Below are 288,358 nucleotides of genomic sequence, written 5' to 3' on the forward strand. Positions count from 1 at the left end.
ATGTGTGCTTACCTACTGCTCTACTCTCTCTACATCCATGACTGTGGCTAGGCACAGCTCAAATGCCATCTATAAACTTGATGATACAACGATTGTTGACAGAATTTCAGATGGTGACGAGAGGGCACACAGGAGTGAGATAGATCAGCTAGCTGAGTGGTGTCGCCGCAACATCAGTAAGACCAAAGAACTGTTTGTGGACTTCAGAAATGGTAAACGAAGGAACACACACCAGTCCTCAAAGAGGGAGCAGAGTGGAAAGAGTGAGTTCCTGGGTGTCAAGATCTCTGAGCATTTATCCTGGACCCAACATATTGATGCAGCTACAAAGAAGGCACAGCAGCAGCTATATTTCATTGGGAGTTTGAGGAGATTTGGTACGTCACCAAAGACACTCACAAATTTCTACAGATGTACCATGGAGAGCATTCTAACTGACTGCATCACCGTCTGGGGTGTGTGTGTGTGTGTGTGTGTGTGTGTGTGTAGTGGGGGAGGGTACTACTGCACATGATCAATAATAAGCTGCAGAGAGATGTGAACAGTCAGCTCCATCACCAGACATTTTGGAGGAGTAATTCATCAGTGAGGACCCCCATCACCCAGGTCATGCCTTGTTCTCATTGCTACATCAGGAAGGAGGTACAGAAACCTAAAGGCACACAGCGATTCAAGAACAGCTTCTTCTCCTCTGCCATATGAATTTTGAATGGACATTGAGCCCATGAACACTACCTCACTACTTTTTTTATCCTATTTTTGCCAAGTTTATTTAATTTATCTATTTTTATCTATATATTTTACGTATGCCAGTGATATTAAACCTGATTCTGAACAATAAGTGATGACCCAGGATACGACATTCACATCCACGAACTAATTAAATTAGCATAAATTAGCCAAAACTTCGATCAAATAATGTGTAAACATTCAATGTTTTCGGCCGAGACCCTTCATTAGGACTGGAGAAGGGTCTCAGCCTGAAAAGTTGACCGTTTACTCTTTTCTGTAGATGCTGCCTAGTCTGCTGAGTTCATAATGCATTTTGTGTGTGTTGCTTTGGATTTCCTGCATCTGCTGATTTTCACGGATTTTATATTGGCAGTCTAGTTATTCTGGCAATTCAATTCTGGCAACTTTAGACCTGAAGCTTTAACTCCCTACAAATGCCAGCTATCCATATCTGATAATATGTATATATTTTGTTTTACTATTATTTTGACTAAACTGTCTTGTCTCCCTTTCTCTTCACCATTTACACCTCGGACTTCAACTACTGCACAGAGTCTTGTCATCTTCAGAAGTTTTCGGATGACTCTGCCATAGTTGGATGCATCAGCAAGGGAGATGAGGCTGAGTACAGGGCTACGGTAGGAAACTTTGTCACATGGTGTGAGCAGAATTATCTGCAGCTTAATGTGAAAAAGACTAAGGAGCTGGTGGTAGACCTGAGGAGAGCTAAGGTACCGGTCACCCCTGTTTCCATCCAGGGGGTCAGTGTGGACATGGTGGAGGACTACAAATACCTGGGGATACGAATTGACAATAAACTGGACTGGTCAAAGAACACTGAGGCTGTCTACAAGAAGGGTCAGAGCCGTCTCTATTTCCTGAGGAGACTGAGGTCCTTTAACATCTGCCTGACGATGCTGAGGATGTCCTCCGAGTCTGTGGTGGCCAGTGCTATCATGTTTGCTGTTGTGTGCTGGGGCAGCAGGCTGAGGGTGGCAGACACCAACAGAATCAACAAACTCATTCGTAAGGCCAGTGACGTTGTGGGGATGGAACTGGACTCTCTCACGGTGGTGTCTGAAAAGAGGATGCTGTCTAAGTTGCATGCCATCTTGGTCAATGTCTCCCATCCACTACATAATGTACCGGGTAGGCACAGGAGTACATTCAGCCAGAGACTCATTCCTCCGAGATGCAGCACAGAGCGTCATAGGAAGTCACTCCTGCCTGTGGCCATCAAACTTTACAACTCCTCCCTTGGAGGGTCAGACACCCTGAGCCAATAGGCTGGTCCTGGACTTATTTCGTAATTTACTGGCATAATTTACATATTACTATTTAACTATTTATGGTTCTATTACTATTTATTATTTATGGTGCAACTGTAATGAAAACCAATTTCCCCTGGGATCAATAAAGTATGACTATGACTATTTTGTGTACAGATCAGAGAGAATGAACTGCTAATGGTGTATGAAATGTAACCAGGTGTTTGTCATACTAATGGATTATTGTCAGTTTAGACAAGTTAAGAATGGAAAGAGGAACAGAGGAGGGTCTGATGAAGAAATCAGTGTGAATAACATTCAAATTAAGTTATGAAAAGCAATATAAAAGAAACAAAGGCTAAAAACGGAAGAGGAAAAGAACCAAAAAAATATATAAAGCATGATCACACTTAAAGAAATTTCTTACAGTATTTCACCACTTGTAGAATGAGTCTCTGTAATTGCAATTAGATTAGATTAGATTATGAGAACACTCAGTCCTCTTTTATTGTCATTTAGAAATGCATACATGCATTAAGAAATGATACAATGTTTCTCCGGAGTGATATCACAGGAAACAGGACAGACCAAAGACTAACACTGACAGAACCACATAATTATAACATATAGTTACAGCAGTGCAAAGCAATACCACAATTTGATGAAGAAAAAACCATGGGCATGGTAAATAAAGTCTCAAAAGTCCCCGAGTCCCCAATAGCAGGCGGCAAAAGGGAGAAGCTCCCTGCCAATGCCTTGGAAGCAGCCGACCACAGCCGACACCAAGTCCATCCGTCCGAAAACTTCAAGCTTCCAACCAGCCGCTCCGATACAGCCTCCTGAGGTCCATCCTCTGCTGAGCGCCTTCGACCTCGCCCCAGCCGCTGAAACAAGCAAAGCCGAGGATTTTGGAGCCTTCTGCTCCAGAGATTCTGGTTATCGCACAGTAGCAGCGGCAGCGAAGCGGGCATTTCAGAAGTTTTCCAGATGTTCCTCCGTACTCTCACGTCTGTCTCCATCACATCAGGTCTGTGCACGGTCCCCTACTTGACAGATACAGACATCACCAACGAAGTGGCCGCGTGCACTGCCATCTTCTCCTCCTCCAATTGTTCCTTTTATGGGTCGGAGATTTCAAACAATGTTACAGGAATATAAACCTCATCATAAAATTGTTAATTATTAAATTATTTTATGTATTAGACCAAACTTTTTGAAGTGAGTTTAATTGACAGTAATTAGTAAAGGCAGAAATTTTTACAAATTTTGCCAGGGAGATTAAGGTCAAGTGGCTGGTTTCATCTGGCTAATGGTGATGCGATGCAAATCTTTCAGCAATTTGTGTTGATTTGCAATTCAATGGGTATTTTTACATTGTTAGACAATTTATACATTAGCAATAGAGTGTGTATTAAATTCCATGTTTTCTGGCAGAGAACTCTGCTCTAATTTCTAAATATAACTTGGAACATGAAAGCACCTGGTTCATCAATATGGATTTCATGACTTGTTTCAGTGGCTGTCTCCCCTTCATCCCCTAATTAAAATCTGCTTTTCCACTTACGGTCCACACATTCTCTTCAATTTGTATCCTTGCTCCAGTTTTACAGCAAATGTGCATGTTGATTGACGTCATTGTTGTGTATCCAGGGGCCTTTCTACTTGGGCAGGTCACGTGCCTGGATGCCTACAAATGAATTTCCCATTGTTTGCCATGCAGGCACACAAGTGCCAATTGTGTTCTAAGATGAATTCAGACCAATCACATAGCGCATAAAATAAATGCTTTTGATGATTGAATTTCTAGGCCATACGGTCGTTATGTTGCATGGGTTGTGTAACTCAGCTGTGAATATCAGGCATGGAACATATCAGAACTTTGCAATGACAAAACAATATTCATCTTATCAAGCTCCTTCCATCTTGGTTCAGAATCTGATTAATTACTTTACAATTAGTTTCCATTGAAAAGCAGAACCAACTTTTGCTTTACTTTACGTCCACCGGATAATTTTGAAAATGCCGGTTCCACATAAAAACGATAGGCGTCCACACCAGGCGTTCTTGAAAATACCTACGTCCACATTAAAATGGGTATTTGGGCGAATCTCCTCCTACTGGGCATGCGCAGGTCACATCTACAGAAAACAAGCAAAGAGGAAATGGTATACTTGGTGAGCGTTTGCCCAGTTACAGTCTAGAAAAACTTAAAAGGAAATTGCCAAACGACGGACAGCTATTGGCTCTCGCGCAGGAGGACTTAATACTAAGAAAACCAATACTGGAGTGTATGGAGGCAACTGACAGGGAGTTCACGGACAGTATGACCCGGCTGACGACGAACATTGAAAAACTGACTAACTCTGTTGTAGAGGGATTTGCAATGATGAGGAATATGATGGCTCCCACCCACCCCCCCAGTACTTTTCACCACCACAATACCAGCCTCACAGCCACTACAATAGCTACACATACGGACACACAGACCCCCGGGTGGTCCCACCAACATCTTCCGCACTCCCACAGAGGGGTCACCCTGGAAACATTTCCTACAGCCATAGTCTCTTCACCAATGAAAGGGACGAGAGGTTTTTTAAAACCTCCGGTTACCCTGTACACACTACAACGCCCAACCAGCGTTTTCAGATTTAAACACTCTGGAGAGCGTTTTAGAACAGCTCCATTTTAGGGGGAGGAAAACGCAGTTTCAGTATGGATGGAGGGTCAAAACGAAGAGAAAAAGCTTCGGTTACGGATTTATCTGGTCTAGTGTGCATACAACATAGAACATTACGGCACAGTGCAGTCCATTCGACCTACGATGTGGTGCCGACCTTGTAACCTGCTCTACAATCAGTCTAACCCTCCCCTCCTATGTTGACCTCCATTTTTCTATCATCCGTGTGCCTGTCTAAAAGTTTCTCAATGACCTTGATGCATCTGTACCAACACTGAGTCTCAGGCTCAGGTGGGTTTTCCATCGCCCACATAATCCCCCAGTTACACCATACCTCCGTCCGGATTGTTGTCCTGAGATTTTCATCTCCCACATCAAGCATCCGGCCATGTGGAATTTTCCAGATAATGGTGGATCATGGTTGGATTCCTCCACTGCGTTACGTGTTGCTGGAGACCAGTATGCCTTCCAGTAAGACTGGTAAAAGACGGATACATTTTCATCCCATAAATTTCGGGCTAGGATTTTGAGAATGACTGTAACTACACTCAGTGGCCAGTTTTCTAGGTATACCTGCCTGTTAGATTAGATTGGATTAGATTATGAGGACACACAGTCCTCTTTTATTGTCATTTAGTAATGCATGCATTAAGAAATGATACAATGTTCCTCCAGAAAGATATCACAGAAGCACAAGATTCAGGCTGGCAGAAAGGTAACCGTAACCCAAATAACCATGTTTCATCAGTGGAGTGTGGAAGGGCATCTCTGAACACGCACACACGTTGAACCTTGAAGTGGATGGGCTACCACAGCAGAAGACCACGATCATACTCTCAGTGGCCACTTTACTAAGTACAAGAGGTACTCAATAAAGTGCATGTTGCATAACTGAGTGAATTTGGAGCCATCTCTTAAAATTACCATCTTTATCATCACAGTGGTAACATCAAGGACATCTTCAAAAGGCAGCATCCATCACTGAGGGCTCCCTCCACTCAAAGTATGCCCCCCTTCTCATTACAGTACTACCTTCAGATATTTGCAATTAAATCTGGAATATCTCGCAATTGTGCCATCCATTTTTCCTACCACGGGAGATTTCAGCGATCATTTTGGTAGTGGTGTACATTCCATCTCAGGCCAATGTCAAACAGGCTCTAGACCTGAGCAATGTGATCAACTGGCATGAAACAGCATACCAAGATGCCTTCATCATCATTTTGTGGGGTTTTTAACGAGGCCAGCCTGAAAAAGTCACCCAATAGTTACCATCAACAAATCACTCGTAGTACCAGAGGATATAACACACTGAACCACTGTTACACTACCATTAAGAGCAAATAGCACCATCCTGTGCTATCCTTTGCCCACAGTTTGGTAAGTCTGATCACGTGGCTGTACTTCTACTCCCTAAGTATAGGCAGAGACTGAAGACTACAACACCAGTGGTGAAGACCAAAAAGTTATGGACAAGGGAAGCATAGGAGCACTTACAGGACTGCTTAGAATCAGTGGACTGGACTGTATTCAGAGATTCATCTGGATGAGTATGCTGCAGTTGTTACTGACTTCATTAAAACCTGTGTGGATGAGTGTGTGCCCACAAGGACTTACTGTAAATTCCCAAACTAAAAGCCATGGATGAACCAGGAGTTATGTCGTCTGCTGAAGGCTAGATCTGTGGCATTTAAGTCTGGTGACCCAGATCTGTACCAGAAAACCAGGTATGATTTGCGGAGGGCTATTTCAAGGGTGAGGAGATTTCGAACGAGGTTGGAGGCGACATCGGATGCACGGCAACTTGCAGGGTTTGCAAGACATTACTTCCTACAAAGCGATGCTTCACTACCAGATGAGCTCAACGCCTTCTATGCCCCTTTTGAAAGGGAGAATATAACTACAGCCTTGAAGATCCTTGATGTACCTGGTAACCCTGTGACCCCTGTCTCGGAGGCTGATGTCAGGCTGTCTTTCAGAAGGGTGAGCACTTGCAAGGTGGCAAGTCCCAATGGAATACCTGGTAAGGCTCTGAAAACTTGTGCCAAGCAACTGGTGGGTGTATTCAAGGACATTTTCAACCTCTCACTGCTATGGTTGGAAGTTCTCCCTGCTTCTGAAAGGTAATAATAGTAACAGTGCCTGAGAAGAATAATGTGAGCTGCCCCAATGACCATGGTACAGTAACACTTACATCTATGGTGATAAAATGCTTTGAGAGTTTGGTCATGGCTAGAATCAACTCCTGCCTCAGTAAGGACCTGGACCACTGTAATTTGCCTATCATCACAATAGGTCTATGACCGACGCAATCTCAATGACTATTCTAATGGCCTTAGATCACTTGGACAATACAAGTACCTAGGTCAGGATGCTGTTCGTTGACTGTAACTCAGTGTTTAACACCATCTGTCCCACAGTCCTGATCAATATGCCATAGAACCTGGGCCCCTGTACCTCCATCTGCAATTGGATCCTCAGCTTCCTAAATGGAAGACTACAATCCGTGTGGATTGGTGATAATATCTCCTCCTTGCTGACCATCAACATTTCAACACTGGTGCACCTCAGGGATGTGTGCTTAGCCCACTGCTCTACTGTCTCTATTCCCATGACTGTGTGGCAAGGCATAGCTCAAATACCATCTATAAATTTGCTGATGATACAACCATTGTTGGTAGAATCTCGGATGGAGTTGAGTAGGTGTACAGGACAGAGATATGCCAACTAGTTGAGTGGTGTCACAACAGCAACCTTTCACTCAACAGCAGTAAGACAAAAGAGCTGATTGGGGGTTTCAGAAAGGGTAAGATGAGGGATCACACACTAGTCCTCACAGAGGGATCAGAAGTAGAGACAGTGAGCAATTTCAAGTTCCTGGGTGTCAAGATCTCTGAGGATCTGACCTAGTCTCAACATATTGATGCAGTTATAAAGAAGGCAAGACAGCAGCTATATTTCATTAGGAGTTTGAAGAGGTTTGATTTGTCACCTAAAACAGTGGAAAACTTTGATAGATGTACCGTGGAGAGCATTCTGACAGGCTGCATCACTGACTAGTATTGGGTTTGGGGGGTGGGGGCCACTGCACAGGACCGAAAGAAGCTACAGAAAGTTGTAGAATTAGTCAGTTCCATCTTGGGTACTATCCTCTCTAGCATCCAAGACATTTTCAAGGAGCGGTGCCTCAGAAAGGTGGTGTTCATTATTAAGGACCCCTATCATCCAGGACATGCCCTTTTCTCACTGTTACCATTGGGCAGGAGGTACAGAAGCCTGAAGGCACACATTCAGTGATTCAGGAACAGCTTCTTCCCCTCTGCCATCTGATTCCTGAATGGACATTGAACCCTTGGACACTACCTCACATGTTTTATGACGATAATAAACCGGACTCTGATAAATATATATACTGTATATATAATTGTAATTTTATTATGTTTTATGTATTGCATTGTGGTGCTTCTTCTGGTGAAACAACAAATTTCACAATATATGATACACCTGTCTCTGATTCTGAACCTATGTCTGACGTCCCACCTAAACGTTTATTTACTCATCTTTAAATGACGTATCCTGGTATTAGTCATTGCCGTTCTGGGAAAAAGTCACTGGCTGCCACTTTTAGTGCATAAAAATTGCTGTTTAAATTAATCCTTCAGTCAGAATTTTAGTCAGCTGCTGTTGCTCCAGCACTCTGAAAGATCTCCAGGTTTCAGGAAAGAGCAGCCTGCTCGACTGCACTGCATTCATCTTCCTTTTGCTTTCTATAGAATACACTACATGACCAACCAATGCTCGTCTAGTAACCTGACAACCTCCATCATCAAGAAAGGTTTATAATGGGTATACATTACCTCCAGTAAAAAAAAAGCAAACCTTTAGGGACCTAGTGGGTCAAGCAGCGCCTGTGGGGGAGCTTCTTATCGAGACCCCGAGGAGATGCGGGTCCTCAGCCTGAAATGGTGACCATCCGTTTGCCTCCACAGATGCCACTTGACCTGCTGACTTGTTCCAGCGGCATGCTTTTTGCTCCAGATTCCAGATCGACAGTCTCTAGTGTTTACATTACTGCGAGCTTCTCTTCCCAGGTGCATAGATTCATACTCTTGTGATATACTTCTACACGCACTCGTGAGCAGACGATTAAAGTTGGTGCGCATGAGCCGTCGTTTTTATCTGAAATATCTGTCTCGAAACATGGTGCCAGTGGGGGGGGCTCGGAAAGTTGTTTTTTTCAACCTCAGCGCCTGATTTTTTCAACTTGCAGCTGGCAGCATAATGATAGCGCAACTCTGAAACGTCGGAGGGTGAGTGTAACAGTAGAAAAATGTCGACCGAGACGAGCAACCAGCCACAAATAGAGACGGGTGCAGTAGCAACGCCTGGAGGTGAGACAGCAGAATCTCAGTGGCACCCAGCACCCCCGGGCGACCCCGCGCCGGGGAGCCATGGTCCGGGCGGAAGTCCTCCCCCAGTCAGCAGCATCCGCCCGCCACCAGCCGTGACGGTCAACCGCGGAGTGATAGACGGATGGAAGACATGGCGGCAGATGTGGACGAACTACAGCATCATAGCACAACTGTACAGACAAGTTCCAGCATACCAGGCGGCATTATTTTTACATAAAATTGGACCGTCAGGACTTGAGGTCTACAACAGTTTTGAGTTCGCAGATGAGGCTGAAGGCCAAGACCTCACAAAGATCTGAGCTGCATTTGACAGAGATGCTATTGGTGAGAAAAATGAGACAAATGAATGGTACTTGTTCAACAAGCGGCAACAAGAACAAGGTGAGACCTTTGAATCATTTCTTGCCCACCTTAGATCTCTTGCAAGGACATGTAATTTTTGCTCGTGCATGTCAGATAGTCTGCTGAGAAGCAGGATCGTACTAGTGCTAGTGGTGGAGGCAGAGCAAAGGGCACCTTGAACAGCCACAGAAGCAAAGGGAACCCTTGCAAGTACTGTGGCACGGAACATGCAGGAGACAAGCAACAGTGTCCAGCATACAGACAGGTGTGCAAGTCATGCGGCATTCGAAATCACTTTGCAAAGGTACGCAAGCAGAAGCCCGTGTGTGGGGTGGAAGCACAAAGCAATGACCAAACCGACAGTGACAGCAGCACCGAATTTATTGACAGTGTCACACTGGTGGTCAACAGTTTGAAAACAAAGGATGACGTATTCGCACAGAAGCTCATCAATGGAAAGCCAATAGACTTCTAAATCGACAGCGGGGCGAGCATTAACATTTTACCCCACAAATACTTGGAGGGAGTAGACCACACACTAAGACAATGCACAGAAAAGCTGATGATGTGGAACAAGACCACCATGGATGCAGAATGGATGTGCAGGTTGAAATTGCGCAACCCCATGACGAACTGCAAGTATTCTGTGGAATTTGCCGTGGTCACTGACGACTTTACACCTTTGCTGGGAAGCAGGCCCATTGCTGGGAAGGAGGGCCAGCCAGCAAATGAAGCTGATTGCGGTCAACGATGACAACTTTCGCAGGGCGCATGCATCTACACTTGAAGAAAAACAATGCACACCAGAAGAACGCTATGCAGGGGTGTTCGATGATGCACTTGGGGAGCTTCCAGGTGCAGCCCACCTGCAGATTGATGAGGAAGTTCAACCTACAGTGTTACCCCCACGATGTCTACCTCACGCTATGAAGCAGAAAGTGAAAGCTGAGCTTGATCAACTGGTAGACCACAAGGTGATAGCTCCAGTCCATGAACCTACAAGGTGGGTTAGCCAGTTAGTGGTCACAGAGAAGAAGAACGGTGACCTTTGTATATGCATTGACCCTCGACCATTGAACAAAGCGCTGAGGAGAGAACACTGCCCCCTTCCGGTGATAGACGACATTTTGCCCGATCCTGACCAGGCTAAGGTTTTCAGCAAGCTTGATATGAGTTCTGCATTCTGGCAAGTGAAATTGGAGAGTGATTCAAACGTGCTCACCACTTTCAACGCACCTTTCGGGCGGTATAGATGGCTCAGACTCCTGTTTGGAACCAGCGTTTCATCAGAGATCTTCCAGCACAGGCTGCATCAGGCGCTGGAAGGACTACTGGGAGTGATCTGTGTCGCAGACGACATTCTGGCGTATGAAAAAGGGGAAACACAGGAAAAGACAATCACCGATCATGATGTGAAACTTGAGCAGCTATTACAGCGTTGTGCAGGGCAACATATCAGGCTCAACGAGAACAATTCTGTCTTCAGAGCGACAGAGATACCATTTTGGGGGCATCTCATCACAAGTGAGGGACTTCAGCCTGATCCTAAGAAGGTCGCTGACGTTCTCAACATGCCAACACCCACGGATGTGGAGGGAGTGCAGCAATTGATCGGATTTGTCAGCGACCTGAGCCGTTTTCTACCAAATCTCTCAGATACCCTTGAGCCAATAAGACAGCTGACAAAGCCGGATGTAGCATGAGAGTGGTCAGCTGAGTATCAAAACGCTGTCTCCAAGACCAAGCGGATGGTATCCGAAGCATCGGTGTTAGCAAACTACAATTCTAAGGAAGAGCTAACCATCCGATGTGACACCAGCAACAAAGGCCTACGGGCAGCACTCCTCCAGAATGGGCATCCGATCACATATGCAAGCAGAGCGCTAATGGACGCAGAAACGCATTACGCAGTGATCAAAAAGGAAATGCTCGCAATCGTTTTCGCACTTGAGCGTTTTCATCAGTATACTTTTGGCCGCTTCACAAGAGTACTCAGTGATCACAAGCTGCTCGAAGTGATAGTTAAGAAGCCGTTGGTGAAGGCACCAAAGCACCTACAGGGAATGCTCCTTCGCCTGCAGAGCTATGACTTCGACATCACCTACCGTCAAGGAAAGCTCGTACACCTCACAGATACGCTATCGCGATCAGTTAGCGGTACTCCAGGCCGGGAGAACAGCTTCGACAAAGTCAACATGCTATCGCACCTGCCAATCCGCGATGAGTGTCTAGAGCAGATTCGCATAGAAACAGCGAAAGATGGCACACTACAGATGTTGAAACGCATAGTCATCAGTGGATGGCCGAGCGAACATGACGCGCTGCCAGAGCAACTCACACCTTACTATAGCTATAGGGATGAGCTCGCAGTCCAAGACATAGTCATAGTCATACTTTATTGATCCTGGGGGAAATTGGTTTTCGTTACAGTTGCACCATAAATAATAAATAGTAATAGAACCATCAGTAGTTAAATAGTAATATGTAAATTATGCCAGTAAATTATGAAATAAATCCAGGACCAGCCTATCGGCTTAACCTTTAAAGGTGAGCGTATTATCATACCGCAAAGTGAAGGAAAGAATTCATTCGTCACACTTGGGTGTAGAAGGATGCCTCAGATGCGCACGTGAATGTCTTTTTTGGCCGGGCACGAGCAGCGACATCAAGCAATATATTGCTACATGTGATATTTGTCACACATACGAAATGAGTCAGCAGAAAGAATCGCTTATGAGCCATGAGGTACCTGCTCGGCTGTGGGAAAAGATAGGTACTGACCTGTTTACATTCGAAGGAAAAGAGTACCTCGTCACCACTGACTATTACAGCAAATTCTTCAAGGTAGATCCTCTTTGTGATATGACCACCGCAGCCGTTATTTGCAAATTGAAAGCTCATTTTGTGAGATATGGTAGCCCAACACAAGTGGTTAGTGATAATGGGCCACAATACATGTCAACAGAGTTTCACAGATTTGCGCGAGAATGGGATTTTGAGCACTTGTGTAGCAGCCCCGGAAATAGCAGAGCGAATGGAAACACTGAATCAGCAGTTAAAACTGCTAAGCGGATCCTCACAAAGAGCAACAAATCGCGAGCAGATCCCTACCTCGCACTTCTAGACCATCGCAACACACCTTCGCAAGGGCTCAGCACGTGTCCTGCCCAGCATTTGATGAATCGCGGCACACGCACGCTCCTGCCTACAACAGTGAGTTTACTGGAACGCAGAGTAGTATGTGAACACGAGCGTATGAAACAACGCGCCCAGCAGCAGGCCGACAATTACAACAGATCAGCCAAAGATCTTGCCCCACTCGACGAAGGGGATACTGTGCGCATGCAGCCCCTGGTGCAAGGTAAAAAGAATTGGGAGAAAGCAATTGTGTGTCAGCGCTTTGATGAGTGTTCATATGTAGTTCAAATCCCTTCTGGGATCTACTGACGTAATCGCACACATCTACGAAAGATGGCTGAGGAACCGTCTGAAGAGCTAATCACATATGAACAGGCAAAACCAGGTCAAACAACTAACAGCAATGTGTGCCTACCGCATCAAATGCACACAGCCAAACACTAGCAGAGGCTAATGACAATGACTACAGTGTGCCTACCGCATCAAATGCACACAGTCAAACACTAGCAGAGGCTAATGACAATGACTACAGTGTGCCTACCGCATCAAATGCACACAGTCAAACACTAGCAGAGGCTAATGACAATGACTACAGTGTGCCTACCGCATTAAATGCACACAGTCAAACACTAGCAGAGGCTAATGACAATGACTACAGTGTGCCTACCACATCAAATGCACACAGTCAAACACTAGCAGAGGCTAATGACACAACACAAACATGAACACAAACATTGAAACATAAAAAATTAACAAACAGGACTCAGACAAAACAGTAAAAACTCGTTCTGTCCGCACAGTGAAAAGGTCACAATATCTAGAAGACTTTGTCCCACGTTGAATAATTGCATGAAGAATTGAACAATAAGTCTGTGACACTATTCGGTATTTTAATGTCATCTTTATACTCAAAGAAGGACCATGTCCTATTTGAGGTTGTGTAGTTTGTAGTTTGAAGTTAGAGTCGAATTTTAGTATGTTTTATATTTTGTATATAAGCTTATACAAACAGAAATAATGAGTGGTATGTATTTGTGACAGGCATAAGAGACATAAGGCATGATTAATGAATCCTTTGAAAGTTAATTCCATGAAAATACTCTGGAAAACAGACTTCAGAGAAATTGAGTTTAATTGTTAATACAATTGTTCCTTTTCTTTGTTTTGATAAAATGGGGGATGTTATGATATACTTGTACATGCACTCGTGAGCAGACGATTAAAGTTGGTGTGCATGCGCCGATGTTTTTATCTGAAGTATCTGCCTCGAAACACATGCAAAAAGAAGGAAAGACTTTAAAGAAAGGTTGGCTTTATTTGTCATGTGCACATTAAAACATGCAGTGAATTGTATCGTTTTCATCAAATCAAATCAGTGAGGGTTGTGCTGGGCAGCCCACAAGTGTCGGCATACTTCTGGTGCCGACAACTCGCTAACCCTAACTCCGCACGTCTTTGGAACGTGGGAGGAAACCGGAGCACCCAGAAGAAACCCACACGGTCACAGGTGAACATGCAAACTCCTTGCAGTTGGCGGCAGATTTCACAAAACTAGCTGCTGTAAAGCGATGCGCTAACTGCTGAGCTACCATGGCATTATATTTCCATCCCTCCATTATCCTCGTGTGAAAATCCTGGAATTCCCGACAGAACAATTCAACCAGAGCACCAAAGTTATGCCGATGCCTAGTTCAGCCTGCCAAGTTTCAAACCCAACAGCTGGAGTAGAAAAGAACGAAAGAATTTAGAGGACTGGTTACGGTTTGGGACACAGATGACTGTAATGAATCTTTTTATTAATACTGTATTGAGCAATTCAGGCACAGAGTGAAATGCTAGGCGTTTTGAGTCATGAGGCACAGGTTTTCCCCATTCAGTGTTTATTTTCATGGTTAACGTCAGCCACAGGTATTTGAATGTGCAAGGTATGTGCAAACTTGAGAATTTAAGGGCATGAGAAGGCAGTCAGACCCATGCTATACGTATATGCTTTAGGAATGCAAACAACTGACCACAATCTTGCCACCCGAAAGAGCTTTCCAGTTAAACCCTACTCCCTACCTCCATCCTCCACAACCCGGATCAACACGTTGACATCGTGTGGAGGTCTGCGTGCTTCAAGGACTCCATGAGGCGATGCCAACTCAGGGTCGCCCATGTTGGAATGGTTGTGGACGAGGTGCCAGATGAAGGTTGATTCAACCCCAGCTCCCGAACGGACTTGCATCTGCCCCTCCAGGGTCACGCTTCATCTTGACGATTAGAAGTGTGACGGGAAAAACCCCTTGCCATGCGAAACAACTATCTCCATAAAAATTTACTAATTTCCACAGTTTCCAATTAAAAGCGTTGTGATTTGGCACTTGTTACTGTCTGATGAAGGCATCCTATAGGAGAGACAAATGCAGTAACTAGGAAATGATCATTTTATTTCTGGTGCAAAAGTTAAATAGTTTCCTTGGCCAGTGTCCCGTGAGTTTATGCCCCCTCTGTCTCCCTCTGTTTAAATTTCTCAGACCAGATTCAGAATCAGAATCAGGTTTATTATCACTGACTTATGTTGTGGAATTTGTTGTTTTGAGACAGCAGTACATTGCAATACATAATAGTATGATAAATTAGAATAAGAAATACCCTTGCAAAAATAGTGAGGTGGTATTCCTGGGTTCACTGTGTATACTGAAATCTGATGGCAGGGGTAAGAACCTGTTCCTAAATGTTGAGTGTGTGTCTTCAGGCACCTGTTCCTCCTCTCCAATGTTAGTAATAAGACGAAGGCACGTCCTGGATGGTAAGGGTCCTTATTGATGGATTCTCCCTTTTTGAGGATGTCCTCAGTGGCAGGGAGACTGGTGCCACGATGAGGACAACCCTCTGTAACTTTTTCCAATCCTGTGCAATGGCTTTTCCATAACAGACCATGATGCAACCGGTTGAAGTGCTCCCCATGGTACGTCTGTAGAAAATTACTAGAGTCTTCGGTGACATACCAAATCTCCTCAAACTCCTAATGAAATATAGCCACTGGCGTGCCTTCTTCATAATTACATGACATTCTACCCCTGAAAAAAATCCTCTCTCCCATTTTCCTTGTGTCTGCCCTTTCCAAATTGGAGCAGAGGACATTTTGGCCCTTGGGCTATCATTGCCAAACCTGCAGATTCTGATTTGTTTAATGAAATCCTTGCCTCCAACCCCTTAATTCTCTTAAAATTAGTACTTTTTCTCAGCTCCCGTGATGCAACCCTCATGCATGCGTCCATGAGTTGCAAGGCTACAGCTGTGAAAGGCGGTGGCAGTCTGGTGATTGAACAAACGCAGAGAATCTGGATAGGCAACACAAAGTGCTGTGGAGAGTCCTGCTCTTATCTGCCAAAATCACTCACTGCTCCTGAAATACAATTCTGACGTTTTTTATATTACACATTATTTTCTGAACACCTTTCCCCTGTGTTCTTGCGCACAGGGAAAGCTGTAGAAGTGAATACAATTAGAATATGTAGAAGGATTAGGACAGGTGCATGGGATAGGAAGGGCTTAGAGCAGGGTTTCCCAACCTGGGGTCCATGGACGCCTCGGTGAATGGTATTGGTCCATGGCATAAAAAAAGTCGGGAATCCTGGGTTTAGAGGGGCATGGGGCAAATGCAGGAAAATATGAGTAGCTGTAATAGACATTGATATGGGCTAGTCAGGATGAAAGGCCTGTTTCCTGTACAAGCATAGTATAAATCTGTGAGTCCAATTGGAAAATATATTAAATGTCATAGCATCTAAGATGTGGGTAACTCTTCAGGGCCTTGCGAGAGTTATCCCAGGCTGCTATAGGAGGCAACGGAGGAGATCGCTGAGTCCCCGAAGGAATTTTTCAAATCTTCTCTGTGGTACCTTTACTCAATAAGAAGAGCAGAGGTGAGGAGGTTACTACAATCTGGGGCAATTTGGCAAATTAGGGCAGTATAATAGTGTCGCAGTTAGTGAACGCCGCTGTCTTTAGGGAGTTTGTACATTCTCCCCATGACCACATGGGTTTTCTCTGGGCGTGGCAGTTTCCTCCCATATTCCAAAGACCGACAGAATCAGGTTTAAAATCACTGGCCTATCACATGTTGTGAAATTTTTTGACTTTGTGGGAGCAGTACAATGCAATACATAATTATAGGAAAAAAACTGTGAATACAGTAAATATATACGATGCCTATAAAAGTATTTGCTCCCTTCTTGCCCCCGGAAGTTTACATGTTTTATTGTTTTAAGCTTTGAATCACGAAGGATTTAATTTGGCTTTTTTTGACGCCAATCAACAGTAAAAGAGTCTTTCGTGGCAAAGTGAAAACATATCTCTACAAAGTGATCTAAATTAATGCCAAACATGGACTACCACAAGTAGTCAACGCCTTTACTATGACACACCAATTCATCACCGGTACAGCCAATTGGTTTTAGAAGTCACCTAATTAGTTAAATGGAGATCTGTTTTTGGAGACCTGTGTGCAGTCAAGGTGTTTCAACTGAAGTAAAAGTACACCTGTATCTGGAAGGCCCAACTGCTGATGAGTCAGTGTCCTGGCAAAGACTACACCACAAAATCAAAACAAGCAACTCTAAGCAACTCCAAGAAAAGGCTATTGAAAAGCATGAGTCAGGAGATGGATACAAGAAAATTTGCAAGTCACTGAATATCCCTTGGAGTACAGTTAAGTCAATCATCAAGAAATGGAAAGAATATGGCACAGCTGTAATTTGCCTAGAGCAGGCCATCCTCAAAAACTGAGTGACCGTGCAAGAAGGGGACTAGTGAGGCAATCTAACAGAGCTTGAGCAGTATTGTAAAGAAGAGTCGGGAAAAATTGTAGTGTCCAGATATGCAAAGCTGATAGAGACCGATCCACACAGACTGAAGGTAGTAATTGCCAGCAAAGGTGCTTCTGCTAAATACTGACTTGAAGTGGTTTCAAGTGATTTGGTGACATATCAAATCTCCTCAAACTCCCAATGAAATGCAGCCACTATCATGCCTTCTTTGTAGCTGCATCAATATGTTGGGTCCAGGTTAGATCCTCAGAGATATTGACCTTCAGTCTTCAGTCCCTGCAGTCTCAGGCAGTAGAAGTACAGCCAGGTGATCAGGTTTTCCAAAGTGTTGACGTGGGTTAGCACGGTAGGCATTCTTGATGGTGTAACACTGGTCCGGTGTTGGTTCCTCTCGTACTACAAGTGATTTGTTGGTAAAAATCATTTAGAGACTTTTTCTATCTGGCCTGGTTAAAATCCCCCAAAATGATAGGGGAAGGCATCAGGATGTGCTGTTTCCTGCCTGTTAGTTACATTGCTCAGTTCGTCTAGAGCCTGTTTTGCACTGGGCTGAGGTAGAATGCACACTGCCACCAAGGTGATTGCTGAAATCGCCCGCGGCAGATATAATGGATGGCACTTGATTGCGAGACGTTCCGGGTCTGGTGAACCAGACAGGGACAGTGCCGCCACGTTTGCGCACCACAAGGAGTTGATCATAAAGCATACTCCACCTCCACTGTTATTGAAAGACTCAGCTGTCCTACCTTGGCAGTGTATTGTGAACTCAATAAGCTGTACCACTGCCTCTGGAATGGCCGGAGTTAACCAAGATTCTGCGAAACAAAAAGCACAACAGCTTTTAACGTCCTTCTGGTACAGCACCCTAGCTCTGAGATCTTCAATTTTATTTGCTAGAGACAGTACGTTTGCCAGCAAGATGGTTGGTATTGGGAGTCAAAAGCCACACTTCCTCAGGCAAACTTTTAAACCAGCGTAGCATCCCTTCTTCCACTGTCTTAAAGGGGAAGCGTGCCACAACCAAAGTCCATTCGTGTTCTGTTGACTTCAAGTAGCAATGGATTTTTTAATCATATTAAAATGATGTTACTAACTTTATAGACCTTAGATGTAGTTGTGGTTCTCAGCTGTAGCAGAGTGAAACTGGAGTATTTCCATTGGAGCTGCTCGCATGAGCTGCCTGCTTGTTGGGGCCCAGAACAGAATGGGTTACGATTAGTAAGTTTTGGTGCTGGAAGCACGGTGACACTTACGGGCTGCCCCCAGCACACATTTGTACCGTGCAGGTCGTGACTCAAATGACACACTTCACTGCATGAGATAGTCTGGCTTTGTCTTCCTGGGAGTGCAGGCTCCTGTGGGGGACACTGATTGAGGGATACACAATGGGGCATGGATCTGATGGACAGTGAGGAACCTTTCCCTTCAGTAATCGTTTCCGTAACCAGAGAGTCCGTGATGTGAGGTTTGAAGGAGCTTGCAGAGGAATATAGTCATCCAGAGAATGGGTGAAATCTGCAGCACACTGCCTGAGAGCCTGCTGGATATGTACTCACACAACATTACAAAGTGCTTATCGCTTGAAATACCATGGTATAGAAGGCTAGGCTGGGTACTGACAAATTGCATGAATATAGATCAGTGTGTGTTGGCCAACACAAACAGGATTGTGTATGATTCCAAGGCTACCTGAGTAAATGAAGCAAGCCCCCGTTCACTTCGAATCCGCTTTAATTAAAATTCAAAGTAAGTTTAATATCTAAGCACATTGTACAACCATATACAACCCTGAGGTTCCTTCACTTGTGGACATTCTCAATAAATCTGATAACCACAATAGGATCAGTGAAAGACCTCACCAACTGGGCAGTCAACCAGAGTGCAAAAGACCACAAACGGTGCAAATACAAAAAGACAGAATAAACAATAAAAATAATGAATAACTAAATCAACAATAGATATCAATAATGTGAGATGAAAGAGTCCTTGAAAGTGAGTCCATAGGTTGTGGGAACATTTCGGTGATGGGACAAGTGAAGTTGAGTGAAGTTATCCCCTTTGGTTAAAGAGCTTGATGGTTGAGGGGTAACAACTGTTGATGAACCTGGTGGTCTGGGTCTTAAGTCCCCTGTGCCTCCTTCCTGATGGGCAGCAGTGAGAATAGAGTGTGTCCTGGTTGTGGGGTGTCCTTGATGTTGGATGCTGCTTTCTTGCGACAATGTAGGAAAGTTACTGACCTTCGATCTTCCCTCCCAACCCCTGACATTTTCTGAAACATTTTCTCTCCTTGGATGCCATCTACCACCACCCCCTAAAATCTGCCATCATCACCCCTCTCACCAGAATGCCATAATTTTATCCTTGCTGGCAATTGTTTCATCTTCAAATTACCTTCATCTCCAAAATTGCCGATTTTGTTGAAACCTCCTAAATTTGTACACATCAAGTTGGTCCCAAGCCCAGCTGCAAAAGGAGGAGGTGGGGCAGCACTGGGCTTGGGGCTAACAACCCCACCCTGTAAAAATGCAGAGCTACCGAATAGCCAACAGAAACTCCGAAGACCTCATCCCCGGGAGAGAAAGGATCCTCACCCAGGAGTATGAAGTTGTGTGGTAAAAGTGGAAGCCTCAGGGCTCTTCGATATCCGGCCCAGGAGAGAGGACTCCGGTGAGTCTGTGGCCTCTGCCCCAGTAGGGTGAAGAGAAGATTCAAGATTCAGGTTTTTCAGGTTTATTTTTCACCCGCACGTCGGAACAGATAGTGAAATGCATTGTTTGCATGAGCAGCCAACACGCCCGAGGGTGTGCTGGGGGCAGCCCGCAAGTGTTGTCACACTTTCCAGCACCAACAGAGCATGCCCACAATGCTCGGCTGAACAACACAGAACACAAGCAACAGAGCAACAACACCAAAACTAGCCGCTTTCCTTCTTCTCCAAAACTCCTGTTTTGAATCCCTTCAAGTAAGTTTCCATAACTATTACAATTTCAAAAGGAACCCACTGAGATATCCCATGATATCTCAAGAGATTGCAACAAATGAATACATTGAAGTTCCAGTGAGCCCATTAGGAGTGCCAGCACTGGAGCCAATGGGGTTTAGTAACACATGATCTGACCACTGGGCCACAGGTTAAATTTCAGTTGCAGTTGAGGCTGGATGCCTTAGTTGTAAATCACTTGATCTTGGGCAAGTGAAGCACCATGTGTAGAAAAGAATGTGGGAGGAATCCGGAATGGGGACTGACCAGTGTGGGAGGAGGGATTGAACCGATGGGAGGAACTGGGTGTGGGTTTTGCTTTGCCGTTGGAGAAGGGAACAACTTGGCGGAATTAGGAAGCAGGACTGGCCTTTTCTATACAAGGTGGTGTGTGATTTTATGAGACACTGAGTGGAGTCTAGCAATTAGGTTCACTCTAATTTTTTGTTTGATATATAGAAGCAATTAGAAGCATCAGAATACTGCCTTGCTGACAACAGTGAAGGGTCAGAGTATAAAACAGACTGGACTTGGCTGAGTGGATTTGGTTACTGGGGCAAAGAATTTTTCCTTCAGGTTGTTTTCAATCTTTATATCTAAAGTAGGGGTCAAAGTGTACAAATCTTAGGTGAGAGCAGAAATGAGTATTGTCCTTGGATATGTGTAATATTGGAGTGTGTGATGTTAACAAGACCTCGCGATCCAGGTGTCTGACTAATTTACTTGACTGCAAGACTGAAATGTAGACTATCAATAAATTTATTTACATTTTCTGTAGATGCACATTTTCAGCATAGTTTCCAGCCTCACAATCTCTTGTTAAAAATGAAATTATCCCTTCCCACTCCCAGGTAGTGGTATATCAATTCTTCCCTTATCCAAAGTTAAGTGTTATACAGTAGGCAAGTTTGCCAAATGGAAGTGTTAGGTTCAGTGGGAATTCCATTTTCAACACTTTTCAACATCATATTAACAGTGTGATAGTGTGTACAAATAAACATAATGGTTTCATATCAGGAGTAAACATTCCAGTCCTTAAATCCCACCCTGCTATTCAATAAGGAAATGGCTAATTTGTTTGTGAACTCAATTCTACATTTCTATCTACCCATGGTTGGTTTTCACTCTCTTATAAGAATCAGACCTCTTCCTTAACAATATTCAAAGGTTCAGTCTTCATTTTCCTTTGAGAATGTTTTCCAAACATTCTTTGGAATGTTTTCCAAATTTTCCACATCTCTATCTATAATAGGTAATCCTTTAGTTTTAGGCAGTGACCACTAGTCCTAGATTCACTGCAAGATAAAATATACTCTTCACTTTCATCCCGTCAGCTCCTCTCAGTATCTTGCATTTTCAATCAGGTTGCTTCTCAGTAATCAAATCCACTGGGCACAAGGTTAGCTCATCCTCATAAGACAACATCCTTAACATCTTCCTTTAAATAAGGACCGAATTACTACAGACAGCATCTAACCAGTAGCTTATAGAATAAGCTATTAGTAATAAATTACAACTTTCTGTTAGCTTTCCTAACTGTTGAACCTTGGCAACCCATGTTGCAGTATACCCAAAAACCTCTTCACCTCAGAGTTCTCCCATCTCACACCATTTAGATATTACACTTCTTTCTTATTTTTCTTGACAAAATAGATAATTTTACATATTTGTGATACATTATACTTGCTGAATTATTTAATCTATCTATATGTTTTTGCAGCCTCCTTACGCTCTCTGCACAATTTGTTTCCATACCCATCCTTGTGTCAACAGCAAGTTTTGCCACCATACATCATATTAATACCAATTTGCAAAATTCCATAATATTGTAACTTTACTGTCACTCAGGACTTTTAGAAGATTGAGGAATATTTCACTGATTTGCTTGGTTTTATCTTCAGAGGGGTGCACTGTAAGTATAGTCCTTGAGTTCGTTTATTTTTTTCCGTTATTCATCCTTATCTAACCTAATCTTCCAAGCTAATCTCTCTATTTGATTTTCCATTTTTTTAAATTTTGGGCAGAAATAGGGAATTTTCCAAGCATCCTGCTTTTTTTATTTGCAATGTTGTCTTTTTAATAAATCATTTTGATTTCTTGTTTGATACATAGAAGCAATTAGAGGCATCAGGATACTGCCTCACTGGCAACGGTGAAGGATGGGAGTATAAAACAGACTGGACTTGGCTGAGTGGATTTGGTTACTGGGGCAAAGAATTTTTCCTTCAGGTTGTTTTCAATCTTTATACCTAAAGTCACACTGACTGAGAGCAGCTCCATTCTACATCTCTAGCTAGAACTTCAAACTCAACCAGAAACAATGTCTGTTTAGTTTCTTTTAAAAATATTCTTCTTGGAGCTCTAAACCCAAGTACCTCCTTTACTTGTCCTGTATCCGCTGATAAATGGGAGAGCACAGTCTGTGTGGATCGAAAGTAACGTGTCGTCCTTGATGACGGTCAACACTGGTGCACCTCAGGGGTATGTGCTCAGCCCACTGCTCGACTCTCTCTCCACCCATGGTTGCATGGCTAGGCACAGTTCAAATGCTATCTATAAATCTGCCGATGACACAACAATTGTTGGCAAAATTTCAGATGAGGTGACGAGGAGGCATATATGACAGATCATCTAGTTGAGTGGTGTCACAGCAACCGTCTTGCATTCAGCATCAATAAGACCAAAGAACTGATTATGGACTTCAGGGAGGGGAAGTTGAGAGAACTCACACTGGTCCTCATCGAGAGATCAGCAGTGGAAAGGGTGAGAGGGTTCAAGTTCCTGGGTGTCAACATCTCTGAAGGTCTACCCTGGTCCCAACGTACTGATACAACTATAAAGAAGGCACTGCAGCAGCTATATCTCACTAGGAGTTTGAAAAGATTTGGTCTGTCGCCAAAGACACTCGCAAATTTCAACAGATGCACCATGGAGAGCATTCTAACTGGTTGCATCACCGTCTGGTGTGGAGGGACCACTGCAGCCAGCTCCACCATGGGTATTCGTCTCCCCAGCATCCCGGACACCTTCAAAAGGCGATGACTCTATAAGGTGGCATCCATCGTTAAGGACCGCCCCCCCCCCCGCCATCACCCAGGTCGTGCGCTCTTCTCATTGCTGCCATCAAGGAGGAGATACAGGAGGCTGAAGACACACACTCAATGTTTCAGGATCAGCTTCTTCTCTGCCATCGGACTGGATTTCTGAATGGGACAATGAACCCATGAATACTGTTTCAGTACTCTTTCTCTCCCTTTTTGCACCACTTGTTTATTTTAGTTTTTAATATATACTTGCAATTGTAATTTATAGATTTTCTTATTGTGTACTGCAATGTGCTGTTGCTGAAAAAACAGCGCAGTTCATGACCTATGCCAGTGATATTAAAACTGATTCTGATAACTCTGTCAATAATACTGAATTATGATTTCCCCAAAATTACAGACTCACTGTGTTTATGGGGAATCAATAGCTTTATTAAAGAAGCCACTGGACTTCTTTGTTCTGCATTATATAACGTTATTGAGACAGTGTCTGATTTTCACTTGGGCTAAGTTGTGAATTAGCAGTTTAACCATCTTGCTTTTGTAATAAGACCACTTTATGCAGCCCACTCTGAACATTAATAATGATTGAAAACATGACCAGAAATCATCATTAGAAGTTATGACTTCTCAGTCAGTTTTCCTCCCAAATGTGGTTCCCTGGAAAGATTGATAATTTATAAAAATGCCATGCAAATCAGGCAATTTCTTTAATAACGATATTGTCTTATATGTGAAGGAGTAATGGGGATGTAAGTGTCGTTTAACATTTCACACTGGGCATTAATTGACAGAATTTGTGTGCTTAAATTTTTTTTTAATTCAGAAAATTAATATTCTCTTGGACAGGAAAAAAATGTGTATGAATATTTCATTCTCTCAAATAACTGTGCCTGAAAGCTTAGGTTTCTATTAAATAAAATTGATGGGAAACAGTATCTACCCTAAAGCATGTTTAATGTTGTTAGAGTGCAGTAGGAGTAAATTAAGCTGTATCAACCCCCAAAGTCTTTAATTTCGTTATATTTGAGTAGGAGTCAGACATGATGATGTCCAATTAAAAGAAGTCACTAATGTTGTTACATTTGAGTAGGAGTAAATTAAACAAAATTTATCCTGAAGTGTTAATACTATTTTAATTGAATGCCATTCAGTCACTATGGTTCTATCCAATATTTTCTTTTAGCTCTGAGCCTAAATAAAGACTACAATGGGTCATCTTAACATAATGTGAGAATAACATTGTACAGATACAATTTTTAGTGGGTTTATTTCTAAAGATGATTTATAATTGGAATATACTTTAATTTTATAGAACCAGTTCCAAATTTTAAAATACTTTATTTTTGACTGTGTTGTGGACATAAACAATTACATTTAAATTAAAAAAATCATGTTTGCAAACTAACTTCAATGGAATAAAACCAGAGATTTTCAATGCTCTCCCCTCTTTGGAGTGACAATATTGTCGGTAAATTTCTTTAGTTTGTGATGCTCCTATTGTACTCATAACCCAGCAAATGAATGCATATAGAGTTTGATTCAACATTGGAACACCCAGCCTTAAATATGACACTCAAAGTCCACTTTACAACCAGTTGCAGCATGTTCTTCTTTCCCATATAAGTATGGGAGATGCATCACCTCACTGCTCATGACTCCAAATATTTCTTCCAATTAATTTAGTACGTAATTGCATTTCTTCCAGGTTAGTATTCTGTATCATCACTGCTTGTGATACAGCTTTCAGCTGTCACAATGGAGACACAAAAAGCAGATTGGATGATTGTTTCTGAAACAGTGTTACTGTACCCTGGACTTCGATCACCTGTCACTTTAACGTTTTGGTCTACTTTCTGTTTTAATAGTGATCTTCTTAAGCTTGTGGAAGGGAACCTCAGGTTTCTAGATGTCACTTTGCAAACCTTTGACTTTAACATAGACTTTAACAATTTTATACCTTAAACATAGCTCCAGTCTTTAACAAGCTTAGATCTTAATTGTTGCTCCAAAGAGAAGATGTTGGCAATGGAGAGTGGTTGGATCAATAACTCCAGAAATGGAAAGCATTCATTCAGTCGAGACAGTGATCTCCAATCCCTTCTGACCAGTGAAGTGATGTGTACTCTGGTGCTCCAGACCAGGGCTCCTCTATAGACAATGCCAGACCTATTGAGTTCCTTCAACATTTTGTGTGTTTCACCTCTCAATCTGCCGGAATCATTTACATATCGTGCAGTTCTCAGTTTTTCACATTATGTCTTTAATATAGGCCATTACCACCTCAGTCACTGAATCGTCAGCTCATAAGCATGGATTTTTGTTTTAGATTATTGTATTATATATTTTATGACATGAATATATTTAGTTTTGTTTATTTTTAATTTACAATTGAATTATGTAAATTGACAATTTACAATAACCAGATAGGCTACTAACTGTACATCTTTGGATTGTGGGAGGAAACCGGAACAGCTAGAGGAAGTCCATGTGGTCACTGGGAGAATGTACCAACTCCTTACAGATGGTGCCAAGATTGAATTCTGATCTCCTACACCCACTGCTGTGGTAATGTCGTACTAGCCGCAATGCCATCACGGTGCCCCACATTTAGTTCCATTTTTGAGTTTTATTCCCTCATCTCTTTTACTTTGGCTCTGCTCGTCATTAAACATCTGATATTGGTCAATATCTGATATTGGTCAGTATCTGATATTGATCCGTATCTGATATTGGTCCGTATCTGATATTGGTCCGTATTTGAAGATTGGTCAGTATCTGATATTGGTCAGCATCTGATGATTGGCCAGTATCTGACGATTGGTCCGTATCTGATATTGGTCAGTATCTGATATTGATCCGTATCTGATATTGGTCAGTATTTGAAGATTGGTCAGTATCTGATGATTGGCCAGCATCTGATATTGGTCAGTATCTGACGATTGGTCCGTATCTGACGATTGGTCAGTATCTGATATTGGTCAGTATCTGATATTGATCCGTATCTGATATTGGTCAGTATTTGAAGATTGGTCCGTATCTGATATTGGTCCGTATCTGATATTGGTCAGTATTTGAAGATTGGTCAGTATCTGATATTGGTCAGTATCTGACGATTGGCCAGTATCTGACGATTGGCCAGTATCTGATATTGGTCCGTATCTGATATTGGTCCGTATCTGATATTGGTCCGTATCTGATATTGGTCCGTATTTGAAAATTGGTCGGTATCTGATATTGGTCCGTATCTGATATTGGTCAGTGTTTGAAGATTGGTCAGTATCTGATATTGGTCCGTATCTGATATTGGTCAGTGTTTGAAGATTGGTCAGTATCTGATATTGGTCAGTATCTGATGCTTGGCCAGTATCTGACGATTGGTCCGTATCTGATATTGATCCGTATCTGATATTGGTCCGTATCTGATGATTGGCCAGTATCTGATGATTGGCCAGTATCTGATGATTGGTCTGTATCTGATATTGGTCAGTATCTGACGATTGGTCCGTATCTGATATTGGTCTGTATCTGACGATTGGTCCGTATCTGATATTGGTCTGTATCTGATATTGGTCCGTATCTGATATTGGTCAGTTTTTGAAGATTGGTCAGTATCTGATGATTGGTCCGTATCTGATGATTGGCCCGTATCTGACAATTGGTCTGTATCTGACAATTGGTCGATATCTGATATTGGTCAGTATCTGATATTGATCCGTATTTGATGATTGGTCCGTATCTGACGATTGGCCGGTATCTGACGATTGGTCCGTATCTGACGATTGGTCCGTATCTGACGATTGGTCCGTATCTGATATTGGTCAGTATTTGAAGATTGGTCAGTATCTGACGATTGGTCGGTATCTGACGATTGGTCCGTATCTGACGATTGGTCCGTATCTGACGATTGGTCCGTATCTGACGATTGGTCCGTATCTGATATTGGTCAGTATCTGATATTGGTCAGTATCTGATATTGGTCAGTATCTGACGATTGGTCCGTATCTGATATTGGTCAGGTCAAATTTGAAGGCAGAATACAGGGTTAATGGCAGAATTCTTAGCAACGTTGGGTCCTTGTCCATAGATCCTTGCAAGTTGCTGCTCATTGTTGCTATGTATTGTATTAGGGTCAGAATATTATTTTTCTTTTAGGTTAACTTTCTTTATGCCTGCTTATATGTTTGTATAATCACCTACTTGTCTGTAAATTCTCAGAGGATTTTCAGTAATTTATGGTAGAGCTGGTTCTGTACTCAGTTCTTTCTTTGTCTGTGAGCCTGAAGTGTCATGGCAACATAGATCAAAACTGCCCTTTTTATCTCAATTATTTGAGGCTGTTGTTTTCAGAGAAGAACTCTGATAATTCCTATCTGTCCAGTTTGAACCAATCTTCAGAAAGAAAGACCGACCAGGAGTAGGTTATTTGTCAGAGTGAGTTGGTTATGTAAAACATAGAACACAGAACATTTAGGCACAGTACTGACCCTTCATCCCATGATGTTGGGCCAACCTTTTAACCTACTCTAACATCAATCTGATCCTTCCCTCCTACATTGCCCACCATTTCTCTATCATCCATGTGCCTATGTAAGAGTTTCTAAAATTCTCCAATGTATCAGCCTCTACGACCGCCCCTGGCAGGGCATTCCATGCACCCTCCCTTCTCTGTGAAATAAATTTAACTCTGACATCCTCCCTATAATTTCCTCCAATCACCTTACAATTACTCCCCCTCCCCCACCCCCCACGTATTAGCCATTTCTGAACTGAGGAAAAGTTTCTGGCTATCCACTCAATCTATGCATCTTATCAGCTAATACACTTGTCTCAAGTTGTCTCTCATCCTTCTTCGCACCTAGGAGTAACCCTGGCATGCTCAATTTATCCTCATTAGAGATGCTTTTTAATCCAGGCAACATCCTGGTGAATTTCCTTTGTACTCTCTCGAAAGCTTCCACATCCTTTCTATAATGAGGTGACCAGAACTGAACACAATACTCCCAGTGTGATCTAACCAGAGTTTTATAGAGTTGCAACATTATCTTGCTGTTCTTGACTCAATCTCCTGACTAATGAAAGCCAACACACCTTACACCTACTTAACAACTTTATTACATGGCAACAATGGGGGATGTAAGTTAGAGTTAGTTACCTGCTGCTGTGTTATTTGTTCGCCATACTTTTACTGTTATTTCTTTGTTACGACATCTAATAAAATCTTGGTAACCACAAGATTTGGACCTCATTCTTGACTTCCATAGAAACTTCTGGACAATGTCGTCTCCAGGTCGAGCATAGGTCTGAATCCTGGACTTCTCAGCCAAAGGTTCTGTGAGAATGCTTTCACCATAAGGTCTACAGATGTTCAAAGTAATTGATAACAAGCTTTCCAAGGACAGTTAGGGATGGACAATGGAATAATACACATACACACACAAGATAGCCGACTCTGCAAGCTCAGGTTGGCATGACTCTATCTCACAGAGTATGAGGTCCATTGGCTAGCCTCAAAGTTCAAAGTACATATACATAACCATATACAACCTTGAGATTCATTTCTTGTAGGCATGCTCAATAAATCCATAATATAATAATAATCATAACAGAATCAATGAAAGACCGTACCAACTAGAGCACTCAACCTGTGTGCAAAAGACAACAAACTGCGCAAATACAAAAAGAAAGAAATAATAATAAATCAATAAGCAATAAATTTTGAGAACATGAAATGAAGAGTCCTTAAGTGTCCTGAATGGTGGGGGTCCCTGATGATGGATTCCGGTTTCCTAACGGTGTTTCAATCACATTTCAAAGAGGATCCAATTGCACAATAAAGCATCGAGACAAGATCTTGGACCTTATTGATTAGTTTTCAGGGGATAATGGTGTTGAATGCTAAGCTGTAATTGATTAAGAGCATCCTGATGTATGCTTCTTTGCTGTTCAGGTGTTCCAGGGTTGTGTGAAGAGCCAATGAGATGGCATCTGCTGTGGACCTGTTGCTCGGGTAGGCGAATTGGATCAGATCCAAGTCATTTCTCAGGCAGGAGATGACAAGTTTCATCATCAGCCTCTCAAAACTTGAATGCCTCTGGTCTGGCCCTCAGCAGATTGCAGATCTCATGGTTCATCCAGGGCTTCTGACTGGGGAAGACTCTAAATGAGTTTGTGGGGACACACTCGTCTACACTGTTTTAATAGAGTCCATTACAGCATCGGTGTAATTCAGATCCGTAGATGAGTCACAGAACATGGAACAATACAGCACAGGAACAGGCCTGTTGTCCCACAATGTTGTGCCAAACCAGCTAAAATTAAATCAAGAGCACCCAAATACTAATCCCTCCTACCTACACAATGTGCATATCCCTCCATCTTCCTTACATGCACGTGCCTATATAAATGTCTCTTAAAGGTCTCTACAACACACACAAAATGCTGGAGGAACTTGGCAGGCCAGGCAGCATCTATGGAAAAGAGTACAGTCGACATTTCAGGCCGAGACCCTCCAGCAGGACTTAAAAGTCTCTGATGTATTTGCTCCTACACCATACCAGGCAGTGCATTCCAGGCATACACCACTCTCTGATTAAAAAACTTACCCCTCATATCCCTTTTTAACCTTCCCCCCTCATCTTCAAGTGTATTAGACATTTCAACCCTGGGAAACAGATACTCCCTGTCTATTCTATTTATGCCTCTCATAATCTTATAAACCTCTATCATATCTCCCCTCAGCCTCTGAGCTCCAGAGAAAACAATGCATATTTGTCCAGCCTTCCATGGTAGCATGTGCTCTCTAAACCAGGTAGCATCCTGGTAAGCCTCTTTTACACCCTCTCCAAAGCCTCAACTTCCTTCCTATAGTGGGGTAACCAGAATTGTATGCAATACTCCAGATGTGGCCCAACCAGAGTTTTATAAAGTTGCAACATAGCCTCTTGACTTTTGAACTCAATGCCTCGAGTAATAAAAGCAAACATTCCTTAAGGCTTCTTATCTACCTTATCAACCTGTGTAGTTGCTCTCAAAGAGCTATGAAATTGGACACCAAGATCTCTCTGCTCAGCAACACTGTTAAGGATCTTGTCTTTAACAGCATACTATCTTCTTGCATTTGCCCTACCAAGGTACAACACCTCACATTTACCTAGGTTAAACTCCATCTGCCGTTTCTCTGCCCATATCTGCAACTGATCTATGTCATGTTGTATTCTTTGCCAGTCTTCTACACTGTCCACAACTCCACCAATCCACAAACTTACTAACCCACCTACCTACATTTTCTTCCAGGTTGTTTATATACATCACAAACAGCAGAGAGGTCCCAACACACATCCCTGTGGGACTTCACTAATTATAGACCTCCAGCTCAAGTAAGTCTCTTCAACTACTACCTTCTGTCTTCTATGCGCAAGCCAGTTCTGAATCCAAAAAGCCAGTTTGCCACAGACCCCATACATCTTAATCTTCTGGATTAGCCTCCCATGAGGGAATTTGTTAAATCCTTTACTAAAAATCTATGTAGACAATATCCACTGCCCTACCCTATCAATCTCCCTCGTCACCTTGTCAAAAAACTCAATCAAGTTGGTAAGACACAACGTCCCCCACACAAAGCCATGCTGGGTCTCCCTAATTAGACCATGGGTTTCCAAATGCCCATATATCCTATCCCCGAGAATTTCCTCCAGCAATTTCCCTACATGAGACACACTAGTCTATAATTCCCAGTTCCCTTGTTCTCTTCTTAAATAGAGGTACAACATTAGCCACTCACTAGTCCTCTGGGACCTTGCCTCTGCCTAGAGAGGACACAGAGATACTGGTTAAGGCCCCAGCACTCTTGCCTCCTTCAATAACCTGGGGTAAATCCCATCATGCCCTGGGGATTTATCCATCTTAATACTCATTAGGCATCCCAGCACTTCCTCCTCCTTGACCTCTAAATGCCCTAACATATTTATACACTTAGCACTGACCTCCTGGTGCTCAATATCCTTTTCCTTGGTAAATAATGAAGCAAAATACTCATTAGGTACCTCACTCACATTCTCCACATCCAAGCAAATGTTCCTGCCTTTATTCTTGGGTGGTCCTACCCCCTCCCTCGTTATCCTCTTAGTCTTGATCTATGCCTTGGAATTCACCTTCATCCTACTTGCCAAGGATTTTTCATGGTCCCTCTTGGCTTTCCTAATTCCCCTCTTTAGTTCTTTTCTGGCTTCTTTACAAGACAAAGGAGCAGAAGTTGGCCATTTGGCCCATCGACTCTGCTCCGCCATTTTGTCATGAGCTGATCCATTCTCCCGTTTAGTCCCACTCCCTGCCTTCTCACCATAAACTTTGATACCCTGGCTACTCAGATACCTATCAATCTCTGCCTTAAATACACCCAATGACTTGACCTCCACTGCCGCCCGTGGCAACAAATTCCACAGATTCACCACCCTCTGGCTAAAAAAATTTCTTCGCATCTCTGTTCTGAATGGGCGCCTTTCAATCCTTAAGTCGTGCCCTCTCGAACTAGACTCCCCCACCATGGGAGACAACTTTGCCACATCCACTCTGTCCATGCCTTTCAACATTCGAAATGTTTCTATGAGGTCTCCCCTCATTCTTCTAAACTCCAAGGAATACAGTCCAAGAGCAGTCAAACGTTCCCCATATGTTAACCCTCTCATTCCCGGAATCATTGAATCAGTGAATCTTCTCTGTACCCTCTCCAACGTTAGTACATCCTTTCTTAAATAAGGAGACCAAAACTGCCCACAGTACTCCAAGTGAGGTCTCACCAGTGCCTTATAGAGCCTCAACATCACATCCCTGCTCCTATACTCTATTCTTCTGGAAATGAATGCCAACATTGTATTCGCCTACTTCACCACCAACTCAACCTGGAGCTTAACCCTAAGGGTATCCTGCACGAGGGCTCCCAAGTCCTGTTGCATCTCAGAACTTTGAATTCTCTCCCCATTTAAATAATAGTCTGCCTGTTTATTTCTTCTACCAAAGTGCATAACCATACACTTTCCAACATTGTATTTCATTTGCCACTTCTTTGGCCATTCTCCCAATCTATCCAAGTCTCTCTGCAGACTCTCTGTTTCCTCAGCACTACCGGCCCCTCCATCCTATCTTTGTATCATCAGCAAACTTAGCAACAAAGCTATCTATTCCATAATCCAAATCGTTGATGTACAACGTAAAAAGAAGCGGCTCCAACACGGACCCCTGTGGAACACCACTGGTAATCGACAGCCAACCAGAATAGGATCCCTATATTCCCACTCTCTGTTTCCTGCCAATCAGCCAACGCTCTATCCACGTATGTAACTTTCCTGTAATTCCATGGGCTCTTATCTTGTTAAGCAGCCTCATGTGTGGCACCTTGTCAAAGGCCTTCTGAAAATCTAAATACACAACATCCACTGCATCTCCCTTGTCTAGCTTACTTGTAATTTCCTCAAAAAATTGCAATAGGTTTGTCAGGCAGGATTTTCCTTTAAGGAAACCATGTTGAGTTCTGCCTATCTTGTCATATGCCTCCAGGTACTCTGTAACCTCATCCTTGACAATCGACTCCAACAACTTCCCAACCACCAATGTCAAGCTAACAGGTCTAAAATTTCCTTTTTGCTTCCTTGCCCCCTTCTTAAATAGCGGAGTGACATTTGCAATCTTCCAGTCCTCCGGAACCATGCCAGAATCTATTGACTTTTGAAAGATCATCGCTAATGCCTCCACAATCTCCATAGCTAGTTCCTTCACAACAGGATGGTGCATTCCATCTGGTCCGGGAGATTTATCTACCCTTGGACTATTCAGCTTCCTGAGTACTTTCTCTGTCATAATTGTGACTGCAACACTTCTCTTCTCTGACACCCTTGAGTGTCCGGTATATATATTCCTCATGTGCTTCATTTTGTCCTAATTTCTGAAGCTTTACATACTTTTCCTTGAACACGGCCCGGTCCACTGACTCAAAGCATTCCTGTAGCCGCTCTTCTGTCTCCTGTGACCACCTCTTTGCTGTCCTAATTTCTGGAGCTTTGTTCTTTAGCCTCTACCCGTTTACAGGTCGGAGAATGACAGCCAAGTGATCGGATTTACCAAAATGTGGTCTGGACATGGAAAGGTGGTCATTCCTTATCTTAGTATAACAGTGTCTAGAGCATTGGGACTTCTGATGCTACAGGTTATATGCTGATGGTAATTGCACTGGGTTTTCTTCAAACAAGCCTTGTTGATGTCCTCGATTATGATTTGAAGTACGTTGGGATGGATTGTTTCTTGTATGGAGACACCATTACGCAGTATCTCAAGTGCTTGATTAAATTTTATGACCTATTAAAGACACTTTGTCCTCACAGATAATCATCACATTTTAAATTCTGATCTTTTGCCCTTTGTTCTACTGGACATGTGAATTGAACACCAACAATCAATAATTTCGCTTCCTGCAATCATTCACAAAATAGTTTTGTCAGCTTGCATTTTCTATGTGACAGTTTGTCTGGCTCCAGGTAGGTGACCCTATCCAAGCCTGGCCAAACCACTATTTTCTGCTAGACTCTGTCAATCTAATTTGTGTGGGGTGACTAGCAGGAGGTATGCTAATTGTCAATGCCATTGTTCTTCTTAATCAGACAGTTGACTGATAGTGTTAAATTAAAATACTCTATAAATGTACAGCAGAGGGAGCAATCTTCAAGTAAGTGCAGAGGCATATTTGCCCAAAGGTTCTGGTCACCAAGTCAAGACATCAGAAGGTTCAGAAGTGGGACACAGTTGGTCATTTTGGTCAGTGGTTCTTTACTAAATACTCCGTGCTCCTGAAGCTTGGCTGGAGATCTGATATTTTTAGTGTCGAGAATCTTATCTCTGTGAATTTGAGCTTGGGAAGTCAGTGACTTCATGGTTGCTCAAGGTTGCACTGTGGCCAGTGGTGGGGAAGTCGTGGTAGGCTGTGGTCATCATATCTCAGCATCTGGCGTGAGGTGGCATGGGATAACAGTACTTGTTGATAGCTTAGCTGGAGAATTTGGGATGGCTGGTGGTCTATTGCTGTCAGGGGATCCAAGATGGAGGTAAGTAATTGATTTACCTAGCAGGGTTCCTGGTCTAGGACCACACAGATAACACTGTGTTGGCCCAGGGGCATTCAACATTAGTTGTGCAGGAGATAGTGTAGTTTATATTTGTCTACCCCTACACCACCTCTGCCCTTACCACTGCTCCAATGGATGTTTTGTCTAGAGAACAATGCCATTCTGTGCATCCAAAATGGAAATTGCACTTGGCGTTTTGTAGGTGAAATTTCCAGTTGAACTTCTCGACTGATTTGAAACTATCTAGAAATAGTAATGATCATGTTTCATACTGGGAAATTAAATCAACTTTCAGTTGTAAAATGCTGTAAACAAACTGCAGTGCAATTCAATTTCTGGGCAATTAGCAAGGACAGTGAAGTCAGCTTGATATTACACTAGCCAAATTAATCTGACCTGCCATTACATTATGCTAGCACCGGATGCACAAAAAGAACTGTGTCCCATCTTCCAACAATATAGTTCTCAACATATCAATACAAAAGCAGAAGGTAGAAATTAAAAGAGGTCCCAAAAGTGTGTACAAAATGAGAGACAAATAGGAGAATTAACAAGTGAAAGGAAATTTGAAAACTCGTTCAAGTGGGATAGAGGGACAGGTACAAATAAGAAGGTGTTTGGGATTGGAGACATCAGCGCTACAGATATATAACACTTTAGATAAGGTTGTCATTTCTGGTTGGACAGCCTATTCTCATTTCATCAGATGACATATCTCAATGTCTTTTCTCCATTAGTACATTTTCTAATCTACTATCAAGGATCAAACATCAACTGTTATTCATATTTGGCGTAATTTAATTTAATAATTTGGAATTTATATGTATTTGGAATTTGTTGTGACGCATTGGCACAACATGCAACAAGAATATTTGACAACTATAAAGAATAAAGAATCATATATAAAAACAAATAGCTAATAAACTTAGAGATTAAAGGACTGATGTGGAATAAAATGAGCATAAATACATGTATTTACAAAGTAAGCAGCATTATTAAATGTAATTTAAAATGTCCACAGTGAGTATGGTGCAGTGACAGGGGGAAATAAATATACTGGGATGGAAGGAATCGGGCAGCAGGGAGTTTGGACAAGGTGGGATGAGCAACACGATTTATTTTGATTCCACTGCTATCTAGTTTCTAGTTGCTCACTGTGGTATATGACCGATTAATCTTAAAATTATGGAAACTTTCCCATTCTTCCCTACCCCTGAGACAGTTCTGGGGCTGTGAATCATTGGGGCAGAAAGTAATTAATACCAGAAGGCAGAAGTCGTTGAGACGGACAGTCAGTCTGTGAGTGTGGAAAATAGAGACAGACTTCTGGAGTCTTTGGCTTTTAGAACAGAGGGTGGATGTTCTTGTAGGGTGTGGGCTTTACAGATAATGATTAATAATGGGGGTAGTCTATGAATATTAATTTGTACTGAGAATGGAAGAAAATATTAGGCTCTGAATGTTAGAAGAATAGCCACTTGGATTGCACAAGAACAGTGAGAAATGCCAAAGTGTGACGACATAGAAAATGATGAAACTGTGCTTAATCAATCTCTATATAAACACAAGTTTCTGCAGATGCTGGAAATCCAGAACAATACACACAAAATGCTGAAGGAGCTTAGCAGGTCAGGCAGCATCTATGGAGAGGAATAAACAGTTAACGTATTGGGCTGGGACTCAAAGACGTCGACTGTTTATTCAAAGAGGAGCTAGCTCTTCTTTCAGTTAGTCCTGACGAAGGGTTTCGGCCCGAAACGTCGACTGTAACTCTTCCCAGAGATGCTGCCTGGCCTGCTGCGTTCTCCAGCAACTTTTATGTGTGTTGCTTGAAATTCCAGCATCTGCAGATTTCCTGGTGTTTGTGACTGTTTATTCCTCTCTGTCGATGCTGCTTGACCCATGGAGCTCCTCCAGTGTTTTGTGGCCGTTGCTTTCAGTGTGTACGTTTTTATCCTCCTTTCTGCTCCTTGCTTTTTTACCCTTTTTTGCTCCATTTACACCCGTCTGATTCCTCATGTAGATTTTCATCACTCACTTTTAATACGCAGAAGCGTTTTATAGGGAAACACGATTTATCTCCTAATCAACACAATGGAGCAGATAGAAGCAACTCTTTCACATTTAAAGTGAGAGGTCAGATGTAGGCAGCTCCTTCCTGCAGGAAACAGGAGGTTAGAAATTTTATCACATGGTACATTTTCTGTGCTATGATATATATTTACAATGGAATGTCAGTTGGTGAGCGCAGTGTACTTTGAGCAAATCATGGAACAAGAACGCAAGAAGTGGGGAGGGGTGAGGATCAATTATTTTTCCTTACCTTATTCCATCATGGATGGATGATGCTATATCACCTATCAGACATACTTGCAAGGGTGCACCTTCTCTTCCCCAATCCACCACTCAAAACTAGAGTTTCTCCCTAATGAACTTAATGACTTGCATGATTGTTTTCAATTGGGAATTGCTTCTTTAAAGCCTCCTCATTTGGCAGAGGATAATGAGGATTCTTGTATGTCATTAGAAATGATATGCATTTACCTGAAGCTGCTGAAAACTGCAAGCATTGCACATAATGAATGTAAGGAAATCACCCTTGCACAGCCTGTCACCAATCTGCCATAGTCTAGCCTGTTTTCAATTGCACAATAATTTATAATCCAGGGCATTTTTTTTTTGTTGTTAGACTAAATACTGGAAGAGTTTAAAATAAAAAATAAACATCAAGAAAATAATATCCCAAAATGAACAAATGCAATGAATATCAAACACAAATCCCATAAACTCTGGGATTTTATGGGCGATTCAGAATTTTAAGTCATCTGCTGTTCAATCTTTATCTGGTGCTCTGATCGATGGCTCTTGGGCAAGAAGGGCGGTGTACAGTGCAGAGACGCAGCGTCTTCCCACAACATAAAATCACACACACGCGTCCCGCCAACCCTGCTTCTGCCCCACCTCTTCAGAAGACCAGAAGACTCGGAACGAGAGGAATGCTGTCAATTTGTGGTTATCACTTAGCTGTGATGGAGATAGGCTCTCATTTCAACACAGCTCCCAGGCAGAGGAGAAAATGCTTTTGAAGGGTGTGCTATTGACTCACTCGCTCTCTCTCTCTCTCTCTCTCTCTCTCTCCCTCTCTCTCTCTCCCTCTCTCTCTCCTCAATGCCACATAAGTCTGAAGCAATTTTTTCCTGAATCGTATGGCTCAATATCAAGTGGAAATCAATGTGAAAAGAAACAGATTGTCATTCAATTACCTGACTCCAGAGTCTGCTTCATGAGGAACTACCAATTTAATTTTGCAATATATTTGCAAAAGGTGAAAATAAGAAACAGAACTAGTTGCGATTTGGAATTTCTGATGCCTTTCATTGGTCAGGTGCTGCAGTTCTGCTTCTCTGTTGATTTGTGGTTTTCACAGTCTGTTAGAAATGTAATCTTCGGGTACCAGTTTGTCAAACCTTCTTTGGGACAATTTCTCTGCATGTTTCTAACACATTGGCAATTCTGGGTAGGGTAGTGGTACCTGGTCTCTCGTCGGGATTCACTGTAGCTGCTACCCAACTTGACGTTTGACAAAAAAAGTTGTTAATTAGGAAATCGGATGGCACCATTCCACCAAACTATTGAGCAACTGGACAGGGGATACCATTCCACTGGGTGGTGTGAGCGATCTTCAAAAAATAGATAGGCATGTCACTGGAGTGTTATAGGGTGGTGGCTGGGAACGGACCCAAGTGCAAGACACAGACACTGTAGTACTAGGGACAGGACAAGGATACAGGGTGAGGGCAAGAACATGGACACGAAAACCGGGAACCTGGAACAGGACTGGACAAGACAGCTAGGAGCCCTGGCTTAGACTCTGAGCCAGAGACTGGACAAGGACCCAGTACCTGGGTCATGCCTCTGGCTCAGACCCCAGAGCTAGGCAAGGATGAGGCTTGGCTGGCAGGCAGGACGAGGGCAGGAGGCTAGAGGCTAGAGGTGAAGTTTGGCAGGAGGCAGGAGGCTAGAGGCGAGGCTTGGCAGGAGGCAGGAGGCTAGAGGCGAGGCTTAGCAGGAGGCAGGAGGCTAGAGGCTAGGGTCTTCAGGCTTGAGGCTAGGCAGGAGGCTGGAATCTTCAGGCTTGAGGCTGGGCAGGAGGCTGGAGTCTTCAGGCTTGAGGCTAGGCAGGAGGCTGGAGTCTTCAGGCTTGAGGCTAGGCAGGAGGCTGGAGTCTTCAGGCTTGAGGCTAGAGGCTAGAGACGAGGTGAGGCTTGGCAGGAGGCTGGAGACTTTGAGACGAGGTGAGGCGAGGCTGGAGGCAGGAGACTTGAGGCTAGGCAAGGCTGGAGGCTGGAGGCAGGAGACTTGAGGCTAGGCAAGGCTGGAGGCTGGAGGCAGGAGATTTGAGGCTAGGCAAGGCTGGAGGCTGGAGGCAGGAGACTTGAGGCTAGGCAAGGCTGGAGGCTGGAGGCAGGAGACTTGAGGCTAGGCAAGGCTGGAGGCTGGATGCAGGAGACTTGAGGCTAGGCGAGGCTGGAGGCTGGAGGCAGGAGACTGGAAGCTCCTCCTGGGCAGGGCATGGTACTCCTGGGCAGGCTGCGGATCTCCACCCGATGGAGACAAGGGACAGGAAGGGACAGGACCAACTTCAGGTAACGGCAAGACGGCCTGGCTTACCCAACGGAGGCAAGGGACAGGAAGGGAGCTAGGTATGGGGTGGCTCCAGGACCAGACAGCAAGACAAGGCAAGGCTTCAGGCAATGCAAGGCAAAACAGAACTTCAGGCGAGGCGAGAGTTACCGGCAAGACAAGGCAGGGCTTCAGGCATTGCAAGGCGAAACGAGAACTTCAGGCGAGGCGAGAGTTATCAGTAAGGCTTCAGGCAAGAAAACAGAAGGCAGAGGAAGGGATACAAGGAGTAAGGACAAGAACAATCCAACAGCCATGCCCTGGTCTCTGAAGGTATTTATGCAGCCAGCCCCAACGAGCATCAGCTGCCTCAATTAGAGCTCAACAAGAACAGAAACAGGGTAGACAGGAAAACCTGGAGCAAGGGTTGATGGACTGGACCGTAAACTGGAATACGGACTTCATGGATTGGACCGTGATATGGAGAGAGAAGTCAAAGTCAAAGTAAAGCTACATACACTCAGTGACCACTTCATTAGGTACAGGAGTGGAACCCGGTGTGGTCTTCCACTGCTGTAGCACATGAACTTTACGGTTCGACGTGTTTGTGAGTTCAGAGATGCCCTTCTGCGCGCCACTATTGTAATGCGTGGTTATTTGAGTCACTGTCACTTTCCTGGCCTTTCTCCTCTGACCTCTCTCATTCTTCTTCTTCATGTGCCTTGCACGTTACATGCTTGGGCGATCATGGCTTTCCACATCGAACGATCCCATGCAGCGTCAATGATATCTCGCACACTTAGATCTGTTAGTTCTTTCACAGTGTCCATATATTTTCTTCTTTGTCTTCCTCTTCCGCGTTTCCCAGGTATACGGTCTTGTGATGTAAGGCATTCTATTTCTCCCTTTCTGATGACATGGCCCAGGAATTTAAGTTTCCTCTCATTTAATGTTCTCATTAAAGAGCTTTTTGTGTGGGCACGTTGGAGTACTGTGTCATTAGTTACCCTATCTCTATATGATATTTTCAGCATTCTGCTAAGAAACCACATTTCTGTTGCTGCTAATCTTCTTTGGAGTTCTGGTGTTATAGTCCATGTTTCGGAAGCATACAGCAAGATTGACCAGATGTAACATTTCAGTAGCCTAAGCCTTGTTGTCATAGAAATGTGTCTGTTGGTAAAAATAGGTTTCATTTTTTGGAAGTTGGTGTTGGCAATGGCAATTCTTCTTTTTATTTCTACTTCTAGCATCTTGTGATATAAAGCTACCAAGGTAATTAAAGCTGGTCTTTTGTTCAATCTCTTGGTTACCTATGTACAATTGTCAGTTGGGAGTATCTTGCTGTTTTGATATTACCATACATTTGGTTTTTTTACAGTTGGCGGTTCAACCAAAATCTGCACTTGTTTGTACTACTTTGTCCAGGAGGATTTGTAGGTCGTCTGCAGCACTTGTTATTAGGGTGGTATCATCTGCATATCTTATATTGTTGATGTTAACACCTCCAATTTTTATCCCATCTCGGTCTGCTATTTCTCTGAGAATCATTTCACTATAGATATTAGATTATTTCCAGTGAGGCAATGCATCCCTGTCTAACTCCTCTTTGAATTTTAGTCCAACTGCTTATATTACATCAATTTTTACTGCCGCCGTTTGGTTCCAATATAAATTTTGAAGCAGTTGTTTGTCCCTTCCGTCAATGTTTAGTTTAGCGAGAATTTGAAATAGTTTTTCATGTTGCACTTTGTTGAATACTTTAGTGAAATCAATAAAACATAAAAAGACATCATTTTGATATTCAATTGCCCTTTCTGAAAGCATTCATAGTATGAAAATTGTGTTCCTGGTTCCTCTATCCTCAATAAACCCATATTGTAGTTTAGAAGTTTTTGGTCTTAACTTGTTTTTAATTCAACTCAAAACAATTCTCAACAAAATCTTTATTATGTGACTCATGAGAGTGATTGTTCTGTAATTTTCACAGTCACTAGTTCCAGGAATTCTTGGCAGAGTTATAAATACTGATTTCAAGAGAACGTCGGGCAACACACCAGACTTATATATGCCATTACATATGCCTCTCTCATTAACAAGGGTTTTTTGCCCAGAGAACTACTGTTCACTGGATGTTTTTTTTTCCGTTTTTCACACCATTCTCTGTAACTGCTTTGGTGACATTAGTACAGAAATATATTGACACTGGGGAGGACTCCCTTGCTAATCTTTGTCATCTGTTTTATTTACAAATGAGAAGGCAAATAAAGGAACTAGGCTTGTTTTATAGACTAGACAACACCCTATATTTTGTCTGGGCAACTCCAACCTGATGGCATGAACATTGACTTCTTGAACTTCTGGTAATTGTCCCCCCTTCACCATTCCCCATTCCCATTTCCCCCTCTCGCCTTCTTACCTGCTCACCACCTCCCTCTAGTGCGCCTCCTCCTTCCCTTTCTTCCATGGCCTTCTGTCCTCTCCCATCAGATTTTCCCTTCATCTCTTTCACTATTCGACTTCCCAGCTCTTTATTTCATCCCTCCTCCTCTCCCAGCTTCACCTATCACCTGCCACCTTGTACTTCTTCCTCCCTTCCCGCCACCCTTCTTACTTTGACTCTTCATGCTTGTTTCTCCAGTTCTGATGAAGGGTCTTGGCCTGAAACATCGACTGTACTCTTTTCCATAGATGTTGCCTGGCCTGCTGAGTTCCTCCAGCATTTTCTGTGTGTTGCTTGGGTTTCCAGCATCTGCAGATTTTCCCTTGCTTGGTTTGATATCTCACGTCTCAGCACAATCCAGGACTATTGTCAAGACAACCCAACATTATTAATCAAAGTTCTAAGATTAAAGTAAATGCATTATCAAAGTACATATTGAGGCATACTCAATCTACACCAACTTGGGCATTCAACCAGTGTGCAAAAGACAACAAACTGTGCTAAGGAAGAAAGAAAGAAACAAACGTGTGATGAAGAGTCATTGAAAGTGAGTCCATAGGTTATGGGGGCATTTCAGTGATGGGGCAAGTGAATTGAGTGAGCCCCTTTGGTTCAGGAGCCTGATGGCTAAGGGGGAATAACTATTCCTGAATGTGGTTGTGTGAGTCCTGAGGCTCCTGAATCATCTTCTTGGTGGCAGCAAGAAGAGAGCATGGCCTGGGTGATAGGGGTCCCCGATGATGGATGCCACTTTCCTGGAATAATGTTCCATGTAGATGTGCTCAATGGTTGGGTGAGCTTTACCCTTGATGGTCGGGGCTGCATCCACTTCTTTTTGTGAGATTTTCCATTCAAGGGCATTGGTGTTTCCATACCAGGCTGTGATGCAGCCAATCAATACACTCTCCACCACACATGAATGGAAGTTTGTCCAAGTTTTAGATGTCATGCTGGATCTTTGAAAATTCCCAAGGAAGTAGAGGTGCTGCTTTATAATTGCACTGTGCTGGGCCCAGGTCAGGTCCTCCGAAATGTTAACAACAAGGAATTTAAAGTTGCTGGCCCTCTCCACCTCTGATCCTCTGAAGAGGACTGCTTCATGAACCTCTGGTTTCCTCCTCCTAAAGTCAATAATCAGCTCCTTGGTCTTGCTGACATCGAGTAAGAGGTTGTTGTTGTAGCACCACACAGCCAGATTTCCGATCTCCCTCCCATATGCTGATTCGTCACCACCTTTGATTCAGGCAATGACAGTGGTGCCATCAGCAAACTTGAATATGGCATTGGAACTGTGATTATCCACACAGATAAATGATGAAATTCTCAAGGACCGTCAGTGTTGGTTGAGTAGCTTCCTTTAATCCACCTTATGTTTCCTTATTGCAAGCAGTTTATGTACACTGAGCTACAATTCTGCAAGTATAAAATATTTCTAGAATGAAACAAGAATGGACCTCTTATACAATAAGGAGGGCTGCTCACCTCACAGTAACAATCTACTTTGTTAAAATTTTGTATTTCATTGTTAATCTGCACTACACTTTTTCAGTAGATTTTACACCTAATTGATATCATTTTACCTGATTCTAGCCCAATGCACCGGGTAATGGTTTTATCTGTATAACAAGAAGGCAGACAGGCTGTATCAAGGTACATGTGATAATAATAAACCAGAATCAGCTGTGGTTTTTATTTTTATAGGCTTGCTGGGATGGTTTTGGGGACAGAGGGAGGACGTAGGGGTCAGGTTAGGGTGTAGGGACAGGAATGCAGGGATTTGGAGGACAGGCCAGAGTCTGAGTTAAGCCTCCGCTCTGCATTTAAAGGCCAGTAGTGAGGGCTGAATGGAGTTTGAGGTCTAGTTTTCGGTGTCCCGTTATTCGTGACTCTGGTGTCCAACACCTGGGGTTCTAGCCCTCATCCAGGGTCCTTATTCGACATCATATGTGAGCTCTGGGTCAATACCAAAGACCGAAGCCTGAAGGTCTGGATTGAAGCCCAAAGATCGATTCAAGTCCGGTCAAATGCAGAAAACAAATAATTTGATTACACCGACAGTGACAATAAACATGATTCTAGTTCTGATTCTGACACCTAGGTCAGAGCTTGGGGCTCTGAATAAATTAATTATGACTCTCTTGTCGAATTGGTCTACTACTTTGGCCAAAAGGCCATAAGACATGGGAGCAGAATTGGGCAGTTTGGCCTATTGAGGCCGTTCCACCATTTTATCATAGCTGATTTATTACCCCTCTCAACGTCATTCTCCTGTCTTTCCCCCATAACCTTCGACATCGTTACTAATCAAGAAACTTAAACCTGTATCCCAAACTTCAGCCTGCAAATGTTTTACTTGTTGTCTTGTTTTGCAGGTTGACTCATTTGAAGATCTAAGTGCTGTCAGACACTTGCGTAGTTTGGTCTCCTTTGTTTGATATCAAAGCCACTGACAGACAGTCTGACCTAGTGACAAGAAATCAGAGATCAGATTATACACCGTGACAAAACCTACATGGTAGAAAGTGATCCACCAGTCACCCAAACAACATTTAATTTTACTGCCTGATTTAAAACGTGCTTTTTGTTCACACTTACTCGTAAAGTAAACCCAGGTCCACTCACTTAGAACAGGAATATATTTTCTCCTCTGCCTTGGGAGGCAGAGAATAGTAACAAAATACCAAGTCATCACAGCTATTTTCCCTGTATTGCGTGAATTAATCTGGAAAGAACCACAAAGTAACTTTGTGTAATTAGTATGACTAATGCTTGTGTAATAAAAAGGAAGCATTCTGTGTCTCCACCTGCATATGCTGAGACAACTGGCAGGGAAAAACACAAACATACACAGGGAAGGACTGTCAGGAAGTGCAGTGTCAACTTTAAATGGAGATTTAGGAAAACTTTCTATTCTAAACAGATACATTTATCTTTATCCATCTGTCCGATTAGCCAGCATGCCATGGTATCCTTCAATCCCTTGAAACTATTTAGATTTTGTCTGTCTATTTTCTCAGAGGGGTAGCAGTCCAAAATGGAGTGAGGTATCCAGTAACTGAAAAGGGGATTTCACTCTATTGGGTGGCATGAGTGAACTTTAAAATTACATTGGTCTGCCACCGGAGAGGGAAGGGGTAGATTTGTTTTCCTGCTGCTGTAGAGGACATGATAGTAATTGAACATTTGTATTTTATGGCCTCTTTTGGATTGTCACCTTTGAAACTAGATGGGCTGAGTATTTAATAGTCTGTTAACACTGCTAAAATAGGACCACCATCACTTAGAAAGTACGCTTCGCTGCCACTGCTACTGTGTGGTAACCAGAATCTCTGGAGCTGAAGGCCCCGAAATCCTCGGCTTTGCGTGTTTCAGCAGCCGGGGAGAGGTCGAAGGCGCTCCGCAGAGGATGGCGCTCGGGAGGCTGTATCAGAGAGGCTGGTCAGAAGCTTGAAGTTTTTGGATGGATGGACTCAGTGTCAGCTGTGGTCGGCTGCTTCCAAGGTATCGGCAAGTTGACGGTGCCTGGAGGGTTATGGCAGGGAGTTTCTCCCTTTTGCCGCCTGCTATTGGGGACTCGGGAGTCAATCGACTCGGGACTTTGAGACTTTTTTTTACTGTGCCCATGGTCTGTGCTTCATCAAATTATGGTATTGCTTTGCACTGCTGTTACTATATGTTATAATTATGTGGTTCTGTCAGTGTTAGTCTTTGGTTTGTCCTGTTTTCTGTGATATCACTCCAGAGAAACATTGTATCATTTCTTAATGCATGTATGCATTTCTAAATGACAATAAAAGAGGACTGAGTGTTCTCATAATCTAATATCGATGTCTCCCCACCCACTGACTCTGTTTAAAATAGAGGCGCTCAATTGCTATTTTGGTTCAGAATTAGCTGGAGGGAGTAGAATACACACCTCATTTCGTTTCAAAGGTGGCAGACAAGAAAAGGCCAGAAAATGCAAATGTCTAGTTATTACTGTGATCTCTGCAGAGACAGGAAGACAAATCTGCCCCTTCTCTTAGGAAGGTTGCATCACAGCCTGGTATTGAAACACCAACGCCCAGGAACAGAAAGAATTGTACAGAAGGTGGTGGATACAGCCCATTCCATCACAGGAAAGGCTTTCTCCACAATTGAGAATGCTTACCAAGTAAGCAACATCTATCATCAAGAACTCCCACCATCCAGGCAATGCTGTCTTCTTGCTGCTACCCTCAGACAGCAGGTGCAGGAGCTTTAGGTCACACATCACCAGCTTCAGGACCAGTTAATACAGCTAATATCCTTCAGCCATCAGGCTCCTGAACCAGCGTGGATAACTTCACTCACCTCAACACTGAACTGATTCCACAAACTGATTCACTTCCAGGATACTTTACAACTCATGCTTTAAATATTTAAAACACCCTGGTTTCTTCGGCTGCATATGTCCAGGGAAGGCAATCTCTGGCCCCGCCAAACACGTGAGATTGAGGTGCGAGCCTGGTTTGTGTGGATGCTGTGCAATTTTCTACCCTGTTACAAATGAGTGCCATGAAATAACAGACAGAACACCCGCATATGATTAAAAGATTTATCTTAATTTGACTAAAGAGTTAGTAAAGAAAAGAACAAAAAAAGAAAAGGGCCCATTTTAATGAAACAATCTAACATGCACAAGTTGGAGCTCACAGTTTCCCCAAGTCACCGATCCTCAAGCCATCTCACCTTGGGCTTCGTCGAATCACGGTCGCGCTCTGGATCGAATCCTACAACCCCTTCTCTCCGGGTCCTCCCTCTTCACCTCCTCTCCAACAAAAAAACCCCAAGCCCAACGTTGGCGTCCCTCACCAGAGAAACCTCCCCTTCAATTTGACCATCCCAATTAGATGGCAGACATGTCTTATCTTCAGTAATAACCCAAACAAGCTGAAAACAAGCAGCTCTCACAGAGCTGCCAAAATGAAATACATACAGAATAACAGTAAAAATATGAACCAGGGCATTACGTATTATTAATTTTATTGACACAATTTATCTTCTTTTGCACATTGATTGTTTATTAGTCTTTAATTATGTATACTTTTTCATAAATTCTACTGTATTTCCTTTTTTTCCCTGCAACCACCTGCAAGAAAATGAATCTCAAATTAGGATATGGTAACATACACTCAGTGACCACTTTATTCAGTACATCTGTATCACTGCTCTTTAATGGAAATATCTAACCAGCCAATCATGTGGCAGAAACTCAGCACGTAAAAGCATGCTGACATGGTCAAGAGGTTCAGTGGTTGTTCAGACCAAACATCAGAATGGGGAACAGATATGATCTAAATGACTTTGACTGTGGACTGATTGCTGATGCCAGTTTAATATCTCAGAAACTGCTGACCTCCTAGGATTTTCACTCACAACAGTCTCTATTGTGTACAGAGAATGGTGTGGCAAACAGAAATCACACAGTGAGCAGCAATTCACTGAATGAAAATACCGTGTTAATGAGAAAGGTCAGAGGGGAATGGCCAGATTGGTTCAAATCGACAGGAGCTCAAATAACCATGCATTACAGTAGTGGTGTGCAGAAGAGTTTCTCTGAAAGCTTAACCCTTGAAGTGGATGGGCTACAGCAGCAGTAGGCCGCAACCATACACTCAATGGCCACTTTATTAAGTGCAGGAGATACCTAGTAAAGTAGACGCTGAGTATATCTGGTAACGTATACTGTACATACTTGGTTATTAAATTTGCTTTGAACTTTGAACTTTGATCTTTCCAAGGAGAAAATAAAGAACTGGAACTTAATTAGACTTGCATATGTGTACAATCAAGTATTGCCACTGTCAGCCCCATTCTCATCCAGTATCTTGGCTGTGGAGTCCTCAGGTATGGGTGGGGCTAACCAGAATGGTTGATCAGACTAACTGCTTGGGGAAAGTAACTTTTAAGATGGCGTTAAGTTCTTGTTTTAATAGAAAATTAAATTGCAAGCCTCTTTTTCCAGTTGCTGGAATACAAATATCCTCCTGTTGTAGGAGGCCCACTTGGAGGATAGTTTGGAGTGAGTGCAGTGCAGAATTACCAGGTCCCTACCTGGGCAAGGTCTTCAGAACATGTTGAGGAAAGCTGTGATATACTTCCCTGAGTTTTGAAGTTTGTGGGGGTCACTTTTAATTAAAGTTTTTGAATTATGGAAGCCTTGTCTGTGGTTGAAAAAGCAGACCCTATCTTCAAATTAGAATTAAGGTCTTCAAATGAGAAATCAGGAAGCATTTATTTCAGACAATAGATAAGGAATGCTTGGAACTTCTCATGGAAGTCCTTTAATACAGTGGTAAATTAAATTAAACGGCAATGAAAGGGTTAACGTACGAGGAGTGTTTGATGGCGCTGGCCCTGTACTCATTGGAGTTTGGAAGAATGAAGAGGGATCTTATTGAAACCTATCAAATATTGAAAGGCTTATAAAGAGTGGACGTGGAGAGAATGTTTCCAGTGGGTGTAGAATCTAGGACTCGAGGGCACAGCTTTGAATGGGAGGACGTCCCTTAGAACAGAGATGAGGAGGAAATTATTTTAGCCAGAGAATGATGAATCTGTGGAATTCATTGTCATAGATGGCATGGGAGGTGAAGTGAGTGGGTATTTTTAAAGCAGAGGTTGATAGGTTCTTGACTAGTAATGGTGTCAAAGTTTAGAGGGAGAAGGCAGGAGAACAGTGTTGAAAAAGATAATAAATCAATTATAATGGAATGGTGGAGCAAACTCGATGAGGTGAATGGTCTAATTTTGCTCCCATATCTTATGGTCTTATGGTCTAAAACTGAGGGTTGTAAGCTTACTTTAGGAAAGAGCGAGGTGTGGCATTGAGCTGCTGCTGTCTGTGATCTAACAGAATGATGGAGTGTGTTTAAGGGTCTCTATGGGCTTTCACCTGTATTCCTATGAACATAAATTAAGCTTCCTTAATTTATAGTCAGCATTTCAACAGGAATCTCTTGTATTTTTCCTCAACATAATGAGGAAAATGACTGATTTGAGGAAGTATTGGAGCTTACAGATGAAGTGTGAAAACATCCATTTGAGAATTAAACCATCTGTGGTGAAGGGGAACCTTCCATACAATCGGGTAAAATACACTCAAAATTGGCATGTAAGCTATTTTCATACAATTTTTCAAATGAAGTTAGCTGTCATATGGAAGTGCTGTTGATTATATGATAGATAATCACTTGATTAATTACTACAGTCTATTCTTTTAAAGATCATTGGTATTCTGGTCTGGTGAGTGTTAAATACAAGGGTCCAGGTACAATGTCCAGAAAGCCACCTTACTTGCAAAGTGGCAAGTCTGGACCAAACCTGAATCACTGAAGGAGGACTGGCAGCTGTGGCAGGGCTTGAATGCTATCATCTCCTACAAAGCGAAACCAGGCGACATAGGCAGCCATTGGGCTCCTAGACCGGCTGCCACGCTGAACAAGGCTCCGTGGCTGTGGACACACTTCTGTGATCTCAGTAGTTCATGTGCTGCCTGTTATTTGTTTATCTTTTTTATTGTTTACATGATTTGTCCTTTTTTTCTGCATATTAAGGTTATGAGAGGCATTGGTCGTGTGGATAGTCAGAGGCTTTTTCCCAGGGCTGAAATGGTTGCCACATGAGGACACAGGTTTAAGGTGCTGGGGAGCAGGTACAGAGGAGATGTCAGGGGTTTTTTACACAGAGAGTGGTGAGTGCGTGGAATGGACTGCTGGCAACGGTAGTGGAGGCAGATACGATAGGGTCTTTTAAGAGACGTTTGGATAGGTGCATTGAGCTAAGAAAAATAGAGGGCTATGGGTAACCCAAGTAATTTCTAAGGTAGGGACATGTTTGGCACAACTTTGTGGGCCGAAGGGCCTGTATTGTGCTGTAGGTTTTCTATGTTTCTACACTGGGTGTTTGACATTCTTTGCTGTGTGGGGTTCTGTTGTGGCTGCCTGCGAGAAAACGAATCGCAAGGCTGCGTATGGTATATGTACTTTGACAATGAATGTACTTTGAACTTTGGAAGATAGGGCTTCAATTCCCTCTGCTGTCTGGAAGGAGATTGTGCGTTTTCCCCGTGACCAGGCGGGTTTCCTCCTGGTGCTCCGGTTTAGTCGGTTAATTTGGCACATGAGTGTGATTGTGTGGCATGGGTTTGTTGCACCAGAAAGGCCTGTGGCACTGCTGTGTCTTTAAATAAAGAAGTATAATAATCCAGTCTAAAACAGGATTGGGGTGATGTACATTCAGCAAGAGGTGATAAGAAATCACCTTTACAATTTCCAAGCAACACACATCAAAGTTGCTGGTGAACGCAGCAGGCCAGGCAGCATCTCTAGCAAGAGGTACAGTCGACGTTTCAGGCCGAGACCCTTCGTCAGGACTAACTGAAGGAAGAGCTAGTAAGAGATTTGAAAGTGGGGGGGGGGAGATCCAAAATGATAGGAGAAGACAGGAGGGGGAGGGATGGAGCCAAGAGCTGGACAGGTGATTGGCAAAAGGGGATATGAGAGGATCATGGGACAGGAGGCCCAGGGAGAAAGACAAGTGGGGGGATCCCAGAGGATGGGCAAGGGGTATAGTCAGAGGGACAGAGGGAGAAAAAGGAGAGTGAGATAAAGAATGTTTTCATGATCTCATACATTATTTCTCTTTTTGTGTTTGCTCTGTTCATGACATCCTCGTTAGATATTCGTTTCCTCCATGATGTTCATTGCATCTTCCTCAAAAACCACATGTCTGCTGCTTCAATTCATTTCCTCATGTTACTAGATATTCTCCAACATTCTGAGCCATATAACATAACTGGATAAACGTAACATTTCAGTACTCTGAGGCTGGTTGTCACGCCTAGTTTAGTATTGGTCAGTATACTCTTCATTCTCGTAAAGGTGACATAGCCAGGTTTTTAGGTTTGGGTATTAAGCTGTTTAAATATAATGCCGTTGGAAATACAAGAATTTCCTAGAATGTTATTCTAGAAGAATAGAATTAGTAATGAGAGAGTCTGAGTTAAATTTGAATTGCGAGCATGCATTTAGGATGAGGAAGGGTAGATTCAGAGGGGATGCATGAGGCAAGTTTTCTTATACTGAGGGTGATAGGTGCTGAGAATGGTCTGCTAGTGTGAGGCAAATATAACAGAGGCATTTAAGGGGCTCCTAGGTAGGGACATGCAGAAAAATGAGGGAGATGAAAATTCTGTAGGCAGAAGGGATTAGATTAGTTAGGTGGTTAATGACTAGTTTAATTAGTTCAGCACAGCATTATGGGCCAAAGGGCCTGTTCCTGGCCGTGGTGCTCTATGTCTTATCTTGCTTAGGGTGCATTTGGAACAACTGCTTTCAGTTTTAGGTGGTTGCAAGTGGAGATGTTGGAAAAGTGATTGGTTATAACTTACAGAAAAAAAACTGAACAAACCTAAGTCTTTAACTACGTAGAAGGCTCAGATATGGGTTAAAATTATAATTTGATAAGATGGACATAGAGAATTCTGAAACTAGAAACTAAAAGTGTAAAAAGCTGAACTGCTGACAGTATTTAAATGGAAAACAGGAGAATCAATATGTAAACCACATACTCATTGTTAAATGCAGAAAGCTGAAGAGTGCTTTGTCACCTCAAGGACTGAAATGGTTCAAGCAGACAGTTCACTGCCACCTTCTCAGGGGAAATTAGGGAAGAGTAACTGGCATCCTTTGAATGAATATATAAAAAAAGGATTGTAAGTATGTTGAAAGGGTGGATGTTATCAGCAGAGAGAAATTTCATGAAGAAACACCTGTTGGCTAATCAGTGCGTTTCCATGGTGTGAATTCAATGTAATTCGTGGAGTAGTCTAAATGATTGGACAATATCAAGGGCTGATGAACCTATACAGTGCTGTTCTATCAACACACATAAACGTTGCTGGTGAACACAGCAGGCCAGCCGGCATCTCTAGGAAGAGGTACAGTCGACGTTTCGGGCCGAGACCCTTAGTCAGAACTAACTGAAAAAAGAGATAGTAAGAGATTTGAAAGTGGGAGGAGGAGGGGGAGATCCAAAATGATAGGAGAAGACAGGAGGGGGAGGGATGGAGCCAAGAGCTGGACAGGTGATTGGCAAAAGGGGATATGAGAGGATCATGGGACAGGAGGCCTAGAGAGAAAGAAAAGGGGGAGGGGGGAAAAAATCAGAGGATGGGCAAGGGGTATAGTGAGAGGGACAGAGGGAGAAAAAGGAGAGAGAGAAAAAGAATGTGTGTATATAAATAAATAATGGATGGGGTACAAGGGGGAGGTGGGACATTACCGGAAGTTTGAGAAGTCAATGTTCATGCCATCAGGTTGGAGGCTACCCAGACGGAATATAAGGAGTTGTTCCTCCAGCCTGAGTGTGGCTTCATCTTTACAGTAGAGGAGGCTGTGGATAGACATATCAGAATGGGAATGGGACGTGGAATTAAAATGTGTGGCCACTGGGAGATCCTGCTTTCTCTGGCAGACAGAGCATAGGTGTTCAGCGAAACGATCTCTCTGCCTGCGTCTCGCCAGGTCTCGCCAATATATAGAAGGCCACATCGGGAGCACTGGACGCAGTATATCACCCCAGCCGACTCACAGGTGAAGTGTCACCTCACCTGGAAGGATTGTCTGGGACCCTGAATGGTGGTAAGGGAGGAAGTGTAAGGGCATGTGTAGCACTTGTTCTGCTTACACGGATAAGTGCCAGGAGGGAGATCGATGGGGAGGGATGGGGGGGACGAATGGACAAGGGAGTCACATAGGGAGCGATCCCTGCAGAAAGCAGAGAGAGGTGGGGAGGGAAAGATGTGCTTAGTGGTGGGATCCCGTTGGAGGTGGCGGAAGTTACGGAGAATTATATGTTGGACCCGGAGGCTGGTGGGGTGGTAGGTGAGGACAAGGGGAACCCTATTCCTAGTGGGGTGGCGGGAGGATGGAGTGAGAGCAGATGTGCATGAAATGGGGGAGATGCATTTTATGGAGAATAATATGTTGGACCCGGAGGCTGGTGGGGTGGTAGGTGAGGACCAGGGGAACCCTATTCCTAGTGGGGTGGTGGGGTGGTAGGTGAGGACCAGGGGAACCCTATTCCTAATGGGGTTCGTGAAAAGGGGGAGATGCGCTTGAGAGCAGAGTTGATGGTGGAGGAAGGGAAGCCCCTTTCTTTAAAATAAGGAGGACATCTCCTTTATCCTGGAATGAAAAGCCTCATCCTGAGAGCAGATGTGGCGGAGACGGAGGAATTGCGAGAAGAGGATGGCGTTTTTGCAAGAGACAGGGTGAGAAAAGGAACAGTCCAGATAGCTGTGAGAGTCAGTAGGCTTACAGTAGACATCAGTAGATAAGCTGTCTCCAGAGATAGAGACAGAAAGATCTAGAAAGGGGAGGGGGGTGTCGGAAGTGGACCAGGTAAACTTGAGGGTAGGGTGAAAGTTGGAGGCAAAGTTAATGAAGTCAACGAGCTCAGCATGTGTGCAGGAAGCAGCGCCAATGCAGTCGTCGATGTAGTGAAGGAAAAGTGGGGGACAGATACCAGAATAGGTTTGGAACATAGATTGTTTCACAAAGCCAACAAAAAGGCAGGCATAGCTAGGACCCATATAGGTACCCATGGCTACACCTTTAGTTTGGAGGAAGTGGGAGGAGCAAAAGGAGAAATTATTAAGAGTAAGGACTAATTCTGCTAGACTGAGCAGAGTGGTGGTAGAGGGGAGCTGGTTAGGTCTGGAATCCAAAAAGAAGCAGGAAGCTTTGAGACCTTCCTGATGGGGGATGAAAGTATATAGGGACTGAACATCTATGGTGAAAATAAAATGGTGGGGTCCAGGGAACTTAAAATCATCGAAAAGTTTAAGAGCGTGAGAAGTGTCACGAACATAGGTAGGACGGGATTGAACAAGGAGGGGATAAAACCGTGTCGAGGTATGCAGAAATGAGTTTGGTGGGGCAGGAGCAAGCTGAGACAATAGGTCGGCCAGGACAGGCAGGTTTGTGGATCTTGGGTAGGAGGTAGAAACAGGAAGTGCAAGGTGTGGGAACTATAAGGTTGGTAGCAGTGGATGGGAGATCCCCTGAGCGGATAAAGTCGGTGATGGTGTGGGAGACAATGGCCTGGTGCTCCTTAGTGGGGTCACGATCGAGGGATAAATAAGAGGAGGTATCCGCGAGTTGTCGCTGTGCCTCAGCAAGGTAGAGGTCAGTACGCCAGACTACAACAGCACACCTCTTATCGGCGGGTTTTGTAGTAAGGTTAGGATTAGTGCGGAGGGAGTGGAGAGCAGAGCGTTCGGAAGGAGTGAGGTTGGAATGGGAACAAGGTGCGGTGAAGTCGAGACGGTTGATGTCCCGTCGGCAGTTAGCAATAAAGAGATACAGAGCAGGCAGAAGACCAAAGTGGGGTGTCCATGAAGAGGAGGAGGGTTGAAGATGGGAGAAGGGATCATCGGTGAGGGTGGGAGAGTCCTTGCCAAAGAAGTAGGCTCGAAGACGGAGCCGGCGGAAGAAGAGTTCCATGTCATGATGTATGCGGAACTCGCTGAGGTGTGGGTGAAGGGGGACAAAGGTGAGGCTCTTACAGAGGACAGAGAGCTCTGCCTCAGACAGTTGAAGGTCAGAGGGGAGGGTAAAGACCTGGCACAGATGAGAAGTGAGATCAGAGGGGGGAGGGGGAGGCTAATGGTGTCAGTGGAGAGGGGAGGGTTGGGGTGAGAGGAAGATGGAGCCTCTGAGGACCCAGGAGCTGACGGTGGGATCCTCGTGTTTGCAGTGCTGTTCTATGTTCATTGTTCTACTCCAGCATAATGATAACGTAAATGAAGTTCAGATTTAACAGAACGACAAAGCAAAATGGTACACTCCTATACCTAAACACAAGAGATTCTGCAGATGCTGGAAATCCAGAGTCACATACAAAACGCTGGAGGAACTCAGCAGGTCAGGCAGTATCCATCTATGGAAAGGAATAAAAAGTTGATGTTTCGGGCCAAGTTCCTTCATCTTTTCACTTCAGAAATATGAAAAGGAGGGGTGTTAACTCCCCCTCTGCCTTGTATGCAAGAGAAGTTTCCAGTGGACTCGAGTTTAGGTTAGTGGTCGCCAACCGGTCGATCTTTGAGACTTTCCCAGTAGATCCTAAAAAAAAATGAAAAATAAGTACATTGTGTCTGATAAACCTTTTGATGCACATATGTAGTAACTTCTACTTTGAAAAAGGACCACTCGACAACTTCATGCCCAAAAGGAACAACTTTATCTAGGACAGTAAAACGATGTTCGCATACAGAGATTTTCACTGATGCGCATCGGGCAGAAAAGACCAGAAGGAAAACCCTGCAACCCCGGAAACAATCTCTCTTTACAAACAGCTTTCCGTAGCAGGAGTATTGCTATATTACTATGATCCTAATTAGTATTAACTTATCTTTATAATGCTCACATTACAACACTTCTGCCCCTTTAAATTTCAACATTCCCCAAGCGTAAAAGAACTGGGAAACAAAAACAGTGGTGTCATTAGCTTGCGTACCCCTGAAACTTATACTAGTGTCTTAGTAACAGTTTACCAATACCAGGAAAGTTGAGGAGCTGAAATCGGGGTTGAAGGCCCAGCAAACATGCTGCTCAGAGGACATGGATCAACAAGTGTTAAAGGACTTGTCATTCTGTGAATATTTTTCACGACAGTTCGATGAATCCCTGGATGTAATGCAAACAGCTCAGCTTGTTGTATTTGTCAGAATGGCTTTCCAGGATTTTACAACAAAGGAGGACTTCCTCACTCTTTTGCAATTAAAGGAGAGAACGAGAGGTGAGGATATTTACAATGAGTTTAGATAAATTGTCAGTGAAAATGACATCCCCACTCATAAACTGGTGGCAATTACTACTGACGGGGCCCCAGCAATGCGCGGTGTGCGTGTTGGTTTTACAGCACTGTGCTGTAATGACCCTGATTTTCCCGACTTCCTGGATTATCACTGTGTGATTCATCAGCCGGCCTTGGCTGGGAAGGTCATGGACTTTTCTCATGTAATGACTCTGGTGGTCAAACTGATAAACTTGATTCAAGCAAAAGCACTTCAGCACTGCTTATTTACGGCATTATCGGATGAGCTCGATGCCGCTATGGCCTGTTTGATATGCTAGTTACAGTGTTTTCTTGGTTGAGTTAACTTGAAAGTTTGACCAAAGCGTTTTATGTAATTAAATACAATTAGGCCAAATGAAAGGCCTCGTTGGAAGTACAATCTGAGCTGTTTTTTCTGTAAATGATTTAGTAGGTTGATCTTGCCTTTCAGTAAGGCCGAGGTAGGGGATCTTGGGCTTAAAAAGGTTGGTGACCACTAGTTTAGATCATTGATTAACTCACACAGCATTCATGGCAACACAACCTGCTTGGGTACTCAGTCAAGGTTACTGGTACAGTTGGAAAATGAGTGAGCACTTTCAGACAGAGGACAGGTGAGTCGGTGCAATAAAGCACTGTGGCATAAAAACACCAGGGCTCCCCCTTCTGCTGTGTAATTAATCTGGTCAGAATCCACCCACAAGGTGTAGCCACTCTATTATTCACAGACTGCCTAATTACCTCTTTGTTTGGAGCCTTATTTGTCTTGACTTGATTTTCTCATCTTGGAACATGCCTTGCAGTCAGTTTTTATCTGTCAGATGCTCATGCTTAAAATGTCAGTGTCATTTTTCTGTGCTATAATGTTGGAGATGTTATAATCATCAATCAGATGGACAGAAGAGAAGGAAAGATTAAACATTATTGGTGCCTCATTGCAAAGGCCCAATGGGCGATGAGAGCAGATAATCTACAGCTTTGATGGAACTAATTATTCTTATGGGTGACAGCAATAAAATCGGCTTGGCGGCTTTGTTTTTGAAAATGACAGTCAGTTGAGGCATCAGTGTTAACTGTGTGGTTCTATCAGAGTGCTCAGTAATTTTATTCTTTAAAAGATCGGATAAGCAGGGTTATCTGGAAGAAGTTTACCAGAGCTGTAGAGCTTAAACTTCATTTTAATTAACCATCTGTTCGGGAAATATTGTGATGTTGTTTTCCTCTTTTGACAAGATATTAATTGAGATGTTCTACAATTGTCTCACATGATGAAGCCAGGATGGATGGTGGAAATCTGTTGCTCTCTTTCAGAAAGTACACTTTCTTGGCGTGGCGGAGGAATAGATGGCCGGGGCAGGGTGTGCTAATCGGTTGGAACTGTTCAGTGTAAGACTAAGGGATTTTTATTTGATAAGGGTGTTGGATGACATTGAGAACAGTGGGAAAGTTGTGTTGAGGTGCAAATCAGGCAAGATTAAACTGAAGATGGGAATGAGCTGGAGGGGCTGAGTGAACTCTTTCTATTCTTCATTTTAAAGCATATGGATCTGAGTAGTGCCAGTCTAATAAATTTCAGGAATTGGTCATGGGGGATATATAAATAACTCGAGACAAAGTGTTCGGAGGTAGAAATCTATGTTAATTTGAAATTAACAAGAAATTACAAGCAGCCCAATAGTCCCATTGTGTATAGCGACCCTGGGAACTCTGAAAGAATCTATTTTGTGTAATTCATGATCTCTCAACCAACCCCCATGAATTTTGGTTATTCCTCTACAGATTATGTGTGTACTAAAACGACATAAACAAAAACCCTCATGCTTGGCCACTGAGGTGCTCGGTTTGGCTGTGATCTGACATGGGTTTCCTGGTAAGTTACCAATTTTACCCCAAGTACTGTGCCACTGTGAGTTTGCAGCACCTTTACTTACACTGCTCCGCACAAAAACTTCAATTCCTTCCGGCCAAATCCAGCCGAACAGGACAGCTTAAAATTCCCCGAAAATGGATAATGATGGTTCAGCTGCTCTTTCCCAAAAATCACATGACTCATGGATACTTTCAGTTTTCCCCATTTTGACTGGAATTTATGACTCAAACAGGGCAAGGCATATCCAGTCAAGGTCCTCACTTGCTATGTTCATTGGCCCTCTGCTGCTGGAGTTTAGAAGAATGCGGTCGTCTTCTGATAAATTCTAAGGGTTCATGGCTTGAGAGTATGGTTTAGTTGGAATAGTCTACCCCAGGCTGAATCATTAAACATACAGAAGATTGATGTGAACAGCCTTTGTGAATAAGGGAGTCAAATGAATGAAAGGGTTAATGTATGGGTTGCGTTTGATGGCTCTGTGCCTGTACTCTCGGGAATTTAGGAGAATGAGGGAGATCTCACTGAAAGCTGTCGTATATTGAGAGGCTTGTACAGAGTGGACGTGGGGAGGAGGTTTCCTGTAGTGGCGAGTCTATGATCAGAGGGCACAGCCTCAGAATAGAAGGACGTCCCGTTAGGGGAGGAATTTCTTTAGCCCGAGGGTGGTTAATCTTTGGAATTTATTGTCAAGTCGTTGGGTATATTTAAAGCAGAGATTGATAGGTTCTTGATTTGTAAGAGTGTTGAAGCTTACCCTGGGTAGATAAGGCTCATCAGCTGTGGTTGACAGCTCATTTAAGAGAAGGGAAGCTCTGATGTCAAACCTCTGCTGCCTTGCGGCCATATCCATTCATGCTGAAGACTTCGGGAGTAAAACCCAAGGATAAACCTGGAGCTGGAGCCCCAGTGGCAGTCCTACGTTTAGTTCAATGCTAACTAGCAAGTCCTGCGACACTGCTGGTGCCAAACTGTATCGGCCACTGCTGTTCCTTTGGATTCATCAGCTGTGTGGAGAGGCGGAGCCTGCTGCATGGGCAACAGCTTTCTCTCCATATCGTGCTGCTCTGACTTGCATACTAATTTGTGTAGCGTCCTTGTAGATAGCTAGGATGCAACATCTATGGTCGACCCATTGTGGGTGTAAAGGTATTAAATAATGCAGAAAGTTGCTTGGAACTCTGGACCAAACAAGCTGAGCATTTACGCTTGTTCTTTATGCTCTTAGCACGTTTGACTCAGTCACAGCATCAGATACCTACATCATGACATTACATTTTGTGCATAGCTGATTTCTGCCCAAAAAGACAAAAATTGGAGCTCAAAACTCTCATTTTAATGGACAGTCTGACAGGGCAATTGCAGATGTGACTGCGGACTCCTCAGGTACTTTACAAAGTCCATAGAGTATGGTGTACCTAACCAACACTCATTCAATTACTGTCTCTGTGGCGACCACTCTGTTGGAAGCTTCTTTGTGACTGTGTTTGGGTGGGTCTGGGACACTGTACAGAAGGTTTTGACATGCCCAGCTGTGCAGACTAATGACTTCTCTAAACCTCTCAATTAACAATAGTTGGATCCTGCTACATTTATGACCTAAAAGGTTCTTCGGAAGTCAAGAATGAGATATAAATGTTATAGTTTACAATAGTTTTATTAAGTGTTACAAGAGCAGCAAATGAACAAGAAAGAGAAACCCAGAGAACTAAGAAGAAATGAGAAGCAGTTGCGGTTGTCTCATGCTCTGACTGTTACTGCCCATTACACCGCTGATGTTTAGGGCAGTAATGAAGGTCCTCCATCTCTGGTAGTGTTCAGGCCTTCCTTCCTCATGTCAGTATCTTCCTCTTGGTTTTCACTACCATCAGTCATGCAAGTCCTGGGAGGAGACTCAGAAATACTGTCACTTAGATGCAGAAGGAGTCTTCATCGCTGTTTCCGTAACAATTTTGGTTTACTACTTACTTTAATTTACTTTATTGTTGCCAAACAATTGATATAAGAGCATACAATCATCACAGCGATATTTGATTCTGCACTTCGTGCTCCCTGGAGTACAAATTGATAGTAAATATTAAAAATTTAAATTATAAGTCATAAACATGTGAGGAACGTTTGTCCACTCTTGGACTGTATTCCTTGGAGTTTAGAAGAATGAGGGGAGACCTCATAGAAACATTTCAAATGTTAAAAGGCATGGACAGAGTGGATGTGGCAAAGTTGTTTCCCATGATGGGAGAGTCTAGTACGAGAGGGCATGACTTCAGGATTGAAGGACGCCCATTCAGAACAGAAATGCAAAGAAATTTTTTTAGTCAGAGGGTGGTGAATCTATGGCATTTGTTGCCACGGGCAGCAGTGGAGGCCAAGCCATTGGGTGTATTTAAGGCAGAGTTTGATAGGTATCTGAGTAGCCAGGGCATCAAAGGTTATGGTGAGAAGGCGGGGGAGTGGGACTAAATAGGAGAATGGATCAGCTCATGATAAAATGGCGGAGTAGACTTGATGGGCCGAATGGCCTACTTCTGCTCCTTTGTCTTATGGCCTTATGGTCTTATAAATAGAAAATAGAAAAGGGAAAGTAAGGTAGTGCAAAAAAAAAACCGAGAGGCAGGTCCGGATATTTGGAGGGTACAGCCCAGATCCGGGTCAGGTTCCGTTCAGCAGTCTTATCGCAGTTGGAAAGAAGCTGTTCCCGAATCTGGCCGTACGAGTCTTCAAGCTCCTGAGCCTTCTCCCGGAGGGAAGAGGGACAAAAAGTGTGTTGGCTGGTTGGGTCATGTCCCTGATTATCCTGGCAGCACTGCTTCAACAGCATGCGGTGTAAAGTGAGTCCAAGGACGGAAGAGTGGTTTGTGTGATGTGCTGGGCTGTGTTCATGATCTTCTGCAGCTTCTTCCGGTCTTGGACAGGACAACTTCCATACCAGGTTGTGACGCACCCTAGAAGAATGCTTTCTATGGTGCATCTATAAAAATTAGTGAGAGTTTTAGGGGACAGGCCAAATTTCTTTAGTTTTCTCAGGAAGTAAAGGCGCTGGTGGGCCTTCTTGGCAGTGAACTCGCTTGGTTGGACCAAGTCAGGTCATTTGTGATATTGACCGGTGCTATTAGACCTGAGCTGAAGCCCTGGACCTGGAGGACTGGTGGACCACTCTTAGTCTGGCCTCTAGCCTTTGACCTGTTTTGACATGGGTGACCCTACCAAGCATAATACCTCGACTCCAGCCTACTCGACTCTTCAGCTCATTGAGGCACTCAAGCCTCCAAACCCAACAACAAGGTCGTTGTCTTCTTGGACGTCACACTCTGACTGGAAATAACAAAATTCCAGTGATAACAATTAGCCCATAAAATAGCCAGATTCACGTGGTGTGACGCCTGCTACTGAAAACGAGGAAGTTTCCAGAAAAAATAGTGGGGAAAACTATACTGCAATTCCTAGAAAATCAATTGAACAATTACATGCATATTAGATGATTATATAAACATACAAGCAAGCACAGGAAAATTAAACTGCAAGAAAATAGGAATTCCGCACCTCAATCCAACACAGTGTACTCAGAGATTCAGAGATGCTAAGGGTATAAACACTGAAAGTTGCTGAGAGATGTAACATTCTGCAGGGAAACCTTCACCCACATCCTTGTGTCTGTTATATATGTCAAGGTCGGGTTGATTTCCATATAGAGTCATAGAACGTTCGACCACAGAAGCAGAACTTTCCTCCCACTACTCCCATGCTGAGCATCAAATACCTAACTATACTAATCCCATTTACTGGCAATTGGTCCACAGTCATTCAAATGCTTGTCCATATAATTCTCTTGAGCCTCTGTCTTCACCCACCACTCAGGCAGATTGCCATGATTTGTCCGGTTTGGCAGCTCATGAGTGTATCAGAGAGGTTAGCCGAGCACTTCACTTACAGAGGAATAATTTGATTTCAGGCACTGGGGTTTCCTAGCTTTGCTGGCCTCCAACAAGTACAGGCTGTTGTTGGTTGCCAATGACAGCTCTCTAGATCTGGTTCCGAACAGGAAGTATCTTCCTTCCCCCCGTGGTCTGCTCGTTGTGCTTCATAGGGAGGCTTCCTGACAGTCATCTCACTCCTTTCCCCCCCCAGGAAGTGCACCAATTCCCCTTCACTCAGTAGTGTGGGATATTTACAGCAGCTGTCACTGGTCTGGGGAACTACCAGAGCTATCGTTCTCTTCCGAGGCTGCTCACGTCAGAGCCACCTCGCAGCCAGAGTGTCTCGGCGCAGACGCGGTGACAGCAACCATGGAACTGAGATAAAGGTGGGGTCGCCACATCCCGAGGGTGAGATGTCGTCACCCCTATCATACCCGGGAAATGTGAGGCCCTCATGGTCACATGCTGCACTACCTTCTTAACAGGAGAAGGTAGATGATGCGAAAGGAAGTGTGACAAGGAGATTCCAAAGTGTGAGGGCAGGAGGAAGCAAAGGCAAGCGGGGAGATGTCCCTGCTCAGTATCCACCAGCTCATCTCTCTGCAGGCCTTGTCCACATGGGCCATGAGGGTCTCTTTGATGGAGGAACATCTCTTACAGTATGACTACATATCTGAGAGAGCAAAACAAATATCTCTCAAGCAACACACAGGAAATGCTGGAGGAACTCAGCAGATCAGGTTCCCGGCATCTGCAGAATCTTATGTGTTCCAGATATTTCTATCAACGTCCCAAACAGCAGCGTCACTAAAACCCGCCGATGCAGGCGGGAGAGCCCGGGTCACAATCATCTTTCACGTTCTGCTTTGCATATCCACTGGTATTGGCATTGGTTTATTACCGTCACATGTACTGGGACACAGTGAAAAGCTTGCCCTGCACACCATTCATACTGATCCAATCATTACACAGTGCATTGAGCTAGAATAAGGTAAAACAATAACAATGCAGAATAAATTACGAAAGCTACCAAGGAAGTACAGTGCAGGTAAACCATAAAATGCAAGATCATAATGAGGCTGACTATGAGGCCGAGAGTCCATCTTATCATACGAGCAGTCTGTTTAATAATGTCTGGTGATAATGGGTAGAAGTTGTCTTTGAGCCTGGTGCTACGTGCTTTCAGGCTTTTGTATCTTCAGGACAGTGGGAGACGGGAGAAGAGAGAATGTCCAGGAATGGTGGGGTCTTTGACCATGCTGGCTGCTTTACTGAGGCAGTGAGAAGTGTAGACCTTACTGGGATGTAGCTCATTGACCAGGACTTCCACGTCCCTCTCAATTAACCTAGAAGCCATCTCCTTTTCCCATGTAGTTTTGCTTTCCTGCTGTGTATATTGCTGGGGTCTTGCTGCCACAGGGAGTGTGTTTTTAAGGACTAGCACCCTTGTCAGATTAGGGTGCAGTGAAGTTCAGAGACTGTGCACAATCTCTACTTCCATAGAAGAATGCCTACATTCCATTTTTGGTCCCTGCTTCATTTTGGCTAAGTTCACTATTTGATTTTTGCCAAGGAACTGAATCACCATCAGTACCTAAAGCCAGTATGGGAGAGGACAGCAAAAAATGCCTCCAGCCTGATCTGTAAGTACTAGTATTTAAAAAGGAAAGAAAGAGAAAGATGAGCTTTGTTTGTCACATGTATATTGAAGCGTACAGTGACATCCATTGTTTTGTGTCAGATCAAGTCAGCAAGGAGCGTACTGTGCAGCCTGCAAGCGTCGCCACACTTCTGGCACCAAATAGCATGCCCCAACTTACTAACACTAACCGTCCGGCCTTGGAATATGGGAGGAAACTGGAGCACCTGGAGGAAATGCACACGGTCATAGGGAAGAATCTGCAAACTCTTTACAGGCAGCGATGGGAATCGAACCCCGAATCGGGATTGCTGGGGCTGTAAAGCGATTGTGTTAACTGCTACTCTTTAATCAAATGTCCTCTAACTAATAATAAATCTTTATGCTCTTGCTGCTTTTCAGTATGTAGGATCTGTGTCAGAATAGGGGAGCAGCTCACTTCCTGCTAATGCGAGGCTCTTAGATGTTCACCTGACCCCACTGGGCTTGTGGGGTGGTGGTGTCGGAGTTGTCCACCTGACCTCACTGTGCATGATGTCCTTTTTGTTTGTTGCATGCACAACAGTTTCACACTTCGTGCCACAAAAGTATTATGTTCCTAGTACATTAGAGACAAAATGCTCCAACCAAGAGCAAGATGGCACTTATCAGACATTGAGCTGCATTTTTAACTTCGCTGTAATGAGCTCTTTGGGCCTGTGTGGGGAGCCGTAGAGCACTGGGCTCCAAAGTATTCAGAGCATCTTAATTGGTTAACTTTTGTTTAATGAGAATCAATTTTCATTTAGAGCTTCCTGTGTCTTTTCTCGAGCGACACTCCCTTTGAAATGCAGTCTCCTGATGTTTTCTGCTTAAACTTGTTAAGTTTATTTTGAGTGGCACGGGGATTCCACCTTACATATTATTTAAGTGGATGCCCACTTAGCGCTAATCATGGGGTCCTAGTTTTGAGAGTGTTACATCTCACGGGGTCGCTCGGCCGAGTAACCGATGTTATGTTGGAATCCTTATGAATAAACTTTGCTCGCCGCCTCTACGTGGAGTCTGTCTTTCCTCTGTACTTGGGTGCCAAGTTGCCAGAGCACATTGTGACATTCCCTGACTTACTTTCACTTTCAACTGCAAAGTTAACTTTGACTAGACTTTCTTTCTCTTGGTAACAGATGAGCCACGTGCTCCGTTGTGTATTGTAACCTTTTGAAGAGACCCTAATGATCTCACAAATAAAAATCTGAAACACTTTAAATCTGTTATTTTCTTGGGTATAATCATTATCTATGAGCCGTGAGGTAATGTTACAGCTATATAAGACCTTAGTTAGATCCCACTTGGAGTACTGTGTTCAGTTCTAGTCACCTCACTACAGGAAGGATGTGGATACTATAGAGAGAGTGCAGAGGAGATTTACAAGGATGTTGCCTGGATTGGAGAGCGAGCCTTATGAGAATAGGTTGAGTGAACTTGGCCTTTTCTCCTTGGAGTTATGGAGGATGAGAGGTGACCTGCTAGAGGTGTATAAGGTGATGAAGGGCATTGTTCGTGTGGATCGCCAGAGGCTTTTTCCCAGGGCTGAAATGGCTAATACGAGGGGGCATAGTTTTAAGGTGCTTAGAAGTAGGTAAGAGGGGATGTCAGGGGTAATTTTATCGCACGGAGAGTGGTGTGTGCGTAGAATGCACTACCAGCGGCGGTGGTAGAGGTGGGTACAATAAAGTCTTTTAAGAACTCTTATATAGTTACATGGCACTTAGAAAAATAGAGGGCTATATGGTAGGGAAATTCTAGGCAGTCTCTAGAATAGGTTACATGGTCAGCACAACATTGTGGGCTGAAGGGCCTGTAATGTGCTGTAGATTTCTATGTTCTATAACTGATAGGATCAGATGGAACTTTATTTCTGGACCTGCACTAACTCGAGGACAACTCTTTGGGGTGTGACAAAAGAATAACTTGCGTACGAACCTCTCAATGTCGAACAGTTTCTGAGTTCTTTTCCAAGGAACACAGGAGCTTTGTGGCGAAGAGCCAAATCCATCACTCTATCACTGATCCATAATGTTTGGTGAAATATACAGCACTTCAAAGATCGAGCAAAGCCTTTGAATGTAAAGCTCACAAGTTTAGAAACATGATGGCCATTTAAAATAATATTTCCTTTCCAAGAATCTCCAATTCTAATGTAGATTTACACTCCTGACTGCTCTATAAAGTCCTTCACTTGCTGATATGACTCATTGTATCTCTGTTCTGTTGAAGTATGCAGCTGATGCAGATATCAGGCCAGCTTTGGTTCAGTATGCAGCTGAATTTTTCAAGAAATCATCAACTCATTTGTTTCTTAGGCATTCTTGGAATGAGACTTCCATTCTTCTGAAGTGCCCCAATATACACTTGTAACTCATGCTTCGGCTAGTGGCTTAATATAGGGGGTGATAGCCTCCAGCCCGGCCAAACTTAAGAAATCTTGTTTGGGTGGATGCTGCACGATGTGTCCCCTGTTACAAATCAGTACCCCAAAATAATAAACAGTACGCAATATGCAATTAAACGATTAAGCTTTATAATTCTTACTTTGACTATATGGTCAGTGAAGAAACGAAAAAAAGAAAAAAAGGGCTCATTCTTATGAAACAGTCTATTGCGCAATGTTGGAGCTCACTGATAAGCCGATCGTCCACCATCGACCTCCTCCGATCGTTGCTGCCCTTCAGACCCTCGCTCCAAGTCCACCCTGTCCAGTGGTCTACCAACTCTCTCCATTCTCGTCTTTTCTCTTCATCTCTCCCCGGCAAAAGACCGCAAAAATCTCTCTTCCAGCTCACAAGAAAGAACAACAGCATTCCAAACCCCGCTATCTCTAGTCATAACCCAAACATTGCTGCTATGGAGAAACCATTACATTACCAGTGAAACCTTACAGCATGTTACACACTTATTTTCAGTTATTTGTATTGATGTTGGATTGTTGTTTGATGCACGAGGGGCACAAGGGATAGTTTCAATCCCAGAGAAGATACTAAACTGGAGAGAAATGATCACTGTTCCACCTGGTGATGAAGAATTAATATGTGAGAATCAGAAAGCCACTTGCTTTTAGTTCATCTAATATATTAATGCCTAACATATTGATGCAATTACAAAGAAGTACAGTAGTGATTATATTTCATTAGGAGTTTGAGGAGATTTGTTATGTTACCAAAGTCACTCGAAAGTTTCTACAGGTGTACCGTGGGGAGCATTCTAACTGGTTGTATCACCATCTGGTATGGAGAGGCCACTGCACAGGATCAGAGATAGCTGCAGAAAGTTGCATATACAGCTGGTTTCATCATGGGCTCTAGCCTCCACAGCTTTGAGGAGATCTTTGAGGAGCAATGCCTCAAAAATCCTTCGTCACTCAGGACATATCCTCTTCTCATTATTGCCATCAAAGAGGAGGTACTGGAGCCTGAAGACACACACATTCAATGTTTTAGGAACAGCTTCTTCCCCACCACCATCAGATTTCTGAATGGACGATGAACCCATTAACACTACCTCTCTATTTTTTGTTCTCTTTTTGCATTACTTTTTAAATTTAATTCAATTTATACCTATTCATCGCTCTCTCTCTCTGTGTATATACTGTATATGTATATCTTATTGTAATTTATAGTTTTTAAATTATGTATTGCAATGCTCTGCTGCCACTAAACAACATTTTGCAGCATATGTTCTGATTCTGATAACACTTCACTGGAGTGTAGATAACTTGAGCTACTTACAGGAGAGCTCTGTGGTATAAACAAAGTGGATATGTTGGTCTAATAATTGATATATTTCTATGGATCAATCCTGACTACAGCCTCAAGACCGATTGAGAATACGTTGTCTAGTTTTCTTTGTTTGCCTTCCTTAAAGAAAGCAGAAGATCAGAAAGGCAGCTAATAAGGCAAAGGTGGTGCTACCTCTTCTTGGCCAAGGCAAAACATGTAAAAGCAACTAAGTTACAGAGGAATTGTAGACGATACTATTTGGCCACAACATGGGTACTGCATACAGCCTGTAATACAGAGTGAGTGGAGAGGAGGTTTATGAGGATGTTTCTGAAGGCTGATTTATACTTCTGCATCAACTCGACGCCGTAACCTACGCAAATGGCCTACGCGCGTTGTCAGCATTTATACTTGTGCCTGCGTCGCTCTGCAATTCGCGCACGTCATGCATGCGCATACACCTGCCTGCGCAAGACTTCATGGTCATGGTAGTCTTTCTCGGGGTAAACAAGTTTAAAGCGAGCGTTGTTTTTCGTAAAAGCGAAATGTGTCCTCCATAATTTCGGAGGTCTGTAAAGCTTTATGGAAAGCATTGCAGCCAGAGTTCCTTCCCTGTCCTTCAGTCGCCCAGTGGGAAGCCACTGCAGCGTAGGAGGAAATGTGATGCTACCAAACGGACCAATCACACTTGTTCGGTCTACACAGAGCCTATGCAGATCCCTACGCTGCGACGCGTAGTTACATTTTGGGAGAGGTGCGCGTCATGCTACGGCGTAGGGATCTGCGTAGGCTCCGTGTAGGGTTCGCGGCGACGCCGTACTTATGGTTGTCGAGTTGACGCAGAAGTAAAAATCAGCCTTGAGGCTGGGAAATTGTAGCTTTGAGAAAAGAGTGGATGAGTTAGTGCTGCGTTCTTTGTAACAAAAAAAAGCCAAGGAGAGACTTAAATGCTTAATATCATGTAGGACCCAGATAAGGTAAATAATAAGAACCTATTTCCCTTGACAGAGGGATTAGAAACTAAGGGGGATAGACGAAGTGCCATTGGAAGGATTAGAAAGGAGATGAGGAAGAATCTTGCCACCAGAGGTAGACTGTAATGCGCTGGGTGACTGGAACACTCCAGCTGAAAGGGGGGTAAAGGTAAAAATCCTAAGCATATTTCAACAGTATTTGGACGTATGCTTGCAGAGATATGAGGAACTGAATGGCCTTGTGTGTAATGAATTTTCTGCAGTTTCTATAACTGCGTGCCAAAGGTCTTCCCATTGTGCTGTCTGGTACTTTGGGCCAGCAACACCAAAAACATTACATTCTTCCGAATCAGTGTAGTGTTCAATACCTATTTGTCTCCATTCTTGTCAGCATCCACTGGGAAAAATAGAAGTATTTTTAAAATTCTTTTATGTTTCCAAATCCATGTTTTCATAAAGGCCATTTTCAGAGCAGCGCCAAGCAGCCATTAATACTCTATTGCCACTCTCTGCTGTCGAGATACAGCATGTCCCCTCTTTGAGAGGAATTAATGAAACATTGCTTGTTGAACAATCAAGCATTAAAGCTGTTCCTCAAGTGAGCAGCTGGAAGATTTAAGCCACCACTTTTTGCCAGTTTCAAAATATTTTATTCAATCAATTTTACACATATTATGATTAATAATAACTAAAAGCAATTATTACCAGTCAATATTGAAATACTACAAATCTTTAGTAATGGCCCCTTTAAGAAGTCTTTATTTTTAATTCTACATAGTCCACCATGTAACTATTGTCTAGTCATTTGTGTTTCGCAATTAATAAGAAACTCTGCTATTCACTCAAGCCTGAAAGCACCAGTCAAAATAGTTGTCATGCTATCCATTGGGAGTTCCTGTTTATTTAGCAGAGTAAGGGTTAAAATGAGAACAGAGAGTTGTTTATTAGTCAAAGTTGTCTGGACTTGGTCCACAGGACATCTTGTGCAACACAATCAAGGACTGCTTCATCATGGTCAGTGACGGTGACTGCGATCACCTCCCCACTGCAGTAATACATCAGGGACGAAGATGGAGCATCTGAGGAACTAATTGGACAAGCACAGGCTACAAGAGAAAGTACATGACTCGATGAAAAGGGCTAGAATGCCTAAGTTGACAAAATGATGAATGCTCTGACCTGGTTGAATATTAACTGTTAAAGGTTTACACATTTACCCAACTATGGCTGCAAAATAGAGTGAGGCAAGCAAAAATTCAGATGTGGCTATTTTACAAGGAAATGCATGTCTATTCTACAAAGGTCTATTGTTTTATTGAAACCAGCACAAACTTCGAATGCCTTCACAGAAATACTTTGCCAGACATAAATGGCAACAACCAGCGCCAGGTACATAAATTTAAGTTTACCAGGATTCAGAGCAACACATAGAGTATGTTTTAGGACAAAAATGTGTATTGAAATATTTTGACTTTTTACATATCTTATTAAATTACTGGGGGATTTGGAGTGCCCATGCTTGACCGACTGGGAGCACAACCCCAACAGTGGTGCCTTCGGAACACTCTTTGCCTAAGGATTTTCTCTGGAATAGAAATATTCTCCTACATCTACTCAATCAAAATCTTTCATAATTTTGAAGTCCTTCCTGTTTTGTCTTTTAATAGTGTTTTAGCATTTCAGCCTTTCCAGACAACAGCAGCGCAGCAATGTAATGGTTAGCAAATTGCTTTACAACGCCAGCGACCCGGATTCAATTCCTGCTGTTGTCCTATAAGGAGTTTGTACATCCTCCCCAGGGTGGCGCGTGGCCAAGTGGTTAGGGCGTTGGACTAGCGATCTGAAGGTCGTGGGTTCGAGCCTCGGCCGAGGCAGCGTGTTGTGTCCTTGAGCAAGGCACTTAACCACACAGTGCTCCAGTCCACCCAGCTGAGAATGGGTACTGGCAAAATGCTGGGGGTTAACCTCGCGATAGACTGGTGACCTATCCTGGGGGGAGTCTCATACTCTCAGTCGCTTCATGCCACGGAAACCGGTATAAGCACAAGGCTCGTGACAGACTGTAACCTTAAACATTCTCCCTAGGACTGTGTGAGTTTCCTCCAGGTGCTCCAGTTATCTCCCACATTCCAAAGACCTACTGGTTAGTAGGATAATTGGGTTCATTGGGCTGGAGGGGCCTGTTACTGTGTTGTTTCTTTGAATAAAATAAAATATAAAATAATTATCTGCTCAGTTCCTAACTTAGCATCATAGATATATAGTTCTACCTTTCCTAGTTTTGATATTGGCTAGAAATTAAATTGCAGACCAAATTTACATGTACTAATTTAATGAAAGGTCAGTGGGACTAGGCAGAAAATGGTTCGGCACAGCCAAGAAGGGCCAAAAGGCCTGTTTCTGTGCTGTAGTTTCTATGGTTCTATGGTTCTATGGAAAGTGATACATAATTGTACATTGCTATTTCAATCCCAGCTCTTAATTACATATAAAATGCTGGAGGAACTCAGCAGGCCAGGCAGCATCTATGGAAAAAGAGTACAGTAGACATCTCGACCTGAAATGTTGATTGTACTCTTTTCCATAGACGCTGCCTGGCCTGCTGATTTCCTCCAGCATTTTGTGTGTGTTGCTCGGATTTCCAGCATCTAAAGATTTTCTCTTGTTTGCTCTTAATTACGTATCCTAACTTCTGACCACCAAGACCCACAAATATCAATGCTATCAACAGCAACTCCTCCACCTGGTCGTCTACCCTGGCCTTGACCCATCTACCCATTGGCTCTGTTTCCCTTTGCGATTTCAGAGCCTCAGCCACCCCTGAACCTCTCTGCCCTATCCCGATTGTTGTTGCACGATTAGGTAATGACTGATGTTCTGAGTCCAGTGGACCACTGAATTTCCCAGTGATGGGCTCATGAACAAACTTTTCATAGGCCTGTCACGCTGCACTTTGGAATATCCAGGCTAAGCTGCAGCTATACACTTCTTCTGTGTAACTGAAACCAAACTGTGCAGTACACGCCAAACTTTGGTCTAGACCCGGCTCTTTATAGAGGTTGACTTCCTCTTCTGGTACTGTACAGAAACTGAGAGCAGATATGGCCAGGCCCCTCCTGCCTGCTGCTGTGGTGTAGGAGCCTGAAGCACAGGCCTTCTGTTACATATGCGTGGAGCATGAACATCAACAGGGTAGAAGGATTAAACATTTTTACTGAGTCACAGTACCCACAGAGCACGTTGGGAAACATAACTCTGTAGTAGCGGTTAACCAGGAGTACTGAGATGAAAAACAGGCACACTTTTTCCTCGCACGAAAAGAGAGGGGCCTTTCACGTGGAGAAGGCCCAATCGATTCACCGCACAATCAATCGGCCGCACATGCTCTTGCCACGTACTTGCAATCGATCCAATACAGTTCATGTTCAGGGACCACACCCTCAATGTTTGGGTCACACCTTCATCACATCACCCTCTCACCCACAGTCTGCAGGCGGCCATCGCCTTGGTAACCACTGAGGTAAAGTAGGAAAAGTGGCAAAATCATTCTTCAGAAGTTTTTTTGTTGTTGATTCATTTTTATTAGTTAGACATTCATTAGACATACCGGTCAGTAGGTTAATTGGTCATTGTAAATTGTCCTATGATTAGGTTAGGGTTAATCGGGCCGAGGCTGTTCATCAGGACGTTGACTGCTTATTCCCCTCCATAGATGCTGCCCTACCTGCTAAGTTCCTCCAACATTTTGTGTGCGTTGCTCTGAATATAATAGTCCCTCTGTTAAAGCTTGCCATGTTTTATTCATTCAGTTTTATTGCATTACGGTATGGTAATATCTCAGTGGTTCAAAGCCAGCAACAGTCCGACATCAAACAATCCGGGCAAATGGAGACCAAAGCCCAACTTTAATTACAGGGCTGATGTCCAATAGCATACTCGATGGGTATCTCACCAATTCATTGTAAAGGCCCTTTAATCTTGGTGGCTTCTCATCTTCGGGGAATATATTCTGATTATAAATCTGTGACAAAGTTGTAAGGAAACACCCAGCTATTCTTCCTAGGAAGTTCCTTAAAAAGACAAGCATTCTAGTTATGAACAGGACTTGATCTAACTGTAATCTTGACCCTATATTTAAGTCAACCATTGATAACCTTTACTGCTTGCTTATCAAGAAACTCCCTACCTCTGCCTTAATCGAATATAAAGAATCTGCTTTCACTATCCTTTGAAGATGTTCTGGAGAATCACAACCCCCACAGAAAAAGAAATACATCACCCCATTTTAAACATCCAAATCTCTATTTTTAAGCAGTGGCCCTTAGTTTTGGGTTCTCCCACAAAGGAAAAAAAAATCTTCTTCACATTCACCCTGTAAACACCTATAGCATCTTGAATATCTTGGGCCACTGCACAGGGTCGGTAAAAGCTGCAGAAGGTTGCAAATTCAGCCAGCTCCATCATGGGCACTAGCCTCCCAGCAGCGAAATCATCTTCGAAAGGCAATGCTTCAAGAAGGCGGCATCCATCATTAAGGCCCTCCATTACCCACGAACGACATGTTCTCTTCTCATTGCTACTGTCATACAGGAGCCTGAAGACACATACTCAGCACTTTAGGATCAGTTTCTTCCCCTCTGACATCAGATTTGTGAATGGGCAATGAAAGCATGAACAACACTACCTCTCTATTTGATGGCCCTCTTTGTGTTACTTATTAAATTTTATAAATAAATAAATAAATATATATATATATATATTCTTTCATTGTAATTCGTAGCTTCTTTATGTATGGCAAAGTACTACTGCCATAAAACAGCAAATTGCACAACAAATGCCAGTGATATTATACCTGATTCTGATTGTGATTGTGGTGAGTATTTTAAACTAAGACCTATATTTGGGTAGAGCACAGCAATCAGGAGGACTATAATGTATCAAAACGTTTTCGCTACATGCTTCTTCACCTTCTGAAATTTTGAGCACTATATCACTGATGTCTCTGGTTGTAAATTACCTGACCAGTTTTGAATTTTTAATAACAGCTTTCCTTGTGTTTTATTATTCAGAGATCATGGAATGTTTTAGTGTGGAAAATCAGATCCTTTATAACAAATCACAGGATAATTGTTTCGAAGATTCCTGGATCCATTTCCTTTCAAATTGGTTTCAACATGGTAAGCTAAACTGAGTTATTATTAGGAAATATTTCACATTGCTTTGCTGGATAATTACTTGCAGTGTTTTGTGAAATTTTCTGACAGTTTATTCCCAGTGTAGTATGTGGGTTAAAACTCAGGTTATAGGCAGCCCAATGTAACTGTGTCTGATTAGGAGAACATTAAAGAAAACTTCATATTAAAGTGTCTGTTTAACATTTCAGTACTAAATTCTGCTGAATTTTGTCATTCAGCCCAGGGATGTGTGTCAGTTTGATGCGTGTAGTGCTAAGTGCTTGGATTTAGTTTTCACTTGTAAAAGAAAGCTCCCTTAAGCATCAGGCATTTATCAGACCATCCATCTTCTTTGGGCCCCCACCCACCCATACTGGACCACAAGCACCCGCCTGTTTCTCCCAATTCCTTGCTTTCTGCCTCCTATTATCTCCCTGTCAGAGCACTCGGTTTTATTCGGTGATTAATCATCATTTAGAAGGTTCAGCTAGGTGGAAAGCAGATGAGAGACAGTTTCTGCAGGAGGCTCCCCTCTCCCCAGCCTAGGCGATAATGGCTTGCTGCTGAGGCTTTGTGCTGTCAGTTTTTTAGCTGCGAATGAGATAAAGCTGTTGACAACAGCCACCTCACTCCAGATAAAGATTATTTAGGTAACACACCAGAAGGGAAAAGAAACTCATTGGGACAGAGAGGTTAAGGAGTAATTTGGCAGAGGTGTCCAAAATGATAGGTTTAAAACACAGAACATAGAACACGACAGCACAGTTCAGGCCCTTTGGCCCACAGTGTTGTGCTGACACTTTAACCCAGTCTAGATCAATCTAACTCATGGCACTCCATTTTTCTACAATTATGTGCCTACTTAGAGTTTCTAAAATGTCCCTAATGTGCTGTATCTGTCTCTGCCACCCTCCCCGCCCCCCCCACCCCCGGGCAGGGCATTCCACGCACCTCCTACTCTCTGTGTAAAGGACTTACCGCTGACATCCAACTATACTTTCTCCAATCACTTTAACATTATTGTCCTTTGTATTAGTCACTTCTACCCAGGGGAGGGGAGATGTTGCTGGCTCTCCACTCAATTTATGCCTCTTATCATCTTGTACACCTCGATCAAGTCACCTCTCATCCCCACAAACAAGAGAAAATCTGCGGATGCTGGTAATCCTAGTAACACACAGAAAATTCTGGAGGAACTCAGCAGGCCAGGCAGCATCTATGGAAAAGAGTGCAGTCAATGTTTTGACTGCCGAAGGGTCTCAGCCCTTATGGTTTTTGTACTCAGTCCCCCGACTGATGAAGGCCAACACACCAACAGCCCAATCAACTTGCACGGCAACTTTGGGCGATCTTTGTGGATTAGATAGAAAAGGTAGAAGCTGTTTCCACTGGTACGAGGCATCGCTTTGAGTAAGAGAAACTGGGTGATGAGAATTCCTTTTATTCAGGGTATTGTACCGTGACCTGCAGTGCACAATTTGAAAGGGTCATGGGAATGGATTTAGTAATAATTTTCCAAAGGGACTTGATCATCTGCATTTAATCAAGGGGAAAATTGCCGGGGTTATTGGGGAAAGAGAGGTAGAGTAGGGCAAACTGGACTAACATTTTCAAGGAGATAGCGCAGGTATGATGCGCCAAGTGGCACGGCACTGTGGCACATCTGGTAGAACTGTTGTCTCATTACCCCAGGGGCCTGAATTCAATCGAGGCCACATTTCTGAGAGCGCCGACTTTTGCATTTTCTTCTTGTGTCTGCTTGGGTTTGTTCCGTCTGGTGTTCCAGTTTCATCCCATATCCCAAACTTGTGCGAGCCGGTGTTTAATTGGTCTCTGGGAATTGTCCCTGGTGTTGGTTGGGAGCAGATTAGGTTATGGAGAGAATAGCAGCAGGGAAAATTGGTGGGGGGATGGGATTGCTCTGCGAGGGGGCATGGATTAGACGGACCAAAAACCCTACTGTATCACAAGAAAAAATTCAAGCAGTTTCAAGATAAGCCGCCTCTCTTGTTGATTATGTGTCTAATTCACTGATAGAAGTATGGAAGTGGCTTCTCTCTACCCTCTATAAAGATGCATTTGCTATGTGTCTGATTACAACTTAAGCATTTTATATCAGCAGCCGCCTCTCTTGTTGATTATGTGTCTAATTCACTGATAGAAGTTATTACATTATCTTGAAACTGCTTGAATTCCCAGTTTGATTTAATAGACTTAAATTACTGTACTTAGTAATTGCTGAAATATTAAAATATATCTTCATTGTGAATGTAATTAGAGGAAAATTACCATATAATATGTTTTCTTTTGTTTGGGTCAGTGCTATATAAATTAATATCAATCTTTTGGTGTGTGATTTGCACACTAACCTTCTTTTATGCTAAATAAGGCCAGGGACAGTGTTAGAGTTGCATTAGAGCGTAATGGGAGAACAAGAAGTCAAACAAAGATATGTGTGGGAGGAAGTAACTCTGACCAGTTACGGAATCCTGCTGTTTGCCATGATTACTGACTATCCTTAAATCTCAATGTCTCTCAAGGGGAAGCTGCCACTGTGTTGTGACGTTAAGATACTGTATAGATCATTTGCAAGTGACAAACCTACCAATCAACAAATGACAAGTTAAATTCTTGCAGGTAGACTTGAAGCAGCTTTAAGCTGACAAGTGGCCTGGCAAATGCTGACAGTAATAAAATCCTCACTGAGGCAGTAATAAAGATTGACACTGACGAGTCTGAGAGAAGGTCTGTCATCCCTAAGGGAAGTACATAACTAAATTTTAAATTGGATGTGAAGGTAAACCTTTGGAGAAACATTTAAAGAACATTACTACTCATAGCCAACATGAATTATAGGGAATTGTGCAGTGATTTCCTCTAATTGTAAAAACTCAGACGAATTAAAAAGCAGTTTGTACTCAAAATGTAACAGGGGGTTGAAGTTCACAAACGCTTAATGGTTTTGAAATGCTTTGGAGAACTACAAAAAAAAAACCCAGTTTCATCTCTGAAGTGTCATTTGCAGAATGATTGATTAGATGTCTAATGAGAGGGCATTTCAGCAGCTTGCAACACTAAGGGCTGATTCAATCTCACCTTCATAAAGCTTGACATTAAATAAAGATTTAGAGTTGTAATTCCCACACTGTAATCTCATAAATGATGAATGTTTTGCTCAGCTATGGGGTCATAGTTAACTGTACTCTAACTGACTGGAAGTTTCACAGAAATAAAAGTATGGCTAGCATCCAATTCTTTATTCCTGTGCATCTCCAAGAAGCAGTATATGAGGAATCTAAAGGTTTGGTGTTTTGATATTTGTGTATGCTTCCTGCAAATCCTCACTGACTATTTTCAGTTGTTTACAAGAACAATATTCAGGAGGAACACTGAGAATAGTGGACACTCTTGAAGTTACATAGGACATTGGTGGGGCCTAATATGGAGTATTGTGTGCAGTTGTGGTTACCTACCTGTAGGAAAGATACCAATAAGATTGTAAGAGAAAATTTACAAGGATGTTGCAAGGAGTTATTTCCAAGAAGTTAAAGGGAAACGTTGGCTAGGTTAGAACTTAATAGGAGAATGAATGGGAAACTTAATGGGGGCATGCAAAATTACGAGGGGTGTAGATAGGGTAAATGCAAGTGGACTTTTTCCTCTGAGGTTGTGCGAGACTAGAACTAGAGGTCATAGGTTAAAGATAAAAGTTGAAATATTTAAGAGGAACCTAAGGGGAATTTTCTTCCCTCAGAGGGTCTTGAGAGTGTGGAATGAACTGCTGGCAGAAGTTGTGGATGTGGGTTTGATTTCAACCTTTAAGGAAAGTTTGGATAAGTACATGGACAGGAGAGGTTTGGAGGGCTTTGGTCCGAGTGCGGGTCAAAGAGGACGAGGCAGAATAACAATTCAGCATGAACTAGATGGGCTGAAGGGCCTGTTTCTGTGCGGTAGTGCTCTAAGACTGTCTGAATCCAAGACTCAATGAATCATAGGTCAGGAGTGTCCCCACTTCCAGGAAATACTACCTCATTAGTTACAACGTTCTCCAGCTACTCCCTCAACGTCAACTTCCTCAAAGAACAGGGATACAGCAGAGAGGCTGAGCGGAAACTGTTCAAGTGTCCTCTGAAAAATCTGTGGTGAACTTACTACAAACTGGCGAGAGAGCAAATCGGAAACCGGTTCGACACCAGTACTTCATTAATCATGCTATTGCTTAAGATAAATTTCACCAGCATTACTAGTGAGGCCAAACCCAACAATGCAGAGAAATGTCATAACCAGATGGCATCAAATAGGTGGGAGTAAACCAAGAGCCTGAAAATAGAAAATGTTGGAATACTGTTTTTTTAAAAATTTTTTATTGCTGACGGGTAAAGTTTTTTTCTTGCTTTCTGAGGCTGATTTGGCCTTTGTTTTTATTTATAACACCTTTAATAGAAAAGGAATTCATGGGACATGTGATTTGCTTTAATAGTTTGACCATATTCTACAAAATTAAAATGATCAGCTGACCAGTCATAACCGCCTACTTTCCCTGTCCAGTTCAAGCCTTCACAACCACCTGCACACTGTGCAATGTAAACTTTCATATCCTCCCTTGTGCAAGTTTGAGGCTGTAACGCCTAGTGAGATTACTGTAATCATGGGGAGAGCTTCTGGTAAATATTATTTTCCTAATGTGTGTAATTTTGTCTACGGACAAGCAAGTTCAAGTTTCAAGTACTACTCCTGGGATATAAACTCAGGAGCTCTGGCTGCCGATCCTGCACAAGGTTACAATGCCAGATCCTAATTTGCCTTCCTGGCTGAGTGTAAAAGATTCCAAAACATTGCCTTAGAGAAGAGCAATAGAGTCCTGCCTGGTGCACCAGAAAATACTCACCGTAGCCAAACGTGGCCAGAAAAGATGACATTAAATTACTCTTTGTGGGATTTTACTGTACCCACATTGGGTGTTGTGTTTTCTGCCTTGCGTACAATTCAAAGTAACTCATGGGCTGCCCTGAAATTGTAAGTAGCACCTTGGAGATCCAAGTCGTTGCCTTTCCTCATCTTAATATTTACAAAGTTGAGAATTAGTGACCAATAAGGGTAACAATCAGAATCAGAATAATGTTTATTGTCACTGACATATGCCGTGAAATTGGTTGTTTAGCGGCAGAAGTACAATGCCATACTATAAATTATGATAAGAGCTATATGTATTAAAAAAGAAGTAACACCAAAAGAGAGCAAACACTAGTGATGCATAGTTATGAGTAATCTATGATTTATAATAATTGATATAACTGCAACTTTCTGTATGGTGAGGACCATGTCAGATCTATTTTTCCAACCAGTGGCAGAAATGTGGGCGTGAGCAAAAAAAAAATGCTTTGCAATTGATTGAAAGTGCCAACTAACAGCTCACTGTGCTAACGTGACACTGAGGTCCCAACCCCCACAAAAGTAGCTGAGTGAACTTTGGTGTTATGTCAGTCCGAACCATGAAATGCCTGTGAAGGGCAACTCTTCTAAACTGTTCCTTTGAATCATGTTTATTCCGGAATGGTGCAGGGTATGTGGGATGAGCTACCCAAGGAAGCGACTGGGGCGGGAACAATTACAATATTTAAAAGACATTTGGACTGTACATGGATAGGAAAGGTTCAGAGGGATATGGGCCAAACACAGACAAATGGGGCTTGTAACACACATCAAAGTTACTGAGGCTTGTATTGATAGATGTCATGGTCAAGTTGGGGCTGTTTCTTTGTTGTGCAACTCCATAACCTGCTGCTGTAGTACATGGTCTTGCAATGGAAAGTATGCCAGTTGTAAGAAGACACATTCAAAATAGGCAAAATGGTTTTGTTTTAGTATAAAGATACAATTTAGTAACAGGCCCTTCCAGCCCAATGAGCCTGCACCACCCAATTACCCTCAGATGAGTCTTTGGGATGTAGGAGGAAACCTGAGCACCTGGAGGAAACCCCCGTGGAACACAGGGAGAAGGTATAAATTCAACCCTGGGCCACTAGCACTGTAATAGTGCTACACTACCATGCTGCCCGGTGTTGGCCATACGCAGGACACTACCATGCTGCCCGGTATTGGCCATACGCAGGACACTACCATGCTGCCCGGTATTGGCCATACGCAGGACACTACCATGCTGCCCGGTATTGGCCATACGCAGGACACTACCATGCTGCCCGGTATTGGCCATACGCAGGACACTACCATGCTGCCCGGTATTGGCCATACGCAGGACACTACCATGCTGCCCGGTATTGGCCATACGCAGGACACTACCATGCTGCCCGGTATTGGCCATACGCAGGACACTACCATGCTGCCCTGTATTGGCCATACGCAGGACACTACCATGCTGCCCTGTATTGGCCATATGCAGGACACTATCATGAGGCCAGAGCTGGAACTTGGGTGAAGTAAAGCATTGTTTCTTTGCTCATGCCCACGTTTCTGCCACCGGTTGGTAGAATAGATCTGACTTGGTCCTCACTATACAGTAAGTTGCAGTTATATCAGTTTTTATAAATCATAGGTTACTCATAATTATGACAGGTTTGATGCAGAGAACTAACTATAGCTCAATAAGCTAGGCTACAGTGCCTCTTCTTGAGCAACCTGGGCCAATGTGGCCCCTCTGGCACAAAGGTCAACAGAAAAATTCAACCACGGTGAACCAGGGCTCTGCTGCCACTGCTCCGTCTTATTGAACTACAGGGAGTGGGGGTGGGGCGGCTTGTCTGTACAACCCCTTGGAGCGTCGGCCATTTTGTTTTCCTGGTACCTGGATGTAGGATTTGTGTGTACTGGCATGGTGGGGGGGTGCGGGGGTCCCCTTCCCCAAAACTTGCTTTCCACAGCAGAGCAGGGCTTTATAAACATCTCACCTTGAGTTGGTCCTCAGCTGAAAAATAATGAAGTTAGTGTGAGACTGAGCCCCTTGCCCAGGACTGTGTTCAGCACCCTTGCACCAGAGGCAGTGCTGGCTGCCAACAATACAAATCCCTGTGCCAGCCAGCAAAGGACCTGAATCAGCAGCAGATTTATTATTACTGCCATGTTGTGAAATGTGTTGCTCTGTGGCAACAATAGTGAAAGGTATAAAAATTACGAAAACTTGCAGTAAGTAAATACAAACACCTATGTCAGGATTCTGTTCGTTGATTATAGCTCAGTGTTTAGCACCATCATTCCCACAATCCTGATTGATAAGTTACAGAACCTGGCTCTCTGTACCTTCCTCTGCAATTGGATCCTCGACTTCCTAACTGTGTGGATTGGTGATAATATCTCCTCCTCGCCGACGATCAACACTGGCGCACCTCAGGGGTGTGTGCTTAGCCCACTGCTCTACTCTCTCTATACTCATGACCGTACGGCTAGGCATAGCTCAAATACCATCTATAAATTTGCTGACAATGCAACCATTGTTGGTAGAATCTCAGGTGGTGATGAGAGGGTGTACAGGAGTGAGATATACCAACTAGTGGAATGGTGTTGCAGCAACAACCTTGCACTCAATGTCAGTAAGACGAAAGAGCTGATTGTGGACTTCAGGAAGAGTAACATGAAGGAACACATACCAATCCTCATAGAGGGATCAGAAGTGGTGACAGTGAGCAGCTTCAAATTCCTGTGTGTCAAGAACTCTGAAAATCTAACCTGGTTTCAGCATATTGATGCAGCTGTAAAGAAGGCAAGACAGTAGCTAAATTTCATTAGGAGTTTGAAGAGATTTGGTATGTCAACAAAACCACACAAAAACATCTATAGATGTACCATGGAAAGCATTCTGACGGGCTGCATTACTGTCGGGTATGGGGGAGGGGGCTACTGCACAGAACCAAAGGAAGCTACAGAAATTTGTAAAATTAGTCCGCTCCATCTTGGGTACTAGCCTCCACAGTATCCAAGACATCTTCAAGGAGTGGTGCCTCAGAAAGTCAACATCCATTATTAAGGACCTCCATCACCCAGGACATGCCCTCTTCTCATTGTTACCATCAGGAAGGAGGTACGGAAGGCTGAAGGCACACACTCAGTGATTCAGGAACAGCTTCTTCCCCTCTGCCATCCGATTCCTAAATAGACATTGAACCCTTGAACACTACCTCACTTTTACAAAATATATATATTTTCCTGGTTTTGCACTATTTTTCACCTATTCAATATACATATATATATTTACTGTAATTGATATACATATTTATTGATTTTCTTTTTTTTTCTAAATTATCATGTATTGCATTGCACACAAAATTCTGGATGAACTCAGCAGGCCAGGCAGCATCTATGGTTAAAAAGTACAGTCGACATTTCGGGCTAAAACCCTTCAGCAGGACCTCCAGCCCGAAACGTCGACTGTTTACTCTTTTCCGTAGATGCTGCATGGCCTGCTGAGTCCCTCCAGCATTTTGTGTGTGTTGCTGAGATTTCCAGCTTCTGCAGACTTTCTCTTGTTTGTGAATTGCATTGTACCACTGCTGCTAAGCTAACAAATCTCACGACACATGCCGGTGATAACAAACCTGATTCTGATTCTGATAAATAAACAATGCAAAAGTACATGGCTTCATGGACTGTTCGGAAATCCGATGGCTGAGGGGAAGAACACCCCACCAGAGTGGGCCTCCAGCTCTCTCCTCGCAAATCTTCGCAAAGGTGTCCTCTAATCTACTGGAGCAAAGGACCGTGGCCAACTCTGACCTGGCAGTATGGTTGCATAGTGGTTTGTGCAAAGTTCTACAGCGGCCAGCTGTAAGATCAGGGTTCAATTCCTGCTGCTGTCTGTAAGAAGTTTGTACATACTCATCATGACATGTGGGGTTCCCTAGGGTACTCCAGTTTCCTGCAATGTTCCAAAGGCATACGGTTAGGGTTAGTGATTTGTGAGCGTGCTGGACATGTGCGAGTTAGCAGGCTGCCCAGCACGATCCTTGCTGATTTGATTTGATGCAGGTATTACATTTCAATGAATGTTTTGATGTACATGTTATAAATAAAGCTAACTTTCAATCTGAGATCCCAGAATCTCCAGTGTTTACCCCATGATCTGAAACCATGAAATAAGTGCTTTCGAAATACAACCTCCCACCCACCCCCCAAACAAAACCACCCAGCCCAAAATGTCCACTGTTTTTCCATTTTCATAGATGCTGCCTGATCTGCTGAGTTGACCCAGCATTTTGTGTGTCGTCATTGTCGTGGCTATCCCTCGAGGTCGACGATGATGGTCTTCATTCTGTTGATCTACTTATGGGCTCTCAAGTGGCTTATGAGTCCAATCCTGGCTTTGAAAATTCTTCCGCATTCAGGACAGGTAGTTCCAGATGGCAGATCGGGCTTTGGTTGTTGCTGCCTCTCTTTCCACTTTCTTCTCTTTTCTTCTAATTCTGCACATCTGTTGGCTTCGAAAGTTGCTGTTCCTTCTCGGATGATGGCTTGCCAGAGTTTCCTGTCCTTGGCATTGGTTTCCCAATTGTTGATGTCGAAGTTACATTTCTTCATGTTGGCTTTTAAGACATCTTTGAATCTCTTCTGTTGTCCGCCTCTTTTACGTTTGCCTTCTTTAAGCTGGGAGTAGAAGATTTGTTTCGGCAGACGTTCGTCTTTAATCCGAACAACATGACCGCTCCATCTTAGTTGGTTCTTGATGACATAGGCTTCAATGTTTGTTGTTTTTGCTTCATTTAGCACACTGACGTTGGTTCTTCTATCTTCCCAGCTGATATTTAAGATGTTTCGAAGACAGCATTGATGGAAATTTCAAGTGCCGTCAGATGTCGTCCGTATGTTGTCCAGGTTTCTGATGCAGACAGGAGCGTTGCTTTGAACCTTAACATTTTGGTGTCTGTTCAGATGTCATGATTATGGAAGACTCTTGTTCGGAGACGTCCAAAAGCTGTTCCAGCGCATTTAAGACGATGTTGGATCTCGTCATTAAGATCGACATTGGAGGAGAGGTGACTTCCGAGATACGGAAAGTGGTTCATGTTTTCCAGGGTTGTTTTGTGTGTGTCACTCTGCTGTCCCAGCATTTGTACAATCTCTTGTGTTTACTCTTCAGCACAAATGGGACATTCATTAGAAATGGAAATCTCTCCTGTCGATGTCATTATATTTCCTCATATTAATTTCATAAACTGGTTTATCCTATATGTCATTCTTTTGGAATGTTCCATACATATTCGTTTGTCCAGAACACCATGTATTCTTAAATGAAAATTCCATCAGTTATAGCCAAGACAGAAAAGTCTAATGAAACAACCTCTTATTCTTTAATTTATATAAGGTTGATCTGAGTTCAGTCTCCAATTTGCCTGGAAAAATCTAGCAACTAAGGTCAAATCACCACCATAATTACCATCGGTTGGCCCATCTGCTCTGGTAGGATCATCCTTATTGCCAATGGTATATGCAATATCGGTTGTGAACAACAGTTATAGGATCGTGTCATGGTTAACTGCTCCTGAATAACTAAAAATTCTTTGCCTGAGTTTGTGACATCTTGACTGTATCAGTTTGGCCAAACTGCACGGGAATTTATTGGTGTTTATGTCTCTAAACATGCAAACTTTCTAAGTATTCATCCTACTTTTCTGTGAAAAGGTGTGATGAGCCTTGTACTTCAATTCAGTGAACTGCAATCTGCCTTTTCCAAAAGCTCCCGTCTGGAAAGTGCTATAAAAGCAAAAACTTCACACCACTTTTCAAGTCAGGCTGTTAATCTGATTGACCATTCTAGTCAGAACCCCCCGACTCCCCTCTTTCTATTAACAACACCTGCAACCTCCCTGTCATAGCACCACACGGTAAATACTTCAAACCGTGATTTATAATGCTGTTTACATTGTAAATGCACGTTGATGTTCACAATGCAGACAGCAATTTTTACTTTGGCTCCTCCAGCTTTCTCCAGTCTCAAGTGACAGGCATGGGCACCAGCGTGGTTTTTTTGGTTGGCTACTTAGAGCAGTCCATGTCCCAAGCCTTCCCCTGTAATGCTCCCCAACTCATCCTCAACTACAGTGACAACTGTATTAGTGCTGCTTCACGCACCCAAGCTGAGTTTCTCAACTTTGCCTCCAAGTTCCATCCTGCCCTTAAATTCACTTGGTCCATTTCTGACACCTCTCTCTACATTCTCAATCTCTCTATCTCCATCTCTGGAGGCAAATTGTCATCTGCCATCTTTTATAAACTTACCTATTCTCACGATTATCTTGACTATACCTCTTCCTGCCCTGGCTCTGGTTAAAATGTTATTCCCTTTTGTCAGTTCCTTTGTCTCCGCCTGTTCCCAGAATGGGGCTTTCCTTTCCAGGGCATCAGAGATTTCCTCCTTCTTTAAAGAATGGGGTTCCCTTCTTCCACCGTTGATGCTGCTCGCAACCTCATCTTCTCCATTTCCCAAACATCCACGTTTATTTCACCCTCCCGCAAACTTCACAATATTAGAGTCCCTCTTGTTCTTAGCTACCACCCTACGAGCGTCCGCATCCAACGTATCATTCTCTGCAACTTCCGCCACCTCCAAAGGGATCCTACCGCTAAGCACAACTTTATCTCTTCCCCTCCGCTTTCCACAGGGATCGCTCCCTCCATGATTATCTAGTCTATTCATCACTCCCCTCTAATCTCCCTCCCGGCACTTATCCCAGCAAGCGGCCAAAGTGCCCATTCACCTCCTCCCTAACCTCTACTCAGGACCCAAACAATCCTTCCAGGCGAGGCAACACTTCACTTCCAAATCTATTGGTGCCTGGTGCTCCCAAAGCAGCCTCCTCTATATTGGAGAGGCCTGTCCTAAAATGGGGGACCGCGTCATCGAGCACCTCCGCTCCACCCACCGAGAGCGGAACTTCCCGGTGGTCAAACATTTTAATTCTGATTCCCAGTCCCGTCCTGACATGGCAGTCCATGATCTCTTCTTGAGCCACTATAAGGCCACCGTCAGGGTGGAGGAGCATCACCTTATGGGTAGCCTCCAACCAGATGGCATGAATATCAATTTTTCCTTCCAGCAAAATATTTTCTCCCTCCCCTCTCCTCTTCTTCTATTCCCCAGTCTGGCTTTATATCTCTTCTCACCTGCCCACCACTTCACCCTGGGTCCCCTCCTCTTTCCTTTTCTCCTATGGTCCACTCTCCTCTCCTTCCAGAATCTTTCCTTCCAGCCCTTGACCTTTCCCACCCATCTGGTTTCTTCTATCACCTTCTAGCTATCCTCCTCCTCCCCCCGCCACCCTGATCTTTTTGTTTTGGCATCTTCCCCCTTTCCTTTCCAGTCCTGAGGAAGGGTCTCAGCCAGAAACGTTGACTGTTTGTTTATTTTCATAGATGCTGTCTGACCCGTTGAGCTCCTCAGCATTTTGCGTCTGTTGCACTGGATTTCCAGATTTGCTTGCGTACATCTTGGTATTTATGTATTTATGCACATTTCATTCCATATCCATACTTTAGCATTTAACTTTATGTTATGTTTTATTCTTTATAATTGTTGAACGTTATTGTTTTCTGTTGCACATTGCGCCAACGTAACACAGCAAATTCCTAATACATGTAAAAGTTTTTGGTGAATAAAGTTGATTCTCAATCCTTGGTCCTTGAATCAAGAATTTAGACCATTAGGTATAGGAGCAGAATGCACTAAAGATATTTACAACTCAAAAGAGCATCAGCTGGATCTACTTCATTTTATTATAATTAGAAGAAGAAATGCTTGCATTGATACTGCATCCTTCATAACCACAGGATACAGCAAATACTTACAACCAGGAAATGCTTATAAATTAACTCATGGCAACAACATAGGAAGTGAGACAGCCAATTTATGTAGCAATGTGACCACAAACCAATCATCTGTTTTTATTGAAAATAAGAGAGGACTATAACAGCCGGAAATGTGAAAACAAAACAGAGACTGCTGGAAACACTCAGCTGGTCAAGAGGCTTCTGATGAAAGAGAGGAAGAATTGATGTTGTAATGTTTCTATCATGATCTGGACTATTTTACTTGTAAGGTACTTATAATTGATCATTACTACTTGTTCAACTATTCAATTAAGTGTAAGCGTTCAAAAGCAGAGTGCTGCAATGTTGATGGACACAGGAACTTGGATTATATTTTGTGGGTGACGGTATTTTGCTGCTATCTTATATATGCTATATACAGTATGCCTTACGCTGTGTGTGACTGTTGGTACTGTGTTTTGCACCTTGGTCCCAGAGTTACACTGTTTCATTTGGCTTTATTCATAGTTATCCATGTATGATTGAATGACAATTAAATTTGAATTTGAATTTGAACTTTTCTGTAAGAAGGTGATAATGGACCATGTTCTTGAACTGCAACAGCAGTGAAGCAGTGGGTAGGGACTTCTTGAATTTAGATCCAGCAACTTTTAGGTCATTAAGTCCATAGTAAACTTCAAAGTAAATTTATTATCAAAGAACGTATATGTCACCATATATTACCTTGAGATTCATTTTCTTGCAGGCATTCACAGTAGAACATATAATACAATAGAATCAGTGAAAACACTCAGACACACACACACACACACAAAGACTGACAAACAACCAATGTGCAAATTAAAACCATAATAAATACATAATTAAATAAATAATACTAAGAACATGCATTGTACAGTCCTTGAAAGTGTGACAATAGGTGTGGAATTGATTTAGAGTTGAGGTGAGTTCAGAAGCCTGATGGTTGTAGGGTAATAACTGTTCCTGAACCAGTGGTGTGGGATCTAAGACTCCTGTACCTCTTTCCTGATGGCAGAGCGAGAACAGAATATTCTTGGGTGGTGAAGGTCCAAATATCTACAGCCATTTTCCAAGTAGTGCCAGTTCAGTCTTTTACAGCTACCCGAGAGACCTTCTTTAACATCTCATCTGAAATGTGACACCTCCGACATCTCTCCTTCAAATGTCAGAATGGAGCATCCACCTAGATCTTCGAGCACAACTCTCTTGAGTAAAACCTATGAATCTTTAGTGCTAAGGTGAAGTAGTTGAAAGGGTGTTATATTTTTCATTCAGTGCTGTACGAAGAAAGATAGTGCGTAAAGGAATGAACAAGATTTTCTAAGAACCGAAAATATATATTCAGGTAAAACTCGTGGCCAGTAAGAACGAGCAAGAAAGTAGCAGGATTCCTGAAGAGAACCGTTGTCCACTTATGCAATCTTTGATCTTTCCCTGAGGAGGGATTTTGCATTGAACTGTGTCTAAGTATTATCCTTTGACACAAGTTAACTTCACACAGGTTTGAAAAGAGGAAGCCACATGCTCTGAGTACTGATGTTGGGTATTGAAAGCAGATGAGGCACAATGGATGAATGATGCAGCTTATAATTTTATTCATATGGATACAATGAAGCTCAAAGTTTCAGCACAGCATCATTAACGAGGAAAGCCGATTCATCTAAACAAAAGTATTTTTGAACCCACATTCAAAGGAGAGTATGGGTGTAGAGATTGATTGCCAGGAGAAGAAATAAACCAGTGTTTGGAGTATGACAACCCACTCTCAATGCGGTCGCACTTGGTGGAAGGAGCAAGCAGGAAGATGGGTTTTAAACATGAGGTTACATGATGGGTCAGCAGAAAAATTTCAGCAGCAAACCTTCAAAGGTGGTGTGTAACCTCCACAAGCATCAGACACTATTCCTTCTCACCATTCCCAGACCCATCTCCCTTGATCATCCCCACACCCCATCGGCTCCTCCAATCACCGGACCCTTCCCAAACCGCATCACCTTCACACATCCCCACATGCATCAGAGCGGCAAGCCCAGTCCGAGCAGGAAAAACAGGATTCAGCACTCGCGGTAACTGTTCAGCAACTCGGCACGGACTGCCAGAATAGGGTGGCAGACATTACTGCTCTGACTGCCACTGTTCAGCAGCCTTCAAGGACAATCCCACTCCCAACATCAGCATCTCCCACATCCTCCTCCATAGCAAACTCATCACCCTCAGCTACTAATGCCCAATTCTCTTGACAGCTACTGGATCAGTACCAAGCACTCCTCCACTCCGGTGACCCCGATGGCTGCAGGAACTTTACTGGCCAATGTGAGCTGACTTTCCAAGCCTAGCCAGGCCAGTTCAGTGCTGATGCTCGTAAACTGGCTTCCGTTGTGAATCTCTTAGGAGGACCCCACTCAGCCGTTTCAGCAACTCTATGAGAACAGGCTTCCCCTCAGCCCACCCCTTCCAACAATTTGGTCAAGTCCAAGAGAGTGTTTGATCTTCCAGTATGGGGTCTACGGACTCCTGGACTTGTATTAAGGGAACGGGTCAGTGAAGAAGAACGCAGTAAAAGTTCCGCACCCCTGTGGCTGAGATGGAGTGGAACGAGAGGTCCTTCAGCACTGCTTTCCAGCGTGGGCCGAGCGCAAGGGTCCAGCATGAGATCGCAGTGCATGAGGAGCAGGGCACTCTGGATAAGTCTAGCCATTCGAATTGACAACCATCGTCCGTCTCTCTCCCCATCCAGTACACAGTCCATGGAAGAGCCCATGCAGGTGGTGAGGCCTACACCTATGTGGGGAGGAATGGGACTGGCGTAGGAGAATGGGTTGCTGCCTCTCTTGCGACTCTCCAGGACACTTCCGGGCATCGTGTCCCAAGCGCCCAGTAAAAGTTGGTACCTGTCAGCAAGAAGGGGAATTCTGATGGGTGGATTCTCCCTGAAAGCATCTTCCTCTAACTATGGCTCCCAGCTTCCTGGTTGTTTGGATCTCAGACCCACGAGCTTCAGACATTTATTGACTCCGGGGCGGCCAGGAACATCATCGATATCTCTGGCTCAAAGATGGGGAGTTCCCGCTCAGCGATTGATGTCAATGCTCGGGATGGTCGGACTCTGGCCCACGGCAGATCCACCTTTCCACAGAGTCCCTCCAACTTGACCACAGGGAGCAGCTCTCCTTCTACCTTGCTGATTCACCTGAACCGCCGCTGGTGCTTGGCCTTCCTGGGCTGTCTCGACACACCCAACGGATCGATTGGTCCCTAAAAGTGCAGTCCTAGTGAGCTGTAGGCCTATTCCGGTGTTGTTTGAAGAAGATAAAACTTAAGCTTATTTGTCACATGTACGTTGAAACACAGAGTGACACGCGTTGCTTTGCATCAAATCAAATCCGTGAGCTTTCTGGTGACAGCGGCGCACCCACAACTCACTAGCCTTTGGAATGTGGGAGGAAACAGGAGCACCCTGGGGAAAGCCATGGCAGACACAGGCAGCAGAGCAAATTCAGCCCTGTTCTATGTTCTGTGTAAATCGATGGAAGTGGCCTTTAAAAATGGGAAAGAATTTCAGCACAGAACGTGTGTGTTAACATATTGTATGCTAACAGCTAGAGTAATAGTGGATGCTCTAACATTAGGTTCAGGTCAAGTGAGAAAGACAGTTCTGGCAGGAAAGGCTGCTACTGTTGCCATGGGAATCATCCAGTGCACGATGCAGTTCAAAGTAGCTGGACACATTAATTGTAGATAACAATACTGCATAGGCTCAGCATTGCCAGGTTAAACAGAGAAAGGCCAGTCAGAATAGTCTCAGCCCAAGCAGTTTCCCAGTGGGAGACAAATGACTATGACAGAGAGCAACGCTTGTTTTGCTAATGTCACTGAGACCAATGGGAAGAGCAAAAATAGCAACAGTTTCAAAGCTGACTGTAAGAACCAGGATACCACTATCAACATTGCTGCTCTGCCAACTGCACAGTCATAGGCAGGGTTATGTGTCATCAGAGGTTTAGTAAGGGACTACTGGCAACAAATCCTGGCACGCTCCAGGAATATTAACATAAGAAGGATGATTAGTTCCCACAATTAGCTAAAGGTAAGTCTTCTGATGAGATTAGCTGATTAGAGAGAGTAAGAGAGTTACAGAGGATAGAAGCAGACTCTTTGGCCAATGATAATCATGCCAACTGTTTTGCCTTTCTACATTAATCCCATTTGCTCATATTAGGACATTAGGATGCTGATAGATTAAAGATCTTAAGGTTAATTTTATTTCCCATGTGTACATAGAAACCTCTCACTATACAGTGAAATGCATCAATCACCAACACAGACCGAAGATGTGCCTGGGACAACCTGCAAGTGGCAGCGTGCTTTCATCGTCAGCATTGATTGATCTTGGCACAAACAAGGGAAAATCCGCAGATGCTGGAAATCCGAGCAACACACACAAAATGCTGGAAGAACTCAGCAGGCCAGGCAGCATCTATGGAAAAGAATACACAGTCGATGTTTTGGGCCAGGACCCTCCTTGGAGTAGGTTTAAAGGTCAACATCATGAGCCGAGGGGGCTATACTGTGCTGGCCTGCTCTATGTCCTATACTTCCATGTTTTGCCTGTTGGGGTGTCTTCCATATAACCATATAACCATATAACAATTACAGCATGGAAACAGGCCATCTCGGTTCTTCTAGTCCATGCCGAACTCTTACTCTCACCTAGTCCCACCGACCTGCACTCAGCCCATAACCCTCCATTCCTTTCCTGTCCATATAGCTATCCAACTTAACTTTAAATGACAACATTGAACCTGCCTCAACCACTTCCGCTGGAAGCTCGTTCCACACAACTACCACTCTCTGAGTAAAGAAGTTCCCTCTCATGTTACCCCTAAACTTTTGCCCTTTAGCTCTCAACTCATGTCCTCTTGTTTGAATCTCCCCCAATCTCAATGGAAAAAGCCTATCCACGTCAACTCTATCTATCCCCCTCATAATTTTAAATACATCTATCAAGTCCTCCCTCAACCTTCTACGCTCCAAAGAATAAAGAGCTAACTTGTTCAACCTTTCTCTGTAATTTAGGAGATGAAACCCAGGCAAAATACCCCTTGACGTAGTTATTTTACCACCTCAACACACAGCTCATTCCAAATATCAACCATTCTCTATTAATAATCTTACCCCTCAGATTCATTTTAAAACTCCACCTCCCATTTTGATAACCCTACCAGGATATAGATCTTCAGACATATTGCCACCCAGGAACTAGAAACTGCTCACCCTTTCCACTGTTGATACCCTGATGAGGGTAGGTATATGTTCCCTCGACTTCCCCTTCCTGATGTCCACAGTCAGATCTTTTTGCCTTTAAAACTGCATCAATTCTCTTAGGTACTCTGTCATGTAGTTTTATAAGAAATTTGGCTGGTAGGTTGTTCCAAGCATCTTGGAGAACTTGCTACAGTTCTTCAGCAGACTTTGGTTGTCTCACCTGCATCTGCCTCTCCAGGTAATCCCAGAAAGCTTCAAAGATGTTGAGATCAGGACTCTGTGGAGGCCATACCATCTGAAACAATATAAAAAATCTAGGGTGCCGAAGACATTTACACAGTACTATAATTCCTTAGAAAGCTTTATAAAACCTTAGAAGAGCCAATGAAGATTTGATGATTGGAATATTTTCATGGGGCAGATCTGCTTTCTCCATACCTCTGAACTTGTGGAAGTTATAACTGCTGTCTGTGTCTTCTGAATCACCACTTCCAATAATGACACGAAGCTGGGTGGCAGTGTTAGCTGTGAGGAGGATGCTAAGAGGATGCAGGGTGACTTGGATAAGTTAGATGAGTGGGCAACTTCATGGCAGATGCAATTTAATGTGGATAAATGTGAGGTTATCCACTTTGGTGCAAGAACAGGAAAACAGATTATTATCTGAATAGTGGCCGATTAGGAAAAGGGGAGGTGCAACAAGACCTGGGTGTCATTGTACACCAGTCATTGAAAGTGGGCATGCAGGTACAGCAGGCGGTGAAAAAGGCGAATCGTATGCTGGCATTCATAGCAAGAGGATTCGAGTACAGGAGCAGGGAGGTACTACTGCAGCTGTACAAGGCTTTGGTGAGACCGCACCTGGAGTATTGTGTGCAGTTTTGGTCCCCTAATCTGAGGAAAGACATTCTTACCATAGAGGGAGTACAAAGAAGGTTCACCAGATTGATTCCTGGGATGACAGGACTTTCATATGATGAAAGACTGGATCGACTAGGCTTATACTCTCTGGAATTTAGAATATTGAGGGGGAATCTTATTGAAACATATAAAATCCTAACGGGATTGGACAGGCTAGATGCAGGAAGATTGTTCCCAAAGTTGGGGAAGTCCAGAACGAGGGGTCACAGTTTGAGGATAAAGGGGAAGCCTTTTAGGACCGAGATGAGGAAAAACTTCTTCACACAGGGAGTGGTGAATTTGTGGAATTCTCTGCCACAGGAAACAGTTGGGGCCAGTTCATTGGCTATATTTAAGGGGGAGTTAGATAAGGCCCTTGTGGCTAAAGGGATCAGGGGGTATTGAGAGAAGGCTGGTACAGGGTCCTGAGTTGGATGATCAGCCATGATCATACTGAATGGCGGTGCAGGCTCGAAGGGCCGAATGGCCTACTCCTGAACCTATTTTCTATGTTTCTATGTTTCTATAAGCGAGTTGCAGCTGTCTCAGAATGCAAGGCTAATGTCATGGCAAATGGAATAATACAATGAAGAAAAATAGCAGGTCACTATTTTGGTGAAACAAGTAGAAAAACATAATGATGGGAGAGTGAAAGGAGTTGGTCTTCAGAAAGCCCTGAATGTTCTTGTACTTACTACAAAGTAATAGGCAGGGTCAGTAAGCCATTAGAAAAGCAGACAATATGTTGACCTTTATCTTAGAGGATTTGAGTAGGAAAGTAAAGAGGTCTCCCTGCCAGTATATGGGTCCTAGTGAGATCTGGAGTACGACGTACGAGTCTCCCTACCCAAGCTAAGGTATATCCGTGGTACATCTTTATACCTCTCCATAGATGCTGCCTGATCCATTGAGTTGCTCCAGCACTTTTTGTGTGTACCTGCAGTGGAGCAGTGCAGGAGAGGTTCACTGGATTGATTGGCGGGATGGTAGAGGAGGGAGGTTATATGGAAAGATTAAGCAGAATGGATCCGTCATCTCTTGCAGTTTGAAGAATGAGAGGTGATTTCATTGTAGCCTGGAGCAATCTGGTGTATGAAGATAAATGAGACAGCAGATACTGGAATCTGGAACAAAAGAAAACAGAATGCCAAAAGATCTCAGTGGATTATTTCAGCCAGTTGCCTTTCTGTAATCTTGGCTCAGTTTTTCTCTTCTCTGTAGTACAGCCAGGCTTACTGTTCTACTTCCAAGCAACACTGACAAAAAGCATTATAGAGTCATAAAGTCATTAAGCATGAAAACAGGCTTGTAGGCCAACTTTTTCTTAGATTATGAGGACACACAGTCCTCTTTTATTGTCATTTAGTAATGCATGCATTAAGAAATGATACAATATTCCTCCGGGGTGATATCACAGAAACACAGGACAGACCAAGACTAAAAAACTAACAAAAACCACATAATTATAACATATAGTTATAACAGTGCAACAATACCATAACTTGAGGAAGAACAGGCCATGGCACAGTAAAAAAGTTCAAAATCTCTTGAAAATCCCACATCTCACGCAGATGGGGGAAGGAAGTAAACTCTCCCTGCCATGCCCGACCACAGTCCGACTCTGAGTCGTCTGAAAACTTTGAGCTCCGATCAGCCCTCCGACACTGAGTACCGAGCACCATCTCTGCTGAACGCTTCGACCTCAGCCTCGGTCGCCAGCAGCAGGCAAAGCCGGGGATTTTGGGACCTTCCCTCCGGAGATTCTCGATCGCACAGTAGCAGCAGCAGCGAACCGGGCATTTCAAAAATTTCTCCAGATGTTCCTCTGCTTCTCACCTCTGCCTCCATCAAATCAGAATTGTGCACGGCATCCTACTTACAAATACAATATCATTTCACCAGAGAGCTGTGTGCGCTGCGTCGCGCCGCCATCTTTTCCTCTCGTTCACGACAACCATTGTGTCCATCAGGCTAGTCCCATTGCCTGTCACAATGCCCATATCCTTCTAAACTCCTCCAATCCATGAACTTACACATGTACTTTGAATGTTGTTCTTTACTGCCTCAACTGCTTGCTCATTCCATATATGCAACACCTTCCACGTGAAGAAGCTGCCCCTGAGGTCCCTTTTAAATCTTTCACCTCTCACCTTAAACCTGTAGCTCTAGATTTTAGCTTCCCTTCGCTGGGAAAAATTACGACGTAAATTCACCCTACCTGTGTCCCTCATGATTTTATACACTTCTATAAGTTCACCCTCAATCTCCTATGCTCCAATTAATGAAATCCTAGCCTGCACTGGAGTGCTGGCAGCATCCTTGTAGATCTAACTGCCTTCTTTATGTGCTTCTAGCTACCACATTAAAATTCCTTGGTTTCACCCTATCAAAGATATTCTTTCTTCCCACTTTCCTTGCTGCTGAAGACTTACTTCAGCTCTCTCTTCCCCCGTTCTGATGAAAACCCTCAGGCTTGAGGAGTTAGCCTTGTTTCTTTTTTGACAGTTGCTGAGAGCTTCTAGTGTTTGTTTCTTTCTATATCTGAAACACTATACTTTCCAATGGCAGGCATCACATTCGTGCTTGTTTATGATTACCCATGTCAGGGCAGCAGTTTGACATAAGCAGCATTGTGTGATGCTTTACAATGATGTAAAGTGACAAATGGATTTACTTTGTAAGGAACACACAGTAATGCCTCATACATACAAAGTTTTTTTTTCGCATGTCCATCCCACATCATTGCTATTAGTCATTGTTGGTGATGATTATTAGGGCTTTCAAGTTTAAATAAATAGTCCACAGTATTTAGTCATCAGCCACATGTTATTAATTGGGAATCCAGATATGGATAATTATTGTAGTGGTAGTTAATAAAACAGAGTAATTATCGTTTGGATGAACAAACACATTCACGTGCTATCTATAATGAATTTTCACCTGTTCTTATCTTTATTTGCAAAATGGTAACATTATGTTTTTTTTCAGTCCTGATCTGATCACCTTGCACTCCTGGTTACTCAATGGTGGTAATATTTGTTCAGATATTCTCCATGCCTTACCTCTGCTTAGATTTCTTGCGCGTGTGTCTGAAACAGAGAAATAAATTGAAACACCAGATCAAGGCGACATCTTTCAATTCTGACAAAGTTCCATGTGTTTCACCCAGATCCTGCACTTAACTTGCGCCTCAACCCCATTTAGGGTCACTAAACCTCTTTGGACAAGCATTTGACTATCTTCTCTAATATCGAAACACAAAAAATTCTGCAGATGCTGAAAATCCAGATTCAGAATCAGGTTTAATATCACTGGGATATCGTGAAAATTGTTGCCTTTTCTACAACAGTACAATGCAATGCAAAATAATAGAAAAAATCTGAATTAGAGTGAGTATGATGATGATTATGAAGACACACAGTCCTCTTTTATTGTCATTTAGTAATGCATGCATTAAGAAATGATACATTATTTCCTCTGGTGTGATATTACAAAGCACGGGACAGACCAAGACTGAAAAAACTGACAAAACCACATAATTATAACATATAGTTACAAACAGTGTAACAATACCATAATTTGATGAAGAGGTCCGTGAGCACAGTAAAGTTCAAAGTTTCTCAAATGTCCCACATCTCATGCAGACGGGAGAAGGGAGAAAAACTCTCCCTGCCATGCCGACCACAATCCGACTCTGAGTCATCTGAAAACTTCGAGCTCTGATCAGCTCTCTGACACCAAATACTGAGCACCACCTCCGCCCGAACGATTCGACTTCCTTCTCGGTCGCCAAAAGCAGGCAAGGCCAGGGATTTTGAGGCCTACCCTCTGAAAGATTCATGACCACACAGTAACAACAGCGGCGAACGGACGTTTCAGAAATTTCTCCAGATGTTCCTCTGTGCTTTCATGTCCATTCTCCATCAAATCAGAATTGTCCATGGCCCCTATGTAACAGATACAATATCATTTTCAGCGGAGAGCTGTGCACGCACGGCGCGCTGCCATCTTCTCCTCCTGCCGATGTAGTATGTATATTAAATAGTTAAATTAAATAAGTTCAAAAATATAAATAAAAAGTAGTGAGGTAGTGTTCATTTTACTGTTATATACAGTGCCTACAAAATGTACTCACCTCCCTTGGAAGTTTTCATGTTTTATTACTTTACAACATTGAATCACAGTGGATTTAATTTGGCTTTTTTTGATACTAATCAACAGAAAAAAAACTCATGTCAAAGTGAAAGCAGATCTCTACAAAGTGATCAAAATCAATTCTAAATATAAAGCATAAAATAATTGATTGCATAAGTATTCACCCCTTCAAGTCAGTATTTAGTAGAAGCACTGTTGGCAGCAATTACAGCCTTGAGTCTGTGTGGATAGGTCTCCATCAGCTTTGCAAATCTGGACACTGCATTTTTCCCCATTCTTCTTTACAAAACTGCTCAAATATCTGTCAGATTGCACAGGGATCATGAGTAAACAGCCTTTTTCAATTCCAGCCACAAATTATCAATTGGATTGAGGTCTGGACTCTGACTTGGCCACTCCAGGACATTAAATTTGTTGTTTTTAAGCCATTTATGTGTAGCTTTGGCTTTATGCTTGGGGTCATTGTCTTGCTGGAAAACAAATCTTCTCCCAAGTCATAGTTCTCTTGCAGACAGAATCAGGTTTTCCTCCAGGATTTTCCTGTATTTTGCTGCATTTATTTTACCCTCTACCTTCACAAGCCTTCCAGGGCCTGCTGCAGTGAAGCATCCCCACAGCATGATACAGGCACCACCATGCTTCACCGTAGGGATGATGTGTTTTTAATGAGGTGCAGTGTTTGGCTTACGGCAAACATAGCGTTTAGTCTGATATCCAAAAAGCTCAATTTTGGTTTCATCAGACCATAGAACCTTCTTCCAGCTGACTTCAGAGTCTCCCACATGTCTTCTGACAAACTCTAGCTGATATTTCATGTGAGTTTTTTTCAACAGTGGCTTTCTCTTTGCCATTCTCCCATAAAGCTGTGACTGGTGAAGCACCCGGGCAACAGTTGTTGTACGTGCAGTCTCTCCCATCTCAGCCACTGAAGCTTGTAACACCTCCAGAGTTTCATAGGTTGGTGGCCTCCCTCACTAGACCCCTTCTTGCACGGTCACTCAGTTTTTGAGGATGGCCCGTTCTAGGCAGGTTTACAGCTGGGCCATATTCTTTCTGTGTCAAAAAAGCCATATTAAATCCATTATGATTCAATATTGTAAAACAATAAAACATGAAGTCTTTCCAGGGGGTGGGGGGGGGGGGTGGTCAGCCAATTCAGTATATACTTACTGTAATTCAGAGTTTTTTTTCTGTATTATCATGTGTACGGGGTCTTTCTTTTTTTGGATGTTAAATTTAAAATGGCTTCTTTGTTATGTGATACTGAGGAATGCTTCTTTGTTATGTTAAATGCTGAGAAAGTCTCTAGCTAGGCAGTTGCTTGGGTTAATACAGATAGTACGGTGCTATTAGCCAATGGGTGGTCAGGTATCATTTTGTTTTCGGATGATAATGCTGTATCATATGACTGGGGACGGGGTTTTTGGTGGGGAGTCGGAGGAGAGACGGGGAGGACGGTGGACGTGCGGAAAGGCTCCAGTCGATCACTTCGGGTGGTCCCGAGCCGTGAGTCGACAGGATCTGGGTGGTCGTCAGGAATCGATTGAGCTCCAACGGTTGCGCGCGAAGAACTTGGACTTCGATAAGTCTTGGCCCTTTTTTTTTCATTACTTCCTTTTCTGTATCAAATTTATATTAATGTCATAGAATTAGTAATATCTATAAAGTGTACTTGGTAAAATGTACTGGATATGCTGGCTGATGATTGATGTTTGGGATTGATTCAGGCAGCAACCGACTCCGTGGGAAGCGTTGAGGCAGGTGCTGGGTGGGCTTTCCCCTAGACGTATACCAGCCTATATAACTGAGCATTACATATGTAATGCAGCTGCAAAGTTCACAAATTGCACGACATATGCTGGTGATGTTAAACCTGATTCTGATTCATGGGTCGAATGTCCATTCAGAAATCGGATGGAAGCAAGCTCCTGAATTGCTGAGTGTGTACAGAATAATGCACACAAAATGCTCGAGGAACTCAGCAGGTCAGGCAGCGTCTATGGAGAGGAATAAATAGCTGATGTTTTGGGCCAAGACACTTCATCAAGACTGGAAAGGAAGGGGGAAGGAACCAGAATAAGGAGGAGGGTGTGGGGAAGTAGTACATGCTGGTGAAGCTGGGTGAGGGGGTAGGTGAGCAGGTGGGTGGGTGAGAGAGGGGATAAAGTGGAAAGCTGGGAAGTGAGAGGTGAAAGGATGAAAGGGTGACGAAGGAATCTGGCAGAGGAGAGTGGACCATGGGAGAAAGGGAAGGAGGAATGGCACCAGGGGGAAGTGACAGGCAGATAAGCAGAAGAGAAGAGGTAAGAAAGGAGTCAGAAATAGGAAATATAAAAAGAATGGAAGTCAGAATGGAACTTGAAAAATATCTGTGATTCTCCAATGTGCATTGATATCAGATCTTGTTTGACACTGATGCTTACTTTCGGTAAGTTTGGTAAGTTAAAAAATGATATAAATAGATGATAATATTGTCATAGAATGACAAGGAAGGATATTGCTTTCTTTGAGGTACAGTGCCTATAAAAAGTATTCACCCTCTTTGGAAGTCTTCATGTTTTATTGGTTTATAACATTGAATCACAGCGGATTTAATTTGGCTTTTTTGACACTGATCAACAGTAAAAGATGCTTTTGTGTCTAAGTGAAAACAGATCTCTACAAAGTGATATAAATTAATTACAAATACAAAATACAAAATAATTGATTGCATAAGTATTCACCCCCTTTAATATGACACACCAAATCATCACTGGTGCAGCCAATTGGTTTTAGAAGTCGCATAATTAGTTAAATAGAGATTTGTTTTTGGAGACCTGTGTGCAGTCAAGAAGTTTCAATTGATTGTAGTAAAAATACACCTGTATCTGGAAAGTCTAAATGCTGGTGAGTCAGTGCCCGGCAAAAACTACACCATGTTTGTATATTCCTGTCAGGATTAAAGGCAAAGTGGATAAGAATAAGGAACCTTGGTACTCAAGGGATATTGGAACTCTGATAAAGAAAAAGAGAGAGATGTATGACATGTATAGGAAACAGGGAGCAAATAAGGTGCTTGAGGAGTATAAAAAGCGCAAAAAAGACTTAAGAAAGAAATCAGGAGGGCTAAAAGAAGGCATGAGGTTGCTTTGGCAGTCAAGGTGAAGGATAATCCAAACAGTTTCTACAAGTATATTAAGAGCAAAAGGATAGTAAGGTATAAAATTGGTCCTCTTGAAGATCAGAGTGGTCGGCTATGTATGGAACCAAAAGAAATGGGGGAGATCTTAAATGTTTTTTTTGCGTCTGTATTTACTAAGGAAACTGGCATGGAGTCAATGGAAATAAGGCAAACAAGTAGTGAGGTCATGGAACTGATAAAGACTGAGGAGGAGGAAGCACTTGCTATCTTGAGACAAATCAGAATAGATAAATCCCCGGGACCTGACAGGGTATTCCCTCGGACCTTGAAGGAGACTAGTGTTGAAATTACAGGAGCCCTGGCAGATCTATTTAAAATGTTGGTATCTACAGGTGAGGTGCTGGAGGATTGGAGGATAGTTCATGTTGTTTCATTATTTAAAAACGGCTCTAAAAGTAATCCGGGAAATTATAGGCCAGTAAATTTGACATCGGTAGTAGGTAAATTATTGGAAGGGGTACTAAGAGATAGGATCTACAAGTATTTGGATAGACAGGGACTTATTAGGGAGAGTCAACATGGCTTTGTGTGTAGTAGGTCATGTTTAACCAATCTATTAGAGTTTTTCGAGGAGGTTACCAGGGAAGTGGATGAAGGGAAGGCAGTGGATGTTGTCGACATGGACTTCAGTAAGGCCTTTGACAAGGTCCCACATGGGAGGTTAGTTAGGAAGATTCAGTCACTAGGTATACATGGAGAGGTAGTAAATTGGATTAGATATTGGCTCAATGGAAGAAGCCGGAGAGTGGTAGTAGAGAATTGCTTCTCTGAGTGGAGGCCTGTGACTAGTGGTGTGCCATAGGAATCAGTGCTGAGTCCATTGATATTTGTCATCTATATCAATGATCTGGATGATAATGTGGTAAATTGGGTCAGCAAATTTGCTGATGATACAAAGATTGGAGGTGTAGTGGACAGTAAGGAAGGTTTTCAAAGCCTGCAGAGGGAGTTGGACCAGCTGGAAAAATGGGCTGAAAAATGGCAGATGGAGTTTAATACAGACAAGTGAGAGGTATTGCACGTTGGAAGGACAAGCCAAGATAGAACATACAAGGTAAATGGTAGGACACTGAGGAGTGCAGTAGAACAGAAGGATCTGGGAATACAGACACAAAATTCCCTAAAAGTGGCATCCCAGGCAGATAGGGTTGTGATGAGAGCTTTTGGTACATTGGCCTTTATAAATCAAAGTATTGAGTATAAGAGTTGGAATGTTAAGTCGAGGTTGTATAAGGCATTGGTGAGGCCAGATTTGGAGTATTGTGTATAGTTTTGGTCACCAAATTGCAGGAAGGATATTAATAAGGTTGAAAGAGTGCAGAGAAGGTTTATGAGGATGTTGCCAGGACTTGAGAAATTGAGTTACAGAGAAAGGTTGAATAGATTAGGACTTTATTCCCTGGAGCGTAGAAGAATGAGGGGAGATTTGATAGAGGAATATAAAATTATGATGGGTATAGATAGAGTGAATGCAAGCAGGCTTTTTCCACTGAGGCTAGGGGAGAAAAAAACCAGAGGACATGGGTTAAGGGTGAAGGGGGGAAAGATTAAAGGGAACATTTGGGCGGGGGGGGGCTTCTTCACAGAGAGAGTGGTGGGAGTGTGGAATGAGCTGCCAGATGAAGTGGTAAATGTGGGCTCACTTTTAACAGTTAAGAAAAACTTGGACAGGTACATAGATGAGAGGTGTATAGAGGGATATGGTCCAGGTGCAGGTCAGTGGGACTAGGCAGGAAAATGGTTCAGCACAGCCAAGAAGGGCCAAAAGGCCTGTTTCTGTGCTGTAATGTTCTATGGTTCTCTGGTTCTATGAAGACAAACGAACACTCCAAGCGCTTCTGCGTAAAGTTTATTGAAAAGCACAAGTCAGGAGATGGATACAAAAAAATTTCCAAGTCACTGAATATCCCTCGGAGTATTGTTAAGTCAATCATCAAGAAATGGAAAGAATATGACACAGCTATAAATCTGCCTAGAGCAGGCTGTCCTCAAAAACTGAGTGACCGTGCAAGATGGGGACTAGTGAGCGAGGCCAACAAGAGACCTGTGACAACTCTGTAGGAGTTACAAGCTTCAGTGGTTGAGATAGGAGAGACTGCACATACAACAACTGTTGCCCGGGTGCTTCACCAGTCACAGCTTTATGGGAGAGTGGCAAAGAGAAAGCCACTGTTGAAGAAACCTCACATGAAATCTCGGCTAGACTTTGCCAGAAGGCATGTGGGAGACTCTGAAATTAGCTGGAAGAAGGTTCAATGGTCTGATGAAACCAAAATTGTGCTTCTTGGACATCAGACTAAATGCTCTGTTTGCTGTAAGCCAAACACCACACATCATTAAAATCACCGTAGCAGGCCCTGGAAGGCTTGTGAAGGTAGAGGGTAAAATGAATGCAGCAAAATACAGGAAAATCCTGGAGGAAAACCTGATGCAGTCAGAGTCCAGACCTCAATCCAATTGAGAATTTGTGGTTGGACTTGAAAAGGGTTATTCACTCATGATCCCCATGCAATCTGTCAGAGCTTGAGCAGTTTTATAAAGAAGAATGGGGAAAAAATTTCAGTGTCCAGATGTGGAAAGCTGACAGAGATCTATCGACACAGGATTAAGGCTGTAATTGCTGCCAAAAGTGTATCTACTAAATACTGACTTGAAGGGGGTGAGTACTTATTCAATCAATTATTTTGTGTTTTATAATTGTAATTAATTTTGACCACTTTGTAGCGATCAGTTTTCACTTTGACATGAAAGAGCCTTTTTCTGTTGATCAGTGTCAAAAAAGCCAAATGAAATCCACTGTGATTCAATGTTGTAAAGTAATAAAACATGAAAACTTCCAAGGGGCATGAACACTTTTTGTAGACGCCTCATATCATTATTTAATGGCAACACATTTGGTGTGGTTTAATCATCTAATAGCTTACTCCAGCTCAAGTGATGAATTGATTTGATGCAATTCGCTTTTTTTTGTGATACAATTAGGAGTCAAATATCTTTCATGTTGTGACATGATATCACACCAAACAAGTTGGGGAAACAAATTCCAGTGGTCTTACAAAATTAAAGTTGTTAGTCAGCCTTTTGCATGAGGGAGGATGTTATAATTATCATTTTATCTGCCGCCTGATGTAAATATATTGGTTTATGTGCAATAGAAATCTGTGTCTGCCCCTCTTTACTGTACTGCAATCTTTAATTGCCTATGGAGCAAGGATGGTTTACCTTGTCTGTGGTGAGTGACGACATACAGGATATGATGTGTTACACATGCTAAAGGGGTGTTTTTAATCAGACAAGTAGTGACCAGATTGAAGGCAATTGACTAATGTTCTGAAAGTAACATTGAACACTCACTTCAAATTCAGGGAAATTCTGGCCGTGGGCTGGTCTCATCATTAACTTTAAATGGTAATCTGTAAGATGTCTGACAATGGAACAAATCTAAGCTGTATCCCTTAATGACTCATCAGAAAAGGGGAGATTGGAACACATCACGTCTTGCGACCAACTGATATTGCATAATTGTTGATGAAATGGACTTATAAGTGAAAGAATTGTGGCTGAAACCCACAACGGAGCCCTGAAAAATGTCTACTAGTTTAAAGGACTTGCAGAATGCAGTACACTTGTTTTCAGCGTTAGATTCTAGAAATCTGTCTAGATGTTTTTTTTGTCATTGAACAATGTTTACAGTGGAGCAATTCATCTGGATATTTTCCTCATTGTTGAGATAGAAAACATAAAAACATAGAAAACCTACAGCACAATACAGGCCCTTCAGCCCACAAAGCTGTGCCGAACATGTCCTTACCTTAGAAAGTACCTAGGGTTACCCATAGCCCTCTATTTTTCTAGGCTCCATGTACCTATTCAGGAGTCTCTTAAAAGACCCTATCATATCCACCCCCACCACCATCGCCGGCAGCCCATTCCACGCATTCACCGTTCTCTACGTAAAAAACTTACCCCTGACATCTCCTTTGTACCTATGTCCAAGCACCTTAAAGCTGTGCTCTCTCGTGCTAGCCATTTCAGCCCTGGGAAAACACCTCTGACTATTCAAACGATCAATGCCTCTCATCATCTTATACACCTATATCAGGTCACCTCTCATCCTCTGTCACTCCAAGGAGAAAAGGTTAAGTTCACTCAACCTATTCTCATAAGGCATGCCCCCCAATCCAGGCAACATCCTTGTAAATCTCCTCTGCACCCTTTCTATGGTTTCCACATCCTTCCTGTAGTGAGGCAAACAGAACTGAGCACAGTACTCCAAGTGGGGTCTGACCAGGGTACTATAAAGCTGCAACATTACCTTTCAGCTCCTGAACTCAATCCCATAATAGATGAAGGCCAATGTGCTGTATGACTTCTTAACCACAGAGTCAATCTGTGCAGCAGCTCTGAGCGTTCTATGGACTCAGACCCCAAGATCCCTCTGATCCTCCACATTGCCATTGGTCTTGCCATTAATACTATATTCTACCATCATATTTGACCTACCAAAATGAGCCACTTCACACTTATCTGGGTTGAACTCCATCTGCCACTTCTCAGACCAGTTTTACATCCTGTCAATGTCCCGCTGTAAACTTTCACAGCCCTCCACACTATTCACAACACCCCCAACCTTTGTGTCATCAGCAGATTTACTAACCCATCCCTCCACTTCCTCATCCAGGTCATTTATGAAAATCATGAAGTGTAGGGGTCCCAGAACAGATCCCTGAGGCATACCACTGGTCACCGGCCTCCATGCAGAATATGACCCATCCACAACCACTCTTTGCCTTCTGTGGGCAAGCCAGTTCTGGATCCACAAAGCAATGTCCCCTTGGATCCCATGCCTTCTTACTTTCTTAATAAGCCTTGAATGGGGTATCTTATCAAATGCCTTGCTGAAATCCATATACACTACATCTACTGTTCTTCCTTCATCAATGTGTTTAGTCACATCCTCAAAAAATTCAATCAGGCTCATAAGGCACGACCTGCCTTTGACAAAGCCATGCTGACTATTCCTAATCATATTGGGGATATGCCTCTACAAATGTTCATAAGTCCTGCTTCTCAGGATCTTTTCCACCAACCACTGAAGTAAGACTCACAGGTCTACAATTTCCTGGGCTATCTCTACTCCCTTTCTTGAAAAAGGGAACAACATCCACAACCCTCCAATCCTCTGGAACCTCTCTCGTCCCCATTGAAGATGCAAAAATCATCGCCAGAGGCTCAGCAATCTCCTCCCTCACCTCCCACAGTAATCTGGGGTACATCTCGTCTGGACCCGGTGACTTATCCAACTTGATGCTTTCCAGAAGTTCCAGCACACCCTCTGCTTTAACATCTACATGCTCAAGCTTTTTAGTCCACTGTAAGTCATCCCTACAATCACCAAGATCCTTTTCCACAGTGAATTCTGAAGCAAAGTATTCATTAAGTACCTCTGCTATCTGCTCCGGTTCCATACGCACTTTTCCATATTCACATTTGATTGGTCCTATTCTCTCACATCTTATCCTTGTGCTCTTCACATAATTGTAGAATGCTTTGGGGTTTTCCTTAAACCTGTCCGCCAAAGCCTTCTCATGGCTCTTTCTGGCTTTCCTAATTTAATTCTTAAGCTCCTTCCTGCTAGCCTTATAATCCTCTAGATCTCTATCATTACTTAGTTTTTTGAACATTTCGTAAGCTCTTCTTTTCTTCTTGACTAGATTTTCAACAGTCTTTGTACATCACAGTTCCTGTACCTTACCATCCTTTCCCTGTCTCATTGGAACATACCTATGCAGAACTCTATGCAAATATCCCCTGAACATTTGCCACATTTCTTCCATACATTTCCATGAGAACATCTGTTTCCAATTTATGCTTCCAAGTTCCTGCCTGATAGCCTCATGTTTCCCCTTACTCCAATTAAATGCTTTCCTATCTTTGTCTGTTACTATGCCTCTCCAAAGCTATGGTAAAGGAGATAGAATTGTGATTACTATCTCCAAAATCCTCTCCCACTGAGAGATCTGACACCTGACCAAGTTCATTTCCCAATACCAGTTTAAGTACAGCCTCTCCCCTGTAGGCTTATCTACATATTGTGTTCAGGAAAACCTCCTGAACACACCTAACAAACTCCACCCCATCTAAAACTCCACTACCTTCTTTGAGTATTTTACAATAGTGCTGGGGAGATATGCAATATCGTAAAATACTCAAAGAAAATAGAGAAATTTGCAACAGAGTGTTGTCAGATTCCCACATTTCTCAGGCACCTTGGACTTCACTGAAAGATTGGCTGAATTTCTCTAAGCAGTTGCCACTTAACTCCCAGCAGCTTGTCAGCAATTAGAAACTCCTCTCTTTCTACCAATGATTCCTGAGAGCAGAGAGCTTGAGCAGGTTTAACTACAGGGACCTCAGGAGACTTGTGAATCACATCATCTGCAGGGAGAAGATAATATATTGTGTATGTGTGTGGGGGGGGGGGTAGCAAATGGACATACAGATGTTTCAACACTACCTGCAGGCAGCACTGGTGGAAAGTTGCTGGGAAGGTGACTAGTAGGTGCATTTCCTGACACTACTCACCAATGTTGCAAACAATACCCTGATAATGTGAATCATCACAATAGGATGTCTTCAGCCATTATTCTATAAGTGCTGGAAATCTTGAGCAAAACACACAAAATGCTGGAAGAACTCTGGAAGAAAATTTGGACACTTCTAGTTTTATGTCTTTATATTTTGTGCTTTTGCCCATGCTTGCTTGTTGCTAATTGCAGGATTTGTTTGATTTCTTTTGTGTGGGGGGATTTAATGTTCTTGTTGCCATTTGCGCAATTTGTTTTATTGCACGTCGGGGTGGGTTTGATGTTTTTCTTTGAATGGCTTCCATGGTTTTCTTTGTTTCATGACTGTCTGGAGAAGACGAATCTCAGAGTTGTATACTGCATACATTCTTTGTTAAAAATGTACCTTGAACCTTGAACCTTTAACCTTGGAAGGAAATAAACAGTTGACATCTCAGGCCAAGACCCTTCATCGGGACCAAGGATGTTGAAGGGTTTACGCTCAAAACGTTGATTATTAATTCCCCTTCATGGATGCTCCCTGACCAGCATTTTGTGTGCGTTCTTCATTAGCAACCTTAGTCACCTCCTGCATTCATGCACTGTTAACACCTTTCCTTGGTGCGTCTGCTGCCCGCTCCTCTCCACCTCTCTCTTCCTCTCTCCTCTGCCTCATTTCTGCTGCTGTACTCTCTTGTTCACAGTGGCCGAAGAGCTGATTCTTAAATTGCAATCCAAATTCCACAAGAGCCCTCAGAAAACATGGCTTATATTTGGGAATGGGAGAACAAAGATCATTGGTGTCCACTAGACTTTAAACCTAACTTCAAGCTGATGAGAAAAAGAAAGATTAGTTTCATTTGTCACATATACAGTGAAATGTTTTGTTTGCAACAAATCAAATCAGCGAGGATTTTGCTGGGCAGCCGCAAGTGTTGCCACACGTTCCAATGCCAACATAGCATGCCCTCAACCTACTAACACTAACTGCATGTCTTTTTCTGCAATGTGGGGGGAAACTAGAGCACCTGGAGAAAGCCAAGGCAGTCACGAGAAGTACGTACAAATTACTTCTAGACAACGGTGGGAATCAAACCCCAATCTTACAGCTGGCACAGTAAAGCATGGCGCTAACGGCTACAATGGTCTACCAGTCACCAGTGATCTTTGCCCTCGTGCACCTTTCAGAGCCTTAACCATGCCAGTGTGACTCTGTTATCCAGTCCTTAAAGGTATACATGCACAATACCCACCAACACTCTCACAGCCACAGAAAACTCATATTCCACCTGGTTAGTCTACAACCCAAAGTCATGAACATGAACTTTTCCTGATGAAGGGTCTCGGCCCGAAACGTTGACTGTTTACTCTTTTCCATAGATGCTGTCTGGCCTGCTGAGTTCCTCCGGTGTTTTGTGTGCATTACTTCTATTAACTTTTCCAAATTTATATAACCCTCCGCTCCAGAGGGCTGGTTCTTCCCCTTGTCCACTCCTTCCAATCCTCTGAATTTAACCTGCTATGCCTCACCCCTCCCACTGATCCCATTCACTTATCATCTTCCACCCCTGCCCCACCCTATTCTGTCTACCCAGCAAACACACACAGTTCACCCATTGGTCTTCCTCCCCGTCCTCTATCTGGTTATCTGGTTCTGACTCCCCCTGTCATTCACCCCTCGTCTAATGGTTCCTGTTCTTACCTTCTTTACCTCTTAGATTTCAGCTCTGTTAGTACTTTGTGGTCTTGCTTATCTCTCATCTTCACACTGCCTCCCCCTTCCCCATATTGCTCCTCCTGCCTCTCCCTCTATCTATCACTCACCTGCCACCTTGTGCCAGCTCCAGCCCTGCCCAGCACTTCCTGCCTGGAGACACAAGAAACTGCAGGTGCAACAATCAATCTGCTGGAGGAACTCCGCAAGGTGACCTTCTTGCCCCCCTAAGTTGCTTCAACAGAGAGCCTGTCGCTGCTTGTCACCTCACACCCTTTCTCAATCCTCTATTCACCTCAGACTCCTGTCTCACCCCACTCTTCCTCCCCTTTATACTATCTCCTCTCTCCACTCTTAGCCCTGCTGCAGGGTTTTAACACCAAACATTGACAATTTCATTCCCTCCAGAGATGCTGCTCAACCCATTGAATTCCTGTACAGATTAGTAGGTTAAATGGTCACATGGATGGAATTTGGCTGAGCGGGTTTGTTGGGCTGGAAGGGTCGGTTCCTGTGCTGTATCTCTCTCTTACTAACATGATCCAGATAATATATATATATGTTATATACACAGGCATATATATATATATATGTGTGTGTGTGTGTGTGTGTATATATATATAACCAGCAGTAGTCTGATTCTCAGAAAAAGCCCAGGACATCAGTGCAGATATCAAGTAGCAGACAGCCTTGTTCCAGGGTCAGTGTCAATTATCTGGCCTTGGTGTAGGAGTCTTTTGATCTGGATAGCACTGGGTATGGGCACGTCATTCACCCAGTACTGTAGCCACAGGGGAAGCACCATGCAGTCGTTATGGAATTTCCAAGTAGAAAGGAAATTCGCATAAAATAAGTGTTCTCAAAAATTAGGTGTTATGAGTGGATTTTAACTCATAGTTTTAATAAATTTCTTCTATAATTACATACTCTGTTTATTTAAAGTTGTTCAAGGTGTTTAATGTTACTGGTGGGAGATTCTGTAAATTAATTTCCTCACCATGATTTGAGCACGATAGGTCAGCCGACTGCATTGGTATGTTTCAAAGTTCAAAGTAAATTTATTATCAGATGTCATGTGTGATGCCAAGCAGAGCTACCGGACGGATGATGCTAATGAGAGAGATAATGGAAGAAAATGGAGAAACATTCAAAATGCTAATAAGAGAGAAGAGAGAGATTAACGAGAGAGAAACACAATTCAGACATTCACAGACCATTTGCTTTGAACCTGAACTGGTTGAAGTTTGATGGACAGGTGATACCCCAGCAGGGGGATGAAAAGAGGAGGTTTGCTAAGGCACGACACGCCACAAGACCCTGGAAAGAGCAGTGTGCCCCCACAAGTTGGTGGGAGTTTGGAGGACTGATTTGCGGGAATCGGTCAGAGGCTCAAAGGGTGTAAAGGTACGATCAGTGGGAACCTGGGGTGTGTGTCTGCCCTTGCCTGGGCACCGGGTTCACCACGGAAGAACGATCATATCCGGAATGGAGGGGTCACAGTCGGTGACCACAGTGGGATCAGAAGACATCAAAAGGTCTGCCCGAAACCAACTGCATCTCCCACTCTCTCTCTCTCTCTCTCTCTCTCCAACGGTACAACAACAGCGATTACTTCGAACTACACTAGACTGAACAGAACTCTGCTTCACTTAAGACTGATCATTTTACCCCTAGACTGCGATAGAGCTTGGTTGATTCCTATTACCCTATTTCTGTTTATTTGTGTGTATTATCATTGCTAACCTGTTACATTTATATCCTTGCGATTAGTGTACTGTATCACTTATTTCTTTAATAAAACTTTATTAGTTCCTAGTAATCACAGACTCCAATGAGCATTCCATTTCTGCTGGTTTGACAACCCAGTTACAGGGTACGTAACACAGAGTACACACGTGTCACCACATACAACCCTGAGATTCTTTTGCTGCGGGCATACTTAGCATATCTATAGAACAGTAACTGTAAACTGTTAACATCAGCATCTGTAAACTAAACAAACTGTGCAAATGCAGATAATAAATAAATGGCAATAATAACAGTAACGAGCATGAAATAGCAATATGACACTTAAATGAGTGTAGTTATCCCCTTTTGTTCAAGAGCCTGATGGTTGAGGGGTAGTAACTGTTATTGAACCTGGTGGTGTGAGTCCTGAGGCTCTTGTACCTTCTACCTGATGGCAGCAGTGAGAAGAGAGCGTGGCCTGGGTGGTGAGGATCTTTGATGATGGATGCTGCTTTTCTATGGCAATGTTTCATGGAGATGTGCTCAATGGTTGGGAGGGTTTTAAACGTGATGTACTGGGCTGAATCCACTACAAAGAGAGCCCACACCAGGCAGTAAGCACGCCTTCCACCACGCTTCTACAGAAGTTTGCCAAAGTCTTGATGACGTGCCAGACCTCTGCAGACTCCTGAGAAAGTAGAGTCGCTGTCGTGCTTTCTTTGCAATAACATTTATATTATTTGTGTTTGTGCAATTGTCACTTCAAAGCACAAGGTGAACACGGAGAAGAAATCCAAGAACGCCTTCCTCATCGCCATGAGGCTCGTTCTCTTGGATGACTACCTCTGGGACTACAACTCGGACATGGCGAAGCTGAACGAGTGCGTCCGCGTGGTGCAGGTGGATGACCGTGTGTGGGGGTCTCCAAGTTTATCCCCATCAGGTATGGGGCATCAAGAAACTTCAGGTCCGGTGGGTGGTGCAGACCAACAAGGTCAGCATGGACAAACTGGAGAAAGAAATCATCAAGTCTAATTTTTATGTGTGAAGTGTTGATGCTGCTGCCTTTAACAAGGTCTAGAGTCTGCAGGTGCTTCCAGAGTTACTGAGGAATACAGGAAATCTGTGCAGAAATTAAAAAATAAGGTGAGATTACCTATGTCAATGAATGTAGCTGCACCCTACTGCAACACACACAAAACACTGGAGGAACCCAGCAGGCCGGGAGAGGAATAAGCAGTCGGTGTTTTGGGCTGAGACCCTTCATCAGGTCTGGAAAGGAAGGGGGAAGAAGCCCAAATAAGAAGGTGGGGGCAGGGGAAGGAGCACAAGCTGGCAGCTGATAAATAAAGCCACATGAGGGGGAAGGTGGGTGGGTGGGGGAGGGGGTGATGAAGAGAAAAGCTAGGAGGTAATAGGTGGAAAACGTAAAGGGCTGAAGAAGAAAGAATCTGGTAGGAGAGGAGCACTGTTTCACAACACATCAAGGGAGGCCTGGCATGAATCTCCTGAGGCGGGAAATCTGGGACAAAGTGGCTCACCTTCAATATTTCATAGAATGAAGAACATAGAGCGTAGAGCACTACAGCTCAGGGCAGGTTTCTACCCACAATGTTGTACCAACATTATTATCTATTCTAAGATCAATCTAATTACAAGGAGTACCTGGTAAGGCTCTGAAAACCTGTGCCAACCAACTAGTGGAGTATTCAAGGACATTTTCAACCTCTCACTGCTACGGGCGGAAGTTTCCACTTACTTCAAAAAGGCAACAATTATACCAGTGCCTAAGAAGAATAATGTGAGCTGTCTTAATGACTATTGCCCGGTAGCACTCACATCGACAGTGATGAAATGCTTTGAGAGGTTGCTCATGACTAGACTGAACTCCTGCTTCAGCAAGGACCTGGACCCATTGTAATTTGCCTTTTGCCACAATAGGTCAACGGCAGATGCAATCTCAATGGCTCTCCACACGGCCTTAGACTACCTGGACAACACAAACACCTATTTCAGGATGCTGTTCTGGACTATAGCTCAGCATTTAATACCATCATTCCCACCATCATGATTGAGAAGTTGCAGAACCTGGGCCTCTGTACCTCCCTCTGCAATTGGATCCTCGACTTCCTAACTGGAAGACCACAATCTGTACGGATTGATGATAATATATCCTCCTCGCTGACAATCAACACTGGCGCACCTCAGGAGTGTGTGCTTAGGCCACTGCTCTACTCTCTCTATACCCATGACTGTGTGGCTAGGCATAGCTCAAATACCATCTATAAATTTGCTGACAATGCAACCATTGTTGGTAGAATCTCAGGTGGTGATGAGAGGGTGTACAGGAGTGAGACATGCCAACTAGTGGAATGGTGCCACAGCATCAACCTGGCACTCAACGTCAGTAAGACGAAAGAGCTGATTGTGGACTTCAGGAAGGGTAAGATGAAGGAACACATACCAATCCTCACAGAGGGATCAGAAGTGGAGAGAGTGAGCAGCTTCAAGTTCCTGGGTGTCAAGATCTCTGAGGATCTAACCTGGTCCCAACATATTGATGTAGTTGTAAAGAAGGCAAGACAGCAGCTATATTTTATTAGGAGTTTGAAGAGATTTGGCATGTCAACAAATACACTCAAACACTTCTATAGTTGTACCGTGGTGAGCATTCTGACAGGCTGCATCGCTGTCTGGTATGGAGGGACGACTGCACAGGACCGAAAGAAGCTGCAGAGGGTTGTAAATCTAGTCAGCTCCATCTTGGGTACCAGCCAACAAAGGGAGCGGTGTCTCAGGAGTGCAGCATCCATTATTAAGAACCTCCAGCACCCAGGGCATGCCCTTTTCTCACTGTTACCATCAGGTAGGAGGTACAGAAGCCTGAAACACACACTCAGAAATTCAGGAACAGCTTCTTCCCCTCTGCCATCTGATTTCTAAATAGACATTGAATCTTTGGATACTACCTCACTTTTTTTTTAATATACAGTTTTTCTGCTTTTGCACGTTTTTTAATCTATTCAATACTGTATATGCAATTGATTTACTTGTTTATTTATTATTATTATTTTATTTATTATTATTTTTTCTCTTCTATATTATGTATTGCATTGAACTGCTGCTGCTAAGTTAACAAATTTCACATCACATGCTGGTGATAATAAACATGATTCTGATCTTTCTCTCCAACATAACCCTCCATTTTTTGATCGTCCATGTTCCTGTCTAAGTTTCTTAAATATCTAATGTGTTTGCCTCTACCACCACCACTCTTTGTGTAATAAACTTAACTCTGGCATTCTCCCTAATCTTTCCTCCAATCTGTGCATCTTTTCAGCTTGTACTTCTCTATCCAGTGACCTCTCATCCTCTGGACTTCCCCCTTGGTGCTCTGAGGCACTTAGCATCTGTTGCCTCTCTTGCTCCATCTCTGCTGGCAGTGGCTGAGGTAATTTGCTGACCAGGTTTTGTGGACTGTGAGTGACAGTGTAGAAGATAAGCTCCCAAATAGTTCAGTGTATCCATCCCACAGCAGAACCATGTTTTGGCCTCAAAGGCTGCTTGTAGTCACATGGCTGTTAATGTGGCATTGCTTCTGTTCTCGTAGCAGTGATTTGAGCAGCGGATTAAGGAAGGAATAAACCCTGCTGCTTAAGGTACATCATTCAGTGGGTCCCTGAACTATGAGAAACACAAACAAAGTGCCCAGCAGGCCAAGCAGCAACCGTGGAGAGAAATAAACCATCGACACTTCGGGCCAAGGGCCTCCATCAGGACTGGGAAGGAAAGGGGAAGAATCCAGGGGGAGGGGAAGGTCAGAGGTGAAACCAGGTGAGGGGAGAAGGTGGGTGGATGGAGGAGGGAGGATGAAGGAAGAAGCTAACAGGTGATAGGTGAAACCAAGTGAGAGGGAAAGTGGGTAGATGGAGGAGGGATGATGAAGCTGGTAGGTGATAGGTGGAAGAAGCAGAAGCCTGACGTAGAAGGAATCTGAGCATCATGGGCACTAGGTTCCTCACCATCAAACATAAGAGGAGATCTTCAACAGGCAATGTCCCAGGAAGGCCACAGGCCACATCCATCATTAAGGACCTCTCCATCTAGGGTATGCCCTTTTCTTATTGTTGTAATCAGGGAGGTGGTATAGGAGCCTGAAGACACATATTCAATGTTTTAGAAACAACTTCTTCCCCTCCGCCATCAGATTTCTGAATGGACAATGAACCCATGAACATAACCTCACTTTCTGCTCTCTTTTTACACTACTCATTTTTTATATTTATTGTAACTTATAGTAATTTTTATATATTGCATTGTACTTCCATCCGTGGACTCACTTTACACCGCACGCTGTCGGAGAGGTGCTGCCAGGATAATTAAGGACACGACCCACCCAGTCAACAGACTTTTTGTCCCTCTTCCCTCCAGGAGAAGGCTCAGGAGCTTGAAGACTCGTACGGCCAGATTTGGGAACAGCTTCTTTCCAACTGTGATAAGACTGCTGAATGGATCCTGACCCCGATCTGGGCCGTACCCTCCAAATGTCCGGACCTGCCTCTCGGTTTTTTTTGCACTACCTTACTTCCCATTTTTCTATTTTCTATTTATGATTTATAATTTAAATTTTAATATTTACTAATTTTAACTATTGTTAATATTTTTAATATTTAATATTTGTAATCCAGGGAGTGTGAAGCGCAGACTCAAATATCGCTGTGATGATTGTACGTTCTAGTACGAATTGTTTGGCGACAATAAAGTATAAAGTATAAAGTACTGGTGCCACACAACAGCAAACTTCATGATATATGCCAATGATAATTACTCAATTTTGATTTTGAACTGGTTCTTCGGTGTTATTGTCTTCCAGATCCTGTTTGAAAATCTTTCCAATGACGACTTTTGGACAGCACAGTCTTGTTGATAGCATCTATGATTCTTTTTCTGGCCTCTCAGATTTTTTGAAACTCTTTGCCAAATGAGAGTGTGGTGCTTGTCACTGTCGCCTCAATGCACTAAACCTGATTCTCTTTACACGAATGCAATGAATCACGACACTTCCTCTAGGCTGCAAAGCCAAATCTTCCCCGACCCAGAGCAGTGTTCTTATGGTGCACCCCATGCAAGTAAGATAGCAAATTCAGGTGATTCGGAGCTGGCTGATAATAACTTCTAAACGTCAAGAGAGGAGGAACAATGGACCATTTTCAGTATGTTGTGCAGCATGAGGAAGTTTGCAGAAACAAATAAAATGGTGGACAGGATTATAGGAGGGTGGTGGGAGGGGGTGGGCAAAGCCTCAGGTGGTAATTTTGGGTTGATGTTGAATCAGAAGTTCAGATATTTTAAATAATGATTATAATTGAAACAAGCAAGTTATTTTGCAAGTAAAGTTTGTGAATTGTGCACAATGAGAGACATAATCCATTTGCTTCACACTTGTGCTGCAAGGTGATTAGAGGAGAGTATAGGGAGGATGTCGAACTTAAGTTGTTTAGCCAGAGACCGGGCTGGCTGCAGAGGCAGATACATTACGCACACTTAAACTCTTACATTGGCACATTGATGATAGAAAAGTGGAGGGTTATTTATGAGAGATGGGTTAGATTGATCTTAGAGTAGATTATAAGGTCAGTACAAGATCATGGTCTGGAGGGCCTGGTCTATGCTGTGATGTTCTCTGTTCTGTTTTCGTTTTTGGGAAGGGCAGTTCACACCCAGAAAGGTGAGCTTTTCGAGCATTTCCCAATGAAGGAGGATAACACTGAAGGGAGTTTTCAAAGGCCCTGAGAAAAACTAGCATTAAAACCCAAAACTATCAGGTTGGCATGGTAAACCGCCTCCCAAACCCTCATTAGAGAAAGTGCCAGCCACCTTGTGGTACCATTGGTACCTACACAGTTGCCCTCATGAAATCCCTGGAGAGATGTCGGATTGGGCCGGTTTTAAGTTCCACTCAAGACTTTTTAAAACTTATCCATCAAATCTGGGCATCACTGACAAGCACAGCATTTATTGACCATTAGAACCATGATCTACTGCTCCAGCTGTAAATTGTTTGTGGTTCAATTGCCACTGCTGTCTGAAAGGAGTTTTGTATGTTCTCCCTGTGACCGCACCAGTTTCCTCTGGGTGCTCAAGCTTCTCACACTCCAAAGACTTAGGGTTAGAGTTAGTGAGTTGGGAGGAGAGTCCCTGCACTTCGACCCATTGACCATGAATGATAACTTTTAAGTCAGAATGAGGTATTTCCCTATAGTGGGTTTGCGGGGTGCTGTCCAAGTAGCCCAGAGCATAATCTCAGTGTATTATATAACTAGTTCGTAGTTCATGTCCAAGGAGGCACATGTTGTCACCACTGCACTATTGCCAGAGGGTGTGAACATTTAGGAAAGTGGTTGGAGTGCCAACCAAATAGATTGGTTTGTTCTGCATGCTGTAGAAATTCCAGAGTGTCATTGGAATGCCACTTACTTAGGCATGTAGAGAGCAAACTATCACACTCCTGGCATGCATTTTGGGGCCACTCCTGGCACCCCCCAAACCCACTATAGGGAAATACATCATTCTGATTTAAAAGTTATCATTCATGGTCAATGGGTCGAAGTGCAGGAACTCTCCTCCCAACTCACAGAGGCAGATTGACGGTGTTCTATTGTTGTCAGGAGTAGCAAAGGCGTTACTGTCGGATGTCAGGATGAATCAAGGGGGTAAGCAGCTTGTGTTTGGGTAGATATTTTTCCAGTGCTGGATGGTGCTGTCACGGTGTACGCTGACAGACAACTGAGGAGGAATGACAAACTCCCACCTTGAGACAGGAACAAGATCTTATTCATCGGAACTCCAGCTGAACTTCGGTGGCTTGGCTGAGCGACACTGTGAGACAATTCATTCTCGAAACATACACAAGGACCCTGCCATAAGTGCTAATTGGGAGTCCACTTTAAATATTCACAGTAGGCCGAAAACCCGTGCCAGTCAAAAGAAACTGGACAAGATTAAACAGAAAGCGCAAGAGCCTGGCGACTCTGGACAATGAACAAATGCAGGTGCAAGGCTGGCAGGGTACAGGTGGAAATGAAAATGTGGCTAATGAGCCAATACCATGGGGAAAGAGACTACTGTTGCAACAGAGTGAAACTTGGTTTGATTCTGACATCGAGGGATTTATACCTTCTCCCCATGACTGTGTGGGCTTCACCCAGTTGCTCACACTTCCTCCCACTTTCCAAAGAAACACTTGGTTGTAGGTTATTGACCTCTAAGTCACCTCTAGTGAAGCCAGCTGGGTGTAGAATCAGGAGGGTGTCCGTGAGTATGTGAGAATAGATGAAATAGTGATAAGTAGAATGGGATTGATGAGGTTGCTCTGAGGACCAGCATGCCCTCAAGAGCTATGGAATAAGCAGGAGGGCTTGAAGAGATGCTGAGATAAGGAGTTGACTCTGATTGTGGGCTGCAAGATTAGGTGAAGGGAGGATGGAGGGGTGGAAATTGGGGATCAGTTTGCTTGGTTATAGGTTGAAATTATCATGGCTGAAGAGAAATGATGTAGAGTATAGAGCAAGAACGAAAGGGATTACAGTAAAGAAGTGAGCTGGAGGTAAGATGAGCTTTATTTGTCACATGTACAGTGTATCGAAACATACAGCAGAATACGTTATTTTCATCAAACCAAATCAGCAAAGGTTGTGCTGGGCAGTCTGCAAGTATCACCACGCTTCCAATGTGAACATGGCATGCCCACAACTCACTAGCTCCAACCATACGTCTTTGGAATGTGGGAGGAAACCAGAGCATCTGGAGGAAATCCGCACAGTTATGGGGAGAATGTACAAACTCCTTACAAACAGTGGGGGGAATCGAACTCTGACCTTAAAGCAATTGCACTACCCATTACACCACTGTGCCACCCAATGAAGATCTGAAGCTGAGGCAAGATAGGAGCTTTGTACAAATGTAGAAGGGAAAAGTTAGAAAACGGAAAGCCGTGACATGATAAGTGCCAAGCTATCTGTACAGAAGTTTGCTTGAAACAGGTGATGTTGCATCTGGTGAGGCTAACTATGAAGGGATGAGGCAGGAACTAGCGAGAGTAAATTGGAAACAGATGTTCAAGGGTGAAAGTACTGAAGTAGTGTGGAGGAAGTTTAGGGACCACTTGTGCTGGGTTCAGGATAGGCTTTTCCCACGGAGACAAGGAAAAAATGGTAGGAAAAGGGAACCGTGGCTGAAGAAACACGTGAGGCAACTCGTCAAGAGGAAGAAGGAAGCACATGTTAGATATACGAAGCAGGAAGCAGGAGGGGCTCATAAGAAATATAGGGTGGCCAGGAAGGAGCTTAAGAAAGGACTTAGGGGAGCTCGAAGGGGGCATGAGAAGGCCTTGGCATCTAGGATTAAGAAGAACCCCAAGGCATTCTATGCGTATGTGAAGAACAGAAGGATGACAAGAATGAAGGTGAGGCCGCTAAAGGATAAAGAAGGCAGCATGTGCCTGGAGGCGGAGGAGGTCCTAAATGAATACTTTGCTTCATTATTCACAAGTGAAAAGGGCCTTCCTCAGGATGAAGTTGAAATAAAACGAGCCTGTGTGCTGGACAATGTGGACAATAAGGAAGAAGAAGCGTTGGATCTTAAAAACATCAAGATTGATAAGTCCCCAGGGCCGGACGTGATATATCCCAGGTTGCTGTGGGAAGTGAGAGAAGAGATTGCTGGAGCAGTAGCTATGATCTTTGAATCCTCTTTGGCTGCAGGGGTGGTGCCGGAGGATTGGAGAATGGCAAGTGTAGTTCCCTTGTTTAAAAAAGGTAATAGGGAGAATTCCTGGGAACTATAGACTGGTGAGTCTTACGTCAGTGGTCTGCAAACTATTGGAAAGGATTCTTAAGGATAGGATCTACGAGCATTTGGAGAAGTACAGTCTACTCAAGGATAGTCAACAAGGCTTTGTGAAGGGAAGGTCGTGCCTCACGAGCCTAATTGAGTTTTTTGAAGAGGTAACAAAAGAAATTGATGAAGGTGGGGCAGTAGATGTGGTCTACATGGATTTTAGCAAGGCATTTGACAAGGTCCCCCACGAGAGACTCATCTAGAAAGTCATGAGGCATGGGATCAGTAGAACTTTGGCTGTTTGGATATAAAAAATTGGCTTAAAGGAAGAAAGCAGAGGGTAATAGTGGAAGGAAAGTATTCTGCCTGGAGGTCGGTGACTAGCGGAGTGCTGCAAGGATCTGTCCTGGGACCCCTGCTCTTTGTGATTTTTATAAATGACCTGGATGAAGAGGCGGAAGGATGAGTGAGTAAGTTTGCGGATGACATGAAAATTGGAGGAGTTGTGGATGGAGATGTAGGTTGTTGAAGGTTACAAGAGGATATAGACAGGATGTAGAGTTGGGCAGAAAAGTGGCAGATGGAGTTCAATCTGGATAAATGTGAGGTGATGCATTTTGGAAGGACAAACCAGAAGGCTGAGTACAGGGTTGATGGTCGGTTACTTAAGAGTGTGGATGAACAGAGGGACCTTGGGGTTCAAATCCATACATCCCTCAAAGTCGCTGCACAGGTTGATAGGATAGTTAAGAAGGCCTATGGGATGCTAGGTTTCGTTAATAGGGGAATTGAGTTCAAGAGTAGAGAGGTCATGTTGCAACTCTACAAATCTCTAGTGAGACCACATTTAGAGTATTGTGTTCAGTTCTGGTCACCTCATTATAAGAAGGATGTGGAAGCCATGGAGAGGGTGCAGAGGAGATTTACCAGGATGTTGCCTGGATTGGAAAACAAGTCCTATGAGGCAAGGTTAGCAGAGCTGGGACTTTTCTCTTTGGAGCGTAGAAGGATGAGCCTCTTGGACAGGCACATGGATGAAAGAAAAATAGAGGGTTACGGGGTAGTGTGGGTTTAGCACTGTTTTTAAGGAATATATGGGTCGGCACAACATCGAGGGCCGAAGGGCCTGTACTGTGCTGTAGTATTCTAGTGTCTAGAGAAGGACTGGACCTCTATTAACTACCAAGATGGTGAGAGCTGAGTCCCGCTTGGTGGCGCAATAATATCAGTGCCAGACTCCAGAGCGAAGGTTCCCGAGCTCGAATCCAAGTTGGGTTGAGTGTCGAGCTAGCAACTCGGCCTCGTTAAAAACAAGGATAGCTTGCTATGGAAACACCGTCATGCCGGTGCCCCGATAACTCCACTGCCGAGTTAAGGGCTATTCTTCTCTTCTTCTTCTATGGTGAGAGCTTCTGATTCCTGGCGAAGTCCTGATTTGTGAAGAGGTACAGTAGATACTTTACCAAGTGGTATCGTATATGGTGTTTGCTGACTGTATCCCAACAATGAAGAAGCAGGTAGGTGAGAAGAAGGCAGGGAAGATGGGAACTTGAGCACAGAACTTAGTGGTTGTTTCATCTTTAACACAGATTTCCTGCTTAGGGTCCACAGACCCCTCCCCTAATAAAATAGGTCCATGGCATATAAAAGGTTGGGAACCCCTGATCTATAAGAACAGAGGACAAAGCAGTTGAGAGCTCTTGGTGTAATAGGGCATCCATTGTTTGCACTACCTGAAAGGCAAGAAATACAAAGCAAGGCATAGAAGGAGGGTGGAGGTTCACTCAGATGTAACTTGAGCTGAGGAAGGTGATAAAAGAAGTGATAAGCTGAAAAGGTGCATCAAAGGAGAAGAATTGTCTTCCTCAAACCTTTAGAAAGACAGACCTTGATGAGACTCCAAAAAGAAGGATGGGAGTTGGTGCCTGAGGTCTGGAGAGTCAGCTGACTTGAAGCAATGGAGAACTAGGATTACTACGGATGGGGGGGTGGGGGGGGCGGCATGGTAGTGTAGCAGTTAGCACAACGCTTTACAGCAGCCTACTGTAAGATCGAGGTTCGATTCCTGCGGCTATCTGTAAGGAGCTAGTTTGTACTCCCCATAACTGTGTGGGTTTCCTCCCAATTCCAAGGTGCATAGTTAGGGTTGGTGATTTGTGGGTAAGCTATGTTGGTGCCAGAAGCACGGCGATATCTTACAGCTGCCCAGCACAATCCTCGCCGATATGATTTGACGCAAATGGTTAGGGTGGGTGAATTGTGGGTATGCTATGTTGGTGCCAGAAGCACGGCGATATCTTACAGCTGCCCAGCACAATCCTCGCCGATATGATTTGACGCAAATGGTTAGGGTGGGTGAATTGTGGGTATGCTATGTTGGTGCACCTGTGGTCTGCCCAGCACAATCCCCGCTGATTTGATTTGATGCAAATGGTTAGGGTGAGTGAGTTGTGGGCATGTTATGTAGGTTCTGGAAGTGTGGCAGCCCCCAGCACAATTCTCGCTGATTCGATTCAATGCAAACGGTGTATTTCACTGCATGTTCCCATGTACATGTGACAAATAAAGCTCATCAAAGCGAAATACAGTGCAAATACAGTTAGAGAACTCCGAATGGGATCAATTTTTGGAAAGGAGCTACTGAAACGAAGAAGTTAGTGAGGCAGTTCAGGAGCAAATGGGTAACAGATGTTCTGCTTGGAAGTTATTACAGGGTAGCAGAGGAGTAAAATCAGTCTCAGGAGGTGATAGATTAATAATGCTTGTTCCACGAGAGATGAAGGAATTCCGAATAATAATGGAGAAGATGGAGGGGAGAATAGACCAAGGATCAATATTGTGTGATACAGGGGTTGTCTGAGGGAATAAAACTTGATTTATGAACTGAATGAAGGAGGAACCACCGTAGTTACCCCAATGGCCTAATGTAAAACGCCATTACCCACTAGCCACACAGAGATTTGCATCAGAGCCCATTGTAGACTTTCGTACTCCACGACGTAGAAGGTCTCCCTTTGTGGAAAGATTTGTGCAGTGTCACTTGATGGTGAAATCCGTCTGCATAAGGTGTCATGTGCAATGAAACGGGTCTCGTTCACTCAAAAGCCTTTCCTCTGCCACTTCCCCCATTGCAGAGATAGCAGAGCAAGGCAAGTGGGTGGTGGGGTATGGGTAGGATTAAAAAAAATAGTGGTAGGACTTGACTTGAGAGATTCAGGCCGTGACGTGGAAAGGATGTTCCTAATAGTGGGCAAGTCTAGAACCAGAGGGCACATCTTCAGAATGTAAGGGCCTCCCTTTGGAACTGAGATGAGGAGGAATTTCTTTAGCTAGATTGGTGAATCATTGCCACAGATGTCTGTGGAGGGCAAGTCATTGGGTAGAGGTAAAGCAGAGGTTGATAGTTTCTTGATTAGTCAGGGTAGTAAAGGTTATGGGGAGAAGGCAGGAGGATGGGGTTGAGAAGGATAATAAATCAACCATGATGAAATGGCAGAACAGTCTCGATGGGCTGAATGGCCTAATTCTGTTCATATGTCGTATAACCTTATGGTCTTATAGAGAGATAGAGTCGGAGTAGCATTATAAGGTAGAGTTGGCTGTTGAGGAATGGAGCAGATTAATTTTGTCGGATACACAATCAGACGGTCTGAAGTGGAGCTGTGATGGCTGTGATTGGGGAAGTTGGATGCCTAGACATGTGGTGGTTGTGGGTGTCCGGGTATGAAATTGTGGTGATACTGGAGACCCCGGATACGCTAGGGGTAGCTCAGAGAGGCAGGCTCTTTAACTAATGCTGAAGCAGGCTTAAGCAATCCTATTAAGGTCCACGTTGGTGTGATTGACACATGCCACTCACATGCCTTGAATGTGCAGAAGAATTGTAGTATGGTGTTAACCTAGGTATACTGGTCAAATGTCACGTACAGGAAGCAATTAGATTGAACTAATTAAATTAGTTAACAGAGGATGGGAAAATCTGGATCGCTTAATGCAGTTGGGTTTCAGGTAAGTCCTAATGAGTAGCACACAAATGTATATTATGCAAAAGAATTTCATGGTAGCACTCTTTTATGTGGTTACCTGCTTGAGGCTCTGCTTTGAACCGGAGTTTCCAAGACACACTGCCTTTCTTGGCAATTAATTTTGGTGGCACTAAATTCTATCAGTTCCTCCTTGGAGATGGTTTGGATATTAGCTCCAAATCCTCTACTTTCTGAGGGATGATGACCACAGTAGATGTACTGGGAAGAACTCCTTCTGTCCTATGTACCTCCAAATACAATGACGGATGAAAAAATTAGTCGTTTTCATATCAGTAGATTAATGAAGATTTGCTTTAAAAATATACATTGTGAATTGGGTTCTACCAGTCAGCTAGTTTTTTTTTAAACAAAGGAGAGTTGTAAATGAAGATAAGAATTATATAGTGTCCTTCGCTGCCGTTCAGATCATGTACTTCAGAACAAACCCCAGCTTTGATCCGTTGAGAAGTGGCCTGATTCTCTCTCTCTCATTAAAAAATTCTCATTTAAGAAGAATTATCTTCTTTAATTGTGTGAAATAGAAGTAATTCTAGTCTTTATCCCTGAGAGGGAATTCCTTCTGTTTTGGTTCTCTGGCAAGTTCAGATCAACTAGGATTGAATGAGGATTGTTTCAGCAACCCAGCCGATGGAAGAGTACAGCAGAAAGGGAGAGAAGTTTAGATAACCTAATGGGTAAATATGTGGGTGGAGGGGAGTACTGGGTGAGAAACGATAAATGACAGTACAGCTATTTGCAGATAATTACACGGCCAGAATAGGCTGGTGGGTTGGTGCGGTGAAGAAGGGAAATAAGCTAGTCATCATCAGAAATTCCTTCTAGTAGAGTAAAAGTGCAACTCAAAGGGCAGAACAATTCCAATACATGTTGATTCAACTTTAATGGAGTGTTGAGGAATTTTGAGGGATCTGAGTATTATGGCACTTCTGCTCCATTTTGATCTACTTTGGTCTTTGAAAGGACAGAGAATATTAAAGAAAATTTACAAAAAGCACCATGTCCTGCATCAGGGAAATTTTTAACTACTGTGTAGTACCTATTCTGCAATTGCTTCAAAAAACATTTCAAATGGAATTTTAGTTTCTTAAGAAAAAAAAAGAAATGAAAAGAAAGTACCCTTCCTTTGTTTTCATGTCTTTGAGAATCTTTAATAAGTCTCAACTATAATATTTCTGATGCTTTTTGGTTTCAGAATATGTTACTCCCACAACTTACATGTACTGGATCTTGGTCTTTGAGACAATAATGCTGACAAGAACAAGCAGATGGGTTGTGGTAGTGTCCAGATTCAAATTTACAAGCTCCTTTCACAAGGGGGTACTTCTCTGTGGGACAGAAGGGTCTGTAAAACATTACGCAGGTCAGTTACCATGACAATTTCAATGTCAAGACTTCAGCTGCATGGGATGTAATGGGAAGAACTCCCTCAGTTCAAGATTGTTTTCACACATAGCTCCATCTCTTTCTACTGAAACATACAAAAATGCCCTCATAAGTCTAATGGATATTAATGCTAAAAATATCAATCCATGCTCTGGTTTCTACCAATCAACTAATATCCTTCAAACAGAGATTGTAATGGAAGTAAAGCATTGCATGGGGTCATTCCTTGGATTGGATTTCCTCAGGGTTCTGTACAGACACCAACTTCGTAGATTCTGATCCAATGAAAAGTAAGTTGCCTGTTTTTTCCTAACCTTTCTCCTTCACTTATTTGAAATGTTAATAGTTATTTTCTTCGCCAATAAAACACAGTTTCTAAGAGTAAACTGCAGCTGCAAAGTTGTCATGTTCTGTGTACACTGCTTTGATATTCACTGTGTAGCTGGTTTATGTTGTCACCAAATTCTTTTTGACCGTAAGAGCAGACATTGCATAACTTTCTCTGCTTCACTTAAAGGTAGTTTTCCTACATTTTGTTTGCAATTTTTTTTCAATCCATCTAAAATGGCCATTCAGCAGACAAATGATGAAGGATGATGTTTTGCCATTTTAGCTTATGCTCAATATTTCTATGAAGTTGGTTTCTGTGTCACTGTAACTGAAGAAGCATCCAAGTAATATTAATGTTATTAAACAATGCAGTTTTTTACCCCTGGCATACTGTTGAATACAACTATACATATTAATACAGGGAAACTATGCATACACCTCCCAAGAGAGTTTGTTCACATTTTAATTGAAAAAGAAGTTTTTTTTGTTAGATTTAAGCAGCTGTTTCAGATAGACAAAAGAGGATAACACTTTCTTGTGATCTAATGAACCGAAGGGATCCATACCATGCGGATGCCCATTGCATTACTTTGAAAGTATGTAAGTGGGTGGACCTATGACCTGGTCTTATTATTCTGCCGAGATCATATAGGGTCATGGGATATGGAGGAGAGTATGTGTCTTTGTGCATTCATTGTTATAGCACTTCAATCACAGAAGGATGCTCTTGTCAGTTCATTTGCAGATAGCACTTTAGAAGCAAATGAAATGCATATGTCTCTCTCTGTTTCCGGGGCCGTGCTTTACTCAGATCTCTGGTCATTCCTTTTGTATCCCACTCTCTCAGTCTGCCTTTCCTGTACCAGTTTGAAATATTGTTTTATCCACGGGCAGTGAAGTATCACTAGCATGGCAACGGTAGGAAACTGATTTTTAATTGGGGCAGCATGGTAGTGTAATACTATTAGATAGGTAGATACTTTATTGATCCTAAAGGGATATTACAGTGTCACAGTAGCATTACAAGTTCACAGATATGCAATATTAGAAGAGAAGTAAGAAGAATAAATTAAAGAAGTTACCTTACACAAACAAGAAAAAATCTGCAGATGCTGGAAGTCCAAGCGACACACACAAAATGCTGGAGGAACTCAGCAGGCCAGGGAGCACCAATGGAAAAGAGTACTGTCGACGTTTCAGGCCGAGACATCGACTATACTCTTTTCCACAGATGCTGCCTGGCCTGCTGAGTTCCCCAGGCATTTTTTGTGTGTTGCTTGAATGTTACCTTAAACAGTGTAACAGGAGGGGATTATCACATCCCCGTGTATTGGTTGACTCAATATAGAGCCTTATGGCGGAGGGTAAAGAATGACCTCATATAGCGCTTTTTGGAGCAGGGCAGTTGTCTTAATCTATTACTGAGAGTGCTCCTCTGTTCAGCCAAGATAGCATGCAGAGAGTGAGGAACATTGTCCAGAATTGCTAGGATTTTCCGTAGGGTCCTTTGTTCTACTGCAGCCTCCAGTGTGTCCAGTTTGACTCCTGTAACAGAGCAAGCCTTTCTAATCAGTTTATTGAGCCTGTTGGCATCATCCACTCCACTAATTGGCATATCTCACCCCTGTATGCCCTCTTGTCACCACCTGAGATTCTACCAACAATGGTTGTATCGTCAGCAGATTTATAGATGGTATTTGATCTATGCCCAGCCACACAGTCATGGGTATAGAGAGAGTAGAGTAGTGGGCTAAGCACACACCCTTGAGGTGCACCAGTGTTGATCCTCAGCTCCCACGTTCCAAGGACGTGCGGGTTAATAGGTTAATTAGTCACATGAGTGTAACTGGGCTGTGTCTCTAAATATAAAATAACAAAATATAAATGCATAAGGTGATGGTCAGGAAGCTGCATAAGCAGGCACTGTCCTTACCCACTTATTGTAACTCTCGCTCATTCCTGTGCAGGAAATAAGTTGTTTAGAAGCAGGGTAGCTCTCATTGGAACCTGTAAAATTCTTACAGAGCTAAATTTATCCAGTCTGCAGGGTTCTTCTGGCTGGATAAAGTAAGGATGTTTCCTTTGACTGAAAGGTTTCACAGTCTCAGAAAAAAGGGGTTGGTCTTTTAGTACTGAGATGAAGAAGAATTCCTTCCCACAGGAGTGGCGTATCTTCGGACCTCTCCGCCTGGAGGCCAATGGGACTTGGTCACCGAGTTTAATAAAAACAAAGATTGATACATTTCAGGATAATAGAGGAGTCAAGCAAAATAGGACTATGCAGGAAAATTGCACTAAGAGAGATGGTCACCCATGATTTTGATCTATGGTGGAAGTGGCTTGGAGGACTGGAAGGCAGATTCCCAGTTTTATTTCTTTTTACCTTTTGCTCTGAAGGGAAGAAACTAACTTGTAGTTCCATCATGCTTCATCTTCCTGAATACAAAGTTCTATGAAAAAAAATTAACTATAATTTGTGAAGTACCAATAGTAACTGAGCCAAGTCCCTCTTTCACTATTACTCTGATATTCAGTTTTTGTACAGGTGCCTTAATGACAGTCTACATGAAAAAATGTGGATTGTTTTATCTCTAAACCTCCTGTTGCTCCCTGTTTTACACTGTTTATCCTTTAGCCAGGAAGGATCAGCTACCACTGCCTCTGAGGAGATCTCCAAATATGCAACCCCCAAAAATCAATAGGTGTATTTCAATATCTACATTAAAGAACTCCCACAGATAATGGTGCCAAGCTGAAGAAATGTTTTTTTTAGCTTGAGTTCTAAATGAGAGCTGATGTGTAGCTTTAGGATGATTTCTAGAACTTTCTAACACCAAGAATCCCTATCTTCTCATGTTAGACAAACCATGCCTGCAATAGCAACTCACTAGGTCTGGACAAGCTTTACCATTTATGGATAAAACACTCACTTTTTATTCATTTGATCAAAGATACACAATGTGGATTTTATATCCTATATCATTACTCAGGTGAAAATAAAAGCTTCCAATGCCTTTGAAATGGATAGACCAATTCATACATCAGTGTATAAAGGAACTTCAGTGATTTGCTCTTAATTTAACACTTTTACTTGATTAGCAAATGACGAACAATGCTTAAACATTATGTCTGTAACACTAAATGTGTGTATAGTATTGCTCCCTCAACCTCATACTTATAATTGCACTTGCTCCTTGCTCTCTAGGAATGGAAGAGTCCTTTGACGAGTAACATCTGAAGCATAATGACTAACGTGTGACCTTAAGGAAATGTATCAAATTCAGAAAGTCTCTTTTGTAGAGAAAGTGTAAATTCAAGTGGAGACATTTTCATCTTTGATGTCAGGCAGATTGCTCGACTGCAGTAGGATCAGTCAATAATCAATCCTACACGTTGTAGGACCAAGTCTTTTGTCGAACCTATCTGCCACAGCACTGAATCATTATTGGTTAAGGCATAAGTCACTGCTTGTGGCTCTCCATGTAACAAGGCATGGACTTTGTAGGCCCCATATGTTGTTTATTTATTCACCAGCTGTGGATTTCATTGGCAATCACACCATTTACTGTCCTTCTCTACTTTTGCAGCTGCCACAGTGGGGTTCATGTTGAGGATCTGGATTAATAGTCTAGTACATCTGATGTCCAGTCCAGTACATCCCGCAACTCTCCCAGGTTGCTGCAGTAATGAGGAACCCATCTCTTGTAGAGGCTTCTCTTTAAATGCTTCATTAGATTCAGATTCAGATTTATTTTTCATGTACATTGAAATAGACGAGGGGTGGTTGATAAGTTTGTGGCCTAAGGTAGAAGGAGTCAATTTTAGAAAAACTAGCACATTTATTTTTCCTACATTTACACACTTAGTCCAGCGGTCGTGGAGCATATGGATCCCTTCTTTGTAGAAGTCGGCGTCTTGGACCTCCAGAAGTGGTCCACAGCAGAGGTGACAGATAGGTTCGTGGCCTAAGGTAGAAGGAGATGAGTTATTAACTTCAAACTGTCTTCATTTTCACTCAAATAGTTGAACTGCACATGCATGTAACGAGAGATGTATAACTCATCTCCTTCTACCTTAGGCCACAAACTTATCAATCACCCCTGCTGTGGACCACTTCTACAAAGAAGGGATCCGTATGCTCCATGACCGCTGGACTAAGTGTGTATATGTAGGAGGGGACTATGTTGAAAAATAAATATGCTAGGTTTTCTAAAATTGACTCCTTCTACCCTAGGCCACGAACTTATCAATCACCCCTCGTACAGTGAAATGTGTTGTTTATGTTAACCTAAGGATTTTCCGCGGGCGGTTTGCAAGTGGTGCCATATATTCCACCTGCAACATAATATGGCCAAGATGTTCAACACAACAACAAGAACACGTCACAAGCAGAAACAACAATAATGACAGAGCAAACCAAGACAACAGCAGCAGAAGAAGCCCCTTTCCCTCCCTCCCAACCCCTCGCACTCACAGGCCTCTCAGCCCCAGGGTACACCACCTTTGGGCCCTCAGCCCTAGGCTCCAGATTCTCAGACTGCATCACTGAAGGATCCGCCTCTTAATATAACCATATAGCATAGAAACAGGCCCTGCATTCCATTCCCATACCACACATCAATTGCCCATCCAAGTTCATCCCATTTTCTAGCACCTTGAACGTAGCCTTCTATGCCGTGTCAGTTCAGTTACTTGCCTATATACTTCCTAAGTGTTGTGAGAGTACATTCCCAGATCCCATCCACCCTCTGGGAGAAGAAATTCTTTCTCATATCCCTTCCAGGGCTCCTCTCCCTTACCCTAACCTACGTCCTCTAATTGTTGACATCTCTATACCATCACAAATTATATAATAGCTGTTGAAGAAGAATGGGGCATTTTTGGACCTTCCTGTTGTGGAACCTGTTAAGATTTTAATATTTCAATAATATTTGAGAAATATTGTAAATATATTGTTTGGTTAAGTATTCTTTGTTTGTTTGCATAATCCATTAAGGTCATATGTATAAAGTATGGGAATGGCATACGTCAGTACGCCACCACATCATATGTGTGCATCATTACGCGAGGTATATGTGTGTACCTCACTATAAGTAAAAATGAAGAATACACACTTATCCCAGTCTCTCCGTATTTTTCTTTCAATTAGTTTCATGCTTTGGAGTTACAAACCATAACAGTGGCGATGAGTAAGTTTTCAATGTACTCGAGGGGACCACCTACCTGTTGAAGAGCAGCAAGATGTTCGAGTTAAAAATAAAACACAGTGAGTCTTGCGAGTTTAAACAAAAGGGACCGCATGTTTTGTTCGCAAAAGGAGAGAAACAGTCAAGATTTTTTTTAAAAGGGAGAAAACAGACTAATATATGGGTTCATAAACAGTGAGTACCGGGTGATAGTAATAAATAAGTGCAGAAATCATTGGATACATTGGAAAGATAGACGCATTTGATTCCACAAAGATAACTTGATATTATATACTGAGGGAATTGAGTAATACTTGGAAGCAAATTAAATAGTCAATGCAAAGCAAGTGCCAGTTTTCTGAGTGTTCTGGTGGAAGAGCATACAGTTTGTATAAAAGTTCGATTGCTTCAACCAAACCAGCAGACATGAGCTTTGCTGGTATTGTGAAAGAAATGCAGGAACAATTAGAACTGAAACTATTGTTGATTGCAGAATGCTGTAGGTTTCATAAACAGAACCAAAAAGAAGGGGGTTCAATTTTAACATATGTGCCTGAATTGAAGAAGTTGTCTGAGCAGTCAGTTTGGTGATGGGTTTAATGATGCACTGGGAGATCGTTTGTGGAGTATTACAAGAAAGCATTCAAAAATGTATCCTAACTAAGGTGCAACGCATATTTAAAAGAGCAGATGACATAGCTGTATCAATAGAAACCTCAGACAGAGATGCATTGAGTTTCAGGCAGGAAAGAGAGCAAAATTGTAACTTCTCAACAGAAACCAGCCTGGCCAAACAAATGGTGTTACTGTTGTGGCAGGGGCTCACATACACCAGACCAATGCAGATTTAAAGGTGAAACTTGAAGAAAATGCAACAAAGTAGGGCACATCAAAAGAGCATGTTGGGCAGGTAAAGATAAGTGGACTGCACAGGGAAGAGAAAAAGATAAAAAGTCAAGTTGCATTTTCAAAAAGAGCATTAATCTGCATGCTGTTGATAAAAAAAATCTGATAATTATGAGAGTGACACAGGGCTGAGTAGCCTTAAGATTTACAAAGTGAAAACTCACAATAGACAAACAATATGACTTACACCAGAAGGAAACCGCAAATTACTTAAAATGGAATAGGACACTGGCTTGGCTGTTTCAGTCATTCCAAAAACCTGTTTGAATGGCATCTTAAAGATACTGAAAGGGAGCCTGCAGATATGCAACTAAGAACTTATTCTGAAGAAAAGTTAACTCCTGTGGGAACATAATTCGTAACAGTAAAACACAACAACCAACCAACAAGCCACATTTAGCTTGTATGTGGTAAAAACAGGAGGGCCAGCATTGTGGGGCTGTGATTGGCTGAGACAACTATAACTTGATTAGAGATCCATCCACCATTTTACATGCCACATCCTGTGCAGTAGAGTCAACTGAAAGCAAATTAAGAAAGGTACTGGATGACGCCACAGCAGTGTTCAAGAATGACACTGGAAAACTCAAACATAGCAAGGGTAAAATAGTGGTAAGTGATAATGCCACACCTAAGTTTTACAAAGCCCATCCGGTTCCTTATACCATCCATGATCAAGTAGCCATTGAGCTAGATTACATGGAGGCTGAAGGAATTCTTTTGAAGTTTGAGTGGAGCCCATGAGCAATGCATGTAGTTCCAGTAACCAGGAAGAATGGGTCTGTCAGGATCTGTGGTAATTTTGAGGTCACCGTCAAACCAGTACTGAAAGTAGATCAATACCCTCTGCCCAGGACAGGGGATACCTTTGCAAACCTTTCTGGAGGAAAGCACTTCAGTAATGTAGACTCAGCTGAGGCCTACCTACAAATGGAGATAGAAGAAGAGTCCAAAGTGTTTCTCACCATAACCACTCACTACAGGCTTTATCGTTATGATAGGCTTACTTCTGGAGTAGCATCTGCACCTGCACTCTGGCAGAAAGCTATGGACCATGTGCTGCAAGGCTGTCCAGGCGCTCAGTGTCACCTGGATGGCATCAGTAGTACCAGTGAGGATGACAAGGAACTTCTCCAAAATCTCAAGACAGTGTTATAAAGATTAGAAGATTGTAGACCCAGGGCACAATGCAACAAGTGTGAATTCATTAAACCAAACATCACCCACTGTGGTCACACCATTGAGGCACAAGCTTACACAAGTGTGTTGAGAAAATTCAAACAGTGATGGATGGTCCAAGGCCAAAAGATCACAGTTGCAATCCTTTTTAGGATTTGTCAGTTTCTGTAACAGGTTCCTGCCAAACCTGGCTACTGTGCTCCACTGCCTGAATTCATTACTACATATTGGCAAGAAATGGCAACGAACAAAGCAGTGTGAGGTGGCCTTCCAAAGTACAAAGGAACTGGTGACATCAGACACCGTACTCAGACATTATGATCCACATTGTCCAGTGAAGCTTGCCTGTGATGCTTTGCCATTGGGCATAGGTGCATTCACGTCACTTGTTATGGGTGATGGAAGTGAATGCCCCATAGTCCTTGCATCATGTTCCCCTACCGCAGCCAAGAAAAATTATGCATAGGTTGACAGAGAGGCCTTGAGTCTGGGTTGCGGTGTAAAACATTTTGAAGAGTACTTGTATGGGAGAGAGTTTACCCACATTACTGATCATCAACCACTAGTGCCTATTTTTAATCTGCAGAAGGGCGTTCCACTATCAGCAGCAGCACAAACACAGAGACGAGCTCTTTCTCCTGAGGACACAATTATATGATTGACTTCAAGAGGATGACTAATCATGGAAATGTTGATGGATTGTCCCACTTAGCCTTGGAAACGGAAATACCTGGAAATTTTACAAAAGAGAGCACTCCTCTTCACATATTCTCCCTAATGCTAATTGAAAGTCTCCCTATGAAGGCAGAGATGATCCAAAGGGAAACCAGAAAAAAACTCATGCTGACTCAGGTCTCCGGTACATGGCCACCCGAAATGGCTGGAATATACAGCAGAAACTCCAGTTCCCCATTTTTACCAGTGCCACATTGAACTTGCCCATGAATGGGTTGCCTAATGTGGGGATTTAAATTTGTTGTACCATTCAAACTGAGAGCTAAAGCGTTGGAGGAAATATATGCTGGTCATATAGGCGAAGTCGAGATGAAAGCATTGGCTCAAAGCTTTGTCTGGTGCCCTGGGGTCGATCAGCAGATCAAGCAGCTTTCCATGCACTGTTTGGAATGCCAACATATCCAGAAGATGCCAGGAGCAGTGCCCCCATCCCTGTGAATGCCTTGCATTGCCCTGGTAGAGGATTCATGTGGATTTTGTTGGACCATTCACGGGCACAATTTCTTAGTAGTAGTGGTGGGGCAAAGTGGCCAGACGTGTTCCCAACAGCCTCCGCTACAGCCTCTGACTCTGATGATGTGTTGAGAAGTCTCTTCTCAAAGATTGGTGCTCCAGAACACTTAGTCAGTGACAAAAAAAAACAGTTTTCTCAGAACAGTTCTGGTCATTCTCGAAAATGAACGGAATAAGACATAGTTTACATCTGCTCCATACTACTCAGTTACAAATGGCTTGGCAGAAAGAGTTGTCCAGAGTCCAAAGAAAGCACTGCCGAGCCATGTCAGCAGAACACACTACACTGCATCAGAAGCTTGTCAATTTCCTCCTTGCTTATCGTATTTCAGCACGCTACACAACCAACAATTCCTGGATTGTCACTTGCATTCACAGTTGGATCCCCTCAAACCCAGCCTCAGAAGGAGTATGCAGGATGAACAGCTGAGACAATTCGAGGGCTCCTCAATCAAACAGGTTTGATGTTTCACTCCTGGACAAGCAGGCTTGGTGAGGGACTACAGAGGTGGTCAAAAGTGGATACTCAGAAAGATTAAGGACAAAACTGGACCACTCTCCTACACAGCAGATATTGTGTCTGATGTCATCTGGAGAAGGTACATTGATCAGTTGTTAGAGGAGAAGGGTGCCCAGAGCTATCAGAACCACCTCCTGCAACTCCCAAGTCAACTCCTACAACCACAATGGAGGAGACTCCAGAACCTGAGATTGTTCTCAGCAACAAGTCTCACCTGCCAAGCAGAGTGACCTCCCTTGTCAGAAAAGATGTTGTCCCACAAGAGTAAGAAATCCTGCACAGTGATTAAGTCTTTCGGCCTAAGTGGGACAACTTAAAACTTACTATGCTGTGGATGTCTATAGTAGTTGCATTATATAGTATAGAGTGTATATAGTTGAGATGCATTCTATATTGTGTTGGAGTTTATAGCTAAGCAGGGCGGAGTGTAATGCATTTGATATTGCAGTAATATTTGAGTAATATTGTAAATACATTGTTTGATTAAGCATTCTTTGCTTACATAACCCATTATGGTTTATATGTAGTACAGGAATGGCACATGTCATTAGGTCACCATGTCATATGTGTGTGTTTTACACCAATTCGTCACGTGTGCGCCTCACTAAAATTAAAATCGAAGAGTCCCAGTCTCGTTGTTTTTCTTTCAATTAGTTTTCACAAAACCTAACAGGACCCACCCTTGCAAGATGTTTTTCAAAATGACCTGCCTGCCATAGGATTGATGTCTTAAAAGGATCACTGAATATTGCCCTTATCTATTATTGGACTGCCTGTTGTTCAGCTTGCTTGTTTTATTTCCTCTCATGACACTCTTCAATTTGCTGATTCACTTGCTGAGAACTTGCCTGTCATAGAGATCGTCCATTGTTGGTTTGCCTGATTGTGTTGGACAATTTACTTATTTTAGAGCTCACTTAATTTGACTTGTCTGTCGCTGGGCTTGCTACACGTTAAAGACCCACTCCCTCATGTTGTAAGGGCTTACCTGTTGTCGGGACATACTCATTCTCGTTTTGGATGTCCCTAATTTAGGATCATGCTGCTGTAGAATTAGCATCTTGCTAGGCTCGCCTGTTGGTGTTGTACTCTTAGTTTTACACAGCACAGTACAGGTGCTTCAGCTCACGGTGTTGTGCCAACCTTTTAACCTACTCCAAGCCTTTCCCTCCCACATAGCATTCCACTTTTCTATGCGCCTATCTAAGAGTTTCTTAAATGTCCCTAGTGTATCTGCCTTTTACCATTGCAGTGTATTCCAAATACTCACCACTCTGTGTAAAAAAACACCTTTCTCTGACATCCCCCCTATACTTTCCTCCAATTACCTCAAAAGAATGTTCTCTCATACTCGAGGCTGTCGGCTATTGCCCACCCTGGGAAAAAGGCTTTGGCTGTCCACTCTATTTATGTCTCTTATTATCTTATACACTTAGAGATTTATACGATGATAAGAGGGACAATTTTGGGCTTGCCTCTTGTCAGCCCTTCTCATTGATGAATCTACAAGATTTCCCAAACGTCGTAATCAATTAATAAATGGTGGGAAAACTAATCCCTGAGGCTTTCACCCTAGCAAAAGGAAAAATTGACCTATTCTATAAATCAACTGAAATTGAACTTAGCAGGCCTGAAATTGGCCATGACCAGACAGGTAAAGCCGTGTTTGAGGCATCAGTTCACCCTGTTAGTCAGTTTCATTGTCTTCAACACAACTAATTATGTTGTGTAATGGGCAACTGATGTGATACTGCCACTTCTGTGCTTAAACATGCCTTCCCTTTGGGGTGAAGGAGGATGAGGGCTTGTTCCTGCAAGTGGGAACAAGTGCTACACCTGCCCCTACACCTCCTCCCTCACTACCATTTAGGGCCCCAAACCGTCCTCCCAGGTGAGGCAACACTTCACCCGTGAGCCTGTTGGGGTCATCTACTGCGTCCGGTGCTCCCAGTGTGACCTCCTGCATATCAATAATCCCCGACGTAGATTGGGAGACCTCTTCACCGAGCACCTATGCTCCATCCGCCAGAAGAAGCGGGTTCTCCCAGTGGCCACCCATATCAGTTCCACTTCCCATTCTCATTCCAGTATGTCAATCCATGGCCTCCTTTACTGTCGCAACAAGGCCATGCTCAGGCTGGAGGAGCAACACATTGTATTCCGTCTGGGTAGCTTCCAACCCAGTGGTATCAACATCGATTTCTCAACTTCCCCACTCTCCTTCACCATCCCCCATGTCCTCTTTCCTCTCTCAGCTTATCTCCCTGCCTGTCCATTTTCTTCCTCTGCTGCTCCTCCCTCCTTTTCTGTCTTCCATGGCCTTCTGTCCTCTCTTAATAGATTCCTCCTTCTCCAGCCCTGTATCTCTTTCACCAACCAACTTCCCAGCTCTTTACTCCACCCCTTCCCCCCATTTCACCTATCACCTTGTGTTTCTCCCTCCCCTCATCTTTTTCTCTCCAGTCCTGCTGAAGGGTCTTGGCCGGAAATGTCGACTCTACTTTTTTCCCTACATGCTGCCTGGCCTGTATTTTGTGTGTGTTGCGAGAAGAGGGTTGACTTGAAAGAAGTGTACAAGATGATAAGAGGCATAGATCGAGTTTGGGTGGATTATTATCTAAATGGAGTTAAGTTAGGAAAAGGGGAAGTACAAAGAGATCTAGGTGTTCTTGTACATCAGTCACTGAAAGCAAGTATGCAGGTACAGCAGGCAGTGAAGAAAGCTAATGGCATGCTGGCCTTCATAACAAGGGGAATTGAGTATAAGAGCAAAGAGGTCCTTCTGCAGCTGTACAGGGCCCTGGTGAGACCACACCTGGAGTATTGTGTGCAGTTTTGGTCTCCAAATTTGAGGAAGGACATTCTTGCTATTGAGGGAGTGCAGTGTAGGTTCACAAGGTTAATTCCCGGGATGGCGGGACTGTCATATGTTGAAAGATTGGAGCAACTGTGCTTGTATACACTGGAATTTAGAAGGATGAGAGGGGATCTGATTGAAACATATAAGATTATTAAGGGATTGGACACGTTGGAGGCAGGAAGCATGTTCCTGCTGATGGATGAGTCCAGAACCAGAGGCCACAGTTTAAGAATAAGGGGTAGGCCATTTAGAACAGAGTTGAGGAAAAACTTTTTCACCCAGAGAGTGGTGGATATGTGGAATGCTCTGCCCCAGATGGCAGTGGAGGCTAAGTCTCTGAATGCTTTCAAGAAAGAGATGGATAGAGCTCTTAAAAGTAGCGGAATCAAAGGTTATGGGGATAAAACAGAAACTGGATACTGATTGTGGATGATCAGCCATGATCACAGTGAATGGTGGTGCTGGCTCGAAGGGCCAAATGGCCTACTCCTGCACCTATTGTCTATTGTCTATTGAGTGGATAGGCAGAGACTTTTTCCCAAGGTGGAAATGGCTAAAACAATGGGACATAATTTTAAGGTGACTGGTTGAAAGAATTGGGGTGGGGGACAGAGGTGAGGGATGTCAGAAGTATGTCAGAGAGTGGTGGGTGTGTGGAATGCCTTGCCAGGGATAACAGTAGAGGAAGGTACATTAGGGACATTTAAGAAACTCTTATGTAGACACATGAATAATAGAGAAGTAGAAAGCTATGTAGGAGGGGAAGATTAGATTAATCTTACAGTAGGTTAAAAGGTTGAAGCAACATCCTGGGCCAAAGGGCCTGTTCTATGTTCTGTATTCTGGGTTCGCATTGATTTTATGTGGTTTCTGAGCATTGTCAAGCCAGCGCAATATTTTCAAATCACCTAGAAGGTGCTATCATTAATAACATGGAGACTTATTTTACAAAGTTCTTTACATGGAGTCATTTATGAAATCAGATCCCTGTGTTTAGTGAAGGATTCCTCTCGGTGATAAGAAATTTCAATGGAACTTGCTGAGAGTGGAGCTGATATTTACAACAGGCTGCATTGTCTTGAAATATGCATAGTATGTGCTCTTGGCAGAAGATCTGTTTACTACTGGAAGTGCATGAGGTTCATGCCTCTCCCCCACCGCTCCACAATGTTGGATTTGTAAACAAAGTTCGGTTGGTGAAGCAATCTGTTGGCTTCTTTTCTCTCTTGTTCGTTCTGCACCTGATCAAAGCAGGGAAGCCCCAGAAGCTGATGAATCGCCTATACAACCCTTCAGCTGCGTTTGACACACATCAAACATTGACAAAAGGGTGCTCTTTATCTGCCAGTGCAAGTGTGGGTGCAGTGTGCAGTATTCTCAGGGCTGTGGGAGATTGGCAGTCTCAGCAGGAATTGGAAGCCTCTGATTCAGTGTAACAAGCAATTTTGTAAAGGTCCAACTCCTGCACAGTCCGCAAGCAGTTGTACATGCACGTGGGAGGGGTGGAAAGACAAATAACTGGGCTTTGCATTATTACAGAAAGCACAGTCATTTTTACTTTCCTCATTTGCATTTTACAAAACAGTAAGGTGGTGTTGCCACAGTTTGCATTTATCTCTATTTTGATGAAGCTGGCTTATTTTTCTTTAACCTCCTTTTGGATTGTGGCAGTAACATGTATTATGTAATTCATAGTTAATAGCTAAGCAATGGAGTAAACATATAGAGATGGCTGTGTATTAATTATATCCACTAGTAATTCAGAGGCCTGGATAGTTCTCCAATACGCACATAAACTTAAATCCCACAGTGACTACTTGAATTCAGTTTTAGAAGCTTGGTATCAATAATATTGATAGTGAAGGTAATAGATTTTAAAAGTTATTTGGTTGTAGCAATTTTATTAGTTCACTAATGTTTCATTATTCTTGTTATCTTTACCTAATCAGGCCAATAAGTGAAGCCTCTCCCAGAATAAATGGACCTTCTCTAGCACAAAGTAGTTTTATCAGAAGTAGTGCCAGGACCATATCGGGATCATGGTTTTGCAGGTGGTTTTTCTACCTCCAGAATAAAAGGCTATTTTATATCAGTTTTATATGGGAAAAGATTTTTAAAGTGCACAAAGAAGGGAGTTAGACCCATTTTGTAATTTATAATTTATCCCTTATGTTCATTATAGCTGTCTCCCTAGAAGAGGAAGAGGGATAATTTCATGAGCAGTGCTTTGTTCTACATGTGTCTGTGCTTAATGACATTTCAGAGCAGTATCCCACTCCCTGTTTGACTTTCCACACACGATGGCCACCTTTCCATTTGTAGCACTGGATGTGACCTAGTGAATTTCTAATGGGAAGTATTGATTGTGAACTTCCTCTTGCGTGTTGCAAACTGCAGAGAGATATGTGGGGGCAAATTATTCAATCCTTCACTTGCAACGAAAAACGTGAACTGAACCATATTTAACAAGACTGATTGTGAAAGCATTTAGGTGCACTTAGAAACAGTTCCTTTTTATCTTCAATCACTACATCTGTAAACTGACAGAATCCTAATTAAGTCCCATCTCAGTGACAGCAGGCTTATTAAATCTACACTAGTAACATCATGCAGGCACCTTGATGCTTCTTCGAAGGGCTTCCCCCTTTACTTGTGCCTGACTTGTATTTCTAATCAACCAGGTTCAGTGCATCTCTATCAAAACATTGTCACATGAACACTACTGCCTGCTATTCCCTTGTGTGCTGTTTCAATGAATAATGGGGACAATGCTCATAAGACAAGTGACACACACAACATGCTGCAGGAACTCAGCAGGCCGGGCATTAATGGAAAAGAGTTAACAGTCAACGTTTCGGGCCGAGACCCTTCATCAGAACTGGAGAAAAAAGATGAGAAGTCAGAGTAAGAAGGTGGGGGGAGTGGAGGAAGAAGTACAAGGTCGTAGGTGATAGGTGAAACCAGGAGGGGCGAGGGGTGAACTAAAGAGCTGGGAAGTTGATTGGTGAAAGAGATAAAGGGCTGGAGAAGGGGGCATTTGATAGGAGAGGACATAAGACCATGGAAGAAAGGGAAAGGGGAGGAGTACCAGAGGGAGGTGATGGGCAGGTAAGGAGATAAGGTGAGAGAAGGAAATGGGAATAGGGAATGGTGAGGGAGAGGGGGGAGGGCTCATAAGACATTTAGAGAGAAGAAGATTTGCTTTCCAACACAGCTGAATCTTGCACACTTTTCTAAATATGAAAGTATAATCTGGAAAGGGAAGCTCTCTCAAAACCAAAGAGATACAAAAAAAAAATGTGGGACTTTCCCACTGAACAGTAAGGCATTGAGGAGTGTGACAGAACGAGGGTTCTGGGAATACGGATCCTTAACTCCTTAGAAGTGGCGTCACAGGTAGATAGGGTTGTAAAATGAACATTTTGCACATTAGACTTCATAAATCAAAGAATTAAGTCTAGGAGTTGGATGTTATGTTGAAGTTGTCTAGGATATTGGTGAAGCCTAATTTGGAGTACCGTGTGTAGTTCTGGTCACCTACCTACAGGAAAAATGTCAATAAGATTGAAAAAGCACAGAGAAAGTTTGTAAAGACTTGAGGGGAAGATTGAATAGGTTAGAACTTTATTCCCTAGAGAATAGGAGAACAAGGAGAGATTTGATGGAGGGATGTAGATAGGGTAAATGCAAATAGGCTTTTACCACTGAGGTTGGGTGAGACTAGAACTAAAAGTCAGGGGTTAAGGGTGAAAGGTAAACTGTGTAAGGGGAACATGAAAGGGAACTTCTTTACTCAGAGGGTGGTGAATGTGTAGAATGAGCTGTAAAGAAGTGGTACAAGGATGGGAAGGGTATGGAGGGCTATGGTCCAGGTGCAGGTCGATGGGACTTGGAAGAAGAAATGTTTGGCAGAGACTAGATGGGCCAAAGGGCCTGTTTCTGTGCTGCAGTGCTCTATACATTATTTCAAATTTCAAGTCTGAAGTCAATGGACCTTTGTTAGCCATGGGCGGGGAGAAAAGGGAAATAAGTGAGATTAAGGTACAGGTGGTATATGATTTTACTTTAAGGATTTCTCCACTGCAGTTAGACATTGTACTACACGTATACTAAATAACAACTGATTTTACTTATATAGCAGATTAGGTAGCAAAATAACAGAAACTTTATTGGGCAAAACCAGGCAAGATGGAGACACTAAAGCAGATGAACAATGGATGTGACAAAGATATAAGTTCCTCCCTGGTATTTGGTGAAGAAGCTTGTCCCACTCTAGTTACAACCTGTTGAAGTGCCTCAACGGATAATATTTGTTGTTTTGCCTTTTGGCTGAATGAATCAGAATCAGGTTTAGTATTACAGTACTGACCTACAGCATGTTGTGAAATTCATTGTTTTGTGGCAGTGGTCCTCTGCAAGACATAAAAATTACATTCAGTTACAAAAATAAGTAAATAATGGGAAAGATGAATAATGAGGTGGGGTTCACGGGTTCATGGACCATTCAGAAATCTGATGGTGGACGGGAAAGAAACTTCTCTTAAAATGTTGAGTGTGGGTCTTTCAGGATTTTGTACATCCTCCCTGATAGTAGTAATGCAAAGAGGGCGTATCCTTGACGGTGAGGGTCTTTAATGATGGATGCTGTCTTCCCGACGCACCGCCTCTTGAAGATGTTCTCGATGGTGTGGATGGTAGTGCCATGATGGAACCAGCCGAGTCTAAAACCCTCCAAGGCTCTTGCAGTCCTGTGCATTAAAGCCTCTATACTGGGCTGTGACGAAACTAGTCAAAATGCTCTCCACCTGTACACCTGTAGAAATTTGCAAGGGTCTTTTGCGATCTACCATACCTGCTCAAACTCTCAATGTAGTAAAGCCATTAGCATGCCTTCTCCACAATTGAATAAATATGTTGGGCCCAGGACAGATACTCTGCGATGTTGACGGCCAGGCACATGAAGCTGCTCACCTCTTCCATCACTGACCCCTCATTGTGTATTTAACTTCCCCTCCCTGAAGTCCACAATCAATTCCTTGGTCTTTCTGATATTGATAGTGCAGAGTTATTGTTGCGACCTCACTCAGCCAGCTGATCTTTTTCACTCCTGTACACCTCCTCATCACCATCTGAAATTCTGCCAGTGACAGTGGTGTCATCAGCAAACTCATATAAGCTGTGCCTAGCCACAGAGTCATGAGGGTAGAGAGTGCAATACAGTGGGCTAACCAGTCATCCTTAAGGCATGCCTGTGTGATTGTCAGCAAGGAGGGGATGTTATTACTGATTTGAACTTTATACTTTATTGTCGCCAAACAATTGATACTAGAATGTACAATCATCAGAGCAATATTTGATTCTGCACTTCCTGCTCTCTGGATTACAAATATTAAATATTAAAAATAGTAAAAATTAGTAAATATTAAAAATTTAAATTATAAATCATAAATAGAAAATAGAAAAATGGAAAGTAAGGTAGTGCAAAAAAATACCGAAAGGCAGGTCCGGATATTTGGGGGGTACGGCCCAGATCCGGGTCAGGTTCCATTCAGCAGTCTTATCACAGTTGGAAAGAAGCGGTTGCCAAATCTGGCCGTACGAATCTTCAAGCTCCTGAGCCTTCTCCCGGAGGGAAGAGGGACGAAAAGTGTGTTGGCGGGTGGGTCATGTCCTTGACGATCCTGGCAGCACTGCTCCGACAGCATGCGGTGTAAAGTGAGTCCAAGGACAGAAGATTGGTTTGTGTGATGTGCTGCGCCGTGTTCACTGACTGTAGTCTCCCGATAAGGAAGTTGAAGATCCATTTGAGGGGGTACAGAGGCTCAAGTTTTGAAGCTTGTTGATTAGTGCTGTGGGGATGATGGTATTGAATGCTGAGCTGTAAATGATTAACAGCAGCCTGCTATATGCTTTGCTCATGTCTCAGTACTCTAAATCCGATTGGAGAGCCAGTGAGATTGTATCTGCCATAGACCTGCAGTGGTGGTAGGCAATTTTACAGGGTCCAGATCCTTGCTCAGGCAGGAGTTTATTCTACTCTTGATCAATCTCTCAAAGCACCTCATCACAGGAGATGTGAGTGCTACCAGGCAATAGTCATTAAGGTAGCTCACCCCACTCTTCAGTCCTTTTGATTGATACCCTTTTGAAGCAGGTGGGAACACCCACCCCCCCAAGTGAGAAGTATGCAAGTATTCTAGTTGTTCATCTCCAGTAACCAATGCCCAAATCTCTGAGGAGCTGCTAATATTTCATGGGACTGTTGGCAGAGGCCGTGGTAAGGGGTAAGGGGGTGAAATTTGTCCCTTCACCTTGTTCTCCCTCCTGATCTGTGGGCATTGATTGACATAGGACACTGGAGTTTACTGCAAGTGCTGGTATCAGGGTCAAATGTTGATACCTGTCACTCATTTTACTCTGGACCTGTGGCATGTTTCTATTATTAGACCACAAGACCATAAGACATCGGAGCAGAATTAGGCCATTGGGCCCATCAAGTCTTCTCTGCCATTTCATCATGGCTCATCCATTTCCCTCTCAAACCTATTTTCCTGTCTTCTCCCCATAACCTTTCATGCCCTGACTAATCAAGAACCTATCAACTTCCACTTTAAATACAACCAATAACCTGGCCTCTACAACTGCCTGTGGCAACAAATTCCACAGATTCACCACCCTTTGGCTAAAGAATTCCTCCTCATCTCTGTTCTAAAGCAATGTCTCGTGTTGTGAGGCTGTGTCCTCTGGTACTAGACTCCCCCACCACTAGAAACATCCTTTCAACATCCACTCTATCTAGGCCTTTTAACCTTTGATAGGTTTCAATGAGATCCCCTCCTATTCTTCTAAACTCCAGCGAGTAAAGGCCCAGACCCATCAATTGCTCCTCATACAATAAGCCTTTCATTCCCAGAATCATTCTCGTGAACCCTATCCAAAATCAGCACAGCATTTGTTAAATAAAGGGTCCAAAACTGCTCATAATACTACAAGTGGGGCCTTACCAGTGCCTTATAAAGCCTCAATATTACATCCTTGCTTTTATATTCTAGTCCTCTCAAAATGAATGTTAACATTGCATTTGCCTTCCTCACCCAGACTCAGCCTGTAAGTTAGCCTTTAGGGAATCCTGCGTGAGGACTCCCAGGTCCCTGTACACCTCGGATTTTTTGGATTTTCTCTCCATTTACAAAAAAGTCTGTGCTTTTAATCCCTTCTACCAAAGTGCAAGTCTATACACTTCCTGACATTCTGACCATTTGCAGACTCCTTGCTTCCTCGACATTACCTGCCCCTCCACCTGTCTTTGCATTGTCCACGAACTTTGCCACAAAGCCATCAATTCCATCATCCAAATCATTGACATTCAACGTAAGAAGAGCCAGTCCCAACACTCCTGCGGAATACCGCCAATCAGAAAAGGCTCCCTTTATTCCCACTCTTTGCCTCCTGCCAATCAGCCAATGCTCTATCCATGCTAGTATCTTTCCTGTTGGCTCTATGGGCTCTTATCTTGTTAAGCAGGACGTATTTTTATCAGGACATACTTAGCAGTGAGTGGTCGAATGCTAACAGCACTCAGGGCAATTTGGCTGATAAATTCTTGCTGCATCTTCCCATTCAGGTGGATGCAAGAGCTGTTTTTCAAAGAAGGCAATGAGTTCTCCCCAATATCCAGAGTAATATTTACTGCTCAACCAAGATAACTGGGCAGGCAATGGCCTTACAGTTAATGAAGCTACCTCTTGGCTCTGCACCCCTGGATCAATCCAAAGTTAGGGTGCTAGAGGTTTCAATAGTTCAATACAGTAAATTACTCCAAGAGTAGGTTAATGGGGAAAACATTTCAAATGGGAGTTTAAGGCCATAAATTACAGGGGTGCAGGGAAGTAAAGGGAGGAGGGATGGGATTACTTCTCTGGGAGCTGAAAATGATCTAGTGGAATGAATGACCTCATTTAGAGTTGTTCTAAAGTAAAAAGCAGGAAAGGGTCCCAGGAGGAGAAGGACTCAGGTGCGTACTGTATGTGTACAAATCATTGAAAGTGATAGGTCAGCGTAAGCAAGTAATTAATCAGAGCAAACAATTTGGAGCTTTTTCGGTAGAGACATAGATTTCTACTGATATACGGCGGAGGGCTTTCTCACTGGTTGCATCACCACCTGGTATGGAGGGTTGTAGACTCGCAGGCACAAACCTCCCACTACTGAGGACTTCTTTAAGAAGGAACCATCCATCATGAAGAACTCTCACCTCTTTGCTTTACTGCCATCAGGGAAGAGGTACAGGAGCCCGAGGACCTGGGCTCAGTGCTTCAGGAACAGTTTCTTCCCCTCCGCCATCAGAATTCTGAGTGGTCCATGAACCTTTGAACACTACCTCATTATTCCTCTCTTGCACTACTTTTGTAACATTTAGTTATATTTATGTCTTGCACTGTCCTACTGCTGGAAAACAATCTACTTCACAACATATGTCAGTGATAATAAACCTGATTCTCATTCTGATTTTGATTATAGGCACATGGAATTTGTGCAGAGCCTTACCAGACGCTGGTGCAACATCACCTTGACAATGAGGTTCACTTCTAGTTGCCATGTGGTCAGAAAGAGGTGGCCGCATTCAAGAAGTTCAGAGGAGAGTTATGAGAGTGGTTACTGGGATAGCGCCCTGTGGTTACAAGGATAGAGGAGAGAGAATGGGCCTGATCGATTTAAAGAGAAGGCTGAAGAGCTGATTTGATGGAAATATATAAAACAGTGAGGGACAGAACAGAGAGTGGGAAGCTGCTCCTTTGGTGAAGGAATAAAGGGCTAAAGGTCACAGCTTCAGAGTAAACAACACACACAAAAAATGCTGGTGAACGCAGCAGGCCAGGCAGCATCTATAGGAAGAGGTACAGTCGACGTTCTGGGTCGTCAGGACTAACTGAAAGAAGAGATAGTAAGAGATTAGAAAGTGGGAGGGGGAGGGGGAGATCCGAAATGATAGGAGAAGACAGGAGGGGGAGGGATGGAGCTAAACAACCCATTCTGCAAACTGCCTTTTCTAAAAGCTCCTTTCTGGAAACTAAGACTTCACACCATCTTAAAAATTTCTTTTCTCAGGCTGTTAATCTGATCAACCATTCTAGTTAGGCTCCCCACCCTCCTCTATCTATTACATCATCACTGCACTGAACTCTAAACCCTACGACCACTCTAATTAATTCTGTTTGCATCATAACACATGCTAGTATTTATGTGTTTATGCACATTTTATCCCATATCCATAATCCTGATTTAATTTTTTTATTTAATTCATTCTTCTTTATAATTGTTGAATGTTGTTTTTTGTGCTGCATGTCACAGCAAATTCCTAATGCATGTAAATATATATAGTGAAACAAGTTGATTCTTACCTTACCCTTAGAGACAGAAACAAGGACATGAGGAAAAGCTTTTTAAAAATTCAATGTGTGGTTAAATCTGGAATGCACGACTGCTGATGTGGTGGAGGCTGTCTCCACTGTGGCCTCCAGGATGGAATTTGGATAAATACATGGTGGAGCACAATTTTGCAAGGCAGTGGAGAAAGGGCTGGGGTAGTGGAACTAGAGAGAGGCTCTGATAGAGAACTGAGCTGGACATGGGCACTGTAACCATTCTACAGTTCCAGGGTTAAATTATGCAGTCACTTGCATGTTCTCTGTTGTGGGGTCTATCTGTGCTGAAATTGGCAGCTACATTTCCTGCATTGCAACAGTAACTGCAGGCGCTTTGGAATCAGAATCAGATTTAATATCACCGGCATATATCGTGAAAATTGTTAACTTTATGTCAGCAGTACAATGAAATACATGATAATAGAGAAAAAAACCTGTGAATTACAGTAAGTATACTGTATATGTGTGTGTATATCAAATAGTTAAATTAAATAAGTAGTGCAAAAACAAATAAAAGAATAGTGAGGTGGTGTTCATGGATTCACTATCCATTCATAAATCATATGGCAGAGGGGAAGAAGTTGTTACTATCACTGAATGTGTGCCTTCAGGCTTCTGTACCTCCTTCCTGAAGGAGAGGTTCCTTGAGATGGATTTGGCATCCTGAGTTCATGGAAGGTGCTACATAGATGCAGATCCCTTTCCTTTCGCAAAACTTAACAGTCTGTTATACTATTTATAGTTCAAGCTGATGCCCTCATACTGGTTTTAAAAGTTACAGGGTGAAGGCAGTGGAAGGGGGTTGAGAGGGATAATAAATCAGCCATGACAGAATGGCTGAAGAGACTCGGTGGGCCGAATGGCCTAATGTTGTTCCTATGCCTAAACTGTTGCCACACTTCAAAATTATACAACTGTTCGGAAACCCACTTTGTAAAGCTTAGATTGATCTATCTTCCCTCCAAAACCAGTGCCACAGTTGAGATCTAAACGCAAAATATTTGAGTTATAGAAGGAATAAGCTGAACCTATAAGGCCAATTGGCAAAGTGAGCATTCAGTTGCTCCTTATTAAGCATGCACAGACTTGAGCTTCAGGCTGCCGTTTCAAAAGATGATTTATACTGTTCTCAATATAATTTCAAGCTGGCTTTTCCTCCACTACTGTGACTGAGTCACAGATGGTTCCGTCTGCTGGGCAAATGGCCAACATACTATTCCCTGAATTCCAACGCTAATGTATGCACGGTTACTCAATCAAAGGCAGGCTCGTCATGGGTTTAGACAAGTAAACTATTTGTATTTCATCATCTGGCGTACAGTATGAGAGTTGTGAGATCTGGTGACCAAATATTTGGCATATCTCAAAGGCAGGGTGATGCAAAGGGAAAGACTCAACCACAACACCTTAAGGGCATTCAGGGATGTTTATTTGCCAAAAAAAAAATGATACAGTAGTTGCAGAGTAAGAATAGCTGTTTCTGGACAGGGAACAAAGATCTTGGGGAGATAATATTTATCACCTCAAATATTATTTAGTTTATCAAAACAATTGCCTAATTGAGCTAGAAACTCATCTGTGGCCTAGAATTTATTTTGGGCAGTGGTAATAGGTGAGAAGGTTTATTTTAATTGCCTATTGCACAGTCCAGCCAACACTGTCCTCTATTGAATATCTTTGACAATGGTCTTTCCAGGCTGTCATGATGGTTTTCTACCAAGATACAAGATTGTTTAATGTTATTTCCAGTACACAAGTGTAAAGGAGACTGAAATAATTGTTACTCCAGATCCGATGCAGCACAAAAATTAACACAATAAGATAAAAAAAACACAATAATAAACATACAATAAATATAGTTTATATATTATACATAAGATAGCCTATATGGATAGATGATTGTATGTCCGTAAAGTGACACTGAGCACAGGGATGTCTGTATATAAGGTGAATGACAGGAGATGATAAATTAGTGGTGATGGGGTGGGTTAGTGGGTGGAGGTGTTGATCAGCATTACTGTGTGGGGAAAGTAACTGGTTTTGAGTCTAGTGGTCCTGGCGTGGATGTCCCAGCCTTTTGGTAGGGGTATCCAGAACTAGAGGGTATAACCTCAAAACTGATCAGAGGTAAGGAGGAATTTTTTTAAGCCAAAGAGTAGTGAATCTGTGGAATACTCTGCCACAGACTGCTGTGGAGGCCAAGTCGGTGTGTATATTTAAGGCGGAACTTGATTGTTTCTTGATCGGTCAGGGCTTCAAGGAATATGGCGAGGAGGCCAGTGTATGGGGTTGAGTGGGATCTGGGATCATCCAGTATTGAATGGCGGAACCAATTCAAAGGGCTGAATGACCTAATTCTTATGTTGTTATGGCCTTATAACCTCCTCCCTGATAGGAGTCAGACAATGAGTCCATGAACAGAGTAGAAGAGATCCTTCATGATGTTATTTGCTCTGTTATTTATTTCTTTATTTACTTGTTTGTTTACCCCCTATTTAACCCTAGCCTAATCACAGGACAATTTACAATGACCAATTAACCTACCAACTGTTATGTCTTTTGACTGTGGGAGGAAACTGGAGCACCTGGAGGAAACAGGAGGAATTCCGACACCTTTCTGAATACATGACTATATAATGACTCAACAAAAGCAATTTTTAGTGTCAATTTATTACGAGTGCCGATAACTCAAAGACCACCTTCCAGAATGTTCTCATATTTATTTCCAATGAATATAACTGTGCCCTCTGCAGAGTGAAGGGGAAGTTTTCTTTCCACACAGAGGATGGTGAAAATCTGGGATGAGCCGCCAGGAGAGGTGGTGGTGACAGAAGCAATTACAGTTTTTAAAAGGCATGGACGAATATGGGTCCAAAGTAAGCAAGTGGCCTTGGACAAGGTGGACCAAAAGGGCTTGTTTCTGTTCTGTACAATTCAATGATTCTATGAAAACACCCTTCAACAAATAAAGTGAAGGAACTCCCTGGGTCTTACTCTAACAATCTATGTCCAACAGCTTTTTTTTCTGGTATATTCTGCAGAGGAGAGGGCTTTCTGACAGCCAGATCCATCAGCCTTAACCTCATTTTTACCCTGCACCACTCCCATCGTTCTTTACAATCTGGTCCACCAAAAAGTTGAAAGGCCAAAACCGCTTCCCCTCACCTCAACTACAGACCAGAAATCCTTTCAGTAAAATCATGTGTCTTACCTCCATTTACTCTGTCATCTCACTTAATTCCACTTATGGACCTGCTGAGATCCTTCAGTGTTTTTTGTGTTGATCTGGATTTCCATCATCTGCAGAATCTCTTCTGTTAACCATTTATCCCCCCTTGCACTTTCATTGTTTATTTTAGTTTTTAATCAATTTCAAAGTGTTTACATAATGTTCCCCTTTTTAATTGTCTACATCAATTTGAGTAGTTTTAATGTGGTCCTGACACCAGAAATATGCCTCCTGTCAAAAGCAAGGCACCAGCACTGTTAAGAGTGAGGCCCTGCACCTATTTCCTAAGGCAGGAGAGTCAGCTCATACAACCCCCTGCTTGTGACTGAGATGAGCGAAGGCTGTGGACATTGAATCCGAGCACAGGCCAAATTCACCTTGATTTGACTTATCGTAAGTCTAGCATCAGACTAGCAAATGCATCAGAGTTTTGGCCTAGACGATGTTCTGCTCTGCACTGCCTGGTCCTGTTGTGAGAATGCTGTCAGCGTTAAACTGCATCCAAAACATTTGAATGTGGCGTTGACTTCCACAATTCTTTATGCCAGCTCACTTAAATTGAATTGTTCACGTATACTTCTCGAGCCAGTGAGCCATTCAATTACCTCATCCCCTCTTTTGATGTTGGATGTTGGGACATTCACAATGCCAGCCCGATTTGTCGGCGAGATACCCGGTCAAACGTAGTGGATGAATTGCCAGTGCAATCTGAGCCTGGACTGATAGCTCCCAGTTTCCCCACAAAAACTGGAAGTTCAGCAAGCCTGACAGTATGAATTGAGATGCAGCCTCAGTGGCTGGAATCTGGCCAGTCATTGCCAAGGAACAACAGTGAGGAGATTTTTCATTTAGTCACCAGAGCTTATTGAGAATGAGGAGGATGATGCTATGGACCTGAACGGAACGTGTGTGGACAGACAGCACTCTCATTTGTTTCTTGTGGGAGAACTTGAGCTCTATGAGATCGATTGTGAGAATCGGTAAGTGTACATGCGACTGATTGACCATGTGGCGAATCGATCGGGCCTTCTACATGCGGAAGGCACTCTCTTTGGGCACGGGCTTTCAAGTATGCATGTCTTTTTTTTGTCTTATTGGGCCCAGTTCATAGCAGCCACACGTCCAGCATGTGCCATTACTAACTTGACTCGGTAAAAACATTGAAGCATACTACTCTGTAATTGTCCTTGCTCCGCACATACGCAACAGAGCTGGCCAAATAAATTAGCACCCACTCGCATCCCTGGTTGAAGATAAGACTGTAAGATATAGGAGCAGAATTAGAACATTTGGCCCGTCGAGTCTGTTCCGCCATTTCATCATGGCTGATCCAATTTACCTCTCAGCCCCAATCTCCTGCCTTCTTCCCATATGATATACCTTCATGCCCTGAGCAGTCAAGAATCTATCAACCTCTGCCTTAAATATACATGAAGACTTGGCCTCCACGCCTGCCTGTGGCAATGAATTCTACAAAATCACTATTCTGTGGGTAAAGAAATTCCTCCACATCTCCAATCTAAAAGGACGCTCCTCTATTCTCAGGTTGTGTCCTCTGGTCTCAGACTCTTCCACCATATGAAACATCCTCTCCACATCTATTCTATCGAGACCTTTTGATAGGCTTCAATGAGGTCATCCCTCATTCTTCTGAATTCCAGTGAATACAGGCCCAGAAGCATCAAATGCTCTTCATAGGCAAGCCATTCAACCCTGGATTCAATTTCATAAACCTCCTTTGAACCCTCTCCAGTTTCAGCACATCCTTTCTAAGATAAGAGCCCAAACCAGTGCTTTACAAAGTTTCAATATTACGTCCTTGCTTTTATATTCTAGTCCTCATGAAATGAATGCTAACATTGTATTTGCCTTCCGCACCACAGATTCAATCTGCAAGTTAACCTTTAGGGAATCCTGCACAAAGACTCCCAAGTCCCTTTGCACCTCAATATTTCTTCTACCAAAGTGCATGACCATAAACTCCCCCACACTGTATTCCATTTGCCATTTCTTTGCCCATTCTCTGAATCTGTCTAAGTCTTTCTGTAGCCTCTCTACTCCCTCAAAAATACCTGTCCCTCCACCTATCTTCATTTCATTTGCAAACTTTACAACAAGGCCATCAATTCAGCCAGCTTGATTCCATTCAAAGAAAGGCTCTCAGGATTATGGGTGTAGATGAAGCCACAGTTCGTAAGAAGCTAGCCATCAGTAGCTTACGTCACAGACGACAGGTTGCTGCAGCTACTGTGCTATACAAAATGCCCACCAGCCACAGCCCTGCAGACCTTCGTGCCATGCCGTCTTCACCTTATGAGAGACAACACACCACACAATCAAGTTTATCTATGCCTGCTCACGCTGTTTCTATGCCTGATGCGAGAACCTACACACTGGATAGAAGCTTCCTTTACTGTGCTGTCAGAATTTGGAACAGCCTTCCAGATGCTGTGGTTGGAAACATCTGCAACGATGGGGTCCAAGCCTTCAAGAGTCGAGTGCACAAACACCTATCATCTCTGGGAGGGAAGTCACATGTTTCTTTATAAGCTATCATGAAGGGGACCAGGATGGCAATGCTTGGTTGTTGGTAGGTAGGGTTAATACCTGACTTTCAAGAGTACTTTTGAGTTATGTTCCAGCAGGACTTAGTCCTTAAACAGCTGGAGAACAGTGCGGAAAGAACAGGTGCTGTTTTCTCCCAGTAGGGATTAGTTTTTAGTTCCAAGTGCTCCTGCCATGTTTTGTCACCCTGCAACCTTATCCTTCAATCTCTTTGAATTATGGAGGACAGCATGTGTATAAATGTCTCTCTCCAGCAGACTTCATCACGATCATCATGACTCCAGTATTTCTACTATTTTTTATTGTTTCTTAATTGTACATAAGATTTTTTTTGTGTTTTATCGCTGAGCAGCAGTGAACCATCTGATTGGCCTATCAGGATTCTCTTTGGGAACTAGTTGACTTCATCAGCATTTCTGATCTGGCTATTGTTCACGACTGCACTTAGTAAAAAAAAAATCCATCATCCAAATCATCGACATATAATGTAAAAAGAATTGGTCCAACACTGACCACTGTGGAACACTATTAGTCACTGGCAGCCAGCCAGAAAAGGCTCCCTTTATTCACACTTTTTGCCTCTTGCCAATCATCCACTGCTTTATCCATGCTAGAATCTTTCCGGTAATACCATGGGCTCATACCTTGTTAAGCAGCCTCATGTGTGGCACCTTGTCAACAGCCTTCTGAAAATCCAAGTACACAATGTCAACTGATTCTCCTTTGCCTATCCTGCTTTTTACCTTCAAAGAATTCCAACAGATTGGTCAGGCAAGATTTTCCCTTGAGGAAACCATGCTGACTACAACCTTTTTTATCAAGTGCCTCCAAGTACCTTGAGAACTCATCCTTAATAATCGGATCCAACATCTTCCCAACCACTGAGGTCAGACTAACTGGCCGAAAATTTCCTTTCTTTGGCCTCTCTCCCTTCTTGGAGTGACATCTGCAATTTTCCAGTCTTCTGGAACCATTCCAGAATCCAGTGATTCTTGAAAGATCATTACTAATGCCTCTATAATCTCTCCATCCACTTCTTTCTGAACCCCGGGGTGTACACCATCTGGACCAGGTGACTTACCCACCTTCAGACCTTTCAGTTTCCCAAGAACCTTCTCTCTAGTTATGGGTTATAAATCATGACACCAGACCATTTAATTTATTTTGCTTGTATCGTGCTGTGCTAACGGTTACAGATGAGCTGAGCAGAAAGGAAATCCAAATCCTGCCCACTATTCGATGGTGTTATGTAACAAGTCTAGTGGGGCCAACCTATACTTCTCCCCATGTCCCATTCTCCTCTCATCCCACTACATTGTATACTTCTTGAGTAGGGAATAAACTCCATTGCATGAGAAAACTGTTCTATTTGTGCGCACAGCCGTTAGGCTTGTTTAAGCTGAGGGCAGTGAAAGGTTGGAATAATTTATGACCAAAAATCATTTATTTATTTGTTCAGGGATACTTTGCAGAATAGGCTCTTCCAGCCCTTCAAGCTGTGCCACACTGCAGTCCACGGATTTAACCCTAGCCTAATCAAGGGACAATTTACAATGACTATTTAACCTACCGGTACATCTTTGGACTGTGGGAGGAAACTGGAGCAACTGGAGGAAATCCATGCGCACATGGGAAAGAATGTGCAAACTTCTTTACAGAGGACGCTGGAAATGAACTTCAAAGTCTAATACGCCGAGTTGTATTAGCTAACCACTACACTGGTGTGGTGCCCCCATATGTTCAGTACTTTAATCTTTTAAGAACTTGAAAAATCCAAATGGCTTTTAATTAAAAAATATTAACAGTACATTCCATAACCCATGCATACCCATCGTTCACGCCCAGCACCAATGTTTATTAATTTTTGATCTTCTTTCCTTTATAAGTCAGACATTTTGGACTTAAACAGAATGAATCATCACAAGCCTTTCAGTCACATACTCTACCATAAAGGGTCTCGTTGTGATTTCCATAACAACTATGTAATTGCCTCAGATTATATGCAATTTATCAGAAATTACTTGAGGGAGCATCTACCCCTGGCTAGAAGAAGTAATTAAACACTTTGGTTCAAGCATATCTTATTTACAATATCTGTTTCATGCAGTCGGATGCACAAGAGAGTTGGTAATAGTTTGATAGATTATGGAAGGGTTTGTAGGTGTTTGGATAAATATTCAACTAAGTTGAAAACAATGTATTTAATTTCAAATTTGATGGCAAACTGCTGAGACAAAAACACCAGGAATATGGTCTGATTCTAAGTCCGGGGAGTTAAGAGCTGACATTGTTGTGGTGCAGAAGCTGACTCCAGGTTATGGGTAAACAATTTTACAGCCCTTGTGTTCTTTCACAAAATAGGATGCCTATTTGCAATTGCTATTTTGCATATTCTACAAACATAATTTCCATCCCCTTCGTTTCTTAGTGACCTATAAGGTTATAGGCCAAATTACATGGAACATGACTGCACAGTAAAGGCCCTTCTGCCCACGATGTTGTGCTGACCTTTTGACCTGCTCTAACATCAATCTTGCTCTCTCTTCTGTTTTTTTTTAGTCATCCAGGTGACTAACGAAGTGTTTCTTAAATTACCCTAATGTATCTGCCTCTACCACCACTCCTGGTTGGGCATTGCTCGCACTCACCCCTCTCTGTGTAAAAAGCTTTCCTCTGACATCCCCTCTATCCTTTCTTCCAATTGCCTTAAGATTAGGCCCCCTCATCTTCTCCGTGGATTGTCACCTTGTCGCGGTGGAGAAGCTTGAGTGGTCCTGTGATCCCGAGAGCGATGCCGTCTGGAGCTATGCTCCTGGTAGGGTCACCCATGGCGGTAAGGTTGAGGGTGAGGTCCCTGACAAAGAACAATCCAACCAAGACCTCAACGGTGGAACAGGCGGACGAAGTTACTTCGAACTCAACGGCTGTGAAGGCGGATGAAGGCTGCAACAAAGCCATCAGCTCCAATCGTCGTGGTTTCCATGCCATTGGAATCAGTTGGTTGATTTGTGAAGTATCGTGTGCTTCTTGGGGTGCAACATCAAGCACACGTTAAACAAATACACGCACAGGCGTCTTCGCTCTGTGGGCCACTTCTTCAGAACGAAGACCATCATCCTTGACCTCGAGGGATAGCCACGATGATGCCCCCTCATATTAACCATTTCCACCCCGGTTATTCACTCAGTCTATGCCTCTTATCATTGTGCAAATATTCATCAGGTTCCCTCGCATCCTCCACTTTCCCCTTGGTGCTCCTGTGAGTTAGTTCCTGGTACCACTCTTGCTCCATCTTCAGCTCGCTCAACCTACCCTCATGGAACATGCTCCCTAATCCGGGCAGCATTCTAGTGAATCTCCTATGCACCATCTCTGAAGCATGTACACCCTTCCTACAATGAGGCAACCAGAACTGAGCACAACCTCCCAAGTGTGACAGTTGTAACTCAATAAAATTGCCTTTTATTTCTCCTGATTATTATCTTTACGGTAAATAGACCTCTAAATAACGAAGAGAATGGAAATATGGACTCACTTATTTAGACAGTTTTGATATTTACAGTCTCATCAAATTAATCACAGATTCAGAGAAAAGAGGCCATTCAATCAATGTTTTACACGCTTGTCAAAAATGAGCTACTTAGATTAATTGCACTTACATTCTCAGTCTATTGCCATGATTTATTTACTATTGCCGTGAAGACTAATTGAGACTTTTAGTTTGTCAGTTCTTTAAGGGTTGTGTTATTTGACTAGCTATCTTCTCAGCTGCAAACCATGCTGAGAGAAAGGCAGTCAGCGAGTATCCTTGAAATAAAGGGCACTTCCTGTTATGAGCTGATTGTGTCTTGTGTGCATTGGTATTCTACATACTTTCTGCAAATGGACTTTGGATCTTATCAATCCCCCAAAATCCCACATCCCACAGAGGTTTTGGGGGTTACAGTTGTTGAAGTGGCCATCTCTCTGTCCAAGTGAGTTTTACCTTTAACTTGCTGTCGGAGAGTAAATAGCAGATGCCACCATCCTCTGAGTGAAAATTGAAGCATTTAGCAATTCCTCTTGATTTTTTTCCCCAATTAACTTAAACGATGTCCCTAATTATTGTTTTTTCTGCTAAAGAAAATAGGACCTTTCTTTCTAACATCATCCTTTTATGGTATAGATTTCAGTTAAATCTGCCCTCGTGTTTCATTTGTTCCAAAGGAAGAACACGCAATCTTGATAACTTCACCTTGTGGCTATAATTCTCCACTTCTGTAAACATCCTCATAAATATCGTTTGCACCACTCTAATGCTGCTCTACTCTCTTTGCACCTTTGTCCTTGTGGCCAGGCAGAGCAGTGCAACACTATCTATAAATTCACCAGTGCCACAACCATTGTGGGTAGAATGTCAGATGGAGACCGAGACAAGCACAGGAGGGAGATAGATCAGCTGCTGGAGTGGTGTTGTGACAACAACCTCGCTCTCAAAGTCAGTAAGATCAAAGACTTGCTCGTGGACTTCATGAAGGGGAAGTGAAGGGAACGCACACCAGTCCTCATTGAGAGGTCAGCTGTGGAAATGGTGAATCAGTTTGAAGTTCCTGGGTGTTAACAGCTCCGATAATCTATCGTAGACCCAACATATTGGTGCAGTTATGAGGAGGAGTATGCTGCTGGCTATCCTTCATTAAGAGTTTGAGGATGTTGCCAAAGACTCCAGCAACTTCCTACAGAAGTACCATGGAGAGCATTCTGACTGATTGCATCAATCTCTGGTACGGAGGACTGGAAAAGGCTCAGAAATTTGTGAACTCAGCCAGCTCCATCGTGGGCACTGGCCTCCCTAGCATTGAGGAAATCTTCGAAAGGTGCTGCTTCAAAAAGGTAGCATCCATCATTGAGGACCCCTCCATCCAGAAATACCTTTTTCTCATTATCCATCAGGGGGAAGGTACAGGAGCCTGAAGACACACAGTAAACATTTTAGGGATGGCTTCCTCCTCTCCCCCATCCCACTCATTAGATTTTTGAACAATCCATGAACCCATGAACACTCTCTCACTCCTTCTGCTCTCTTTTTACATTACCCATTTAATTATACAGCGTATTGCAGATATTGCACATTTTATGTACTACACTGCATTGCTACCACAAAGCAACCAATCTCACAACATCTGTCAGGGATAAGAAACCTAATTCCGATTCACTTTTCTCCAAAGGCCCATTGAAAACAAGAATATTATTCAACTGTTTCCCATTGCCCAACCTATTCTGCTGCAACCTGGCCATTTCTATATTTTGCCACGCCTTTCCTATCCATACACCTATCTAAAAGTATCCACTTCCTCCCCTGGCAGATCATTCCAGGTATTCAGCAGCCTTCACGTGAAGTACTTACACCTCATAACGCGCTTCAAACCTGTGTCATAGAACATACAACATGTAACATTACAGCACCATACAGGCTCATGATTTTTACAGCACCATACAGGTTCATAAGAAACTTCTAGCGTACTCTAAAATTTATCTGTTCTTTCCCTCCTACTTTTCTATCATCCATACACTAGAGTTTCTTAAATGTCCCTTGCGTATCTGTTTCTACCACCACACCCTGCAGGACATTCCACACACTCACTATTCTCTGTGTAAAATCCCTCTGTTCCTCCACACTGTTATGAATCCTGACATCAACCTGGACTGAGCTCTATTTGACACTTCCCAGCTCAGATCTGCATCATATCCTGTCGTAACCCACCCACAACAATCTTCTACAATATCCACAACACTCTACAATTCTACAACCTTTGGGTAGACCTGTATTCAACAGACTTACTGATCCAACCTTCCACTTGCTCATTTATAAAAATCACAAGGAACTGGTCACCGATCTCCAGCCAGAATACTCTCCGTCTACCACCACCCACTGCCTTCCATGGGCAAGCCAATTCTGTATCCACTCAGCCAAGTTTCCCCAGATCCCTTGCCTCCAAGCTGTCAGAATGAAATGAATGTGTCATCTAGTTCTTGACACCCATGCCATGAAAAAAATTCTGACTGTTTATTTTACCTTTTCAGTCTCCTACGTTTGAGTAAGAAAACACCCAGCCTACACAACCTCTCCTTGTAACTATCGTCTTCATTCCTGGCAACTGGTGAACTTTATGAGAACGCGTGGGAACTTTTTTGACAAGAGGTTTTCCACACCGGAGAAGAGATTGAAGGAGAGACTATGACGGGTTTTAAAATGGGTTGGATACGTAACTAAAGAGGTGAATGGGAACAGCCTGGGTTAAATGTTTGTGTGGAGGAAAACATTAAATGTGCACCAGTTCATCTGAAATTACACTGGTATTTTGAATGACATTGGGAAAAGAATATTGAAAAGTTTTATGCAACAATGATTTAGGTAAAATATGCCTTGTATCATCACTATTCTATCTGAAGAATGCCATGTTTATTCCAGTACTTCTCCCTCTAATAGTCACATCATAGACTCATTGACAACATTCCGCCTGTAGGTTCTTCTGTGGGGCTCTTTGATTTTTTTAAATTTGTAATTTTATTTAAATCTTACTTGTCCCACAACCTGAGGGAGTAAACATCTTTGCATTATGACTCCGTCACAGTGTACAGATATCTAAATTTATAATTCTAATGACTTGTAGAAAGAAGCTGTCCCATATCCTGTTGTTCCTGGCTTTAATGCTGCGGTACTGTTTGCCAGACGGAAGCAGCTGAAACAGTTTATGGTTGGGGTGACTGGCGTCCCCGATGACCTTCCAAGCCTTCTTTATGCACCTGCTACTGTAAATGTCCTCAATGGAGGGAAGTTCCATTGGGCTGTCTGTAGCTCTGTCTGCAGTGCCCAGCAATCAAGGTTGGTGCAGTTCCTGTGCCAGGTGGTGATACAGCCAGTCAGGATGCTCTCAATGGTGCCCCTGTAAAAGGTCTTGAGGATTTGGGGCTCATGCTGAACTTCTTCATTTGCCTGAAGTGGAAGAGATGCTGTTGTGCTTTTTTTGCCACATAGCCGGTGTGTACAGTCCAGGTGAGGTCGTCGGTGATGTGTATACCGAGGAACTTGAAACTACTTGCCCTCTCAACTGCAGTCCCATTGATTTTTGTGGGACACTAAGACAAGTTTGGAGCATCCAACAAACATTGAATGTTGAAGGTCAGTGACAACAATATTTTATCAAATGTTATACTACATAGTAGACACTTTTCAAAAGTAGACCTGCATGCGTATGTATGATAGAGTACAACCACTAATGAGAAAAAGACCATAAGCATGAGATTCTGTAGATGCTGGAAATGCAGAGCAACACACAGAATGCTGGAGGAACTCAGCAAAGCAAGCAGCGTCAACTGGAGAGGGGAATAAACTGCCTTTGTATCAGACCCATCATCAGGACTGGAAAGGAAGCAGGAAGAAGCCAGAATAAGAAGGTGGAGGAAGGGGAAGGAGAACAAGCTGGCAGGTGATAAGTGAAACCAGCTGAGGGGGAAGATGGGTGGGTGGGTGAGGAGAGGGGAGTGAGCTGGGTGGTGACAGGTGGAAGAAGTAAAGGGCTGAAAAAGGAGGAATCTGACAGGAGAGGCGAGTGGACAATAGGAGAAAGGGAAGGGGGAGGTGAACCAAAGGGAGATGATAGGCAGGTGAGGAGAAGCGTTAAGACGGGAGCCAGATTGTGGAATGGAAAAGGAGGGAAGGGAGAGGGGTAAGAATTACTGGAATTTAGAGAAATCGCTGTTTAATCCATCAGGTTGGAGGTGACCCAGACGGAATGTGAACTGTTGCTCCTCCAACCTGAGTGGCCCTATTGTGGCAGAGGAGGCCATGGGCTGACATCTCGGAATGGGAATGGGAATTAGAATTAAATTGGATGGCCTCTGTGAAGTCCCGCATGTTGTGGTGGGTGGAGGGACAGTACTGGACAAAGCAAGCCCCCGACCTGACTTTCACTGATTCAGACTGCTCTCAGTGATGCCGGGTCTCACTGATGTAGAGGAAGCTGGACTAGGAGCACCAGATACCGTAGACTCACAAGCGAAGTGTTGCCTGCTCGGGAGGCACTGAATGAGGGTGGAAGCGAAGGGTAGGTGTACCACATGTTCAGCTTGCAAGGATGAGTGCCAGAAGGGAGATCAGTGGGGGAACAAGTGGACAAGTGAGAAATGAGTTGTGTAGAGACCGAGTCCTGTGGAGGGAGGAGAATGTGGGTGCGGGGAGTGGGGGCTAAGGGAAAATGTGTTTAATGGTAGAATCCCATTGAAGATGGTGGAAATCACAGAAAATGATGTACTGGATGCTGAGGCTTGTGGGGTGGTAGGTAAGAACCAGGGGAACTCTATCGAGAAAGTGGACCATTGCTATTTTCTCGAGTGGAATTAGGAACAAGCATAACGTTACGGCTTGCCACATCAAGCAAAATTGAGAGTCTAAGATAGGGTCCTTGAGCAGCAGAAGGACCATCTAAGTATGTGGGTTCTGACTCATGACACTAGGAAATTTTCATAGATTGATTTCCTTTTTGTTGGCTGCATACTATTCATCAGCAGGTGAATGTGAGCCTTGGACATTCCCACCCCCTGTTAATCCCATTCTACACACAGTGCTCCATGTTATTAGGACTCTCCTGTACCTAATAATGTGGCCAATGAGAGGATGTTCATGGTCTTCTGCTGCTGTAGCCCATCCACTTCGAGGTTTGATGTGTTGCGCATTCAGAGATGCTCTTCTGCACACCACTGTTGCAATGTGTGGTTATCTGAGCCACTGTCACCTTCCTGTCAGCTTGAACCAGTCTGGCCACTTTCCTCTGACCTCTCTCATTAACAAGGCATTTACACCCACTGAAGTACTGCTCACTTGATGTTTACTTTTGTTTTTTTTTTCAACGTTCTTTGTAAATTTTAGAGACGGTTGTGCATGAAAATCCCCAGGAGATCAGGGGTTTCTGAGATACTTGAACCACCTCGTCTGACACCAACAGTCGAAGTCACTTAGATCACATTTTTTCCCCGTTCTCATGTTTGGTCTGAGCAATAACTGAACCTCTTGACCATATCAGCATGCTTTTATGCATTGAGTTGCTGCCATTTGATAGGCTGACTAGATACTTACATTAATGAACAGGTGTACAGATGCACCTAATAAAGTGACCACCGAGTGTGTAATTGTCTGTTATATAATCCCAGTGGATACTACCTTGTTGTTTCCTCATAGTAGTGTTACATTGACAACACTGAGGATTGTCTGAAACAAATTAAACTGTGGTAGGTGGCCTCAAGTGGCTTAACACAAAATTTGCTGTTAAAGAATCAAGTGCTTACTAAACTGTAACCAATACAGGAGACCTGTCATTTATTTCAATAACCAGAAAAACTCCTACATGTTGTATTCCTTTGCACGATTTGAAAATTGCAACTACACTAAAGGAGTCTGCTGCAAGTCAGCACCAGCTGTTATAACAGTGTTTAGGTAACAGCACTGTTGTCTGGAATGTTTGTGGCTTTATTGTATAAATGCCAATTCCAACTAAATGTCACGTACAGTACCTACAGAAAAATATCCCCACCCCCAGATTCTTCCATTAAACCTTTATTAATATCTTGACACATTTTTACCCAGAGACATATCTAGACCAAATATTCTAATGTTGCACTTGCTCCCTGTAGCACATCTACTGATGATTTTTGCTGATAACTGAAATATTTTTACCTCTATATACTGTATGCATTGCCAGAGAGTTTTGGGTTTTGGCTATTCCAGTGAGTAAAGGAAGCTTTCACTTTAATGTTTCATTGCCTTAATTTTATTTAATTTTCTAATAGTAAATCAGAAGATGGTACAGCTGATTCTTAAATAGAGCCACCCAAACTGAGGGACCCTATCAGCATCTTCATTTCTTCTTCCTGCACTCATTAAAAGCCAGGAGGTTACTGGATCTACAAACAATATTGCAAAGACGAGCAATATTGGATAACTAGTGGGAGTAACAGATGTCCATAATTCTGAATCATGACCACATAAGGTATACTGTAAGTGTCCAAATCCTTAAAAGATCAACGATTAAAGTTTAGCTTTATTTGTCATATGTGCATCAAAACATACAGTGAAAAATGTCATTTGGATCAATTCAAAGCAGTGAGGATTGTGCTGGCAGCCCGCCAATGTCAACATGGCAAGCCTACAGCTCATTAACCCTAACCATAGGTCTTTGGACAGTCACGGAGAGAACGTACAATGTCCTTACAGGCAGCAGCGGGAGATGAATCCCACTTGATGATCACTGGTGATGCACTAACCGTTCCACTGCCTGTGGTCTATTTGTAACTCCAGACCCACAGTATCGTGATTGACCCTTAAAACTGCCCTTTAATTGGTTGTGAAAGTAGGAATGGGCAATACCTATTGACCCTCCCAATAATGACCTCAGAAGAAAAAGTACAAAATACTGAAGGACCCTGCCTTGCCTCCCCTCACATAATAATCTTTGGAGATATCAACGCTGCTCTGATTCCTGCCATTGGTAAATCCACGATTTTCTTCACTCTGTAACTAACAGCCTTGCCACCCACCACTGGGTCTTAAGCTTAGGGATTCTCTCTCCACCCCCACACATTTATGAAGCAACTTGCAATGTACCTTTTTGCTGCCTCGCTGTTAGATATGGTTTCCATTTGAAATGAAAACAGAAAATATTGGTAATATCCACAAATCAAGCAGCCTTTTTGAAGAGAGAAGAAGTTCCTTTCAGGTCAATGACCTTTCATCTGAGGCTTTTTCAGTCTCAGTAAAGTGTTCTATGTCCTGTGTGCTTCATATTATGAACGTGGCTCATAACTCTTGCTATGAATGTTGAAATAATAAAACAGGCATTTTTCCTCCAAATAAGTGTTCTGGCTAAACAAGTGCAAATTTGTTACAAGATCTGTTTGGGACAGTATTACAGCGTAGCAGTTAACATAACATTCAATTCCCATCACTGTCTGTAAGGAGTTTGAACATTTTCCACATTACTGGGTGGGTTTCTTCTGGGTGCTCTGGTTTCTTCCCATATTCCAGTGACATAAGGGGCAGTAGGATAATTGTAATTGAGTGGCATGGGCTTGTTGGCCCAGAAAGGCCTGCCATCATGCCACAGCTGTAAATTAAATACAACAAAATCCAAATCCAAAGTCATTTTGTTAAATTCTTGGAAAAAACATTGTGTATCGGTCACTGTTTATGTAAATAAACTGTGAAAGCAGAAAGATCATAATCCTGTCATGTGGATTTATGATGTTAAATGCATATATTTTGAAGTATATACACACTACATCCTGGAGTTCCTCCTGATGGTTACATCTTCAAACTCCTGGCCCCTGCTACCAATGTTTTTTTGACTTTTGCACACTATAAGACTGAATTCAGAAGCAAACTGAAATCGCCATGAGTTGGCAGTTCTGAACTGTGCTGAGGGTCTTGTTGCACTTCACATCTGGACCCTCAGTTTTACACCATGACTATCATTCAATAAAACTACCTTCATTTCAATAGGGCTACCTACTTTTACTAGAAAGGTAGATTTAGACTATGCTTTGTATGCTTTACTTAATATCACATCAACACATATTCATTTTATTCACTAATTTGCACTAGTCTATTGTATTTTACTGAATTTATTTTCATTTTTTAATAAAACACAGAACGTAGAACACTATAGCACAGGACAGGATCTTTGGCCCACAGTGGGTCTTACACTAAGATCCATCTAACTCTTGCCTCCTACATAGCCCTCTATTTTTATACCATCCATGCACCTACATAAGAGTTTCTTAACTGACCCGAAAAGTATCGCCTCAACCACTCCCCCGACAGTGCATTCCATGCACTCACCAATCTTTGTGTAAAGAACTTACCTCTGACTCCCCCCGCCGTACAATAAGACCATAAGACATAAGTGCAAAATCATGCCATTCAGCCCATCGAGTCTGCTCCACCATTTCATCAGGGCTGATCCATTTTCCTTCGCAACTCCATTCTCTTGCCTTCTTCCCGTAACCTTTCATGCCCTGACTAATCAAGAACCTATCAACCTCTGCTTTAAATACACCAATGACCTGGCCTCCGCAGCCACCTGGGGGGCAACAAATTCCACAGATTCATCACCGTCTGGCTAAAGAAATTCCTTCTTATCTCCATTCTAAATAGTTGCCCCTCTATTCTGAGGTTGCACCCTCTGGTCCATGGCTCACCCACTATAGGAAATATCTTCTCCACATCCACTCTATCTAGGCCTTTCAATATTCAATAGGTTTCAATGAGATTCCCCCTAATTCTTCTAAATTCCAGCAAGTACAGGCCCAGGGCCATCAAACACTCCCCATGCAAGAACCTTTTTCTTTACAGAATCATTCTCATGAGCCTCCTCTGAACTTTCTGTAATGATGGGTCATCTTTCTCAGATAAGTGGTCCAATACTGCAAGTAAAACCTCACTAGTGCCTTATAAAACTTCAGCATAACATCCCTGTTTTTATATTCTAGTCCACTGAAAATGAATGCTAATGTTGCTTTTGTCTTCCTCTCCACCAACTCAACCTGTAAGCTAACCGTAAGGGAATCTGGCATGATGACTCCCAAGTCCCTTTGCACCTTGGAGTTTTCTCCCTGTTTATAAAATAGATTGCACTTTTATTCCTTCTGCCAAAGTGTGTGACCATACGTTCCTTGACACCGTATTCCATCTGCCACTTCTTTGCCCGTTTTCCTGATATGTCCAAGCCTTTCTGCAGACTTTGTTTTCTCAACACTACCTGCCTCTCCACCTATCATCATAGTCCCTGCAAACTTGGCCAAAAAGCCATCAATTTCATCTTCCAAAAATCATTTACATGTAACTTGAAAAGAACTGGTCCCAACAATGACCCACTGTCACTGGCAGCTAACCAGAAAACACTCCCTTTGTTCCCAATCAGTTGACTCTATCCATGCTGCTTACTGTCCTGTAGTACCATGGGCTTGTAGCTTGTTAAGCAACCTCATATGTGGCACCATGTCAAAGGCTTTCTGAAAATCCAAGTACACAATATCGTCTGGTTTTCCTTTATCTATCCTGCTTGTTATTTCTTCAAAGCATTCTGACAGATTTGTCAGGCAAGAATTTCCTTTAAGGAAACCATACTGACTTTGGTCTGTTGTATCATGTGCCTCCAAGTACCCAGATACTGCATCCTTAGCAACCGATTCCAACATATTCCCAACCACTGAATTTAGGCTAGCTTTTCCTTTCTTCTGCCTCCCTCCCTTGAAGACTGGAGTGACATTTGTGATTTTCCAGTACTCCAGAGCCATTTCAGAATTTCTTCAGCTACGTCTTTCAGAACCCTGTAGTGTAATCCATCTGGTCCAGGTGACATCTACGTTCAGACGTTTCAGTTTCCCAAGCACCTTGTCACTAGTAATAGCAACTGCACTCCCTTCTCCTTGACACTCTTGAACTTCTGACATATTAGTAGTGTCTTCCACAGTGAAGACTGATTCAGTTCATTTGCCTTTTCTTTATCCTCCATTGCTACCACTCTAGAGTAATTTTCCAGCTGTCTGATATCTACCCTTACTTCTCTTTTACTCTTTACATAGAATGCCTATAAAAAAATATTTACCCCGTCTTGGAACTTTTTCATGTCTTATTGTTTTACAACATTGAATCATGGTGGATTTAATTTGGCGTTTTTTGACACTGATCAACAGAAAAGACTCCTTTGTGTCAAAGTAAAAACAGATCTCTACAAACTGATCTAAATTAATTACAAATATAAAACACAAAATAATTGATTGCATAATTATTCTCCCCCTTCAAGTCAGTATTTAGTAGATGCACCTTTTGCAGCAATTGCAGCCTTGAGTCTGTGTGGATAGGTCTCCATCAGCTTTGCACATATGGACATTGCAATTTTTCCTTATTCTTCTTTATAAGACTGCCCAAGCTCTGTCAGATTGCATGGGGATCATGAGTGAACAGCTCTTCTCAACTGGATTGAGGTGGACTCTGACTTGGCCACTCCAGGACATTAACTTTGTTGTTTTTAAGCCATTCCTATGTAGCTTTGGCTTTATGCTTAGGGACATTGTCTTGCTGGAAAACAAATTTTCTCCCAAGTCGCAGTTCTCTTGAAGACTGTATCAAGTTTTCCTTCAGGATTTCCCTGTATTTTGCTGCATTAATTTACCCTCTACCTTCACAAGCTTTCCAGGGCCTGCTGCAGTGAAGTATCCCCACAGCATGATGCAGCCACCACCATGCTTCATGGTAGGGATGGTGTGTTTTTGATGATGTGCAGTGTTTGGCTTATGCCAAACATAGCATTTAGTCAGATGGCCAAAAAGCTCAATTTTGGTTTAATCAGACTGTAGAACCTTCTTCCAGCTGACTTCGGAGTCTCCCACATGCCTTCTGGCAAACTCTAGCTGATATTTCATGCGAGTTTTTTCAACAGTGCTTCCATAAAGCAGCGACTGGTGAAGCACCCGGGCAACAGTTGTTGTACACACAGACTCTCCCATCCCAGCCACTGAAGCTTGTAACTCCTCCAGAGTTGTCATAGGTCTCTTGGTGGCCTTCCTCACTAGTTCTCTTCTGGCACGGTCACTCAGTTTTTGAGAACGGCCTGCTCTAGGCAGACTTACAGCTGTGCCATATTCTTTCCATTTCTTGATGATTGACTTAACTGTACTCCAAGAGATATTCAGTGGCTTGGAAATTTTCTTGTATCCATCTCCTGACTTGTGCTTTTCAATAACCTTTTCACGGATTTGCTTGAGTGTTCTTCTGTCTTCATGGTGTAGTCTTTGCCAGGATACTGACTCACCAGCAATTGGACCTTCCAGATACAGGTGTAATTTTACTGCAATCAATTGAAACACCATGACCGCATACAGGTCTTCAAAAACAAATCTCTATTTAATTAATTATGTGACTTCCAAAAGCAGTGATGATTTGGTGTGTCATATTAAATGGGGTGAATACTTATGCAATCAATTATTTTGTGTATTATATTTGTAATTAACTTAAATCACTTCGTAGAGATCTGTTTTCACTTTGACACAAATGAGTCTTTTTCTATTGATCAGTGCCAAAAAAGCCAGATTAAATCAACTATAATTCAATGTTGCAAAACAATAAAACATGAACACTTCCAAGGAGGGGGGGTGAATACTGTTTATAGGCACTGTATATTCGTTACTCTCCATGCATTCCTCCAATTCCCTTAGAATTATTCTCCATTATTCACCATTTGTACACTGGGAAAATGTCTCTACATCTCTTATCATTTTGTACACCTCTATCAAGTCATCTCTCATTTGCCTTCACGCCAGAGAGCAAAACCCTAGATCGCTCAACCTAACCTCATAAGACATGCTCTCTAGTCCAGGCAGTATCCTGGTGATACCATTTTTTAAATTGCACTCAAATCAGTTCAGACATTTTAAATGTCTCAAGGAAGAGGTTGAACTGTCAGAAGGCATCAAGATGGTATCAACACTTCCCGAGTCCTAGTCACCATTTGCAATTGGCTCTGCTTTTCAGAAGTGGGGCATCCAGCAATATGCCATCTCATGCTCCCAATACAGTAAGTGCAGCCATGTTATAAGGTGGGGAGTAAATAAGGCAGGCTGGTTGCAATGAGCTCATCCCAATTTCAATGATTTTTTAAGTTGCCCATTGCCACGTGCTGAATAATAATCTAGCACTTTCCTACCAATGTCAGCCTGTAGTTTCTCACTTTCTCAACCCCTTAACTTAAGCACCTTCATTGTCCACCTGTCCAAGAAACTATAGAAATTTGGAAGGTCTTATGACCTCTGCAACTAATCCCTTACTTCTGAAAGCTAGGATGAAGGCTGTCAAGTCTGGAAGCGTGACGAGAGTCCTTGACAAGGGTTGTGAGGATCCAAATGCTGGAGTATTTGAGGCTGGAATTGAGACATGGTATTAAGCTGGAACAAGAATGGAGCATGAAACAAAATACTAGATGACTTCTCTAGTTGAGCTTACAACTGAGCACTGAGGCTCCCTTCTGGTCCTCTTTACATACTGAACTCTTGATACCAAAATACAACTGCCAATTAGCGGGACGGTCCTGAACCCTTAAAGGAGCTGTGCCAGCTATCCAAACTCCGGAGAGTTAGAGTGTCAAAACCCTGGAAGCTGGCATGGTTGAGTGCATTTTGTAATAGGATCCTCTCCCCTACGGCAGATTCCTGGTTCTCCTAGCTGCTCGGAGAGATAGTGGTGGTAGTCATGGATGAGAACTGGATCCAAGAAGTCTTGTTCAGGCACTTAGCATCTTTCCTCAGGTCTGAATTCTTTCCAGTCCTTGAGGCATTGGCGAACACCCTGAACAGTTTCTGAGTCCAAAATTCTTCTCAGTGTGAAGACCTGTACCCCAATGGGCTAAGAGACTGGTGCTGATAGGTTTTAATTTCGAGATGAGGAAGGTGGCATTGATCTTCAGGGTCTTGGGGAGCTACAAGGTATAAGCCAACCAGGTTTACTGCCTTGAGGACCCTGAAGGGTCCGATGAACTTTTTTAGACTTCCCCCTGGAAAGGCAAATCCTGAGTGGACAGCCAGACCTGTTGCCAGGCTGCAAGGCAGGTCCTTGTCTTCTCCTTCAATTAGCATTCGTTTCTGCCTTGGTAGAGGACAGCAAAATCTCTCTCTTGCCCCAGACCATTTCTGCTTGCAGTGTTGAAAGAGACCTTTGGTTGCAGGAACCCCATCCTCATCCTCCTGTTCTGGGAAGAGTGGCGGAGGACACCAAAACTGGCACTCAAACGGTGACATCCCTTGGACCCAATGCTGTAAAGTGTTGTGGGTGACCTCTGCCCACCTCAAATGGCTGCAGCACTTGACAGGTCTTTCTGAGGCCAGGCATCTTAGTGTTTACTCTATATCTTGGTTGACCAGCTCCGTCTGGCCGATGGACTGTGGGTGAAATCCAGAAGAAAGACTCACTGTTGCCCCAGTCAGCTTACAGAAAGGGCTCCAGAAACGTGATGTTAATTGTGGTCTACCATCCAAGACAATATCCACCCGAAATCTATGAATCCTGAAGACCTGGTTTAGGACAGTTTTGGCTATCTCTACCACAAGTGGTAACTTTTCCAAGGTAATGAAACTGCAGACCTTCAAAAACCGATCCACAATTATCATGATGACGGTCTTTCCCTCACATGAGGGAAGATCCGTGACGAAGTCAATGAAGATGTGTGCCCTTGGTCTCTCTGGGACAGGTAGAGGGTGGAGGAGCCCTTGAGGTTGGGTGTGGGGATCCTTGTTCTGGGTGCACACCTTGCATGCCTGGGTGAGTGGTGATTCTCAATGAATGTTCCCATTGGAGTATCTGAGACTGGACGCAAGTTGGGATGAACACCCAACCTGGAGGACTGTTCTTTGGAATCTTCCCTCGTGCTTGGGCCTTGCGAACAAGAGCTTAGATTATCCCAACTAATTGGCACTACCAACTTGGCTTGGGGCAAAACCGTGGTAGGCTATTCCTCTTGTTCGGGTTGATGGGACAAGGCTTCTGGTTTCTGGTGCTTGGACCCCAGTCGATAGGGCAGGACAAAATTAAGATGGTTAAAGAAAAGAGACCACCTGGCCTGCCTGAAATTCAGTCTCTTGGCTTCCTAAATATCAGCCAGGTTCTTGTGGTCTGTCCAAATGATAAAAGGATTCTTGATCCCCTCAAACCAGTGATGCCATTCTTCCAAAGTCAACTTAATCACAAGTAGCTCCCGATTCCCTATGTCATAGTTTCTCTCTGCCAAGGATAGCCACCCAGAGAAGAATGCACATAGGTGTAGTTTAGTCTCTGAAGGTGACCGTTGAGACAACACTGCACCCACTCCAACGTCTGAGGCATCCATCTCCACGATGAAGGGAAGGTCCGGGAGCTGTCGTGAACTGCTGTTTGAACTCTGCAAAATCAGCTGCCACTTTAGTAGCCCAGACAAGTGGGCCAGTGATTGAGGGCAGTCTCAGAGTGCCTGGGTCTTGGTAGGGTCCATCCTGGGATTGCCATTGGAGATGATGGAACCCAAAAATGAAATGGTCATCACGTGAAGTTCGGACTTCTCCAGCTTGACATAAAGTCTATGGTCTAGAAGCCTCTTTACAATGTCCCTGACGTGGGTGATGTGCTCCTCCATGGACTTGAAGAAGATTAGAATATCATCCAAGTAGACAAAGGCATACTTATGGAGCGTATCCCAGAGCATGTCATTTATAAAGACCTGAAAAACTGTGAGAGCGTTCGCAAGACCGAAGGGCATAAGCAGGTTCTGGTAGTGCCCTGTCGGTGTATTGAATGGATTCTCCACTCAGCACCCTCCTTTATGCGGACCGGATTGTAATCACTCCACGGTCTAGCTACATGACTGCTCCTGCCCCTTGGAGAACCTCAAAGGCCAGATTCATGAATTGAAGGGGGTAACTATTCTTGGCAGTTATGTGATTTAACCCTCTATAATAAATGCATGACCGCAGGCCCCCATATTTTTTGTATGAAGAAGAAGCCTGCACCAGCTGGTGAGGTGGAGGGCTGATGGCAAGAGCCTCCTTTATATACCCTTCCATTGTGCTTCTCTCTGGGCCTGAGAGCGCGTATGATCAACTCTGTGGAGGACAAGTACCAGACAGTAGGTTTATAGCACAGTCGTAGGGTCAGTGCGGTAGAAGAGTCGAGGCCTTTCTTTTGCTGAAGATCTCTTCCAAGTCCTTGTGAATGGAAGGAACTTCATCTAGTCTGGAGGCTACAAGTTCCTCAGAACATTCCTTCAAGGAAGATCCTAAAGCTTCTGAGGTGACTGGGTGATTCGACAGACCTCAGTCTCCTCCCTAGGTTCACTAGACTCCTTCATTGAACCAGTGACCGAATCAGAGTTCAAGTCCTCATCTATGTCCTCAGGTGACAACAACGAGGTGCTACAGATGGTCCTTGCACCCCGGGAACAGGCTCCAAAGGTCTAAGTTTCCTTTAGTGTGGGCCTGACAGCTGGATCCCTTAGGCTTAGTGGCAAGAGTTGCCGACTGTGTGGGCACCTCCTTGGTCTTCACCTGAGCTAGAGATTCCCTCTCTATAATTCCAGTGCGCCCCTGACTAGACAGGGTCGGGATTTACACAGTCCCATTGGCTGGGACTGACTAGTCTGTCTTTGAAGACAAAATTAGGTTTGTTTCTTTTCACAATCAATTTTTGTTTGCTCCTTTGCCGACTTTCTGTTATATTCTATCTTCTCCTGCTGTTTCATTTTCTCATCTTCCTTTGTTGGTTACTGCATTGCCCTCAGTCCTCAAATTTACAGTTCTTGACTATGTTATAAGCGTCCTTTAATCTAATGAAACATTAATCTCTTTAGTTAACCATGAAGTCTTTACCTTTCAATGGAATGTTTAATTTACTTTATTTCATGTTGAGAACTCTTCAGTATTTCCTTGTGGTTCCCCCCTTGTTTACATTTTGGCAAACCGCTTAATCTGATTCTTAAAAGCTTTTTAAGTTGTACTCTATTTTCCAATTTAAATGTGCAACCACCAAATTCAATGTAAAATTCTCCTACATTCTGATCAATTAGCCCAACAGGATCCCTCATTTTGAGATTACTAATTAATCCCATTTAGTTATGCAAAACAAGATCTAAAATAACACAGCTCTTCCTTGGTTCAATAACATATCACCCTAGGAAATACTCCCAGGTGGGTTTTTTGAATTTGTCGTCCCAATGACTTTTGTTCAGGTTTTAGAAAGTTGTTGTATTCACAGTTGTTATATTAACTTTACTACAAACATCACTTTTTTTTTTGAATTATTTACTTTTGCCAACTCTTAAAGTCTTGGGAAGGGGGCTATAAATGCTTGTTTTCTCTCTAATCCCATCATTATAGATGCCTGTTTTTCTAAAATAAACTCACTCTTCACTACTGCCATTCCATCATTTTCATGGGTATGTGGCCCTTAACCTCTCCATTTTGTCTGTACTTTCCAACTGTCAATATTGGGCATCAGGACTTGGGGTTCTGTAATTAAGTTAAATCCATTTACCTTTCATTTATTCAGCCATTTATTTATCAAATAGTTTCAAATCGTGGCATTCAGATCAATTTTAATCTTTCATTCTTCCTTGTTTGCTGATGTGCATTATTTATAAACTCCGGTAGAAATTGTGTATTAATGTAGGCACAGCGAACTCTACCTCTGGAAGTCACATCTGGTCAGTGCAAACTAATCGAGAAATGAAGTTCAATCGGAGTATGCTACTCTGTCGTAAGTTTAGAGAAAACCCCAGTGGGTAAATCTAATCCACTGGTTCTTCCTGTCTGACTCTGCTTGTCAATATCCAAATTATTCTGATTAGGCTCTTAATTTTAACTTTATAATTTTTCCCTCATCTGAACTTGCCGCCATGCTTTCATTAGGTTAGAGTCCCAGGACAACACTATCGAATCAGGTTCCAGACTGGTTTAAATGGATCCTAACCCAATGGAACAACTATCTTATTCCACATTATCAACTTGATGCTTCATGAATCTGAACACGTTTTCCACATCACTCATTGAGCCACTTATTCAGATCTTTGATATGTTTTGACCTTAAACATCAATGTCCAGCAATGGAAAACCCTACATAAAGTTCTGAATACAGCCAAGCCCATCACAGGTAAAGACCTCACCATCATTGAGCACGTTTACAAGGAGCGCAGCCACAAGTCAGCAGTGTCCATCAACAAGGATCATCGACATCCAGGCCCTTCTCTCTTCCCACTACTACCATCAGGCAGGAGGTACAGGAGCCTTAGGTCCCACAGCACCAGGTTCAGAAACAGTTGTTACCCTACAACCATCAGGCTCCTGAACCAGTGTGGGTAACTCCATTCACCACAACACTGAACTGACTCCGCAACCTGTAGACTCTTATTCAAGGACTCTACAATTCAGTATTATTTACATTTTTTTTCATTATTTGCTCAATTTGTCTTCTTTTGCACATTGTTTGTTTGTTTGTCAGTCGTTGTTATTCATATTTTATAAATTCAGTTGTATTTCTTTATTTTCCTACAAATGCCTGCAAGAAAATGAATCTGGTGATATATACATACTTTGATAATAAACTTACTTTGAACTTTGAACTTATAGTGGCTCAGATAACAATCTAGAGAGTACCCTACAAATTTTACATTTTAATTTCAAAACGATCTCCCTAAACACGCTAAGTGGAATCACATTCTTAGTTCTGAGGATCAAAGCAACTTGTTACACTCCCTTTCACACCATTCTTCTTCACAAAGACATTTCCTTCAACAGTTTGCACCAGCCAACCCAGCCTTCTGAATTTGGACCTGATTATAGCTCCCAGGCTATGGTAACCTGACGTTCCATACATCCTGCCCCTACGATCAGGTTCTCCAGTCACGACCCATTCACAAAGTCTAAACAACGTCCTAAACTAATGGATATGACTGTCTCCCGCATAATTGCATCTAGGTAACTCTTGCTCACCCTGAAATATCACACTGTCTGCAGTTGAAATTCATTGTTGATAATATTCCTTGAGTTGCATTCACTTAAGAAAATCTCATCTGATCAGCTTGGAAATAGAACATAGAATCCATGGCATCATGGACAGGTGGACCACCCCTCTCCAAAGTGTAGACTTCTTTGGTCCTTAACTGACATTGTCAGGCTATGTATCATGTGTTCAGATTCCTGGATTGAGGCTTGAACCTCAGGGAAGAGCACACTTGCTTCAGCCTACACTTTATTTTCAGTGGCACTGATATTTGCAACACATGTTTTCTCTTGAGGGGCTGATCTCCCCCGGTAATTTCCTGTTTATTTCCCACGTATCTTTGGCAGAGGTTCTACAGAAGCCACAAAAAAATTGACCTTTACGTGCCACTTCATTGAAACTCTTGGGTCACTTGAAAAGCCTGAAGCAGTTAAGTAGCATATACCAATCAGTGGAACAGTATGAAATGTGGGCGTAAAAAAAGCTGTTAAAAATGGCACAGGGAGTTTTTGAGTTTTGCAGGGAGGGTATCTGGCTGACCTCAGATACAAGATACTGTACCAAAGTATATCCCTCATTAATTAGTTGTGTACACTTTCTTTAAGATGGTGAGGACCTAGCCTTGCTCAGGGCAGGCAAGTACTTGGGCTAGATGAAAAGAAGAAATCCATTTTACCCCGAAACCAGCAAAAAAATTGATATATGAAAATATGTCCATAAAATTAATTGGGTTAATTCCTATTCTTACTAATCCCTAGCCGATCGCATTTTTGCGACTTCTTAACTGGTCGCTCCTTCATTACCGGTTATTCTCACTTTTCATCAGCACACCCCCTGCATGTTTGATTCTGAATAATTGCTCCTTTATCAAAATGACATTTGAGGTGTGATGCTGAAATCTCTTTTTAGAATCAGGTGGGTCACAGAATGCTGCATGCTACAGACAAAACATTTCCTCGTGCACTTGCGAATTTGATAGATCTTTCCCAAGAAGCAGCAGGTTGAATCGTTGGTGGATGGACACACTTGTAGGAATTTAGAAAGAAATTTGGCAGAGCTGACACAGGGGAACTGAGACTTAGATTTTCTTCTCTGAAACATCGTCACTCCTTTAATAACATCAATTGAATCTTGAGGGCACCCCTAAAATTCCTGAGCATGGCTTCAAGTAGAACTGCTTGCTGATGTTCCATTCAATGTAGTGGTTGGTGAAAAGCCAGTAACTTGCATTAGAATAAACACAAGAGATGTTTAACACATACAAAATGCTGGAGGAGCTCAGCGGGTCAGGCAACATCTTTGTAAAGAAGTAAACTGTCAACATTTTGGGCCGAGACCCTTCTTCAGGACTGGAAAGGGAGGGTATAAAGCTAAAATAAGATGGTGTGAAGGGAGTTTAAGCTGGAAGGTGATGAGTCAGAGAGGGGAGAGCAGTGAGAGGTCTCTCTGAATTTCCATTGAAGAGATTTAAACTTTTTCAGGGTAGGCATACCCCGAAGAGATCTCACAGTGCATAAACAAATCATAAACTCAATGGATTCTGCAGATGCTGGAAATCCAGAGTAACATACCTGCTGTCCTCCAACTCTTCACCTTCTAGTCTACTCCTTCCTCTCCCCACACTTTCTTATTCTGGCTTCTTCCCCCTTCCGCTCCAGTCCTGATGAAGGATCTCAGCCCAAAATGTTGACTGTATATTCCTTTGCATAGAAGCTACCTGACCTGCTGAGTTCCCCTAGCATTTTGTGTGTTTTAACTTGCATTAGAATAGCAGTTTGAACATTATACAATATTGTAAATCACTCCAAAGGACAGCAGTCAGGAGAAAACTGTCATGGAACCCCAAAAGAAAATGGTAAGATAGATATCTACAAGCTTAGTCACCAAGATCAGTATTAAGTAGAGGCTTGGAGGAGAGATGGATGAAAAGGTTTAGGGCAGGAACTACAGAGGTTAGGACGCAGTCAGGAGAAGGCACAATAACAGTATTAAAGCAAAGACTAAAAGCTGAAAAGGGAAGAGTACACTGCTTTCCCATGGTTGTAGGACTGGAACATATTCCAGAAACAAGGAAATCTGTGGAGGAATTGAAAGCAAGGATCACATTTAGAAATAGAGATATTTAGAGATTGGCCATGAAGAGTAACAGGTGACTGGATGTATGAGATCTGGGTGGGATTTGCCTTGGGTGTTAGCAACTGAGGTACTAGAGAGCTCTGCTCTGTCTTTAAAAAGAGGGCAGAATCAACATTATTCAGGAAAAGCCTTGGTGAAAACATTTCAGGCTCTCTCCTTTATTCTCTGATGTATTACTGCCTCTTGAGAACAGTGAACACAATAGGGTCTTTTAACAGACTCTCAGAGAGGTACATGGAGCTTAGAAAAATAGAGGGATATGTGGTAGGGAAATTCTAGTCAGTTTCTAGAGTAGCTACATGGTTGGCACAATATCATGGGCTGAAGGGCCTGTAATGTGCTGTAGGTTTCTATGTTCTAGATTATAACCTAAGAACTTTAGAAATAATGGCATCAGTTGGCCGTGTGCCCTTCATGTTGTCTTTGCCATGCAATAAGCACATGGTTGCTCTATTACCACATCACCACTTCATCTGTTGATTCCACTGATACCTTTAATTCTTTGTTTTGAATATCCTCAGTGACTGAGTCTCTCTAGGCCCCATGAGTAGTGAATTCGAAATGATCTGGTGAAGAAATCTCTGCTCAGGTACTGTGTGTCCTGAAAAACCAATCTTATATTTCAAGTTCATGGTCCCTGTTTCTAATCACATGAGTCAGGGGAAGCACCTCCCCTGCATTGACTTATCAAGCCCTGCGAGTAAGTTGACAATATGAACCCTCTGGGACGCTTTCATTGCTTTGAATTGGTGCATTCGAAGATTGTGTTCAACAAACATGGTAAGTTGTACTTCTCCCAGCTTAGTCTTCTATGTATTTGTCAATGCCGGATCACTTAACAAATTTGCTGGATAATACCTCTGCAGTTGCTACACACAAGTGCGTTGAACATTTCAAAATCCATTGTTACACTCATTGGCATTGATTATAGCTTGTTCTCTTGGTCAACCTGGTTTTACCATCAGAGTCATTACCTCTTGTCCACCCTCCCTGTAGCTGAACAAACTTCTACTCTCTCCTTCCCTTCCCTTCCCATTTCTAACAAAGGATTCTTGATTTGAAACTTTAATTCCATTTCTCTTCCCACAACTGCTGAGTACTTCCAGCATTTTCTGTCTGATTTCAGATTAGTATTGTGCAGGGTTTAACATCACTCTGCATACTTGAGTCACATACTGCATGTACAGCACACATTTTGCTGATATGTCTGTTAAGGCACAAAAAAGTTGTGTAATAAACACAAGATATTCTGCAGATGCTGGAAATCAAGAGCAACACACACAAAATGCTGTAGGATGCACAAGCAGCACCTATGGAGAGGAATAAACATCTAATGAGTCCTGAAAAGTTTCAGCCCAAAAGGTCATCAGTGTATTCCTCTTCATAGTTGCTGCCTGACCTGCTGAGTTCCTCCAGCATTTTGTGTGTGTTAAAAAAAGATTCACGCTCCTGATTCACACTTAAAGTGGATAAAAACAGCACCCAAACTGCTGGCATAAGCCCAAATCTCGACTCCAGATAGCCTTGTCTGATGTCCCATATTTATCTCCAGTAGATTCAGCCGGTGGTGGCTAGTGGCCAGCTCAGCTTTGAATAAAAAAAATGCAATGCCTGAAAAAGATGACAATCTGAATTCTGGACTTCTCTAACGTTTGATACTAACTCCAAAGCCTTGTGCGTCCAAGTCAAAATATCATAGAATGGCCTTCTCATTTCCACATTGTTCAAGCAATCGATAACAACTTGTGTTGAATGAACATTTGCATTAAAGAAAAAGGATCTCAAACATAATTCCAAAAACCATGAAAAAGAAATGGACATTAAGTCTTAAAAAGTACAAAATCCAAATGCTGCAGATGCTGAAGATTGGCAATAAAAACAGAAAAAGCTGGAAATACTCAGCATGTTCGGCAGCACTTCTGGAAGAGAAATAGAATTATGCCCTCTTGTATTAGCCCATTTATACTGTGGGAAAATGTCTCTGGCTGTCTACTTGATCTATGCCTTTTATTATCTTGTAGTCTTTTATCAAGTCACCTCTCACTCGCCTACACTCCAAATAGAAAAGCCCTAGATCACTCAACTTATCTTCATAAGCCAGGCAGCCTCCCGGTAAATCTCCTCTGCACTCTCTCTAAAGTTTTCACATCTTCCTACAATGAGGCGACCAGAACTGAACATAATATTCAGTTTAATGTTGTGACAGTCCAAATGACAGTCACTTAAATGACTTCATCTTGAAGTCACAGATAGAAGTCAACAATTATTGTTCTCAGATAGAACTAGGTACAACCAGGTCCTAAACCCTGCTGTGAAAGGAGGGCTGGGCAGGGGGCTAGCAACCCCATTCCATAAAACAACAGTGCCACAGAAATGCCAACAGAAACTCCAAAACCCTCATCACTGGGATAGCTTTAAAAAACTGGCCCAGGACAGAGTACTCTTGCAAGCTGCTGTCTGTGGGTGTGATGGGCTTACTAACTAAGTGACAACTAGCTGCACTGTTTCTTCTTGTAGAAAAGTGAGAATACTGTTTTTGCAGGCAAGTGAACCATATTTATAGTTTTTATGAACATAATCAGAACGCTGGTTTTCTCGCTTTTGTTAATCTACACGATAGTGCAGGTATTTCCTGATAAGCTCATGAATGTAGTGGATGCTGTTGGAGCATTATCCAGTTACGGACTCGATGTTTCATCATGGGTCTCACCAGTGAGATCATCGGTCATTAGTGGGACACACTTTACAAGCAGATTCAACCTTCAGTCTTCTTTCCTTTTCTCCCGCATATTGCGCATTAATTGAATGTTTTTTCTCGCTACTCTCTTCCCTCAGGCCCTGCAATCTTCTCGCTACTGCTATCTGGCAGGAAGTACAGGAACCTTAAGTTCCACACCACCAGGTCCAGGAACAGTTATGACCCTACAACCATCTGCCTCCTGAATCAGAGGGGATAATTTCACTCACCTGAACTCTGAACTGATTCCACAACCTATGGACTCACTTTCAAGGTCTCTACAACCATGTTCTTGGTATCATTGCTCTATATGTCTTCTTTTGCACATTGGTTTTCATAAATTCTATTGTATTTCCTTATTTATGTAAATGACTGCAGGAAAATGAATCTCAAAGTAGTATATACATACATTGATAATACTTTTGCTTTGCACATTGTACTTTGTTTAACCTTGCAGAGTCATTTGCCAATTTTCCAGCTGTTGTTACACCTTTTCACCTCCCCACCCCACCACCAACTATTCTCGACTTTGCCATATTTGTATCTCTGACTTTCCAGAAAGTTTCAAAATGCAGACTCTATGATGCAGACTGACCTTGCTCTAAAATGGGCAGGGTCCATCTCTCACTCATTTTCAGTGATTGTCATTTCCTGTTATCAACTGAGATGTGGTTCTCAATTCAAGAGGGACAGTTGCACACTAAAGTTTCATGATCTGGTTCAAATGATCTCTGCAATCTGTTTCTTCAAAGCATTCTTTATGGTGTTAAGCGATCTTCACAATTCCTTATTGAAAGTTGAGTAGGAAAGATGTGTGACCTTCAGGCACTTAAAAGCACCAAAGTATGAACCAGTCCTTTTACACATTTGTCAATATTAACCTGTTGGAGCATTCTTCTTGGCATTTTCACACGGGGTGGTAAACCTTTGGCGCATGTGCCCAAGATGGCACATATAAAATTTTATTGGCATGCAATATGCAGTGCCACCCTTCAATTATTTAAACCCCACCTATCACTTTTTACAATCTGATTACAGTGAGATGTTTTCACAACAACAGTCTCACGCCAGATGGTGCCAGACAGACCGCTGCGTGAACACGTGATGTTGGATGATACGTTTTGAAGACCTGGTGTACACATCAGTATTTGGATAGTAAATGGTTACAATAGCAATACCGTTTAAAAGTTGTTGTTTTTCAATTGCCATTTTAAAAGATTAATACTAATAATTTTTGAACAGGTTTTCTAAAATGCTTCATTTATTTCAATCTGTCTCTGTTATACTTTTATTAATAAAAAATTCAGAATCAGAATCAGGTTTAATATCACCAGCATATGTCATGAAATTTGTTAACTTTGCTGCAGCAGTACAATGTAATACATGATAAATATAGAAAAACAACTGTGAATTATATATGTATGTAGATGAAATAGTTAAATTAAGTAAGTAGTGCAAAAACAGAAATAAGAAAGTAGTGAGGTAGTGTTCATGGGTTCAATGTCCATTCAGAAACCGGATGGCAGAGAGGAAGAAGCTGTTCCTGAATCGAGGCTAGTGCCCATGATGGAGCTAAGTTTACAACTCTCTGCAGCTTACTTTGATCCTGGGTAGCAGCCCACCAAACCCCCACCCCACCCCATACCAGATGGTGATGCAGACAGTCAGAATACATGTAAATAACAATGAATACATGTAAATAAGCACAGTGCTCATCCTTTTTCTCTTTAAAACGTCCATAATTATTGTTACTAATTCATTATCAATGATCGTTTCTGCTCAAAATTACCATGGTGTGTGAAATACTTTTTTAGAAGATTATTGCTAATTTGGGGACACTATCTTCCAGAAGGATCACCACCGCTGCTTTAGGAGATTGTGTTCAACAGAGCAGCACAGTGTATATCTGTTAGCCTGGTCTCAATATGCAATATTTGTCAACACTGGATCATTTAACAAGCTTTACGGCTGTTGCTTCTGTATTTACTGCACACAAATACATGGAGCAGTTATACAATCTTCTTCAATCTCTCTTGGTCTTTCCTTTGTCCCCACTTTGGGTTGGAAGCCAGTTGTATTATATGGTTATAGCACAGTGACACCACGATCTGAGGAAACAAGGATCAGACAGGGCCTTTGAGATTTATAAGGTAGCCAAGAAGGAACTTAAGAGTAGATTGTGAGACGGCCCTGGCAAGTAGGATTAAGGAAAACCCCAAGACATTCTACATGTATATGAAGAACAGGAGGATGACTAAAGAGAAAGTAGGACTGACGAAGGGTAGAAGAGGAAACGTGTGCCTGGAGTTGGAGAAGGTAGGGTAGGTCCTTAATAAATACTTTACTTCAGTATTCACCAGTGAGAGGGAACTTCATGGTCGTGAGGACAGTGTAACACAGGCTGTAACACAGGCTGATGCCTCGTAAAAATAAGAAAGCCTGCTAAAAAATGCCATCATGACTGGGTCCCGATGACTCCACTTGGAGTTAAGGGCTTTCTTCTAAGAGTCCCCAGAGCCAGGTGGCTATATCCCAGGTTACTATGGGACACGAGGAAAGAGATTGGTGTTCCTTTGGTGATGATCTTAATGGCACGTCAATATCACACTGGCCCTCACATCGCCCTTTTAATCACCACCAGTATGACATGTTAATATCACACTGGTCCTTCCGTTGCTCTTTTATCTCAGTGTTACATAAACTTTCTTTGTATGGCTTCCCTGCTGTAAGTGCATCCCATCCACTGGGACTTCGATTGACCGGCCCTGCATTGATGCAGTGTACTCTGTTTATCCTTACACACTGAAGCCACGTACCCTTACTCGCACCAGACAGAGAGCCAGATCCTTCAGGAGTCATTAAAGACCCACATCATCCAGTTATTCATCCAATCACGCCCGCGCCCAACACCCGCACCCCGCATGTAGGTATCATAACAACCCAGTGAACCCCGCACAACGAGGAGGGCAGCATCAGCCCGCGTCCAGCGGGAGAGTCCCAGTGCTGCCAGAGTCCGAGCCGATTTCACATATAATAGTCCATGGTACCCAAACACTGCAGGTTCATGCCGGATCTCCCGAATGTCCCAATCAATGATCCTCAGATAGTCCTCGAGAGCCCGCTGCATGGCAGGCTCACAGTATTTTAGTCTTTTGGAGTCCCAGGATTCCACGAGTCATTTTTCCATAGAGACAACGACATCAATGACGACAGCAGCCAGACCCTTCTTAACAATAAGGTCTGGCTTACAAAATGTCCCTGCTGTAGGAATCCTGGCACTTATAAACTGACAGATACGAGCTGGGTACTTCCTATGTCAACAAATGCAAAGTGCCCTGTTAGACGTTTAGCTTATATACAGTCACCTTGCAGCAGTGGTTGGTTGGATGTTAGATATTGCTTGTTTAATACCTTGAACTAATATAGTTATTCTTAAGTCCATGCATGTATCTCAAAGTTCAAAATCAGAGATCAAAGTAAATTTATTATCAAAATATGTATAAGCCACCAAATATTACCCTGAGATTTATTTTCTTGCAGGAAATTACAATAGTACAAAGAGTTACAATACAATCAATTAAAATCTCCCTGCAATCCAAGTTACTGTGCCACAATAAGATCTTTAGAACTACTATGCTTAGTTAATTGTCTCCCTGACCTCTGTTTCCAGGCATCAGATTTATAACACACCATAATCTGATGATGTTGGGCTGATTCAGTTCTGTAACTTCTCTACGCCTCTTTATAAGGGACGTCAGTCATCTGACAGGACACAAGTAGGCCTGCCAGTCTTGCATAATTGTTTGCTTGCATTTGCAAGAAGCCACAGTACAAGCATTTTCAGCCTCACCCTCAATTTCAATCATGTCCAAACCTAAAAAGAAACCTCAGCACCCTTTTGATGCCTGGATTAAGGCTTCGGATGTCAGGCCCCACAGACCGGCAAGGACAAGGGGTGGAGGCATCGGCGTGTTCCGGGATTGGACTTCCATGCGAGTAGGAGGGCAGGTGACCCATTGGGCGTGAAAATCGCGAGACCAGGATCCTGCGCCCAGTGCTTGGGGCCCAGAGCTCGAGGGTCTATTTTGGGTCCTCAACCAGCATCTTCATTCATCATTGTCGGTGAGTCCTGTGTCAATGCCGAGGATCAAAGCCCTGGTGCCGATTGGAGGTCCAGGCTGCAGCTCCATGGTTGATTGGAAGTCCAGAAGTCGCGGCCCGATAGCCAGAGTCCCGAGTCTCCCAATCTCTGGGGAAGTCGAAAGCCTTAAGTCTGCCGGAGGCTAGAGGATGAAGAAGACAACCTGTCCTGGGATTGGGGGACTGTCTGTTTCCATGGGTGAGTGAGAGGGGGAAAAGGGGCTTGCCTTGCTGTTGCTGATGTTGCTTGGTAGGTTCTGTTTTGTTGTGTTCTGTGGTGTTCTGCCAATCTCGCCGGGCATGCTATGTTGCTTCCCCCAGCACATCCCTGGGTGTGTTGGTTGTTAATGCAAACAACACATTTCACTGCCTGTTTCGATGTATATGTGACAAATAAATCTGAATCTGGGTCTGAGTCTCAGCATTCCAATGTGGCCAGTCTGGAATTGTCCTGCACTGTGTACTCACCATCTCTCCACTGGTTATGAGGCTGTTCTTCTGCATTTGATCAATTTTGCCTACACTTCCTTTTCACTCTGCTATCAGATGTGTACCTGAACTCACAATTAAGCATAAAACACAGAACATAGAAATCTACAGTACATTAAAGGTCCATCAGCCCACAATATTTTCCTGACCATGAAATTGCCTAGAATTTCCCTACTGCACAGTCCTCTAGTTTTCTAACAAGCAAAAATACAGTACAGGAACAGACCCTTTGGCCCACAGTGTGCTCGAACCAATTAAATTAATAATCAAATGCACAACTGAATTAATCCCTTCTGCCTACACATCTGTTAGTCTTGCGAGGTCATGGATCTGCGCCTGGAAAGTCTTTACTCTCCAGGGTTGTGTGGAAGACAGGCAGTTGCCCATGCTGCAAGTCTCCCCTCTCCATGACACCAACGTTGTCCAAGGGAAGGGCAAGGGCCGATACAGCTTGGCACCAGTGTCGTCGCAGAGCAATGTGTGATTAAGTGCCTTGCTCAAGGACACAACACGCTGCCTCGTCTGGGGCTCGAACTCACGACCTTCAGGTCGCTAGTCCAATGCCTTAACCACTTGGCCTCGTGCCTACACAAGGTACATATCTTTCCATTTTCCTCACATTCATGTGTCTATCTAACTGTCCCATAAAAATTCCAAATATATCTGCCTCTCCCAACACCGCAGGCACCCACCACTCTCTGTGTAAAAATACTTGCCTCTCACATCTTCTTTGAACTTACCCCCTCTCAGCTTAAATGCATGCCCTCTGCTATTAGATATTACGACCCTGGGAAAAGGTAATGGCTGTCTACTCTAGCTATGCCTCTCATAATCTTAGAAACCTCTATCAGCTCTCCCCTCAATCTCCACTGTTCCAGAGAAGACAACCCCAGTTTGTCCAGCCTCTCGTGATAGCGCATGCCCTCTAAACCAGGCAGCATCCTGGTAAACCTCTTCTGCATCCTCTCCAAAGCCTCAACATCCTTTCAATAATGGGGCAATCAGATCTGTGTGCAATATTCCAGCTGCGGCCTAACTAGAGTTTTATAAAGCTGCAACATAACTTCCTGACTTTTTATCTCAATGCCTCAACTAAAAATGGAAAGCATGTTATATCCCTTAGTAACCACGCTAACAACCTGTGTAGCCACTTTCCGGAAGTATGAACTTGGGCCCCAAGATCCAGCTCCTCATTACTGTGAAGGGTCTTTATCATGTTGGGATGTAGAATTGAAATGGATGGCCACTGGAGAACCTGTTCCATCCGCCAGACAAAGCAGGATCTCCCAATGGCCATCCATTTCAATTCTGCTTCTCATTCCCGTTCTAATTTGTCAGTTCATGGCCTCCTCTACTGCCGCAATGAGGCCTCACTCATGTCGGAGGAGCAACACCTTATATTCCGTCTGGGTAGCCTCCAACCTGATGGCATGAACATCGATTTCTCAAACTTGCGGTAATTGCCCCCCTCCCCGCAACCTCACCATTCCTCAATTCCTGTTTCCCTCTCTCATCTTATCTCCTTACCTGCCATCACCTCCTTCTGGTGCTCCTCCCCCTTCCCTTTCTTCTATGGTCTTCCAATCTCTCCTATCGGATTCCCCCTTCTCGAGTCCTTTATTTCTTTCACCAATCAACCTCGCATCTCTTTACTTCACCCCTCCACCTCTCCCGGTGTCACCTATCACCTGCCACCTTGTGCTTCTTCCTCCCCTCCCCCCATCTTCTTGCTCTGACTTCTCATCTTTTATTTTCCCGGTCCCAACGAAAGGTCTCAGCCCAAAATGTCAACTGTTTACTCTTTGCCATGAATGCTGCCTGGCCTGCTGAGTTCCTCCAGCATCTTGTGTGTGCTGCTCTGACATCCAGCATCTGCAGACTTTCTCACGTTTATAAAATGACTGACTTTATTTGTCACGTGTACATTGAAACATCGAAACATACAGTGAAATGTGTCATTTGCGTCGACGACCAACACAATCCAATAATGTGCTGACAGCAACCCACAGGTGTTGCAATGCTTCCAGCAGCAACAAAGCGGTCTTACGACTCAGTAACCCTAACCCGGACATGTCTGAATGTGGAATGAGACCGGAATCCCACACGGCCGTGGGGAGAACCTCCAAACTTCTTATGGACAGAGTCAGAATTGAATTCTGATTTTCCATTCGCTGGCACTTTAAAGCATTATTCTAACTGCTGTGCTACTGTGCCACCATTAACTTACATAAAGTGCATATGTTTATGTAAGTTAATGATAACAGTGGGTTTCCTAACTTCAGGACAGTTTCAGACCTCCTCTTCTTTGTTTTGGGAGCTACAGCTGGCTCTGGACCTTTACAGTGAATAACAAAGGCATGCTGGGTTTGACGGCGATAAAGCCACCTAATGGCTCAGTGATGATATTCTTGCTTCTGAACTGGAACGTTGTGGATTTAAATGCCATTGTATAAAATCCTGTCTGACACTGAAATGCAGTATTGAATGCGTGACAGTGTCACACTGAATCCTGTGTTAAAAATGTTAGAAGCTGAAATCTGCTTTGAGCTGTCGCACAGAGCAGATAATAGTAAAGTGGCTTCACATGTTAAAGACTGTCTGATTTCATTTCTGAGAGAGTAAGGAGAATGCAACCTTGAAGGATCCTGATGAAGAGTCTCCGTCCGAAACATCATCTTTTTATTCCCCTCTGTTGATGCTGCATGATCTCTTCAGTTCCTCCAGCATTTCATGTGTGTTGTTCAAGCTTTCCAGCACCTGCTGATTCCACCGTCTTATCTTGGCAGCAGGTCAATACCAATTTCATCCCCTTAGCACCGCAGGATGATGGCATATTTAGGGTGACACCATGGTGCACCCAGAAAAGCTGCTGCTTCTGATTACCAGAGATCCGGGTTCAATCCAAATCTTGGACAGTGTCTGTGTGAAGTCTGCACGTCCTCTCAGTGAACGTCTAGGATTTTTCCAAGGCCTCCAGTTCAGAATCAGAATCAGAACCAGGTTTATTATCATTGGCGTATGTCATGAAATTAGTTGTTTTGTGGCAGCAGTACAGTGCAATATAGAAAATAGACTAAAAATTACAAAAATAAATATATATATAATCCTAATTGAACATAACCTCTATCGTGCCCTCTTCATAAATGCATCAATATGTTGGGCCCACATTACAAACACGTGGAGGTTGGTAGGTTAATTTTCCTCAGTAAACTGCCCCAATGAGATGGTGAGGGGTTTATGGTAAAAGAAAAGATTGTATCAATTTAGGATTTGTGTAGGTGGATGTTTGACGATCAGTTTGAATTTGGTGAGCCAAGGAGCCAGCTTTCGTGCTGGATCCATGTAAATTGAATTCCCTTTTGAACTGAAGTCCTCTCTTCCCTTCAGGAATATGTAAATGATCTTGTGACATCGTTCAGCACAGAACAGGTGAAAAGCTTTACTTCAGCAACATATCAATACAAAACCTCCAGTGATGTTGCACGGGGATTGATGCTGGGACTCAGTTGTTTGTACTTAAGTGATGGATGAAAATATAGATGAGTAAGTTAGCAAGTGTGCAGACAACACAAAGTTGATTTGTGGACAGTGTGGAGAGGAAGACTTGCACTTATCTTTCAAGACCTCAAAACATTCCTGTAGACAACTGGGTACTTTTTGAAATGTGGTTAGATATGGAAGGTCACCCATAAGACTGATACAGATCCAAAAACCAAAATTAAAATAAAAGATCTGGTGCTTTCCCGGTGTATATGATGAACAAACTCTTCTGGGGTTCCAGCCAGGTACAGGGATCGATTATAACCAACATTTCGATGACAAACTCTGCCATCTTCATCAGGGATAATGAAATTGGGTTCTTCTAAAGCAAAGGATGAACACTGATGTTTGACTTTAATCCCCTTTCTGTTTCTTTGAACTGCATATAAAATCAGTAGGAAGAATCCCTCTTTAAGCAATGTTCTCATGAATTGATTGTACGTGGAGGTTTTGGTGGTGGGAGTTCCATTGCACAGGCGATAACAGAGCTTTGAATCAATAAAAGATATAATAAGGCAGCCTAACCTGTCTCGCCTGTTCTACAACCATGCTAAAATCGAAAGTTTCACACTCTTATTTCCATCTGCAAGATTGCGTTTCACTCAATGGAAATGCCATTTCCAACTGTAAGCTGTTGACTTTCCATTGCCCCAGACAAAAACAGAACAAGGTCTCCAGATTCAATATCATCATCAATAGGTTGACTGTGGTGAGCCCTAACTGAGTTCAGAAGAAATAAAATGTATCTAAAATCTGCCAAAAGATGAGGACCTTGATTAATTCAGTACACTTATTCTTTCAAATAATGATTCAAAGACTGACCTGCCACGTCAGATGGGGGAAAATACAAGTCAGTTATTTTAATTGAATGTTTAAAAATACGAAACACGTTTCCCAAAGCAGAAAGTAGAACTCAGATCACTTCCTTTGGACAAGAAGCACACTGGTAGACAGACACGGCCATAGAGGAGCATGTGGGGGTGTTTTAAACAATGACTAAGAGAGTGGGGATGCACCTGCAACCTTCCACTGGTGTCTTTCTTCCACTGTGTGTTGTTTCCATAATGCAAGGGTGAGGAAAACACAGCAAAATGCTGTATGTATAGTGGCAATTAGTCACCCCCACCTCCTTCAAAGTGTCATTTGAGCTAACAAAAGCTCAGAACTGTTGTGAATCAGTACTTTTGAGTTTATTAATAGCACAGAAGCACTTTCAGACAGGAAATGCAAGGATGCACATTGCAACTGTACGCCCTTGATCTCTGTTGCTTATTTTATTCAAGTGTTAACTCTGGCCCTCTTGAAAACGTTCTGTAATTTCTGAAATGAGCTTGGATGCATAATGAGGGAATAGCTGGAACAAATTCGTTGAAAAATGAAGGCGCGGGAATACACAAGATTCGGGGAATACCTCACGTAGATTTTCTCCATTTCCCGCACAACTGTTCTGACGATACGCCTCTTCCCCAGGCAGAATAGCAAGAGTTCCCTTCGTTCTTAACTTTCATCGAGGCAGCCTCCATATCTAGGCCATCAATCAGCCACCATGCAATGTGATCTCACCACCAGTCATCCCTTCCACTCCCCTCCCAAATTCTGATTTCTGCAGGGGTCCCTCTCTTTAGGACTTCATGGTCCACTCATCACATGTCACCTACAATGCCTTATAGAGCCTCACCGCGATCTCAGGACCAAAACAGCTCTTCCAGTTGTGATAAAGGTTCACCTGGACTTGTGGTGTTCCACAGAGATCTGTTCTGGGACCTCTTTAATTTGTGACTTTTATGAATAACTTGGATGAGGAAGTGGAAGAGTGGGTGAGTAAGTTTGAACATGACTCGAAGTTTGGCGATAGTGAATAGCGCAGAAGGTTGTCATAGGTTACAACGGGTCATAGAGCTGGGCTGAGAAGTGATCGATGGAATTCAATCCTGAAAAGTGTGAAGATCTTTGGAGTACTCTTTGGAAAGTCAACATTGAAGACAGAGAATAAGGTTAATGTCAGAATTCATAGCAATGTGGAGGAACAGAAGTATATTGGGGTCCATGTCCATAGATCCCTCAAACTTGCCATGCCTGGATTAGAGAACATGTCTCATGAGGAAAAGTTGAGCAAGCTTGGGCTTTTCTCTTTGAACCAAAGGAGGATAAGAGGTGACTAGATAGAGTGTATAAGATTATGAGAGGCAAAGGTAGAGTGGAAAGCCAGCAACTTTTTCCAAGGGCAGCAATGGCCAATACCAGAAAACATCTGTTTAAGGTGAGCGGAGAAAAATTTAGGGGAGCTGTCAGAGGTGGGTGCCAGGAATGCCCTACCAAAGGTGGCTGTGGAGACTGATACAACAGGGACATCTAAGGGGCTTTTAGATAGGCAAGTATATGTAAGAGGAATGGAGGGTTTGCAGGCTATGTAGATAAGATTGTTCATGAAGGCGGTTTCTATAAATTGGCAGAACATTATGGGTTGAAGGGCCCATACTGTGCTGTACTGTTCTATGTTCAATCATTAGATTCATCATAATACTGCTCACTTTTCTTGGGACGAGATTTATTCAGTGCCTCACTGCCACAATGACGTTAGGAACTATGAAGCACTGATATGCTCCATAATTCAATGGTGTAGTCTACGCCGTCCCATCAATGTAACTTTGAAGTTATTTTTCTGTATAGTTATTTCAGACAATTATCTATAACTTGTCCAAAATGCACCTCTTTCTCAAAGCAGAGGAAGGAGAATTCCACTCCCCTAGCTAATTTTAAATATATCTTGAGAAATCCAAAAATAGTTAGGGTTATATCAGGCATGATCCAAAGACTGGAAGTTGTAAATCCATAAGATATAGAAATAGGCCATTGTAATGGGAGAGCAGACTCGATGGATCAAATGGCCTAATTCTGCTCCTATATCTTAATTAGGCCATTTAGCTCATGGTGTCAACTCTGCCATTTCATCATGGCTGATCCAATTTTCTTCTCAGCCCCAGTCTCCTGCCTTCTCCCCATATCCCTTCATGCCCTGATAAAGAATCCCACAGATTCACCACTCTCTTGCTAAAGAAATTCCTCTCCATCTCCATTCTAAAAGGACACCCATCTATTCTGAGGTAGTGTCCTCTGGTCTTAGATTCTCCCACCACAGAAAACATCCTCTCCATATCCACTCTATCAAGGCTCTTTACCATTCGATGGGTTTCAATGAGGTCACCCCTATTCTTCTTAATTCTAGTCAATACAGGCCCAGAGCCATCAAACACTCTTCATATGATAAGCCATTCAATCCTGGAATCATTTTCGTGAACCTCCTTTGAACCCTCTCCGGTTTCACCAGATCCTTTCTAAGCGGTCCAAAACTGCTCACAATACTCCAAGTGAGGCCTCACCAGTGCTTTGTAAAGTCTCAACATTACATCCTTGCTTTTATTTTGAAACATAGAAACATGATATGGCACCAGATCCAAGCAGATTGGAAGGACCACAGAAATCTCTGTGTGATATTCCTGGGCCTTGCCAATGCATTCGGCTCAATTCGCCATTTGACTTCTTCCAGATACCAGAGCCCATCACAACATTGGTGAGGTTGCACTTTCAAGACCTGCATTTGTGCTTCATAACAGCAGATTTTACCACAACTTGACAGAGACTGGAGGTAGGCATTATGGCAAGTTGCACTACATCACCCCTGGTCTACACAATGGTCATGGAAGTCATTATCAAGGCTTCAAGATGGGTGGTAGGCAGTGAAAGAACAAGAACTGAACTTCGTCTTCCCTCTACATGGGTGATATAACAACACTGATCACCACTGCAGCATGCACCAAGCAACTACTTGGAAAACATCAAGTGGGCCAGAATGAAAATCAAACCCAGCAGGTGACAAAGCATCTCCGTAGTCAAGGGAATGCTCAAAGACATAAAGTTCTTTATCAGTGATGACCCAATTCCAACAGTGACTGAACAGCCTGTCAAAAGCTTTGGTAGATGGTACAATGCCAGCCTCACAGACAAAGAGAAGGCACAGCAACTAAATCAACACATCGCCAACAGCCTGGATAACATCGACAAGACAATGCTGCCTGAAAAACTGAAGATCTGGTGCTTACGGTTTGGACTCCTACTCCAGGTAATGTGACCACTCATTTTGCATGAGGTCCCACTAACAACTGCAAAGAAGCTCGAGTGAACCATCACGTGGTTCATGAAGAAGTGACTCGGTGTCCCATGGGTATCAGTAACATCAGTCTCTATGGTAAAGGAGTCCTTGAACTACCTTTCACTGGCGTAATAGAGGAATTCAAGTGTTCTGAGGTGCGTCTACAGAAGACACTCAAAGACTCTCGTGACAAGACCATCAGTAACGCTGCATGGACCTTATCAGCCAGGTGGAAATGGATCCCAACTGATGCAGTGCAGCAGGTAATAGTAGCCCTTAGGCATAGAGACATTGTGGGGCAAGTCCAACAGGGCAGGGGCAGCTTTGGTATGATAGTAAGTGGACCCACTTCGCACAAGGCCACAACTCCAGAGTGAAGGAAGATGGTTTTTGAGGAAGTGTGGCAACAAGAAGAGTCAGACAGAAATGCAAATCCTGTCTCCCTGGCTAAGCAGGGCAATGGATGCAGTGAGAAAGCATTGAGATGAGGAACATCAGCTGGAAGGACATATGCAAGATGGAAGCAAATGGGCTTAGCTTTCTCATCAGAGCTACATATGATAAGCTTCCCTCACAATAAAACCTCGACCAGTGGTTGGGTGAGGACCCAACGTGTCCTGTGCCCAGTTCCGGCAACCCCCATGCATATTCTGACAAGCTGCAAAACCAGCCTCATATGAGGCAGATACACGTAACATCACAACCAAGTCTTGAAGAGTCTGGCAATGGCGGTCCAGACCAAAAGGATAACGATCAACTCCTTGTCCCCTAGAATGACATACGCTCTGACATCAGCAGCATTCATCCAGGAGGGAGGGAAAAGACCAACTAATCTCCCTCCTAAGACTGAAACCGTACAGGTGAATGTGGCCCGTGACTGGAAAATGCTAGTCGATGTCAGTAAACAACTTACCTTTCCACCGGAAATTGCTACCACCAACTTCAGGCCAGACTTGGCTCTCTGGTCCAATTCTTTACAGATCATCTACATCATGAAACTCACAGTCCCACGGGACGGCAAAGTAGCTGAAGCATATGAGTGCAAGAGATTACACTATGCAGATCTAACAGCTGAAGCTCAGCGAGGTGGCTGGAAAACTAAAGTTTGTCCTGTGGAAGCGGGTTGTAGGGGATTTATAGGCACATCCACCATCAGATTGCTGAAGAAGCTAGGGATCCATGGTCAGACTCTATGGCAAGCCATCAGAGCCACATCAGAGGTGGCAGAAAGAAGCAATCATGGCTTTGGATCAAGAGAAAAAATCTCTCCCAGGTTCCAAGATAGTGTCAAGAGAGTGGGAGGACACAGCGCAGGGTGACTTTGAGACGCCAGAAGTCATTGTCGAGCCCACTGGAGATGTAGTGGGCTAATCGAAGAAACATCGAGGAAGGAGGGTGCCCACTTGAAAATCCTGGCGAGTCAACCCTGTGCCACTCCCAACATCACAGCAGTCTCAAGCGAGTGTTCATGACCCATTGGCATGGGGATATCAACATCTTATCCTGTATTTTTTGATTTTTTTTTTGTCCTCACCACAGGCTCAACATGTAAATTAACCTTTAGGGAATCCTGCACAAGGACTCTCAAGTCCCTTTGCACCTCAGTTTTTTTTTAATATTTTCTCTCCACTTAGAAAATAGTCAACCCTTTCTCTCTATTTAGAAAATAGTTAACCCTTTCTCTCCATTTAGAAAATAGTCAACCCTTTCATTTCTTCTACCAAAGTGCATGACCACACACTTCCAGAGACTGATTCCATTTGCCATTTTCTTGACAATTCTCCTAATCTGTCTAAGTCCTCCTGTAGCCTCACTACTTCCTCAACACTACCTGTCCCTCCACCTATCTTCGTATCGTCTGCAAACTTTGCAACAAAGCCATCAATTCCATCATCCAAATAATTGACATATAACATAAAAAGAATTGGTCCCAACAATGACCCTTGTGGAACACCACTAATACCACTAATCACTGGCAGCCAGCCAGAAAAGGCCCCCTTTATTCCTACCTGACAATCAGGCACTGCTTTATCCATGCTAGAATCTTTTCTGTAATACCATGGGCTCTGAACTTGTCAAGCAGCCTCACGTGTGGCACCTTGTCGAAGGCCTTCTGAAAATTCAAGTACACAACAGCAACTGAAATTACATGTGAAATCACTTCCCTCAAAGTTACAGATCCCGCAAAGCTTCTACACAAGTTGATAGGGTTGTTAAGAAGCCTCATGGTGTGTGGCCGTAATTAGTCAGGGTTCTGAGTTCAAGAGCCATGAGGTAATGTTGCAGCTCCATAAAACCCTGATTAGACCACACATGGAATACTACGATCAGTTCTGTTTACCTCATTATAGGAATAATGTGGAAACTTTAGAAAGGTTGCAGATATTTACAGGACTAGAGACATTGTCCTATGAGGATAGGATGGTTGAGCTAGGGCTTTTCTCTTTGGAGACAGATGACTTGAAAGAGGTGTACAAGAGAAATAAATTGAGTGGACAGCCAGCGACTTATTCCCAGAGCTGAAAGGACTGATGTGAGGGGCCATAATTTTAAGGCAATTGGAGGAAAGTATAGAGGGGATGTTAGAGGTAAGTATTTTACATAGAGAGTGGTGGGTGCCTGGGGTGATAGAGGCAGATACATTCAGGGCAGTTAAGAAACTCTGAGATAGGTACATAAGTGATAGAAAAATAGAGGGCTAAGTAGAAAGGACGGGCTAGGTTGATCTTAGAGTAATTTAAGAGGATGGCACAATATCATGGGCCAAAGGGACGATACAGTGCCGTAATGTTCTATGCACTTTCTGCAAGTATTCCTATGAGGGAGTCAGTGATCTCTTGGTCAGCCTTACTTTGGCACAATGTGTCAGAAGGCAATGAAGATGACCACAGGCCTTAGGCAGATACTTCAGTGGGAGGCTGAGGAAAGGGAGTGCTATACAGAGTTTATTCCAAATAAACTCTACTTGAGCTTCCAGCCATTAACAAATATCGATTTTAGCCGACATTACAGTCACAAACTCTGCCATCTTCATCAGGGATGATGCCTGGGCACATCTAACCTGGTGGTGTACATATACTCCTGTCATCCATCCCTCCTGATTGGTTAGTCCTCATCCAATCAGGTCTCCGCTGTCCCACCTGGTTTACAATCGAATTCCAGTTCTTACTTAGAGCAAGACCTTGTCGTAATATTCTTTTCCTCTAGTTTTACTCCAATGGCTTCCTTCAACATGCAGTCCCAAAAGCCATTGGTGTGAGACAGTTGAAGCCAATCCTATGGCCATTGCAAATGCAATGCTCTGCTACTGCTGATTTCTCCTGGTAATGCAAATATATACATCTCCTATGCTCCTTGATACGGGTTTCCACCGTGCTTCCCGTCTAGCTGATATACATGGCTCCACATTCACAGGGAAAGCCACATCAAGGAGCATAGGAGGTTTTCCTATCTTCACCTCAAAACCTTTGATGCCCTTACTAATCGACAGCCTATCAACATCCACTTTAAATATACCCAGTGATTTGGTTTCCACAGATTTACCACTCGCTGGCTAAGTACATTCTCCTTATTTCTGTTTGAAAGGGGTAGTTCCTGTATTATCGAGGCTGTGCCCTCTGGTCCTAGACTCTCCCACTATTGGAAACATTCTCTGCATGTCCGCTATATCTAGGTTTTTCAATATTCGGCACATTTCAACGAGATTCTCTCTCTCCCCACCCCACCACCGTTCTTCTAAACTCAGGCGAGTACAGGACCAGAGCCATCAAATGTTCCTCATATGTTAACCCTTTCATTCCGGGATCATTCTCATAAACATCCATTGGATGCTGTCCAATGCCAATATGTCCTTTCTCAGATAAGGGGCCCAAAACTGCTCGCAATACTCCATGTGTGATCTGACCAATGCCTTATGAAGCTTCAGTATCACATCCTTGCTTTTATATTCTAATCCTCTTGAAATGCATGTCAACATTTCATTTGCCTTTCTTACCACCAGCTCAACCTGCAAGTTAACCTTTAGGGAATCTTGCGCTAAGATACCTAAGCCCCTTTGCACCTCCGATTACTGAATTTGCTCGCAGTTTAGAAAATAGTCTATTCCTTTATTCCTTCAACCAAAGTGCATGGCCAAGCACTTCCCTAACTCTATTCCATCTGCCACTTCTTTACCCATTCTCTTAATCTGTCCATGTTCTTCTAAAGAGTCACTGCTTCCTCAACACTACCTGCTATCTTTCTAACACTACCAACTATCTTTCTATTGTTCACAAATTTGGCTACAAAGCTTTCAATTATTTCATTTTGAACATTAACATATAACATGGAAAGTAGCGGACCCAACACTGACCCCTGCAGAACACCACTAGTCACCAGTATCCGAGCAGAAAAGGCCAATCTTCTGTCCATACTACTATCTTCCCTCGATGCCATGGACTCTTACCTTGTTTAGCAGCCACATCTGTGGCACCTTGTCAAAGGTCTTCGGAAAATCCAAATAAACATTCATTGACTCTTCTTTGTTTATCCTATGCAGTATTTTCTCAAAGAATTCCAACAAGGAAACCACGTTGACATTGGCTTATTTGACCACGACAACTGTGCTGCTCCAAAGGGCATTATATGAGGTCATTCTTACCCTTGGCCAACAGGCTTTATAATGAGTCAACCTTTTGCCAGGGAAGTGGTCTTGTAACCTTTGACTTGTAAAGTTTGTACACCTTATTTTAAGGTAATTTATTTTTATTCTCTTCTACTGTTTGTATATCTGTGCTCTTACAATGCTACTGCAAGACCATAATTTCCTTTAGGATTAATAAAGTATCTATCTATTTTATCTTGTGCCTCCAAGTACCCTGAAAATTCATCCTTAATAGTGGACTTTAACATCTTCCCAACCACTGAAGGCAGGCTAACTGGCCTATACTTTTCTTCCTTTTGCCTTTCTCCCTTCTTAAAAAGTGGAGTGATGTTTATGATTTTTTTAGTCCCCTAAAACCATGACAGAATGTAAAGATTCTTGAAAGATCATTATTAATGGCTCCACAATCTCTATAGCCACCTCTTTCAGAACCCTGGATTGTAGTCCATCTGGTCCACATGAGGTTATCTAACTTCATACTTCTTAGCTTCTCAGGCACCTTCTCCTTTGTAATAGCAACTACACTCACTTCTGCCCCTTGACATTCTTGAACTTTTGACAAGTTGTCATGGTCTTCCACAGTGATGCAAAACACTTACTCAATTTGTCATAAACACAAAATAATCTGCAGATGCTGTTGTCAAAGGAACACCCACAATGCGCTGGAGGAACTCAGCAGGTCAGTCAGCATCAGTTGAAAAGATTAGTCAATATTTTGGGCCGAAACCCTTTGTCAGGACAAAGGGTTGAAGGGTTTCGGCCCGAAACGTTGACTAATCTTTTCAACTGATGCTGACTGACCTGCTGAGTTCCTCCAGCGCATTGTGAGTGTTACTCAGTTTGTCCACTGTTTATATGTCCCCCCTCCATTGCTATCTATCTATCCTCCTTCATATTTCATCTTTTCTCTCTTTATTGCTTTTTCAGTTGTTTGCTGTTGGTTTTTAAAAGCTTCCCAATCATCTAGATTCCCACTATTTTTTGCTATATGATATGCCCTCTCCTTTGCTTTAATGCTTTCTTTGACTTTCCCTGTCAACCTCAGTTGTGTTATGAGATGCTCCCAACCACGCCAGCTTCCAAGATTCTAAACACTCTAACTCTCCAGAGTATTGATAGCTGACACATCCTCTTTAAGGGCTTAGGGCGTTCCTATTAATTAATAATCATGTTTTGGGCACCAGGAATTGAGTATTTAAGGAACACCTGAACATAGGTTCGGTGCTCAATCGTAATCCTACCAGTGATTTTGTCTGGCATTTGCCTTGTGCTCAGTTTCTCAATCCCATTTGAGACCGTGTCATGATCCCAGCCTTATATACACCAGCATTTGGGTCAAACCCATCCTCGTCAAGGTCTCTCGTCACAATTTGCCTCCGCTCTTCTTCTGTGGGATGAACAAGATGATTGGGAGGGTTTCAAATCCAGCAGAAAGCAACTGAAAAAGCAATAGGGACGGAAAAGATGAAATATGAAGGGATGAAGGTAAGAAGGCCAATAGTATGAAAGAGGGTACCAAAAGTCTTTTTTATGTATATAAAGAGTAAAAGAGAGATGCGAGTGGACATTGGAGAGCTGGAAAATGACATTGAATTACTCCCAGAAGCCCCAGGCATTGCTGATCTAACATCATCCTTGTTAGTGCCCCTTCCAATCAACTTTAGCTAGCTCCACCCTCATGTCTATTTTACTCGACTCCATTGTAATATTGATACATACAATTTTAGCCTCTCTCTCACAACCTGCAGAGTGAGTTCTGTCATTTTATGATCACTAACTCCAAGGGTTCCTTTACAAGGGGCTGATTATTGACTGAAGGAAGAGGAAACTGGAAATTCATGAGCCAGTCTTCATTGAGGGATCAAGGTAGAGAGGGTCAGCAACTCTAAATTCCTTAAAGTTATAATTTCAGAAGACCCGTGCTGGTCCCAGCACAGAATTGCAATTACGAAGAAGGAACAGCAGTGCCTCTACTTCCTTAGAAGTTTGCAAAGATTTGGCATGACATCTAATACTTAGAGAAACTTCTGTAGATGTGCAGTGGAGAGTATGTGCAGTGGTTGCATCACAGCTTGGTATGAAAACACCCATGCCCTTGAATGGAAAATGCTACAAAAAGTAATGGATAAGGGCCAGTCCATCATGGCTAAAGCCCTCCCTCTAGTGAGCACATCTATACTGAGCGCTGTCACAGGGAAGCAGTATCCGTAATCAGGAACTCCTCCGCCCACCACCCAGGTCATGCTGTCTTCTCCTGCTGTGATCAGGACCCTTAGAACACACATCCAGGTTCAGGAACAGTTACTACCCCTCAATCATCAGGCTCTTGAACCGGTGGGGATAACTTAATTCAACTTCACTTGCCCCATCACTGAACTTATCCACAACCTATGGACTCACTTCCATGTACTCTTCATCTTATGTTCTCTATTTATTGCTTATTTGTTTGTTTGTTTGTTTATTTATTTATTTTTACTTTTCTCAGCTCATCTAGATGATGGGGTGGTAAACTGGATTAGGAAGTATGCAGATGATACTAAGATAGGTGGCGTTGTGGATAATGAAGTAGGTTTTCAAAGCTTGCAGAGAGATTTAGGCCAGTTAGAAGAATGGGCTGAAAGATGGCAGATAGAGTTTAATACTGATAAGTGTGAGGTGCTACATTTTGGTAGGACTAATCAAAATAGAACATACATGGTAAATGGTAGGGCATTGAGGAATGCAGTAGAACAGAGTGATCTAGGAATAATGGTGCATAGTTCCCTGAAGGTGGAATCTCATGTGGATAGGGTAGTGAAGAAAGCTTTTGGTATGCTGGCCTTTATAAATCAGAGCATTGAGTATAGGAGTTGGGATGTGATGATAAAATTGTACAAGGCATTGGTGAGGCCAAATTTGGAGTATTGCGTACAGTTCTGGTCACCAAATTATAGGAAAGATGTCAACAAAATAGAGAGAGTACAGAGGAGATTTACTAGAATGTTACCTGGCTTTCAGCACCTAAGTTACAGGGAAATGTTGAACAAGTTAGGTCTTTATTCTTTGGAGCATAGAAGGTTGAGGGGAGACTTGATAGAGGTATTTAAAATTATGAGGAGGATAGATAGAGTTGACATGGATAGGCTTTTTCCATTGAGAGTAGGGGAGATTCAAACAAGAGGACATGAGTTGAGAGTTAAGAGGCAAAAGTTTAGGGGTAACACAAGGGGGAACTTCTTTACTCAGAGAGTGGTAGCTGTGTGGAATGAGCTTCCAGTAGAAGTGGTAGAGGCAGGTTCGATTTTGTCATTTAAAAAAAAATTGGATAGGTATATGGACAGGAAAGGAACGGAGGGTTATGTTCTGAGCATAGGTAGATGGGACTAGGTGAAAGTAAGCATTTGGCCCAGACTAGAAGGGCCGAGATGGCCTGTTTCTGTGCTGTAATTGTTATATGGTTATATATTTTACTAATTTATTTTCTCAGCTCAAGCTGATAAAACCTGAGGTACAGCCATAGCGAAGTATGCTCATTTCTCAATTACTAGGAACTTTCAGGCTATTCTTGTGGTGTTTAGTATTGTGGCTTTCCAAAGATTTTCATAGATATTGCTGCGTAGCCCTAATTGTTTAATGCTATTGTGTAGCAGGATGATACCAGTTTTAGATAATAGTATTGGGACAATATATACCTTGTTCATGTTCCAAAGTCTTTCAATTCCATCTTAATTCAGCATATTTCTGGAATTTTTCACATACTGATTTCTGTAAGTTATGTGTGTTTGATATGGCTGCATCTATTAAGAAAGTGGTTCTTGCTTGTTTATCTTATATTATTATATCCAGATGATTATTATGGATTGTCCTATCTATAATAATGGATCCATCGTAATATAATTTGTGGGATTCTGACTCTAAAACTGGATCAGGCTTGTATTTCTAGTAAACTATGGGTTTGTATTTTAAAGCAAGATTCTGGTGAATGATGTTTGCCACTTGATTGTGCCTGTGTAAGAAATCAGATTGAGTTAAACTGCTGCAGGATCCTTTAATGTGTTGGATTGTTTCTGGTTTCCCTTGGCATTTTCTACACTTATCGTCTTGAATTTGTTGGTCTTTTATTATGTCATTTTGATGATTTTTTGTGTTAACCACATAGTCCTGTTTTGCCGAAGAAACCCTTCTGCTCCAGGGAAGGAGTCTCCAACTCTGAGACCGGCGTTCAACACTTCCTTGTCGACATTTAATCTGCTCAGATCGTGGGGATGTCTTCCATGGAGTGTCATGCTCTTCCATTGGTCAACTTTTTCTTCAATCATGATAATCTCTTCATTTTTCTGGGTGGGGCTCTCATTTAAGTATAGTGGTGTGTTCCTCTTCTCAGAATTGCATATGCTCGCATGGAGTGCTGAATCCTGTTTTCGTTCATGAAAGTCTATCTTTTGAAGTTTTATCTGACGGTTCTGTAACTTTTTAATGCCTGTTATTCCTCTTCCTCCTTCTGTCCCAGGTAGTGTTAATCTAAGCGTGTTCAAGCGTACATAATGTTTTCTGAAATTTGTCATTTCAGTTCTTATTTTTCTTTGTAAATTTTCCAGATCAGTTTCAGACCAAGATATTATGCCAAAAGAACATATTAACATGGGTATAGTGAAAGTGTTTGTTGCCTTTGTTATATTTCTACTGTTGAGCTCTGTTTGACAAATTTTCTGAAACCTTGAATTAAATTCAGTCAAAAGTTTTTCCTTTATCACATTATGATCTATTTTCTTTCCTTGTTGATATCCCAGACACTTATATGTTTCATATTTATCCATCGGTTGTATTGTATCCCGCTGCTCTGTTTTGTATTCTATCAGCTCTGTTGCACCTTTCTCTATGTTTAATGTTCTGCATTTATCCAGTCCAAAATTCACGTGTTTATATCTTTCAAGAATAGTTCTACTATCTGAATCAATTGGTTTAGCTTTACTGATGAAGCAGCATATAATTTCAAATCATTCAGGTATAGAAGGTATGTCACAATATAATTCCTTTTGTTGTTTCTGACTTGATACCCAATTTTCATCTGATTCAGTAAAGTAGAGCGCGGGTTTAAAGCTAGACAGAACCACAGTGGCTTAGAGAGACTAATGAGCTGCTGAAGGAATGCAGCGGGTCAAGAAGCATTTGTGAACTCCCTTTTATCTTACACTGTTTATCTGGACTGGGGTGTATATCTGACCTGTATTTGACTAATAGTAGTATGTGTCAGATACGGGACAGATATAATTCAAATACGACTATGGATCTGACACAGGACAGATTTAGGTCAGATCAGTAAGGGAAACTGGTCAGATACAGGTGAGACACTGCCCCTGGTGAGTTTCTGCTCGTATTCAGACAAAGGTCCGTTGCTTCTTCTGATCTGCAAAAGACAATTATAACTGCTGGTCAGATAGGGTAAGTGATCTGATATTGGGGGAGGGGGAGGGATAAAGCCTGCAGTAAGAGCAGAACAGATACTTCGAAGTTCAAAGTTTAACGTACGAAGTAAATTTATTATCAAAATGCATATATATCACCATATGCAACACTGAGGTTCATTTTCTTGGGGGCATACTCAGTAAATCTATTAACCACAATAGAATCAATGAAAAACTGTACCCTACAAGGTGGACAACCAGTATGCAAAAGAAAAGGAACTGATACCTTCTTACGTAAGCCCATCATCCCTACTGGGTCAGAGGTCACCGACAGCAGCTTGCCAGGGTCCTCGAGCTCTTTGGAGCTTCTGTTGGCGTTTCTCTAGCACTGGGTTTTGACAGGATGGGGTTGCTAACCCCATACCTAACCCTCCTTCTTTCACAGCCAGGTTTCCAGACAGGTTCTGCTCCTGATTAACTACCAGCCAGATGCCAAACAGATGCAGCCGGTGGTCAAGATAAATACTGTTACTGAAAAGGATTGACAGAGACAGCTGCCAATAAACAGGACAGATACAGCTACGGGTCAGATACACCTATCCATCAGATACAGGACAGGAACAGATACTGTACTAGAATGATATAGGTCGGATTCGACCATGATTAGACAAAGGTCAGAGACAGTCACTTGCATAATTACCAGTGGTCAGACAGTTCCTTGCATAATTACCTGGGCAAGGAGAGCAGATTCAGGCTAAGTACTGCAGGAGCCCAGTTGGAGATCGATGGATAGATATAGTTACTGACCACATATATGGAAGATACAACTGCTGATCCAGTAAAGAACACCTTCTGCTCCTAGTCAGCTATGGGACAGTTACTGCTTTGGTAAGATATAGCCTTTGATTTTCAGATTCATGTCATTTGCTGATCCTGGGCAAACATAGAATGGGTCAATACAGGGCAGTTACTGTCCCTGGTAAGATACAGGATTTTACAACTCCTGCTAACATACGGGATAGTTAGTGCACTTACAGAACAATTACTGCTTGTGATAATATATAGGACTGCTGGTGCTTCTGGTGCTAGATAGGGAACAGACACAGAATGTTTGATGCTGCTGGTCAGATACCGGGTAGTTACTGTTCCTGGTCAGATCGAGGATGTTGGTGCAGGACAATTACTTCCCCTTGGCAGATTCAGGACTATTACTGTTCCTCTATAGACACAGAATGGTCAGGTACAGAAGACTTACTGCTCCTGGTCATACACAGAATAGTTACAGATCCTCATCAGATCCTGGTCTGATAGTTATTGTGAGAACTCCTGGATAGAAAAGGGAAGTTACAGCTTCCGGTCTGATACAGGTCCATTTCTTTTCTGGATCCAAAACTGGCCGGTTAGTTCTGATCTGATATTGGACAGCTATTGGGTGACTACTTCTCCTGGTCAGATAAGGGACCATTTCTTCTCTCAGCTAAATCCTGGATATTTCCTGCTCCCAGTCAGAGCCATGACTGTTACTGTGGCCATTCAGATACAAGACAGCTACTGTATCGATCCTGCTATGTTATAGGTGCTGGACATGGTCAGATACAGAACAATTACCGCTTCAGGTTAGGTACTTAAGTGTCTCTGTTCCCAATCAGATACTGGACAGCCTGTGCCTCTCATAAGACAGGGAATGACTCCTGCTGATGGTCAGACACAGGTGAGTTATTTCTCTTGTCACAAGTGGAATAAATAATGTTCCTGGTCAGATGCAGGAGGGGTTACCTCTCTTTGACAATTAGTGGTCATTGTAATCTACAGGGTAGATAGTGTTATTGGTCTGATAAGTGCTAGTTATTGCTCTTGGTTTGATCCTGGACAGTTACAGCACCTGATGAGATATGGAACAACTGCTGCTTCAGGTCAGAAAAGGTTTTCTGTTATTGCTCTGGATAGTTACAGGACAGGCACTGTTCCTAGTCACATACGGAATAGTTACTGCGTTTGGTCAGAACAGGGTTTCCTTTCCTCCACCATTGATCCGCGTCTCCTCCATTTCCCAGACATCTGCACTCACTCCATCTTCCCTCTGGCTTAACAGAGTTAGGGTTCATCTTGTCTCCACCTACCATCTCATGAGCCTCCACTTGCAACACATCATTCTCAGAAACTTCTGCCATTTTCAATGGAATCCTACTACCAAACATATCTTTACCTCTCCCCACCGCCCCGCCCCACAATCCCTGCAACACTTTCTGCTGGGTTTGCTCACTTTGTGACTCCCTTGTCCATTCATCCCTCCCACTAATCTCCCTCCTGGCACGTATCCCTGCAAGTGACACTAATGCCACACCTGCCCATTCACCTCCTTCCTCACCTCCATTCAGGGCCCCAAACAGTCTGTTCAGGTGAGGCAGCTCTTCACCTGCACGTCTGTTGTGATTGTCTATTGCAGGGGTGGCCAACCTTTTACATTCCATGCGTCAATTTTTTCACGCACGAGTTCAGATGCGCCATACAACTCTTGTACCCCCATTCAATTCTTGTAAAAATGTTAATATAGACATATTTAGCATTTTACATGATATATTGATTTAATATAAAAACAAGATAAACATTACTTACCTTAATAAGACTTCTTTTAACAAATGTATTTTGTCTTCTTTTGATTTCTTCCTCTTTCTTAATCACATATCCTTTTTGTAACTCAGACCCAAGCACTAGCTTCAGTTTTCCTTCTATTTCAGTCTGATGTTGTGTTTTATAGCGTCTATTAAGATCATGTCTTCTATTATGCGAGAAAGTGTTTTCACAAACAATGCACAACAATTTTTCTGACGGATCCGCTATAAATAAGAATGCATTTTTCCACTGTTCATTGAATTCACACTTACTATCACTTGCTGCTTTTCTTCCGCTCATTTTCTTTTGCACTGTGATGGGTAACTGAATGTAAAAACAGGGCTTAATATTCGAAAAAGTACAAAACTGTAAATGTTCACAAAGGACGAACAAAGCACAACTCCGTAGCGCACGAGTGTCAATTGTAAACTGACTGGCAGAAACCTGCGACACACCGCTGGTGCAGACGCCTGGCACCTCAGGATATAACAAGTATCAAACGTGTATTGAACAGTAATGGAACGACTGCAGAACAAAAGACCTTCTTTTCTAGTTTGAGTCATTGAATATTTTTTAATTGAAAATAGATTAATGTGAAAGAAGGTAACATTCGCCAAAAGATGAGCACGAAATAATAAAATCGCTAAAAATAATTGCTAAGTTTTAGAATTATTCTCAGTAAAACCCATTTCTAGCTCTAAGCTATTGAATTCCTGTTATAGATTTTTTTTCTACAGATCGGTTTTTGGTTAATACTTTTTGCATGAGTAGGCTTACTTTTTTATTATTATCACTGGGGTGCAATGCGCCACTTCTGGCGCATGTGCCATAGGTTGGCCATCCTTGGTCTATTGTATCCAGTGCTCCCAGTGTGGCCTCCTCTACACTGGTGAGACCCAATCTAAATTGGGGACCCACTTTGTCGAGGACCTCGACAAAAGAGCAGGATGATTATTGCTCATGGTCAGTCCCTGGACTGTTCCATGTCAGTAATTTCTTCTGGTCAGATTTGTAGATTTGCAGCAGCGATACGAAGATTGATGGTGTTAGAATATAGAAAACTACAGCACAGTACAGGCCCCTCGGCCCACGATGGTAAGCCAATCTTTTAACCTACTCTAAGATCAATCAAAGTTCAAAGTTAATTTATTATCAAAGTACATGTACTGTATACAACCTTAATATTCATTTCTTAGCGGGCACCCACAGAAGAAGAAAGAGATGCAATAGAATTAATGAGAAACCACACATAACAAAGATGGGCAAATACCCAATATGCAAAAGAGGTCAAATTGTGCAAACAATAACCTAAAGTAAACCAATAATACATTAGTATGAGCTGCAGAGTCCCTGAAAATGAGTCCACAGGCTGCAAGGTCAGTTCAGCACTGAGGCGAGTGAAGCCGGCCCAGGAGCCCGAAGCCTGCAGGGCAACAACTGCTCTTGAACCTAGTAATGTGGAGCCCAAGACTCCTGCAGCTCCTGCCCGACAGCAGTAGTGAGAAAAGAGGGAGATGGGTCAAACACAGGCAGACCGGATGGTCTCAGGTGAGGTACAAGTGCCTCAGGACTCGCACCATCAGGCTCTTGGACAAGATGGGATAAATGCACTCATTTACCTTGTTATTTCCTGCTCGGCATTTACTGCTATTTATTTATTTATTATCTGTTTTTGCACAGTTTAATTACAGTTTACAGTTACTGTTCTATAGATTTGCTAAGTATGCCCGCAGAAAAAGAATCTCAGGGTTGTATGTGGTGACATGTATTTACTCTGATGATAAATTTTACTTTGTACTTTGAACTATGATCTTGGTTGGCATGGATTAGAGGGGCTGAGCACTGTTTTGTTTCTTGCCTGTCTCGGGCTTCGATGCTAGTGATCTCCACCAGGGCTGTTTCTTCTGCCCTCCGTTCTGGCAATGGCTGAGCTTCATCTACTTCAAGATGCCACGCATGCATTCCTGAAAGTCAAGTTCGCTGAAGTTCGTAAAATCGCTTGTTCATTTAGGTGGTTCAGAAGTATGTTTCTCAAAGGAAGATTAAAGGCTGTGGATTGAAATGATTGTGTTTCAAAGCAGTACATCCAACAGAATACAGAGTATTTCTGTGAGCTACCAGGCCTCACTTAGACTCTCGATTCCTTCACTCCACCATGCCACCGATTGCAGCTGGAATGGAGGGTTGTACTCCACATATACATATTCACACATTGCTTGAATACTTTTTCCAGTGAAGAAAGATTGTCAGTTAGCGGGCATGCAGGCACGGATGCCAGCATATGGGACTATGACATTTTGGAGTACCGTGACGATTGTGGTCTCACTACGAGAAGTCATGGAGATGAACCATGTACATCCCAAACAAAGATCAATTATCACAAGAATATACATAGAAACATAGAAAATAGGTGCAGCAGTAGGCCATTCGGCCCTTTGAGCCTGCACCGCCATTCAGTATGATCATGGCTGATCATCCAACTCAGAACCCTGTACCAGCCTTCCCTCCATACCCCCTGATCCCTTTAGCCACAAGGGCCATATCTAACTCCCTCTTAAATATAGCCAATGAACTGGCCTCAACTGTTTCCTGTGGCAGAGAATTCCACAGATTCACCACTCTCTGTGTGAAGAAATTTTTCCTAATCTCGGTCCTAAAAGGCTTCCCCTTTATCCTCAAACTGTGACCCCTCGTTCTGGACTTCCCCAATATCGGGAACAATCTTCCTGCATCTAGCCTGTCCAATCCCTTTAGGATGTTATACATTTCAATAAGATCCCCCCTCAATCTTCTAAATTCCAACGAGCATAAGCCTAGTTGATCCAGTCTTTCATCATATGAAAGTCCTGCCATCCCAGGAATCAATCTGGTGAACCTTCTTTGTACTCCCTCTATGGCAAGAATGTCTTTCCTCAGATTAGGGGACCAAAACTGCACACAATACTCCAGGTGTGGTCTCACCAAGGCCTTGTACAACTGCAGTAGTATCTCCCTGCTCCTGTACTCGAATCCTCTTGCTATGAATGCCAGCATACCATTCGCCTTTTTCCCCGCCTGCTGTACCTGCATGCCCACTTACTAGATTTCTAATAAGGTGGGTTGTCATAAATAGGCCTATATAATCAGTTTCCACACCTGCATTGGCACAGTTGGCTTTGTTTGTCTTACAGGAGGTGGTCTTGTGACTGCTCCTTAATTATAGACCAGATTGCAATGAATTGCTTACAGTCCTCAACATGTAAGGCCATCGTTATAACATGGCAAATTTCACATGAGTGGCTTGTCCGCCACCATGATTATATCCGATTCCTTGATGGGCTTCTCGACTCAAGTTTCCTGCTTGCGGGCAGGAGGCATTTGCCTCTTATCTTTTTTAGGTTGGCATTTCCAAACCTTACCTTCACCATCAGTTTCATATTTGTACCGTGTTGGAAATCCTCTGGAATTAGATTTAGTAGTATCCAGGAAAATTCATAAAACATCATCCTGATTGATTTTTGTTAGATACGTAGTTACTACCAAAACCCTGTCCTCCTTTACCATTGTAAAGTCCATTCCAACCGCTTGTTTTATTACCATAGCTCAGTAAGAGATCTGCAGTATAATCCGGGATGTGTAACACTGTACTAATGGTCCATTCAATAATAATTCATAAATATTACATAGAAACACAGAAAACCTACAGCACAATACAGGCCCTTTGGCCCACAGAGTTGTGCCGAACATGTCCCTACCTTAGAAATTACTAGGCTTACCCAAAGCCCTCTATTTTTCTAGGCTCCATGTACCTATCCAAAAGTCTCTTAAAAGACTCTATCGTATCTGCCTCCACTACCGTTGTCGGCAGCCCATTCCACTCACTCACCACTCTCTGAGTAAAAAACTTACCCCTGACATCTCCTCTGTACCTACTCCCCAGCACCTTAAACCTGTGTCCTCTTGTGGCAGCCATTTCAGCCCTGGGAAAAAGCCTCTGACTATCCACAAATATTCTTCCACGTGGACAAGTGTTTGCCTCTATGTGTTCTCCATCCAGTATTTGGCCAGATGGGCAGATCTCTTTCTACTGCGTTCCTAACATAACGAGAATCCGTACACATCTAGACTGGTCCTGTTACATTTACTGGAGCCAGACATAATTCCAGGGCTTTAGCCTCTGTAAATTCAGCTGCATGATCCCTTGTAGATGCACCTGCATGCCATATGGTTCAAAATCAGTTTCTGATTTTAAAAAATTCCTTTTATAATCAAGAGCAGGGATTATAATTGAGTGGATCCATCTTTCTGGATGTTCATTTCAGATCCATCACGGTACCCTATTTGAGAATAGTACTCGAAAGGATGTTGTGCTATATTAAGTCGTAGAGAAGGTGGGTCTGCATCTTCCAAGAAAGGTAAAGATAGTAAGTCACAGCTCTCCAGAATGTATTCTCACTTCAAGGAGTCGTCTTGAAAAAGTATTTACCATTCTCCGTGTCCAGTTATGGTAGCTCTCCATCCATTTCTTGGTAACTTGCTATCAGCTTTTAAAGTCACGAACTCCGTTTAAATAATGATTAGTTTGTTGATGACATCTTCCCTGCTGAGGGCCTGGTGTAGGAGAATGCTGTGAATGCAATCAGCCTAAGGAATGAGATTGGTTCGATGACTTTGTTCCTGACCCTACCTTCCCTTTAGAGGGAAAGGAGGAGGATCCTGTGCCGGCCCCTCGTTGCCCATGTGTGGGAAGGCTACCACCATGTGGGTGTGGAGGACCTCTTCAACAACCTGAAATCGTTCATGTATCAGACATTGACTAAGGCTATTCTGCACATGGTTAAGGGGATAAAGGGGTAACATTATACAATGAACTAGGTCCCAGTCTTCCCTTGCTATTTGTTATCCAATCTACATTCTTATAAGTAGTTATTAAGCCCTGGCTTTCAACTACTTTGCTCAAAACAGTACTAAGGCCTCCATGGACATCTCCACCATATAAATCCATGCATGTTTCTGGTATGGATTTTCACACTCGTGTGGTGGTACCAAGGATATGGGAAAGAACATGAATAATTGAGAATTGCTGAATGTATTGGGAAGTATGACTGGCCCAGAAGGCCTGTGACCTCCCGGCATTCTGAAGCAGCGACCTCAGGATTCCTTCAGCATCACCTGGAGGCGTGCGCACGTTGACCACGAACTCTGAATAGTCACAGACCCAAACACTTGACGGGATGTTTGTACTGGGGAAGCTACAGCAGCTCCCCGTACAGGAACCTGTCCCTGTATTCCCCTTTTACTGGCTAGAGTCAAACTTTTCAGTTCATCTAGTGCACGTTCCCAAACATCAGGCTCCATTAGTACCTCCAGGGCTTACAAAGTAATTATACATACAACCTTGGTGTTTGGGCAATGTCCTCCCACACTTCTCTTCATTATCATTTCTACATTGCGACAGAAATGTAACATAAGGATTTTTACTCCATCATGTTGTGAGATGGATGAAAGAAACAAAATTAATTCTAATTCTAATTCTACTGGTGTGGCTGTCCCTCTAAGGAATACAATATCCTCATGAATCGGAATTAAGATATGGGTCACCAGGTTGTATCACGTAAGCACGCGGTCTCCACCCAGGTGCTTGTTCTATCTAAAAAGGGGCCAATTTGTTGTCTTGAGGCATGAATTATTGCCAGATTATTAGGATCTGGCACAAATTGTGATGGTCTGAGTCCAGCAGGTCATACAGTGGGGTTCAGTCTGTCTAATCTGTATCACACTCTATATTCTATCCCTTCAGCATTCCAGTCTCTGACTTGAAGAATAAAATATCCACTTGAAGAACAGTCAGGGTATTATCCCATGTTTCTGCTATATTATTGACACATTCATAACATCAAGCAGCATTTGCCTGTGCAGCTGCTGGAAACCAGGACGTCGACCATTTGATAGTACGCAGTAGGACACTGTAGCACTTCAGAATCAGAATCAGTGTATTATCACCGGCATGTGTCATGAAATTTGTTATCATCAGCAGCAGTTCAATGCAATGCATGATAATATAGAAAAAATAAATAAATTACAGTATGTATATATATTAAATAGTCAAAAATAGTGCAAAAACAGTAACAATAACACATAAAGAAGTGAGGTAGTGTTCATGGGTTCAATGTCCATTTAGGAACCGGATGGCAGAGGGGAAGAAGCTGTTCCTGAATCGCTGAGTGTGTGCCTTCAGGCTTCTGTACCTCCTTCCTGATGGTAACAATGAGAAGAGGGCATGTCCTGGGTGGTGTGGTCCTTACCGCCTTTCTGAAAATGTCTTAGATACTATGGAGGCTAGTACCCAAGGTAGAGCTGACTAATCTTACAAGTTTCTGTAGCTTCTTTCGGTCCTGTGCCATAGCCTCCCCACCCCCCTTCCCATACCAGACAGTGATGGAGCCCGTCAGAATGCTCTCCACGGTACATCTGTTGGCATTTTCAAGTGTTTTAGATGACAAATCAAATCTCCTCAACTTGTCAAGAGCTTCTTCAGTGGACTTCTGCTAAATAATATTTTTTCCAAAAATGATACTTTTGGTATAATGTGGCCACGTCAGGAGTTTGCTGACCAGCAAGTTTTAAATTCAGACAAAGACTTTAAGACCTATTGGATATAAATTCTCTCGCTAAAGGGAGTTCATACTGTGACTACCAATTTTGAAAGACTAGTTCATTGCCCTGTTTCTTCTCCACGGTGAGTTGAGCTGCCAATACTAACTATTCGAGTGCTGGGTCCACCTCCCTGCCAAGGAGAAGATACTTCCAGCTAACAAAGCAGTTTAAAACATGGTTCATTTATTTTCAGTGATACGTGTTTAAACGTACAAAACACTCTTAAAACACATTTAAAACTCACAGATGGCTTCTATCTTAAACAACTCCCATTTACAAACCATTTCTAAAACACAAACCATTTCCAAACACAAAGCACAAAGCATTTCTCAAGCATAAAAGATTAAGGATTTCTAAAACACAGGTACAATTCCTATAAACTAAAAAGACATATCAATGATGTAGACAAGCAAATTGTCTGTCGTAGAAACCAAAGCTGGAGGAATGGATTCTAGTTCTTTCAGGGTTCTTGATGTTCTTTACCCCATTTCTAATAAGCCTGAACTGCTCTCTATATTTCTACCCTTTTCAGCCACTTAGGTGTCTTCACAAGCGTGTCATATTTCCTCAGGTATCTTTTTAAAACAGTGGTTTAAAAGCATTTTCTGGAGACAAAGATTTTAGCTAGCTACCATTAAAGGTGTAAAGCTAACTTCTGAGTGCATAAAACTCTTCCTGTTCTGATACATAGACAAAACTGCTCCCAATCAGATAGGAGACAGTTTTTGCTTCTAGTAAAATGCTGAAAAAGTTACAGCTCCAGATTAGGGATTAGGGAAAGGACAACTATTGATCCTGGACAGTTACTGTACAGTTACAGGTCCTGGTCAGATAATTCCACTAGTATGATATAGAGAAGTTGCCTCATTCTTGTCTGATTGAGGGTAATTACAACTGTTAGTGAGATATAGAACGTTTACTGGCCCTAGCCATTAATAGGTGTCGGATGTGGGAGGCCCTGGAGTCTCCAAGCCTCCCGGACGTCTACATCTGCGCCAAGTGCATCGAGATGCAGCTCCTAAGGGACCGCGTTACGGAACTGGAGCTGCAGCTCGATGACCTTCGTCTGGTCAGGGAGAGCGAAGAGGTGATAGAGAGGAGTGGAAGGCAGGTGGTCACGCAGGTGCCACGGGAGGCAGACAAGTGGGTCACGGTTAGGAGGGGGAAGGGGAAAAGTCAGGTGATGGGGAGTACCCCGGTGGCTGTGCCCCTTAACAACAGGTACTCCTGTTTGAGTACTGTTGAGGGGGACAGCTTCCCGGGGGAAGCGACAGTGGCCATGCCTCCGGCACAGAGTCTGGCCCTGTAGCTCAGAAGGGTAGGGCAAGGAAGAGGAGAGCAGTTGTGATAGGGGACTCGATAGTAAGGGGGTCAGATAGGCGATTCTGTGGACGCAGTCCAGAGACCCGGATGGTAGTTTGCCTCCCTGGTGCCAGGGTCCGGGATATTTCTGATCGTGTCCAAGATATCCTGAAGTGGGAGGGTGAGGAGCCAGAGGTCGTGGTACATATAGGTACCAATGACATAGGTAGGAAAAGGGATGAGGTCCTGAAAGGAGAATATAGGGAGCTAGGAAGGGAGTTGAGAAAAAGGACCGCAAAGGTAGTAATCTCGGGATTACTGCCTGTGCCACGCGACAGTGAGAGTAGGAATGCGATGAGGTGGAGGATAAATGCGTGGCTGAGGGATTGGAGCAGGGGGCAGGGATTCAAGTTTTTGGATCATTGGGACCTCTTTTGGCGCAGGCGTGACCTGTACAAAAAGGACGGGTTACACTTGAATCCTAGGGGGACCAATATCCTGGCAGGGAGATTAGCGGGGGCTACTGAGGTGACTTTAAACTAGAATGGTTGGGGGGTGGGAATCAAATTAAAGAGGCTAGGCGTGAGGAGGTTAGTTCACAACAGAGGGATGGGAACCAGTGCAGAGAGACAGAGGGGTGTAAAGTGAGCGTAGAAGCAAAAAGTACAAAGGAGAAAAGTAAAAGTGGCAGGCCGACAAATCCAGGGCAAGCATTAAAAAGGGCCACTTTTCAACATAATTGTACAAGGGCTAAGAGAGTTGTAAAAGAGCGCCTGAAGGCTTTATGTGTCAATGCAAGGAGCATTCGTAATAAGGTGGATGAATTGAAAGTGCAGATTGTTATTAATGATTATGATATAGTTGGGATCACAGAGACATGGCTCCAGGGTGACCAGGGATGGGAGCTCAACGTTCAGGGATATTCAATATTCAGGAGGGATAGACATGAAGGAAGGGGAGGTGGGGTGGCATTGCTGGTTAAAGAAGAGATTAACACAATAGAAAGGAAGGACATAAGCCGGGAAGATGTGGAATCGATATGGGTAGAGCTGCGTAACACTAAGGGGCAGAAGACGCTGGTGGGAGTTGTGTACAGGCCACCTAACAGTAGTAGTGAGGTCGGAGATGGTATTAAACAGGAAATTAGAAATGTGTGCAATAAAGGAACAGCAGTTATAATGGGTGACTTCAATCTACATGTAGACTGGGTGAACCAAATTGGTAAAGGTGCTGAGGAAGAGGATTTCTTGGAATGTATGCGGGATGGTTTTTTGAACCAACATGTCGAGGAACCAACTAGAGAGCATGCTATTCTGGACTGGGTTTTGAGCAATGAGGAAGGGTTAATTAGCGATCTTGTCGTGAGAGGCCCCTTGGGTAAGAGTGACCATAATATGGTGGAATTCTTCATTAATATGGAGAGTGACATAGTTAATTCAGAAACAAAGGTTCTGAACTTAAAGAGGGGTAACTTTGAAGGTATGAGACGTGAATTAGCTAAGATAGACTGGCAAATGACACTTAAAGGATTGACGGTGGATATGCAATGGCAAGCATTTAAGGATTGCATGGATGAACTACAACAATTGTTCATCCCAGTTTGGCAAAAGAATAAATCAAGGAAGGTAGTGCACCCGTGGCTGACAAGAGAAATTAGGGATAGTATCAATTCCAAAGAAGTAGCATACAAATTAGCCAGAGAAAGTGGCTCACCTGAGGACTGGGAGAAATTCAGAGTTCAGCAGAGGAGGACAAAGGGCTTAATTAGGAAGGGGAAAAAAGATTATGAGAGAAAACTGGCAGAGAACATAAAAACGGACTGTAAAAGCTTTTATAGATATGTAAAAAGGAAAAGACTGGTAAAGACAAATGTAGGTTCCCTGCAGACAGAAACAGGTGAATTGATTATGGGGAGCAAGGACATGGCAGACCAATTGAATAATTACTTTGGTTCTGTCTTCACTAAGGAGGACATAAATAATCTTCCAGAAATAGTAAGGGACAGAGGGTCCAGTGAGATGGAGGAACTGAGTGAAATACATGTTAGTAGGGAAGTGGTGTTAGGTAAATTGAAGGGATTGAAGGCAGATAAATCCCCAGGGCCAGATGGTCTGCATCCTAGAGTGCTTAAGGAAGTAGCCCAAGAAATAGTGGATGCATTAGTGATAATTTTTCAAAACTCGTTAGATTCTGGACTAGTTCCTGAGGATTGGAGGGTGGCTAATGTAACCCCACTTTTTAAAAAAGGAGGGAGAGAGAAATTATAGACCGGTTAGCCTAACGTCGGTGGTGGGGAAACTGCTGGAGTCAGTTATCAAGGATGTGATAACAGCACATTTGGAAAGCGGTGAAATGATCGGACAAAGTCAGCATGGATTTGTGAAAGGAAAATCATGTCTGACGAATCTCATAGAATTTTTTGAGGATGTAACTAGTAGAGTGGATAGGGGAGAAGCAGTGGATGTGGTATATTTGGATTTTCAAAAGGCTTTTGACAAGGTCCCACACAGGAGATTAGTGTGCAAACTTAAAGCACACGGTATTGGGGGTAAGGTATTGGTGTGGGTGGAGAATTGGTTAGCAGACAGGAAGCAAAGAGTGGGAATAAACGGGACCTTTTCAGAATGGCAGGCGGTGACTAGTGGGGTACCGCAAGGCTCAGTGCTGGGACCCCAGTTGTTTACAATATATATTAATGACTTGGATGAGGGAATTAAATGCAGCATCTCCAAGTTTGCGGATGACACGAAGCTGGGTGGCAGTGTTAGCAGTGAGGAGGATGCTAAGAGGATGCAGGGTGACTTGGATAGGTTGGGTGAGTGGGCAAACTCATGGCAGATGCAATTTAATGTGGATAAATGTGAAGTTATCCACTTTGGTGGCAAAAATAGGAAAACAGATTATTATCTGAATGGTGGCCAATTAGGAAAAGGGGAGGTGCAACGAGACCTGGGTGTCATTATACACCAGTCATTGAAAGTGGGCATGCAGGTACAGCAGGCGGTGAAAAAGGCGAATGGTATGCTGGCATTTATAGCGAGAGGATTCGAGTACAGGAGCAGGGAGGTACTACTGCAGTTGTACAAGGCCTTGGTGAGACCACACCTGGAGTATTATGTGCAGTTTTGGTCCCCTAATCTGAGGAAAGACATCTTTGCCATAGAGGGAGTACAAAGAAGGTTCACCAGATTGATTCCTGGGATGGCAGGACTTTCATATGAAGAAAGACTGGATGAACTGGGCTTGTACTCGTTGGAATTTTGAAGATTGAGGGGGGATCTGATTGAAACGTATAAGATCCTAAAGGGATTGGACAGGCTAGATGCAGGAAGATTGTTCCCGATGTTGGGGAAGTCCAGAACGAGGGGTCACAGTTTGAGGATAGAGGGGAAGCCTTTTAGGACCGAGATTAGGAAAAACTTCTTCACACAGAGAGTGGTGAATCTGTGGAATTCTCTGCCACAGCAAACTGTTGAGGCCAGTTCATTGGCTATGTTTAAGAGGGAGTTAGATATGGCCCTTGTGGCTTCAGGGGTCAGGGGGTATGGAGGGAAGGCTGGGGCCGGGTTCTGAGTTGGATGATCAGCCATGATCATAATAAATGGCGGTGCAGGCTCGAAGGGCCGAATGGCCTACTCCTGCACCTATTTTCTATGTTGTTATGTTTCTATGGACAGGTATGGCTCCCAGTCCGCCACGGGACAGTTCCTGCTCCCAGTCAGATACAAAACTGTTACTGCCCTCTATAAGAACTCAAGGGCAGGAATCACAGAGACTTCGTCAATTCAAACAAAACAGAAATTTTATGACAAAAATTAATCAGTAAAGCTAACAAAAACATGCAAAATGTACAGAATTGTTCAAAGTTCAAACTTCAAAGTAAATTTGTTATCAAAGTACGTACATATCACCATATACTACCCTGAGATTCTATTTTTTTTGCAGGCATTCACCAAGAAATACAACAGAATCAATGGAAAAATACACAAAAAAACTGACAATCAATTTGCAAAAGACAAACTGCAAATACAAAATACCCGATAAATAAATAAATAGATATATAGATAATACTGTGAATATGAGTTGTCGTGTCCTAGAAAGTGAGTCTGTGGGTTGTGGAGTGAGTTCAGTGTTGAGGTGAGTCAAGTTTTCCATGCTGGTTCAGATGCCTGATGGTTGAAGAGTTATAACTGTTCCTGAATCCGGTGGTGTGGGACCGAAGGCTCCTTCAGCTCCTTCCTGATGGCAGCAGTGAGAAGGGAGCGTGGCCTGAATAGTGGGGGTCCGTGATGGGGGATGGTGCCTTTTCTGGCAGCGCTCCTTGTAGATGTGCTCAAATGTGGGGAGGGCTTTGCTTGTGATGAACTGGACTGCATCCACCAATTTTTGTTGGCTTTTCTAGGGCACTGGTGTTTCCATTCCAGGGTGTGATACATCCAGTCAGGATACTCTCCATTGAGCATCCATATATTCTTTATGGTGGGAGGAGAAGATGGCAGGGTGACACAGCTTGCAGCGGCCACTCCAGTGAATGATATCTGTTATCTGTCAAGTAGGGGGCCATGCACAATCCTGATTTGATGGAGACAGACATGAGAGCACGGAGGAACATCTGGTGAAACTTCTGAAATGCCTGTTTCACTGCCACTGCTCTGTGTGATCCAGAATCTCCGGAGGGGAAGGCCCCGAGTCCTCGGCTTTGCTTGTTGCTCGGTGGCCGGGGCGGGGTCGAAGCGCTCGGCAGAGATGGTGCTCGGCGCTCGGTGTCGGAGGGCTGGTCGGAGGCTCGAAGTTTTCGGACGGACTCAGAGTCGGGGGCAGTCGGGTGCTTCCAATGCGTCTGCAAGTTTGCAGCGCTTGGAGGTTCATGGCAGGGAGAGTTTCTCCTTCTACCGTCTGCATGAGATGATGGGGATATCGGGACTTGAGACTTTTTTTACCGTGCCTGTGGTCTGCTCTTTATCAAATTACGGTATTGCTTTGCACTGTTGTAACTCTATGTTATAATTTTGTGGTTTTGTCAGTTTTAGTCTTGGTCTGTCCTATGTTTCTGTGATATCTTTCTGGAGGAACATTGTATCATTTTTAATGCATGCATTTCTAAATGACAATAAACGAGGACTGAGTGTCCTCATAATCTAATAATAAAAAATCTAATCTAATAAGTTTGTCAAAATTTTAATGACGTACCAAATCTCCACAAACTTCCAAGAAGTTAGATGTGTGGTCATGCCTTCTTTGTGATGGCACTAATGTGCTGGTCCCAGGACAGATCCTGCCATGAGGAATTTAAAATTACTGACTTTCTTCACCTCCAATCCCTTAATGAGGACTCTCTTCTCTCTTCTGGCTCTAACCTGATTTTTGGTCAGCACTGTTGAAATCCCACTGCACTGAGTTATAGCCAGCCTTTTATAAATTGTGACCATCTTAAAACATAAAACATAAAAAATTACAGCTCAGAAATTCAGCCAATGAAAAGGCTGACCTTTTAATTAACTCTGAGATCAACCTACCTCTTCCCTCCTCCATAGCCCTCTATTTTTATCTCATCTGTGTACCTATTGAAGAGTTTTTTAAATGCCCCGGATGAATCTGCCTCTTAAGACTTGAATGTTGCACACAAAGGCAGAAGAACAATCTATGTATATTTGATTCTGAAATTAATTCTACTGAGGGCCAAGGTAACACTGCATAGCTGGCTGAAGAACTCTGAGAGCACTCCCTTGCTGTTTTCATGCAGTTCTGACATCAGGAATGATCTGCCCCTGCCCCTGACCATTCCCTGATGTCAGATGCCCCTGTTTCGGTGATCCCTGGCATGGTCCCCGCCAATGCTGCCAGGCTGCAAGTATTAGTGAGCTTCTGAGCGGCAAGTCACCGAGTCAATATAATTTTCTACTCTTCCACTTGGACCTCTTTCCTCGTACTCCTACATGATTTCGAAAGTGCTTTGAGTAAGCTCACAGAACAGCACCTCATCTTCAGTTCAGCACTGTGTTCTACAGAGATATGACTCCATTATTTCCATTTACACCTCGCCTGGACTCATCACTATACTCTTTCATTGCGTTCTACCATCCCTTTCATCACTTAAAGTCATAGAATCATAGAGGGCTACAGCATAGAAACAGGCCCTTCAGCCCATCTTGTCCATGCCAAACATTACTCGACTGACTCATGTTGCAATTAAATATTTCACCTTACATCCTTAACCTATGATGTCTAGTTCTAGTCTCATCCAACCTCAGTTGAAAAAGCTTGCTTGCATTTACTCCTCATAAGTTTATATACCTCTATCAAATTTCCCCTTGTTCTCCAAGACTCCAGGGGATAATGACCTAACCAATTCAACGCTTCCCTATACAGTTAAAAAGGCATCCGTTAGTCTTGCGAGACCATGGATCTGCACACTTTCCAGGGCGCAGGCCTGGGCAAGGTTATATGGAAGATTGGCAGTTGCCCATGCTGCAAGTCTCCCCTCTCCATGACACTGATGTTGTCCAAGGGAAGGGCAAGGGCTGATACAGCTTGGCACCAGTGTTACTATACAGTACAGTAACTCATTTCCTCAAGTCCCAGCAAGATCCTTGTAAATTTTCTCTGTACTCATTCAATCTTATTGATATCTTTCCTGTGGGTATCTAATCCTGCTTTCCCCATTACTATATTCTCTTCTTAAGCTGTAGAGTACTTCACACTAGCCTAGCGGTTACAGCTCGGGCTGTTGGAGTTCGGAGCTCAATTGTAAGGAGTTTGTACATTCTTCCCCGTGAACATGTGCGTTTCGTTCAGGTGCCCTCCAGATCCTTCTCGCAGTCCAAAGACGTACCGGTTATTAGGTTAACAGGTGATTGTAAATTGTCCTGTGATCAGGCAAGGGTTAAATATCGATGGGTTGCTGCGTGGCATGCTTCGTTGGACTGGAATATCCTGCTCTGTACTGTATCACTAAATAAAAGTAACATTTTCTGTTTCTATTACTGACCTTCCTTTTCGTTCCTTCCTTCCCTTCTCCAATTTCTCTGCACCTAGAACTGCCCCCTTGCTGAATCCTGAAGAGGGGTGTCAGCCCGAAATGTTGACTGTTTGCTCATTTCCATAGATGCTGCCTGACCTGCCCAGTTCCTCCAGTGCTGCAGAATTTCTCACGCTTACCCTTACTAGCCTTCCCTCTCTGAATGAAGGATTTCAGTCTGAAATGTCGATGTTATTCTCTCCCCACGGATGCTGGCTGAGCTGATGAGCATCTCCAATGGCTTCTGCTTTTATGTCAGGATGACTAGCACCCGCAGTGTTTTTGCTGCATTTGTCTTGTGCCTTGTTGAGTGACAGAGGCTGCAGCCTATGAAAGACAAGAAGGCTGAAGTACCGTACGAGGAACGTCTGGCAGCTCCTCGGCTGTATTCCCTGGAGTTCAGGAGGATGAGAGGGGGATCTCAAAGAAACGTTCCGAATGTCAACAGGCCTGAACAGATTAGATATGGCAAAGTTATTTCCCATTGTAGGGGAGTCCAGGACAAGAGGGCACAACTTCAGGATCGAAGGACATCCATTTAGAACAGAGATGTGGAGAAATTACTTTAGTCAGAGGGTGGTAAACCTGTGGAATTTGTTGCCACAAGCGACTGGAGGCCAAATCATTGGGTGCACTTAAAGCAGAGATAGATAGGTTCTTGATTAGCCAGGGCATCAAAGGGTATGGGGAGAAACCAGGGGAGTGGGGATGACTGGAAGAATTGGATCAGCCCATGATTGAATGGCAGAGCAGATACGATGGGCCAAATGGCCTACTTCTGCTCCTATATCTTATGGTCTTATGGTCTAAATATAAAAAGAGACACAAATGAATATTAAAAACATCACATAGTGTTATGAAACATTAAATGACCTACTCTATCATCACTTACAGAGCAATGAGTGTTATTCTGTCTTAATGGACTGTGATATTGTATATGGTTAAGTACAATATTCAGTGAAATTTATGCAGAGACCAGCACTGACATCGGTAGGGTTGACATTGCTCAGTTAAACTGGAATTATACAACTTAAGTGGCATGACAGACAAAAATTGAAAGCAGTGGAAATGCCCATGACATCAAGGTTGGTTCCAGGTCACTGCACTTTGAAATTCTGGGTCATGATATCACCACTGGCTACCACAGAATCTGGTTTATTGTCGTGAAATTTGTGGTTTTGCAGCCTCAGTATAGCACAATACAAAAAGTATACTGTAAGTTACAATCAGAAATATGTATATACACAATAATTAACTAAGTAGTGCAAAAAGAGAGCAAAGATAATGAGGTAGTGTTCTTGGGTTCATTGTCTGCTCCAAAATCTGATGTCTGAAGGGAAGAAGCTGTTCCTAAAGAGTTGAGTGTCTGTCTTCAGGCTCCTGTACCTCCTCTCTGATAATGAGAAGAAGACAAACTCTGGGTGGTGCACATCCTTAATGACAGATGCTGCCTTTCTGAGGCATTGCATTTTGAAAATGCCCTCATTGGTGGGGAGGTGAGTGGCCATAGTGAACCTGGCTAGTTTACAACTCTCTGCAGCTTGTTCCGACCTGTGAAGTGGCCCCTCCACACCGAGTCCTAAGTCCAGGTAAAGCCAGAGAGTGCCACCTGCTCCATGTAGTACCAAACAAAGGACCGGCCAAATGCAAGAAGGTTCCATTGGCAATGTTTGAAGAACAGCGCAGTTCTTCGGCCAGAATGGTCAATAGTTACTCCTCAATCAGTGGCATTAACAATAATGTGGTTATTTACCAGATGGTCTAGTTTATGTTGGATTCTCCACACATACCAGGCCTGCACTGCATTGGCCGTAAAAGTCTAGACAAGGGGGAAGGGGGTAGTAATTTCTTCCCCTCCCTCTTTCTCTCATTTCCACTCCCCATTCTGACTCCCTTCTTGACCCTTCTCTTCTCCTCACCTGTGCATCAGCTCCCTCCGGTGCCCCTCCTCCTTCCCTTCCTCCCATGGACCACTCTCGTCTCTTATTAGATTCCTTCTTCTTCAGCCTTTACCTCTTCCAACTACCACTTCATCTCACTGCCTGCCCTGTTGAGTTCCTCCGGCATCTTGTGTGAAGGCCGAGAGAAGACCCAAGGAGGACATGAAAGGAAACATTAAAATTCTTAATATTTTAAAGCAACACACTCAAAATGTTGGAGGAACTCAGCGGGCCTCACTGCTATCTTTTATAAACCTACCAACTCCCATGGCTATCCTGACTATACCTCTTCCCTCACCTTTAAAAATGCCATCCTCTTCTCAGTTCCTTCTTCTCTGCTACATCTGTTCCTAAGATGAGGCTTTCCTTTCCAGGGCATCAGAAACATCCTCCTTCTTCAAAGAATGGGGTTTCCCTTCCTTTACCATTGATGCTTTCCTCACAAACATGAGACAATCTGCTGATGCTGGAAATCCAAGCAACACACGCAAAATGCTGGAGGAACTCAGCAGGCCAGGCAACATCTATGGAAAAAAGTACAGTCCGCTTTCCTCAGGAATCACTACCTCCGTGATTCCCTTGTCCATTGCCCCTCCCCAATAATCTCCATCCTAGCACTTATCCCTGCAAGTGGAAGAGGTGCTACACCTGTCCATTCACCTCCTTCCTCACCTCTATTCTTTTTTTACTTCTTTATTCTTTCTTATTTCTCTTCTAATATTTGTATATCTGTGGACTTGTAATGTTACTGTGACACTGTAATTCCTTTGGGATCTATAAAGTATCTACCTATCTATTTACTTACTACTTAGGGCCCCAAGCAGTCCTTCCAAGTGAGGCAACACTTCACATGTGAATCTGTTGGGGTTATCTACTGTATCCAGTGCTCTCAGTGCAGCTTCCTTACTATGAGAGCTGATGTAGATTGGGGGACAGTTTTGTTGAGCACCTTCGCTCCATCAGCATAAGGCAGGATTTCCCAGTGGCCAAACATTTTAGTTCCACATCCCAGTCCCATTCCGACATGTTGGTCCATGGCCTCCTCTGCTGTCGCTCTCAGGTTAAGGGTACAGAACCTCATATTCCACCTATGTATCCTCCAACCGCATGCAACGAACATGGATTTCTCCAACCTCCAGTAATTTCCCCCCCTCACTCTTTCCTCTTCTTCAATTCCCCAATCCGAGCTCCTCCTCTTGCCTCTTCTCTTCTCCTCACCTGCCTATCTCCTCCCCCTGCTGCACCTCCTCCTTCTATTTCTCCCTTAGTTCACTCCCCTCTCTTATCAAATTCTCTCTTCTCCAGCCCTTTACCTTTTCCATCCATCATTTCCCAGCTTCTTACTTCAGCCCCCCTCCCCCACCTACCTGGCTTCACCTATCACCTTAGAGTTTGAACTCCTCCCTCTTCCCCCCCCCCACTTCTTATTCTGGCTTCTTCCCGCTTCCTTTCTAGTCCTGTTGATGGACCTGAAACGTCGACTGTTTATTTGTCTCGATAGATGCTGCCTGTCCTGCTGAGTTCCTCCAACATTTTGTCTTGTTGCTCTGGATTTCCAGCACCTGCGGACTCTCTTGTGTTTAATATTCTAATGTATGTTTTTATTCATAATCACCATTGCTTGTGACAAGGCAATGACCTACAAATGGATAAGCTGAGAAATTTGTGAAAGATACACACTCACCCATGGCGTAGAAAGTAAGACAAGCACTTACCCTCTCTGATGACTAACTGTGCCTGCAGGGGTAAGTGCGGTCCATTTTTGGGCGAGTGAATTCAATGCGGAGAGCTGCTTTACTCATTTTATTCTGAGGAATTTTCTGGTGAGGCTATGGCATTCATATAAGGACTGGATAACAACCAGCACAGGCCAGTGAACAATGAGTCAGTGACCAACGTGTAACCTCAGTGGCTCAACCTCCAGCCTCTGGTTGTTTCTGCTAGAGCTTGCTTCGCACATCTTCAACAATATGACTACGAAATATGTAGACACTTCCAATGTAACACAGCTAAAGAAAGGTTACCAGTTAACCCAGCTTTATGTTAGTTTGCTGAAAACATAAGTGATGAAAGATATTGTCAGCTTGCCTTTTGCTGGGTTGAGACTCACTGACACTGAGCCTGACATATCAGTGTTACAATGTCCTCTGCCAACTGTTTAATGTCAAAGTAAATTTATTATCAAAATACGGGTATATCACCACATATTACAAACGTTTGTATCTTGAGATTTATTTTCTTACAGGCATTTACAAGAAACTAAAGAAGTCAGGGAATCTAGTGATTCTTGAAAGATCTTTACTCATGCCTCCACAATCTCTTCAGCCACTTCTTTCAGAACCCTGGGTTGTACACCTTGTAGTCCAGGTGACTTATCTACCTTTAGATCTTTCAGTTTCCCAAGAACCTTCTCCCTAGTACACATACCTGGAACTTCCACCATTCTGCTAGTGTTTTCCACAGTGAAGGTTGATGCAAGGCACTTATTTAGTTTGTTCGCCATTTCCTTGTTCCCCATTCCTACCTCCCCAGCATCCTTTTCCAATGGTCCAATATCCACTCTCATCTTTCTTTCACACTTTATGTATCTGAAGAAACTTTTGGTATCCTCTTTAATATTATTAGCTAGCCTACTTTTGTATTCCATCTTTACCTTCTTAGTGACTTTTTTAGTTGCCTTCTGTTGGTATTTGAAAGTTTCCCAATCTTCCAACTTCCTACTAATTTTTGCTCTATTATATGCCCTCTCTTTGGCTTTTATGTTGGCTTTAACTTCCTTTGTTAGCCACGGTTGTGTCATTGTTCCTTCCACTTTGGGATATACATATCCTGTGCCTTCCAAATTGTTTCCAGAAATTCCAGCCATTGTTGCTCTGTTGTCATCCCTGCCAGTGCTCTTTTCCAATCAATTCTGGCCAATTCCATTCTCATGTCTCTGTAATTCCCTTTACTTCACTGTAATACTTATACATCATTAGTTTCTTGTATCTACACGTAAGATTCTAGCATGAATAAAGCAGTGCCTAACTGACAGGAGGCATAAAGCAGGAATAAGGGGAGCCTTTTCTGGTTGGCTGCTGGTGACTAGTGGTGTTCCACAGGGGTCTGTGTTGCGACCAATTTTTTTACGTTATATGTCAATGATTTGGATGATAGAATTGATGGCTTTGTTGCAAAGTTTGCAGATGATATGAAGTTTGTGTTTGTCCAACGTCAACGTTGATGAGGACCTCAACACCATTATGGTGGTGTCGAGATTAGCGCATGATTTGGATTTAAGTGAGGGAGAGTTGCGCAGCGCCGGCCTCACTCTCTCTTCCCAATTCCCATCTGGATCCAGTGGCAAGACAGAGTCGAGACGGCTGGAGATGGGACTAGGTGCAGTGGATGACCAGGACGTCTTCTGTGTCTTGTCCTGCTCTACATGTTCCACGACGCTTGCAGAGACCGCCTTCTTGACCGTTGGACCTTCCTAGGTCGCGTCCGCTCAATCTGCCAGAGTCTGTCTTCACATGATATGAAGCTAGGTGGAGGGGCAAGTAGTCTTGAGAAAGTAGAAGCTACAGAAGGACTTAGATTAGAGAATGGGCAAAGAGGTGGCAGATGGAGTACAGTATCAGGAAGTATATGGACATGCACTTTCGTAAAAGGAATGAAGATACTGACTATTTTCTAAATAGAGAGAAAATACAAAAAACTGAGGTGCAAAGGGACTTGGGACTCCTTGTGCAGGATTCCCTAAAGGTTAATTTGCAGGTTGGGTCTGTGATGAGGAATACAAATGCGATGTCTGTATTCATTTCAAGAGGACTAGAATATAAAAGAAAGGATATAATGTTGAGCCTTTATAAAGCACTGGTAAGGTGTCACTTGGAGTATTGTGAGCAGTTTTGGGCCCCTTAACTTGGAAAAGATGTGCTGAAACTGGAGAGGGTTCAAAGGAGGTTCACAAAAATGTTTCAAGTTTTGAACAGCTTGTCTTAAGAAGACTGTTTGATGGGTCTGGGCCTGTAATCACTGGAATTCAGAATGAGGGGTGACCTCATTGAAACCTATTGAATGGTGAAAGGCCTTGACAGAGTGGACAAAGAGAGGATGTTACCAAAGGTGGGAGAGTCTAAGACCAGAAGACACAGCCTCAGAATAGAGGGTGTCCTTTTAGAATGGAATGAGGAGGAATTTCTTTCTCCAGAGAATGGTGAATCTGTGGAATTCTTTGCCACAGGCAGCTGTGAAGGACAGGTCTTTATCTACCTTTAAGGTAGAGGATGACAGATTCTTGATTGGTTGGAGCATGAAGGGATATGGGGAGAAGGTAGGAGAGTGGGGCAGAGAGGGAAAGAGGATCAGCCATGATGCAATAATGGAGCAGACTAATTGTGCTCCTATATATTATGATCTTATGGTCTTAAATAGGTGGTTTGCTGGGTGGTGCAGCTCATTGGGAAGACAGGGCCTGTCCCATCTTGTATGCCTAAATAATAAAAATAAATAATTAATAATGTGGTTCCCCCAATCTATGTTGGGTCTTGCCAGTGCAGAGGAGGCTGCAACAGGAGCACTGGATACAGTAGATGACCCTGACAGGCTCGCAGGTGAAGTACTACCTAATCCATAAGGACTGTTTGGGGCCCTGAATGGTGGTGTATGTCCCATTTGCAGGGATAAGTGACAGGAGGGAGATCAGTGGGGAAGGATGATTGGACAAAGGGGTCACATAAAGAGTAATCCCAGCGGAAAATGTGAAGTCACTTCAAATCCGGAACCCGCTGACAACTCACTGACCCATGGAGGCCTCTTGCCCATTCTCTGTTGGTCCAACATCCAACATTCAACCATAGATGTCCTATGTCCACATTACTAGTCTACAAACATGGAATAGAGACTTAGACTCTGGGTTGACCTCTAATTCCACCACATCCCTATTCCCAAATCCTAACCTGACCCTCTAACTCCATCCCTGTCCCCAAAACCATCCTTTCAAACAAAAAACTATTAAAAATTGAACAATTTAACAATGAAAAACAATTAAATCTGAGCTACGACTCCCACTGAATGTTGAAAGGACTGGATAAGGTGGATGTGGAGAAGATGTTCCTTGTGGTGGGGCTGTCCAGAACTAGAGGGCACAGCCTCAAAATTGAGGGGAGACCCTTCAGAACAGAGGTAAGGGGGAATATTTTTAGCCAGAGAGTAGTGAATCTGTGGAATTCTCTGCCACAGGCAGCTGCGGAGACCAAGACCGTGTGTATATTTAAAACAAAAATTGATAGTTTTCTGATTTGTCAGGGTATCAAGGATGTGGTGAGAAGACATGTGTCTGGGGTTGAGCAGGATCTGAGATCAGCCATGATGGAATGGTGGAGTAGACTCGATGGGCTGAATGGCCTAATTCTGCTCCTGTGTCTTATGATCCAATAGTAGCTCTGCACCATTTTGGAAAGCTTGACATGTTTAGTGGTGGGATCCCATTGAAGATGACAGAAGTTACAAGCATGATGTGCTGGATATGGAGGCTCGTGGAGTGACAGGTAAGGACAAGAGGAACCCTATCCCTATTTTGGCGGCAGGACGCTGTGGTGAGAATAGATGTGTGGGAAATGGAGAAGATGTGGGTGAGAAGGGCAGCATTGAGGAAAACCTTGTTCTTTGGAGAAGGGGGACATCTGAGATGTTCTGGAATGGAAAGTCTCATCCTGAGAACAGATGCGATGGAGGTGGATGAACTGAGAAAATGGAACAGCATTTTTACAAGTGACAGGAGGGGAAGATGCCAAGGTAGCTGTGAGATTCATTAGGCTTATAAAAGATAGCAGTAGATAGTCCATCTTTTGAGACAGACTATCTACTGAAACAGAGAGATTGAGAAAGAGGTAAAGAGATGGACTAAGTAAATTTAAGGGCAGGGTGGAAGTTGGAGGCAAAGTTGATGAACCCAGCATGGGTGTAGAAAACAGTTCCAATGCAGTCATCGATGCAGAGTAGAAAGAGTTGGAGAGCATTATCAAGGTTCCTCCTTCCATTTCTTCCATGGTCCACTGTCCTCCCCTATCAGATTTCCTCTTCTACAGCCCTTTATCTCTTCTACCTATTACCTTCCAGCTTCTACTTTATATCCCCTACCCCCCTACCTGCCTTCCTCCTCACCTCGTTTCACCCATCACCCGTCAGCTTGTACTCCTTCCCCTCACCCTACCTTCTTTTTCTGGATTCTTCCGCCTTCCTTTTCAGTCCTGAAGAAGGCTCTTGGCCTGAAATATAGACTGGGTATTCCACTCCATAGACGCTGCCTGGTTTGCTGGGTTTCTCCAGTATTTTGTGTGTGTAGCTCCAGCTGTCCAAACACATTGTGTTTGTCTGGACAGTGCAGATTCATTCAAACACTACATACGTTGACCCTACTTAGAAAGTGCAGGTTCATTTAGTGGTGTGAATATACTGGGCCCGTGCATTTTCATGTGACTGCCATAGTGTTGAAATTGCGGGGGCCCTGGCAGAAATATTTAAAATGTCGCTGTCTACGGGTGAGGTGCCGGAGGATTGGAGAGTGGCTCATGTTGTTCCGTTGTTTAAAAAAGGATCGAAAAGTAATCCGGGAAATTATAGGCCAGTAAGTTTAACGTTGGTGGTAGGTAAGTTATTGGAGGGAGTACTAAGAGACAGAATCTACAAGCATTTGGATAGACAGGGACTTATTAGGGAGAGTCAACATGGCTTTGTGCGTGGTAGGTCATGTTTGACCAATCTATTGGAGTTTTTCGAGGAGGTTACCAGGAAAGTGGATGAAGGGAAGGCAGTGGATATTGTCTACATGGATTTCAGTAAGCCCTTTGACAAAGTCCCGCATGGGAGGTTAGTTAGGAAAATTCAGTCGCTAGGTATAAATGGAGAGGTGGTAAATTGGATTAGACATTGGCTCAATGGAAGAAGCCAAAGAGTGGTAGTTGAGAATTGCTTCTCTGAGTGGAGGCCTGTGACTAGTGCTGTGCCACAGGGATCAGTGCTGGGTCCATTGTTATTTGTCATCTATATCAATGATCCGTATGATAATGTGATAAATTGGATCAGCAAATTTGCTGATGATACAAAGATTGGAGGTGTAGTAGACAGTGAGGAAGGTTTTCAGAGCCTGCAGAGGGACTTGGACCAGCTGGAAAAATGGTCTGAAAAATGGCAGATGGAGTTTAATACAGACATGTGTGAGGTATTGCATGTTGGAAGGACAAACCAAGGTAGAACATACAGGGTTAATGGTAAGGCACTGAGGAGTGCAGTAGAACAGAGGGATTTGGGGATACAGATACAAAATTCCCTAAAAGTGGCATCACAGGTAGATAGGGTCGTAAAGAGAGCTTTTGGTACATTGGCCTTTATTAATCAAAGTATTGAGTATAAGAGCTGGAATGTTATGATGAGGTTGTATAAGGCATTGGTGAGGCCGAATCTGGAGTATTGTGTTCAGTTTTGGTCATCAAATTACAGGAAGGATATAAATAAGGTTGAAAGAGTGCAGAGAAGGTTTACAAGGATGTTGCCAGGACTTGAGAAACTCAGTTACAGAGAAAGGTTGAATAGGTTAGGACTTTATTCCCTGGAGCGTAGAAGAATGAGAGGAGATTTGATAGAGGTATATAAAATTATGATGGGTACAGACAGAGTGAATGCAAGCAGGCTTTTTCCACTGAGGCAAGGGGAGAAAAAAACCAGAGGACATGGGTTAAGGGTGAGGGGGGAATAGTTTAAAGGGAACATTAGGGGGGCTTCTTCACACAGAGAGTGGTGGGAGTGTGGAATGAACTGCCAGATGAGGTGGTAAATGCGGGTTCTTTTTTAACATTTAAGAATAAATTGGACAGATACATGGATGGGAGGTGTATGGAGGGATATGGTCCGTGTGCAGGTCAGTGGGACTAGGCAGAAAATGGTTCGGCACAGCCAAGAAGGGCCAAAAGGCCTGTTTCTGTGCTGTAGTTTCTATGGTTCTATGGTTCTATATACACCAAGCCTATTGGGATAAGAAAGAGACACAGCTGTTGCAAATACTCAGTTACTGAGCCTCCACTGCCCCATTAGTTTGAGAATCTCAGAGTTTCACTTCCAGCTGGGTGAAGAAGTTTCTTATCTCAATCTTCTTTGGACGACCCACTTACTTTTAGACTGCTATCTGTTGGTTCTAACCACCCCCATCCAAGTGAAGCAACACTCACAACACGCTGGAGGAACTCAGCAGGTCAGGCAGCATCCGTGGAAACGATCAGTCAACGTTTCGGGCCGGAACCCTTCATCAGGACTGAAGAGGGAAGAGGCAGAGGCCCTATAAAGAAGGTGGGGGGAGGGTGGAAAGGAGAAGGCTAGTAGGTTCCAGGTGAAAAACCAGTAAAAAGGGAAAGATAAAGGGGTGGAGGAGGAGAAGTAGGGAGGGGATAGGCAGGAAAGATGAAGAAGGGATAGGGGAAAACACAATGGATAGGCGGAACCATGAGGGAGGCGATAGGCAGCTGGGGGAGGGGGCAGAGTGAAATAGGGATAGGGGAAGAGAGGGGAGGGAATTACCGTAAGTTGGAGAATTCTATGTTCATACCAAGGGGCTGGAGACTACCCAGACAGTTTATGAGGTGTTGCTCCTCCTACCTGAGTTTAGCCTCATCATGGCAGTAGAGGCCGTGTATGGACATATCCAAATGGGAATGTGAAGCAGAGTTGAAGTGGGTGGCAACGGGGAGATCCTGTCTGTTGTGGCGGATGGAGTGGAGGTGCTCGACGAAGCGGTCCCCCAATCTGCGTCGGGTTTCACTGATGTAGAGGAGGCCACACTGGGAGCACTGGATGCAATAGATAACCCCAACGGACTCACAAGTGAAACGTTGCCTCACCTGGAAGGACTGTTTGGGGCCCTGAATGGTGGCAAGAGAGGAGGTGTAGGGACAGGTGTAGCACTTATGCTTACAGGGATAAGTGCCGGGTGGAAGATCCGTAGGGAGGGACGTGTGGATTAGGGAGTCACGGAGGGACCAATCCCTGCGGTAGTTGCGAGGATAATGTTCTGGATCCGGAGGCTGGTGGGGTGGTAGGTGAGGACAAGGGGAACTCTGTCCCTGTTGTGGCGGGAGGATGGGGTGAGAGCCGAAGTGCGGGAAATGGAGGAGATGCGGGTGAGGGCATCATTGATAATGGCAGAAGGGAAACCATGATCCTTAAAGAAAGAGGGCATTTGAGATGTCCTGGAATGGAAAGCCTCATCCTGGGAGCAGATGCGGTGGAGACGGAGGAACTGGGAATAGGGAATGACATTTTTGCATGTGGCAGGGTGGGAAGAGGTATAGTTGAGGTAGTTATGAGAGTCAATGGGCTTGTAGAAGATGTCAGTGGACAGTCTGTCTCCAGAGATGGCCTCCTCTATTGCCACGATGAGGCTAAACTCAGGTTGGAGGAGCAACACCTCATATACTGTCTGGGCAGTCTCCAGACCCTTGGTATGAACATAGCATTCTCCAACTTCTGGTAATTCCCTCTCCCTCCCTTCCCCTATCCCTATTTCACTCTGCCCCCTCCCCCAGCTGCCTATCACCTCCCTCATGGTTCCGCCTACCCACTGTGTTTTCCCCTATTCCTTCTTCACCTTTCCTGCCTATCCCCTCCCCCACCCCTTTATCTTTCCCCTTACTGGTTTTTCACCTGGAACCTACCAGCCTTCTCCTTCCCACCCTCCCCCCATCTTCTTTATAGGGCCTCTGCCTCTTCCCTCTACAGTCCTGATGAAGGGTTCCGGCCCGAAACGTTGACTGATCATTTCCACGGATGCTGCCGGACCTGCTGAGTTCCTCCAGCGTGTTGTGAGTGTTGCTTTGACCGCAGCATCTGCGGAGTAATTTGTGTTTCCCATCCAAGTGAAACTTTGTCCTCACGTGCATTCTGTCATACTTGAAGAATGTGGAATGTTTCAAAAGATCACATCGTTCTACAAAATTCCAGAGAATGTAGGCCCACTCTGCCTTTTCTTTCCACAGGCCAACCCTTATCCAAGGAATTGTTCTGATGAATGTTCTCATTTTTCTACCTCACATTCTATCAGTTATCTACTTGTCCATTACTTAACCCATCTCAACCCCCTCAGCATTTGTTTCTCAACGCTGCTGATAGCCACTTATCATGAGAGATTACACAGTGCCATAATCATTCATGTCAGTAATGAACAGCTGGATTCCGCTATCAATCCCACTGATCATAGCCTCCCCACCCAAAAGTGAGCTCTTTATTCCTGTTTCATTTTCTGTCCTGTTAATCAGTCCTCAATCCATTCCAGTTTTTAACTCCTCAAATCGACTTGTTAAATAAACTTATGTGGCACCTTGTAAATGAATTTTTGTAAGTCAATAAAATGCCTCAAACATTGGTTCCCATCATCTATTCTGCTAGTTGCAAGCTCAGACATCTAAAGATATGTCAAATGTGTTTACTCTTCCCAAATTCTGTGTTATTTTTAAAATTGTAACCAATTCCTTCATAATACTGTCCAGTATTTTCCCTTCTAGCACTGTCAGACTAACTAACCTGGAATACCATGTTTTCTTTCTCCCTCCTTTCTTAAATGGAAGGGTTACATTTGCTATCTGTGAGAAGTTCCTCCCAATGTCTTTTGCTTATGTGGCGACTGAGCTCATTGAAGGAATCTGACATTATTATATGTTTAAGCACCTTAATTTCAGCTAGACGAGTGTTTTACCTGGAGGTAGATAATGTCGAGAGAGGTAATAGAGGTAAAGTTTTAAATTGGAGAAGCAAAGGGTTCTTTAAGTGAGCTAGCTATCCATGGAAAGCATTTTAAAATCTATGTAATGTTGGAAGATGACAATCAGTGCATCAATCATCCACAAAGAATTCTCTTTCAAAACCCTGTGGTGTAGGTCTCTGAAAATTTATTAGCTTCCTTCTCATTACTTTCTCCAAAACTATTTTATTTTAATCAGGCATAATTTCTTTCAGCTCCTAATTCATTCTAGCCCTAAGAACTCCCAAGATAATTTCTGGAAATTTCTCAAATCGCATGCTCTTTTCAATAACACTTTATCTTTAACTCATCTTGTTAGCTGTAACCGGAAACTTTTCCTATTAGTTTTCAGTGCCTTAAGATAATATGTATTTTGTATATTAATGCTTTGATTGTTAGTTTTGCTGTTTACTGTCAGAGCATAGAACATAGAACAGTTCAGTGAAGGTCCTTCAGCCCATAATGTTGTGCTGACCTTTCACCCAACTCTAAAATCAATCTAACCCTTCCCTCTTGCATAGCCCTCTTTTTTTATCATTAATTTGACTATCTAAGAATCTCTTAAATGTCCATAATGTATCAGCCTCTACCATCACCCCTGACCCACCACTTTGTGTAAATAACTTATCTCTGGCACCCCCCTCCCATACTTTCCTCCAATCACCATTAAACTCACATTTAAATGCTGTTCTCCAGCCCAGCAAAGCCAATTCATATCGCATAGCTTTGTAGTTTACTTAGTTTAAAGTTAATTTTATTTTTATTTATTTAGAAATAAAGCATGGTAACAGGCCCTTCGGCCCCTCATGTCGCCACTACCATGTAACCAATTAATCTCCTTACCCGCACACCTTTTGAAATATGGGAGGAAACCATGCGATCATGTAGGGAATGTACATACAGCTTACAAACAGCGGCAGAATTGAACCGGACTCACTGGTGCTATATAAGTGTTATGCTAACTGCTATGTCACTATGCTGCCTTGAATCACTTTCACTCTCTATGTAAAATTCTGTCATATCATGAGTATTCTTTAATTGTTAGATTAGATTATGAGGACACGCAGTCCTCTTTTATTGTCATTTAGTAATGCATGCATTAAGAAATGACAGAATGTTTTTCCAGAATGATATCACAGAAACACATGACGAACCGACTTAAAAACTGACAAAACCCACATAATTATAACATATAGTTACAACAGTGCAAAGCAATACCGTAATTTGATAAGAACAGACCATGGGCACGGTAAAAGTCTCAAAGTGTCTCGAAAGTCCCATCATCTCACGCAGACGGTGCACCTCCAGTGCCACAAACTTGCCGATGCAGCATCTTGAAAGCATCCGACCACAGTCCGACTCCGAGTCCATCCGAATATTCCGAGCCTCCGACCAGCTCTCCGACACTGAGCATCGAGCACCATCTCTGCCGAGCGCTTTGACCCCCGCCCCAGCAAAAGGCAATAGGCAAAGCCGAGGACTTGAGGCCTTCCCCTCCGGAGATTCTCGATCACACAGTAGCAGCAGCAGCGAAGCGGGCATTTCAGAAGTTTCTCCAGGTGTTCCTCTGTGCTTCTTCACGTCTGTCTCCATCAAATCAGGATTGTGCATGGCCCCCTAGTTAACACATATCGATATCATTCGGAACGGCCGCGCGCACTGCATCGCGTCGCCATCTTCTCCTCCCTCTTCCCTAAACTAGTTGTTTACTAAACAACTCTTAAAGTTATTAATTAACCCTTTCTTAAGACATAATACTAGACCCACATAATGTTTTGTTGGCTTCTTGTTGCACTAGTTCTTATGGATTCCAGGGAAGAACTGTTATAATTTGACATGGGATTGAAATGGCCATGTCTTTCCTTTCTTGACCTTCTCCCAGCCAATGTGAAGTTCTGAAACTTTTGTTTTTTTTTTCGTTTGGCTTCATTATAGTCACATGTACCAAGATACAGCAAAAAGCTTGCTTTTCATACTGTTTATACAGATCAAATTAGAATGGGGTTTAATGGGAGGTGAAATTTGTTGTTTTGCAGCAGCACACTGCAATACGTAATAGCTTTTTTTAAACTACAACTCACAATACGAAATATGCATAAAAACTTAAATTAAGTAAGTAGTCCAAAAAAGGGAGCAAAAAAAAAGGAAAAAAATAATGAGGTTGTGCACGTGGGTTCACTGTCCACTCAGAAATCTAATGGCAGAGGGGAAGAAGCTCGGCCTGAAAAGTTGTGTGTTTCTCTTCAGGTTCCTGTACCTCCTCCATGATGGCAGGAATGAGAAGAGGGCATGTCCTTAGTGACGAGGGTCCTTAATGATGGATGCCACCTTTCTGAGGCATCATCTTTTGAAGGTGTTTTCAATGCTGGGGAGTTTAGTGCCCATGATGGACTGGCTGGGTTTACAACTTTCTGCAGCTTTTTCCAATCCTATGCAGTGGCCCCTCCATAACAGACTTTGACACAACCATCTGGAAAATGTACAGCTCAGGTGGTTGATGGTAGGGTTGAGTTGTTCTCTGATCTTGGCAATTTACTTTATCTACTTATCAAACTACCTGCTCATTCTCTGATGGTCCACAGTCCAACATCCAGCCATGGATGTCCCATGTCCACATTGCTGGTCTACGAACATGGAGCAGAGACTTACATTTTGGCTTGACCTCTGATTCCACCACATCCCTAATCCCAAATCCTAATCACCACTCAACCAACTGATCTATCTCGCTCCTGTATGCCTCCTCATTACCATCTGAAACTCTGCCAACAATAGTTGTGTCATCAGCCATTTTAAAGACAGCATTTGAGCTGTGCCCAGCTGCACCATCATGGGGGTAGAGAGAGTAGAGCAATGGGCTAAGCACACATCCTTGAGATGCAACTGTGCTGATTGTCAGGAAGGATTAAAATAGTATTTCCGACCTGCACTCACTGCGGTCTCCCGGTGAGCAAGTCAAGGAACCAGTTGCGGAGTTGGTCAGAGGCCTGGGTTTTGAAGCTTCTTGATTAGAACAGAGAGAATGATGGTATTATACACTGAGCTGTAATCAACAAAACAGCAGCCTGACGTAGGTATTGCTATTGTCCAGGTGATCTAAGGCCACAAGAAGAACCAGTGAGACTACATCCACTGTACACCTATTGTGGTGATTGGCAAATTGCAGCAGGTCTAGGTCCTTGCTTGGACAGGAGTTGATTCAGCCATGACCAACTTCTCAATCCAGTTCATCACAGTAGATGTGAGTGCAACTGGCCAATCATCATTGAAGCAGATCACACTGCTTGTAGGTTGGAACCTCTGACTGCAGGAGTGAGAGATTGAAGATGTCCTTGAGCACCTCCACCAGTTGGTTGGCATGGGTTTTCAGTGTCCTACCGGGTTCACCATCAGGGCCTGATGCCTTCCAAGGGTTCACCCTTGAAAGATGTTCTGACATCAGCTTCTGAGACAGAGGGTCACAGGGTCACGAGATGCTGCGATTTCACTCGGGTGTAGTTTCGTTCTCCCTTTCATAAAAGGCATTGAGATCATCAGGGTGTGAAGTAGCACGGTCATTCATGATGCTAGGTTTTGACTATTCATGATGTAGGAATTAATGGGCAGCAAACCCTGCCAGAGTTGATGTGCATACAGTTCTCTCCCTAACTTCAAGCAAAATTGATTTCTTGCTCTTAAAATAGCCTTCTGTAGGCCGTACCTATACTTCCTATATAGTTCTAGGTCACCAGTCTTAAATGCCACAGGTATAGCCCTCAGCAGACTATGAACCATCTGGTTCATCCCATGGTTTTTTGGTTCAGGTATGTCCGGTTTGTTCTCAAAGACATATAATCATCCACACAGGTCTTGATAAAGTCAATGACAACCGTGGTGAATTCATTCAGATTCAAAGATGAATTCCTGTATATTATTCAGTCCACTGACTCAGATCAGCCATGTAAATGTTCCTTCACCTCCTTTGACCCTTCCTTCTTGGTTCTCACCACTTGTGCTGCAGCCTTTAGTCTCTGCCTAAATGCTGGGAGTAGGAGTACAGCCAGGTGACCAGACTTTCCAAAGTGTGGGCGTGGGATGGCACGGTAAGCATTCTTGATGGTGGTGCAACAGTGGCCAAGTGTGTTGGCTTCTCTGGTTCCACACATAATATGTTGGTGGTAGCCGTTAGAGAATTCTTCAAGCTGATCTGGTTGAAATCCCCTGCAATGACGTGGAAGGCATCCAAGTGTGCTGTTTCAAGACCGTTGATCATGGTGTTCAGCATCTCCAATGCCTGCCTGACGTTAGCTAGAGGTGACATTGCCCAGTGCATTGAGCTAGAGTAAGGTAAAACAATAACAATGCAAAATAAAGTCTAAAAGCTAACAAAAAATTGCAGTGAAGATAAACAATAAAGCACAAGATTAAAACAAGGTAGACTGTGAGGCTAAGAGTCTATCTTCTCATATAAGAGGTCTGTTCAAGTGTTTGATAGCAGTGGGATAGAAGCTGTCCTAGAGCCTGATAGTAAATGCTTTTGGGCTTTTGTACCTTCTGCCCGATAGAAGATAGGAGAAGAGAGAATATCTGAAGTGGATGGGGTCTTTGATTATGCTGGCTGCTTTACTGGGGTATAGACAGTGACCATAGAGTAGAGCCTGGTTCCTGGGAAATGCTGAGTTGTGTCCACAGCTCTGCAGTCTCTTGCAGTTTGGGGAGCCAATCCCCTGCATTTCCAGTACTGGCCTACACCCTCCGGCACACTGACATCCTGACTCCCAACAAAATGTTTTAGGCTAACTAACCAGGCTAAAGGCTAATGCTGCTCCCCACCATTTGGAGTTTGGGCTAATAAGAACTCTAGGTTTTCTAATTTCGCATAGTCCCAAGTTTAATTTATTCTCTTTAGCCATCACTGGTAATTGTTATTCAGTGAGTAAATTTTACTTCGCATAACATTTGTTGATATCTGCCTGAGTGAGAAGGTATGCGACCCATTCCAAGCAACTTGTGAGTAAAATCCTAGGCTGATATTCTAAACCCTGTTGGAGATGATGTCACCAGAATGAGATAACACTTTCAGTAAAAGATCCCATGATGCTATCTCAAATATGAACAAGAGATTTTTCCTTGATACTATCTAACCTTGGCAATGAAATGAATGATCTGATAATTATCATAGTTATAAATGTGGGTTGGTCATGCACAAATTGTCTGCAGTGTTTCCCACAGTAATCACACTACAAAAATAAGATCGTTGGCTGTAGAGAGCTTTGGGACATCTACCGATGGAGGGATGATCAGCACTGCCGACCCAATCACTGTCCACTCCCAGAATGTGGAACAGTAAAGCGCCCTGGAACTGTCAGATATAAGCGGACAAGATGCTTTACTGAAGACAGAAAAGAAACAGTGTCATGGAGGTAATCCAGAGGCCCAAACTAACAAATTGGAAACATGAGTTCAAATCCACAATGGCAGTTATAGAATTTAAATTAATTTAATGAAATAACCTGGAAGATTTTTGAAGAAAAAACTAATGTCAGTAATGGTGACCATGAACACCCCCCTCCCAGCTGCCATTTAAAAACCCTTCTGGTTCATGAAAGGAAGGGAATTCCAGCTTCAAACAGACTGACAAACAGTAGTTGACTGTCAATTAACTACCCTCTACATGCCATGGTGATTGGTCAATTTGTTACACTGACTAGCATCTGCCCTCTGAAATACCCAGGCGATTGGTTGATTCTTAACCCTACCCAGCACCTGCCTGCTGAATTGGCCCAGACAGCCATTCAGTGAGATTAATAACCATGATTAATCACTCATTCCCAGGCTGACCAATAAAGTCCACACCAACATCCTAGGCTGGGGAAGCTGTACTGTAACAGGCGGACATCGTTGCCTTTATACACAACATGTCAGACCCTTCCCACAATTCCCTGGGTACATCCCGACCCACAGGCAGGAGAGACCCATCAGAGGTGATGACAGAGTGCTGTACTAGTAGGAGGTAGTAGCACTGGTTGGGGGAGGGGTGTCCTCAATATGGTCTGTAGACCCTAACATCAGGTTAAACATAGACCAGGAAAGCTCCACTTTTTTTTAATCACCTACCTTCCACCCTTGGCTAATGATATACAAACCCCATTTCCAGAAAAGTTGGGATATTTTCCAAAATGCAATAAAAACAAAAATCTGCGATATGTTAATTCATGTGAACCTTTATTTAACTGACAAAAGTACAAAGAAAAGATTTTCAATAGTTTTACTGACCAACTTAATTGTATTTTGTAAATATACACAGATTTAGAATTTGATGGCTGCAACACACTCAACAAAAGTTGGGACAGAGGCATGTTTACCATTGTGTTACATCACCTTTCCTTTTAATAACACTTTTTAATCGTTTTGGAACTGAGGATACTAATTGTAGTAGATATGCAATTAGAAATTTTGTCCATTCTTGTCTGATATAAGACTTCAGCTGCTCAACGATCCGTGGTCTCCGTTGTCTGATTCTCCTCTTCATGATGCGCCATACATTTTCAATCGGAGATAGATCTGGACTGGCAGCAGGCCAGTCAAGCACACGCACTCTGTGTCTACAACGCCACGCTGTTGTAGCCCGTGCAGAATGTGGTCTGGCATTGTCCTGCTGAAATAAGCATGGACGTCCCGGGAAGAGACGTCGCCTTGATGGCAACATATGTCTCTCTAAAATCCTAATATATGCCTCAGAGTCAATGGTACCTTCACATACATGCAACACACCCATGCCATGGGCACTGATGCACCCCCATACTGGCTTTTGCACCTTTCGCTGATAACAATCTGGATGGTCGTTTTCATCTTTGGCACGGAGAACTCGACGCCCGTTTTTTCCAAAAACTATCTGAAATGTGGACTCATCTGACCACAGCACACGGTTCCACAGTCTTTCGATCCATCTGAGATGAGCTCGGACCCAGAGAACTCGCCAGCGTTTCTGCATGGAGTTGATGTATGGCTTCCTCCTTGCGTAATACAGTTTCAAGTTGCGTTTCTGGATGCAGCAACGGACTGTGTTGAGTGACAATGGTTTTCCGAAGTACTCCCGAGCCCAGGGGGCTATAATTGTCACAGTAGCATGACGGTTTCTTAGGCAGTGCCGCCTGAGGGCTCAAAGATCACGCGCATTCAACAGTGGTTTCCGACCTTGCCCTTTACGCACTGAGATGTCTCTGAATTCTCTGAATCTTTTCACAATATTATGTACTGTAGATGTTGAAAGACCTAAATTCCCTGCAATCTTGCGCTGAGAAATGTTCTTTTTGAACTGAGTAACAATTCTCTCATGAATTTTGGCACAAAGGGGTGAGCCACGACCCATCGTTGCTTGCAAAGACTGAGCCTTTGATGGACGCTACTTTTATACCCAGTCATGATACCTCACCTGCTACCAATTAGCCTGCTTAATGTGGAGTCTTCCAATCCGGTGTTACTTGAATATTATGTGCACTTTTCAATCTTATTTTAACTCTGTCCCAACTTTTGTTGAGTGTGTTGCAGCCATCAAATTCTAAATTTGTGTATATTTACAAAATACAATTAAGTTGGTCAGTAAAACTATTGAAAATCTTTTCTTTGTACTTTTGTCAGTTAAATAAAGGTTCACATGAATTAACATATCACAGATTTTTGATTTTATTGCATTTTGGAAAATATCCCAACTTTTCTGGAAATGGGGTTTGTTGTATGACTCGGTGTTGAACAACAATTGGAAGAAACATTGCAAGTTACAAGGGCACACAGCATATTCTTGACTGATGGTGGCTTTAGTGGGTTGGTAGTCCTAGCATTGACCAAGCTAGCCAAATCCTGAAGACCACAGGGAACTGATCTGTAACCTACAGACTCACTTTCCAGGATTCTTTACAATTCATGTTTTCAGTATTATTTTTATTTGCAGTTTGTCTTTTACATATTGTTCATTTTTGTATAGTTTTTCATAAGTTCTACTGTATTTCTGTTTTTCCTATAAATGCCTGCAAGAAAATGCGTATGGTAATAGATACAGATTTTGATAATAAATTTACTTCGACTTTGACTTTGAGAAGATAACCTACCAGACATTGCCCACCACCAGTCTAACTGCTGAAGATGCACCTGTCCAGGAGAGCTCTAGCATAAGTGACCACTGCACAGTCCTTATGGAGACACATTCTGCCTTCATCATTGTGTTATATGGTGCTATTATTGTGCTAAATTGGATAGATGCAGACAGATCTGGAAGCTTTCAAGAACATGAGGACCATCAACAATAGAGGAATTAAGTTTCATCCCAACCTGTAATCTTGCGGCTCTTTTCATCTCTCACTCTACCAAATCAAGAAATTGACCATGGTTCATTGAGAAGAATAACAAAGTTTGAATATAGAACACTACCACACAGTACAAACCCTTTGGTCCACAAAGTTTTGCTGGACATTTAACGTACTCTGACAAGTCTAACCCTTCCCTCCGACATGGCCCTTCACCTTTCTTTCATCCCTGTGCCTATCTAAGAGGTTCTTAAATGCCACAATGCATCTTCCTCTACCACCACTGATGGTAGGGCATTCCACGCATCCACCACTCTATGGGTAAAACATTTACCTCTGACATCCCCCTATACCTCTCTACACTCACTTTAAAATTATGCCTCTTTGTATTAGTCATTTGCGCCATGGGAAAAAGTCTCTGGTTATCCACTTGACCTGTGAGTCCACTGTACCTCATCTTGTACATCTCTATGAAATCCCCTCTCATCCTCCTTCTTTCATTCAAGCTATCCACATAAGACATGCTGTCTAATCCAGGCAGCATCCTGGTAAATCTCCTTTCCAACCTTTCTGAAGCTTCCATATCTTTCTTGTAATGAGGCAACCAGAACCGAAAACGAGATTCCAAGTGTTGAAAAGAAACATTAGGTGTACTTGAAATGAGATAGCAACTTGGCAAACTCATGTGTTTTGAACAGCAAAAAAAAACTAGACAGTATTCAAAGCTAAGAGATGCTACAACGAATGGGTCAGATCAAGCGTCTAAGGACCCATCACATCTGGTTATAAATAGTGGTCAAAAATTAAACAGCCTGGCGGAAGAGAAAGACCCTAAAACATCCCCATCCACACTCTTGTAAGTGAGAGCCAAAGACAAGGCTGAAGCTTTTGCAGACATATTCAGCGAGAAGTGGTGAGAAAATGCTTCAGCTTAGCTTCCTCCTTATGTCAGTAGCGCGATCACTCGAGTCAAGTATGACATTCTTCTAAGGGGTGGTCAATTGTTGGGTCCTCATGGTCTATTGTAGAGGCCAATATGGGATCCACAGCATCTGGATGTTAGTGTTCTTTCCATTAATAGAGGACACCTGTGCAATGACTTTGTTTAATGTGGGGAGACTGATGCTCGGATGTCCATCACACGGTCTTTGACAGATGGGGTTCAGGGTCCAGTGCATTGGAATGCAAGATGCCTGGGGACTCTTTACTGCTGCAGCCTTCTTCTGCTTTCATTGCCATTGTGATTGTCCTTATCTTCCACCAGCTCCACCGTTGACCTCTTGGTTGGATCGCTCTCTGTCTGGAACCTCCCTCTTGACCTTACAGCCATGGGTGACTCTACCAGGAGGTAAGCGCCAGGTAGCTAAACTCCAGGCGGCATTACTCTTGGGTTGTCAGGAACTCGCAAGCCTCTCCGTTACAACAGGGTGTTGATCCTAGGATTCATAGGTCCACAGCGTCACCAAAGCCAGTCTTCAGTCAGCTCAATTAACTCCACGTAATATAAGAAAAATCCATTACTGAAGTCATCTAAGGCTGTGGGATCCGACAGTGACGTTGTTCCAGTTCTGAAGATTTGTGTTCCAGAATTAGTGGCAAATTTTTCCAGGATGGGTACAATCCTCATATCAGCTCAGCGATATCCTGGGGTGTCCTTTTCTCAGAAGCTAAAATAAATTTGATCTGTCCACTTACTTTCCAGTCAGTCTATTCTCAATCATCAGCAAAGTCCTGGAAGGCGTCATTGATGGTGTTATCAAACTGCACTTACTCACTAATCTGCTTGCCAATTTCAGGTCCAGACCTTCAGACCTTGCAACAGCCCAGAGCTGAATTTCAGAGAGATGGTGAGATTGACCCTGAGATCTAGGTGGCAGATGACTGAATGGGAATTCATAGAACATCGAAGCAGAACTGTACAACACAGGAAAAGTCCCTTTTAGAGTATAATATTGTGCCAGACTAATTAAAAACTTACTAAACTAATCCCTTCTGCCCACATCATGTCCACATCAATCTATTCTCTACACATTCATGTGCCTATCTAAGGGCTTCTTAAATGTACTTCAGAGAGCTCTGGTAAAATAAACTAAAACCAAGGGACAAAGAGGAAACTGTCCAACAGCCAGCCGCACACAATGGAGGGTGGTTTTTGGGTGCTGGAGGTGAACTAATTTGACCCCAGGGTATCATTGCAGGAGTTTCTGAAGACTGGGTCCTTGGTCTGACTATCTCCAACCGCTTCATCAACAATTCTCCTTCCATCTGAAGGTCAGATGGATGTGTGCTGACAATTGCTGATAAACAGCTAAAAATAAAGCAGTGCATACAGTGAGACTTACAAAACACTCAGACATACTTTGGTGAATGTTAAGTTACATTTGTACTATACAGGTGTCAGCTAGGGGTTTAGGGGACTGTGTATGTGTGTGGGAGGGAGATAAACGGGGCTTGTTTTGCTGTTGTTGCTTTGCCACTTGTTATGTTCTGTGTTCACCCGCTTGCTATTTTGGCACCAGAGTGTGTAATGACATTTGCAGGCTGTCCCCTAGCACATCCGAGGGTGTGATGGTTGTTAATGCAAATGATGCATTTCGCTGTATGTTTGGATATACATGTAATAAACAAAATCTAAATGTGAAATAATTAAATATCAATATTAATCATTTATCCTCAAAATTCAATGGCAATACAAGCAGTGTGTCCCAAACCATCCCTATTACCAATATAACAACAGGAATTCTGCAGATGCTGGAAATTCAAGCAACATACATCAAAGTTGCTGGTGAACGCAGCAGGCCAGGCAGCATCTATAGGAAGAGGCGCAGTCGACGTTTCAGGCCGAGACCCTTCGTCAGGACTAACTGAAGGAAGAGTGAGTAAGGGATTTGAAAGCTGGAGGGGGAGGGGGAGATGCAAAATGATAGGAGAAGACAGGAGGGGGAGGGATGGAGCCGAGAGCTGGACAGGTGATAGGCAGAAGGGGATATGAGAGGATCATGGGACAGGAGGTCCGGGAAGAAAGACGGGGGGGGGGTGACCCAGAGGATGGGCAAGAGGTATATTCAGAGGGACAGAGGGAGAAAAAGGAGAGTGAGAGAAAGAATGTGTGCATTAAAAAGAGTAACAGATGGGGTACGAGGGGGAGGTGGGGCCTAGCGGAAGTTAGAGAAGTCAATGTTCATGCCATCAGGTTGGAGGCTACCCAGACGGAATATAAGGTGTTGTTCCTCCAACCTGAGTGTGGCTTCATCTTTACAGTTGAGGAGGCCGTGGATAGATATGTCAGAATGGGAATGGGATGTGGAATTAAAATGTGTGGCCACTGGGAGATCCTGCTTTCTCTGGCGGACAGAGCGTAGATGTTCAGCAAAGCGGTCTCCCAGTCTGCGTCGGGTCTCACCAATATATAAAAGGCCACATCGGGAGCACCGGACGCAGTATATCACCCCAGTCGACTCACAGGTGAAGTGATGCCTCACCTGGAAGGACTGTTTGGGGCCCTGAATGGTGGTAAGGGAGGAAGTGTAAGGGCATGTGTAGCACTTGTTCCGCTTACACGGATAAGTGCCAGCAGGGAGATCAGTGGGGAGGGATGGGGGGGACGAATGGACAAGGGAGTTGTGTAGGGAGCGATCCCTGCGGAATGCAGAGAGAGGCGGGGAGGGAAAGATATGCTTAGTGGTGGGATCCCGTTGGAGGTGGCGGAAGTTACGGAGAATAATATGTTGGACCCGGAGGCTGGTGGGGTGGTAGGTGAGGACCAGGGGAACCCTATTCCTAGTGGGGTGGTGGGAGGATGGAGTGAGAGCAGATGTACGTGAAATGGGGGAGATGCGTTTAAGAGCAGAGTTGATAGTGGAGGAAGGGAAGCCCCTTTCTTTAAAAAATGAAGACATTTCCCTCGTCCTAGAATGAAAAGCCTCATCCTGAGAGCAGATGCGGCGGAGACGGAGGAATTGCGAGAAGGGGATGGCGTTTTTGCAAGAGACAGGGTGAGAAGAGGAATAGTCCAGATAGTTGTGAGAGTCAGTAGGCTTATAGTAGACATCACTGGATAAGCTGTCTCCAGAGACAGAGACAGAAAGATCTAGAAAGGGGAGGGAGGTGTCAGAAATGGACCAGGTAAACTTGAGGGCAGGGTGAAAGTTGGAGGCAAAGTTAATAAAGTCAACGAGTTCTGCATGCGTGCAGGAAGCAGTGCCAATGCAGTCGTCGATGTAGCGAAGGAAAAGTGGGGGACAGATACCAGAATAGGCACGGAACATAGATTGTTCCACAAACCCAACAAAAAGGCAGGCATAGCTAGGACCCATATGGGTGCCCATAGCTACACCTTTAGTTTGGAGGAAATGGGAGGAGCAAAAGGAGAAATTATTAAGAGTAAGGACTAATTCTGCTAGACGGAGCAGAGTGGTGGTAGAGGGGAACTGATTAGGTCTGGAATCCAAAAAGAAGCGTAGAGCTTTGAGACCTTCCTGATGGGGGATGGAAGTATATAGGGACTGGACATCCAAGGTGAAAATAAAGCAGTGGGGGCCAGGGAACTTAAAATCATCGAAAAGTTTAAGAGCATGAGAAGTGTCACGAACATAGGTCGGAAGGGATTGAACAAGGGGTGATAAAACAGTGTCGAGGTATGCAGAAACGAGTTCGGTGGGGCAGGAGCAAGCTGAGACAATAGGTCGGCCAGGACAGGCAGGTTTGTGGATCTTGGGTAGGAGGTAGAAACGGGAAGTGCGGGGTGTGGGAACTATAAGGTTGGTAGCAGTGGATGGGAGATCCCCTGAGCGGATAAAGTCGTTGATAGTGTGGGAGACAATGGCCTGGTGCTTCTTAGTGGGGTCACGATCGAGGGGTAAATAAGAGGAGGTATCCGCGAGTTGTCGCTGTGCCTCGGCAAGGTAGAGGTCAGTACGCCAGACTACAACAGCACCCCCCTTATCAGCGGGTTTAATAATAATGTTAGGATTAGTGCGGAGGGAGTGGAGAGCAGAGCGTTCCGAAGGAGTGAGGTTGGAATGGGGACAAGGTGCGGTGAAGTCGAGACGGTTGATGTCCCGTCGGCAGTTGGCAATAAAGAGATCCAGAGCAGGCAGAAGACCAGAGCGGGGTGTCCATGAAGAAGAGGAGGGATGAAGACGGGAGAAGGGGTCATCGGTGGGGGTGGAAGAGTCCTTGCCGAAGAAGTAGGCTCGGAGACGGAGACGGCGGAAGAAAAGTTCCGCATCATGGCGAACACGGAACTCGCTGAGGTGTGGGCGAAGGGGGACAAACGTGAGGCCCTTACTGAGAACAGAGCGTTCTGCCTCCGACAGTTGAAGGTCGGAGGGGATGGTAAAGACCCGGCACGGATGAGAGCTGGGATCAGAGGGGGGAGGGGGGAGGCTGGGGCTGTCAGTGGAGAGGGGAGGGTTGGGGTGAGAGGAAGATGGAGCCTCTGAGGGCCCAGGAGCTGACGGTGGGATCTGAGGAAGACGGGGCTGCGGAGTGGTGGTGGGGGAAGGGGAGACGGGAGTCACAACAGCAGCACATAAAGACCCGGCCTGGAGTTCAAGGCTGGAGTTGCAGTTGGTGGTTGCGCGATCGCTTTGAATGTCTCCATGGTCGTTGCTGGAGTCCGGGTTTTGAATATGTCCTGAGGTGTTGGAGCCGCCGAGACCAACGGCAGGGGCCGCAACCGAAAGTTCATGCCTGCTAGCGTCGGGGCCGGCGGGCTCTGCAGTCCGTAGATGTAAGATCTTACCAATATTACCAATATCACCACTGACCAGAAACCCTAATAGACTGGCCACTGAAATATTGTTGCTTCAGGATCAGCTCGGAGTCTGGGAATCTTGTGGTGAGTGACTCATCTCCTGAGGTTCACTATCTACAAGCCACACATCAGATCATGATGGAATGCTCTCCATTTGCTTGGATAGGTGGCAGCTCCAACAATATTCAAGAGGTTCGACACCATACAGCACCAAAGAGGACGATTTGCACTACACCCTAACCATTCTCCCCCAGGCAGAGTGAGTCTCCCCGTTGGCACACACAGTCTTGATCATGCCCTCAACTGCTTCTTTGTTCTCATATAATATTTTCTGATATAAATATAATTATCAGACAGGATGAATAATCCTCCTTTTGCTTGGCTACTTTTGTCTCAATCATTGCGCTATGCCTGCTCCAGTGAGTGTAAGCTGGTCCGTCACCGTAAACACGCGTTGATACCTAGGCCATGCAATGTGCTAACATTTTCCAGGATTTCTCTACTTCCATTGTTGACAACTTCGATAAACCTCTATAGCTGCACCTTGGACAGAATCCTGATTAGTTGCATCATGGCTGGTTTGGAAACACCAGTACACATGAACAGAAAAGTTGACAGAATGTGGTGTACAGCCCAGTCCATCACAGGCAAAGCCGTCCTCTCCACTGAGCATATTTACAAGAAAACTTCGTCCACCCAGGACCCACAGCATCCAGGCCATGCACCCTGCTCGTTACCAACATAGGGCAGCTGGTACAGGAGCCTTGGGTCACACACCACCAGGTTCAGGAGCAGTTATTAGATTAGATTATGAGGACACGCAATCCTCTTTTATTGTCATTTATTAATGCATGCATTAAGAAATGATACAATATTCCTCCGGTGTGATATCACAGAAACACAGGACAGACCAAGACTGAAAAACTAAAAAAAAAACACAATTATAACATATAGTTATAACAGTGCAACAATACCATAACTCGATGAAGAACAGGCCATGGGCACAGTAAAAAAAAGTTCAAAGTCTCTCGAAAGTCCCACATCTCACGCAGATGGGAGAAGGAAGAAAACTCTCCCTGCCATGCCCGACCGCAGTCTGACTCTGAGTCGTTCGAAAACTTCGAGCTCCGATCAGCCTTCCGACACCGAGTACCGAGTACCATCTCTGCCGAATGCTTCGACCCCAGCCTCGGTCGCCAGCAGCAGGCAAAGCCGGGGATTTTGAGGCCTTCCCTCCGGAGATTCTCGAATGCGCAGTAGCAGCGGCAGCGAACCGGGCATTTCAAAAATTTCTCCGGATGTTCCTCTGTGCCTTCTCACATCTGTCTCCATCAAATCAGAATTGTGCACGGCATCCTACTTACAAATACAATATCATTTCACTGGAGAGCTGCACGCGCTGCGTTGTGCCGCCATCTTCTCCTCCCTCCATAAAGATTCTGAACCGGTGTGGATAACTTCAGTCACCTCAACCTACAGACCTACTTTCAAGAACTCTATAGCTCATGTTCTTGATATTTCTCTATATTTGATTTGTCTTCTTTTGCACTTTGGTTATTTGTCAGTCTACGTTTATAAATTCTGTTGTATTTCTTTAATTTCCTGTAAGTGCCTGAAAATTAATTTCAAGGTGATATATATGTACACATTGGTAGTAAACTTATTTTGACTTTGACTTGCATCTTTTTCCTTGCTTTGCCTGCTCAGTATATTCTTCCATATTCATATCAGCATTTAATAAATATTACTTCCAAAGTCATTCCTATGTTGATTTTCACCAGTATTGCCATGAATATTTAGAGATCCGACATAATTTATCTGGTGACATCATTAATGGAGGGAGTGAAATTCATCCAGGGCAGATACAAATATGATTGATATTCACATCACCTTCCCTGTCCCTAAGTTTTATCACTTTATGCCTTGATGTAAGAAATGGCAAAATCTGCTATTGGCAAAACCTCCTCTGCTTTTTTGCTTTTCCTGGGAGATTATAAGTATAGAAAGCAATCCTATGAAATATAGGGTACAAAAATTGTGTGTGCGGTCATATACACATAAGATGAGCTTATGTACGTACACTGATTCTATGTACATTAAGTGACTGTATAGTCTCACAAATATTGTTGACAGTAACTTCCTCTCGACAAGTCTGAGTTTCTGTGATCCACATAGATTATAGAGGCCAGCTGCCAGCCTCCCCACAGTAAGAAAGTATGGGGTTGTGCCTCGGAGTAAAGGGCTGTCGATCTCTAACGTTCCCTCTAATTTTTTTTTACACACCTGCGCAGACCAACCATTGATGTGAGCAGGAAATTTTTACATGGCTTAAAATATGTATGGCACTTGAAATGTTTCAGCAGGCCGGTGGTTTATTAACAATGAGTGACTGACTTCCATTCTGTGTTTATTGTTACAATTCGTAACAACTTGAAACACTGACCATGTAAACAAATTGAAGCTCTAAATAAATGTTGTGAAATGTTTATTTTTGGAACACATAATTAATTACAGGGTGTTTCATAATTCTATTAACAGATTTCAACATTATATTAGCATAAATTTCAAAATTATATTAATTATATATCAAAGAAAATTCCAGCTGCACAGCTACAAAGACTATGTGCACAGAAGCATTTCAGTTACTGGGCAACCACACACTTGTGCAGCTTAGAGGAACGGTGTTGCTGTCCAACCTTCTGTACATCCAGTGTTGACAGAAACAGTTTACTAAATGAGCACCATCTGCTGGTTGTGAGTCTCTACTACAGGTATATTTGAAAAGCAAATAGTCCTTCTGAACTTGCATATAATTACTCAGAATTTACAGCGTAGTATCAGGTTGTTCAACCCTATACTAAAGTCTATGCTCCACACAGGTCTCTATTCACACCTCTTCATTCAACGTAATGATTCGTGGGTTCGGGTAATTTAACGCTCAATTCTTACAGCAATCATTTCCTAAACATAGCAAAGGTAATAAAACATCATTTGTCTATTCACCTTAAGGTTTATTTCACTTTGAATATCAGCTGTCTGTATGCCTGGTCAAATAAGTGGAGCTTTTAGCAAAGGATCTAAGTGAAATCAAAAACAGTTTTCATGCTGCCCTGGGTGTTTAATTGGAAACCTCAGTCAATCAGTGCCTTGCAGAAGTCTGGTGAAGAGAAGGGTGTATCTGAGCTTGCACTGTAGGTGGATACCCTGGAACTGGACTTGTTCAGTTGTCACTGATGCTGCTTTTGGATGTAGCCCTGTGTTTGAACTCAGATAGGCACTGTCAGTCTGCAACGGGGAGTTAAAATTGCCCAGTGCATCACTAGCACCAGTCTACTACCCACCATCAAGGACCTATACACAGAAAGGTGACGGAGAAAGCCGCCAACATGATGAAGAATCCCACCCACCCTGCTCATGGACTGTTTGCCTCACTCCCATTAGGGAAAAGAGGCTACACAGCATCACTGGATAGGGTTACTTCCCCCAAGCCGTCAGGCTGATCAGCACCTCCACCCAGTAACCCACCCCCACCATTCTCCACCGCACTACATCCACATCAGTCACTCCTCTCCATAGTACCTCAGCACCTTCTACCCACCCTCCCCGCCATGCACTGCCACTTTATACCTGCACTCCACACCTCATACCTACACTGACAGTCATTGGCCTGCTGTATTTTCATATGTCCTGCTGCTACCTAGAAGAGTTCCTCTTGCCAAGAGACACTGAGTCACTTGATTATTTCCTGTCAAAATCACCTTATGCACAGATACTCCTACACCTAACGTCACTTTAAGTATATACAATCAGATTAAATATGTACTTTTCTATGTTGCATTGGATCCAGAGGAACAATCATTTTGTTTTCATGTACTGAAGGGTGACAATAAAAAGTCAAATCAAAAAGAACAGGGGAAGTACCCCACCTGTAACCCCAATCCACAGTTTTCTGGGACATTTGGGCAGCAAACATACATTTTTCTTTCTGGTCTTTTCTGTGCATGAATATAAGTGGGACATCCAGGACAAAGAATGTAGACTCAGGACAAGTGAGCTTCAGGGATGTTCACGTTGGACCTTGAGGGCGATGTTCAGATATTGCAGGGTCAATAAGGGCAGGGGCTGGAGGTGAGTTGGTGCATGAGGACATGGTTGGCTTATGGGGAAGAGAGGGTTGGATAGCAATAGTCTACTGGGATGGAGGAGTGGGGATGGGCAATCTGATTGGCTGGAGATTACCACCTTCTTTGTGGCCAAAAGAATCTGAGCTCCTAATCTTGGGTATAGAGATAGCTGTCAGATCAGGAAACTGGAATCATCAATAATGGGAATTACCTTCGTGGGATCTCAGCTCAGTGTTGGTAAAACTGAATTATTATGGAACTGTCCGCAAGAGAGTCTCAGTCCAAAATATTGACGGTTTATTCCCCTCCATTGATGTTGCCTGATCTGCTGAGTTTCTCCAGCGTTTTGAGTGTGTTGCTCTGAATTTCCAGCAAATGCAGAATCTCTTGTGTTTATTCTAACAGAAGTAGTGTTCTCTAGGGTTTGATATTATGTAACAGCACTGAAATCTCACCGGCTGTACAAGGGCAGCTCAGGAAGTAGGCATTTGAATTTCCTTCTCGTTGTCAACTGGACCGCAAGTGCTCACTCTAGGTAAACCATTCTGTCACCCAGCAGCAAAGTGAACAGTCTTATCCCATCAAATTTCCAGATCACCATGTTCCAATTCACTTCATTGATTCTGCCATCCCTGAGTTGCTCTCATATACCTTGACTACAACACTGGCTGCATCTCCAAGCTCTTCTGTCGGTTGTCTAGTTATCTGGCAAAATCAGAGATAATGAAAGAAAAAAATAGAAATGCTAGTTCTTGACTTAAAATGGAGGTTAAAAAAATTACTAGCTGATTATGTAAATGGAAAAATGAAAATCTCTTATAGGTCGGGTTTTTCTTTTGGACTTTACATACCTGAATACCTTGCTCACAATCCCAGCAAAGCCCACAGAAGATCCTGAAATTTGCTTCAATAATAAAAGATGGAACGCGAGAGCATGCGAACAAGTTCTTCAGCCCACAATATCTGTGCAGAAATGCCAATTAAACTACATGTCTGCCCGCACTTGTCCGTATCCCTCAGTTTTCTGCCTGTTCATGTACTTGTCTGTATGCCTCTTGATCATTACTGTCATGACTGTGGCAACTCCTTCCCCATTTGTGGGTTCCAGGCACCTAACATTCTCTATGTAAATAAAAACCTGCTGCATAAATCTCCTTTAAACCTTCTCCCACTACATTACCCCAAAGCTATGATCTCTAATATTTGCATTTCCAATCTGGGAAGAAGACTCTGACTTCTGTCAAGGATCACCCCTTAGCCTTCAGTGTTCTGAGAAACAATCCAAGTTTGTCCAATCTCCCTAATAGCTAATAATCTCTAATCACGCAAATATTTTTGGTAAACCTCTTCTGTACCCTCTCCAAAGCCTCCATATTCTTTGTTTAAAGCAGTGACCAGACTGCACACTATACTCCAAATGTGGCCAAGCTGAAGTTTTATACAGCTGCAACATGATTTCCTGACTTTTGTACTGAACACCTAGACTAGTGAAGGCGAGGATGTCTTTCATGTACTGTTCTGTTCTATAGATGGTACGATTATGAGATCGGGCTAAGCTTAGCTCAGGAATAGAATATCATTGTCATAAGAAAGCAACATTCATCACCAACTACTCTGACCATTCAGGCCATGCTCTCTATGCTCCCTTCTCACTACGACTGTACTTATGGGGAGGAGGTAGAGGAGCCTCAGGTTCAGGAAGAGTTCAACTATCAGGCTCCTGAGCCAGCACAGATAACTTCACTGACCTCAACGCTGAACTGACTCCACAACTTACAGACTCACTTTCAAGGAGTCTACAACTCACGTTCTCAGTATTATTTTACTATTTTTATTTCTTGCATTGTTTGTCTTACTTTGTACATTGGTTGTTTATCAGTCATAGGTACAGTTTTCATAAATTGTATTGTATTTCTACAATTTCCCGCAAGAAAATTAACCTCAAGATAACGTATAGTGACATATACATATACACAGTTTAGTAATAAATTTGACTTTGACTTTGAAAGGGAATGGAGAGGAAGAATTGAGCCCAGGAATAGAGGCAGAATGGAGAGGGAGAATGGTGTCCATCTCAAAGGGGAATATTGTACTGGCATAGTAGGGGAATGGAGAATACAAAAAGAAGAGAACAGAGCCTGGTGATCAAGGGTAAAGAGAGCCTGCAAAGGCAAGGGATGAGAGGCTGGCGGGATGGGAGATGAAGGATTAGTGGAGACCAGGAATGCAGAGGAGGATTAGACAGGGAGTGGAGACCAGAAATAAACAGAGGATTAAACACATAATTAGTGGGATGTGCTTAGGAACTGAGACGGAATGGAGTCAATCAATAGAAGAGAAATGGATCCAAGTAATAAAACCGTAATGAAGATGAGAAACATAGTGGAAGTGAATTAGGAAGAGGTGAATGGAAATGCTTCAGGAATTGTCTACAGGAATAGAGGGGCATTACAGTGGGACATAACCCAGGAAAAGAGGTGTGAGGAGCAGTGAAGGGTAGGTTCCTGGAAAGGAGGGAGAATGGCTCCCACGAATAATGGAGGCCAAGAATTCCAGCAGAAGTCCACGAATAGAGAAGGTTAGATCTCAAGGGCAAAGGGAAATGGGGAGGAAGGGAACACTGAAAATTAGGGCAATGGGGTACAGAAATAAAGGCATAGTGGAGCTCAGGAACCATGGGGATTAGAATACAGGAATGAAGGGGGAAGAATTGGAACACAGAAATTGGGAGGAGTGAGGCATGGAGTGGTGGAGGGGGATTGTAACAGAAATGGGAGTGGTGTGGGGTGGTAATGGAGAGAGGAATGGACAGGAATGGAGGGGTGAGAAGATTGGAGCATAGTAATTAAGGTGGGGAGAGAGAGACTGGAATACAGGGGAAAAGGAATACATGTTTATGGACCATTGAAAAAGAGGCAGTAGGATGGGGATGCAGGAATGGAAGAGAAAGGTGCACAGGAATAGTAAAGGAAACTCGATATAGAGAGAGACTTAATTCCAGGAAAACAATGGGAAATGGGGCACAGCAAGGAAGAAAGACACGGACACAGAAAGTAGAACATATTTGGTAACAAACTGTACAGTATGCGTACACTTATAGTAAACTTACTTTGACTTTGAAGATGAAGGAAACACTGGAGTGGAGGGTGCATAGCCCATTGGTAAGGAGGGGGAGTTATGCACAGAATTGAGAGGGAAGTGTGCACAGGGACAGAGGGAGAGAGAATTAAGCCCTGGGATGGGGGGACAGATCTGCACCCATGAAAATGGGGGGATTGAAGTTAGGAATACAGGAAGAATGGAGCAAAAGCAGTGTCCAGGAATCGAGAAGCAATCAAACCCAGGAATGTGCTTGTGTGTGCAGAAGGAGAGGGGTGATGGAAGCATTGCACAAGGAAAGGGGGTAAATTCATGTATGGAATAAAGAGCAATGGAACCCAGCGATACAAGGGGAAATGGTGCACATAGAGCTGGCCTTTGGCCCATCCAGTCCATCTGGGCTGTCCCATCGACCCCACACCTGGACCATTACCCCTCTTCAATGTTTAAATTTCTCTCATCTAGATTTTCTTATATACAGAGTCATAGGTACTTTGAGTCTCTTAAAGACAGAGATATGGATGGAAGCCAAGAAAGTGGGGGCAATGGAACTAGTAATATAGAGGGGATGGGGGGAATAGAACCCAAGGATGGGAAATGGGCACAGAAAAGAAGAGGGAAAAGTAGTGACCTGGATTGAAGGGGTTTGGAGAACAGGAATAGTGGGTGTGGGGGAGAGAAGAGAATGCCTGTTAGAAATAGGGCAAAGGAAGATAGGGTAAATGGTGCACAGGAGTAGAGGGAATGGGACCCAGGAGCAGAAGTGACATGAAGCACGGAAATATAGATTGAGATTCAGAATCAGATTTATTTATCACATGTACAATGAAAGATACAGTGAAATGCACCATTTACGTTATTAACCAACACCCTCAAAGGTGTGCTGACGGCAGCCCAGAGGAGTCATCACACATTCCGGCACTAACAAAACAGGCCCACAGTGCTTAGCAGAACCACACAGAATACAACAAAACAGCAGCAGCAAAACAAGCCCCTTTCTTCTCTCCTACTCACCCACCCACACGGACAGTCATCCAACACCAGGACTGGCTTCCAGTCTCCGGACTTTGGCCATTGGGCTTCCACTTCCAGACTTCCAATCGACCTTCATGCTTCGATCTTCGGTATCAAGCCCATGACTAGCTAATGACAAGACCCCAAACTCCAGGCGTGCCTATTGAATGCCTCCTCGATCCGATCCTGGGACCACAGGCTTGGGACAGCCCAACACCCATGAATGGCTATCATCACTGGACTCCGAACACAGAGCACAAAGTGGAGGCCTGACCTCTAATTCCTCCACATTCCTGTCCCTAAAACCTAACCCGACCCCTAATGCTCTCACACCGCTGTCCCTAAACTATAACCTGGCACTTAACTCCATTCACTGTTCCCAAAATCATCCCAACGAACTTGAAACTACAACTGTGTCTGAGATGTGATCTCGAGGGACATCAAAGCTTGGCGCCACCTTATATACAGGAAAGATAGAGACAGAACAAAGCAGGAATGGATTACCGGAATACAGCTGGGTGAAGGGAGGCCTTGAATGGAGATAGAAGGAAGCCAGGAATGGATGGGGAACGACTGCAGGGAACAGGATTGAAATGGAATCCAGAGAGATAGGGAAGCCAACTATAGTGAGGGAATAGAGACAGGATGGAAGGGAATGGAGTGCAGGAACAATAAGGTGTCTAAAATAGGGAGATAAAAGGGCAGCACAGTGGTACCGTGGTTAGCATAATGCTATTGCAATGCCAGAAACCTGGGTTCAATTCCGGCTGCTGTCTGTGAGGGGATTGGATGTTCTCTCTGTGACTGCATGGGTTTCCGCCAGATGCCCTGGTTTCCTCCGACATTCCAAAGACGTACGGGTTAGCAGGTTAATTGGTCGCAATTGTGTAATTGTGTGGTGTGGGTTTGTAGGCCAGAAGGGTCTGTTACTGTGTTGTATCTTGGAGTAACATAAACCAGGAGAATGTTGCACCAAAGTTGTGAAGGGATTGTGAATTAGCATAGGGGAGGAGTTATGCAGATACTGAGTGGTGGGGAGATTATGCATTGGCATAGGGGAGGGGTTATGCAGATACTGAGTTGTAGAGGAATGTTGCTCCAGAATGAAGTGCAGGAGAATACAGACAGGATACTGTGCAGGAATTGTCCACAACTGCATTCAGATTATGTAACCCACGGATAAGAAAGTACGGAACCTGGGGGATTCTGAAATAGTGCAGGAATGTTACCAAAGGACATGGACGTACTGGTATGCAGGAACAGAGCAGGAATGGTGCACAGTGACAGAGGTATGGGACGCCCAAGGAAATGAGGGTAGTTGATGTGTGTGAATTGAGAGAATTGTAAACAGGAATATAATGGGAATGGAGTTCAGGATCGGAAATGAATGGGGCCTGGAAGCAAGTTGTGATGGAGTCCAGGGACAGAGGGGACTGGAACTGAAGAATGGAGGACATCTCCCTGACAGAGACAGAACTCATATTTGGGTTGAGTTTTTGTCTGTTTTGTTTTTATGACATCTGTGCCATAACTTCCAATAATATATAATATTCTTATTTTGTGTTGTTTCTTATAACACAGAAAATGTTGAAAATTAACATTTATACATTTTCATTGCAAATTTAATTCAACTACATTTCTAAGTTCTCATGTCAGTGTGTTTTTTTTTGTTACAGTAATCCCTCGGGTATTTCAAGTCTTGCTCTGCAATTGATTTTTGGCCAGCCAATAATTTTCCATCAATAGTTGAGTCCAGAAGCAGGAATACTTACAGCTGGCTAGAAATCTTGGCTCATCTGTAGTTACTTTCTTTCCGCTTTTATCATTTAATAATCATCCTCACTCCAGAAACACAGTGAGGTTGCTCAGATTCAGAAAAGAAGGGAAGCTTTAAGTGCTTGTTGAATGTCAACTGAGCTGCACTCTGGAAATGAGACTTGTTACCTGGTTGAATGTCACCCTGTGCTACGGTCCTCTTCAGATGTTTCAGGGAGAGGACTCAATCCTCCAAACAGGAATATAATGGGAGGAATGAGAATTGAATATAATGGGAATGGATTTTAGGATTTTGGGAAAATGGAGCCCAGGATCGGAAATGAACGGAGCCTGGAACCAAGTTGTGATGGAGTCCAGGGACAAAGGGGACTGGAACTGAAGAATGGAGGACATCTCCCTAACAGAGACAGGACTCATATCTGGGTTAAGTTTTTGTTTGTTGTCGTTTTTATGACATCGGTGCCATAACTTGCAATAATGCATAATATTCTTATTTTGTGTTGTTTCTTATAACACATAAAATAGAGGGCATTCACTTGAGTCTTACACTCAGTAGCCCCTTTGTTAGTTACCTCCAGTACCTAAAGAAGTGGCCACTGGGTGTATGTTTGTGATTTTCTGCTGTTGTAGGCCATTCAAGGATGAAGTGCTTTGTGTCAGAGATGCTCCTCTGCGCACCACTTCTGAAACACGTGGCTATTTCAGTTACTGTTGCCTTCCTGTCAGCTTGAACCAGTCTGGTCATTGTCCTCTGACCTCTCTGCTTGCGCCAACAGTATTACCACTCATTGGATGCTTGTTTTTGGTTTTCACACCATTCTCTGTAAACCCTGGAGACTGTTGTGCATTAAAATCCTAGGAGACCGGCAGTTTCTGTGACACTCACACCAACAATTATTCCACGGTCAAAGTCACTGAGATACCATTTCTTCCCCATTCTGATGTTCAGTCTGAACAACAACTGAGCCGTGTCTGTGTGCTGTTATGCGTTGAGTTGCTGCCTCATCAGAATCAGCTTTAATATCACTGACATATTCGTGAAATTTGTTAACTTTGTGGCAGCAGTACAATGTAATACATAATAATACAGAGCGAAAGCTGTGAATTGCAATAAATATATATTTATGAAATAGTTAAATGAAGTAAATTGTGCAAAAAAAGAAGAAATGAAGAAATAGTGGGTTCAGGGCCCATTCAGGAATCAGGTGGCAGAGGGGAAGAAGCTGTTCCTGGATTGCTGTGTGTGCCTTCAGGCTCCTGTATCTCCTCTGATGGTAGCAATGAGAAGAGAGCATGTCCTGGGCGATGCAATTCTTAATAATGGACGCTGCCTTCTTGAGGTACCACTCCTTGAAGACATCCAGGACACTATGGAGGCTAGTGCCCATGAAGGAGCTGACAGATTTTACAGCTGTTTGGAGCTTACTTCGATCCTGTGTGGTTATCCCCCCTCCTTCCATCTCAGACAGGGCTTCAGCGGTTAGAATGCTCTCCACAGTACACCTGTAGAAATTTGCACGTGATTTTGGTGGCATACCAGATCACCTCAAGCTCCTAATGAACTAGAGCCGCTGTCTTGCCTTATTTATGGCTTCATCAATTTGTTGGGTCCATATTGAAAGACCGGAGCGACTGGGGTTGTATACACTGGAATGTAGAAGGATGAGAGGGGATCTGATTGAAACATGTAAGATTATTAGGGGATTGGACACGCTAGAGGCAGGAAACATGTTCCTGATATTGGGGGAGTCCAGAAGCAGAGGCCACAGTTTAAGAATAAGAGGTAGACTATTTAGAACAGAGTTGAGGAAAAACTTTTTCACACAGAGGGTTGTGGATCTGTGGAATGCTCTGCCTCAGAAGGCAGTGGAGGCCAATTCTCTGGATTCTTTCAAGAAAGAGTTAGATAGAGCTCTTAATGATAGCGGAGTGAAGGAATATGGGGAGAAGGCAGGAAAAGGGTACTGATTGTGGATGATCAGCCATGATCACAGTGAATGGTGGTGCTGGCTCAAAGGCCTGAATGGCCTACTCCTGCACCTATTGTCTATTGTTAGGCTGATTAGATATTACATTAATGAGCAGGGGTACAGGTGTACCTAATAAAGAGGCCACTGAGTGCATTTCCTGTATGTAGTACTTGTGTTCACTATTCTTGGAACGTGCAGCAGAATGACACTTTCAAATGCATTGCTTTGAGCTGCAGCATATGCATGAAAAGGAAGACTCCCCACTTTGGCTTTGGCTTTGCTCCACATTTGCCCTGCAATCCCTTCAGCCTTGGTCCTCTCTAATGTTATTGCATTTCTTAAAAAATCATCTCAAGACTGTAAGACAGAGGAGCAGAATTAGGCCATTCAGCCCATTGAGTCTGAAACCATAGAAACCATAGAAGAACTACAGCACAGAAACAGGCCTTTTGGCCCTTCTTGGCTGTGCCGAACCATTTTCTGCCTAGTCCCACTGACCTGCACACGGACCATATCCCTCCATACACCTCCCATCCATGTAACTGTCCCATTTAATCTTAAATGTTAAAAAAGAACCCACATTTACCACCTCATCTGGCAGCTCATTCCATACTCTCACCATTCTCTGCGTGAAGAAGCCCCCCCACCCCCCAATGTTCCCTTTAAACCTTCCCCCCTTCACCCTTAACCCATGTCCTCTGGTTTTTTTCTCCCCTTGCCTCAGTGGAAAAAGCCTGCTTGCGTTCACTCTATCTATACCCATCATAATTTTATATACCTCTATCAAATCTCCCCTCATTCTTCTACGCTCCAGGGAATAAAGTCCTAACCTATTCAACCTTTCTCTGTAACTGAGTTTCTCAAGTCCCAGCAACATCCTTGTAAACCTTCTCTGCACTCTTTCAACCTTGTTTATATCCTTCCTGTAACTTGGTGACCAAAACTGAACACAATACTCCAGATTCGGCCTCACCAATGCCTTATACAACCTCATCATAACATTCTAGCTCGTATAGTCAATACTTTGATTAATAAAGGCCAATGTACCAAAAGCTCTCTTTACGACCCTATCTACCTGTGACACCACTTTTAGGGAATTTTGTATCTGTATTCCCAGATCCCTCTGTTCTACTGCACTCCTCAGTGCCTTATCATTAACCCTGTATGTTCTACCTTGGTTTGTCCTTCCAACGTGCAATACCTCACACTTGTCTGTATTAAACTCTGTCTGCCATTTTTCAGCCCATTTTTCCAGCTGATCCAAGTCCCTCTGCAGGCTCTGAAAACCTTCCTCACTGTCTACTACACCTCCAATCTTTGTATCATCAGCAAATTTGCTGATCCAATTTACCACATTATCATCCAGATCATTGATATAGATGACAAATAACAATGGACCCAGCACTGATCCTTGTTGCACACCACTAGTCACAGGCCTCCACTGGGAGAAGCAATTCTCTACTACCACTCTTTGGCTTCTTCCATTGAGCCAACGTCTAATCCAATTTACCACCTCTCCATGTATACCTAGCGACTGAATTTTCCTAACTAACCTCCCATGCGGGACCTTGTCAAAGGCCTTACTGAAGTCCGTGTAGACAATATCCACTGCCTTCCCTTTATCCACTTTCCTGGTAACCTCCTTGAAAAACTCCAATAGATTGGTCAAACATGACCTACCACACACAAAGCCATGTTGACTCTCCCTAATAAGTTCCTGTCTATCCAAATGCTTGTAGATTCTGTCTCTGAGTACTCCCTCCAATAACTTACCTACTACTGATGTTAAACTTACCAGCCTATAATTTCCCGGATTACTTTTCGATCCTTTTTTAAACAACGGAACAACATGAGCCACTCTCCAATCCTCCGGCACCTCACCCGTAGACAGCAACATTTTAAATATTTCTGCCAGGGCCCCTGCAATCTCAACACTAGTCTTCTTCAAGGTCCGAGGGAACACCCTGTCAGGTCCCAGGGATTTATCCACTTTAATTTTCCTCAAGACAGCAAGCAGCTCCTCCTTTTCAATCTTTACAGTTTCCATGATCTCACTACTTGTTTCCCTTAATTCCATAGACTTCATGCCAGTTTCCTTAGTAAATACAGACGCAAAAAACCTATTTAAGATCTCCCCCATTTCCTTTGGTTCCGCACATAGCCGACCACTCTGATCTTCAAGAGGACCAATTTTATCCCTTACAGTCCTTTTGCTCTTAATATACCTGTAAAAGCTCTTTGGATTATCCTTCACTTTGACTGCCAAGGCAACCTCATGTCTTCTTCTAGCCCTCCGGATTTCTTTCTTAAGTATTTTCTTGCACTTCTTATACTCCTCAAGCACCTTATTTACTCTGCTCCACCATTTGGTCATGGGTGATTTATTATCCCTCTCAACCCCTTTCTCCCGCCTTCTCCCCGTAACCTTTGCATCCTTACTAATCAAGAACCTATCAACCTCCACATTAAATAATGAATTACCAAACACAAATTGGCTGTTCTTTTTCAACAAATGCCACAATTCAGGAATATTTCATTGCATGGAGGTTTTGAGATATTCTTAGGTTCTAAAATACAGAGAATAAATGTGTCATTCTAATGCCATGGATATAAACCAAGTACCATAGATTTTGCAATGAGCTTCTGTGTACTCTTAAATTCTGTTTTTCTATTTTTTAATCGAGAGACAGGACTTGAAATATTGTCATCACTTTAGTCTCTAATTATAGCAATGTGGGTGAAACCCCTTTTATTTGTCAAGTCGGCTGTTGACTAAAATAAATGATAAGTCCCAAAAATACATTCTTAATGTAAGAGTGTTGACACCATTGCACAGTAAAGGGATAGTGGGATGAGATTGCTGCGACTGTGGGGGTGTAAAATAACAATTGGGAAGTACATAGTGAGAGGATCATTGAGGAGAATTGCAGACAGGATGCATTCACAGATTTATTTGTTTTTTTTTCCACTTACATTGAAGCAAAGCAAGGCGAATTCTATGAGCAGCTGGAGATCTCACCAGTACATATTCCAAAACTAAAAATCAGCCACAATGTTGATGTAAATGGGGATGAGGAAATCACTAAAACGTGAACAATACAGTTTTGGAACCGGTTCTTTGGGCCATCGAGTTGCTTCACATTAATTAAGCCAATGATACCTGATTGCACAAATCAGTTCTGCATACACACGGTCCATATCCATCCATTCTCTGCCTATCCTTGAATTGGAGCTCAGAATTGTTATTCTTGTAGTTTACTATCCTACGTAAAAGTAGGCAACTCCATCATGGGTACCAGCCTCCACAGTATCTAAGACATCTTCAAGGAGCGGTGTCTCAGAAGGGCAGCGTCCATTATCAAGGTTCCCCATCACCCAGGCCATGCCCTCTTCTCGTTGTCACCATTAGAGAGGAGGTACAGAAGCCTGAAGGCACACACTTGGCGATTCTGGAGCAGCTTCTTCCCCTCCGCCATCCGGTTTCTAAATTGACATTGATCCCATGAACACCACCTCGCTTTATTTAAATTATTTCTGTGTTTGCACTACTCAGGTCTGATGGTCGGGGGCAGGGGTTGAGTCATGGGCAAGGAGAAAGGATGAATGGTCTGTTCGTGTCAATCCTGATGTTGATCCGATCTCGCAGGATGTTGCTGAGGCAGAGAGCTAGAGGTAATTTTGAGCTAATTTAACCAGTGGAAAGCCATGGCATCGGGTGGAGGATTAGCAGGGAATAAAAATGGGTGGGATTGGAAGGAAGCCAATCCCATCCCGGCAGGTAAACCAGCTTAAACCTGTCCGCACTCTGTGAACCTTTTGAAAAAAATCATGAGCTTTTAATGGTTACTCTTTGAGTGCGATTTTATCTTCTGACCATTGACTGTCATTTCAGTCAAAGTCCCAATTCTACTCCCTCTACCCTACACTAGAACCAGGATGTCACTGCATGTTCACAACTGCACATCACTTCCACCCAGTTAGTGACGGGGTGCTTTTTGCACCATGCTTCTTATAAAGGTGATCAATCAACATCAACTGGAGGACAGGAACTATTCTACAACAATTCAGCATTTGTGTAAAGGAGTTAGTATGTTGTTTTTATGTCTCGAGGACAACCTGAAGAGGTTACTGCTTTATTTTCACTGCTCAGTTACTATTGTATCACAGGTAACTAAACCGTACGAGGCAATATCCCATATGCAGTATGGTCACTATGATGAAACAGCAGTTAGAAAGCACTTGGTATTATTGGTTGAAAGCAGTTTTTCATCCCCAGGAGATGTCCTTTCTCTTTGGAACCCATGGATGGTTTTCCTCCATTTGACCCTCAAGTATTGACTCATCTCAAAACTAAGCACCACATCCCTGCCCTTAGCATACTGGGGTGCCATTCCAAAGCCTATTGAGCCTTCCATATTTTTATTGGGGAGCAAGATTACCATATAATGAACTAAGTACTTATTTGCATATTAGAAGAATGCCAGAATGGAACACATTTGTCATCTACTGTCAACACCAAAAGCATCTAAATCACACATAATATTACATGAGTCAGATTTAGAATCAAGTGTCCCTTTACTCAACCCATCTATGATGCCTTAATACTAAACCTCAGAAGAGCACCTCCTACTGCGCTAGTGTAAAGTTCCACTTCCTACACCTACCATTTTCAAGGTATCGCTAAATGAGATTGCCATTGTGATAGAACAGAGTTGAGGACAGTAATAAACAAAATTAAGACTTTCCAAACACGTTTTGCATATCTTTACAGAACAGCAAATTGAGAGATGCAATTTCATATTTTCTAACAGGTCTGATTGGAACCAAAAGTTGTTATCACCTCGTAAACCACCCTGCTAACCAATCCCCATATCTAATGGTAAACAATTTATATTTTCCTATAGAAGCAACATTGACCTGAGTAAAGTTCAAGCATCGTTTTTATTTCATCCTTACTAATACCACTGATGTTCACACCAACTATTTGACATAGTAAGATTGTTGGAACAATGCAGCTCAAGATTACTTTGAACTACAAAATCTAATTGACCAAAATCCTCAGAAGTTTGTTTCCTTCTGCCTCTGAATTCATTTTCAAGCCTGGAGGAGCAGAAGTGAGTGTAAGGATTCCAACGCAATACCGGGCTCGAAGTACCTTTTGAGATGAGAAATCCTGAAGTGACGACAGGAACAGGAGAGAAGGAAACAGCCTCATGAAAAATAGCATGATCCTTGTTCGCCCATCATTTTTGGTTCTCTTGTTTCTCCTGTGCTTGAAGAAAATATTCTTAAAATTTAAAATAGCTTATCTTATTTGGTATCTGCAAACCCTTGATTTAGATCTGTCAGATTTTGCACTGCGAGGAAACCCACTCCAAAGTCCTTGCATCTTCAAAAGGTGAAGCATCGAAAGGATGGCATCCATCATTGGGGATCCTCATCATCCAGCAATGCCCTCTATGCCCTCTTCTATCTATGTATCTAACTGTATACATATCTACATATTTTTGTTCCTTAAGATAATTTGTAGTGTATTTTATACATTGCTCTCTATGGCTGCTGCAAAACAATTGATTTCATGACATATGTTCGTGATAATAAAGCTGATTCTGACTCTGTTTCTGAGAAATTACAATGCCCCCTGGGTGATGGCATCTAACTGCTCTACATACTTATCTGAGGTCTCCACTCTTTTCCCACGTGCCTCTTAAAAACATGAGATTAAAAGCCTCTTCCAGAGGAACTGTGTGAGATAAAATGCCTTTACTGTCATTCCCAAACAAATTCTCGTTTCCAAATCTGTACCTGATTTAGGAATGAAGATTTATTCCCCTTGTCTTGTTATCCTGAGGCAATTAAGCTTCATTCTTTCTTTTATAACTAAGGACTTTAGAGAGCAGGTTTGATTTTTACAGTAATCCAGTACAATCCAGATAATTCATTCTGACTATTTACCAAATCCTAACTCTGAGTTTTGTGCTCATAATCTGTACCCAAGTGTATCCTGATATCTGGGTACTCAAGTGATAGATACGACAAACATGATTTTAGATAGGATAGATAATTTTTAAAAGATGCTACCCTATCAGTCACGTGCTTTACATGATGTGGTTACAGCTGCCCAAACAGCATCATTCCCAAACTAACCAGATACATATTTGGCTTCCCAACAGGCTGAAAATTTGATTAAATTTACAGGGATGAAACAACTTCTGAGAACTGTGATCTGTAAGCATGGCAGGAACAAGAGCTCTACTAAAAGATATGAGCTGGAGAAAGAGAGGCGTGGGGGTACGAGGGGGGAGTCAGAGAGGGAGGGGGGTTACGAGAAAGTGAGAGGGGAAGATAGGGTGGGTCGAAGGAGTGTGACAGAGAGAGAGGCAGAGAAGATAAACAAGGGTGTAGAAAGAAAAAAGTGAAAGGGGAAGAGAGAGGGGAGAGTGGGAAGGAGGTGTGTGTGACAGAGAGAAAATAAACAAGGGTGTAGAGAGGGGGGAGTGGGTAAGAAGAGGGAGAGAGAGAAGATAAATAAAAGAGGGTGTAGAAAGAGAAAAAGTGAGAGGGGAAGAGAGAGGGGAGAGTGGGAAGGAGTGGGGAGAGAAAGAGAGATAAATGAGGGTGTAGAGAAAGAGGGGGAGTAAGTGAGAAGGGGAGAGTGAGAAGATAAATGAAAGAGGGTGCAGAGAGAGACAAAGCAAGGGGGTGTGAGTAGGGAGGGGGGAGAGAGAGATAGAGAAGATAAAAGTGGGTGTCGAGAGAGAGTGAGGGGAGGGGGGCCAGGGAGGAGAGAGAGAAATAGGGGAGAGAAAGAAGATCGAGAAAGGAGGATGTAGAAAGAAAGAGAGAGCGGGGAGAAGGAAAGGAAACTGCTGTAATTCCGAGCAGTTAGAAACCCGATATCATTGAGTTTATTTTCAGAGACAATTGTACAAGTTATTCATCTCTCAGCTTTCATCACCATGGAATCCCATACATCTTGTACACATTACTGTATATTTTAATTACATCAAAGGAAGTAACTCTCACCCAATGAAGATTAAAGCAGGGCAAAGCAAGGCAGGCACATGCTTCAATTGGAATCAATCAGAAAAACAAGTAAGCTGGAGTTCCATCACATGATGGCAATCTACCATGTTTGGCCAAGTAGACCACTTACTAGAGTAAATCTATAACACATTCTCTCCACCACATCAAATAAGCAATGCAGGAAGGAACTGACACGGGAAATGTTGAATTAGCAGATGAAGTAAAGTGACTAAAAGACAAAGAGAAAGAACAAACTGAACTGAACTAAAAAGACAGTCAGACTATTGAAGGGAAAACCATCAAGAAAATGAATGACAAATGTTTCCAATCCTCCTTTACGCTATATTCAAGCTTTCAATCCTGAAGTATTTCTCTATAATGTTGCTTTGTTTCTTTCTAATGAAATATTAACTGTACAAGGATTTCACAAAATAATTGTACAGCATTTCAATAGAAGGCTGAGTATCTTGATATATATTTCATTCTATTGAATGAAAGAAAGGCCTATGACTTGAATTGTGAATCAGCACAGAAGAGTCAAATACAGTGCATCCACTGAATTAGACCTAACCTTAAGACTTATTCAGGTATGATGTTGTTATTCTACTCATTGTTGAGCTAAGTGTTTATATTAAGAACATAATTTCACTGGAAATGTTAAGTTCCATACAATTCTTTTTGAGAAATTCTGAATAAATTACAATTCCAGGAGCTCAGTTGGTGATAATCAGTTTGCAGCGTTAACCCAATGATTGCAATCTTATCAATGTAATCTTTCAACCATGATATTAATTGAATGGAATATCTTAGAATGTCCTCTCTTTCACCATCTCAAACACAGCAACAACTGACGACATTAACACTGAGAGACAAGGGTAACTCATGGATGCCACAGAACATGTGAATTATTGTGAAAATAATGTAATGTCTGGATTTCAAAAATAATCAGACAATATGAGTACTGTACCTTATTGCATCATCTCAATCCCACAGCTAATTTGTCTGTTAGGTACCCAGACATTGGGAGCTTTATATACAAGATATTTGTGTGATTGAAAATTTCACTTTGGTACAAACATGAACCAAAGAGCTGAACTCCTGGGGTGAGGGGAGACTGACTGGCCTGACATTAAGGCAGCACTTGACCAAATTCGGTATCAAGGTACCGAAGTCAAGGCAAGGTTCAAGACTTAAAATTCACGATTCAAGTTTATTTGTCATGTGTGCATCGAAACGTACTGCACAGTAAAATGCATCATTTGTATTAACAACTATCTGGAGGCAGCCCGCCGGTGTCACCACGCATTCTGGCGCCAACATAGCATGCCCACAGTGTCCAACAAAATAACACAGAACACAACAAGCAACAAACAACAACAGCAAAAACAAGCAATGTTTCTCCTTCCCATCCACACACATACACAGTTATTCAACTCCAGGACAGCCTCCCAGCCTCTAGTACAGAGACTAGGTAGGGCCTGCCAACCCTGGGCTTCAACCTCCCCAGTTGACTGGCACATCAAGGGGAAGAAACACTCCGATGTTTGGATTAGGCCTTTGCACAAAGGAAAATGGCTTTGGCTGTTGCAGGCCAGTCATAGGACATGCTGTCTTAGGCCCTATCATCTGAAAGTATGATTGCACAATGCTTCAGGTCCTCAGCAGCTGGAGCAGCCCATTACCAGATGCAGCAAAATTGGGACCAAGAGCATTCACGTCACGAAGGAGCCAGGCATTTGCAACAAGTGGAAGTCTCCCACCTACCTCCGACATATTGTGCCATTGCATCATCAGGTATTGCATTATCAATATTCTAAGGGACACCATTGACTAGAAGCACATTGGGAACAATCACTTGATGCCCTGGGTACAAGAGCAAATCAGAGGCTGGGATCCTGCGGCCAGTAACTCACTGCATGATATCCTAAGGTCTGTCCACTGTCTTTGGCACTGGAGCATACAATGATGAGGTTCGGTTGAACCAAACAAGGTTCGATTCCCTCCACTGTCCATAAGGAGCTTATACATTCTCCCCACAATCCTGTGAATTTCCTCTGGGTGCTCCTGTTTCCTCCTACATTCCAAAGACACACATTTAGGAGTAGTGAATTACGTTGGTGTCAGAAGCATGGCGGCACTTGCAGGCTGCCCTGCTGACTTGATTTGATGTAAGGGAAGCATTTCATCGCATGTTTCGATCTACATGTGACATATAAAGCAAAAGATCGGGGACCTAGTGAATACTCTCCACTTGCCTGGAACAGTGTAGATCCAAATGCTTTCAAGAAGTTCTGTACCATCCACTCGATAGACAACGCAGTAAAACACCCTAAATATCATTTCTCTTCTGCAATGTGCACTCACCTGTCAGTACCTTCCATACACATGGCCTCTAACAGCAAGAAGAACAAAGGCAGCAGGTGCATGGGAATACCGCCATCCGCGGGTTCCCCTCCAAGTCAGACATCATTCTGACCTGGAAGCATATCGCTCGTCCTTTATCATTTGTCTGGAACTTGCTGGACATAAGAAATCTGTGAGTCCCCTTACTAGAAAGGTTGCAACAGTTCAAGAAGTCAGCACAAAACCACCTCCTCAAGAACAATTCGAGACGGGAAATAAATACTGTCCAACCCCATGACATTCAGACCCCAAAATCGATTAAAGCAAGTCACTTGGGGCACAGATAGGGTGAATGCACACAAACATATTCCCAGGATTGTGGAATCAAATACTGGGGAGGCATTGGTTCACCATGAGAAGGGAAAGGTTTAATAGGAACCCTTCAGGTGACTTGTATAGGCACAAGTTGCCAGAGTTACAAGAACAACATTCAAAAGTCATTTGGACAGGTACATGAGTAGGAAATGTGTAGAAGCATATAAACTAAATGTGGGTAAATGTGACTTGCTTAGATGAGCTGGGTCAAGGGGCTTGCTCCTGTGCTGTATCACTCCATGACTCTCTGTCCTCTGTAACTCTGTAAGTCCTCTATAACTTTATAAGGCCTCTATAACCTTATGCCCTCTATAACTCTATAACTCCTCTATGTCTATAAGTCCTTTATAACCCTATAAATCCTTATAACCCTATGTCCTGTATAACTCTATAACTCCTATAACCCTATGTCCTCTATCCTTATAACCCTATGTCCTGTATAACTCTATGTCCTGTATAACCCTATACCCTGTATAACTCTATAACTCCTCTATAACCTTATAAATACTCTGTAAGTCTATAAGTCCTTCTGATACAGATACCCCAAGTACAAAAACATGAAGGTGATTGTAGAAGGGCTCAAAAATAATAATATAAAGAGTTATTTGGAGACAGAATAGAAAGTCTGTATAAAACAGTTTAGACAGATAATTTCCAAGCACAAGACTTTGGGCATTGTGAAAGGATATGGGGCCAATTCACCAGAATATTACCAAAACTGAGCAGGTATCGTGCTGAATCAGAATCTGAATCAGGTTTACTATTACTGACATATGCCATCAAATTTGCTGTTTTCTGGCAGCCATATAATGCAATACATAAAATATACTGTAAATCAGGATGAATGATATATAAAATTAAATAACTAGTGCAAGAAGAGAGCAAAAGTAGTGAGATAGTTTTCAGAAATCTGATGGCAGAAGGGAAGAAGCTGTTCCTAAAAGATTGAGTGTGTGTCTTCAGGCTCCTGTTTCTCCTCCCTGATGGTAGTAATGAGAAGAAGGCATGTTCTAGATGGTGGGGGGTCCTTAATGACAGATACCACCTCGATGCTGGGGAGGCTGGTGCCCCAATGGAGCTGGATGAGTTTACGACTTCTTGTGGCTTTTCCCGATCCTGTGCATTGGCCCCTCCATATCAAACAGTGATGCAACCAGTCAGAATGCCCTTCATGTACATCTGTAGAAATTTGGCAGAATCTGTGGTAACATACCAGATGTCTCCAAACTCCTGATGAAATAGAGCCACTGCTGTGCCTTCTTCATAATTGCAAAACTATGTTGGACCCAGGATAGGCCTTCAGAGACGTTGACACCCAGGAACTTGAAACTGCTCACCCTTCCCACTGCTGACCTCTTGATGAGGACTGGTGTGTGTTCCCCCATCTTCCCCTTCGCGACCACGTGAGCATGATGATCTTCTTCAGTCCACTGGAATATTCAATGTCGCGTTGAAGAACGTACCTGAAAGGAAATAATTTGAAGGGCTTTGTTGGGGGGGGGGGGAGCGGTGGGAATGTGGAATTGGACTTAACTTGAACATGTTATGGAAAAGTTGCCAGAGACATTGGAGAGTCTTGAAGAAAGCTTGGCAGAGCGATTGTGTCTGGACAAAAGATTACTCAGAATTGAGAGAGGCAAAGGGAAATTGGAAGACAAGTGAGTTTGGAAGGCTGAGGGAACAAAGGGCGAGTTAATGCATGCTTAATGGCACAAACTTCAAAGCAAAAAGTCTACTGGAAGAAGGCAGCTATGCTGAAGGCACAGATGACTGCCCAGGAAATTATATCTATTAGTCAAAGACAGCTTTAGAAGTGCAGGAAAGGTGATTCAAAGTTTTTCTGGCTGAAAGATATTCAGGTAATTTAGAAAGGATAAAAAAAGATGTGGAATAGCAATATTGGTTAAGGCATACTAGAAGGATTAACAAATGATTCCACAAACAACACACACAAAATGCTGGAGGAACTCAGCGGGTCACCCATGGAAGTGAACAGTCGACGTTTTGAGTCGAGACTCTTCTTCAGGACTGGAAAGGAAGGGAGAAGATGACAGAATATAAGGTGGGGGGAAGGGGAAGAAGGGTAGCTGGAAGGTGATAGATGAAGCCAGGTGAGTAGAAAAGGTAAAGAGCTGGAGAGGAAGGAATCTGATAGGAGAGGCAAGTGGAACATAGGAGAAAGAGAAGGAAGAAGGGTTCCAGGAGGAGGTGAAAAACAGGTGAGAAGAGGTAAGAGGCCAAAGTGGAGAACAGAAGGTGGAGGAACATTTTTTACCAGAAGGAGAACTCGATATTCAATAGAAATTGGAATCAAAATGCTTGACCACCAGGATGTTCTGCTTTTGGTAGACAGAGCGGTGGTGCTTGACAAAGCGGTCCCCCAAATTATGATGGGACTCACCAATGTAGAGGAGGCTACATCAAGATCACTGGGCACCATGGATGACCCTAGCAGATTCACAGATGAAGTTTTGCCTCACCTGGAAGGACTGTTTGAGGCCCTGAATGGAGGTGAGAGAGGAGGTGAATGGGTAGGTATGGCACTTTTCACAAAAGTAGAATTAAAGATCATAAAATGCATAGACATGTGACTAGGAGTATACTGGTGACCCTCAAATAATCAGAAGGATACAGAAGAGACAATTTTCTGTAAAAAAGCAATATGGTAGGGATTTCAGTTTCCAAATTTCACAGTGCACTAGACATCAAGATTTATAGCAATAACCTTGAGCATTTTTTGCAGCAGAAAACTGTGCTTTATTATCAGCAACTGCCTATCAATGGCTGGCTGTATCCTATTCTAATGAAATGCCAGAAACTTAACCCAGCAGAACTCAACCCTATTCCATCTTATGTCTATAGTTTAATCTTAGCCAACGTGGGCACCCTATTCCCAGTGCCACCTGCACCCTATCCTTATAATGTCCCTGTACCTTATCATAAATGCATACCCGAACACTATTTCTTAGAAATGCCTGACTCTATGCCCAACAGGCACCTGTTTCTGTTTCCATCGGTGTATGTGCTCAGCAGGTGTTTGACCCCTAATCTCTGCGGAGCCTCACACGTCCTTCCAAACACATGACTGATTAGTTGCTTGCCCATCATATCCAACGATGATAGGGAACCAGTGTGGGAGAGTTTTAAAGTGGAAAAGCCATGAACTGGGGCGGTCCCACCCTCTCAGCCTCAGCAGTCTGGGTCCAGTCGTCATCACAACTGGGGTCTTCCCTGGCTGCGGTGGATGACCATGGCTTCTTCTGTGCCTTGTCAAGCCTTTCGCTCTCCACAATGAACTGCAGAACTGTCTTCCTGGCCCTGGATCTCACTGGTGATCCCAACTGTGTCCGCCAGAGTTAACTTTGCATGCTAGGTCAGGCGTGTCCCTGTGCCACCAGGCTATGAGGCCAGTTGGCTACCCTCACCTAGTTTAGCCCGCTGTTGAAGTGGTGCACAAGGGTGCGGCCACTTATGCATGCAACCAGCTACTTGGAGCCACAGGTGTCCAGTGGGGAGCAAAGGTGAGTGAGATGCCCCAGTAAAGGGACAACAAGCCCTTTCACCAGAGGTGCAACCTCTTCCTCTACTCTCCACGGAAGTCTGTCTTGTTCCCATCAGATATTGGTACCATTATACCTGTACTCTCTTGCCAGCCTGGGTCTGCACCCTATTTCAAATTGGATTCTATCCACAAGCTTTTCCAGCATTCCTGACAGCATCTATCTGACATTTTGCCATACAGCTATAGGTTTCTAGAAAAAAAAAGCAGTAGCTGGGAATCTGAAAGAGGAGGATTTGGAAGTTCTCAGCGGGTCAGTCAGAACCAGTGAAGACATCAACAGTTAATAATGTAAGTCAATTGCTTTTCATTAGAATTGAACAATGCTAAAGGTGCAGCAGGCTTTAAGCCAAAGAACAGCATGCAAAGTGGCAGTAGAAGAGGGGATGCTAGTGTAGAATATTCAACACAGAATATTACAGCACAATACAGGCCCTTTGGCCCATAATGTTATGCCAACCAATGCCCTTCCCTTGGACAACATCGGTGGCGTGGAGAGGGGAGACTTGCAGCATGGGCAACTGTCGGTCTTCCATACAACCTTGCCCTGGCCTGCACCCTGGAAACCTTCCAAGGTGCAAATCCATGGTCTCATGAGACTAATGGATGCCTATGCCAATCTCTTAACCTCACCTAAGATCAGCCTAATCATTTCCTCCTACATCGCCTTTGTTTTTCTATCATCCATGTGCCTATCTATAAGTTTTTAAAATGCTCCAAATGTACCTGCCTCTACCACCATCCTTGACAGGGCATTCCACACACCTACCACACTCTCTGTAAAGAACTTACTTCTGACATCCTCCCTTATACTTCCCTCCAATCACTTTAATGTTATGCCCCTGGTATTATCTATTGCTACCCTGGGAAGAAGTCTCTGACTACCCCCTGAATCTAAGCCTCTTATCATCTTGTACTCTTCTGTCACGTCACCTCACAACTCCTTTTCTCCAAAGAGAAAGCCTAGCTCACACACTCTATCCTCATAAGCCATACTCGCTAATCCTGGTAAATCCCCTTTGCACCCTCTCTCTAAAGCTTCCAAATCCTTCCTGAAATGAGGTGACCAGAACTGAATATAATATTCCAAATGTGGTTCAACCAGGGTTTTATAGAGCTGCAACATTATCTCATGGTACGTGGAAAGTAAGGACAAAGGGGAAACTTGTCCCCAAAATGGAAGGCATAAGAGATGAAATAACAAAAAGTATGATGATACAATGGCAAAATAGGGAGTGGGGAAGAGCTGGGACAGAGAGAAGAGGAGTAGGAAGAGTAGAATGGAAGAGGAAAGGATAGTCTGATGCAAGGAAGGAAGGGAGGGGGATAAAATGAAAGAATAGTGGAGGAGGGATGGAAAGGGTGCAATTGGTAGAGAATAAGTGCTGATGTCAATGGAGCTGAGCCTGTCCTCGATATTTTTTGATCAGAAAGAACACCATCTTTTGGAAGGGTAATCCAGTTTAGGAATTAATTCTTTATGGGCTGGGTTTTGTAATCAGGAATGAGCTACTGCCCTCATGACAAAGGTAATGACTTTATGATCCTCTGGCCCACTCAACCAAATAACTCACTCAACATGCAACCAAGATCCTACTGTCATCGCAGCAGATGCCCTGACCACAAAAGCTACGATAAAGTCAAGGAGAATTTCTATTCTCAAAACAAAAATCTATAGCCTGCATCCAGCAAGACAAACTGATCCTCCTGAGTGACTTCAAGATGGCACTGGTGGCTTTTGGCAATATTTTGCTCACAAATGCACTTTGAACTTTGATGCCAAGTTGGAAAGAATGCATCGCACTGGGAAGGTATGCTTTGTAAGGAGTGGGGAAGGGTAGGGATAGCTGACCCAAAAGAATGCTCCTTTGCACAAAATACTTAAAACATGATCTCATCATAACCAACACTCTGTTTCTTAAGGAGATAAGCAAGCATCTCATGTCAAACTAATCAAAATAATTTTGAACAACACATACAAAATGCGGGAGGGACTCAGCAGGTCAGGCAGCATCTGTGGAGAGGAGCAAACAGCCAATGTTTTACGCTGAGACTCTTCAGCAGGACTGGAATGGAAAAGGGTGTGGAAGACAAAATAAGAAGATGGAAGAAGTAGAAGGAGTATAAGCTGGCAGATGATTGAGTCTAAGTGAGCACATGGTCAAAGAGCCTGGGAGCAGCAGAGATCACTGAGTGGAGAGTAGTGCAAGATGGTCTCACTGAACTCCCATCAAAGAGAAGATTTAAGTTTATTCAGGGTTGATTTATCTTGAAGAGACTCCTCAGTGGAGCAGCATATCATTTGCCCAAATAAATACTGATAACACAAGGACTGCTCCTTTAAAGTCAGTGTTGTAGGTCTCAAGGACTTCACTAAGGTAGCTCTTCTCAAAGAGTGTTGTAAAATCTGACGAATCCCAACTACAGAGTCTTCACAGTAAACAACAGGAATTCTGCAGATGCTGGAAATTCAAGCAACATACATCAAAGTTGCTGGTGAACGCAGCAGGCCAGGCAGCATCTATAGGAAGAAGCGCAGTCGACGTTTCAGGCCGAGACCCTTCGTCAGGACTAACTGAAGGAAGAGTGAGTAAGGGATTTGAAAGCTGGAGGGGGAGGGGGAGATGCAAAATGATAGGAGAAGACAGGAGGGGGAGGGATGGAGCCGAGAGCTGGACAGGTGATAGGCAGAAGGGGGTACGAGAGGATCATGGGACAGGAGGTCCGGGAAGAAAGACGGGGTGGGGGGTGACCCAGAGGATGGGCAAGAGGTATATTCAGAGGGACAGAGGGAGAAAAAGGAGAGTGAGAGAAAGAATGTGTGCATTAAAAAGAGTAACAGATGGGGTACGAGGGGGAGGTGGGGCCTAGCGGAAGTTAGAGAAGTCAATGTTCATGCCATCAGGTTGGAGGCTACCCATACGGAATATAAGGTGTTGTTCCTCCAACCTGAGTGTGGCTTCATCTTTACAGTAGAGGAGGCCGTGGATAGACATGTCAGAATGGGAATGGGATGTGGAATTAAAATGTGTGGCCACTGGGAGATCCTGCTTTCTCTGGCAGACAGAGCATAGATGTTCAGCAAAGCGGTCTCCCAGTCTGCGTCGGGTCTCACCAATATATAAAAGGCCACATCGGGAGCACCGGACGCAGTATATCACCCCAGTCGACTCACAGGTGAAGTGATGCCTCACCTGGAAGGACTGTTTGGGGCCCTGAATGGTGGTAAGGGAGGAAGTGTAAGGGCATGTGTAGCACTTGTTCCGCTTACACGGATAAGTGTCTTCACAGTACCTGGATTAGGTTAACGTCTACTGTACTTAATACTGCTCAACTTCCCTACAAGAAAACATCAGGGCTGTTCTGGAATTAACTGTCTTCTGCTTCTTCTGGTCATTCTCATCCTAACACAATTAGCTTGGTTGAAAACCCAACCATGTCTTAAAAGAAAAGAGCTCTGAAGGCTGAGCTCCAGCGGAAACCCCACAAGCTGAATGACTAATGGTTAGAAAGAGTAGAGGAGGTCCAACAAACTTCACAATAACTTTGACATGTACAGATTTTTCAGTGCTATAAAGAGCTAAAATGAACAGAAGCTTATTAAGGAAACAAAGGCGGTCAATACCTTCTGATGAATCCCTCAACCATGATTGTCTCCTCAGCTGTATCTGAGGGAAAACCACATGGCCTTGCCTCTACACCTTTGCAGACCAATAAGAAGTTCAAGATATAAACATGAGAAAATCTGCAGATTCTGGAAATGCAAAGCAACACACACAAAATGCTTGCAGGAACTCAGAGAGCAGGCAGCAGTTATGGAAATGAATAGGCAGTCAACGTGTCAGGTCGAGATCCTTCTTCAGGACTGGGGGTCGTGGCCCAAAACAACAACCGTCTATTCATTTCCATGGATGCTGCCTGACCTGTTGAGTTCCTCCAAGATGTTCAAGGGGCCATATTTTGGGAGAAAAACAGCTAAGTCTGGTTTTAAAACTTCAAAGTTCAAAGTAAATTTGTTGTCGAGGTAAATATATGTCACCATATGCTACCCTGAGACTCATTTTCTTGCAGGCATTTACAGGAGATCAAAGAATTACAGCATATCTATACATTACAAAGACTGATGAACAACCAATATGCAAAAGAAGATAAATCATGCAAATAATAAAATAAGTAAATAAATAATACTTTGATGCTGATCCCAGATCTGCTGATATGGAAACACCAGCTTAAACCCCCTAATGAGGACCAGCTCATGAACCTCCAGCTGCTTCCTCCTGTAGTCAATAATCAGCTCTTTGGTTTTGCTGATGTTGAGTGAGGGGTTGTTGTGGCACCATTCAACCAGATTTTCAATCTCACTCCTATTTGTCAATTTGTCACCATCTTTCATCACTTGGCAGAGAAGAACCTCAGAACAAATTCACATCGCCACCTGGAAGGTGAGGACAGTCCAGGGTATCTCAGAGATGTGTGGTCAGGATCATCTTCAACAATGGAGACGAATACAGTTGCAGTGACTACAGGGAAAGTTATTGGCTGGCTCCTCCTTATCTGCCTCCTCCTGCTGGGCGAAGAGCTGCTCTATAAATCACAGTGTGAATTTATCCATCTGCAGGGAGAGTCGGCAAAATCTTCACTCCACAAGCAGTACAAGTGAAACTCTTCAAATCCATTGATGGGATATAGACCAAGGTTAGCATCCTTGCTCAGGACAACATCCGCGACAATGCCATTCTAAATACATTTACTCAGTGCTATTGGGCAGAGCGTATCATTTGTATAGCTGAAACCAGACACTATATTCTATGGTCTGTTGTGGCAAAGGATTACCAGGAGCATGGCAGAAATTATGTAAATAATTTTTCAAAACCTACTAATAATATCAAAACCAAAAACCTATCAATCACAGTATTCACAGTACTTGAAACCTCCACACCCACAGGACTCTGAAGTAGAGTATTCTAGCCAATCAAGTCCTTCTAGGAGATATTTTTCTTTTATTCCATCTTAAAAGCTTAACTCCTTGTTCTGAAACTATGACTCTAAATTTTAGATTCTCTCTTTCTGAAAGGGAACTACCTATTCAACATTTATTCTGTCAGGATGCTTCAGAATCAAAATTAAGTTTATTGTCATATGCACAGGTACATACACTCAGTAGCCAAATGATTAAGTACCTAGTGGAGTGGCCACTGGGTGTAGGTTCATGGTCTTCTACCACTACAGCAGAAGACCGGGAAATTCAAGGTTTATGACTATGCAATGACAGAAAAGCAGCAAGGTCTGGTTTTTAAAACATTAAAGTTCAAAGTAAATTTGTTATCAAGGTAAATTAATGTCACCATCTACTAACCTGAGACTCATTATCTTGCAGAAGAGATGCTCTTCTGAGCACCACCGTTGTAATGTGTGGTTATCTGAGATACTGTCATCCTCCTGTCAGCTTGAACCAGTCTAGACATTCTCCTCTGGCCTCCCTCATTAACATGGCTTTCTCTCCCACAGAGTGGCGCGTGGCCAAGTGGTTAGAGAGTTGGACTGGCAATCAGAAGGTCGTGAGTTCGAGCTTCAGCTGAGGCAGCGTGTTGTGTCCTTGAACAAGGCACTTAACCACACACTGCTCCAGACCACCCTGCTGAAAATGGGCAAAATGCTGGGGATTAACCTTGTGATAGACTGGCGCCCTGTATGGGGGGGGTCTTCACGCCACGGAAACCGGCATAAGCACCAGCCTGATGGGCCACAAGGCTCAGGACAGACTTTAACTTTAACTTTAATTCTCCCACAGAGCTCCCACTCACTGATTTTTTAAATGTTTTTTTGGACCATCCTCCATAAACTTCAGAGGTTGCTGTGCATGAAAATGCCAGGAGATCAGAAGTATCTGAGACACTCAGACCATCCCATCTGGCACCAACAATCATTCCATGGTCAAAGTCACTTAGATCACATTTCTTCCCCATTCTGATGTTTGGTCTGAACAACAGGTGAACCTCTTGACCATGTCTGCATGCTTGTACGCTTTGAGTTTCTGCCACGTGATTGACTGATTAGATATTTGCATTAATGAGCACGTGTACAGGTGTACCTATTGAAAGTGGCCACCGAGGGTATGTATAGCATCCCCACAGACTCATAAGAAACTTGGTCCTCGAACACTCAAAACAGAGCCGGGGCGTTTGGGAACAGCAATGAGTCTCAAGTCTCTCTGTCATGAACACAGAGCATCCAAGTCCTGGAAGAAACAGACCACCTCCCAAACTACACACCCAGCCTGCCAATCAACTCTGGCTGAGTTTGCCACTCCCACCTTTACCCTATCAACCACCACTGAACATCAGAGGAAACAAGTCATCTTCAACCTGGAGGAACTCCGTAATTAGAGGAGGGAAGAAAGGGGGGAGGGAGGAAAGGGCAAATAGTTAGGGGAAGGAGGTATTGGAAATGAATTTCGGCAGTGGGGTAAAGGCTGTTTGCTGTAGCTCAGTGTGATTTTCATTTCTTCTGAAGCCTCACCAAATGAATAGATAAAGAAAATTCCCAGATGCAGACGCCCCAGTGAGAGACCTATGTGCGACAGAGAACATGAGAGTAGAGATACACAGGGATTCTTAACAAGTGAGAAAAATAAACAGCAACAATTACAGTCAGAGACAAAAGAAAGGAGAGAGACTAGATTTTGGTAAAATAAGGGAAACATTTCATGCACTGCCTCTTCATGTTCTCATGACTTTCAGATTCCCTACCAGTTTCATACATAGAGTTTGTAATGTCAGTTAGAGCTTCCTGTGATTTGTGTACAATTTTAGAATACAGCCTTGCTAGTTCCTCTTTTCTATGTTTTACTCTCCAGACAATCATCAGGCCCTATTATTCTGTACATTCTACAGTGATGACAGCAGAAAGCTTTTCAAGGCCTCGATCAGTCAAAGCAATCCTGGTACTAATTTAATTGTCAACAGCATTGTTCACATTTAATACAACTACAATACATGTTCTAAAAGTAATATATGGGAGACAGTGAGTTCTTTAACAGTGAATAAATGTCCTCAAAATAAATGTCCATTAAATATCCCTAAGCCATTTATGATGTCATTTGAACTCACTGAGTTAAGTGTCACTCTATTGTTCACCGTCAACCACCCAATTTTTTTTATCTAATCAAGAGTGAGTCAATCTTAACATTTGGTACACTCCTTGTTTCGTATGAATAAATAATTCTGTAGATAATTCTGAAGGAAGCTTTCACTAGATTCCCTCATTTCCCCCAAATAACTTCCATGTAGAAAATGATTCAGCATTGATGTTGATTCTACGCCATTATCTTATGATCCTGCTTTGAAAAAGATAATGATTCCACTTATATGGCACCTTTCACAATCTCATAGTATTCACAAATACTTTCCTACCAATGAAGTACCACTGTGATGTAGGAAACGCATCAGCCAATTTGCACACAGCAAGGCCGAACAAAACAATGATGAAATATGGATTTAGATCAGTAAGGGAATCTTCACACAGTACAGTTCAGCCTCAGTGATGCCCTGGAACATCACCTGAGATCCCGCGCTAAATTTCCATAGTGCAGTTTGAACCTGCGACCTTTCGATTAAGACCTGCCGCTGAGTCATGGTTAAACTATTGTATTTGCAAAACATTGGTATACTCGTGAATGTACAGATCTTTGATTTATAGATTCATAGATGTCTACAGCATGGGAGCAGCTCTTCTAGCCAACCTAATCATTTAGACCAATATGTCCTTCTATGCTGACCCCATTTGACTGCATCTAGCCAATATTCCTTTAAAATGTTCCTATCTATGTACCTGGCTAAATATTTTTTAATTGCTATAATTACACCTGGCTCTACCAGCTTCTCTGGCAACTCAGTCCATAAATCCACCGCACTCTGGGTGGAAACACCCGGTCACATAGAACATAGAACACTACATCACAGTACAGGCCCTTCGGCCCACGATGCTGTGCCAGCCTTTTAACCTACTCTAAGTTCAATCTAGCCCTTCCCTTCTGCATAGTCCAGCATTTTTCTATCACCTTTAAATCTTTGCCTTCACATCTTAAATATATTTCCTGCATACATTCCCTTTTCCAAGAGGCCAATTTGTCCTTTGAGCCATTGGTTTGGAAACAGTGAATTTATCTCTGATCCATTGCTGGACTTCACGGATTAATCCTCATTGAGTGTAAGTACAGTCAATGCTATCAACATTTTGTCTGAATAGTATCTTAACTGTAGTTTGCACTAAATGTCTGCATTATCGGTTCTTTCCCATATTAAACGTAATCTGATAAAATCTGTCACTCAATGTAAAAGTTAATTGCAAAATTAGCATAGATTCAAGTCCCAGATGATTGAAGGAACTCTCCAATGCAGTACTGAGGGAGTGCAGCACTGTCTTAAGTGCTTAAGTGTTGACAATGGGATATAATCAAACCAAGCAACTACCTGCCCTCTCAGGGGGATATAAAAGATTGCATTTTGCAAGATTGCAATAGAGCAAGGGAGTTTTACCTAGTGATCGCTTCACATGTACCACTTTGCTAGCAGCATCGAAAGAAAGCCAGTTGGTCATTGGCTGCTTGTGAGCCCTCGCTGAGGCCAAATTTGTGGCTGTGTTTGTCGTCAGTGCCTATAACTACAAAATGCGCTTAATTGGTTGTAACATGCTCTGGGCCAAATGTGAATTCTTTAAGTCCGATGAAGCCTGAAAATGTGAATGTTTGCATCCCGAGCTTTGTTACAGTGCTGGAAACACACTTATTAGCTAATCCCACTGTTCTTCTTATGTTCTTCATTGTCTGGAATCTAGATATTGACAGCAAGGGCAGCGTGGATTGCCTGTCCTTAAATGTCCTCGAGAACGAAGTGATGGGCTGCCACCATCCTTCCGGTGAAGAAGCTCCCTCAGAGCTGTGACCAAGATTTGAGGCAGCAATGATTCAGGATTCAAATTTATTTATCACATGCACGTCAAAACATGCAGTGAAATACGTCGTTCGCATTAACAGCCGACACACCTGAGTGTGTGCTGGGGGCAGCCTGCAAACGTTGCCAACTATTCGGGCGCCAACGTAGCACGCCCACAATGTTCGGCAGAACAACACAAGAACATATTTGAGCAGAATGGAAAGCAACAACAAAACAAGCCCCGTTCCTAACCCACACCCACACACAGTCCTCCAATCCCAGGACAGGCCACCTTCAGCCTCCAGCTTCCAGCAGATTCTGATTTGGGTTCTCAATTATTGAGCTTTGACTTTCCCAGCAGACCCAGAGATTTGCAGACTTGGGACTCTTGCCAACAGGCCTCAACTTCCGGACTTCCAGACCCTCGGGTCTTGGCATCGGTTCCAGGACGTGCCAATTTGGCAATAGTGACGTACTTCCAAGTGGAGAATCTGCTGATGTTAGCATGGGTTCACATATTTGAGAGGTGCTATTGGAGTAGCCCAGGCAAGTAGCTACATTTTTAGACAGCACACAATACAGCCACTGCCTATCATACACCTGATGGAATATTGCAGACTGTGAACATTAGGAGTGTGCTACTGGCCACAAGATGCTCCATCTCTGACCTCCTTGTGAGGCCATGGTGTGTACTGTTTGTGGTTAGTCCATTTGAGTCTCTGGTGGATGCTGACCACAGGATACTGTTGATGGGGGAGCTGACAATGGTAATACCATGAATGTCAAGGGTTTGTGGTTATATATTCTTTCTTGGTGGAGACTTTCATTGCCTGCTATTTTTTGTGGTGTGAATGTTGTTGCCACTAACCAACATTTGCCTCTTTAGAGCCATGAGCATGGCATATTATAAGCTGAAAATGTAATTTATAAATATTTGAAGATAGTTCAGTAGAATTGCTGTTGTAAATGTAAATGCGATTATATAATTTACCATTTTCTCAAAAGGTTCGATTTATTTTAAAACTGCTTGGTTGAATGACCTTAACTACACCAAAGAGCTATTTCATGACTGAGCCATTGAATGCATCTGATTAACACTGTAGACTATTAGTCTCTCCATTCATTCATATCATGGCTAATAACTTTCATTCATATGCCAAAGCATAATACGTCCCGAGGGACAGAAAGTGACCAGTGTGATTCTTACAATTGTGTCTTATTCCTAAATGTTCCATTGTCTCCCTAATTGTAAGCAATAACATGACCTGCCGAATTGCATCCCTAGCTGCCAAAAAGAATATGGATAATTCCTAATGGATCTGCAGTTTCCCTCTCCAAATATCCACGGACGAATATTCGTTAGGTGTACCCCATTTCCAACAGAAAACTAATTGCGAGATTTATTGAAGGAAAAAAGGCTGACAACTATGAAAGCTTCATAATCAAAGGCACCATAACTACCTTTTGTCTGTTTAAAACAGACCTATGAAAGTATAGATCAAAGAATCACACAGAAAGGAGCTGCATTGGGGCAGAAGTCACGTTCACATGGTCAAATGCTGGGCAGCCATCAAAGAGGACTCTGTGAAAAGGAAGCATTGTCAGCGCGAAAGCAGTACACCAGCTGGAGACTGAACCCTCGCCTCGGCTCCTTTGTAAATAGCAAGTGACTGATATTTATTTTTCTCTTAATCTGGAGATTATCCAGTCCGTGAGACAGCCAGAAAAAGTTCTGACAGTATCGCTCAATAAAAACTCAAAGACGTAATGGTTTTCTCTCGACTTTTGAGTAAAATCCCATCTCAGTCCAATCGAGTTGAAACTCGCAGTGAGAGGAAGTCTGTGGGCGGCCCGGCCACACATGGGCTGAGCTCGTCATAAACACATGGAAACATCGGCCTATCTCTTACCAGAAATAGTGAACTTACATTGCTGCAAATAGATCTTTCCATTCCCTTGGAATCAGTAAAGAATCAGTGAATTAAAATTAGCCTTGAGGTCTGACCCATTTCCTATATTGATACAGTAAACAATTAGTTCTCCTACCTTACCTAAACTTGAGTTTTTGTGACAAGTGGTTTTTGGTTTTCTTTTGTCTTATGGTGGAAGTTTCCTTTTCCAGATTGTTTCGCTCAGACCACATTGTGTGTGGATCTTCTTTTGTTTTACTAGTCTGTGAGCCCAGGCATTTCCAAGTTGTGCCACGGTAGCTTAACAGTTAGCGTAATGCTTTACTGCACCTGCTATAAGATCAGGGTTCGATTCCCACCACTGTTTGTAAAGAGTTTGTACATTTTCCCCAGAACTGCATGGGTTTCCACCGGGTGCTCCATTTTTCTCCCACATTCCAAAGATGTACGGGTTAGGGTGAGTGAGTTGGTGGGCATGCTATGTTGGTGTTAGAAGCGTGGTGACACTTGCAGACTGCCTGGCACAATCCTCGCTGATATGATTTGATGCTAAATGACACATTTCACTGTATATTTCGATGTACATGTGGAAAATAAAGCTTGTATTATAAAGCCTCCTGTCCCAGTACCTACTTGGATAGATACTGAAAGCAGTCCAGGAAAGCCAAATCATTACATCATGAATGAGAAAAGCACAAAGGTAAAGACTGGGGGAAACTTGATTCTCCCAACAAATGTTTCGCTGATAGCAAACAGAGAGCTAAAGGGTCTTAGTCACATCAGCTCACTCTCCAGTAAACGACACTCGTCAGATTTTGCTGCTTTACTCAAACACACACTTCCACTGATTTATCATTGAGTGGAACAGGTTGCTCACAACATGCCAATAACTTCCTTCCACTTACTCACAGGAAAATAAGAAAATGCAATAAGTGAAAGTGGAAACTGCGGATAGAACAAACACAGAAAGGTCTGGAGGAACACGGCAGGTCAGAATGTATCTGTGGATATTGAAATACAGTTCAGGCTTCAGGGCAATGCTACTTTATTTAGGAAGGTAAAGAGTCAGCAGAAAAGGGATACCAAGCTCTCCTGTTCCAGCAATCCTACATGAGGTACCAGAAATTGGGAAGCAGAAAGTGCTGAGGGTCGATGAGTAGGAAATGTTGACTGGTTCCTCTATCCACAAGTGCTGCTTGACCGCTGAGATCTTCCCAAATTTCTGTTTTTGTTCCAGATTCCAGTATTTGCTGTTTTATTTGTTTAACAGGAGAAAATTCATTGATCATAAGATCATAAAACAAAGGAGCAGAATTAGGCTATTTAGCCCATCCAGCTTTCCCCACCATTCGATCACAGCTGATTTATTATCCCTCTCAACACCATTCTCCTGCTTATTCCCCATAACCTTTGACACCTTTACTAATCAAGAACCTACCAACCTCCACTTTAACTATACCCATTGACTTGGCCTCCAGAGCCATCTGTGACAATGTATTAAACAGATTCACCACCTTCTGTCAAAAGAAATGTCTCCTCATCTCAGTATCTTTGTATTGAGGTACTTAAAAAAGGGTTTCTATATTAAATTTAGTTTTAGTGTTTTTTTAATTTGATGCAATAAAAAGGGTTAAGGGCTATTTGACCAAGCACAGTGATAGAACTCAGGGAGTCCTAGATGAAACTGAAAGAAATCTGACCAATTTGAAAGAACAGACCACCAATAACAAACCATTCATTTAAGATTATTGTTTATTGCATATTTTTAACTCTGGTACTACTGTTGAGGGAAAAAAAAGACGCGTTAAAGAACAAACTTTTGAAGTGTCAGGATATGCCCGTGAATCATTTACCGAAGCCTTTGCGTTGTGGTGACAGAGTCAACCGAATTACCCACGGGTTCCACCAGCTGCAACGTGGTCATGATCAGATCTGATTTTACTGAGGCTGCTCAAGGTATAGATATTAATCAGGATACTGGGAAGATTGAACCTGATTTTACGCACATCAGACTTACCAGCCAGGAGCTAGTCATTTAATCCACCTGTCATTGTTTCGCACAAGTCTCATCTTATCAACTAATTATTTATTATTTTATAATAACTATTATTTAGAGAGACAGTGCCGAACAGGCCTTTTGGGCCCAAAGAGCCACAACACCAACAACACATCTACTTAACCCCTAGCCTAATCACAGGACAATTTACAATGACCAATTAACCTACTAACCGGTACGACTTTGGACTGTGGGAGGAAACCGGAGAACACGGAGGAAACCCATGCGGTCACGGGGAGAATGTACAAGCTCCTTACAGACAGCAGCGGGAATCAAACTCCAAACTCCAGAATACCCTGAGCTGTGACAGAATCATGCTAACCCTGCAGTCCTAATCCCCAGACGTATCATTTCATAAATGCTGCCTTAGATTCTGCGTGGTTGAATATTACTTATTTATTAGTACTGAGTACCAATAAAACAGTTTCTGTTTTGGTCTTGAGAACCAGTGGTCAGAGAACAAGAGATAGGCAGCTTAGAGCTGAGATGAGAAGAAACATCTTCACTTAGAGGGTAGTCATACTTTGATGAAACTCAACCATTGAGCACATTCAAAGCAACATCTCATAAGTTTCTGAAGAGTGAAAGAATTAAAGGTTACAGGCACAGTGCAGGAAAATTGCACTAAGGTAGAACGTCTGTGATGTTGAATGGTGGAACAGGCTCACCAGATCTGTGGGGCTTCTGTTTCCTACCGTTCTGGTGATTGTGTGACTTTTTCTGGTTCATTGAAGAGATATCACCTCACATGGAAACAGAACTGCTTCTTGGAGGATGCTAATCTAGGGTTTTAACAACAAAACTGTCTCTTTTATCGCGGTTGTGTTGCCTTTGTTGGCTTATATTTAGCTAACATTACAACTTGTTATAATGTTACCTCTAACATTACCTCTTGTTATACCGTAGTGTGAGAGGAGGACATGCTGGACTCAGAGCCCATGAAAAGGGGGTTGTCACCCACTGGGTGCCAGAATGTTAACCCAGCGTTTGTTGCAGCAGCTGGTAAAATCCCCAGAAGCTACTGATGCAATTCGACACTGCCATCATAGAGAGCATCCCCACATCAGCCACTGCTGTCTGGTTTGGTGCAACGTCCCCTCACAGTATAGGAAAATCAAAGCAAGCCATCAGCTCAGCGGAAAAGGTGCAAGACTCGTATGTTTCCAGGACAAAGAAGTAGGCGGGAAAAATCACTGTGGACGCTACTCACCCTGCATACGGCCTTTTCCAAAAGTTCCCTTCTGGAAAGCTCTCTAGGACTACTAAAACAAAACTTCACACTATTTTAAAAGTTTCTTCCATCAAGCAGTTAATTCTTTCAACCATTCTGGTTAGCACCCTCCCATCCCCCTCTATCTATTACCTCAGACACGGCAGAACACTATAAACACTTTAAATCACTTTTTATAATGCTGTTTACATTGTAAATACGTGCTGGTATTTATGTATTTATGCACGTTTTTCCAAGTCCGTTCATTAACCTCTAACTTTATTTTTATATAATTGTTTATTCTTCTAACTGTTGAATGTTATTTTTTGTTGCACGCAGTGCCCTGACCAACACATCACAGAAAATTCCTCATGCATGTAAATGTGTATGATGTATAAAGTTGATCCTTGATAGCCAGAGCTCCAGACTTCATTCATATGGGGCTTGAAAGCTGGCTAGAATCCCTTCTTGGACTTCTGGAGGGAGTTTGAACTCAAAACTTTTTCTGGCAGAGCAGAGTGCCTCAGGCTGCAGCCTGCCAGCAAGTATCCTCATTGGAAAGTTAAAATCCCTGCTGGGAACTTCTGTAAGAGGGACAGGAACACAACGGAAATTATAGTTTTCAACTTTTGCAGAAAGATTTCTTTTTATTTGTTCATGGGATATACATAGCACAGCATTTTTTGTCCAAACCTAATACATAGTTATTGTTATCAAGACAATATTTTTTTTAATTACGCATTTATTTACCTGTTTGAACTTAAATACCTTGGCTGCCGTATTGGGATACAAGCTTCTATTTTAGATCACTGGTTCAGAACTCTGATTGCTCATCTAACAACTTAACTAATACACCACTGTACCAGTGGGACTCTTGGAAGTGTGGAGGTGCAGAGGGATCTCGGGGTACATGTCCACAGATCCCTGAAAGTTGCCTCACAGGTAGATAGGGTAGTTAAGAAAGCTTATGGGGTGTTAGCTTTCATAAGTCGAGGGATAGAGTTTAAGAGTCATGGGGTAATGATGCAGCTCTATAAAACTCTGGTTAGGCCACACTTGGAGTACTGTGTCCAGTTCTGGTTGCCTCACTATAGGAAGTATGTGGAAGCATTGGAAAGGGTACAGAGGAGACTTATCAGAATGCTGCCTGGTTTAGAGAGTATGCATTATGATCAGAGATTAAGGGAGCTAGGGCTTTACTCTTTGGAGAGAGGGAGGATGAGAGGAGATATGATAGAGGTGTACAAGATATTAAGAGGAATAGATAGAGTGGACAGCCAGCGCCTCTTCCCCAGGGCACCACTGCTCAATACAAGAGGACATGGCTTTAAGGTAAAGGGTGGGAAGTTCAAGGGGGATATTAGAGGAAGGTTTTTTCTCAGAGAGTGGTTGGTGCGTGGAATGCACTGCCTGAGTCAGTGGTGGAGGCAGATACACTAGTGAAGTTTAAGAGACTACTAAACAGGTATATGGAGGAATTTAAGGTGGGAGGCTACATGGAGGCAGGGTTTGAGGGTCAGCACAACATTGTGGGCCGAAGGTCTGTACTGTGCTGTACTATTCTATGTTCTGTGTTCTATGACTCTGGAGTAGAAACATAGGTTTGAATGCTGTCATGGTATAAATCTGGAACTCTGGCTGCTAATCTAATAACTTAACCCCCTTGTGGCCACTTCACTGAGATTACAATACTTGGGGTGCATACACAATCCCCGAACACATAAAGTAAGCAGAGTTTTTATAAGTAAAAGCTGTGAGGAGAGAGCAGCACAAAATAAACATTTTAAGTTGCCCTTCAACCTCCTCTGCTCTCGTAGAAAATGACTCAGGTTTTTATGTCTTCTAATTGGCAAGCACACATGTAAAGAAAGTGGGAGGAGGGTAAATGGAGTGAGAACCTTTTATGTGCACTGGACAGTGTGGATGAAGCCTAATATGAGACAGTGATAGAGAAGAGAAAGGGGAAAATGAGAAAAGTGATCATTTTAAAGAATCAAGAGCTCTAGGAAAGGCAGTGCAGTGCAACTGGAAATAGGCTAACGTCAGTGGTGTCAAAATGTAGGCAATTCACATGATGGGGAAAGTCCGCTCTTTTTGTAGGATTCTCATAAGCACCCAAAACTCTCCAGATGTGCCAACAATAGTATGAGGCCCAATGTTTTCTTCCTCATTCAGCTGGAAACTGTCACTTCTTGTTTACTCACAACCTGGTTTTTGTTAAGCTGGTTCCCCTGAAACCACGGGGCAACAGACAACCTTCACACTTTGCTGGGCTGCCTCACACCACACTGCAGAACTGGTTCACACTTCGCAATGACTTTTCTGCATTCCTAACAACTTGCAACAAAGATTTGTCCACACCTAACTCTTCAACGGCCTCATAGCATAGGGAAGGAACAAGGCTTCAGAGAGATCACTGCCAGCTGGGACCAGCTGGGAGGAGGGGCCCATTAACCAATTCATAACCGAATTTATACAACTAAGATGTATAGATAACTCAGCAGGTCAGGCAGCATCTATGGAGAGGAAAGAACTGTTGATGTTTTGGGACGAGGCCCTTCGTCAGGATTGGAGTAACAGACACAATATGCTGGAGTTACTCAGCAACTCAGGCAGCGTCTACAAAGGGGTATAAGCAGTCAATGTTTTGGGCGAAGACCCCTCATTGGTCTGAAAGGTCTCAGCCCAAAGCATCGACTGTTTATTCCTCTCCATAGATGCCGCCTAACATACTGAGCTCCTTTTTGTGCATTATTCTCAATTTCCACCATCTGCAGAATCTTTTCTGGTTAGAATTTATAGGGAATTCCCTGAGGAGGAATTCCTTTGCAGACAAACCTTTACCAAGACAGTCCTTCTGTGACCTCTTAAGATCATAGATGGGGGTTTACATGGATGTCTGTACTATTTTGTTTGCTGAGATCAGGCTCATTGTCTTTCATGACTCCCTGGTCCCATTATCATTACAGGTTCCTGCCCCTGAACTTTGCTTAACTACATAGGAAGATCATACAAGTTATATAATAATAAGAGGAACAGGGGGCATAATTTCAAGGTGATTGGAGGAAAGTATGGGGGGATATCAGAAGTAAGTTTATACACAGAGGGTGATGGGAGAGTGGAACGTCCTGCCAGAGGTGGTAGAGGCAGGTACATTCGGGGCATTTAAGAAATTCCTAGATAGGCACATGAATGATAGGAAAATTGTGTACTAATTTGGAGGGAAGGGTTAGATTGAACTTAGAGTAGGATAAAAGTTCAAGATAGCATTGTGCTGTTATTTTCTGTGCTCTATTGTCAAGGAAGACCATATATGTTTTGCCTTTAACCCATGGGAGATGGCATCCATAGTCAGCACCTATGTGTTACAAGCCCTTAGAAACAACCCTGTTATTCTCCTGCCAGAAAAGTGTGGGTTGGGAGGGGGCCAGGTTCTCCACGACGTTTCCCATTCCCACTCCTGCAGCACCTTACCTGAAGCAGTCGCTGGTTCAGGTGTAAAAGCTGCTCTGGGGCTGGTCCCCAGAGTCGTAGCCACTAGGCCAAGTGCTGCATTCAGAGCAAGGTGAAATTATTGGAAGATACATTAGGGACATTTAAGAAACTTAGACAGGCACATGGATGATAGAAAAATAGAGAGATATGTAGGAGCGAGGGGCAAAAGTGCCAGCACAATATGGTGGGCAGAAGGGCCTGGGCTGTGTTGTAGTTCTCTATGTTCTACGTTCTAAAGCAAAGCAATGTAATTGTATAGAAGGTATATTAACTTCTTCAGTGCCTCCTTGATCTGAGCCTTACATGCCCTTTATTATAAATGTGTTTCCGAACCCCAGCATAGGACTGAGCTTTGTTGCTAGACTCATAGATTTAGGGGCCAAGTCTATGATCGATTTGGTTCCTGAATCTATGAGTAAAAATCAGTCTTCCATGTTCACAGGGTGGGCATTCAGACTCAATCATCCATGGCCAACATGATTTTATACTTGCGATCAGACAAACGTATGAAGCAGAAGGAAGCTTCTTACCCCCAATTCATCCACACCAACTAACAATGTGCCATTAAAGCTAACTGCGAGAGATAGCCCGCTCTCCAAAACTTTGTGCATTATGGTCCTCCAGGTGTTTATCCATGTACTCTTTGAATTATAAGAGCTTTGCCTGCACAAACCCAACCCTTTCAGGCAGTGAGTTTCAGACCCGGCCAATGCACTCACCCCCTCTTGTCCTCCTTCATAATTTTATACATTTCCATCAAATCTCCCCTCAGCCTAATTTTTGCAAAATATCACCAGTCTGTTCAATTTCTCCTCATAATTAAATCTCTCCAGTATTGGCAATACCTAGTAAAGTGCCACGAGTATTGTTACAACCTTCCAACAATATCAAAACCAGAACTATACACAGTACTCTAGCTGCAGCCCAGCTAAAGTTCTGCACATTTCCTCAAGGCCTCTTGCTCTTAAATCCTGAACTTCAACCAAGAAAAGTAATTTTCCTAAAACACTTTATTTATCTCTCCTTCTTACTTCAGGGATCTGTCGACAGGCACTCCTTTGTTTTGTTTGCCTATCCTGAATGCAATGGAAATCTCTGGACTGAATTCCACCTACCACTTCAGTTTGCCCATCAGACCATCCACTGCTATCTTCCTGCTGGCAATATTTTTCTTCTCAGGTATCATCACATTGATAATTTTGGGATTTGCTGCACAGTTTTTAATTGTACATTATGAAAAGGAAGAGCTAGTACTGCTGAGCCCAGACATTAGCTTCCATTAATCAGTCCCTTTACTTTCTTTCAATGAGGTAATCATGGATCCAACGGGTTCACTTGCCCTTGGAACTCGTTGACTTTCTTCATCAAGTAAGTCCTTCTCAAAAAAAATCCATGTAGGTGACATCTAGTATGCCAGCTTCATTCACATTCCTTGCTGCAAGGAAACAACGTTTTGTTGACAAATTCATGCTGACTACACTTGATTGTATTCCTCGGTATTTCCAGTTTTACTGTCCTTCACAACGTATTTCAGTAACTTGCCCATCACCGATGTAAAGCTGACTGACCTGTAATTAGTAAGTGCATCCCTTTCTAG

The sequence above is a fragment of the Mobula hypostoma genome, chromosome 19 (assembly GCF_963921235.1).
Source record: "Mobula hypostoma chromosome 19, sMobHyp1.1, whole genome shotgun sequence".
NCBI classification, from domain to species: domain Eukaryota; kingdom Metazoa; phylum Chordata; class Chondrichthyes; order Myliobatiformes; family Myliobatidae; genus Mobula; species Mobula hypostoma.